The 288,358-nt window shown below is 40.9% G+C and overlaps 2 protein-coding genes and 1 long non-coding RNA gene across 3 annotated transcripts; 2 read left to right on the top strand and 1 right to left on the bottom strand.

Annotated features, from left to right (window-relative positions):
• The first annotated feature begins 59,868 nt into the window (after positions 1-59,868).
• Positions 59,869-182,943, top strand: ramp1 (receptor activity modifying protein 1). The gene is made up of 3 exons (XM_075478636.1): positions 59,869-60,247; positions 145,189-145,324; positions 179,411-182,943. The coding sequence occupies exons 1-3, from the start codon at positions 60,190-60,192 to the stop codon at positions 179,664-179,666; spliced, it is 450 nt and encodes a 149-aa protein (XP_075334751.1). The 5' UTR covers positions 59,869-60,189; the 3' UTR covers positions 179,667-182,943.
• Positions 182,944-200,869: 17,926 nt separating this feature from the next.
• Positions 200,870-201,315, top strand: LOC142396301 (uncharacterized). The gene is made up of 3 exons (XR_012772524.1): positions 200,870-200,955; positions 201,060-201,147; positions 201,251-201,315. It is a non-coding gene; the product is annotated as an uncharacterized LOC142396301 (long non-coding RNA).
• Positions 201,316-214,013: 12,698 nt separating this feature from the next.
• ube2f (ubiquitin-conjugating enzyme E2F (putative)) lies at positions 214,014-285,466 on the bottom strand. The gene is made up of 10 exons (XM_075479095.1): positions 285,269-285,466; positions 283,877-284,058; positions 274,641-274,670; positions 271,656-271,721; positions 255,353-255,420; positions 250,688-250,758; positions 250,335-250,392; positions 240,061-240,093; positions 237,844-237,906; positions 214,014-215,244 (listed from the first exon to the last, which is right to left on the bottom strand). The coding sequence occupies exons 2-10, from the start codon at positions 283,989-283,991 to the stop codon at positions 215,194-215,196; spliced, it is 555 nt and encodes a 184-aa protein (XP_075335210.1). The 5' UTR covers positions 283,992-284,058; positions 285,269-285,466; the 3' UTR covers positions 214,014-215,193.
• Between the last annotated feature and the right edge of the window lie 2,892 nt (positions 285,467-288,358).

Here is a 288,358-nt window from a genome sequence, read left to right as displayed (position 1 = left end):
GCCTAAACAAACGCTGGGAAACATACTATTCTACGATTTAATTATTTATGAAGGAGATGGAAGAGAAGAACATAGGTTGCTTTCAGTCTTTAAAAGTCTAAAGAGTGTACCGATGTTCTTCTCAACACAAAATCGCGTTAAAGCGAACGCAAAACAACACTTTTCTGTTCTGTGAAAATATATACCCCAGCCATAAGTACAAAATGAATGGACTTGATTTTTTTCAAAACAAGGTGAATATATTTGACTTGGGGTTTCACAAGACTAAATATGATTCCAGCTTTTGTTGCAAGGTTCAAAAGTAAGTGCTTTTATTTGTGTTAACCTGTAGGCTATATAGGTCGAAACAATAGCCTTCTGATCCTGAATATCACGATATGAAAATGTAATTTGATCTATGCCTGATAGACAAGTCACAGCATCTGTGTGTTTCTCACCATTAAAGGACATATTCTCATATTCAATAGCTACACTTGTTTTTAAGAAATTAAATATTTTTCTTGCTGCTTTATAAGATAAAATACAATAAACCAATCCCCCATCCACCACTAACATATCTGTTACCAGACCTATCAAACTCATACATATATTGGCACCAAATTCATGCAGTTAAAGGCGGGGTAGGGGATCTTTTTCTGGAACATTTTTTTACATATTGCTTGAAATACTCTTCACACCCCCATTGTAACCAATTAATTAAAAGTTTTGACACAAAAATGAAAAGTTTTAGTGGCCTCTAGAACGTACAATATAGGAAAAACACTATCCAATCATACTGAACGGACCGTTCACAATGATTGGATTCTGATGCCGTCTATCAAACTGCAATCTGCTCCTCCCTCCCCCTCCTTCCCCCTGTGCGCGTACCCTGCTCCGTGAACAAATTACGCGTCCAGAAGCTTGGCAGGAAGCTAAACTAGAGCCAGCTTGGCTAGCACCTAGCATTATTAAACGTATAGTTAGCATAAACTAAATACTAAATACGGCAACAATCGATGCTTGCTGTCAGAACAGCGCTCGTGCACCTTCGTGCTCGTTCATGTACTCTAGAGGCGTGCCTTCGGAGGGAAAGTGAAGAAAAGGGTTGGGACTTTTTACCGGTGTATTTTCAAAATGCAGCTTCGCTGGACTCAAAATCCAGGATCTCCTACCCTACCTTTAAAAGTACCTAATGCTGAGGTCAAAGAAACAAAATTGTGCAGATGGGGAGCATTTCATGGCACAATTCACAAATCACATATCACAATACCTTTCTATGAAAACAAACAAAAATATCAATAATAAAAAACATTTTAACAATATAAAAACAAATAGAATAAATAACAAGGGACAGCATTATTTACAAGCGGGACACAAGAACTCCTCATCCACTGGAGGCCAATCCACACAATTCTGGTGGTACCACCTCTGACACACGTCACAGCAAATCTGGGAAAAAAGGGAGGTGTAGGCCTAGTGGTATGCACATTTTAGATTATAAAGTGTCCTTAAATATAGGATAACTCTAAATTAATTGACTAATAATATCTTTAATATTCCTTCATCTCACCAACATAATTGTTTTGTTCTGGCTAAAAAACTATTTTCTACAGCACATGTACAATGGAAAGTAAGTAATCTTGCATGTCAACACAAAACGAGTACAACATAAGAGATGCCTGTATTAGTAGTACCTGTAGATACCGATGATGCAGAAGAATGTAGTAATCAATTATTGTAAATAACCAGTTTAATATTCCTTTTCATTTTTTTGTGGCAAAGCGTAGAAATTACCCATTGGGTTCCATCCAAAAAAACAACAGTTGCTCAGGTCATCTGGTAAGACAAACAATATTGAACAAATATGTTCAGATTAATACAATTTGCTTGGCACAGTATGAATTGACTGTCTTAGGGTTGCTTATTTGTGAGATAACATGCATCAAAAACAACAACATGAAGTGACTGACAATGTTGAGGAAAAAGGAAACACCTGATTCTCTAAGGAGGGACTTGGCTATGTCTAGCCTGAACTTGTCCACTGCCTTCTGAGATGTTTCAAGGTTCATTGCCTGCCCTTGCAAAATTTTCTCTGCAAACTGAAGAGAACTTTGATTAATAGAATGGAATAAGGGACATTCCAGGATTTTGGTACATTTCAGGGGTGGTCACTTCTGAAAATTTGATCTTCAATTTGATCATTTTTAGGCATATATTTATTAACTACAGGTAATAGACTATCAAAAAGTTTGATTCGTCAAGCTCAGGTATCGAAGCAGTTTTTTTAATTAGATGCTTAAGTTGGTATGCAATATATTTGGTGCAACCCTGTTACCAATACTTAAAATCCTGTAAAAATTATATTTAAAAATTTTTTTTTTTGCAAATCTTTTGCCAGCATGTAAAGAAAGATATATACAACTGAATTATCGATTTGATTTCAGTTAATTACTGGTTTCCTTACATTTTATTGACTTTCAAAGTCTTTCTTAACTGAAATGTCAAAATTCGTATGTGTTGTGGTTTTATTTTTATTAGTTTTATTTTCAGATATTTGCTGAACTGTACATAGAATGAATGATTCAAACTATTTAAAGGGCAGTGGTATTAGGATTTGCAAGATAAGGATATTGTACAACATTATTTTAGCTAAAAATGTTACAGCAACAGGGTTGAGGTTGAGTAACAGGGTTGCGGAGTTGAATGAAAATCTATAAAGACCCGATAAAATGCCGTGAATATAAGCCCATCACACAGGATTGCTGAAATGCTTTTTTGTTCACCAAACTTCCATGAAGACACAACAAGTAGGAATGTGATTCATCACTGTAGTATCAATAGAACAGTACTCAGCTTTTTGTATTTCATTTTAGATTGAACTCAACTGGTATGTGGTTTTATACCCCTTCTTTTAAAAGTGTTCAGCAAAATTGAGCATGAACTATACAAAATGGAATTCATTAATGTAACTCATCAATGTAATATCATCAAGAACAGTACAAGAATTGTATGAAGATCAGTCTGTTATCATTTTATACTGAAGTCAATAGTCATGAGGTTTAAAACCTCTTTTTAAAAAACTTTTCATCAAAATTGAACATGAATTATAAAAATTGAAGATGAATTTTTAAAAGAAATGAACAAGAACACATGGCCGCAAAGTGACCCACTGGAGCCTTAGCCTGAACATGAACACATTGGATTTTAGTTCACAACATGTCTTTACATTTTTCGTTCACAAGAGGCTAAAGCATCCCACACATCAGTTGCAATGGCCATGTGGCATTCTCTGGTGGAGGAATGAGAGCCAGTATGTCACCAAAAGGGTACCAATGAACATCTTCCCTCACAGGCCAGAAAAAACGGTTTAGCCCTGCTTTACTCATGCATCTGACCTGACAATGGGTCTCATTCACTGCTTGAATGATTCCTGGGTAGATCTTGTCATCATACAACAAGGCACACCATTTCCCCACAACATTTTGGCTATGCCACTGGACTTCTGGTGGGCGATGGATTGGAGCTTGTGTGCTGGCGCCTGTGGGATTGAAGCTGAAACTCTTGGTGTCTTGGCATTCACATCGGAGATTGCCTGTAGTAGGGTCTGTATTTCTTTTTTCCTCTCTTTACTCCTCCTATGTGCCTCTCTCCATTTCTTTCTCTGTGTACGCTTCTCCCTTGCAGTGCGGCCTGTCTGTGTTTTCTTTTTTCCTGTCTCAATGTCTTTTTTCCACTTCTCTCTCTCTTTCTCTAGGTACTGCTGTCTCCTCTGTGCATCCTCATCCCGTCTGGCACGGTAGCGCCGCTGCTTTTCAGCGGCACTTAATCGTGTGCCAGAATTCTGTAAAAACATTTTAATATCAATTTAATAATAATAATGTCACTTAAAAAGTTTAATGTGAATGTTTTTTCAAAGCAAACTGAAAATATGCAACCCTGTTTATTCTAATGCAACCCTGTTACTCAATTTACAGTAACGGGGTTGCAAATCTAGGCTAAGTTCTGGTTTACCCCAGGAACAGATGCTAACTGTAAAATTTAGCTATATATACAAGATCAAGGACAAACATGATTATATAAGTATATAAAGTAAATTTTGACTCTACACATTATTAGTCTACCAATATGGGTAACAGAGTTGCGTTCACTGAGTGACACACAACTTGGACAAACATACTTGGGGAAAAAAAACTTGAAAATTGTTAGAGCACTTACCCTTGGTCTTGCCATGTGGGTAGAAAATGTCCTTGTGATGTTACTTCCTTTGTACCAGTAGACAAATATTTTTAACTCTTTCTCTGCCAGGTAAAATTCCTTATGATAACAGGCTGCGCGCATGTTGTGGGACACAACTTAATAGCATAAAAACTGTAACATGCAATACAATGTAGACCAAAGAAGTTGTTTTCATAAGTAAAGGAGATGCATGTCAACAATATACAAGAGGAATTAATTTATTTAGAGCTTATTTTAATTGCTAAATTTGGCAAAGGAGTTGGTCACCCAATGTGTGGGACAAGAGAAAGCGGCCATTTTTTGAGGTGGTCCAAAGGTATTCGGTCTTTTGAATTATATTTAAGGAGCTTATTTTTCCACCAAATTTTACAGTTTGTCTTATAACAAGTACATTGTTCATAAAAAAAAGTCATTTAGATATTTTGGATATGTACATTTGAAATTTAAGTGGTGGGACAGTAAAAGTATTACATATAGTATAACCACATTTAATAAAACCTACATCAGGATGTCTGAAAGCAGGTCAAGATCTTCACTGCAATTGCTACTAAATTTGCTACTGTAGCTGTATTTCACACTTACTTTTAAGGCCAGGACACCACAGGATGTGCCATCTTGTTGACGGCTATGAGCGAGAGTGCTGCATGTCCACCTCGAAACATTGCAGCCCTTTTTCCTCATGACGGCTCTAAAGTATGTATATAGCACATATGTTGTAAACTGTTGCACATTATTTAGCAACTCATAGAAGAGCTGCTACATTTAAGAGTCAAATTTACCTTGTTGATTCCAGGCACGTCTTAATTTTGCCTTTAGATTCCCCGAGGGGATCCATGAAAAGGCTTCTTTTCTCATGTGGGTAGATCACCTTTTATTATTCACATGGAAACACAACATAAATTAGGCAAACACCCTGGGCATTAGTTATATTAGTGAAATTCTATGATGTTGTGCAATGCTCCTCTTCTCACCACCAACATCCAATCATGGTTCTCGTTCACAATTCCCACAATCAAGTTGTGTGCCATTGGATCAATCTGAAAAAAGTAAATAAAAAAAAAAATACTGAATCCTTTTAACTTGAAACAAACATATTTGTAACTTTTACACTCCAGTACATACCCTGATTTTTCTGGACTTCATTGCCCAGATTGAGGTCATTGCGAAAGTGTCAATGACGGCAGCTTGACCGGCATTGCACTGGTTGTGCTTGAGCATTAGCACAGTTAAATATGCATTTATCACCTATAAAACAAATGTTACAAAGATGTCATTAGGATTACACAGTGGCAGTTTCACTGCTACTACATTGTTGTAGTATTAGTGATTTTCCTTGCACGTTTTAAGGTAATTTTATTTCAACACAGTATACTCTAAATGTCATAACTGAAATATTACCCATTAGGGAGTGGAAATTTATGATTTCATACAATAATGAAAATTTTTTACCTGACTCTCCAGCTCCTTGTTAGGACCCATGTTTAATATGTCCCAATAGAACAAATTGTAAGGGCCCACTCTGGAAAGAATTACATGGGCATCTTTCCCTGCCCATGCCTCCTGAATATCTGAATACTGTAATAAAAAAAAAGAAGATTTGTACATTTTGAAAAAAAAAACAATATTTAAGAAATACAATATCATAATACCTACATTTTTCAGCTGAAGTGTGTGTGTATGGAGAGGCTGCGGTTGATGCAGAGACAGGGCCTCTTGATGCTCGCCCAGCTGGTGGGGTTAGGCCTGCCATGGAGGCAGGTGCTGCAGCTGGGGTGGAGGCTGGCGATGCTGGTGGGGTGGAGGCTGGTGCTGCAGGTGGGGTGGAGGCTGGCGATGCTGGTGGGGTGGAGGCTGGTGCTGCTGGTGGGGTGGAGGCTGGTGCTGCTGGTGGGGTGGAGGCTGGTGCTGCTGGTGGGGTTGAGGCTGGCGATGCTGGTGAGGTGGAGGCTGGTGCTGCTGGTGGGGTGGAGGCTGGGGCCAATGATGCTCTGATTTTGTGGGGGATTCGGGGCTGCTCCAACTTAGCTAGTTGTAAGTGGTCAACATTTGGCCCCTTTCCTCTGCTGACTCCTCACATTCCGTCTCCTGACCTTGTCACCTATTTTCAAAGTGAGTTTAGGAGCACCCTGCTTCATCCGTCTCCTGGTTTTGTCTTGTTGCTTGGATATGTTGCCCTGAAGAATCTCTTTGATCTCGTCAAGGCGCTTTATGTCCTCTGACACATCTTCCTGAGCCACTACATTCTCAACACTGCTGTCGACCTGTGAACAAATGTTTTTATAGTCTTTCAGCCCATGTTTACAACACTGCATCGATAGACCTAAAATTATATTGAGACATGTCTTTACCAACCATGAAGTCTTGTGGCACCTCTGAGAAGTACCTAGCATCTCTTCCAAACATCAGGAAGAATGGGGAGAACTTTGTTGTGATTTGTTTTTTGGTCCTCAACCCAAACATGACCGCGTCCAAGTACTCAGGCCAGTTTTGAGGTTTGTTGGCCACCAGTTTGCTGACAGCTCTAAAAAAAAATCAGAATTTAATTGACAATAGGCATCTCACTAAAAGATTTGTGATCCCACTTGCATTTGCTGCTGTAAACTGAAGACCATAAGGTATACATACAGTTGATAATGTACATAGAATATTTAATTAATTCACGTTACATCAACCATTTGTATTGTACCTTTGTATTGTGCCATTCATCCTCTCTACCAGTCCATTAGTCTGAGGATGATATGGTGAACAAAGGCTCCTTTTGATCTGCAACTTTTTGCAAATTTCCTTGTTTATCTGTTAAATAAAAATAACATACTCTATATAGATCAAAACCCAACAGAAATATTTCAGCAATATTTTTCAAGGCATTTTTAAACTTACATCATTCACAAACTCTCTTCCTTCGTCCGTCAGGATCCTTTTGGGAGCCTCAAACTGATAAAAGAATTTGATGATGCATCCCGTTACCTCAGGTGCCGATTTCGTGCACAGAGCATAGGCCTGCAACCATTTTGTCAGGTAGTCCACCATGATGCATATGTACTTATACCCATTTTTTGACTCTTTCAGCTTGCCAATTAAGTCCATGCCGATAAGCTTGAATGGATGTGTAACCTGATAAAAACAACAGTACAAAATAAAATATGCATTTCTGTAGAAATCTTCTCCCCATAAAGGGCAGAAGATGGTAATTGGGCACTGGAAACCTTTTACAGGGATGTTGCACAAAAAGCAGTTTGGAAACTGCTGTGGAGTATGTAAAGATATGTATGTATTTATATCTGTTTGGTAATATGTAATATGTTTTCTGATAAAACAACAGGCATTGATTTTGAGAATGTGTCAACAACAGCTACCTTTATCGGGGTATACTCCACCTCCTTTTTTATAACATGCACAGCTGACTGGCACACTGCACATTCTGACACCTGAAACATGAAATAGTTAACTATCTGCTGGCATTTTTATGTCACTTCATATCTAAGTCTAACATAAAGGCTAGAACAGGTTTTAAAATGTCTGTAATTAACTTAAAATATTGAAGAAGCATATTGATAGGGAAAAAACGGATCTGATTCGTTTTTTTTAACTATACATGCTCGCTAGGGTTACCACCTGTCCAGGATTTTCATGGTCTGTCCAGGAAAATAAAAATCCGGGACACTGAATGTCCCGGATTTTTGTACATGATGCGCAAAATGTGTATTTTAATTTAATTGAAGCGTGCCTACGTCCATAATACACAGCCTTATTGGCTCTACAAAAATGACGTAGCATAACATGGGTGGTGGTGGTGAGGGCACGCACCGTGGAGGTTCATTAGAAATGGTAAGGTGGAGACGGAGAGTGTGTGTGCCCCCAGGTGTCCACAACCAAAAACTGTTGAAAATATAACAAAATAATAAAGGTCTGCCATTAAATAAAGCAAATAACCAAACAAATAACTAGAAATTGTCATTCTTACTAATTTTAGCTATACAATTGTCGCTTAGAATGACGTTTTTTATCTTGGGTTAGATGTGCGAAAGGCGCCGTTGCTTACAAACATACAGGTCGATTCGATGGTCAAAATGTCCAGGATTTTTGTCAGACACAGGTGGCAATCTTAAGTATAAACCAATGTGCTTATTTTCTCTTCAATTGCAGTGCTTAAACTTACCCATTTGTCTATATCAGCTGTCATGCCAGGCCAGAAAAATCTTCTGGAAATGGCATCTCAGGTTTTTTTTTGACCAGTGTGAGCGCCTCTGGGGCTGTCATGGAAATCCATGAAGATTTCATTAGCCTCCTCTGTGCCTCTAACCACTTTGGTTTTTATGGCATTCCCAGGACCCTTCAAAAAGTAAAGTGCTCCATCTAGGAAATTAATTGTAACATACATTAACATCAACAAATGCTTGTTTTGAAAAAATCAAGTCCATTCAATTTGTACTTATGGCTGGGGTATATATTTTCACAGAACAGAAAAGTGTTGTTTTGCGTTCACTATAACGCGATTTTGTTGAGAAGAACATCGGTACACTCTTTAGACTTTTAAAGACTGAAAGCAACCGATGTTCTTCTCTTCCATCTCCTTCATAAATAATTCAATCGTAGAATAGTATGTTCCCCAGCGTTTGTTTAGGCGAAATGCTTCACTTTCTGAACAAACGAGTGGAGCGCACTCAGCCCCGTCCCAAGGGGGGGGCGGGGCCCTGGGCAAACTTGACAGATGCGAGGCCCTTTTCAGGATAACCTATTTTTCACGTACTTTCGTAGCCAGGGAGCATTAATAATAATAATAACAACAATAATAATAATAACAATAATAAGAATAAGCCTTTAAGAGTGGAAATAATATACGACAATTAGCAGACAGACACAATATACATCTTTGGCCATATGCCGTTTAATTTCAGTATTTCATGAAGACAATTATAGGGCATCACCATCATTATCGTTTGTGTTTAATTCGTCGTGCTGTTCTCAGTTCAGGATCAATATCCATCTCTAAAGCTATCTCTGCTGCAGATAACTTTACTGACACAAATCCATTTTTTCTGTATTTTTGCATGTAGTCAATTAGTCCATTTAGCTGCGACAAGGCCACGTCTAACTGCATGTCACTTGACTGAAGAGTCTTACTGACAGTGTTTATGGCAAACAGAATATCATACCATATCTGATAGGCTGCATACACTGCTTTAGGTTAAAAGGCTGCTTTTCAGGGATTTACAGTATGCATGTGGTGCTTTATATCTTAAATAAAAGTGCTACCATTTAATCAGACTGCATTTTAAATCAAAACTGTTCCTATGCTCAGTGTAATATGGCTTAAAATGGCATAGGAAGAACTGTGATTGAAAATTCACATTTGATTTGGTTTGAATGGTTGAATAATGAACCTGATTTTGATTAAGTGATAGGAGTATGTCTGTCTTGTGCAGTGATACACAACTTAACATGTTGTACAGACTTCTTATGGAAAATATGATTTGTTTTCCATCTGTCTTGAAAAAAACCACACAGGTTTAAATACACAACATATTTATTAAACTATTAACAATTGAACAATGCCCATAACCCCATACCGCTTTGTAAAAAAATAATAATTATAAAATAACAAAAATGTCAGAAAGTGTAATGAAATATAAATAACTCAATATGAACTAAAATGAACTGAAAAAAAACCCCTACTCATTCCCCTCGCTTCTCCCCGCTTGCTCTGCTTCAAATAAAAGTTTGTGTATATGAAATTTGACTTCGGCCTTCTTAGGTCCAGGTAGGCGCCTCATGGTGGGCAGCAGGCTCCAAAAAAACAGCTCATCCTCGTCCGAGGATGACAGTGCTGGCAGTGGTGGTGGTGGTGGTGTTTGGAGTGGTTGTTGCAGGGCCTGCAGCACGGACCGCTCAAACGGGCTGAAGGCGGCAGCCCCCCTCCTTTTTCTAGCCACAGGTGTAGCTGTGGTGGCAGGGGTGGATGAGGCTCCAGTGGTGGCAGGGGTGGATGGGGATGAGGCAACAGTGGTGGCAGGGGTGGATGATGATGAGGCAGCAGGGGTGGATGATGATGAGGCAACAGTGGTGGCAGGGGTGGATGATGATGAAGCAACAGTGGTGGCAGGGGCAGGGCAGTGACCCTCTGTGGTGCCGTGGAGGTCCTCCTCTACCTCCTCCTCATTATCCTCCTGTGCTTCTTCCCTGGGTGGCTGGGTGGTGGAGGGCAGAGGCATGGTGGAGGTCGAGGGAGACGCCATGGGTGGTGCTCTCCTCGGCAGATTGGACGAGGTCTCCCTCGTCTCAATAAATTGTGCCAGGAAGCACATGATTTTTGAATATTTCCAGGGCCTGTGTGAGGAGGCCCCAGAGCCACTCCTCTGTCGCTCCTTCTTCTTTCGCTCCTTCACATAGGTGTCCCTGAGGGAGCGCCACCTGTCCCTGCACCTTTTCTCTGATTAAAAAATGAAACATGAACAAGACATCTTTTGAAAACATGGTTATGGGTTTGATTTGGTTCTTTTGTTGAAATGAATGCCTATCACAATTATTGATAACGTTTCATCCACTACTCCACCTCTGCCCATGAAAGAATTTGATGTACTGGATTGAACCTCTCATTACTTTACTGCAAAAGTGGAGATGCTCACACAATTGCCTGATGTTTTAGGTGTGTTTATTCGCCTACAATCGTTTTAGCACAGCCATTCTGGCCACTGCTGCTGTTCATTTTGCCAGCAATAGCAATGACATGAGCAATACCCGAACCGTTCAGGGGTGAATAATAAAGGGAAAAAAAACTGAGTGAGTTCTCTAACATCTGCAAACTATCTTCAGAAGACCTGTCTTAGGAATTTTGGGTCTCACAGAGACCCAAAATTCAAAGGAAAAATCGATTGAAAAGCACTTAACGAGCCAAAAATTCCAAAAAATACCGTTTTGGAGGCCTCATAACTCTGCCATACAAAGTCACAGAGACCTCATTCAAAGTTTATATGTGACAGGAGTCTCTCAACTTTATAGTTTTCTTCCAGGCATATGCATCAGGAGTAAATCTCATGGTCATAAGGAGAGACAAACAAGTGACTTTTGCCTTTAATGCCAGAAACAGCCCTATTTTGGAGTTGCCATAACTCAGCCATCCGACATCGCAGAGACCTCATTCAAAGTTTATATGTTACAGGAGACTCTCGACTTTAACTAAACTAAAATATTTTTTTATTGGACGGACAGTAGATTGGCACCCATCCAAAATTTCTTCAGAAATTTTCTAGTTCATTATTTTACTATACATAATATAACATATCTAGCTCATCACCATGAAGACAACCAGGGGAATGACCAGGGGAATTACATGGTGTTCATGTAATTTAATACAGTTCACACAGATGTCAACCCACCAGGGACACCCACAATCTCCGCCACCTTCCTCCACGCCTCGTCTTTAATGTTGCTATCCCTGTATGATGGCAGGGATAGATCAAATATAACGGGGAATCCGCTAACCGCTGTTATTAAACGCTCCTCCATCTTTTTCTTTTTTTTCCCCGCTATGCTTTCTTCATGACAAACCTATCATGACATGCCTACATGATCTACTGTCATTGGATAACGCACTCCGTCTGCCGTGGCAAATTTGCATAAAGTTCGGCCGAGCCCAACTTTTTGACGTGCCGCAGGTCCGCCGCTCGCCGTGCCGGAATCCCAGCATGCTTTGCGAGCAAGGCGACAACGATCGGCCGGATTTCATTGAAAATGAATTGAATGCGTTGGATACGGCTTGACGTGCCGGAACAGTGGACGGCTACTGATAGGTTGTATTGAAAAGCTTCAGTTGAAAATTTCATTGAAAGATCCTGAGCCTGTACCACAAACCTATATGTCTGTCCCCAAGCCCTTATATGAGGAAATGAAGGACTATTTAACACACTTGATTGCGCAAGGCTGGATAGAGAAATCCCCCTCTTCCTATGCTTCGCCCATTGTTTGTGTAAGGAAGAAATGTGGCTCTTTACGTCTGTGTATAGTCTATCGAGAGTTGAACCGCAAGACTCATCCTGACAGGCAGCCAATTCCCAGAGTCCAAGATATTATGGATGGCCTTGGAGGAAACACCATGTTTTCACTTCTAGATCAGGAAAAGGCGTACCATCAGGGGTTAATGGCAAAAGACAGCAAGCACTTGACAGCTTTTGTGACAGTGGGGTTTGTATGAACGGGCCAGGATCCCCTTTGGACTCATGAATGCTCCGGCAGTTTCTGTTTAAAACGTTGGATAATCTCTTGAATCCCTATGTTCCCAGTGCTATTGCTCCTTCATCCAAACTGTGTGAGGATTTCTTGAAATTTTTTATTGATAAGATTTCTGATATCCGGTCCTCTCTTCTGCCGCCTGGTGCTGATCCTGCCACTGCACGAAAAGAGGGATTTGTGTCACTGTGGACGGCAGTGAACTTCCGCGAATTTGCCTAATTTTCGGACGCATCTGGGCGCTTGCAGGCAGACAAACTTCAAGTTTGTTGAGCGACAAAATCGTCGGAAACGAACCCAGCTCGCGGCGGGCTCTCACAGCGGGGTGCTAATGGCCCAGCGATTAGCACCCCGCTGTGAGAGTGCCTGGACCTCTCACTGGCCTCGCTGGTATTGGACAAAAAAGGCACATGATTACATAAAAAAGCTCCTGCAAAGCTGTCCGCCCATTGGCCAATAAGATTAATATATGCATACTTTATATGGGCATATCATTCAGCAATTATGATTAATAATTGTGATTATGATTACTAATATTCCTGGGATGTTTGTGTACTTCATATATTCACGTCATTCTTATAAGCTGCACTATGACTAGGCTAATGCAGGCATGAATGACGTGAATCTATTGAGAATGAAAACGAAAACTTTTTTTTTTTTAAAGCGCTTTTATTGCCACACCACACAATGTACATAGCTTACATTGTAATAAGAACCATGTTGATAATAAAGAATTGAAAACTATATACACACACTGCTGTAGCCTACAATATACACAATAAGCCTAAACGCCGCCGTTTGGAATCCGCATTCACCGCATTACTCCGGTCCCTGCAGAGTCTGCGGAGTTGTCAGACGTCCTCATCCTGGATCAGAAGCTGGCTTCTGGGAGCTGTTGGAATAACCAATAAATAATCCATGCACAGCATATTGACAACTTGTCTATAAAGTAACGAAAGTCATATTGACAGCGTATATGTTCTTACTCTCTTTCACTCTTCTGTGGTGAGACTGTGAGTATTTCGGGTTGGCTTCAAAACGCGCCTGTAGCACAGCACACAGGTCCGTCACGCAGCTAAAAACAAACAAACAAGAGGAATGAATAAAATGACCAGCGCTTAAAAGTGTCAGTGCCAGCCGTGGTAAAAGTCAGCGCCGCTCACCCTCGATAGTGTCCCCGTCTACCTCTCTGAAGTTCGGACTGTTTGCCACCGCCTCCTTCAAGCGACTCGTTACATCCATATTGTGAGGTGACCGTAGCCTGTAAAAACAATAGTCCTACGGTTAATAAAAAAAACTGCATTGACGTAACGTAACATCGGGTCCAACTCAACTAGATATTGGGAGAACATTCACTTATTCTTACCCTTGACCTGGATTATAATGCCACGGTGAGTTATGCAGGCGGCGAACTGCTTCCTATTAATTGAAAACACGAAATTCATTTTTTTTAAATAAAGCAACTCACACTGGTTTTCACGTGATGGACACAATTAAGTTGAGTTTAGCCTAAAGCCACAGTCAATAACCTACTCTTACCGCGATTTTCGGATTCTGTATCCGCCTTCTCTTGGGGGTGCGCTCTTCAACCTCTCTGGAATGTAACTCCAGTGCGTTCTCGACGGCCATCTTGCCTCCAACCTAGCGAATCTCTGGTCGATTCCATCCAGCACCGTCTCCACGACCGTATCCACCGTGCTGGCCACCATACGAGACATCCCGGTCATAGCATTCAACAGGACTTTCATTTTATCTGCCTGTAAGCAAGTGAGTAAGTAAGTTTAATATACAGCACATTTAAAATCAGCGAGAACTGTCCCAAGTGCTGTACAGTGTCAACAAGACTAAAATGAAACAATAAAATGGTCATGTGCAAGTAAAAAAACACACAAACCTGTAGACCCGCAGAGAGTTGCTGGGGAGTTGAAAGCAAGTCGTCTTCCAGCCAGATCTGCTCCTTAAACTTTTTGTTTACACTGCACGACACAATGTTTCTCATACGTGATTGAACGAGAGCTTATGCGAGTCGTTAAGCTCCACCAATCATATGCGTACACGTCATTACACGGAATACTCGCGAGACAACCTCCCGTCCTTCTGCTATTTAATGTTGTCTGACCACAGCTGGCAATTTGCACTGTGTTGACACAAAAATGGACTCTGCAAGGACAAAGAAAAGACCTCGGCGATATTGTGACCATTGTGACACCGAATTAAGCCATACACAATAAAACACTGAGCGCACTACTGCACATTATGTATACAGGCCAGATTTCTATATTTTTATTTCTATTTTATTTAAGAAACATTTTTAGAATATTGCTGTTGCATGCTTATTTTATCTTTATCTTATCTTTATTATTATACATTTGGACATCCAGTGCGGGCAACAAAGAAAATAATTTCATTGTTCAGGGAAACACGTTTCTAACTGCACATATGACAATAAACCTTTGAATCCTTGAATCCTTGAATTTTGCCCACAAAAAGCGGTTATAAAAGAGGTGTTTGGGAGAAAAAAAAAACAGATATGCATCACCTGTCACCAGCAGACAGCGTGCACCTCTTCTTTTTCAAGACAACACAGCAACACTGGAGTTGGAGGTGATGGTGAACGTGTAGAAACAGGCCTGCCCACCCCCCACCTCACCTCACCCCACCCCACTTGAAAATGACTGTGGCACCTCCTGACCTGATCACTGGCATTTACATATTAAAGGCTCTCCTAAGTAGGGGAGGGGAGGGGGGCATGGGGGAGCAGTTGCCAGGTCAATTTGCGACAATTTGGGCCAAGTTTTCACTTTTACCACCGCAAATGCAGGGGCTCAACGTATGCGGACATGTAAGGGGCCACATACATCCGCAAATCCCTCTTTTCATGCAGTGTGCAGTCTCTCCTATTTGCCCTGCTGTGTTTGAGATCTTTGAGCAAGTCTCCCTCCCATTTTTAACTGGTGTCGTGCAACACCTCAGTCCCTCCCACTGGCCTCTTGATAGCATCCCACCCCGTCTTTTTAAGGAGGTTTTCCATACCATTGGCCCATGTGTTGTTACTTTTATTAATTCGTCGTTAAGGGCCGGCTGTGTCCCGGCTGCTTTAAAACATGCTATGGTTCAGCCCCTCATTAAGAAGCATAACCTAGACCAAACAATCCTGTCAAACTTTTAGGCCCATTTCCAAGCTTCCTTTTCTTTCGAAGGTCTTGGAGAAGGTGGTTTGTGTACAACTTCAGTCCTTTATTCTGGAAAATGGTATTTCCGAGAAGTTCCAGTCTGGGTTCAAGTCGCGCCATAGCACGGAAACAGCACTTTTAAAGATTTTTAATGACCTTCTTTTGACAGCTGACTCTGGTAACTCTGCTGTCCTGGTCCTTTCAGATCTTACAGCAACGTTTGATACAGTGGACCATAAAATTCTTATGGATCGACTAAACACTTGTGTGGGCATTAGAGGCACTGCTCTGAAATGGTTTCAATCTTATCTCTCAGACAGGAGCTTCTCTGTCCACCTGGGCCAGTACTCTTCGGCCACTTCCCCACTAAACTGTTCTAAAGGTTCTGTTTTAGGTCCCCTCCTCTTCTCCTTATATATGCTGCCACGGGTCAATTTTTTAGAAAATATAACATCTCCTTTCACTGTTTGATGTTCAGATCTATTTGCCCCTAAAGACGAACGAGCAGACCTCTGTTCAGGCTTTGCTGGATTGTCTTAATGATATCCGGACCTGGATGGAGATAAATTTTCTGTCCTTAAATAAAAGCAAAACAGAAATCATTTTATTTGGCCAGCAAAATCTCCTTGATGGCCATGACAGTGCCATTGGCTCCCTTAAGTTTTATTGTCGTCCCTTTGCTAGGAATCTTGGTGTCATTCTAGAAAGGAATTTTAAGTTTGATAAACAAATATCGCCTAGAGTCAAGGCAAGCTTCTTTCAATTGTGGCTGCTGGCTAAAGCTAAAGCTTACCTTCCGGGGAATGTCCTGGAAAGGCTGATCCACATGTTTATTACGGCGCGCTTAGATTATTGCAACTCCCTGCTTATTGGCCTTGACCAGGCAGCACTGCGCCGCCTGCAGGTTGTGCAAAATGCTGCTGCCCGCTTGCTCACGGGTAGGAGGAGGAGTGAGCACATCACGCCCATCCTTGCCTCTTTGCATTGGCTGCCAGTTAATTTTAGGATTCAGTTATTAATTGTTTTTAAATGTATGAATGGGTTGGCACCACCCTACTTATCTGAGCTTCTGCAGCTACACAACCCTGCCAGGGTACTTCGGTCCGCAAACCAGATGCTCCTGGTGGTACCTAGATCTAGGCTCTCGACTCGAGGGGACCGAGCTTTCGCAGTCGTGGCTCCATCTCTGTGGAACGGCCTACCTTCCCAGGTTAGGGCTTCTCAGTCGGTGGAACATTTTAAAAAACATCTGAAAACCCATTTGTACTCTTTGGCATTCCCTACCAGTTGATTCTTGGCTCTCTCTCCTCTCTATCTCCCTACTCTCTATTTTCTTTTTTAATGTTGTATGTTTTTATTCCCTGTGTTTTTTTAATTCCTTTTTATTGTTGTTTTGTTTTATTTGATTTTACTTCTGTTCAGCACTTTGGTCAACTGTGGTTGTTTTAAATGTGCTTTATAAATAAATTTGACTTGACTTGACTTGACTTTTCAACGCTGTATGGAGGAGTGTCTAGAGGGCATCCGAGACAAAGTGTGTGTCCCATATTTAGATGACACCCTAGTGTTCAGCAAAACATTTGAAAACCATGTCAATGATGTAAGAACAGTGTTACAAAGACTGAGGCAGCATGGAATCAAATTAAAACCAAGCAAATGTGAGTTATTCAAAACAGAAGTTTGCTACCTTGGGAGGATAGTATCAGCGGAAGGAAATAAAATGGACCCTGCGGACACTGCTGCAATCAGAGTTTTGAAAGACAAAAAACCTAAAACAGTTGGCGAGTTAAGGCAGGTTATGGGACTGTTGAGCTATTACCGCCAGTACATAAAAGATTTTTCTCGCATTGCCAGTCCCCTATATGAGCTAACTAAGGGACCCGTCCTCGCAGAAAGGCCACAAGCTACAGGGAGAAAACTGCATAAAAAAGGAATTGTGAAAGTGGTGTCTTCTCACACCAATTGAATGGACAGATTCACACCAACAAATCCTTGAGCAACTAATAGACTGTCTAGTTCAACCTCCTGTCTTGGCATTTCCAGATTTTTCCCAGCCATTTGTCCTCCATACAGACGCATCCAACAAGGGGCTGGGAGCCGTGCTGTATCCGAAACAAAATGGGAAGCTTCGTGTTATTGCATACGGTTCCCGCACACTGTCAGCAGCAGAAAGAAATTATCATCTCCATTCAGGTAAAGTGGAATTTCTCGCTCTTAAGTGGGCGATTACAGAAAAGTTCCGCGACTATCTGTATGATGCCCCCTTTTTCACAGTTTACAGCGACAACAACCCCTTGACTTATGTACTGTCCACTGCTAAGTTGAATGCCACAGGGAGTAGATGGGTCGCAGAACTAGCAGACTTTAACTTCACCGTCAAATACCGCCCTGGCAAAGAGAACATCAACGCTGACAGTTTATCTAGAATGCCAGTGGATGTTGAGAGACTGATGGATGAGTGCACGGAGGAAATGTCTTATGATGCAATGGGAACAACTGCTCAGGCAGTAGAAACACAGCTGGAGTCAAATGCCTCATGGTCAATGGCCATCTCTGTTAAGAGTCTGTTTAATGCTCAAGGTACCTCAGTTGTGTCGTTAGCACCAGCACAGATGCAGCAGGATCAGAAAGATGACTTGTATATTGGACCAGTTTTGCAATGCAGGTTGTCTGGAGTGAGGCCCTTGCATCAAGAACTAAAAAAATTCAACATCCACAGGGGAACAGCCAGGTAGAACGTTTCAACCGAACTCTAATGCAGATGCTTAAAACTCTCACAGATAAAGACAAGATGAACTGGAAAGGCTCTCTGAATAAGCTCATATTTGCTTATAACTGCACACGTACAGAAGTAACAGGCTTTTCCCCATTTTACCTACTGTATGGCCGCTCCCCAAGACTACCCATTGATATGCTGTTTAACTTGCCCACTGAAGCAGGAAGCTATAGTCAGCGTGAGTATGTTGAAAAATGGAAGCAAGGAATGCAGGAGGCATATGCTATTGCAAGAGAGAATGCACACAAATCTGCTCAGAGAAGCAAGAGGGCATATGATGGCAAAGTGAGAACTTCAATTTTGTTCCCAGGTGATCGTGTCTTGGTCCGAAACATGACTCCACGTGGTGGACCTGGAAAATTGAGGAATCACTGGGAAGAGATGGTTCATACTGTTGTTCAGCAAGTCGGAGAGGATGTCCCCATTTACGAGCTGAGACCTGAACATGGGAAAGGCAAGTCTAGGATTCTGCATCGAAACCTCCTTTTACCATGTGATCACCTGCCGCTAGAAACTGAAGTGTGCCCACCTGTGACACCAAGAAGGAAAGCTACAGTGATTGATAAAGTCAGAGAGGAGTCAGAGGATGAAAAAGATGAGGATGAGTATTATTTCATGCCCCCTCAGATCATGGCTCAACCATTAGAATCAGTGGGAGAGACTCCTGTCATGCCAGGTGACGTGATTGAACCAGAACCACCTCTTCTAGAGAACAGTGATAATAACCTACCAGAAAGCCAGGATGGCGAGGATGACAATGCAGCTAATACAGAGGATGAGGCATCACTTTCTGCAATGGACGATGCACAGGAAATTGAGATGGAGAAGAGATCTCAGCGGCCTCAGAGACAACGCAGGCCACCAAAGACCCTCTGATATGACAAAATTGGAACTCCATCCTGCTACAATCTTGCATAGGAGAATCATTTTGAGTGTCTTAGAAATTGCGTAAAGCTCATGGACACAGGTTCAAGCTAAGCGGCTACGCTAGCGAGTTAAGAGTGTTAAGGAATGTGCTTACTCTTTTATTTGTCCAAGTTCGACTCACTAAAGACGAGTGAAGGAGAGAGCGTCTGTGTCATTTATTCGTTCTCCCATCACTTTTTCCCTGGTTTAAGGGTACAACACTTAAGGTGAGACATGCATTTAATTATTCCTATATGCTGGGTTTGGAAACGCTTGATGGATTCGTTCATGTTTGTGGTGCCTATTTGTTTGTTGACGCCTGTTGCCGTGCAAGATTGGTTGTTTTATTGTGTATGCCGATGTGAACATGATTTCCAGTGATCTTTGGTGGATGTGTTGAGTAGGCCTATGTTGCCTGTGTTTTTCTTGCGTGTGGTATTATTGTTGACACAATGTTGTTTCTGAGCATGCCAACGGACATGATTTCCCCTGATGAGTTATGATTGCAGACGCGATTGCGAGTGTGGAGCCTGTGTGCATAATTGGCATGAAGCTGTGCTGTCCGCGTATGATTCTGTAGGCTTCCCGTGTGTTTTCGAGATCCGCGCTCTGAGTCAAGCGCAAGAGATTACCATCAAACTGTTCTGATGATCAAGCCGGTTTTTACAAATAAAATAAAATTCTCTTCTTCCAGCTTCTTAGAGGTGAATATGGTGTCTTTGTTCCTGTAATACGGTAAATTGGATATATCATGTAGATGTGGACAAAAGAAGTGAGAATGTTATCTTGACTTCTAGAGAAACTCTGAGTAAAATTTATCACCATGTTAAGAAATACAGAACCAATAACTAATCCATCCATCCATCCATTATCTTCCGCTTGTCCGGGGATCGGGTCGCGGGGGCAGCAGCTTGAGCAAAGAGACCCAGACGTCCCTGTCCCCGGCCACTTCCTCCAGCTCTTCTGGGGGGACCCCGAGGCGTTCCCAGGCCAGCCGAGAAACATTGTCTCTCCAACGTGTCCTGGGTCTTCCCCGGGGCCTCCTCCCAGTGGGACGGGCCCAGAACACCTCACCGGGGAGGCGTCCAGGAGGCATTCTCACCAGATGCCCGAGCCACCTCATCTGACTCTTCTCGATGCGGAGGAGCAGCGGTTCTACTCTGAGCCCCTCCCGGATGACCGAGCTTCTCACCCTATCTCTAAGGGAGAGCCCAGACACCCTGTGGAGGAAACTCATTTCGGCCCCTTGTATTCGTGATCTCGTTCTTTCGGTCACTACCCACAGCTCGTGACCATAGGTGAGGGTAGGAACATAGATTGACCGGTAAATTGAGAGCTTCGCCTTCTGGTTCAGCTCCTTCTTCACCACGACAGGCCGGTGCAGAGCCTGCATCACTGCAGACGCCGCACCGATCCGTCTGTCAATCTCCTGCTCCATTCGTCCCTCACTCGTGAACAAGACCCCGAGAGACTTGAACTCCTCCACTTGGGGAAGGATCTCATTCCCGACCCGGAGAGAGCATTCCACCCTTTTCCGGCCGAAGACCATGGTCTCGGATTTGGAGGTGCTGATTCTCATCCCAGCCGCTTCACACTCGGCTGCGAACCGCTCCAGTGAGAGCTGAAGGTCACGGCCCGACGATGCCAACAGAACCACATCATCCGCAAAAAGCAGAGACCCGATTCTGAGGTCGCCAAAACGGACCCCCTCAACGCCCTGGCTGCGCCTAGAAATTCTGTCCCTAATAATTATGAACAGATTCGGTGACAAAGGGCAGCCCTGACGGAGTCCAACCCCCACAGGAAACATGTCCGACTTACTGCCGGCAATAACTAATCCATTAAAGATAATAACGGACAGATTAATGAATGACAATAATCATTAGCTTTGACCCTACCAGGAGTCGCTTCAGGCCGTTCCTCATCCCCACAGACCTCACATCGATGCAGGTCAAAATCATCGATGTAGCCTGTGGGGCTGGGCAGCAGGACATCACCACTGTCCTTTATTAGATAAATGGTGGACGGTATCAGCTGAAGGGGGAAGGAAGACAATGATTTTTAAAAGTTTGATACACTGTCATGCACACACAGAGTCCCACTTCCACATTTTTTTCTTCTCCTTCACTCCTAAAAAAACCCACGTCACTGTCCCACCAGATCCTAATGTTGGAGTGAACGATAATCTTATAAGCGATCTTGTAATTGCGAGTAATTGTTTTTTGATTCATTTAAATGATTCCCTTAGCTTAAATAGGATAGCCTATAGCACACTCGGAACATTGTCGTGTGGAACACTTCCATATAATTACAGCAACTGTAATGATAATAATAATAATAAGATTTTTGATTTTTAACAAAACATTTATTTACACAATTCAGTTAAAAAACATGTCACGCAATATCAAGAATAAATGAATATAATAATCACATTAATATCTTATTGTATTGCAACTCCCCTTCATGTGACGTGGTGCACAGCCCTTTTTTAAAACCCCACAGTTTTTGGAACTCGTCCATGCCCCCGGTGGCTCTGTGGAAGCAAAACTCCAACCGTAGTCTAGCTTTTACGATGCACTTCCACAGAGCCACGACATCAAGCTGAGGTCCTGCCTGCAGTTTGTCTCTTTGTGACAAATAAATTGACATCTTTGCTTCTGCTACTAAAAAATTAAAAATCCGAGATTGAAAACTGTTGGCTTTACTGTAATACACACCATTGATAAAAACTGAATTGGTAAAACACACTCCGTAAAAACTAAAAACTTTTGCTAATATTTTTTAAAACTCTCTCAGCCTCACACACTCAATAAAAACGTAAAACACACTCTCAGACATACTGCAAAAAGGACACTCATTTAAAACTCCAGGGTTTATGACTGTTAAAAACGAGTTGGTCGCAATGGCGCCGTGAAGAATCTTCCACTGTAGATCACCAGTTCGTTTTCGTTTTTCCCAGAGGTTTATACAGGGTTCTCCACTGTGGTGTTTGTCCTTTAAGTTTTTCTGTCCACACGCTGACTGGTCTCGTGCGCAGAGTTCTTTTATTGATGACTTTCGCACAACAGTTGTACACCGCTTTTGATCTTGCGGTGCATAAATCCATCTCTGGATCCCCCTTGCGCAGCAGGGGACCGCTGTCCTCTTCAAAGTCCGGGTTCTAAGAAGACTGTTGGGAACTGGTCGGACGAGTCAGGTAGACGATCCTCCTCAAAGCGCAGATTCAGAAGGCGCCTTTCCCCGGCCGTTATCCTGCCTTTGACCAGATCCAGGAAGCGCCAAACCATTCTGGCGGACCGGATCTTGAGCAGGGAACTCACTTGTTCAATTTCAGTAAAATCCGGTCCTGCCACCGCCACCAGCTTTCTCACGGTCACTGTTCCGGACCTCCTCAGCACCTCTGACAGGCCTGGGACCGTGCTCCCACTGACGTCCAGTCTCGCTCCGTGGATTAACGGTTCTTCTAAAAACCAATGCAGAGAATTATGCGTTTTTGACCTGCGCAGTTTAAAAAGCCCGCACAATTTAAAAATGCTCTCGTAAAATCGAGGCAACCCTTTTAACTTTGAAAAACTAAAATCAGTTAAAAACAGAGCAGCATCCAGCCCCAGACCGTTAACGCGTCTCAGAATGCAGCTGGCCACGTCTCTCCATACAGTATCTGGGGACCCTAGTAGATACTTTTGTATGAAACGAATGCGGAAGGAGGCTGTTCTACTGGCCAGGTGGACAAGACCCTGTCCCCCCTCCTCTCTCTGTAAAAATAAAACAGACTGTGGTACCCAATGTCCAAAAGAAATCCACCATCGCAGACTGGATCTTTACCAACAGGTCTGGTGGCGGATCTAAAACAGACAGTTTATGCCACAACTGTGATGCAACTAGGTTATTTAAAACCAAGACCAGGACATTTGGGAGTGAAGCCATTTCCATTTTTCTAGTTTGTTCTTTACTTTTTGCTCAACATTTTCCCAATTTTTGTCTTCAGTGGCTTTGTTCCCCAAATAAATACCGAGATATTTAATACCATCTGATCTCCATGGGAGGTTCTGAGGGAGAACTGGAAGCCCTTCAGGCCATTCGCCTACAGCGAGGGCTTCACTTTTATTCCAGTTCACTCTGGCTGCCGATAAAACAGAATTTTTCTACGAGTTTACACAATGTTTTTGCATCTCTTTGATCATTTATAAAAACAACAACACCGTCAGCATACGCAGATAAAACTATATTACTGTTAAACCCAGGTAAAACCAGCGCATGGACACACATACGTAATCTTTGGAGGAGGGCTTCCAGGGAGAGTGCGTAGAGCATCTCCGAGAGCGCACAGCCCTGCCGGACGCCTCTACACACTCTAAAAGGAGCACACAAATCTGTGTTACTGTACAACACTCTCAATGTTACTGTACAACACCTGGATCTTGGCAATAAAACCAGCACCGAACCCAAACCTCTCCATGGTTTCCCAAAGGAAGCTGTGCTCGACACGGTCAAATGCCTTTTCTTGATCTAATGCGACCTAGGCTGTTTTCAAACCCAATGAACCAGAGACTTCCAAAACATCCCGAATCAGGTATGAACCATGGACCTGCTGGGGACGCAATAGGTCTGATCCCTATGGATGACCTGCTCCATTACTCCTCTCATCCTCTTTGCCAGGGCTTTGGAGAGGATCTTATAGTCTGTACAGAGGAGGGACTCAGGGCGCCAGTTCTTTAGATCTTGCAAGTTGCCCTTCTTCGGGAGAAGGGCAACGACCACTCTGCGGCAGGACAGCGGGAGCGAACCAGAGGTCAGACTCTCATTGTAGACGTCTGGAAAATCTCCTGCTACAATTTCCCAGTAGGCTTTATAGAACTCGACGGTGAGCCTGTCGAGTCCAGGGCCTTTTGGCCCTGCATACTTTGGAGGGCTGTGTGGAGCTCTTGCAGCCCCAGAGGGTGCTCCAGCTGTGCTCTCGCTCCATCAGAGAGTGTGGGTAGCTCATCGTAGAACTCCCTTGCCAACTCTTCTTTCCTCTCATATTCACTCTGGAACAACGAAGAATAAAACTCCACAGCCCTCCTCCTGATCTGCCCCGGTTCGCTCAGCTGCAGCCCTGTGTCCGACACCAAGGAGTGGATTACCTTCCTCTGACTACACTTCCTCTCCAAATTAAAGAAGAAGCTGGACGGTGCATCCATTTCCTTGATGTTTTGGAAACAGGACCTGATCACTGCGCCTTGTACTTTGGTTTCCAGCAGGTTTGCTAATACAAGCTTTTTAGATCTGAGAGCCTCTAAGTGCTCTCGTTCTCCTGTGGTTTCGCTCAGATCTTCCAGCTCCACAATATTCATCTCCAGATCTTTCATAGACCCGGCAATGTCACGAGTAGCATTAAGAGTGTGCTGCTGACACAGCAGTTTTATCTGAACTTTACCATAGTCCCACCACTGCTGCAGACAAGTAAACTCGCCTTTTCGTTGTCTAAAACCAGTCCAAAAATAACTCTGAATTTTCTTAAAACTACTGCCATAAGTCAGATCCAACTGTTATCTCAAAACTAAAGGAAGTTAGGATTGAGATAAATATTTTGTACGCAAGAAATAGAAAAAAAGTTGATTTATACAAAACAAAAATATTACGAATCTGGTTCAAAATTTGTGAAGCTTCTGGCGAGGAAACTTCAAAAGCACGATTTACAAAATTAGAGACCAAAACGGTTTTATATAAGCAAAACGAAATAAAAATGACTTTTCAAAAGTATTACAAACAATTATATACACAGCCACATTTGGAAGGTGAACAACAAATCAGTCAGTTCTTAGATTCTCTCAACTTAGCTACCTTGTCGGAAGACCAAAATACAAAGTTAATAACTGCAATAACAGAGGAGGAGTTGAATAAGGCGATCTCTAGGATAAAAGCAAACAAATCAACTGGCCCGGATGGTTTTGCTTCCGAATGGTATTAAACTTTTAGGTCTGAGTTAATACCTAGCCTTCTCCAGACATTTAACGCAGCTTTAAAAGAGGGAAAAAATCCCACCATTGTGGAGAGAGGCTACTATCTCTGTTATTCCAAATGAAGGAAAAGACAGACTGGGTTGCGGGTCATATAGACCAATCTCAGTTCTTAACACCGATTACAAACTATTCACCTCAATTCTTGCCAAGAGGGTCGAAAAGGTCCTTCCCCAACTTATCCACACTGACCAGACTGGGTTTATCTCACAGAGACAGACCCATGATAATATTAGACGTTCGTTACACATAATGAGTCATATCCGAGAACATAAATTACAGGCCTTACTGGTCTAGACGCGGAGAAGGCCTTTGACTCTGTGAGTTGGAAGTTTCTATATAAAGTTTTGGAGAGATTTGGATTCCACAAATCGTTTATTAAAGGAATTGGCACACTATACAATAACCCAACTGCATGGATAAAAATAAATGGGTACTTATCAGACACTAATTAGAATGAGGCACAAGACAAGGCTGCGGAATGTCGCCATTGCTTTTTGCACTTTATATTGAACCCCTTGGTCAATGGATAAGACAGACCGATGGCATTAAAGGCATCACCATAATGGGAGAACAACACAAGACTGCGTTATACGCAGACGATGTTCTGATATATTCAAGGGAACCCTCGAGCTCACTTCCTGAACTGTTTAAGTTGTTGGATAATTTTGGTAAATATGCAGGATATAAACTAAATGTTCAGAAAACCCAGATTTTGAAATTAAACTATACTCCACCTAAACAACTGCAAGATAAATTTAATCTCAAAGGGGACCAGGCTTCACTGAAATATTTGGGTGTGCTGATTCCAAAAGATGTTTCCACACTGGTAAGGATTAATTATGATCCCCTTTTGACCAAAATAAAATCAGATATAAAGAGATGGAACTCCAACCCTTTCATGAGTCTTACCCAAAGAATTGAATCAGTAAAAATTAACATTCTCCCACGACTCCTTTTTTTGTTTCAAGCTCTCCCCACAGAAATCTCCACAAAGCAATTCTCTGAGTGGGATAAAATGATTTCCAGGTTCATTTGGCAAGGGAAAAAAACCCAGAGTTAGGTTCAAAACGTTACAACTGCCAAAGGAGTAAGGAGGTATGGCGGTACTACATCTGAAAGATTATTTCTACTCCGCTCAAATCAGACCATTGTTGAATTTGTGCAATCAAGACTACCATGCCAGGTGGAAAGATATTGAATTGTCACTAATTAAGGACCCTCCAATTCAGGCAGTATTAGGCAATAAGGATTAAAAAAAAATTATAAACAGCACACAAAACCCATGGATAAAATTCCAACTTAAAATCTGGAACTCTGTTAGGGAGGAATATAAATTATTAGTGTTGGGGTTCTGGGAGTGTGGTGGTTCTTTTTCCTTCCACCAGGTGGTAGTCAGGAGCACGGTAGCTGAGGCTGGCATCTGACGAGGCACACCTGCAGTAACTTACCATCATCAAGGAGGAGCATTTAAGGAGATCGCTGTCAGTCCTTCGGCGCCTGATTGTTGCCATAAGTGGTACTTCAAGCCTGTGAAATACCTTTTCACAAACCCGTCGAGATACCTTGAAAACTTACTTGTTGTGTTTTTTGCTTCCAAGGTTTTCCCGTTTCCTGAAACCAAGCTCGGACCTTTGTATCCAGTACACAAACCTGAAGACTCTCCCAAGACCTGGACCTGATTAACTACTGGCAGCCTTGCTCTCCTGTGTATCTGTTTCAGTCCCAGTTATTCCTGCAGCCGCTGTGGTGCCAACCCCTGACTGAATTCACTTCCTGGAAAGATCCACTCCATGAAAGACAATTTTCCTCACTTTGAAAATAAAACACTTCAAACTATCCGAACTCTTGAGAGTTTCCTGCATTTGGGTCTGACAAACCAGAGAAAACCATGACAATTAGATAAACTACGAATACTTAGATGGTGCGCTTATGACCCATATTTCAAGCCTAACGAGTTGGACTCTAGATTTAAAAACTGGATAGCCAAAGAAATAACAACATTTTACTCAATAACAGATAAGGGACAATTAAAAGATTTTCAAACTTTAAAAGAAAAATATGCTCTGGAAAAGCAAGACTTTTATAGGTATTTACAACTACGTCATTATTTTGACCAAGTTACTAAAAAATACCCACCAGATATGGATGACCCAGTGCTGAAAGAAATTTTAGGAGCCTATATGTCAAAGTTAAACAAAGGTATTATATGTAGACTGTATAAAGGCTTCATGACAAAAAAAATCTCACTCCACAGAGTATGGGAAAATGAAGGTAATTTTGAAATCTCGAAGGAGGAATGGTAAAACTATTGCATCTTTCAATGGAAATGCACCAACTCGCATACATGGAGAGAATTTGGATGGAAATGTCTAATTAGATTTTTTTATTACCCCAAAGCAGAAAACACACTTCACAGGAGAGGATTCAAGGTGCTGGAGACTGTGTGGGAGCCAGGATGCAAATCACTGGCATATATTCTGGGATTGTCCAGTCATAAGACAGTTCTGGTTAGAGATACACAAAATTTTGGAAAGTATATTTAATGTGAAATTACCTTTCCAGTTTTGCATTTTTATTTTAGGGAAAAATGATTTTCACCCAGGGTACTTCAACAATTACTTATTTGGTGTTCTGATATCTGTTTGTAAAAAAACCATCACTAAGCACTGGCTGCTTCCTGACTCCCCCACAATAGAGGAATGGAAGGATATAGTTAACAACGTATACTTAATGGAAAAAATTACTTTTTCACTTCACCTACAAATGAACAAATTTATTAAGTTGTGGTCGGAATGGGTCTCCTACAACAGTCACGGCCAGATTTTGAGAGTTATCAAATTGATAGATTTGGTTTTTGTGGTGTTGTCTTGTCTTTTTGTTTGTTTTATTTATATATTTGTTTAACTCTTGGGATTTATTTGTTTTGTTTCAGTTTTTCTTATAATCTGATACACAGCTCTACGGTCTAAAGAAGAGGTTGCTCAGTTTCTTGATTATTTTATTTAATTGTTTAAAGAAACCCAGATGTTGATGGCCCAACATACCATGTACATTTCTGTTACATCCCTCTGTTGTTTTTAATTTTAATAAAAAAAAGAAGAAGAAGAATTACCTTAAAAATCCTTGAAATGTTGGCAGAGGTCAGGTCTGTGTGCCGAATATTCACACTTCGGGTCCCACGCCACTGGGTCAATCTTTTGGCATCCATCTTCAGCAGAGAGACTAATTGTAAGCGAATCTTGATGAGAATAACCTACAGTGCGCGGGAATTCACTTAATTTATTAAGACCTACGTGACGTCAACACCTGTTGCTTACTGACCGCCAAAATACATACTACGTCGCATTTCCCCGCGGAAATTCGAACTCTCTCCCGCCTACAGATTACAGACGCACACAAAGATGGCCCTTGATGCGCACATTGATTTAATTCAAAAGTTGATTTCAAACGGTAAGACTTATAATGAAATTTCAAATGAGTTGTTTTCGAAAGGTTTGGAGAAAGGCGCGTCTGTCCTGAATATTAAGAAATTCTGCGCAAAGTACAATCTTAAGAAAAATGGGCTGGTGTCAAAGTCGCAGTTGGAGAGCGCAGTTGTGGACGCTATTCAAGAGGTAAGATAATATGAAGTAACAAATACATTTTTAAATTGCCTGTCAGATATCAGCCAGATTTGACTCAGGCTATTCCTCATCTATTTCAGTTTGAAATGGGCTACTGCAGAGAGTAACAGTGTTATGATAGACTACTCATGATGTGTTTCTACTAATCAATTTTGTATCTGGATACATTCACTGCAACTAGCTATAGCTTCACTACATTCTAAGAAACTGCTGTACTTTTACAGTAGGCTATAGCAAATTTCTTGCTTACTGTAACTCTGCTGCTACCTCTACTGTAAGTTAGTGTAAATTCAGCTGACCATATGAATTTTTCAATGACTTCTGACGCCAAAAGTTCACGTTATTGGTTGCTGAGAACATAGGGATTGGAGGATTGACTGATATTAGTTTAACCATAGCCAATGTATCTTTATGATACTGTTATGTGTCCAAACCTCAACTTTTGTACGCTATTTATCAAATCAAATTTATTTATATAGCACATTTCATGTACAAACAGTTCAAAGTGCTTTACATAAAATAAAAGCATTGCAGCAGGGAGTGCAAGAAGCATTAAAAATACATAAAAGAATACAGTATAAAGAGAAACAAATAAAATCATTTAAATGAATTTAAAAACAGGCAACAGTCTAGATAAGTTAAAAGATATTTCATGCATAGACACATGAGAAAAGAAATGTCTTTAACCTGGATTTAAAAATGTCTACATTTGGTGAAAGTTTAATCTCCACTGGCAGTTTGTTCTACTTGTTGGCAGCATAACAGCTAAATACTGCTTCTCCATGTTTAGTCTGGACTCTGGACTGGACCAGCTGACCTGAGTCCTTGGATCTAAGAGCGCTGCTGGGTTTATATTCTCTGAACATATCACAGATGTATTTTGGGCCTAAACCGTTTTGGGACTTGTAAACCATCAGCAGGCTTTTAAAATCTATTCTGTGACTGACTGGAAGCCAGTGTAAAGATTTTAAAACTGTTGTGATGTGTTCAGATCTCTTAGTCCGGGTTAAAACTCTAGCAGCAGCGTTCTGGATGAGCTGCAGATGTTTAATGCTCTTTTTGGGAAGTCCAGTTAAAAGAGCATTACAGTAATGGAGTCTACTGGAGATGAATGCATGGATGAGTTTCTCCTGGTCTTTTTGGGAGAGGAAACCTTTAATTCTGTTGATGTTTCTGAGATGGTAAAAAGCTGCCTTGGTGACAGCTTTGATGTGGCTGCTGAAAGTCAGATCTGAGTCTATCAACACTCCGAGGTTACGAACATTGGTCAGTGATTGTAAAGTCCCGAGTCTCAAGATATTTACCAACGCTGACCCTTTTCTCTTTGCTACCAAACAGAATGATCTCAGTTTTGTCTTCATTTAATTGTAGAAAATTCTCTCTCATCCAGGTGTTTACTTCCTCCAGACGCTGACACAGTACGTCTGCTGGGCTGCAGTCATCCGGTGACAGAGACACATAAAGTTGTGTATCGTCTGCATAACTGTGATAATTGATGTTAAAATTCTGCAATATCTGACCCAAAGGGAGCATATACAAGTTAAACAGAAGAGGTCCAAGAATTGACCCCTGGGGGACTCCACAAGTCATGGCCACTCGCTCAGATTCATAGCTGCCAAATGTAACAAAATAACTCCGGCCTTCTAAGTAGGACCTGAACCAGTTAAGGACCGCTCCAGAAAGTCCAACCCAGTTTTCCAGCCTGTGCAACAGGATTCTGTGATCTACAGTATCAAACGCAGCGCTGAGGTCCAACAGAACCAGGAATGAAACATTACCAGAATCAGTATTCAACCTAATGTTGTTTAACACTTTTACCAGAGCTGTTTCAGTGCTGTGATGACGTTTGAAGCCTGATTGAAAGTTATCAAGACTTCCACTTTCATTCAGAAAGTCGTTGAGCTGGTTAAATACAACTTTCTCAATAATCTTAGATATAAAAGAGAGATTAGAGACAGGTCTGTAGTTGTTCATCATAGAGGCATCTAGAGTTCTCTTCTTCAGGAGTTGCTTAATGGCAGCTGTCTTTAGTGACTTGGGAAAAATGCCTGATGCCTGTGAGCTGTTAACTATTAGTAGGATATCACTTTCTACTGAGGTAAAAACAGTTTTTAAAAAGTCGGATGGTATTATGTCCAGAGAACAAGTTGTTGATTTCAGCTGCCGAACTGTTTCCTCTAGGATTTTTAAATTAACAATATTAAATTGTGACATAACGTCAGAGTTATTTCTAGGTTTTAGACACAGATTAGTTTTCTTGTTTGTCTGTGTTGCGTGAATTTGTGTTTTTAACAACTAATACCTTATATTCTGACTTTTTTAGACAGGACCGACTTATGGTCGGGATGATGAAGGGATACCTCCACAGCAAAGGCATCCATGCCTCAGAAAGGAGAGTTGCAGGTGCACTGCAGGCTGTTCAGCCTCCTTATCATGAGACCCGTCGCCAAGTAAGTATGCAAACTCCTTGTTTGTCTACCTTGAATTCAAAAGTAACATACTGTGGTGTAGTCCACCCTGTACTCCAGACCAGACTAAAGCTTTGTTCAACTATGCACTTTGATGTACAACTGTAGTGACCTTTCTTTGCACAAAGCAAGCCGTTCACGGTAGCTGATCACTAATGCATGACTGTAATAAGCTAATGTACAAATGATGTTTCTTACTGAAAACTAAAGATTTAGCCTACTTGGCTATATATAGCTCCCGTTAGTGCCATAACACCAGGTGTCCAGGCTATTTGGCTTCCTTCAGGGAACTAGAACGGTATGATTGATATAAGGACAGAATTTGAAAAGCAAATTTTTTTTTCAAATTTATTGAAGTTAGGTTAGTGATGGATATGGTTGACATTAGCACCTGCAAATTAATAAACTCCATTCGCAGTTGAGTTGTGTGACAGAAATTCCAGAGAGAAAGCAATGACACCAGGGCTCTAAATTAACTTTTTTCATCACCAGCCAAAATGGCTAGTTGATGTTAATCTCACTAGCCAAACACACATTCACTAATGGGTCAAAGTGGCTAGTAAGTTGGTCTTTTCTACCAGCCAAACTTAAATTTCACCAGCATTTGGCCGGTTGGCTGGTGTTAATTTAAAGCCCTGAAGGACACATGTCTGAAAGTATCAATCGCTGTCATCAGACAGGATTACCGGGTCTGACCTTCGTCAACTGACCTATCCACAGATTGCTGGTTTGCTTTGATACATTGTGGAATGTTGGAGGCCTAACCTATCATTTCACAATGTGTGACAACAAATCAGCCAGTGGAAAGTCACTAGGGCCTAAAGCTACCGTCGGCAGGTTTTCAAAATTCCGAGTCTAAAGTCGGAAAATTCGAACTGATACAACTTTCAGGTCCCTCCCCCTCTGTGGACGAGGTTGTGCACGTAAGTTCACACCAGTGTGCGCGCACACAAGCTGGGGGCAGACTCACGCTCAGCATGGAAGACGTTGTTGGTGACTGTTCTGCTCAGATAATAGATAAATAATAAACCTAACGTGATTGGTTAAAAACAGCCGGGAGCGCTCGATTTTTGCAAGCACGATTACAGGCTTCAGAGGGAGCTACAGAATTCGGGATTTTTCCTAAACAGCCTATTTAATATTCTACTTCCAGAATCCCATGACAGTTCAAGCTAATATGACTAAAAAAAAGTTGCCGACGGCAGCTTTAAGGAACCTCAATCCCGTGCCGTATCAAGCGGCATATTTCGGTGAAAAGCTCCACATGGACCAAAATGAAAAGATGGCCATGTATGGAGTTACATATGTTGTAGCCATAGATGGCTATAGCGGCAAGATTGTGGCCAACTCCATCATGCCAGTAAAGAACAATCTGGTTATTTATGATGAAGTGTACAGGTGAGTAGGTGTGTTAACCAGCGGGCGCATGCGCACGCTGCGACCGGCAGAAAGTGACAGCTGGTTGCCACGCAGGGGTACTTCTTGTTTGGCACAAGTGATGAGAACGTCCAGGATGACTTTGATGTGCTGGCGATTCCTTTCTATGATTTCACCCTGTCTGCCATCTGTTTTGTTGAGTTGATGGATGACAGAGCCACGTTCAGACATTGATAGCCAGTAATTGTTCAACTTATCCAGTGCAAACTTGTGCGATTTGCTATTTTGGTGCTTTAAACAAGCGTGATTGAGGTGCTTCCAGTCGCGGTATCCAGTCTGCCTAAACTTCTCCTCCCTGCCCCGCTCACCAAAGTGCCGGCACATCTTACAGAAGACTGCATCCTTCCTAATGCTGTACTCAAGAAAATTGTATCTGCTATACCAGTTTGTTGAGAAACTCCTTGCTTTGTCACCTATCACTGTGACCGAATACTTAAGCACTGGTTGAGTTGCTGGCTCATCCACTTGCGAGGAGGCAGCAGGAGCAGATGCACTAGCTGGTCGCATTAGCAACATTAGCATCCTGGGGTGGCACAGAGGAAGATGTGCTAGCAGGTGTTGTGGATCTCAGCACTCCCTCATCTCCTGGTTGCAGTGATGACTCCGATACAGTCCGTGTACGTTTAAGGTATCTAAACAATGACTGCTGCGACATTGTTCTACATTGGAAATTATTCTCACACTTGGAGCTAGCCTAGCATTACAGCCAACCAACAAGCTACCAGACATCCCAAGTCTCCCGGAAGGTCCGGGAGTCTCCCTGATATTGATAGTTAATCACGGATCCCCGCGAGTCGAATAAAATATCCCGGATTTTAGACTATTCGAGGGAGTTTTTTTTTTTTTTTTTTTTTTTCAATGCGAGTGAGAGCGTGCAGGCAATAAAATAACTCGTGCAACTTGCGCATTTCGACTGCGCAGGCACGAGAGAGAGAGTGGTGTGGGGAGAGGTTGCTTGTGAAACCTGTCTGTCCAAAGCGATGCTCTGTTCAACGAGCGTCCAGGGCGACTGCTTGTCAGAGGGCGGCGGGGGGGAGGGGGGCGGGTGGTGATGGTGGTGGAGTGGAGAGGAGAGGAGAGGAGAGGAGAGGAGAGGAGAGGAGAGGAGAGGAGAGGAGAGGAGACTGAGTCATCTCCCTGAAATGAGTTTTTGGAACTTGGGATGTCTGAGCTACGATCCCAAACTTAACTGTCTTCTGAACTTGCGAAGAAACATCAACGTGACCAGCTTTTTAATATTAAAAAACAAAAAAATATTTAGACTATTTTTGCACAAATTATTACATTATTTGTCGATTTTTAATAATTATTGACAACATTAAAATAAATTAAAAGTTTTTTATTTTTCAGAAGAAAAGTTTTGGGTGGGCCAGTTGAAAAGTGGGCGGGCCTATGCCCGTCAGGCCCACCCATAACGCCGTGCCTGGCTTATGTGTCCGGTCCATTTGGATAGTCTTAGATCCAGAATAATCATGTCTCTTAAAAAGGTATGGATTGTTAAAGGCACCTTGCGCAGATGTGACAACCAACCCCATAGCGGGGTAGGTTGTCACATCCAATGGGGTTGGTTGTCCCTGTGTTATTGTAATGGGGGGGGGGGGGGTGGAGACATATTTTAAATTATGTATTTTTTTTATTATTTTCAATGAAATATTAAACTACATCTACTAAACTAAACTAATCCCATGTGTATAAAATCATCAATTAAAATTTAAAAATCCATTAGTTAATTTCTTTTTCACTTCATTTCATTGATCCTCCTTTTAAATTTTAAAATGCAAATGTAACAATCATAGATGTGAAATACAAAACTAACATATCCTCATGAGTAAAATAAAACCTTATAATTTTCATTGCTTCCCTTTTAGATTGTAAAATGTAAATGTGCATTCATTAAAAAAATGAATGAAAATCATAAATTCATAAATGTTAATTCATAAGGTCATACATGTAAAACACTAGGCCAACTGGATCCTCAATCATTGAAACATGCAAACATACAGTGCACAGGACAAACTATAGGCCTACAATAAAATTCATAACCATGCCAGAACTAACAACTATGCAATGTAATTCATAACAATGAGTTAACCAGTTAGAAACAATGAGCTTAAAAAGCACAATTAAACAACTTATCACTATTCACGCCACCAAATAGCTTGTCACTAATCACTGTCCACGTCAGAATCACAATTCTGACACACAAAAATTGGCAGACCAGGGGTGCAGTCCTTGTGGGCCCACCCCTTGCACTTCAGACACCGTAACCAAATCTCCTTGGGCCTGCTGTTTAAAAATGGTTCAACACACACTAGGCAAAAACACTCGTCTTCATCTGAGGAAGTTTCAGGCTCTTGGTGTTTTCTTTTCTTGGAGGACTTCTTCTTGTCTGTTTGAGAGGACTTTTTCTTTGTGGCGTTCTTCTCAGCCTCGATGCGTTGTTTCACAGGCGTGTCAGTAAGTATAGAGCTTTCTCTTGTTCTCCTCTTCGTTGTCTGCTTCTGAGCTGGAGCCTTTGTAAAAGGCCTCAGCTCGTCAGGGCTGAAAACAACTTGAGCTGTGCTTGTACTGGGCTCTGCATCTGCCTTCTCTCTGGTTCTCTCCCCTGGACCTGCCTCCTCTCTGGTTCTCTCCTCTGCACCTGGCTCTTCTCCCACTCTCTCTTCTGCACCTGGTTCTTCTGCCTCTCTGGCATTCAGGTTGGGGTCATGAGGCCGATCTGTGGTAAAAGATGGTGCAAAGGCTCTTTCAGTGAACCTTTCTCTGTCAAAGGGATGGATTCCACTTGCTTTAAACCCAGCCTGGATGTTCTCACTGGTTTCTGCATGGGGTAAGGCGGTAGCCACAATTTTCGGAATGTCATAAATGGTCATCGTCTTCCCTGGATTGTTGAGCATCCAGGCAGAACATGCTTTGTTGACGAAACTTTTCAGGGGCCCATAGACAGACACGTCTAGGGCCTGCATGCGATGGAAGCAGTGAGGGTGGAAAAAAAACTAACCAAATTGTAGCTTTCCCTTTACACTTTCAAATGGCAATATTCATTCTGACATCAACTTGTAGTGTCATGACTTATAAGAAAAACAATGGAGTCCTCAAAAGTTGGTTTTACATGTGAAAAACACTTAAAGTTGTCTCACCTCAAAGTGATGCTCCTTTCACCTCCACTATCAATGTAGGTGACCTTTGACCCAAATTCTGAACAGATATGGTCAAAAGTTTTGATCAGCGCCCTCTAGTGGCTGAGATATGATGACTGTGACCACCTACCCGTGTGACAACCAACCCTGCTCTCCCCTACTACTCGTTTACCTGGATGCCAGCCCAGTGAGGTGGCGATACAGCAGAAATGAACTTTTGCAACTTAATACTGGGAGCACTACTGACGTGTCTGACATCACGTTACAGATCCCAGACACCATCAAAAGACAATCAAATAAAAGTTACGGTGGAATAAAGGATAAAAAGAGAAAGAGGGGGAAACGCGGAGGAGTTCGACTTCGGATGAGGAAGACGCAACTTAATCGCCTCCCACTTCCCTCCATGATAGGTTACTTGGAAATGTTCGATCACTGAGGAATAAAGTGGACGAGCTTCAGGGGAATGTACGTTTCCTTAAGGATTTTAAAGACTGCTGCCTGATGGCTTTCACGGAGACATGGCTCACTGGAAATGACCCAGACTCTGACCTGCTGATCAGCGGGTTTGGAACACCGCTTCGTCTGGATCGAAGCAGAGAGGTGACGGGGAAAACTGGAGGTGGAGGGGTGTGTTTGTAGCCTATGTCAATCAAAGATTCTGTACTGCAGTGACTGTAAGAGAGCGTATCTGTACACCCGACGTAGAACTCTTGGCTGTGTCTCTGCGCCCCTTTTACCTGCCGCGCGAGTTCCATCAACTTTTCATTGCAGCTGTGTATATCCACCCGAAAGCCCGCGCCCCCTCTGCCTGTAAAACCATTTCCAACGTTGTGCACAAACTTCAGTGCATTCCTCCTGATGCACCCACATTTGTCCTTGGTGACTTCAATCACGTTTCACTTAAAAGGACACTACCAAACATGTATCAATACGTAACGTGCGCAACGAGACGAGATAAAACCCTCGACCTATGCTATGGATCAGTTAGGGGTGCCTATAAATCACTCCCGTTACCCCCCATGGGCTGCGGAGATCACAACTGTGTGTACCTCCTACCCACGTATAAAACTGTTCTGAAAAGGGAAAAGGCTACATTTAAGGAAATCAAAACATGGATTGAGGACTCTGTTTTATGTCTGCAGGGATGCTATGAATGCACAGATTGGAATGTGTTTATAGATGCATGCGGTGAAGACCTTGACGAGCTTACTGACGTGACATGTTCCTATGCGGCATTCTGCCGGGACATGATCATTCCAAGCAAAAAGGTCAAAATTTACCCGAGCAATAGACCATGGGTGAATAAATCAGTTAAATCTAGTATTCAGGCCAAGAAAAATGCCTTCAAACAAGGATCTGCATCTAACATACAATTTAAATACTAAGAGCAAAACAGAACTATAAGGAAAAATTAGAATATAACATGTCCACAAATAAAATGGGTTCAGCATGGTCATGCATGAAAAACATTGCAGGCATTAATAACTCAAATAATGGTAGTACCATCACTTTCGAGGGCTTTGACTCTGACTACAACCTCGCAAATGCTCTCAACAGCTTCTACAACCGTTTTGACATAGTTGATTTTAGCAGTGAAATACAGGACCTGAGACATCAATTTATGGATCAAGATCACCACAACATAAGAGAAGAGGACATTGTGAGAGCATTCACACACACAAAAACAAACGAGTCAAGGTCCTGATGACATCTGTGGTCGCCTGCTCAAAACATGCTCAAAAGAACTGGCACCAATATTCCACCACATATTCAACAAGTCCCTGCAAACTCAGCATGTGCCCAAATGTTGGAAGGATGCCGTGGTGGTCCCAGTTCCTAAATCCAACGCTCCTAAAATACTAATTGACCTCAGACCCATAGCACTGACATCCATAGTGATGAAAACTTTTGAAAAATTAGTTAAAACTGTTGTCATGTTTAGGACTCAGCCTGACATGGATGTGCTGCAGTTTGCCTATAGGCCACAAAGGGGAGTTGAAGATGCCACAGCCACCCTTTTAAATATGATCTTTAAACATTTGGAAGCGAAAGACACTGATGCTCGGCTCTTATTTATTGATTTTATATTTGCTTTTAACTCTATTCAACCACATGTTCTGATGAAAAGGCTAGAGGAGGAATTCAATCTGAGCAAGAACCTTTTGGGGTGGATTTTAGACGTTTTAATAAACAGAACACAGAGGGTACGAATCAATGGCACCCTGTCTGATCAGACCTGCAGTTCTACCGGATCGCCACAAGGATGTGTTCTGTCCCCCCTGCTGTTCATTTTATATACAGACATGTGCCGTAACAACAGAGTTGGCAGATCAATTATTAAATATGCTGATGACACAGTAATTTTAAGTTTGTTACATCGCAATGAGACAAGCCACGGCCCAATTGTTGAGGAATTCAAAGACTGGTGTGACAAATCATTCCTACAGATGAACATCATGAAAACCAAGGATATGATTATTGACTTTAGGAAGCACCCCCAGACCCAGATTCCCACAGAAATTAATGGCCAGAGTGTGGAGACTGTGGACAAATATAAGTACCTTGGCACCACTATTGACAACAAGCTCACTTTTGAGACAAATTGCGAAACTGTTTTTAAAAAGGCCAACCAACGTCTGCACTGTCTAAGAAAACTGTCCTATTTTCATATTGACCAAACATTACTTACTCTCTTTTATCGTGCTTTTATTGAATCCATTTTATCCTTTTGCTTGGTGTGCTGGTACTACAATCTGTCCTTGAAAAACAGAAACTCCCTCAACCAAATAGTGAAGTGGTCCAGCAGGCTCATTGGAGAGCCACAGCTTAGCCCTGAAGCCCTCTACAATAGACAGTTGCGGAGGATAGCTGACTCCATCTTACAAGATGTCTCCCACCCACTATATAAAGAGTTCCAGCTCCTGCCCTCTGGTCACAGATATAGTCAACCTGCCTGCAGAACAAAACGCTTCAGAGGAAGCTTTGTCCCATCTGCAATAAGATAAATTAATAATATAGCCTCCAAGCACAGACTGTGATTTTCTGTATTTGATCATGTTTTTATTGTTTTTATCATATTTTTATTGTCCTACACAGTTACCTTATTTTACTATGTACTTATCAATCCCATAATTGCCTCTTATCATATATTTATCAATCTACTTTTATTTATTACCCCTGTCACTTCATGTGACACCATGTCTTTTTAATAGGATGCACTTGGCTTCTTTTGGTATTGTCTAAATGTTTATTGTGGGTTGCTTGTATGTTATGTGTGTCCTAAATGTTCTGAATGTTTTGTATGAGTGAAGCTCACTTGACTGAAAACCAAATCTACCTTTGGGTACCAATAAAAGTTATCTAATCTAATCTTCACAAATGTACAAAGCTGTGTACTTTTTTGAAAAAAATATTCTTCACTGATGAAAGTTTTTAACAACTTTCCTTCAAAATTATCTTGGGAATATGACATGGTCTTTCATGGTGATTATACAACAACATTGTAGTATGAGGTTAAAGTTAAAGAAAGTAGGATAGTATTTTTGCCTTCTACAGTTGTGTAGGAAAGAATAGGAACCAGGTCTTATAAATGAAAGGATACATACTCTAAAGCAGCACTGTAATAAGCTACAGCCAGTTGATGAATCCATTACAGTATGAAATATGTCTTATTAACTTGTGATAGGATGTGGAATTTGAGACACGGGCTCATGACAGAATGAGCTGGTTAAATTGTTTTTATCTTTTATTTCCCTTTTCATTGATTTAGCAGGAATGCTGTTGTGACCCATGGCCTTTGGGACCAACTGAGGGTGGACCATGGAGGAGAATTTTATCTCTCTCTATAGATGCAAAAAACTGTCAGGGTACAGGTTTCGGCAAGACAGGGCACCATATAAGCAGACACCATCAACAAAGCTATTTAAAAGTTTTTCTAATCCTTATTTCTCTCAACATGATATATTGTGTGTGGGGTATTTATTTTTCAGTACTTGGACAGTGCAGTGTCTGGGTGGTTGTGTATATAGCTCCTGTGTGTCTATATCTACAGTATACATGTTACTAGATTATATTACACAGTGGTTGTGAAATGATTTCCATTTCCTTTCCCACAATTTTTTCTGAGTCATATGGCATGTACAAAAAAAAAGATAATGGATGGAATAATATTCTATAATAATGATAAAATCTTGAATGCTGACCTAAAAATAAGAAAAAACCTGCATTTTTACAGAACCACAGGATCGAACGAGTGTGGCCTGAAGTCAACAACCGAGTCACCTATCCACTGAAGGCAGCCTTGGTTGATCTGGTGGACCAAGAGCAGCTGGACATGGAGGACACCACAGTCAGATACTGTTAGTCAAACCTGACCTGTCAGGTAGCCAGCATCGGAATCCAAAGATTTATTGATGCTTGGAATTCTCACACAGTTTCAGGTATTTGATCCATTTTAGCAGTTGCATCCCCCAACACAAAAATAAATTTCACTTCGCAGGGTTCTTGCTATGAGGATTACTTTCCCCTTGACAACACCTGGCAGCTTGCCCTGCTGCTTTCTCAGGTCCCACTGAGCATTTTCAAATTCAAAATATGTAAAGTAAATCATGTGTAAATACAGTACACCTGAAACGTATATAGAGCTTTCAAATGAAAGCATTTTGTTGTGTTGGAGACTTAATTTAAATAAATAGAATGGCATTAATATTTTTTCTCATAAATCAAAACAAAATAACCCCTGTCTTCTGAAAATTTAGGAGCATTTAAAGATAGATTAGATTAGTTTAGATTTGACTTTATTCATCCCACAACAGAGAAATTCACTTGTTACAGTAGCAGCAGAAAGTGTAATATACACTAGAGAATTGAAATCGAAAGGGCAAAGAAAAGAAAAAAAATACAAAGAACAGACACAAGTAACCTACAAAATAAAAGAAGAAACAAACAAAAGTACAAATGCCGCCATGGTGAGTTAGTAGTGAGTAGAGACAGAAACTACAACATTATCAGGTGGTGCAGGTGTTGTAGAGTCTGACAGCGGTCGAGATGAAGGACCTGCGGAACCTCTCCTTCTTACACCGTGGGTGTAACAATCTGCTGCTGAAGGAGCTGCTCAGGGACCCCACAGTGTCATGTAGGAGGTGAGAGGTGTTGTCCATGATGGATGTTTGCTTAACTAACATCCTTTTCTCCCCCACTTCCTCTATTGAGTCCAGAGGACAGTCTAGGACAGAGAGAGCTTGCACTCCTAATCAGTCTCTAGAGCTTGCTCCTGTCCCTGCTGCCCCCTCTCCAGCAGAGCACAGCATAAAAGATGGCTGAGGCCACCACAGAGTCATAAAAGGTCCAGAGGAGAGCCCTGCACACCCTGAAGGACCTCAGTCTCCTCAGCAGATGGAGGCAACTCTGGCCCGGAGTGAAGTGGGTTGCTTTCCTCTGGAAGTTAACAATCAAAAAAACTTAATCATTAGATTTGTAAGAACTGATAAACTAGCTTATTTGTTATTTTTTAGATGCATATCCTTTGGATGTCATGATTTCCTTCTCTGTGACACATTCACATGAATCGGATATAAAATAACTTAGGCAGCTGACAACACAGTACAGTGGAATTACAGTTGCCTGATGAACAAATCAGACGTATACACAAACACAGACGGCTTATGTCAGTGTAGCTAGGCTTCAACAATACTGATACTGCGATATTGGCAGTTAGTTACAGTACAATATAATGCGTCTCAATACAGGGAAAATAAACTGATTCAACATTCCCTTTGTCTTTCATAAGGAAGAGGAATTCCAAATGTTCTGGCTGAGGGTGGATGTCAGGTTAAATTGCCAGAAGAACTTCTGCCAGGTTCAGCAGAGGCTGCTGATATCTACCTGCAAGAGAGGGGGGCAAACCTGACCAGGGAGTCAGCATTTGGCACCAATCCTTTTCGGTGTCTGGAGGAGCAGGAAAATGCAGAACAGCAGTTCACCGCAGCATACCCAGACCTTTTTGATAATGCTGTGAACCAACAGCCTCGCCCCTTCCAGGAAGCTGTGATGGAGCTGATCTCTGTGCCGCGGACGCAGCAAGTCTAGATGAGACATATTTAGTTAGATAGTCCATCCATCCATCCATCCATTATCTTCCGCTGGTCCGGGGTTCGGGTCGCGGGGGCAGCAGCTTGAGCAAAGAGACCCAGACGTCCCTGTCCCCGGCCACTTCCTCCAGCTCTTCTGGGGGACCCCAAGGCGTTCCCAGGCCAGCCGAAAAACATAGTCTCTCCAACGTGTCCTGGGTCTTCCCCGGGGCCTCCTCCCAGTGGGACGGGCCCGGAACACCTCACCGGGGAGGCGTCCAGGAGGCATTCTCACCAGATGCCCAAGCCACCTCATCTGACTCCTCTCGATGCGGAGGAGCAGCGGTTCTACTCTGAGCCCCTCCCGGATGACCGAGCTTCTCACCCTATCTCTAAGGGAGAGCTCATTCCCGACCCGGAGAGAGCATTCCACCCTTTTCCGGCCGAAGACCATGGTCTCGGATTTGGAGGTACTGATTCTCATCCCAGCCGCTTCACACTCGGCTGCGAACCGCTCCAGTGAGAGCTGAAGGTCACGGCCTGACGACGCCAACAGAACCACATCGTCCGCAAAAAGCAGAGACCCGATTCTGAGGTCGCCAAACCGGACCCCCTCGACGCCCTGGCTGCCCCCATAGTTGTCCCCATAAAAATTATGAACAGAATCTGTGACAAAGGGCAGCCCTGACGGAGTCCAACCCTCACAGGAAACATGTCCGACTTACTGCCGGCAATGCGGACCAAACTCTGACACCGGTCATACAGAGACCGAACAGCCCATATCAAGGAGTCCGGCACTCCATACTCCCGGAGCACCCCCCACAAGAGTCCCCGAGGGACACGGTCGAACGCCTTCTCCAAGTCCACAAAACACATGTAGACCGGTTGGGCGAACTCCCATGCTCCCTCCAGGATCCTGCGGAGGGTATAGAGCTGGTCCACTTTTCCACGGCCAGGACGAAAACCACACTACACCTCCTGAATCCGAGATTCGACTATCCGGCGGATCCTCCTCTCCAGTACCCCCGAAAAGACCTTACCAGGGAGGCTGAGGAGTGTGATCCCCCTGTAGTTGGAACACACCCTCCGGTCCCCCTTTTTAAAGAGGGGGACCACCACCCCGATCTGCCAGTCCAGAGGCACTGCCCCCTATGTCCACGCGATGCTGCAGAGGCGTGTCAACCAAGTCAGCCCCACAACATCCAGAGCCTTGAGGAACTCAGGACGGACCTCATCCACCCCCGGGGCCTTGCCACCGAGGAGTTTTTTGACCACCTCGGCAACCTCAGCCCCAGAAATGGGAGGCCCCACGTCCGAGCTCCCCAACTCTGCTTCCTCATCGGAAGGCGTGTCGGTAGGATTGAGGAGGCCCTCGAAGTATTCCCCCCTCCGACTCACGACGTCCCTAGTTGAGGTCAGCAGAGCCCCGCCCTCACCATACATGGTGTTGACGGTGCACCACTTTCCCCCCTGAGCCGCCGGACGGTGGACCAGAATCTTCTCGAGGCCGTCCGGAAGTCGTTCTCCATGGCCTCCCCGAACTCCTCCCAAGCCCGAGTTTTTGCCTCTGCAACCGCCGAGGCTGCGTTCCGCTTGGCCTGTCGGTACCCATCAGCTGCTTCCAGAGTCCCACTGGCCAAAAAGGCCCGATAGGACTCCTTTTTCAGCTTGACGGCTTCCCTCACCACTGGGGTCCACCAGCGGGTTCGGGGATTGCCGCCACGACAGGCACCGACCACCTTACGGCCACAGATCCGGTCGGCCGCCTCAACAATGGAGGCACGGAACATGGCCCATTCGGGCTCAATGTCCCCCAACTCCCCTGGGACATGGTTAAAGCTCTGCCGGAGGTGGGAGTTAAAGCTCCTTTTGACAGGAGATTCTGCCAGGCGTTCCCAGCAGACCCTCACAACACGTTTGGGCCTGCCAGGTCTGACCGGCTTCTTCCCCCACCAGCAGAGCCAACTCACCACCAGGTGGTGATCAGTTTACAGCTCCGCCCCTCTCTTCACCCGAGTGTCCAGGACATACGGCCGCAAGTCCGACGATACAACCACAAAGTCGATCATCGAACTGCGGCCTAGGTTGTCCTGGTGCCAAGTGCACATATGGACACCCCTATGCCTGAATATGGTGTTCGTTATGGACAATCCATGATGAGCACAGAAGTCCAATAACAAAACACCACTCTGATTCAGATCGGGGGGGCCGTTCCTCCCAATCACCCCTTTCCAGGTCTCACTGTCATTGCCCACGTGAGCATTGAAGTCCCCCAGCAGGACAAGGGAGTCACCTGCACGAGCACTCTCCAGTGCCTCCTCCAGGGACTCCAAAAAGGGTGGGTACTCTGAACTGCCGTTTGTTGCATAAGCACAAACAACATTCAGGACCCGTCCCCCCATCCCAAGGCGGAGGGAGGCTACCCTCTCGTCCACCGTGCGTCGAGGTGAGTCCGACTATATCTAGCTAGAACCGCTTAGCCTTGCGCACCACCTCAGGCTACTTCCCCAACAGAGAGGTGATGTTCCAGTGGTGATTAAGCGCGTATATAAAATGGATGGATAGAACATAATGGTGGTGGAAAACAGTATTTATTGAGCAGGATTTGGTGACAGGATCCCTTTGATCTCACAAAAAGCCTTTGTTGTCTGAGTAATGAAATCAGATAATTGTTTTTGTTAAAGAAGAAAAACACAATATTCTCCACTTTTCCAAAGCAGATTGCATGACCTTTTGACATTGGTAGTTTTCTGACAGCCATAAGGCAGCAATAATAAATATTTCCTTGTCCACGCCTGGCCCGTCGCCCCTAGTTCCCTGGTTCCTTTGCTCCATGGCTGTGGGGGCCCTACCTGTGGCCTCGCTCTGCTGTCCGCTGGGCTGGAGCATGGTTTTTCTGTGATAGGCTGCCTGTTTTCTCTCTTCCTTGCCTCATGGGAGTTGTTGGTTGCCCCAGTCCGGTGGCCTTTCTTGTCTGCTCCTGATCTCTGGAGTGGGGCATGGTTGCGGCCCCCTACCCCATTACTATACACAGTTCATGTAAAACCTTTGGCATATAATTGACACACATATGCACAAGCATTCATTCACTCACATGCTCACTCCTCTGTTGTGGCTTTAATAATAATCAGTAACTACAGTGACTTTCCTCCTCATATACCTGCTGCTGGTGATGTTGTTGCTGTTTGTTTGTTGTGTGTTTCTTTCCATTTATGTTTCTGCAGGTGTTCCTGATGATCTGATGTGTACGGCTGCAGTGTGCTTTCTTTGCTCTCCACAGATGCAGCAGTTGGTTACCTGGTTTTTGGCTGTTAGTGTCTATCTTTTTAAAGCAATACAATGTAACTTCTCAAAAAGCCCATTATGGAGCTCCCCCTACAGGCTTGGAGGTAATTTACGGTTACACTGTCGTAAATACAACACCCTTTCGTTTTCATGTTTCACGTTTGTTGACGAACCGACGAGGAGTCGGAAGGTGCAAGCTATATCGACCGAGAAGGTAAGAGCAATCAAATGTACCTGGGAGCGTGAGAGGGGTCTATTTGTTTTTGCGGTAGGTGTGCCAGAAAGCAAGTCGAAGTACTTCCGCTCAGCTCCCGGGCCGGTCCAGCAAAGTTACATAGCGCAGTTATTCCAACTCAGACCCCCGAAGGGCATAGGAGACAGGCCAATCGTAATATTAAAACTAATTCTAGCCGCACAGTTTTTTTCAAGCTGTTATTTTAAGGTAGAAATGTTACATAGTATTGCTTTAAGCTCCCTTCTTTCTTCTCTCTGCACTGCCCCTCTTTCTTCAATTTCTTCAGTCAAGTATTTTAAAAAAGCACACAATGGTGCTGCAAACTATGATGAGAACACTGGCACTGTGAGCTTTGGATTTGTTAATGCCTGTGCCTCTGAGTACAGTCCACTTTCTATACTTATGGAGTCTCACAGCTTTGTGGTGACCAAAATGGTTAACCCCACGAGATTAAAGGGTTTTTTGAGGGTCAAAACTTGCTTTTATGGTTAGGTTTAGAATTGGGTTAGTCTTGTGGTCAAACATTCAGTTGTGACAGTTAGGGTAAAAGTCCAAGGCATGGAATATTACAATCACATGACCTAATGAAACTTTAAAAACAAGGATGTGTTTATGCCTGTCTGTATTTTGTATCGGATTGAGCCTCAGTCAGAATCTGAAAGATCTCCTGCATCAGAGAGCTGCTGACATTAGAGGCATAGTGGAGAGCAGAACAGCCATTGTGGTCTTGAGCCTGCAGATCACTGATTGAAAAACGAAAAGACAGATGGTACAAATGTTGAGGCAACAGCTTTTGCATCTCTGACAACTTCACATTTTGAATACTGCGTTTCTTTGCAAGCACATAATATCTCTTATTGGTGTATTATCTCGATCACATATCTTGACATGCATGAGCATTCACTTTCTTACACATAGTCCCAGTAGCTTCTTGATCACCTCCACAGGTCTGTGTTCCCAGGATAACCACGCTGCCATACCCTCAAACAGGTCAATATCCCTGATAGCAAGCATCAGAGCTGTCACACCATCGCTATTTGGAATATTCACATTCACCCTCTCCGTCTGAGTCTAACACATGAAACAGAAACAAACACATACATTTCACAAACACGATAAATACTTCCATCAGAAACACATCTCAAAATTAGCATGTGCAGCAAAACTTATAATTGGAAGATGAGATTCTGATGATAAGGTTAAGCACAGTCTAATGCTGCGTGTACACCAAGAGCGACCTACGCTACCTGAGCGCCGGAAATCATTATTTCTCTATGGAGGGCGAGCTAACTGGGCGACCAGAGCGGATTCGCCAGTGGCGAAGAGAACTGAGCTACCAGAGCGGATTCCAGCGGTTAAACTCAAGCTAACTTTATGGTAATGAGCTATGACGCGGTTCGGTGAAAACCAATGACAATCCACAGATTATAGGGGTCCGACAATCCGCGGGGTTCGCGGAAACAGACGTGTAAACTTTGGTTCCTATCCAAACAATAGTCGTTTAATCCTGAGACTGTTGCAATTGCCGTGTCGAGTGCTTCAATACAATAGTGTAGTAACCCCACGCATACCTTTCTCACTGCAATTAAGTTTTATTTCGGATTTATTTTGAATTTTATTTCGAATTTAGTTTATTTTTCACAGCTGCCTCTGCTATTCCTGCTCTTCTCAGGTGTACCTAATGTAGTTTTACATAATTTCTAACGTGATGTATATCTTGTATAACAAATTGTAAATAACAACACGTTTATTCGTGTCCCTGCCCTCACTTTCCTCATGTTTTTTTTCGTGGGGGTGCTGCACAGCCGCGAGGCCTTTAAAAATTGAACATTCTAAATGTGACGTCACGAGCTACCAAAGCTACCAAAGCAAATTCTCAAGCGAAGCTTCTCCAGCTACCTCCGCTACCAGGTAGCGTAGGTCGCTCTTGGTGTACACGCAGCATAACAAGTATTATTTAAGATCAGAGCTGTGCATTAGAATGATGTGACTGGATGTGAAAATAGAAATATTACATTTGAAAAATCTCCAAATCTCCCCTTTGTTCATGTAGGGTCCTCAAGACAGAGATAATTTCTTTTTAGGGCCCCTAAACATTGAGGAATATGTATTTTATTTCCTAAAAAAATCATTTGCTACAGCTGGTGATGGGCAATAAAACAATAACGATAGCTATCGAGGAATAATTTTTCCTCAATAGAGATATGAAACATGGTCGCTATACTTTTCGATACATTACATTTGTCCATCTTTTGATAGACAATACGAATAGCTAATGACAACAAAAGTTGAGGCGCGCTGAACCGATCACGTGGCTGGAATAGAGCCATGCCAGCAGCTAGCCGTGGCGTGTTTGTTTGTGGTGCTGCAGCCTTATAAAAACAGAAAACGAGTGCTCCCTCAGAAGAAACGACGGAAGACAGCCCAAAGGATGACATTGTTGATGACATTGTATTTTGAAGTTCGACACGAAACATAGTAGTGTGCACTGCGAATTATGTCGAGCACATGGTCCGACAAAGACGGGGAATACCGCCAATCCGTTTCAGAATGCAAACTTTTACAAACCCAGCCCGGAACAAGTGCTAATTTTCCCCCAATAACAACGCCAGTGCAGCAGCAACAGAAGAACACAAGAGTGTGCTTTATCCAGCGCCGTAGCCTATGATAAAAAAATCTAAGCGACCCCGAAATTACAAATGCAGTAGCTTATTGTATTGCGAAAGACATGCTACCAATAAGCACAGTGGAAAATAAGGGGTTCAAGTGGATGCTAAAAGTTATGGACCCGATATATATCAATATCGACTGATGTAAAAAAAAAATTTGTGATCTGACTTTTTACCATTTCGCCCAGCTCTAGCATTCAGTTGTCACAAATGACTGAAACAGTTGTGGCTGTTGGTGACTTGTTTTTCAATGGCACCTGAAGATGAAGTATCATATTTCCAGTTATGCAAAGCCACACAGGGACACAATACCATTAGCAGGGCTGTTTGTTTGTTTGAGATAAATGTAAATTATGTTTACTGGAGGAAATTGAGAAACCATGTTCCTTATCATTGATAAATGTAATTAACAGTTGTACAGAACTGATAGACATCGCAAACAGGCGCTGCCTGTCCAGAGCCCACCAGATCCTCACAGACCCCACCCACCCCAACCATGGACTATTCTCCCTGCTGGCGTCCGGCAGAAGGTTCCGAAGCATCTTCTGCAGGACAACCAGACTGAGGAACAGTTTCTTCCCCCTGGCCATAAGACTGTTTAACGCACATCCATCCATCTCCCCCACATAACAACCCCCCCCCATGGACATGGACAATACTCGCACATCTGTATTTTGGTTTGTGCAATTACCCTAAGGCTGAGTGCAATATTTAGCAATATTTTTGCACTAAGTGCATTTTATTTATTTTTATTCCGAGTCCTGGCACATAGCACTTCCATACCTATTTATATCGTATAGTACTGTATAGCATTAAAAATTTTAGCGCTGTTGACCGGAAGCCAAGTAACGACATTTTGTTGTCAAGACTCACCTGTGTTTTTTGTGCAATTACAATAAGGAAAGTCTAAGTCTCTCTACAACACAGTGGCAAAGTGTTGTTTTTGCCCCTGCTATGTTGTTGTTACTCATCGGGGAAATCCTTGAACACTCGAGGGGGCCTGTTTACGGGTGTTTGTGTGTGACAGACTTACCAGCAGGTGCTGTAAGGAGTGCAGATCTCCCTGCCAGGCAGCCTGCAGCACCTGTGCCTGGGGGGGGGGCAGATGAGACCTTGACATCCACCTCACCAATTTTTCCTGGAACTCAGGCGGGATTACGTCGAGCGCTGTCTGCTGGCAGCGGTTACACAACGTCAGATCAACCTCAGTCCTCAGCAGCCCCTGCACCACCTGTTGAACAAACAGAAAAATAGTAGATTGATTTTAAAAGTATACTTCAATTTTTGTGGTGATTTTTAACACACTGAAATGAAAGCTTTGCTAAACTAAATAACTCATCTCCATTCACAAGAGTTTAACTCCTGTTTTTTCACAAAATTATAGGTTTGTTTTGAACATGGCTCCCCAAAGTGATTGTGGAGGAGGTACTAAAGAAGGATGAGGTCACATGGCTCTCTCATGCAGATAAACACATCTTACTGTAACTGAAGGGAAAAATATTGCACGTCATGTGTCAGGACTGTTTTGTCTCACCAACACATTTTTTCAGTGATCATTGTGTTGATAATAGCAAGTCTACATAACCTCATGCCAAAATGAACCCCCTGCAGCACACACACATACCCCGCTTACCTCAGTCATGTTGTAATGACAGGCAAGGATAAGAGCAGAGCACCCCTCATCCTCTTCATCTTCAGAGTCGAGGGCCTCCAGTTCTTTGTCACGCTCCCCTTGTGGTTCAGGGCTCACAGCAAAAAACACCACACTGTTTTCTTCCTCAAGCCTCTCTTCATCATCATCATCCCCTCTTCTCTTACTCGCCTCCATAGCTCACAGGCTCCTAGTCTGACCTGTGTTAGCACAAGCCAAACAAAAGACCAGAGTCTGAGCTGTTGTGGGACAAAAATGACAGAAATTCTTCTTTCTGCGCACCCAGTCTTGCTATGTTTTACTCCAGGTAAGGTCTTTCATTTCCGTGTTTGGCAGTCTGTGTGTTTTTCGGATTATTGCTGTGACGTTAGCTCTGTGATGTAAATCTCTAATGATTCACTGGTCCCTGCAGAGACCACACTGAGGGCACGATAGGAAATATTGTCTCTCGTTATGCCTGCTGGTGAATCACCATAATATGGCTCCTTGTGCATTAAATGGGCTTATTCATCCGTGACGGTTTCAGTGATGCGTGCAGGAGCTCACGAGTGATGCGCTCTCTTAATTTAGCATTTATAAGCAGTACATAAGCATGAAATAAAGAGTTTATATTTCATTTGAGTGTAGATCAATGCTTGTTGTGCTATGCTTTAAGTGCTTATCAATATGCTGTATTGATCATCAGCATTTAAAATGTGTGTGTGGATGAGGTGTATCTAAACAAAAATCTTTCTGGTTTAATTGCTTGAAGTACCAAACATGTAAAAACAATCAAATGTATAAATCAGACTGGGATTGAATCTGTAAAGGAGCTTTTTGGTCATAGAATGTTAGTAATTGTTACTTTTCATTAACTTAATACTTTAGAGCAGGGGTGTCAAAGTGGTCCATGAAAGGGCCGTGTGGGTGCAGGTTTTTGTTCCAACCCTGCGACAGCACAGCTGACTTGTTTCATTCAGTCAACTGAACTGTCTGCACTCCAGTTCAGTTGATTGAAGGAAACAAGTCAGCTGTGCTGTCGCAGGGTTGGAACAAAAACCTGCAGCCACACGGCCTTTTCATGGACCAGTTTGACACCCCTGCTTTAGAGCATCACTTGAAATAGAAAGTTGAATTCTTTACTTACTGGTGTTTCACATTTTTCAAGCCATTCTAATAAGTCCAGCCATGCATTCTATCCAAGCTTCTGTGGGCATTTAGCAAGAAAACATTTGATCTTTTTCAACAGTCCAAACACAAGTGCTTTTTCCTTCTTTTTCTGTCCTGCATGCCTCCTGCCGTATGTTTACACTTGGTTGCCTTGGAGATGGTAAGATAGGCAGGCATTAGAGCGGTGGTTTAAAACTGCAGGAAGCCTGTTAGTTTCTTTGTTCGATTCTCATTAACTCAAGTGTGTAGTGAATTTTACAGAGCTTTGCAACTTGTTAAAGACCGATCAATTTAAATGAACCAGCAATGCTTTGTTCCTTGGATTGGACAGTTCCTCAGACATATTTTGAATCCATACCAGTTCTTGTGAGTATATTTGGGTCCTCTGACATCTGAGTGTTTAAAATGGTGTGAGCTTGTCTGTAAACAACAGGATCAGCATTTAGCTGTGATCTGTTTGCACAGCAAGCTGTGATGTCATTTAGCACAGCATCACTGCTTCAATTCAATTCACTTCAGTTCAATTTAGTTTATTATAGGGCTGGGTGAGTTAACTTGTTAATTGTTCAATGTCGCAGTTTTTTTTTTTTTCATTATTTTTTAGGGCTTTTGTGCCTTTAATGGATAGGAAGTTCAGAGAGACAGGAAGCAGGGGGCAGAGAGAGGGGGAACGACACGCAGCACAGGGCTACTCGAACCGTGGCCAGCTGCAGCGAGGACTATAGCCTCTTGTATATGGGGCGCCTGCTCAACCCACTACGCCATGGACCACCCCTGTTTTAATATTTATTTTATTGTTGTAAAAGTCTGTTGCTGACAGGCTTTTATTTAGTAAAAGTCTGTTGCTGTCTGCTGCGGAACCGTAAAAGAAAGTAATCGGCGGATCCACCAAACATGGAGAAGGGTACGGAACTTTTACTCGGCCATTTTCATTTTAAAGTTTTTCCAGACGGCGGAGTCGACAGAACCAAAGTCATCTGTAAACACTGCCAAGTTGAATTGTCTTCTCACCGTAGTAGTTCCAGTCTAAAATATCACTTAAAGGCAAAACACACAACTGATAGCAGCAAGTTATTCAAGGAAACAGACAGTGGAGCGAGGCTTCTACATAAAAACTACATAAAAATGCTAATGTTAAAAGTGTGTTTGCACAACAAATGTTATGGCACTTTCTTTCATATGGCAGCACATTTAAAATAAAACTAAATGCTAAAAGCTATACACTACTTTTGAATTAATTTTGGGATTTTGCGTACAAATGTGATTAATCAGGGAAATCATGTGATTAATTAGATTAAAAATTTGAATCGTTGCCCAGCCCTAGTTTATTTATAAATCATCAATAGACAATAAATTAGATTTCAGGGCACTTTACAGAAAAAGTAAAAACAAGTTTATTAAAAATGTCTATTTTAAAAACATCCATTCTATACATACATAGATCACTCTGTTCTCTGCCACATCCTCTGCTGATGTCCTGTCGTAAATCCTTCAGTCCCATCAGTTCTGCTGTCTGTGCAGCTCTTACCTTCTGTTGGATTTATGTTTTTGGGGTCTAAGTTTGGATTCCTGCTGTGCAGCGCCTTTTGTTTGTTCTTAATATGACTTTTTGAAATTGTATTTGAATTCTACCACCCTGCTGTAGAGCCTCTGTTTGAGTCTGCACTTGGGTCCTTGCCATATCATAAACCGTGACATCCAATTCAGTGTGATTCAATCCAATTCATTTTGATTACATTGACTTATTGCCAATTCATAAAAACAAGCCTAGCTAAGGAAGTAAATAGATGGCACTGAATCTTTAGTTCAGTTTGTCCTGAGGAAATGTGGAGTGCTGGATGACATTGCACATTTTCACTGCACATTCTTTTTCTTATAAATGCCAGTTTGTGCATACGAAACATGTATTCATGTGGCCCTTGGAGTGGAAAAATTGCTCATCCTTTTGGGTCTCGTCTCTCTGTCAGTGGGTGACAATTTGACAAGCTGAGTGTTCTATTAAACCAACTGAGTCATATTTTTTTGTTTTCTGGAAGCCTCCTCTGTCGTTCTGACATTGTGACTCACATTAAGCCACAAGGGTGTGCAGGAGAGAGTAACATTAAAGCCCTTGCACATGAGTCGTCTTTAGACCTTCGCATCGAATGAAAAGTGCATTTTGACACTGTGCTCAAAGAAAACTATAGTCAAAGAAAGATAGCTTTTAAACGGCATGGTAAAGTTCTATAGTTTCACCTTCATTAAGCAAAAACGACTCAAATGTATTTCAAAAGGAATACAATATGCTTATTAAAACAAACCAACAGAACAGGGTTATTTTGTCCTATGTACATTTAAGTTGATACTTTTTTCTGGTTAAGGTGTCAGTATATTATATTAACTATTATGTATAAAGACACAAGTAGAAGCATATGTGGGAAACTTGATTTCAAGAGATTACCAGTTTAAAAAAATAAAGCATTACAACAGCATGAGAAACTTGCAGAGCAGATGCACACATAAGCAGATTTAGTCCTGTTGTGAGATGTGCAATACTTTTTAAAATATTGAACTACCTCGTATTTTTTTTATATTTTCCCCCCAGACAGACAGTCTAGAGTAAAAGTACTCATTTTGAAATCATGTTCAATGATTTTTATTTGTTTACTAAGCCACTTAACACTGACCTATGAATCATTCAAGGTTAAAGAAAGTGACCCAAGGGTTGAACCAGTGTTGTGTGTACACAGACACCTCAGCAAAAAAGATTCTACATAGTGTCTTTAGGTACTTTGTTACTAGCAGCATGTGTGAAAGACAGTATTTATTACCATTTCTTTTATAAATCAGAATGTATCAAAGGTTTGAAAGACATAAAAATACTATTTTGCAGTGTGGGATCACCTTGGCAGAGAACGGAACAAAAGGCAGCCAACATCCAAAGAAGAGCTTTGGTATGTCCTTCAAGAAGCCTGGAGAACTATTCCTGAAGACTCCTTAAAGAAAGGACAGAAAGCTGCCTGAGAGGGTTCAGCCTGTGTTGGAGAATAAAGGAGCTCATACTAAATAATGTTACATTCACAAAATCTAATTTGTTTAAAAAATAAAAAAAAAAGGTGCCGTGATCATCACGATTACATGCCGCCGTTACTGACGGGACGTTTTATTTTTTTTAAACATCCTGCCTTTCGGCCAATTCCTTTAATAGCCTACGTCGGAGCTATTTGTTATTTTGTAATATTTGGCTCACTTATTATTTAGTTATCTTTTTGGGGTTTAGTTTGAGGAATACACCTTTTTAGTTGTTTCTGATATTTAGTATTGTTTGAGTTAATTTGGGTATTTAACTATGCTTTTATTTTGAAGGCACAGGGAGAGTTTACTTATATGGGCAGGCAGTCACAGGTGAGCCAGGCACCTGGGAGGGCTAATGCTTTTTTACAAAACCATAATAAACTAATCAAAACCATAATAAACTAAATCAAATCAAGCGGCCACTGAGAAACCTAGGGTGTGAATTTACGCAGGATATATGAGTCCATTGTCAAGGCAAAAAAAATAAGTTTCTTTAGGTTTATTCTTCAAATCAAGCAAATGAACAAAGAACAATGGGCCACCCCTCTTGCCCTGGTAAAAAACCATTAGCCCTCCCAGGTACCTGCCTCACACGTCGGGCCACCTGAAGGTGGCACACACACACTTGATACAAACTCTTGTATTAATGCTGTGCGGAGATTTGTTTGCAGAAGAGGCCCTGTGTCAAGCATGAGATCTGATAATGGCACAAACTTCATGAGAGCCAACAAGGAGTTGAAGCAAAGTCTTGCTGCTTTGAATAATGGGAAAATTCAAGGTGCGTTGATTCAAGATGGGATTAAGTGGAGTTTCAATACACCAGCAGCCCCACACCAAGGTGGTATTTAGGACTGTTGATCCGGTCAGTCCGTTCACCTTGCTTTCCTCTGTTGTCGGACGGCAGGTGTTGGATGACGAGGCCCTGCAGACGCTGTTATGTGAGGTGGAGGCAATACTGAACGACAGACCCATCGCAAAGGTTTCTGACGACCCCAACGACCTCAAGGCCCTAACGCCCAATCAGATTCTGTTGCTAAAAGCGAAACCCATCTTTCCACCTAGACTCTTTGAGCAGAATGATCTGCACACCAGGAGAAGATGGATACAAGTACAGTACATTGCAGAACTCTTTTGGGAAAGATGGGTGTCTGAGTATTTACTTGTGATGCATGAAAGACGAAAGTGGACGAGGCCGAGAAGGAACTTCTCTCCAGGAGATATTGTCATCATCGCTGATGCTACAGCTCCCAGAGGATCCTGGATGATGGGCCGAGTTCTGAGTACCAAGTCTGATGCCAATGGATTGGCCCGTTCTGAGTGCCTGCAAACTACAGTGCACAGTGAAAATGAGTACACCCCCTGTGAAAAATGACATTTTATACCATAATTAAATGAAAAAAAAACAATATATCTCAAACAATGCATTTATGATGTTTATTAACCTATGCTCTTACATTATGACTCAAGCCGAAAGGTGAAAAGATTCCTTCAATTACATTTTTTTCTGTTTTCGTGAAGGTGGGGCGAGCAAAAGTGAGTACACCCCACAACAAACACAACTATATTCAGTATATTTAGTACTTTGTATGGCCTCCATGATTTGTAATGACAGCCCCAAGTCTCCTTGGCATGGAATGCACAAGTTGACAGCATTTGGCTACATCAATCTTCTTCCATTCTTCAAGAATGACCTCTTTCAGAGCCTTGATGTTGGATGGTGTGTGATGCTGCTCAATCTGTCTCTTCAGAATTTCCCAAAGATGTTCAATAGGGTTCAGATCCGGTGACATGCTTGGCCATGACATCACACTCACCCTGTTACTCTTCAGAAATGCAGCAGTGACCCTAGATGTATGTTTTGGGTCATTGTCGTGTTGAAAAGTGGCACGACGACTAACGGCCCGAAGTGATGGAAGCATCTTTTCTTCCAGTACAGAGCAATACATTTGGGAATTCATGATCCCATCAATGAAATGGAGTTCTCCAACGCCAGCAGCACTCATGCAACCCCACAAAAGTACACTACCACCACCATGTTTCACTGTGGGCACCATGCACTTTTCTTTGTACTCTTCACCCTTGTGACGCCAGACTGTTTTGAACCCGTCACTTCCAAAAAGATTGATTTTGGTCTCATCACTCCATAATATAGAATCCCAGTAACGTTCATCCTTTTCAACATGGGCCCTGGCAAACTCCAAACGGGCTTTTTTATGCCTGGGCTTTAGGAGAGGCTTCCTTCGGGGACGCCGCCCATGCATGCCATTCTGCATCACTGTACGGCGTATTGTGTCACGTGACACAATCAGTCCAGTTCCAGTTCCTATGTCATTAGATAACTGTAGGGCACTTGCATGACGATTTTCCTCCACCTTTCTCATCACAAGACGCTCCTGCCTGGGTGTTAACTGTCTTGGACGACCTGGACGTCGCTGTATTTTGGCTGCAGTTCCATCTTTCTTGAACCTTTGAACCACTTTTGCAACCGTATTCTTACTGATAAGTAAGGCTTTGCTTATCTTCTTGTATCCTTCACCTCTCTTGTGTAAAATAATAATCCTCTTTCTCAGATCCAGAGACAATTCCTTGCCATGAGGTGCCATTGCACCTGTGTAACGACTAATTAGACTCACCTGTAGTTGATTGTTTGTTCAGGTCCACATTGGGAGCCTAAAAACTTGCTTTACTCAGAGACCTTAAGTGGGGTGTACTCATTTCTGCAACACACTAATTTTACAAAAGCTGAAAAATATATGTAATTAAAGTTATATTATTAACCTTTGTTTTAAGTTGAAGAGCTCAACAGGGCCTGTGTTAAACTTAGTATGTGCACATTTTGGAAAAATATTTTTGTTTTCCCTGTCGTATAGTATGAAATGTTACTTTTCACAGGGGGTTTACTCATTTTCACTGTGCACTGTAAGGCCAGTGTTCTGGAGCGGCCTGTAACAAAGATCTGCCTGCTCCTGGAGGCCCCAGTATAGGATCATGGACATTATTCTTTCTTTCTCCCTGACTACTCTATCCTCTGTCTGTTCTTTTTGTTCACAGCTTTCCAGAAGAAGACAGAGGAATCTCCTTTGTAGAGTTAGGGAGAGATAAAGGGAATAGCTCCTTGTAGAAATTAATGTAATTTTGAGTTTAAACTTTTCACAATTAGGGGCCGGAATGTCGGAGCTATTTATTATTTCATAATATTTGGCTCACTTATTATTTAGTTATCTTTGGGGGTTTAGTTTGGGGAATACACCTTTCTAGTTGTTTCTGATATTTAGTATTGTTTGAGTTAATTTGGGTATTTAACTATGCTTTTATTTTGAAGGCACTGGGAGAGTTTACTTATATGGGCAGGCAGTCACAGGTGAGCCAGGCACCTGGGAGGGCAAACGTTTTTTTACCAGGGCAAGAGAGGTGGCAAAGGCCCATTGTTCTTTGTTCGTTTGCTTATTTTGAAGAATAAACCTAAAGAAACTTCATTTTTTTTGCCTGGACAATGGACTTATTTATCCTGCGTAAATTCACTCCCTACGTTTGATTTAATTTAGTTTATTATGGTTTTGATATTTTTGAGTTTTTGGTTATCGACACTGAGGACGAATAGCAAGGCTGCTCAATTTCTCCATTTATAAAATAAATTCACAACTCTACAACATAAAAATTCATAAAAAAAATCATGTAGAATATAGCATGTACTTTGTTGTCTACAGTAGTAGAACAACCCTCATCTTACTTTGAAGCTCCCAGATCAAGGAAGCGACGTCGACGCAGCTTTAGCAGCAGAGAAGCTATCAGGCTTGTGTTGATAATAATAAACTCCTGGACTATGTACAAACTTCCAAATGCATCGTTTTGTGAGTACAGACCATATTTGTACTACTGTAGAAGTTTGGTGTCATGGCATGTGATTTTAGTGTGGTAATTTTGGAGATACTGCCAGGTTCCATTAGCGCTTGTACTAAGCTATTCGGGATAACTCAGTAACTCAGCTGATGTTCGGCCAAGATCGAAAAAACTTCGGGTGGGCTACTTGGCTGGATGTCACGGATCAAATGACCCTTGGGTGAATTTACTCCGAACCATCACTTTAAGCTTGGGAATTTTGGATATATTCCATCTTGGAAACTTTCCATGGGAACTAATGGGAATTTAGGAGAACTAACTGGGAATATATTATATCCAAGCGTAAATATAAACAGAAGTCGTAAGAAAACATCCATACAAAATGTTTTCAACAGATATTTCAACAGATTTAATTGTAAGTAGAGTAGAACACGTTCTAATTACTTGTTTCATGGATGAACAAAAACAGGAGTGTTGGGTTCAATATTACCCATCCCCTAACCCCACTCATTCAACCCCCTCCATTCAAAAATCTCCACAATGCCACTCTTCCTCCAAAACTTCCCATTAAACATGCAAATCTTCCTTCAAGCAATCCTCTGCATTTTTGCTCAGTCAACAGACTCTTCCTGGGCCTCATCAACATCCAACGACATGTCCCCTTCCTCAACATCCAACTCTGAGTCTTCCTCTTCAATGTCACTTTCCAGCCTTGTTGAGGATGGCTCTGTGTCAGGCTCAAAGAGCTTAAGGTTTGGTTTGATAGTTGCAATTTAAACATTTAATAAATATATTTCCCCAGAATATCATCAAAACTTACTTCACTTTGTTAAGTCCACAGGCTCAAATGTGTGCCTTCAATAGTATTTGTGCTTCAGGCTCAAAAGTGTGGTCCAGTCTTCTAGAAATCTTCTGTACATGTGACGGAGGCATGCACAGTGCCAGTAGGGGGTGGGATCTCAAAAGCCATGCAGTAAGCAGTGTGCTCTGTGCATATGATTGAGGAATGGCATGGATAATAAATGTGTATTTGAATGGCATCTGTTTGTTTTAGTCAAGATTATGCTAAAATATACTTTAAATATACTCAAATATTTTTAAGTTCCCTAGAAGAGCCAACCTTCAATTTTTAAAAATTCCCAGTTTAATCCCATAAATTCCCGTTAATTCCCTTAAATTCCCATAGAAAGTTTCCGTTTTTGAAAATTCCGGAAATTTTGCAACCCTATATGCAACATTAATAATTGCAATTACAGACATCAATGACAGCTCACCTGTGTCTGTCGGAATGGCGGTTGCAACGCGATACTCACCAACATAAAAGTGGTTTGTAATCTATTTTGTTTCATATGTAAAAACTCTGGAGGTGTCCGATTTTTAAACAAAAGTTAACCGAAGTAATATGATGCATGCTGAATATACATTATAATTCAAAAACAGCATCAGCCAATGTTTTAGCTCAAATTAGAGATGCTTCATGTGAACACTAGATGGCGGTGTTTGGCCACTCTGGCCCTATTCCTTTGGTTCTAAACGGACACATTAAACCCTACTGTGCCCCTTCATACGCACACACGCTGCCGGCTGGTACTGTAGACATGTACTCGTTCAGCATTATTGAGAATGTACGTATAATGTATATGAGTATTTATGATACAGGGTTTAATACTGTTTCAGCAGTGTATTCGATAACTTTCCTTATCCATCTACAGTCAACTTCGCGCGCTCCGATGTCTCAATGAGCCGGTGGGAAAGTATTAGAAGCGGTTCGGTTCCTCCCCCCCTCACACTCTCTCTTCCGCCTCCCTCTGTAAAGCGTCCAGCCTGTTTTCCCCGCCGCTCACCCCGCTGCCGCCCCGCTCCGCCGGTCCGTGGCTGGCGCGTCCCGCAGCGCACGGCACACTATTAAAGACTGCACACTTTACCCCCCCCCCCCCCCCCCCCCCTTCCCCCCTAACCTCTGGCAAAAAAAAAAAAGGTCCAACTTCAAGGCTCAATATGTTTCATGTCGGGATGACATACGATCGGTGACAGGAAGTCTCGGGGGAGTTGACGCACAGCAAGAACAAGAACGAGTCTCGGCTCTCCCCCGAGCAGTTTGCGCAAGGTGAAACAGTAGATGGCCGATTAACCGCGCGGCCGCGTTTCATGGCTGTTTTAACCCGCAGTCACTGTGTGATGTTCTCAGTGTGTTTCTGAGCTCGGGCTGGATCTCTTCACTTTCCCCCCTCAAAACTTCAGTCCCTGGATCGTTTGGGGGAGCGACAGGATGGGCTCGCACTCCGGCTCGACTCTGCAGAAACAGATGCTCCTGTGGTCCCTCATAGGTGAGTCTCACGCGCTCTGGCTTGCTGTTGAATAATGTATGAAATGTTGAAGACTTGTGCTGTGGGAAAATGTCAAAAGGACCAATTCAAAGTCGTGACGGAAAACGAGCGTGAGACTTAATGAGTTTGAATGCTCCCCAGTTTAGGAGCGCTTCATAATGATAACAATAACAACAACAATAATAATAATATTAATAATTATGATAACGATGCTAAAGGACCAGAGAGGAACTTGTCTACTTAGTTTGTCACAGTTTTAGGATATCAGACAGCTGTGATGGTGGATGGGAACTTTATTGCGGCACACAGAAAAGAAACATAGTGCCAGTGCTTTTATGTGTAATAAAACTGCCTTTAATATTTGTATCAACCGGGCAACCCATAACATACTAAACCCAGTTTATCTATTTCATTATACTTAAGACTCTGGTTTATTAGATGATATAAAATGTATTAAAGGATTAGTAAAGGAGACAGAACCCTGTTTGCTGTGTAAACACAATAATCTTTGTTTAAACTGGAGCATAGCAGTGGTGCCAGGCAGGGACGTTTTTTTCCAGGAAGGAAGGACTTGCAGCTAGTGAGATGTGTGAGGAAGACTCTTAGTTGCTTTCATCTGAAGTTGATTGTGGAGGGGACTTTTTAATGCCTCCTACTTATGGATATGAACGGTTGTGCATCTCTGAGTCTAGCTCATGAATTTAGACATGGGGTGATGGACTTTGTACACTTGTATGATTATTCTTTTGTGTGATTTTCTTCTACTAGTTTATTAGTTTTGATACTTTCTCTACCCCGATTCTAAACAAGTTTTGATGCTGTGTAAAATGTAAATTTAAAAAAAAAAAGGTAATGATTTGAAAATGTCATAAACCGATATTTCACTCACAATAGAACAAAGAAACATATCAAATATAGAAGGTGAGACATTTCACGATTGCACGAGAAACATTAGCTCATCTTGAATTTGATGGAAACAACTTGTCTCCAAAAAGTTGGGGACAGGGGCATGTTTACAGCTGTGTAGCATCCCCTCTTCAACAGTCTGGAAACATCTGGAAACTGAGGAGACCAGATGGTGGACTTTTTGGAAGGGAATGTTGTCCCATCCTGTCTGATGTGCGATTTTAGCTGCTCAACAGTCGTGGGTCTTTGTTGAATTTTGCATTTCATGGTGTGGTAAATTAGCCTGGGCGAAAGCCGACTGTTGACTCTGTCAAACAGTCTGGGAAAACCCAAGAGGAATCCGTTTCCATGGAAGGCGGGTACTTACCCAGCAACTTAAATTCATTGGAGTAACGGAGTTCCCTTAACCAATCATAATGTTTAGAAATGACGTTGGTTATGCGCAGAGTTTCATGCTTACTCTCGCGAGGCTCTAGCTCGCGAATCACGCTTCCCACATCCGCTTTCATTATACCGGTACCATTTGAGAAATCAAACTTTTCCCAAAGCCAGTTGGAAGGAGAGCTTCGACATCCTTGCCACTAACAAAATTGACGAGGCATTTCTCTTGCTCTCGTTTTAATTGTGCAATGATCTCCAGAGTTGAGACAACTTCATGGATAGCTTCTAGCGTTCTTCTGTCGCCATGTTTATTTCCGCTGCGGTTGAACTACAATTACATGGACTACAATGGACTGGCGCGTGAGTTCTGCGTCACCACTCGCAACTGTTTGCTGATTGGCAAAACACTGAACGAACCGAGGTAGGGGGATTTGGCCAGACTATATGCGGAGCCAAAATCTTTGGGCGGAAGTACGTAGGATGGCGTCGCCAGGCTAGTGGTAAATGGTTTCAGTTGGTGAAAGATATTGGGTGCAGGCAGGCATAAGACTTGTTTAGCATTGTCTTGCTGAAGTATGTAAGGCCCTCCCTGAAAAAACATCTTCTGGATGTTGCTTCTGGATGGTGCACGTGTTGCTCTGAAACCTGAAACCATTTTTTGATACATTTCCGGATGTGCACAGGCACTCGTAATTGAGGTCATCACCATCAGAGATGCAGACTTTTGAACTGAGGGCTAACAATAAGGCAGAAAGAGAAAGAGTTTCAAAGTTCAAATGACCACAGAGCAGTTTCTTCTTGGCCTCAGTCCATTTTAAATGAGCTTTGACTGAGAGAAGGCAGCAGTGTTACTGGATCATGTTCATGTAAGGCTTCTCCTTTGCACGATCAAGCTTTAACCTGCATTTGTGGATAGCACAGTGAATTGTGTTCACAGATAATGATTTCTGGAAGTATTCCTGAGTCAGTGCAGTGCTCTCCATGACGTTGTCATATCTGTTTTTAATGCTGTGCTGACCGAGGGCCTGATGTACAGAGATGTTTCCGGATTATTTGAACCTTTTGATGATGTTATGTACTGTTGATGATGGAAAACTTTACCTCAAGAAACACTATTTTTAAATTGCTCCACAATTTCTAGAAGCAGTTTTTTTCAGATTTCAGAACATGTGCCCATCTTTACTTTCTGACAGATTCTTCCTCTGTACATACACGCTGCTGCCATCATATTCAAGATGAGCTGATATTTTTTCATGAAAAAGTAAAATGTCTCAGATTCAACATGTGATTTGTTTTCTATGTTCAATTGTGAATATAATAGTGGTCTATTAGATTCTGTTTTTAATTAGATTTTACACAGCATCCCAACTTTTTTTGGCGTGTTTTTCCCTTATATTGAAATGATTCAATAAACATAATAAGACTGAAAAAATACACCCACTCACCACATCTCTAACCTCACAGTCTCAACCACCTCATGGTTAAAATGAAAATACCTCTTATTTACATAAAACAACAATAGATATAACACAAAGGTGAAACTCACCTTAAGGTTTTATTTCTCTCAGTCTACCAATACAACGATGAAAACAACCGGACTGTTACATAAGCTTTTGTTTTCAAAATGATCTGACATTTAGATCCCAGTTAACCAGATCCTGCAGTTTTCTGATGAATTACTGTATATAAATCGGTTTGACATGTGGGTGTAGGCTCCTCCATAGATTCTCTCTTTGGAGTGGCTGTTATTTCTTTTGTAAGGTTTTAATGAAATCAGTATCTCTAGTTGAGATGTTGGATTGGTTATATGAGCTGGAAAGGTCTCAGATACATTAAGTGCAGTAAGACGATGAGGGAAGATGGGCTAAACGGGCAAATATGTGCGCACACAAACTGACTTAAAGGCTTCTAATGCTGGGTATAATTTGGAGATAATTGAGTTGAAGAAATAAAACTAAAAAAGAGTGTTTTATGCAGAGAGATTGTAGGAAAAATTCCATTTGTATTTAAATAGCAATTATTTTCATTTAATTAGTTTGTGGGCAAACGTTTGTGCTCTTTTAAAGAAGATACCGTTTAGTTTCACCCTGTTTGCCAAGAGGTATACATTAAAACATTGACTATGAACATCAATTCTTTTGAGATTTTTCTTGCCTGACATTTTTGTTGTAAGCTGCTTTTTATATTGATTCAAATGTATTGAAACATTTGCAAAAAAAATAATGCAAATAAATGTATATAAGGCAAAAATCAGTTTGTACAGTTCTAAGAAACTTGAAAGACAATATTTGGTGACCATCTTTATTCTTCAGCACAGCCTGACTCTTCTTAGACAAGCTTTCTGTCATTTCTTAGTCTTCAGGAATAATTCTCCAGGCTTCTTGAAGGACATCCCAAAGCTCTTCTTTAGAAGTTGGTTGCCTACTGTTCCGTTCTCTGTGATTAGTCTGAGGATTTAGATTAGGGTGAGGAGCTACAAAGTGATTCTAGCCAACCAGCTTCCAAGAGATGAGGACTGCTCACATTATGTTGTCTAGAGTCGATACCCAAATCAGGAGAGAGTGATCATGTCCATATATACACATGAACAGACACGAGGAATCAAACAGAGAGACAAACGGGGAACCAAGAGAAGGAAGAAAAACAGACACATTGAGCTAAATAAACTAGCTAACAAACTAATGGCGCTTTTCCACTAGCTCGCCACGGCTCGGTTTGGTTGTGTTTCCATTACAAACGAGTATACTTCGTGCCTCCTGGACGTGGGCGGGGTCGTCGTAACACGGCTGCGCGTGTTGCTGCTCACCCTCTGGCTTTTTGTCGCACAGAAGGCAAGAGAAGAGAGCCAAAGAAGACTCCTGGCCACCAGACAAAACAGTATTGAAAAGTACCGGAGAGTTTTGTTACGAGCTTCAAAAAGACGACGTTTGGAGGTAAGCTAACGGTTGCTAACGCTAGCTTTTATTATCCGCGTTATGACGCTTCCAGTGACGACACTCATCGCCCAATCAGTGGAAGGCAGTCGGCTGACGTCACGTTTTAGTAACGCTTCGGCCCGCTTGGAACCAGGGCTGAGGTGATACGGAAAATCGTCCCGGTTGCAGGTACGGCGTGCTAGTGGAAACACGCGATAGCGCGCCGAGCCGAGCCGAAGCGAGCTAGTGGAAAAGCGCCATAAGTGCAAGTGTGAAGATTTCTGGGTGTGATAAGAGAAGTATCTAAATATATTTAGTACCTTTTCATACTTTTCCCCCCAAAGATTTATTTATTGCCTAAACAGTACAGTCACAGGCCAAGACCTTTTTAAAAAATATATTTTTATGGGCTTTTGATGCCTTTAATGATAGGACAGTTGGAGAGAGACAGGAAGCAGAGGGCAGAGAGAGGGGAAAGGCATGCAGCAAAGGGCCGTCCGATGCGGGACTTGAACTGGGGCCTGCTGCAGCGAGGACTGTAGCCTCTGTACATGGGGCGGCTGCTTAACCCACTACGCCACCGACCGCCCCCCTAGGCCAAGACCTTAACCAGAAAACAGCTAACAACCACTTTATGGTATGCCAGAACTAATTCACAAGACATGCGTTTTAGCCAGTCAAATCAAAAGTGTTTATTCCTAATTGGAACAGTGACGGTCAAAGGCAAAGTGGAAAGCTGGCTGTAAGAAGAGAGGGCTGAGAGGTGAATAATTAAAGAGTTTCAGACTGTCTGTCCAGAAATACGCTCATAGAGGAAGACTTAAAAAAAAATTGGACAAATGTTTAAATCCACAAATTGTTCTGTAAGAAAAGAAGAAAAGCGCAAAAGCCCAGCACAGGAATTATGATTTAAAGTCTGTGTAAAGTGGATTACTTTATGCAATACAATGTGATTTTGTGTTGTAGTTCTATGGTTTTTAATCCAGAAGACTGAAAAGTTTAGATATGAAAAAGAAGTTTATCATCCAAGATCAGCCACTTGATAATTACCTCCAAATGGTTAGAGGAAAACACAAGTGTTTTTTTTTTCTTGTATTGGTGTGCTGCTACTGTTTATGATCACATGTAATTATGTATTCACAGGAAACTGATCTCCAATTCAGGTTTAAGAATTAGTAAAGTGTTTTTGGTAATACGAATAATTTTGTTAAGTTCAGCTGAAAGGATCATATTACACCGAATTGCATTGTAATTGGCTTGAATTGGACTATATCTTTGAAGTGTCTTGACATTTGTTGTGATTTGGCGCTATATAAATAAACTAAATAAACGGTCTTCTGACTGGACTCCCCCAAAAGAGTCTCAAACAGCTGCAGCTCATTCAGAACGCTGCAGCCCGAGTTTTAACCAGAACAAAGAGATCACATCACATCACCCCAGTTCTCAAGTCTTTAGATTGGCTCCCGGTCAGATACAGAATAGATTTTAAAGTTCTGCTGCTCGTCTACAAATCACGGAACGGTTTAGGTCCAGAATACATGAATGACATGCTAGCAGAGTATAAACCCAGCAGAGCTCTGAGATCTGCTGACTCAGGTCAGATAGTGGAGCCCAGAGTTCAAACTAGACACGGTGAAGCAGCTTTTAGCGTTTATGCTGCACACAACTGGAACAAACTACCAGCAGACCTGAAATCAGCCCCAACTGTAAGCACTTTTAAATCCAGGTTAAAAACATTTCTCTTTCAGTGTGCTTATGGTTGAGTTTATATTTTTCTTTTTCCAATCTTCTTTGATTGCTTTTAATTTTTATTCTATTTTTTTCTCTTTAAATTGCTTGTTTTTATGCTGTTCTTTTAAATGCCTTGTCTTTATGTAAAGCACATTGCCTGTGGTATGAAATGCGCTATATAAATAAAGATGCCTTGCCTTGAATTGAATTGAACTGAATCTAGACAAGGCAAGCAAATCCTTGAAATACTCTCCATCATGTTGATCACTCATTGAGTGCATCACTGTGCAAACTTAGTTTAGTATGTGTGAGCCCATCACTGTTCATCTGTGGTTTTCTCTCCTGATTTCACACACAATATTTTCACAGCCATTGCAGTTTCTTTTGACTTGGCTCCTTTAATACATAAAGGAAATGAGCACACACTTACTAACACACTCAACTGCAGTACGTGCACGCTCCCTGTGTGACGCTTCAACAAAGGTTTAACAAACAAAAGCTTCCCCTGTTCTTTGGCCTTTGTTTCCTTTGACAAGAGGAAAATGTAGGTGTTCTGGATTTAGACAGTTATGAGTCATAACCACAACCTTGTTGTCTCATTGATGAGTCACTGTGTTCTTATATTAAGTTGCAGTTTCTGGAAGAGTCCTGAAAAGTATCTTTTTCTAAAGATCCTTGAAAAACGACAGCATCCCAATTATCATACCATTTATCTGCTTAGAATTCTTTTCTTTTTTAATCTTAGATATTGTCCGAGATTGATTGAATACTTTATCAAGCAGGGTGGAACAAATGAGAATTACCTCTCATTCGAGCCAACATTTGTTCTTTTCAGTCTGTAATCTTCTGTGGTATTTTTTGTTTTTGGTCCAGAGAATGCAAAATGTATGAGGAAAAGGCCATCAGTTACTTATTTCAATACATATGATGGGATTGGCTAAGAGAGTTGCTTTAATCCTTTTTCTCTGCGGTGATCATCTTTGAAGTGACAGCTCCGGATTAAATTGGTATTCTCTTTACATATTTCACACACTGAAGCAGCTTAGCAAATGGTATTGAAATGGCAAAAGGGATAGTTTTACCTCCTCCAACTTGAGCTCATGACAGAAGTAGCCACATTGGACCACAGTGCAAAATGTTGCAGTTTCATAATAAAGCCTCTTTAGGTTTTTCTTACTCTGTTCCCAATGCAAATACAGGTTCAGTTCTACATTTTCAGCTCAGTTCCTACATGATGATATCCACTTTTTATGGGTTGTTAGTGTTTTCCTGGCCACTAACATTTAAAATGAGGAAAAGGCAGGAGGTGCTCTTCCATATACTTTGGTGACACTGAACACTTTTATGAAAGGGGTTGCTCTTTTTTACTTAATTCTCAACTGCAAATAACAAATAGAAAAAAAAAAGTCCATGTTACGTTTAGATACAAAATTATTCGTCACAATTCTCGTCATGTGCCATGAATGCCTCCACACAGGAAACAGCCCCAGTATAGATTTCAATTGAACAATTTAAAAGCATTGATTGTGACACTATTATGTATTGGACAGATTCCCTGGTGAGACTATAGCCCCGTTTCCACTATGCAGTCCGGTACGGGTCGGTTCAGAACGGTTCGCTTATTTCAGTGTTTCCACCACCACGAAAGCGTACCGGTCCCATGTAAGTAAGTAAGTAAGTAAGTCATTTTTATTTGTACAGCGCCTTTCACAGATCAGGGTCACAAAGCGCTTTACAGGTACAATAGAAAAAAAAAAAGAAAAAAAAAAAAAATGGAACCCGTAACCATTTCTGTAACCCTTCTGCTTGGGGTACCTAGCACACAGGACCGGTTCCAGGCTCTGCTCTCCGTTGTTGGTGAGGAGGCTGTGCAGCGGGAGCTCGATGGCGCTGTGCTAAACCAAAAAGTTTTCCAGCTGATTGCCGCAAAAATGGCAGAGAGTGGTTTCAACCGAACCACGAGCCAGTGTGGCATTAAGCTGAAGAAGCTTGGAGGTGGTTCCAAATTATGGATGTTATTTGTTATTTGCTGTTATTTGCTATTTACGCTTCAGCACGCACTCCGCCCACCCCGGAGGGTCCCCTTTGTACAGTGGCAAGCCCCCCTTTTATATAGATACTAATTCTGAATTTGACTCTATTGAATTTAATTACGATTAATTGGATTATAACTGAGTTGAACGGGATTATGTTTAATGACACTTGAAGTGAACTTGTTTCATTTCTCTATTTAGTGCCTGTATAGTGACGCTTGTTGTAAATTAGTCCTATATACAAGCTGAAATCAATGAAGAGATATGTTTCTTTTTGTCTAATTATTAACCACAAATATATTTTTTTAAAGTTTAAAGCAGAGACCAATTTTTGGAGTACAACATTAAAAAGTAACCTCACTATGTGAATAATCTATGTACTTTTCTAAATGAAAATAATTATTAATATTTTCGAACAGTATATACTAACAATACACTTCATCATCTTTCGGCTTGAAGTCTGCGGTAAGACGAGAAGTACCAAAGAACAGTACTGCTGACAGCCCAGGCACTAGCTCAAATAGCATACATCGCTTCTTAAAAAGTGGTTTCTGTCATGAAATATGATGGCAATGAATATTTCCCGCAAGTTTTTATGTCATTAACTAACTTCACTCCTTCTGTTCTGTGTGCTAGTGCTTCTTCTGCGAAAAACTTCCATTATTTCATAGATGTTCATCCTCAAAGATATCTGCTTTCAAGTATTAAGTTCCAGCTCCACCTTCGTGTCCAAATTGAATACTGAGCATGAGGCTTCAAGACAACAGTTCACAAATCAAGTGATGATGTCAAGGCAGCGTTGCCTGTGATTTACTTAGTCTAAGCTTGGAGGCAGCACTGCAGTAGATAGGTCTTCCAACAATCAAGTTTGCTCAGCAAGTTATTTCTGCTTGTAAAGCCCAAATTTCCTTGAGAATAAATCATATAACGTACTTCTCTGTAGAAGATTATCATAAATCCAGCAACCAACTATAGACATGATGTCAGTGAGTGAAAGTAGGTGGGAACTCATTGTTAGAAAATAGTTTGTATGCTGATAAATGATAAATGTTATCTCCTCTTATTTATAAACTGACAGCATTAACAGTAGACTACATTTGCTTCCAAGCTTTCAAATATTATGAAATACAGTAAGATACTATTGTAAATGCTCCATAGATTTACAGCAGTATCTTACATTCCATAATGATTAGACAAAGGCATGTAAACCCCTACATTAACAACTTCCAAAACGAGAAAAAAAGTCATGATAAGACTGGAGTTACTGATTGTAGAGGTGTTCAAAGTGTGGCTCTAGACTACATCTGCTCTACTTATGAACAGTTAGGATGTTTGAACTCTTTCAGGACCTTATGTGATGCATTTTTAAATTTTAAATAACTGACATCTGAGATGCTAACATTTCACATCATTCAGTTGGTCACTTTATACTATGGTGCAGGCTGGTGAGTAAAAACGGTATATTTAAACCATTTACACTTAAAAGACTGGCTGAAAAGTAGGATAATGAGAGCTGTGATACTGAAGCAAAAAAATATATGGAAAGAAACCAGAGCTATGAGCTAAGACGTGCTAAAGACGCTGGAGCTAAGGAAGAATATTGTTATCAGTGTCTCACTGTACAATATTTCCATTTCTTTTTATATGGCAGGTGAGAGCAGACAAGACGAAGACTTATTGATGCAATGCTATGTATTTTTTTTAGCAGAAGAGTTCACGTTCAGTGAGATGTTGTTACCCCAGCACACATAGATCTTTTTCAAGATAATAATAGGGGAAGAGAAGCAAACGCCTCTCCCCCTGCGGATATATTTTCACGAGTCCGTGATGTATCCATCAGACACAATGATGCTTATTTGTCTTTTGTGTTCTTGCCTCAGGCCCAAGTTAAGCTCCCAACTATCTAGAGGATATGTATACATAGATTTTGTGAAAGTTGCTGCCTTTTGTTGTGTCTGTTGTGCTTGGAGAGAGTATGTAATTCTGGTGTAAAGGACTGAAGAGAACATTTTTAAGAAGCTTCATAAATCAGCGGTGGTGTGGAAGGGAAGGCATTGACAGCTGGAATTGCATCAAGGAGACAGAAGCAGATAAATAAGGTGGGTGGGGCTGGACAGTGAAAGTTTTAATAGTGCTGATCTATAACTGTGTCTGCTGTGTGTTATGTGTGTGTTTGTGTTGAACCTGCGCAACAGATCCGCCCTCTGGACTTTGGCTAATTAGATAGATGGTGAGTAAGGTACAGGAGGACAGGGAAGCTCATAAAAATAGCCAGCCATGATACAACTGCCTTTCATATGTACCATATTTAAAGTTTCCCTTGTTTCCTTCTTTCATTAAGAAGTCACTCAACTTCCCCTATCTTTAACACTTGTAGAGACGAGATGACAAGTTATTGGCGAACCAACACCATGGTTTTGTGCTGCTGTGCGATATTTTCAAGCAGGCGAAGCCGAAAAGACTACATTAAAAAATGACCAAAGCTATTTGTTATGTGCTTTTAAAGCTTGTCACAGCAAAAGCTTACCACACAGCAATCAACCAACAGAAAAATTATTTCTAACTTTTTCCTTTAACAGCCCTCTTTCCTTTTTTTTTCTTCCTCATTGTCCTGTCCAGCATTATGGGATCAGAATTGTAACCTGAATACCGTTTTTATCCCAAACACCTTTGCTTTGCCAAGGAAAGCTTAATGAATGTAAAGCTCCCCTCGTTTCCCAAGTGCTGCTTATTTATTTACTTTTGTCACAATACTTTACATGTAATGGTGCCGAACCTGACAGGGGGACAGGAAAAGAAGGAGAGCAAAGTAAAAGAAAGTAGACAGAAATAGAAAGAAATTATCAGAGAAAATAATGAAAAACAAGACAAAAAAACTAAACAACTAGCTGCTACATCTGTAGAATCCAAACAGAATACATCATACGGCCTTTGTAGGGAATCCAGGCGGAGAACAATCAGGAACACCTGCAAGTAGACAGACAGGGAGAAAAAAAACAACAACAACAAAATAAGCACAATCAGCAACGACACCAGCAGCAAGAATATCTAACATAATTGTGGATATGGATGAGTCGAAACCACAGGACAACACCGCAACTGTGTGCATGTTTCCCTGTCCACTTAGCTCATTTATGCAAACCTACTCTCCATACAACGCATGTCCTCTGAAGAAGAGGAGATGTAAAAGAGGTCTGGTCACCCTATGTTAGAAAATAAATAAATAACTGAATTTTTGTTAGGGTGACTTAAATTGGAATATTAAAATACATGCAAACATGTTAGTCTGATTAAATCCGTTTTCTTAAAATTTAATGTATGCTGTACATTGCAGGGATGTATGCTCAATGGGACTAAAACTGGCAAAGGTGCTCGGTGCATGCTCCACTGTTCCTGCCACGGGCTTTAAACCAGAAGTAACTGAAGAAACTGGTTCTTAGAAAAAAGACAAAGCCGCGAACAAGGGAAAATAACCACAGGGGATAGTGTGTATTTCATTTTCAGAAAGAGTGTTTTGTATGTGCTTTAGAAGCACATGCAAAAATGTACAGAACTGTTCAACTCACAGCTTGTCGAGGTATTTGTCAGTTATTTTGGTCAGTGATATAATAGTCAACTGGAAAAAGCCCAATATACCTAATAAGCCAGAGATACTCATTGCGCGGCTCGCGAGCCACATGCGGCTCCTCAAGCTTTAATTGGTGGCTCGCACTCGCATAGTAGCTTATATGTGGTAATAATAACAATAATCTTTTTCAAATAACATACAGCAAATACTGCACAGTATTAAGTATTTTGATTAAGTTTGCGTTTTTGTAGTATTAAGTATTTTATTTTTATTAAGTATTAATTAAGGCTTTATGGTGTTTCCTAAAGGGGGCATTGTTAAACCTGGCAACGCAGTCGCTTAAACCACTGTCACACTTAACCGCAGAGCATGCTAGCTCCTTTAGCCAGTGCGAGATGCAGGCACAATGGATGGGTTTTTAATTAAAAAAGGGCAAAAACCAGCACAAAAAAACAAACAAAATTCATCATGAAGACGCCAGAGAGGGGACGAGCAGGCACACGTCGGGTGTACCGCGAGATGCAGGCACAATGGATCGGTTGTAAATTAAAAAAGGGCAAAAACCAGTCCAAAAACCATGCTCATTTTGAATGTCTCATTATGATTACAACAAACTACAAATACAAGATTAAGAAAGTCAAGGACATGCACGCCAGTTCCCGCTCATCCCAGTATTAAAGGGGAACTCCGGGGCATTTGAAGCGCGTTTCCATTGCTAGAGGTTGTCAAATACTGATAGTAGGACACAGACCGGTGCAAATCTGCGCTCCCTGTGTGGAGATCGCGCTGTTCGCACAGCGTGTCATGCGAGGCAATACGTGGTGGTTAAGGGGCAACTGCTAACCCTTCCACGTAAAACAACAACTTGCACACTGCAGAAACGTCACACCACTTTAAAACCCATCCGACAAAAAAGTCACAAGCCTTACCATCAAAACCATATGCATGGTTCTCACATTACTGGCATGGGGACGTTACAAAACAACTTTATAAACAGCATGTAACTCACCGGCTGGTTGTAGGCTCGCGCATGTGAAAGCCCAAAAGAGTCGATGGAGAATAATCCCATATACAAAACAATTATATTCTCTAGAAAAACTGCGTTCAAGTATTTAAAACATTACAACAATATTATTGGGCATGTATTGTTGTAATGTTTTAAATACTTGAACGCAGTTTTTCTAAAGAAGATAATTGTTTTGTATATGGGAGTATCCTCCATTGACTCTTGCTAGCACTTAGCTCAAAGCTGTTTTACAAAAGCTTTGCAGAGCTGCAAGCATACCTCTTTAGTCTTAGTCTTGTTTATATGTATGTAATAATTTAAACGTAATTTATATGTATGTAATAATTTAAAAGTATGTACGCAATCACGACTTACAGAAACTGAAAGGCAAATAATCACTAGCCAAGGGGCAGTGATTTGTTGATCAAATACATTTTTTTACATCTGTGGTCATCTGTTAACATTAGATCTACTGCATGCTGCGTAAGTGTGGGAAATAAAGGCCCTCGCAGTCAGTCTTTCTCCAACTTAACAGGTTTTAAATAATGCATGGAGCATTTTAGGGTAAGGAATCCTGGTGGCATTCACTTTCCGCACAGATCGGAATGAGGTCAGGGATTTGAACTAGTGACCTTCAATTCCTCCATTCTGTTTGTACCAGTGGCTTCAGATTTCCTTGACAAAGAATACTGTGCAGTGTTACAGTGTGTGCTACAGGAGATTAGATGTTCACACCCTATTTATCTGCAGAAATCCACTCTCATAGGTCACATTTAAAACTTCCTATTAATATTTCAATAGAAAAAAGGCTATCATGGTTTGAATTAATATAATGGAGCTCTAGTGAATTGCCTTCCATCAGCGTTGCAATGATTATACCCATTTCCATTGTTTGTGAAGCGTAACTTATCAATTTCCTAGAGGGGATTTAGTGTCAAACTGACCGAGGCAGTGTAGAAAATCTCAAATTAGACTAAATGAAAGCAATTGTTTTGTACATTGATATTTGAATTGTAACAACTGCCATTTTTGCAGTTATTCCATGAAATAAAGCAAACAATTATGCGAAGAGGCAAATATTCTCCAATGTCACTGTTGCTCTTTTGGCTCAGCTATTCTTTTAGCCACACAGAACTAGCCAGTTGGGGCAATGTGAAAAAAAATAAATCCATTGGTTTAAATTTAGACTCTGCCAGTGTTCATGTAAAGACAGATCTGAGCTGTAGTTTCAGTAACACTCAGTCTCCCCTCTGATAATGTGGGAGGAGGTTAATCTCCACCCTGTAGCTGCTGGTAAATCTGGACATATATCCCACTTCTCCACAGTGATCACCTGATTGAACAGCTCATCTGTCTGTGACCAGCTGGCATCATATATTACTTTGACCTCAGGTAACCGCGGCGCCTCATCACCCTCAGATGCTCTGTACTGTTGGCTGAAAATCCTTTTTATTTTTTCCTCATATGGAAGTTAAGGGATCAATTATAGCCGCCAGCTTCTCCTTCAACCTTTCTGTGACAATTTGCTGTAATTAAATTAGCATAATATATATATATAATATATGGAGCTTGATCATCTTTATATGTGAGGACAAAAATTTTAGATTCTATTCTGAATTTAACAGGGAGCCAATGAAGAGAAGCTAAAACTGGAGAAATATGATCTCTCCTGTTTTTGGATCAGCTGGAGGCTTTTCAGAGAATATGTGGGACAGACCAATAAAGTATAACAGTAGTCCAATCTTGACGTAACAAATGCATGGAGCAGTTTTTCCTGCATCACTCTTAAGCCAGAATGTTCCTGATTTTGGCAATAATACGAAGGTGAAAGAAGGTAGTCCTAGTTATCACAGTTATGCAGACGATACACAACTTTATTCGTCTCCGTCACCGGACGACTGCAGCCCAGCAGACGTACTGTGTCAGTATCTGGAGGAAATAAACACCTGGATGAGAGAGACTTTTGTACAATTAAATGACAAAACTGAGATCATTCTGTTTTGTTGCAGAGAGAAGAGGGTCAGCGTTGGTAAATATCTTGAGACTGGCCCTTACAATCACTGACAAAGTTCGTAACCTTGGAGTGTTGATAGACTCAGATCTGACTTTCAGCAGCCACATCAAAGCTGTCACCAAGGCAGCTTTTTACCATCTCAGAAACATCAACAGAATTAAAAGTTTTCTCTCCCAAAAAGACCAGAAGAAACTCATCCATGCATTCATCTCCAGTAGACTCGATTACTGTAATGGTCTTTTAACTGGACTTCCCTAAAAGAGCATTAAACATGTCATGATATGGAAGGTGGAGGCGAAGAAGGAGGACCCAAAATGCAGACTATAAGTAAAACTGGATTTATTCCAAAAAAAACTGCAACACAAAACGCGGCTGAGCCAGAACACCAACAACAAAAACTGATCAAACAAAAACCGATGAACAAACAGACCTGAACGGGACCCGATGAAACAACAGGTGTGATGGTGAGTATCTGACAATGTATGAATCCCAACCAGGAGTTTAAATGCAGAGGAGTAAATGACAGGGAGCAAGTGGATAATTTCTTTGTAAATATGGAAATGCCATCCCTAGAGAGGGCAGACACGGACAGATTGGAGGGACCTCTGACTTCAAGGGAGATAGAGAATGCAATTCGAAATATGAAGACAGGCAAAGCGCCGGGCCCAGATGGGTTCCCGATTGAATTTTATAAGACATTTGGGCCCAAACTGGTAGCCTTGCTTTGTAGAGTATATGAGGAGGTCCTTGAGAAAGGAACTTTACCTCAAACAATGTCACAGGCTAGGATCTCTGTACTCCTTAAGAAGAATAAAGATCCGCTTAAATGTGAATCGCCCGGTGAGTTTACTTGGCTGTGACTATAAGATATTGACAAAGGTATTGGCAGCTAGGATTGAGCCCGCCGTGTGCAAGATAATACATCCTGACCAGACGGGGTTTATTGCTGGTAGGAAACTCTCCAGTAATCTTCGTCGCCTTTTCAATGTGATGTACACGGCTGAAGACAACATTGAGCCTGAGGTGGTGATATCCCTAGATGCCCACAAAGCCTTTGATAGAATAGAGTATTTATATCTGTTGACTGCTCTTGAGAAATTCGGGTTTGGTCCTAAATTTTGTTCATGGATTGAGATCATATATGCGAACCCCCAGGCAATGGTCAGAACAAACAATGTAATATCTGAACCTTTTCCTCTATTCCGAGGTACGAGGCAGGGTTGCCCCTTATCACCTCTACTCTTTGATATAGCGATTGAGCCCCTTGCAATAATGTTGAGGAACGCTGCGGGACTTGGCGGAATACACAGGGGGATGCAAAACCATAAACTTTCTCTATATGCAGATGACCTTCTCCTTTTCCTGTCAAACCCTGTCACAAGCATCCCGGTGGCTCTGGATATTATTGAAGACTTTGGGAAGGTTTCAGATTATAGAGTCAATTTAGAGAAAAGTGTTCTTTTCCCAATTAATAAGCAGGCGAGGAGACTATCATTCCAAGCATATCCTTTTACAACACACAGAGATAAATTCACCTACTTAGGTATTAATGTAACAAGTAAATACGAAGATTTATTTTATCATAACTTTAAGGTGACACTGAAGGCAAAATTAGACATGGAAGGGTGGTCATCCCTCCCCCTACCATTAGTAGGGAAGATAAATTCTGTTAAGATGAAGATCATGCCGCTGTTTCTACATCTGTTCCAGACAATTCCAGTTTTCATTCCTAAGTCATTTTTTAAAGAGTTAAATAGATATACATCCACCTTTATCTGGAAGAAAACAGTTCCTCGGATAAGAAGGGAGTTTCTTGAGAGACAAAGAGAAGAGGGGGGCTTAGCTCTGCCAAACTATATGCACTACTACTGGGCTGCTAACATACATAAGCTGTTGTTTTGGGTCTCACAGTTAGATGAGGATGATGAAACCCCAGTGTGGGTACATATGGAAAGACATGCATCTTGCCCAGTGGCTCTACGCTCCCCAGTCTATGCTCCTCTGCCCATAAGGAAACATCTTTATACAAACAATCCTGTGGTACGTAACTCTATCAAGATATGGGTTCAGTTCAGGACACATTTTAAAAATAGAGATGCCCTCCTATCCGCTCCCATTTATGGCAATCATTTATTTTCCCCAGCCCTTGGGGGTACAGCGTTTGGGGACTGGCATAGAGCTGGGGTAGAATGTGTTAAAAATCTTTTCAAAGATGGGGGTATTCATATCTGCTGCTCAATTGGAGAAGGAGTATGGAATCCCCCTAAAAACGAACTACCTCAGATACTTCCAAATTCAAGAATTTGTGAGGAAAACATTCTCTTCATCACTCATGCTATTGCAGAATGTATGGATAGATGAGCTACTGGATACAAATCCAACTACTAAAGGGGTGGTCTCCAGGATTTATGTGGATATTCAGAAGGGGGCGTCCCCGTCTCTTGATTACATGAAGAGGAAATGGGAGGAAGAGTTAGGGCTGGACATATCAGAGGTTGACTGGGGACGGGCAGTCGAACTAATACACTCGTCTTCTGTATGTGTTAGACACGGTTTGATACAGTTCAAGGTGTTACACAGACTTCATTTTTCAAGGGAGAAACTGGCGAGAATTTATCAGGGGGCTAATCTGACTTGCCCTAGATGTAAACAGGTGCCAGCTAACATATGCCATATGTTCTGGACCTGTCCCAGACTGAAAGACTTCTGGACTGAAATTTTCAGAACTTACTCATCCATTTACGGGAAAAATGTAGAGCCTGACCCTCTGGCAGCCATCTTTGGTGTGGCACCAGGAGAAGCACAACTAACGATCACTCAAGGGAAAGCAGTTGCATTCTCTTCATTGTTGGCCAGGAGATTGATCTTATTTAATTGGATAAAGGCAACACCACCATCCCACAAACGCTGGATGGAGGAGGTGATGGCACACCTTAAATTAGAACACCTTAGATATACGCTGCAGGGCAATACAAACAGATTCTCTAAGATCTGGCAGCCTTTTATTTCTCGTTTTGAACAGGAGCTCACCTCTGCTCCAACATAATTTGTTTTAAAATTCATGTTTTTATTTTTATTATTATTGTATTATTGTTGTTATTTTCTATTTGTTTATTTATTTTAGAGTGTCTGGGCCACATGGGTGGTGGTATGTTTGATGTTTTGTATGGGTGATTTGTCTTGTTGTGGTCTGTCTGTAGTTGCGACAGATATTTGTGTGTGTATGTTGGGTCCTGTTGTCTTGTTGTTGATGTCTTGTTGTTTGAATGGAAAAATCAATAAAAACACTTTGATTATTATTATAAATGCAGAGGAGGGTGAAGGCAGCTGAAAAATTTCTGTGAAAGAAAAAATGAGATGCAGACCAAAATGACTGCAATCCACACGTGCCATTTTTGGAGGGAATACGCTTCCTGTATTCTGTTGTGTTGTTTCTACACACTATTACACCAATTAGAATTTCAGTATGATCACCTAAATGTTTGTGGAACTGTGGAATATTCTCGCTAACTTAACCACATCCTCTGATCATACAAAACTACACAGCTTTGTGGAGACATACACAACATGTAGAAGGCCCAACTAATTCAATTTGTGTTCCATCTCACTTTTGGAAAAAAATGCCTTGAGAAATAGTGGACAAAAGAGACGATATTAAGATCGGCCGCTTTGACATAAATCACATGGAAGGGGTTGAAAAACATGCCTACAAAATGCTGGAAAAAATAACAAGTTGTAAAATTTGACAGGAGAAAAATAAGGATGAAACGCCCTCCTTCTCTCTCCACATTGATACATTTAATAGCTGGTCATTATTGAAGGGTCTCATGGATTTGTGTATAGGTGTTTAAGTTTGTGTGATGTACATGTGTGCATTTGCTAAGCAATAACCCAGTTTTCACTGTTACACCTCAGTAGCTAATGAGCAGCGCCCAGGCAGAGCCACTTAATGAAGCATGTGTGAATCTGCTTGTGTATCATTTTGTGCGTGTGTCTATGTGTGTTTGTAAATCATGTGTGGGCCATGTCTGTAGTGGTAACCATTAGTAATTATCCTGGCTCAATGAAACCAACGTTTATTTCAACCCCTTGGTAGTATTAAGTCACACTATGTGCCCTAAACACACACACACATTTTATTTGCTGTCATATCTGACACATACTCTCAGACAATAGGCCAGTTTCATACACAGGCACATTTAAACATGGCATACAAGTAAGTTGCCACACACAGTGTTGCACATTTGCATGTGAACGCATTCATGAGATCAAAATTGAGTCAGATATCTTCTGCCAAGCTGCAGCAGTCCCTTTGGCAAGACTCCCAAAGCTCAGTTGACACTGAGTGTCGACAAAGGAAACCTTGTATTGGGCCTCATGCAAAAATATTTTCGTATTTTTATGAACACGCCACGTCAGATTCAACAAACGCTTTTAACTTTGGAAAAAGTGTGTAAACGACCTGCGTAAATGATGAATGCCACCCGTGCGTATTTAAGTGCACGTGCATGTGGATAGTAAATTTGCATACTCTACGCCCTAAATAATACCATATAAGGCTGTGCTCCCTCTCTCCTGTAGCAGGAAGTGTTGAGTGTTTAGTCATGAGAATGGCATCAAGGCGCAAAAAGAACAACTTTACGGGCTCTGAGATTGAAGTTCTGCTTTCAGAGATCCAAAAAGGAAAATCTGTCATTTTTAGCAGTGTCAGCAGTGTAATTATGTGACCTGCTGAAGCGAAGAAATGGGAAGCAATTACGAGTGCTGTTAATTCCATGTCACCTGTAGTTCGTAATGTTACCGAAATAAAGAAGAAATGGTTTGATATGAAAATGGCTTAAAAAAAAAAGTCTCCCCATGGCCAGGCGCTCGATGACTGCAACTAAAGCCGTGCAATCAGTCGTTTCTCTCGTCATGATGGCTCTTTGATGGGGCGGTCCATGAGGGGGGTCTTCTGGCATGGGCTGGTTCAGGTAGTGGGAGACCCTCGCTCATGGCAAATTTTGTGCAAAACGCAGCATGCCAGAATAATTCACATGGCCTTCAGCAGTGTGCTCCACAACAGCACGGCTGCTTTGATGCGTATATGTGCAGTCTATTGCTCCGATAATGTACTTAATTTGTACTTGTTCGACAGCGGTGTATGGGAATCTGATGTACCATGGGTGATAAACTGATGAGAGCTTTGATGACCAAGGTTGGCGCGGGACTCACAGAGGACTGGGACACACCCGATCTGTCTCCGATCTCCCTCTGAAAGGTTTCTGTGGCCAGTTTGTGGCTCTAGCAAGCTGCATATTTGCAGCAGCATAGTCCTTGGCAATCTAAATCGCGATGTCAGCCATTCGTCTCCGCAAGGATATCTACACGGAACACATGCTCTCTTCCAAGAGCTTGACGCGCTAAGGCATCCAAAAGTAGTAAGTCAGCTGCTGGTTACAGATTGACCTTGTTTTATACAGAGTCAAATTTACCTTCAATTAGTGCATAATTTAAGTCAAACAGAATAATGTCAGCATCATTATGGGGTATAATGTATATATTTATTTATGATATCTTCAAAGTAATTAAATATTCAATCCATTAGTCAAGCAAACTTGATTTGAATAACAGCGGACTATTTTACGTGACTCCTACGACAGGTCTGGATCACTCGTAAATTCTGTTCGTACCTGTTACGTACAGTGTTCTGTATGTCTTTTATGTATGTATGTATGTTGTCCATGTCTTGTGGTATGTATTGTATTGTGTTGCTGTTTTGTCTCCCCCTCCTGTTTCAATTCTCTCACTTCACAGATGTGCACACCTGGTTTCAATTATCCCATCATTCAACCACACCTGAGCCAGATCTTCAATCAGCCAGTCCCCTTTATATAGTCCCTTGTTTGTTTCCTGTGTAAGAAGGGTGGTGTTGCGTTGTGAGCTGTGGCAGAGCTCCAGTTAGTTATTTTTTTGTCTCTTGTTAATTCTTTTGTTGGGTACACAGGGACTTCAAGGATAGGTAAGATACCCTGGGGTCTACATATTACATCCACGTAAGTTTACCTTTTGTTAGAAACCCTAGGTAAGAGTGAGCACCACCCGCTGTACTTTTTTGGGTGCTCAGCACCTGTAAAAGGGGGGTGGGGTTAAGTTCTTTTTCATTTCTTTGGTGCCACTGCAGTCCTCGTTGTTCCCTGTGTTACCATTTGTAAATAAATACTTTCTTTAATTGTTGATACGTTTCCTGGTTTTGTGTGACTACACCCTCACCTACCCAAACCTGTTGCCTTATGTTGTGCCTTCCCACTCCGAGCCATTTGGGGGCGTAACATAAATTGGGGGCTCATCCGGGATCTTTGATCCTATTAAGCAACTGGTTTGGTGAGTGTTGGTGTGTAGTGCACAGGTCAAGTAGGCTTTTAATGTTGGTTAGGTTTGTTAAGGTATTATGGCCACTTTTGATATTGACGGTTTTCTCAGTGATCCTTCTGTGGAGCAGATTGACCGCTGTAGAAAGAAAGATTTGTATGCCATTGCGGCACACTTTGAGTTTACTGTATCATCTAGTTTAAAGAAAGCTGAACTGAAGGAAGCTGTGGTGGGCATGCTGGTGCACAATAAGGTGCTTGGTACAGGCAGTGCTGCGACTGCTAGTGAGCCTGTTATTCCGACCCCTGTGTTGACTTCTAGTGCAGAGAAGGACATCAGGAAGGAAGAGGTAGCTGAGGTAGGGTTGGTTGAGGCGGTTCCTTTAGATGGGGTCTCTAATTTGGAGCTTAATCCTCCTCGCACTCCTCCCCCTCCTCGCACTGTAACCCGGTTGTCTCCGCTATCCTTTCCAAGGATAAGCGATGATGCCCGCCATAGAGTACGATTGGCACGTTTGGAATTTGAGGCACAAGAGAAGCAGAGAAATGCTGAGTATAGTCACCGCTTGGCTATTAGAAAAATGGAATTAGAAATAGAGGCAGACACCTCTTATCGTAGGATACAGCTAGAAGTAGCAGCAGAAAAAGAGGTGAATTTAAAGCGCCTAGAATTAGAAGATGCTGCTAAAGCTGTTAGTGCAGCTCAATCTCAGGGTTCTAATAAGTCAGTAAATACTGATCTCTCCGCGGCTGCGGGTGGGTTTGATGTAAGCAGAAATGTACGCTTAGTACCTCAATTTCGGGAGACTGAAGTAGACTCGTATTTTAGTGCTTTTGAACGAGTTGCTACGTCACTGAAATGGCCTAAAGAGGTCTGGGCAATACTGTTACAGTGTAAACTGACGGGTAAAGCCCAAGAGATTTTAGCTACTCTGTCTATAGAGGATAGTTTGTCTTATGAAGCACTTAAGACCGCTGTACTTCGTGCCTATGAATTAGTGCCTGAGGCATATAGACAAAAATTTCGAACTTTTAAATAACTGCCTGGTAAAACATTCGTGGAGTTCGCCCGTGAGAAAGAGACTCTCTTTAAGAGATGGCGCAAGGCGAGCGACGTGACTGATTTTGAGTCTCTGTCCCAGCTTATTCTTCTCGAAGAGTTTAAGAATAGTTTGCCTGATCGGTTGGTGACTTATCTGAATGAACAGAAAGTGGGGACGTTAGCGGAAGCTGCTGTGTTGGCTGACGAATTTGTTTTAACACATAAGAAACATTTGGAACTCCCAGAAGTGAGAGTAGAGTTTTTACCCCTTCTGCCTCAGCCAGAATTCAGTCTAGTCCGCCACGCACATTCCCTCCCCGCTCTCCCGAAGAACGCGAGTGTCACTACTGTCACCAATTTGGACATATCAAGGCTGATTGTTTTATGTTAAAGCGCAAACTGTCATAGCCAAACAAACGACCAAAAGAGGTCGGTTTAGTGCAAACTATGGTGGGTCCAGTGTCAGTAACCCCGGAGATGGGGGATGACATTTTGGAACCCTGTTACGCACCCTTTATGTTGGACGGCCTGGTTTCCCTTCTCCTTGCGCCTTCCCACTCCGAGCCATTTGGGGGCGTAACAGTACCTGAAAGAAAACGTAAAATACGAAAAAATTGGTGAATGCGCTAGGTAAATCACTCGTATGCACGACTTAAGAACAAATCTGTTCATACGAATGATTGTTGCATGAGGCCCATTCAGGGCTCCAGACTGCGACCAAATTTGTGTGCGTGACTGAATTTCACATCTCCTCACATTTCCAGTAAATTTGCCCTTTTTCCCCCCCTTTTTTTTTTTACACGTTAAATGTGAAAGGGGCGCCTCATTGAATCCGTAAACCAATGAGTGTGAGAAGGATACTGTAAGTGGCTAATGTGTGGAGGGGGAGGGTCCTAAAGTTAATCGCTTGCGCATTTACAAACGTCTGTGGAAGGTGAAAGAGAAAGATTTCACATCACAACCTGTGTGAGTTTGAAATGAGCAGGCAAACTATTGACTCGTTCTTCAGACCTGCGGCTAGTGTGCCAGTGCCACAGTCTACAGTGTCACCGTTGGATGATGATGATGATAATGATTCAGAGTCAGAGGTTTGTGTGGCGAAAAAGGTCCGAACCCCAAATTTGACTGGGGACTGAGTGGCTGCGAGAATTCAGCTGGTTAAGGGACTGCAAAGAGACTAACTCCATGAACTGCGAATGTTGCAGTCGCTACCCCAGAACTGGGGGGAACACGAAGTTTGCCGACAGTGCAGGTACTTTGCAGTTTAAACATGACACACTGGTGACTGTGTTTCACCAATCAAACGTAGCCGTGCAGTCTCGTCACCATACTCAATCTTAGCTTTATAATCTACAGTCGTGGCAAAAAAAAAAAAGAAATAGATGAAAAATGTCAGAATCAACGGTCGGAAATGAAGACTCAGACGAGACCTCCAACTGAAAGCATGTTTACCTTACAAAAAGTGCGAAACAGCAGCTACATTATGTGTCTTCTGTGTCAACCAAAACAAATGGACATTTCAGGATTCAAAAACTCAACATCTTAACTTGAGGAAACATGTAGCGGTAAGTTTCCTAAATTCGTTTTTTTCCACATGGGCGAATGTTTGTTCTTTAGATTACATATGGGTTACATATGTTTTAAACATTTCCTAAGTCTCTTTTATTTTTTATTGAAGTATTTGAATTTACCTGGATTATTTTAATTTAAGCTATTTTGTAAGTAATTAATTCATTTTAATTTATTTTATCACTTGGATGAACTCCAATTTGCCTAAAGAGGATTATTTTGTATTTTTGTCTGTTTGATTGAATGCTTGTGTTAACAAATAAATCAGACGTTACTCAACAGTTACTCAGTACTTGAGTAGTTTTTTCACCAATCACTTTTTTACTTTTACTCAAGTAATTATTTGGATGACTACTTTTTACTTTTACTTGAGTCATATTATTCTGAAGTAACAGTACTTTTACTTGAGTACAATTTTTGGCTACTCTACCCACCTCTGGTGATGTCTCTGAAGCCAAATAGAAGCCCCTCTGAAGCTTTGGATAACATGTTTTCCCTAAATGAGGGTTTTTAAATTTGCCCCTTAACATTTTCAAGAGAAGCGAGATAGGGTTTTGTTCATGGTCACTTTGAACAGCAGGAGTAATTAAAGTGAGACCAATTGAGACTGTTCTCACCAAAACATGCCCCTTGGCATCCTTCATGATGGCAGAAAAAGTTTGTATAGTCCATGACATCTATAACAGTGACATGGTATAAAACAAATGTATATTTTAGTGTATGAACAAATTACCCGTTGGCTTGTTTTGATTGGAGGATTTGTTGGCCACTTACAGAGAATGTCACTGAGTCTTCTTTTACGATGAGTTCATATAGAAGCCGTTTCTCATAGATATCATATGTGACTCTGGTAATGAGTTCTGTGGAAAATTGAGGAGGAAGCATGAAGACATTTATCCCCTCTCTCACTGTTAGTTCCGTGATTGTGCTAGACTGCGCGCAGGTTATAAAAACTGAGTTATTGCCTCTATGTTTTACAACATAACCATAAAGCATACTTAATGTAGACACTGATGTGTAAAATAATATCTTTGTGTCGAACATATTTGGTATCTTCTGAAAAGAACATAACCTTCAAATTATAGCTGATCCATTGCATGAGTTGCAGTTTTTATTATTTCCCACCACTCAAATATGTTGTTGAATTTACGTGTTAGGTTTACAAAACTACTGTCATGAAAACATCCTTCACTATTTTTCAGATCCAGTATTGTTTCCTGTTACCTGGAAAATATCCTCTAGAGTAGTGGCTAATCATCCATAATAATCTGTACAAGTATACCCTGCCAGTAAATGGAAGCGAACAGAAACCTCTAAAAAATTAACAAGAATTCATTTGTCCTGTCATACCTAAATGAACAGATTACAGGTACAACCTGATCATTTTAAAGTTGCTCTTTGTTAGTGGCCTGGGAGAGTTGGAAGGGTGCAGGAAGGAGGAGAAAGAATATGTGGATGATGTCTAAAGCGCTGAGTGAGAAGACAAAGGCAGACTAATAATAGGAAAGCTCTACATTACATCAACTGAATAGTTTCAAATTAAGTCACACTGAATAAGTCATGAATTGGGAAGTAGAGTTAAAGCAGGGTAGAGTTACTGTAAATTCTATATGACAGAGCCTTAAATGAGATTACTTACTAAAAGTGTCTACTAATAAGCAGCATTATGTTGGTTCAGTGTGTAACTTACTGTGTGTAATTCGTCTCTAATACGGAGTAATCTGCTTTCCCTCTGTCTCTCCTTATTTTCAAGTCTCTCTTCTCTTTTAGAAAAACTGTTTCATATTGTTTTTCAGTGTTTATACTGACACTTTCTCATGCCATACAGACACCAGTTTCTTTGTTGTCCAGACAACAGTATGGTGAGTCCACCAGTGACGCGCGGGTCGACAAAAAAACATCCAGCAACCGACCGCTTTTTCCACTAACCCGCCCGTTAACTCAGACCGCAAGAAATATTTATGAAAAAATGTTGACCCAACCCGCTTCCCGACCCGCTTTTAAAAAAAAGTAGCCAATGGTCTTAATGAACATCCTAGCGTCATTGGCAACGCACAACGGACCTCATATAGCCTACCTGCATTCATTTTTAAGGTGTTATGGTCTATTTACTCTTTGGCTGCGATGGCTTCCCGGTGCCACACTTGTGACGGACCATGTTGGTCGTTCCAGTTTTGTGGCTATCCAATGCATACATTGCAGGCAGCTGCATCCAAGCCAAACATCACCAAGTGCAATGCAAAGCGTCGGATGCAATGTTGTAAAGCACGCCGCCACCGGACTCTGGAGCAGTGGAGACGCGTTCTCTGGAGTGATGAATCACACTTCTCCATCTGGCAGTCTGATGGAGGATTTTGGGTTTGGCGGTTGCCAAACGGCGTCCTCCGGAAGATAGTGGGATGACTTCATGACGTGTCGCTGAAATAAAGACAGATAATGCCTTATTTAGAGGCTGTATTGTCTGCCCTGTTCTCTCCCGTTATATGGCTAGACGTGGATCTCGAGTAATCTAAATATCTTCCCAAGGACGACTTTCACCAAACTGTTATCGGTGAGTAGATGAACGTATTTTATGCCAGAAATAAGGTCCAGGTTTAAAAAAAAAAAAAAAAAAAAAACTTCTCCTTTAAGAGCTTTATATTTGAGGAGAATAATCTTAGATTCTATTCTGAATTTAACAGGGAGCCAATGAAGATAAGCTAAAACTGGAGAAATATGATCTCTCCTGTTAGTTCTCGTCAAAACTCTGGCTGCAGCATTTTGGATCAGCTGGAGGCTTTTCAGAGAATGTGGGACAGCCCAATAATAAAGAATTACAGTAGTCAAATCCTGAAGTAACAAATGCATGGACTAGTTTTTAACATGAATGTCCCAATAATGTTGACTTGTAATAACTCTCAAAAAAGTGAAATCCAGTGCGCAAAGAAGACATAATCAGTGCAAGCAGTGTTGATGTAATGTAATTTGTTACTACCGCCACTAATTGTGATCAGGGTTGGGTGTATTTTATTATTGGCCCTAAGAATTCTTAAGGAGTGAATGTTCACTGATTTTAAAGTTTAGACAACAAATAGAGAGGAACAGAGAAACATGGAGACTGTCACTTAGGGCTATAGCTTGGCTGGAGTGTGACCTTGATTAATGTCTTACCTTTTCTGCCTACAGTGTTGAACAAGACACTTCAACACAACAGCAGGAGGCCGAGGATTTATGCCTCCATTTAGTTTTAGGACAGATATGAGAAGAGAAAAACCAGAGAAGAGGTTTCTGCATTCCTCCCACTTCAACATATTTTACAGCTGTGCATTTTACTTCCTCTGCAGGCGGCCAGAGTTCACAGCAGGGAGATACAGAAAAGTTTGCAGTTTTTAATCACAATTTAAAAAGCAAAAGTGCCATTTTTGAAATTGTAGTTTAAATGTGTGCATTAGTGTTGTTTTCAAAGATTTAATGTGCTAATGCTGAGAGAAAAAAAAAACTCAGATTTATTAGTCATAGATAAAAACAACACTGCAGAAGCAGCATAGTGATCTCCCTCGTATTTTTGGCCACTGAATAAGTCTTCCATGACAGCACTGAAGTGGAGGAGAGCTTTGGTTTAGGCCGCTGCAGGGAGTAAAATGGGCAATGCAACCATCACACAACCCACTCCCACCCATCAAGCACTCTGAACAGTCATGAACTGGCAGTTGCCCATTAGTAGGTTTGGCATTGTGGTCCCAAAAGTACTGCTCTGCGCTTCAGAGGGTACACCAAAAGCATTCCACATCCACCCCAAAGGATGTAAACAGACTGGAATATTCTTACTGCCTTTGGGCATATTTCTGACTATTTCAACCTTTCGCTGTGTTTGTTTTTCCATTTGGAATTGATATTTCCACACGGCAAACACTGACAATGTGCTTCAGTAGGCGTAATCATGCATGTCGTGTGTCCTCCAGGTATTTATCAGTATGTAAAAGTAAACTAAATCTGATGTTGCCTGAAATGATCTCCTTTAAGTAATCACATCAGAAAGTCAAAAAAAAAGAAAAAAAGAATTTAAATCACAACAGTGATGCTCTTGATTAGAACAATTTATACAGGTGTCCTCACATATAAAGCATGAATAACATGAAATATATTGTCACTTTTTGAATAATTTTTAAACTACAGATTCATTATTTGTATTTAATCTGTTACCACATCTCAAGATAAACAGTGAACTCACATGTTCAAAATTCACAGTCAGTGATTCTACATGATGAGATTAATTCGATTATAGCTATAGTTGGGTTATGCTCCTTATTTGAGCAAGGGTAATTATCCTTGGATATATGGCGGTGAATGAATGGAATCATTGGCACAAAGCAGGTCATACTCCGGTACGATAGGTGGCGCTGTACCCATTTCAACTATTGCTAATAGAGACTTCCGGTTGACCGCTTCACCACCAACAACAACAACAAACTCAGGCATTCGAGAAAGATGGTGAACGAAGAGCAAGATGAAGCTACATCCCTCTACATTTCATTTGTAATTCAATTCAATTCAAAAATACTTTATTTATCCCAGAGGAAAATTAAATGTTGATGTAACTCAATTAAATCAAGGAGTTATTATAGATGCTGATGGCTGTGGGCAGGAAAGATTTCCTGTAGCGGTCCGTTTTGCATCCAAACTGAAGAAGCCTTTGACTGAAGAGACTCTGTTTTCCGATAACAGTTTCATGGAGAAGATGTTCAGGGTTGTCCATAATTCTCTTGATTTTATGCAAAATCCTTCTTTGCATTATTGTCTCCAGAGGTTCCACAGTCGTCCCCAGAACAGAACCAGCCTTCCTTATCAGGTTGTTGAGTCTTTTTAGGTCCCTGGTTCTGATGATGCTGCCCCAACAGATGACGCTCTCAACAACAGACTTGTAGAAGATCTGCAACATCTTGTTGCAAACCTTGAAGGACCTTAGCTTCCTCAAGAAGTACAGTCTGCTCTGTCCTTTCTTGTAGATGGCTTCACTGTTGTGTCTCCAGTCCAGTCTGTTGTCCAGATGAACACCAAGGTATTTATATTCCTCAACCACCTCCACTTCTTCTCCCATGATGGAAACAGGGTTTGATCTGACCCTGTTTCTCCTGAAATCTACAATCATCTCCTTTGTTTTGTTAACATTCAAGATGAGATGATTGTTCCCACACCATGCCACAAAGCGGTCCACCAGCTCTCTGTACTCAGCTTCTTGTCCATCTCTGATACACCCGACAACTGCAGAGTCATCTGAATATTTCTGTAGGTGACAGGAGTCTGACTTGTACTGGAAGTCTGAAGTGTACAGAGTGAAAAGGAATGGTGAGAGTACAGTCCCCTGTGGTGCTCCTGTGCTGCTGATCACCTGGTTAGACACACAATTCTTCAGTCTGACAAACTGTGGTCTGTTTGTCAGGTAGTCATTAATCCAGGTGATTGTTGAGGCCTCAACCTGAGTCTTCTGGAGTTTCAGACGAAGCAGATCAGGCTGAATTGTGTTAAATGCACTGGAGAAATCAAAGAACATGATCCTCACAGTGCTGCCTGCTTTGTCCAGATGACAGTGGGTTTGTTGAAGCAGGTGTATGATAGTGTCTTCAACTCCAACTCCATGGCGATAAGCAAACTGCAGTAATGAGCTGCTTATTGGACAAACGCGATGCACAACGGCGCATTCTCCATCGAGTTGTTTGTTTCTTTCCAACAACAACAGTAATATCGTCTCCTTTGACTTCCGGTTTACAAGCCCGGGAAAAAATCTCGAGCATGCGCAGAACGCAAAGTCCAATTCACCACGTGCAAGCACGTTTAGTGTGACTTTCAACCGAGTTATCCCGGGGTCTTAACCTGATCCGATTCAATTTCTACTCAGATTAAGGTGTCTACATGAACTTAATAACTCAGTCTTATTGTAATTTAGCCATTAATCCGATTTTTACAGTGCCATGTAACCCCACTGAGTGTGCTTCAGTCCATTTCCTGCACATATAGTTTTGCAGGGGGGCTGTCATGAAATGCACCCAGCATTACAAAAAATTCACAACTCACTCCCACCATAACCCTAACCTGACCAGACAATCCAAATTCCGCAGATGGCGATACAACCATGTGAAAAAAGTACGTTCTCTTTCAATTCAGAGATTTTATAGAACAAGACAGCATTATAAATCACTTGATCCTTACCAGGTACTTACCATATTACGCTGTCATCATTTTTACAACAAAAAATAAGCCAAATTGCAGAATAAGTGTGTTGTGTAAAAAACTAAGTACACCCCATGATTCAGTAACTTCAGAACCACCTTGAGTAGCAATAACTTGGTGTAGTTCTTCTCTGTATTCAATTCAGTTTATTTATACAACGCCAAATCACAACAAATGTCATCTCAAGGCACTTCAAAGATACAGATACAGGAGAAAGAGGAGGAACCACAATGGAAGCCCCACATGGCATGTACCGCTGACAGATTGAAGAAGTGGCTGATGTCAAGGAGTCCTGCCAGTGGCCTTTGGTGCTTTTAAGCTATTTTTGCTGTAATTATCCACTCTGACCTTATGCTGATGCCCCTATTACATTGCTTTAAATCAGTGCTTCTCAAAGTGTGGGGCGCGCCCCACTGGTGGGGAACGGGGACATGGCAAGTGGTGCGCGACAAACGGAGGAAATTTTCAATTTTATGCCTATCTTAAATGCTTTTCTTTATTGACAATAAAGATAATTCACTAAACAAAACACCCACACACAAACAAAGTAATAATGAATAGCTAGAATTATGAGAGAGCATTGGGAGACCGGGAGAAAAACGTAACCTGGAACTAAAGTGCAAAAACAATGATTGACGTCGGGTTTTAATTGCGGCTGGACAGCAAGGTAGCAGGTAGCGTAACTGTGAGCAACATGGATAAATTTGTGGCTCGGGAGCAGCCTTGAAAGTAAGCCGGTGCGAGGCGGTGCTGCGTTCCTGTAAAAGATTTCGGGGAGGTGCGGCGCACCGGTAAGATTTGATAAGGGTTTATTACGCTGAATTAAAAAAATAAATAAAAAAACACAAAAAAAAATACAAAAAATGCAGTAACGCTCGCCTTTTAAGAAGAAAACATATCTAGGCTACCCACAATATGTCATTTTTGACCAGCTCCGATGAAGATAACAGCTTGGCTTGCTTAAAATAGTCAAAGGATCTCCGGCGTGCGCCAGCTTCCAATTGCATCGACTGACGCTTTCAAATCCACCCCTATTCAGACCCCAACAAAAAATATTTGGAAATAATGGTACTAAATTTTACTAATGGGAAAGCCATCCAGTAGCATTACCATTACCATAGATGGTAATCAGTTTTCAAAACGTCTGCAAATATCCCATATATTTTGGTCTTTCTGTTGGTGCCTTTCTGGAGCTTGCGTTCCGTTTGTTTCCATCTCCTGCCCGCGCTTGCTCCGCAGTTAGTTCTAGTGAATGAAGTCGTCTCGACTCTCGTCTTTAAAACTGTGTCAGCGAAATGTTAAATCGGCTTTTCAAAAACTGCATGTTTTTGTGATTGGTTGGCATACTGAGACATGTCCTCTACTCGGACAAATAATAAATTAGTCTTCTTCAAATAGGCTGTTCACGCTGTTTGTAACGGGGGCACAGCTGAGCACAGAGCGTAGGCCTACGTCCGCTTTAGTGGGCTACAGGACCGTAAGCTTGTGATTTAGATGTGAGCATGCTTTGTAAAGTAAGCACGTTCTTTCCTGACACCCTAAAAAGTATTCATATGAGCCCTTTCACTCCCTGTAATATTTACATTATCACGTGTTAAAATATTTACAGTGTATCAACTAGACAGCCAATATATGGGAATGTTTTCAGAAGCTGATTCAGGAAGTGCGTGCTGTGAAGAAAAGCATTGTGATACGGAGAGATAAAAAAATGCAGAAAAGAATAACCGAGCTATTTAAAAGAAAGGACCGAGTTATTGAAAATGAAAATCAGGAAAAAGTCAGAAAAACAGATGGCTCGCTGCATGCAGTCCCTTGCGCGAAGGCAGTGAATGAGAACGCAAGTGTGAATGAGAGTAACGTTGCAGGTGCAGGACCGTCAACAAGTGATGCTGGGCCTGCTGCAAGTACCGCTTACCCCCCCGTTTGGTCAAAGGAGCAATTTGAACAGGCCTACTTTGATTTTTTTTAAATATTTTTTTTGTTTTTCCATCATTTTGCATTTTTCAGTCCAGTTCCAAATGTACTGAAAATAAGTACTCACAGTAAAATATTTACAAACTGAAATATTTTTAATGTAATTTTTTCACATAGAACACTTAGGTAGGCCCACAAGAATGCGGTTAACAATATTAAAGTCATGAAATTGGTGTGAATCGCCTCTGAACAACCCCCCCCCCCCGGGTAAAACGGAGTTAAAAAATAATACAGTGAGTGACACATTGTAGCACCAGTAAGAAATGAAAACTACTTTCATCCCTGCTCGGGAGTTATGAGTTATTGTCTCCTTTAACTCGTTCACTGACTCACCGCTGCTACTGTTAGCTAACTGTAAAGAGGAGACATGCTGCAATTGCGTAAATGTATAAAGCTAATTGCTGTATTAGCTCCGTGCAGGGGCGCCGCTAGGGATTTTGGGCCCCATGAAAATAATTTTATTGGGCCCCCAAACACCCGGCCAAGAGGTCTGTGAAAATTTGTGATGCTATTTTACATAATTACCAAGGCAGCTTTTTACCACCTCAGAAATATCAACAGAATTAAAGGTTTCCTCTCCCAAACAGACCAGGAGAAACTCATCCATGCATTCATCTCCAGTAGACTCGATTACTGTAATGCTCTTTTAACTGGACTTCCCAAAAAGAGGATTAAACATCTGCAGCTCATCCAGAACGCTGCTGCTAGAGTTTTAACCCGGACTAAGAGATCTGAACACATCACACCAGTTTTAAAATCTTTACACTGGCTTCCAGTCAGTCAGAATAGATTTTAAAAGTCTGCTGATGGTTTACAAATCCCAGAACGGTTTAGGCCCAAAATACATCTGTGATATGTTCAGAGAATATAAACCCAGCAGAGCTCTTAGATCCAAGGACTCAGGTCAGCTGGTCCAGTCCAGAGTCCAAACTAAACATGGAGAAGCAGCATTTAGCTGTTATGCTGCAAACAAGTGGAACAAACTGCCAGTGGAGATTAAACTTTCACCAAATGTAGACATTTTTAAATCCAGGTTAAAAACATTAATTTTCTCATGTGTCTATGCATGAAATATCTTTTAACTTATCTAGACTGTTGCCTGATTTTAAATTCATTTAAATGTTGTTGTTTCTCTTTATATTATTTTATGTATTTTTAATGCTTCTTGCACTCCCTGCTGCAATGCTTTTATTTTATGTAAAGCACTTTGAACTGTTTGTACATGAAATGTGCTATACAAATAAATTTGATTTGATTTGATTTGATAAAACTATGCATTTTAATGGTATTTCTGACTATCGTTCCCATATTTGTGAAAAAAGAAAAACACGACAGTTGAGGTAGGTAAACACTGAGCACAAGGAATCCAATGGAATTCATTTATTTGCTGCAACACTGATACTCTGATTCTAAACTCTAAATTAGGTTACCTGAAAAATACAAAACATAAACGTAATGTTTCCAAAACAAATAAAGTTATGGTTACCAGTAAATTGTAAATAAAATATATTATATATAAATATATAATAACTTAGTGTCATTATTTTTTGTCAGTATTATAATTTTATTAGGCAAGGCAAGGCAAGGCAAGGCATCTTTATTTATATAGCGCATTTCATACCACAGGCAACTCAATGTGCTTTACATAAAGACAAGGCATTTAAAAGAACAGCATAAAGCAGCATAAAAACAAGCAATTTAAAGAGAAAAAAAAATAGAATAAAAATTAAAGCAATCAAAGAAGAGGGGAAAAAGAAAAATATAAACTCAACCATAAGCACACCGAAAGAGAAATGTTTTTAACCTGGATTTCAAAGTGCTTACAGTTGTGGCTGATTTCAGTTCTGCTGGTAGTTTGTTCCAGTTGTGTGCAGCATAACAGCTAAAAGCTGCTTCACCGTGTCTAGTTTGAACTCTGGGCTCCACTATCTGACCTGAGTCAGCAGATCTCAGAGCTCTGCTGGGTTTATACTCTGCTAGCATGTCATTCATGTATTCTGGACCTAAACCATTCTGTGATTTGTAGACGAGTACAGGCATAAAAATGGGTCAGGGGTTAAAAAGGTGAGAAGAGCGCGCGTGGCCCAGGGGGCGGGGTATGACGAGCTTTGTTCACCAACACTGTTTCACAACCGGCACTGCCACCTTCCCTTGCAACTGCTGCTTAGATGTGGGCCCTGAGTTGCCTGGCTCGGCCCTGCTTGTTCTGGGATCAAACTATGCAAACTATGTGTTGAAGCAATAGTTTCCAGCTTCTTTTTGTGGATGTCGGTCTGCACATGAGCCATCAAGGCATGGCTGCCCTTATTGGCATAGTTGATCTCCTTCTGGCAGAGGACACACCTGGCCAGTCTCGTTTTGTTTATTTTATGGAAAACATCCCCTATGTTGAAGGACACCTCCTGCCCCTTCACGCAAACCTTTCCCTCAAGTTTGACCCAAGCCCATCTCCAGCTGCACTTGATCCCTGAGTCTATCTGCTTCACAGCTGCAGCATCCTCCTCTGTTAATACACTCATCCTGCAAGAATATTAACTGTAAACAGGGCTCGAAATTAACTTTTTTCACCACCACCCAAAATGACAAGAAGATATTAATGTTACTAGCCAAACACAAAATGGTTAGTACGTTTTCTTTTCTACCAGCCACACTAAGCTTAAATTTACCACCTTTGGGCCAGTGTTAAAAGAAGAGCTGGTTTCTGTAACATGGTTACCCAGATGTCAGAACAGTAATTGGTCGTAAGTAAATGTCACTCTTATTTTAGATTAGTTGTGTGGTGTCATAACACTAGCACTTTTGAGAGCAAATAGAATGGCCAATCACTGTTTCTCACATTTGGGTAGAACTAACCACTGGACTACCAGATATCATTTCACCCTGGTGTTTAATTTAGAGCGAGACGGGCGGTGTTCGCTATTTTTAGGCGGCTTGAAACCATTACATTTCAATGAATCAATAAATAACATTACTGGCGACCAGTGTTTCTGTTACGTAGCGTTAAAAACAAGCTTGACACTAAGTGTATTAACAATCAGGGCCGTAGCCAGGATTTTGGAATAGGCGAGGTCCAATATATATATATATATATTTTAAATTATATAGTTTTTAATATAAAGCAGTGTTGCACATTGAGGCTAGTAGCAAAATAAACCATTATAATGTAACAAGAACCCATAGCTAAAAAGAACCTGATTATTTCCCAATGCAAGCCTATACAAATGTTTGGTACAAGCAAAGGCCATTTGGCCAGGCATAGAGTAAGGCTAACTAACCAATATAAAAAATAGAGTTAAATATAGATGGATAGATGCATATTTTAGGCTATAGCTGTTGCTAAACAACCTATAAATATGTATGGGCTATATTGAATTCATTACTAAATTGGATGTGAAAAATTGTCTTCAGCCTACATAAATGTGCATTGCTATAACAAGGTGCTGTCTTTCAAAAGCGCACCTATGCTTCTCTGCTTCTTTATTCACGAACCATACATGACACCGATATAACAATCATATCATTCTAAAGAGCTCGAGCTGAGCTTTCCGTCAGTATATAGCAATCGCCGCTGCACTGCAGAGTGGCCGAGGAAATCGTTCGTCAAATTCGTCTAATTTTTCTATTACTGATTACTGGTATGCAGCTACTATGTTGACGGTACTTTTCTCACCGAATACGGAGCGCACACACATGTTACACACCGTTGGAAAGGGCAGAAACAGACTTTTCAAATGGTACCACGCACTCACACATTCACGAAAGTGATGTCAACACAAACGTCAATTGAAACGTGTATGTGAAAACCGAGATTAAAAAAAAATAATTTAAAAAAATCCCTGAAAATTACCGAGGTCCAGACCTTGCTTTCCTCATAGCTGGCTACGGCCTTAACAATATCGAGCGAACAGGAGCTAATCATTTCTACCGGAGCTTTAGCTAGCTCTCACGGTGTTCAAGACAAGTTGTAGCGAGCAGTGACTTAACCCATGTCAAGAGAGCTCCTCAGTTGAAAAAAAAAAAAAAAAAAACAATCTCGGCTTTCTAACTATCAAAAAACGTCCAAATCAAGTCTGCTGTTTTTTAAAACCATCCAGCGTGAACAAGGAATTTCTCCATTCAACACCACTGAGCTTAGTTTCCATATGACTCGTCTCGCAAAAGCAGGCTAGCAGGTAACAACTAGTATTTATCATCTGCAGCCGTCATGAGCCAGATAACGTGTTGCCCTAAACTTGATTTTCAGCACGCATGTTAGAATAACATTTATGTGCACATGTTTGCCACAGTAAGCGAGTTACCTCAACACGTAACAGCAACACAACCGTGTGACTTTTCCATTTAGCAGCTTTCACCCTAAAACGCGTTGTTCAGATCCAGAGCCATTGCGATTATTCCATCAGTCAGTTTAGATCCAGCGGGAAATGAGTTGCCATGTCAATCAATAAAAATGTGACTTTGCTGTCTGAATCAGTGGAATATTCGTAAGCGAGGACTGGAAACCAGGAGTGGGTTGTACCAGCTGATCAGAAAAGAAGCGCTATATATAATAGCTATTAATCTCGATTGGCTGTAACCATTTGTATACCCCCCCCCCCCCCCCCCCCCCCCCCAAAAAAAAAAAAAAAAAACTCTTCGGATCTACACGATTCACACAAGTCACCTATTTTGGGACCAAAACGGCGAATTTCGCCGAAAGGTGAGGGATTATCATGCCTGCGAGTAGCAGAACTATAAAATCTATTCTGTATCTGACTGGGAGCCAATGTAAAGACTTGAGAACTGGGGTGATGTGATCTGATCTCTTTGTTCTGGTTAAAACTCGGGCTGCAGCGTTCTGAATGAGCTGCAGCTGTTTGAGACTCTTTTGGGGGAGTCCAGTCAGAAGACCATTACAGTAGTCAAGTCTGTTGGAGATGAAAGCATGAATCAGCTTCTCCTGATCTGTTTGGGACATGAAACCCTTAAGTTGATAAAAGGCTGATTTGGTGACTGATTTGATATGATTGTTGAAGGTCAAGTCTGAGTCTATCAGCACGCCAAGGTTCCGGACTTGGTGTTTAGTTTCTAGAGACAGTGACTCAAGATGTTTACTGACAGCAAACCTCTTCTCTTTGTTGCCAAACACAATGACCTCAGTTTTTTCTTGATTTAACTGAAGGAAATTTTGGTTCATCCACTTTTTGACTTGCTCTAAGCAGTCGCACAATGACTTTATAGGACTGCAGTCATCTGGAGACAGTGCGAGATATATCTGTGTGTCATCTGCATAGCTGTGGTAGTTGACTTTAGAGTTCTTCAGAATTTGACCCAGAGGCAGCATGTATAGAGTGAACAGAAGGGGTCCAAGAACTGACCCCTGAGGAACTCCACATGTCATAGCCACTCGATCAGATTGATTACTTCCAATGGTCACAAAATAACTCCGCTCCTCCAAGTAGGACCTGAACCATTCTAGGACTGTCCCGCTGAGTCCTGCCCAGGTTTCCAACCTGTTCAGCAGTATACTGTGATCCACAGTGTCAAATGCAGCACTGAGATCCAACAATACCAGAACTGACACCTTGCCTGAGTCAGTGTTCAACCTTATGTCATTTAACACTTTAATAAGAGCCGTTTCTGTACTGTGGTGAGGTCGGAAGCCTGACTGAAATTTGTCAAGGAGTCCACTGGAGTTCAAGAAGTTACTGAGTTGATTAAAAACCACTTTCTCAACAATCTTGGCTATAAAAGGAAGATTTGAGATGGGTCTGTAGTTGGTTAAAATGGAAGCATCCAATGTTGTCTCTTTTAGGAGTGGCTTGATGGCAGCTAATTTTAAGGGTTTAGGAAACGTGCCTGATTGAAGTGAGCAGTTTATTATTTGCTGCAAATCTGTTTGGACAGAGCTTACAATAGTTTTAAAGAAGTCAGACGGCATTGTGTCAAGACAGGATGTCGATGGTTTAAGATGCTGGACTGTTTCTTCTATGGTTTTTTGGTCAACTGTATTGAATTCTGACATCATAGTTGATTGATTCCTAGGTGGTTTTAAGGTTTGTGTCATTTTATTATTTTGCTGATTTATGTTGATATTTAGCCTTATAGATTTGATTTTTTTCATTGAAAAAACAAGCAAATTCATTACATTTTTCTGTGGAACAGAGATCTGAAACTATCTGTTTTGGGGGGGTTGTCAGCTTATTAACCATAGCAAACAGAGCACGAGTGTTGTTGATGTTCTTATTAATCATTTCAGATAGTGTTGCTGTCTAGCGCGGAGTAACCCGTGGTTAAAATTACAAAGACTTTGTTTGTAGAGGTCATGGTGAATTTGAAGTTTAGTTTTTCTCCATTTACGCTCTGCTTTCCTGCATTCTGTTTTCAAGGCCTTTATCATCATAGTGTTCCTCCATGGTGTTCGCTTTCTGCTCAAGATCATCTTATTTTTAACAGGTGCAACAGTATCCATGACATTTGAGAGTTTCAAGTTAAAGTTATCTAAGAGTTCATCAACTGTCTCTGCACTCGCAGTTGATGACATAGCTATAACTTCCATAAACTTAGCACTGGTATTGTCATTTATGTACCTTTTTCTAACAGACACACGGGTTAACTGAATGTTTGGAGTTAACTGTAAGTCAGAGAACACACAGAAATGATCAGAGAGCGCCAAGTCCTTGATATCAACAGAAGAAATGTCAACACCTTTAGAGATAACCAGATCCAGTGTGTGGCCTCGAGTATGTGTGGGTCCATTCACATGTTGAAGGAGGCCAAAAGTGTCAAGTAGAGAGCAGAGTTCTTTGGCATTAGTGTCCATGTTATTGTCCATGTGAATGTTAAAATCCCCTGTTATGATAAAAAAGTTATAGTCAGTGCAGATAACTGACAGCAGTTCAGCAAACTCATCAAAGAAAGTTCCTGGGTATCTTGGTGGTCTTAAAATGATTAGGAAGATAACTTTTGGATCCCCCTTTACTAAAAAACAGAGATATTCAAACGAGCTAAAATCACCAAGTAAAATTTCTTTGCACTGAAAGACTGATTTAAAAACGGCGGCAACTCCTCCGGCCTTCTTACCACTTCGACACTTATTGATAAAACTGAAATTTGTTGGTGCTGCCTCATTGAGAATGGTATCACAGCTACATTCAGTCAGTCATGTTTCACTAAGAAATAAAAAGTCTAGATTATAGGTCATGATCATGTCACTTACTAAGAGGGATTTGTTGGCTAGTGATCTGATATTGAGTAGGGCTAATCTCGTGGAGACAACAGGTGATACTGGTGTGTTTCGGGGTTGACACACTATATTCAATAGATTGGTAGATTTAACTGAACCTTTTTTATTTCTCACCAGTTTGACCACTTTTCTGTTACCTGTCATCACAGGGATTGAAAAGGCTGTCTGAACTCCATAGGGCCCTGACTTTATCTGGGGAAGAGCATTCTTGATATCAGTATTACAGCCTCGACCCGGCACATATCAGTCAGACTCACAGATATGATGATTCAGAGGAGGTGGGGGGGCTTGGTCACTTCTGTTTGAGGGTTGTTTCCAACGTGATGGACGTGGTGGAATGGCTGGATGAGGTGGGATGTTAGGGGGGAAGAATATGGGATTTTGGCGTGGTGTCAATTGTATTCCAATATTGAGAAAGCTCTTCATCCTGTCCGGGAAATCCAGAAGTGAGGAGTCCAGACTGAGTGGAGACTGCTGGGGGCTGGGTAGGGTCCGGGGGGGCGAAGGCTGGGGGTTTCCCACTGGGGCTGGGGGAGACTCCGCCTGTTGGACTGCCGGGGCTGGTGAAGACTCCACTTGTTGGGCTGTTGGGGCTGGTGAAGACTCCTTATCTTGGGGTGAGGATGATGACGTTGCAGGTTCTTTCTGGATCTGCTGTCCTCCATGGTCAGTCCTTGTCTCAGCGCCCTCACCAGAGCATTGTCCTATCTGTCGTTTTGGATCGTTTTGTCCTGTCTTGTCCTTGATAGGGGCTGCTGGTGTGTGACGCAGAGAGTAAAAAATGTTGGAGCTTAGCAACTGTACTCCTGACTTGTTAAGGTGAAATCCATCTGCCTTAAAGAGGTGCCTGCGTCCCCAAAAGATGTTGAAATTGTCAATAAAATTCATTGAATGAGCAGCACACATGTCTTTGAGCCATCTGTTTAGCATCATCAGTCTGCTGAATCTCTCATCTCCTTTCCAAACTCTTGGTAGAGGTCCACTGAAAAACACCTCTGTACTTGTGCATCGAACTTTGTTTACCAGGTCCATAATGTCTTGTTTTAATACCTCCGATTGTTGCTTCACAACATTTATACCCGACTCACAGTTCACAGGCAGCTCACAGCTCACTCGCTCCCTCTCCCTTCCGGCTTTATTTTGAAGGAAGCGAGAGTTCATTCAATCTGTACATAATTATCTTCTTCTAATGGTGCAGTTTTGAATGTTAGAATATTATTATTTTTTCACTATTGTTTAGATTATTTAAATGTTCTATTTGTGCACAGTTTCATAAATTTTATTATAATTTTGCACTGTTTTGTACTGAATGTTAATTTATTAGCTATTTGGGTTATTTATTTAGAGAGAAAGAAAGAAAAATAAATGTTTCGCCTTGGAGACTTCTTGATTTTTAGCCTTTTTCACAATGATTTGGGACATGGTTTGGAACTTGTTTGTACATTTCGTGGCGCACACTCTGGGTGATGATTCAAGTGACTCGAAAACCCGATTCATTTTAGTGAGTGACTCATACAAACTCTAGTATCCCATCACTATAACACACCCCTGTCTCGTTAACAAGCCACTGGATTTCTTTAAAGATCCACTTCCATCGTTATTTCATTTACAAATATACATATTACTTTGGTCACCACTATGATTGAATGCATTGTGCATCGTTTCTGTCAAAAATATCGTCCTTGTCTCCTTGTTTCAAGCTGTTTTGTGTGAGCTAGAATTGGCCTGTGTGGCAAACGACTGGCTTTTTAGGTTTTCCTCATGAAAAAAAAAAAAAACGTCACGGGGCACACCCCCTAGACCCCAGCTGAGCTGTGCCACTGCCAGCCCGCAGCGCGCTATGTTTGAACTGTGCCCGGAGTTACTTGCTGCACTGCAACGATTGGCAATCATTGCTGTGAATTTGTGAAAGCTGGCGGATAAAATCATGTCTTCATGTATTCGCACCTCCTGACTCGCGCGAGTATTGCCTCGGGTGTAAATTGAATTTACTCGCCTTATTCGAGTAAAAAACGAGCGAATAGCTCAAGGGGATATCCATTTCATTCTCTCATCAACCATGGCTGATATAAGTACCATCGCGTTCTTGTACCTGCTGTGGCAGTCCGAGATTGATCTGAAACGCGCACGCCGTCGTGTCTGGGTCAGTGACATCATCCGGTGGTGCACTCAGCTCGGATAATTTCACCGCCTTCTCCAGGATTTGCGTCTGGATGACGGCTGCTTCCAGCGGTATTTCAGGCTCACCAGGACCCAGTTTGATGACCTGCTCGGGAGGATCGGTGCCGTGATCTCTCGGCAGGACACAAACTACAGGCGCTCCGCAGCTGAAATGGAGCTACGGTGCCGTGATCACCTGAAATTGGTGCCGTGATTTCAGGTTTATTTTTTTATTTTATTTAGTCAGGGACCATGTGCAAAGTACATTAATTACAAAGTAAAGAGATGACCTGCACCAGATTGTAGTTTAGAAGCTAATTTCCATCTGCAGTCCCATCTGCATGTCACAGACACGACTCCATTTCAGCTGCGGAGCGCCTGTCCATCAGATTAGCTGTGGCCATGCCATACAAGGCTATGGGCGAGGCTTACGACCGAGTGACGAATGAAAGTTTCGCCCTTTCTCACGCGCTCATTTGTCTGTGTCTCTAAGTGGGTTGACCCTTCAATGACAAGTGCAGCCCAAGTAGATCGAATTACACTTTGGCGCGGCGCATACTCATATGACTTGTTGTGACCTACCACATTTTAAAATGAGTGACACAAAAGTGGTTTCCAGCGAAAGTTGGCCTTTAAAAGAAAATCGACAGCAGGAGCAACGCATGGTAAAGGCTGCGTCGGTTAACAGTCAAGCACAAATGGCCTCATACAAAGTTACATACAGAATGCCGCAATGCAACTACATGCTTCTCAGCTGTGGCATCTCTGAAAACAAAACACAGATCTCAGCTCAACATTGAGCATGACTTGAGAGTGGCAGTTTCAAGCCTGCAACCACGTTTTGAGAAGTTGTGCAGTGCAAAACAGGCTCATTACAGCCACTAACGCAGGGATAAATTTGAGTCGTTTTTGTTTTTTGCACAGATTGCAAATGAAACGCTTTTATTTTCTCTTTTTGAACTTTGTGTTATTTGATGTTATTGATTTTGATTCATTACAAAATATGATGTTACTTGGTGTTAGTTCAATCGAGTTGAAATGTAATTTATCAATATTTTTGTTGGGGCGACAGGGGCAGGTGGGGCTTGGAAATCCCTACTTGTTCAAAGTGGGGAATGAACAAAACAAAGTTTGAGAACCACTGCTTTAAATCAAGTGCTGACCACTGTTTCGGGTTTTGCCATAGAACAAAGGTACATTTTATGATATGACAACATGTCAATTCAATTTCATTCATTTTATTTATGTAGCACCAAATTACAAGAAATGTCATGTCAAGGCACTTCAATAATATAAACCAATTCAAGCCAATTAGAGTTCAATTCATTGTTATCGTAACCCTTTAACTACCCCACCAAGAAAAAAGCAATGGAATTTTTTTTGTTTGCATTTCTTATGTCCTTGGGTGCCTAAAAACTACAATAAATGTTGTTTGTTTTAACCAACCCTATAGTTTTTAAAATATTGACCTCTACCAAATGGTCAAGATGTGACTTGATGGTTTACGTACAAATTTCATTCAAATACTACAAATAGTAGAAAAAGTCAAATAAAATGCTTATTTCTAAAAGAAATTAACAACAAAAAATATCCAGGGCATTGAATACACTTAAATTCTGGTAGTATACCACAAATCATTGTTGATTTTTATTTCAACAAATCAAAATATTGCAATGGACAAAGAAATATTGTATTTCTAAAATTTTCATCTCAATTTGGCTTGTTGGCAATATACTGGCGGAGATTGCCAGCCCTCGTGCCTTTATACGATACCATCACCTCATCCACACTGTGTTTGTAGGTGGATTATATCAGAAGACACTGCTCACAAAGTATCTCAAAGAGTGGATGGATTTTGTAAAATCGGTCTGGACTCTCATTGCTCTGCTGGTTATCATTGAAATGAATGAACCGGTGTAAAAACTGGAATCTCTTCTTGGGCATGATATCAGCTACAACACTGTAACGTGACTCATGGTGCCAGTAATCCTCCAGTGATGGGAAGTTGAAAACACCCATATAGAAAAGCATCGCTAAGAAATCCTTAATTTCTTTTGGGCTAGTCTTAACTGGATCCCCAAACTCCTGAGCAGAATATAGATTTGTATGATGAGCAATATGTTCAATCATCTCATCAGTGAAGAGCATTTTGAAGTACTGAAAGGGTGTGTGTACATCCTCAGGGGGTTCAAATCTTGAATCTGGAACCTGGAATTCCTCAATGTCCTCATGTTTCCAAATTCTTCTGTTGTTTGGGCCTCAGGGAGAACTTGGGTCAGGGGTGTCCTCTGGATTCTCCAAAGAAACTGTTTTTAGTCTGTGTTTTCTTTTTTAGCTCTTCTTACGAGGTGGCTGTGTAGACAATCTGCTTGTTGAAGCAACCTAGTCTTCATCCAGGGAATCAAAATAACTAGCCCCTTTCACACTGAGGAATAACCCGCGTTTAATCCGCGAATTTAGCGTGTCCGCTGTTGCGTTCACACTGACGACCCGGGCTACCTGTCAACTCGACTCGCCTTTCGACCCGCGTCGGACCCTAGTCTTTTTGCCGAGCCGAGTTTGGTGTGAAAGCACGGGTCGGACGTGGGCGTGACGTGAGGAGTTTAAAAGACAGGATGGACAGCTGATTCAGAACAACAGCGACAGGTGAGGACAAGTTTCACTCTGTTTTACATCAAGTTCGAGACATTTTTGAAGATGGCCAACTGGGGAGACAAGGAGGTCCCCAAGCTCCTCAGCCTCCGAGCAGAGGACATTATTTACCCCCACATGTCGGGAACGGTGAAAGATGGACCTCTGCTGGAAGGGCTGGCGAGAGGTTTCCCACGCAGCAAGACGCAGGTGACCAACAAATTAAAAGCCATGAGGAAAAAGTTCCATGCTGTTAACTAGGGCTGAACGATCTATCGTTTTCGACCGAAAATCGCGATCTCAGACAACACGATTTTGCGATCGTCAAAGCTGCGTTTTTTTTTTGGTGCATTTTTTTTTTTTTTTTTTTTTTTTTTTTTTTTTGAAAAGCTGCCGTCGGCAGGTTTTCAAAATACCGAGTCTAAACTCGGAAAATTCGAACTGATACAACTTTCAGGTCCCTCTCCAACCTCTAACAAGCTCCGAATCGCCCCCCAAACCCCTCCCCCTCTGTGGAGGTTGTGCACGTGAGTTCACACCAGTGTGAGCGCACACAAGCTGGGGCAGACTCACGCTCAGCAGCGTGTGCACAAGCTGTGATTGACAGGTAGGATTCCTCCACCCTAACTTGATTGGTTAAAAACAGCCGGGAGTGCTCGATTTTTGTAAGCATGATTACAGGCTTCAGAGGGAGCTACAGATTTCGTTATTTTTCCTAAACAGCCTATTTAATATTCTACTTCCAGAATCCCATGACAGTTCAAGCTAATATGACTAAAAAAAAGTTGCCGACGGCAGCTATTTTTTGGGGCTTTTTATGCCTTTAATGTTAGGACAGTTTAAGAGAGACAGGAAGCAGGGGGCAGAGAGAGGGGAAAGACATGCAGCACAGGGCCGCCCGGTGCGGGAGTCGAACCGGGGCCAGCCGCATTGAATTAATTTACACTGAAACTTGATTTAAAGAAAATAAATCGTGGTTGAAATCGAAATCGCAATCTCTGCCAGAAAAATCGCAATTTCAATTTTTTCTTAAAATCGTTCAGCCCTACTGTTAACTCTTTCGGTGCCATTGACGTCTATAGACGTCAATTTAAAAAAAACCGCTGACTGCCAAAGACGTCTATAGACGTCAATTGCGTTTTTTAACGGAGCAGGCTGGGGGACAATCTAGTGGAGTTCGTCACTAAATCTTAGGCTTGTAAACACTAAACAGAGACTATACTGCCAAAATTACCCGCTAGGTGGCAGCATTGCCACTTTGCACAAAAAAAGAAGAAGCGTGTTTTCTCCGTTTTTTGGGTCAAACAGCTGTTTTTGGTGAAACCAACCTGTGTTCTACTGTCTATTACTAAAGGACTGAAAATGGTAGAAACAAACTTTTTTTCCTGATGAAAGAAGAGAGTCTACTCTTTCGTTTGGTAATTTCTGTGTGTACATAGTCATAAGACACACTTTTCTGTGGGTCTTGGAAAATCAGTCAAAATACTGTGAAACACTTGGCAGTATGGGTCTCTCTGAAATGAAAATGGCTGGCAGCCAATGAGTTAATGACCACAACGGCAGGAGTGGCAGAGGGCGATTGGACTGGCCATATTTTGACATGTGTCACGCCATCTGGGGAGGAAGCCACTCTGTATCTAACCCTACCTCCGACGCATGGCTTGTGCCTACATCATTGTACACGCCCAGCATTTTATGTGTTTCGTGTGACGCTCTGCCACTAGGCAACGCCCCCTGAACTCGGCTTCAGGCGACACGGGTCACCAACACGCCAAGCGTTCACGTTGCTCGACGCGGGTCGAAGGTGCAATTTGGACCCGCTAAAGTAGCGGGTCTCAGTGTGAAAGGGGCTACTGTCACCAGTATCCTCTGCTTGTATGGGCTGATAATCAGGATCCTCAATTGAGTCATCATCATCATCATCATCAGCCAAGAGGAGCTACGCTGAAAAGATTAAAAACAGCCTTTCAGCCAACGATCCAGCGTCAGTGTGGAGAGGCCTGCAGTCCATCACCAACTACAGGAGACCATCCCCAAAGACACCATTCACACCTCTCCACCTCCCCCCCCCATTGACATCACCTGCCACTCTGCCACCTCTCCCCTCTGACCCCCCACCAGCACTCACGATCTGTGAAGAGGATGTTCTGTCAGTCTTTCACAGACAAAAGATCAGGAAGGCACCCGGCCCAGACGGTGTGTCACCTTCCTGCCTGAAGGTCTGCGCTGACCAACTGGGCCCCATCTTCACCCGGATCTTCAACAGATCCCTGGAGCTGTGCGAAGTCCCCTCATGCTTCAAACTTTCCACAATAATCCCGGTCCCCAAGAAACCCACCATCACAGGACTGAACGACTACGGGCCTGTTGCCCTCACATCTGTAGTCATGAAGTCCTTCGAGAGACTGGTGTTGGGGTACCTGAAGGACATTAGAGACCCCCTGCTGGACCCCCTGCAGTTTGCCTACCGAGCGAATAGGTCAGCGGATGATGCCGTTAACATGGGACTGCACTACATCCTGCAACACCTCGACTCTGCAGGGACGTACGCCAGGATCCTGTTTGTCGACTTCAGTTCGGCGTTCAACACCATCGTCCCAGCCATCCTCCACAACAAACTCACCCAGCTCACTGTGCCCTCCTCCACCTGTCAGTGGATTACAAACTTCCTGACTGACAGGAAGCAGTAGGTGAGGCTGAGGAGCATCACATCCAGCACCCGGACTATCAGCACAGGTGCCCCCCAGGGGTGTGTACTCTCCCCACTGCTCTTCTCCCTTTACACCAACGACTGCACCTCAAGAGACCCGTCTGTTAAACTCCTGAAGTTTGCAGATGACACAACAGTCATCGGCCTCATCCGGGACGGTGATGATTCTGCATAAAGACGGGAGGTTGAACGGCTGGTCTGCTGGTGTGGTCAGAACAGTCTGGAGCTGAACACGCTAAAAACAGTGGAGATGACAATGGACTTTAGGAGAAGCCCCCCCACTCTGCCACCCATCACCATCACCAACAACGCAGTGTCTGCTGTGGAATCCTTCAGGTTTCTGGGCCCCACAATCTCTCAGGACCTGAAGTGGGAGACCAACACAGTCACTACCATCAAAAAGGCACAGCAGAGGTTGTACTTCCTGCGGCACCTCAGGAAGCTCAACCTACCTAAGGAGCTGCTGATCCAGTTTTACACCGCCATTGTTCAGTCTGTTCTCTGTTCATCCATCACCGTTTGGTTCGGATCAACCACCAAACAGAAAAAAAACAGACTGCAACGGACAATAAGGTCTGCAGAGGAGATTATTGGTGTCAGCCTGCCCTCCATCCAGGATCTGTACCTGTCCAGAGTCAGGAAACGGGCAGGTTACATCTCTGCAGACCCATCACACCCTGGACACAAACTGTTTAAACTCCTCCCTTCTGCAAGGCGCTACAGAACGCTGTACGCCAAAACAACAAGACACAGGAACAGTTTCTTCCCTCAGGCTGTCTCTGTGTTAAACAGCTAAAACCGGACTTCAGTGTTTCATCCTTGCACCATGCACCAATTTGCACTTCTGATTTAATCTTGTTTTATGTCTATTTTTTTGTAATTGTTGCACTAAAGAGAGTGAGGTGTAACTGAAGTCAAATTCCTCGTGTGTGTCCACATACCTGGCAATAAAAAGCGATTCTGATTCTGATTCTGATCATTGCTCAGATCTGCATCAGAGTCTTGATGATTTTCTGGTACAAGAGCCAGTGGTCTTTTGCTGTAGAAAGTTTTAGTGTCCATCTTGAAGTTGTAAAACATGAAATTTTAATTAACAACTTTGATCAACTGTAGTAATATTAGTATACTAGCTAGTGTAGCTTTAGTAAAAAGGGACTCCGGCTCCTCCCACTGTCAGGTTAATTGGTGTCTCTAAAATTGTCCTTAGGAGTGAGTGAGTGTGTGCGTGTGTGGTTGTTTGTCTCATTTGCCCTGTGATGGACTGGCAGCCTGTCCAGGGTGTACCCTGCCTCTCGCCCATTGACCGCTTTGATAGGCTCCCGTGACCCGACCAACGGATTCAGCGGGTATAGAAAATGGATGGATGGATGGGAATTAGTTGCAATATTTATGATTTTTATATGTCTATTCTTGATTTTTACTGTACTCACCAATAATAACTGAGACAGTGACAAAAATGACGACTATGTCATTTTTTTTTCAGCTTATTCATGATGTTCTAACACTTAATGCATCTTATCTACAACAATAGATGACCAAGACGGGTGGAATGAGTTGATTTGTAACATATTTTCTATTTTAATTACATTAGTTTAATTTCGCTACAGATACCATAAATAGTCAACTCAACCATTTGGTTGACCACATTTTTGAAAAATTATTAGACATTTAATTTTAGTTTTTCGGGGGTATCAAGTAACTTAATTCTGTTCAGTAAGGCCTTTAAGACTATTATATGCCAAAAAAGTATTCCAACCTTGGAAAGTTTGACCAAAAAAGTCAAAATATCTTCCTTATAACTCTTGTCTCTGACTTTCTGGCTGGGGGAGGGGAAGACATACCAAGCCTTCACAAACATATTGACACCTGGTGGATTGTTTTAGCATTACATACCTCAACCAAGTGGGAGAGATGGCTCAATCAGTTTGAGTTGAGTTAGGAACTCCTCTGATCAAAATATAGTGACTAAAAATGTGCCAAACCATTTGGTCGTGCAGGCAGTTAAAGGGATAATCCAATAAAATTCAAAATTAGTCCAATTCATTCATATAGAGCCAATTCAAAAACAATTTCCTAGCTAAGGAAACCAACAGATTGCCCCGAAAACTTGTCTTTAGTCCAATCTCCCGTCCTGAGCGTGCCTGAGGCGACTGTGGAAAGGAACGACTCCATTTTAACAGGAAGAAACCTCTGGCAGAACCAGACTCAGGAAGGGTGGCCATCCGCCTCCACCAGCTGGGGTTTGAGAGGACAGAAAAGAGGGGACAACAAACACCGTAACACCATTCAAAGGATATTTGTTGGAACAGGGAAACACAAGTTAATGAGCCCAATAATGTCACCTGTACATAATATCATTTGAGTAATCAAACGGGAGAAAAAGAGAGTAAAGTGAGGAAAGGTGTGACAGATGAGGCCCCCCAGCAGTCTAGGCCTATAGCAGCTTAACTAAGGGATGTTTCAGGATCACCTGAGCCATCCCTAACTATAAGCTTTATCAAAAAGGAAAGTTTTAAGCCTGGTCTTAAAAGTGGAAAGGGTGTCTGCTTCCCGGACATTTACTGGCAGCTTATTCCACAAGAGAGGGGCCTGATAACTGAAGGCTCTGCCTCCCACTTCCCAGAGTTTCTACTTTTAGAAACTCTGGGAACCATGAGTAAACCTGCAGTTTGGGAGCGAAGTGCTCTGTTGGGAAAATATCTTATAATGAGGTCTTTAAGATTTGATGGAGCTCAGTCATTAAGAGCTTTATATGTAAGGAGAAGAATCTTAAATTCTATTCTGAATTTAACAGGGAGCCAATGAAGAGAAGCTAAAACTGGAGAAATATGTTCTCTCCTGTTAGATCTCATCAGAGCTCTGGCTGCCGCATTTTGGATCAGCTGGTTAGATTATTTCTATGTAAATGATCACAAAGTTGAGCTGCAACTATTTTTTCATGAACTAGACAAAAAAGAGAGATTGGTCGATAATTAGCTAACACTTCTGAATCAAGAGTAGGTTTTTTAAGTAAGGTTTAAATACGGCAACCTTAAAAGTCTGAGGTAGATATCCTGTCCACAAAGACAGATTGATCAAATCCAATATGGAAGTCTCGATTAAGGGGAAAACCTCCTTTAACAGTCTAGTTGGGATTGGGTTTAAAATACAAGTTGATGGTTTAGAAGAAACTATTCCTGTTGTTTGTTCAGAGAGATCGAACAAAACAATCTAAATACAAATCAGGTTCTGAAGATACTTCTAAAACTGCTGTGCTTGATGATACATCAGTAATAATAGTGGGAAGGATTCAATCAATCTTCTCTCTGGTAGAAGCAATTTTACTTGCAAAGAAGCTCATGAAATCATCACTACTGAGAGTGAAAGGAATACCCGGCTCAACAGAGCTTCCCTATGTAGAGTTCATGGTTGAATCTATGATTGCAATGTGTACAGGTCCTATGCATGCAAAGCATGTACCTGTCTGGAATATTTCCCCCTTGTAATTAATCTTTCTCACTGTAGTACAATGGATACCAAATAATTTGGAAATAGCCAAACTGCCAAAAATTCTGTTTGTACATAGGTGCTCACACTAACTGATAATCTATCAAGTACACTGGATTAGGACAAACTCTTATAGTACTTTTATGGTAAGGACGTACTAAATTTTTGACACATTGGGCCTCATGCAACAACCATTCGTACGAACAGATTTGTTCTTAAGTCGTGCGTACAAGTGATTTAAGAGAATTTGGGCATTCACCAAATTTTTCGTATTTTACGTTTTCTTTCAGGTACGTTACGAGTGATCCAGACCTGTCGTAGGAGTCACGTAAAATAGTCCGCTGTTATTCAAATTAAGTTTGCTTGACAAATGGATTGTATATTTAATTACTTTGAAACAATCATAAATAAATATATACATTATACCCAATAATTATGCTGACATTATTCTGTTTGACTTAAATTATGCACTAATTGAAGGTTAATTTGACTATGTACATAACAAGGTCAACGGGAAGTGTAACCAGCAGCTGACTTGTTACTTTTGGATGCCTTAGCACGTCAGGCTCTTGGAAGGGACCGTGTAGATTGTCAAGGCTGGTGGGTTGAAAAAAGCGCGGCTGAAAAATGTTCGAACGAAAATGTTCTTGCATGAGGCCCATTGTATTTTTGGCTCTAATTTGTGTTCTCTAAATAATTAGACAGTGTAATGTGTGTTGTTCATCTTTGGTCATATTTCTAATTGTAGTACCTGGTAAAGACCAGTTTTTTTTCTTCATTATGTCCAGAGAAAACATTAGAACTGAAAGAGGCTCTACTTACTTTTCCACATGACTGAATAACCAAAAACATTGTTTTAACTTGTGTGAATCACCTTAATGGAACTTGGTAGTACATAGCATTTACATGTGTCGACATCAAAGCAAGAAGCTCATGTCTTTCTTCCTTCCTCTGTCTCTAAATGATCCTGACAGCATCTCTCTCCACCTCCGTGGCTTTACCAGCCCTCTGCTTACCTCTAATCACACCTGTGATACTCACTCTGTGTGTGGTTTCACTGCCTGTGCAGATGCACCTGCTCATCACAGCCTGTCTAGAGTCTGTTTGTGTGTATATTCATGCAGTGCATGCCCTTTCCCCTCCCTCTGTGTTGTGTAGTTGTACTCTTGAACCACAAGCCCACTCTTCTGTGTTATTTTAGCTGTTATAAACACTGTCTCTTGGCCTATCTTTTTGTCCCTCTTTCAAATGACAGCTTCTCCTTCTTTTCTTTTCATGCACTCTGTTTTCATTGTGTAACTCAAATGGTCATCGAGGAAGAGGCTGGGTACACGCTGGACGGGTCATCAGTCCATCACAGGATTGTCTTTTAGTCTCGTCTTTGGATGATTATTTTACTAGCGTCATGTAATTAGTTTCACAGTATGAAATCTTTGCCTAAATCTGATAGGTGAATTAATCAAATTATACTTTGGTTAGTCAGAAAAAATGTAGAACACTGATCACTGACCTTGACACTGACACCTCACCTTCCTGTGGATGAAGCTTTGAAGAACACCTCCATGATACCCAGCTGACAGGAAAATACATTACCATTTAACACTTCTGAAAACTACAAATGCATACAATATCTATGTCCAAGATCTTGGCATTTTACATTTTTTTAGACGCATGCACACAGTCTCCTCGTCACTTATGTGCCTAATAAATTTCCCCCTTTGATTGTCGCACGGGGTGGAACACATGAGCATAAGACTTTTGGACAAAATGCAAATGTCAGCTTTATCAACCAACAAATGGGGCCTTATTATGAGAAAAGTTGAGGTGGTAGATGGTTCTAATATGTGTTTTCAGCTGACGCACTGATGTTTGACTTTGGACGGAAAGTAGATGCCCAGCCTGGGGTCCGTTTCACAAAGCAGGTTCAACAAACTCTGAGTCTAATCCTGAACTCTGAGTTGATCTACTCTGAGATAGAAAACTGAGTTTTCGGTTCCAGAAACGCTGATTTGAGTGAGTTTAGTCAACTCTGAGTAGTTTCCCCTTGAATTTAGCGCGTGCAATCACAACTTTAAAAAGCCAGCATTAATGGAGCCCCGATTCGACAAGTCACCATAGCAACGCGGAAGAGGAGGGCTAGTTTTTCACCAACCTCGAATTGCAAATCTTAATGCGCTCATTAACCCAAATGAGGAAGTGAACAGAACTGAGATAGAAAGGAAAAAAAACCTACAACAGAATAGAAATACACAACATGGAAAAACCAAAATAAAAAAAATAAAACAAAAGACACAGATCATGACATGAAGAACCCATGCAAATACTCAAACAGCCATAGGATCAGCTACCAACACCTCACAGGCCTCATGTCCATGCTTTCTGTCTATTCTATCAATTATTTTCTCTTCTGACTCCAATTTTTAAATAGGACAGATTTATTTCTGTTTACATTTTATTTTATTTTATTTACTTTCATAACAATTTATGCAGTATCTATTCACAGCAGCACTGTTTAATATTGCACTGCCATGATATTTGCTAACAAATATGTATCTAGTCCAAGTCTTAAAATGCACTGATAAGATTTGGCACATTGTAGCAAAGAAGAAAGATATGTTGCTATTCCTTAGAGAATGCCATGTGCACCATGTATACAAAGGTGATCTCCTCGCTGGGCTCTGTAGATAACATGCTGCACAGTGTTGCAGCTCATCCCATTGTTCTGCACCTTTTTAATAGTGTGTTATTACCAAAGAGAGCTGGTCGGGCCGGACGTTTATCTGTGCTGAAAGCCCTGCTTACTGTAATGACCAGCTGGTGATGGATGGAGCTCAACTTGACAGAAATAAATATGGCACACACACACACACACACACACACACACACACACAAGCACCAACTTTTCAGTAATTGTAACAATGGACAGTGTTTTCGTCTGTGGACATGTTGTAATGGGTGAGGTTTGATAAAGGTGTGTCTATTTACAGTGTTATTTATTAAGGAGTGTGAAGAACATTTGTACAATTGTGTTTGTGTGCAGGAGTGGTTTGTGTACGTCTCAGCAAATCCAGAGCAAGCAACAAGTACATTTTGAAAAAAAAACCCTTCAATAAACAAATAAATGAAATGAAACAAAAAATAATCTGAATCGGTGGGTATTGAGTCAGGCGGTGGTCACTTATCGTGTCTAAAGGAAGAGGCTTTCAAGGAAATTTAACAAACCTTGACATCCATGACTGCAGAGCTCTCAGTAAAATGAATACAAAACGGTTGACAGTGGGTGGATTGACCACATTTTAAAAAAAAGAAAAGATTGTGGGCTGAGGATATGGACAGCAAAAATCATATATATGTTACATGAATGATATATTTTGTGTGTCTGGGCTGCACTTTTGTTTCTATATTTTTGATATTTGAATATGAATTTTTATTACATTTGTTATTCAGACACTTTTCCCTCAGCATACTGTTGAAATGAACTCTCCCGTCGTTGGGTTTTCACTGTTTTCACTAGACATTTAAGACCACTAACAGTGCAATGTTAGGGTGGTTTCAGCCGGCCTTTTTGCATTTATCCTTTATACATCTTTTTTTTTATGTACTGTTGGTCTATTGAGGTGTCCCACTTATGAGAAATAAAAATCAATTACTTTGCAGCAGTCATCTCTGTTCCTGTACAATACAAAATCAATTAGATGTGCAATTCAAGTGGTTTAAATGGGATTGGTAACAATCTCTAGAGTGTAATCCTTGTGATGAAAATCTCATCTACCTCCACAGATCCAGCTGTTATGAGAGAAACCATGCAGTTATTTATCAGCAGACCTTCTTGGCAGCATGCTGAGTATTTAATTGTTTTTTTTTTAATAATGCTACGATGGCCTATTTGTTCCTTCAAAGAAGAATCTTTAGATATAAGTCTCAGCACTTTTCACACTTCTCAGAACAATGATGGAAAGCTTTCAGCTTAGAGACTGAAACTTCTTCACAGTTTCAGTGTCATACATATAATATAAACTGACGATAGAGCATCCCAGAACCGGAGTCCAGTTAGCTAGTAAAGTGTTCTGTGCCTCATACTGACGTTTTGGAGGACCCTTTGGCAGGGAAGCATTTAGAATTTAGTAGCAGATGTAGGTTGGAGGGATCATACTATGGTCATTTTAACACATGAACACTGGTGATTTTCAGTGGAAAGTACAGACAGTTTGTTTGGTCTGGACTTTTTTCACAGCTGCTGGAAATGCGAGGGTACGAGGTAAACTTTATAGGGGGTATAGAGAATGGAAATTGGGCTGTGAAAACCACTGTGTTTTCTTTACACCACATTGAGGATAGCAGATGAGGCTCTTTGTGGTGCTGATATTGACATGGCATATGTTTGTATGTATTGGTCTAGAGAAGAACGAGTGGAAAGCAACCTACAGGTCAACAGAAGGGAGAATGAAGGAGCGACTCTTACCTGCATGCACAAACGCCAGAACATTTGCTGCTACTTTCGCTTTGTTGTCTCACTTGCTGAGATTTAACAAGGATGCGTATTTAGTCAAGTCCAGTGCTTGTGTGTAAAGGGCTTATGTCATACTTTAACTTCATACTTTTCAGTATTCAATTCAATTCAATTTGTTTATAAAGCGCCAAATCACAACAAATGTCATCTCAAGTCACTTCAATGATACAGTCCAATTCAAGCAAATTAGAGTCCAATTCATTGTAATAATAATCCAATCAAATCCAATTAATTAAATTAAAAATTTGTCCAAATCATACAGCCCATTCAAAAACAATTTCCTCGCTAAGGAAACCGACAGATATGACCAAAACTTCTCTGGAGTCCAATCTCCCGTCCTGAGTGTACTCTTGTATTAACTGTCCACTCACATGCTAAGATGAATTTGGTAAACGTTTTTTTTGTTGATTTTGATTTGTGTTTTGTAAATAGTTTTCTTTGTTTTTCTTTGCACTGTCATGTTTCTTGATCTTGAAATTGATTTGCCATCTGTATTAGAGTTTATTACTTGCTGTTTCATTTTGTAGAACTTGCTCGTCTTGTTCCATCCATTTGGTTCAGCTCCTGCTTGAGTTTCACACCATGTTTTAGTTCCAACACCTACTGTTCCTATTTATTTAAATGGAGTAATTTGAAAATCATTCTTAATCTACCAATCCTGGTTACATATTTCAAATAGCCTGCATATGTGTCTGCTGTGTCAAGGAAGGAGGATGAAGTAATATGTATGTTTGTGTTTGCAAGTCTTTGGATGAGCTCAGTTTTACAAACAAATTATGGCATATAGGGATGTTCAGTTTGACATGATCTCATGGCATTGTCAATAAAACGCAAACCACTTCAGTGTCATTACTACACACATTAGGCTACATTCACACTGCAGGCAAATGTGGCCCATATCTGACTTTTGCCCATATTTGTTTGTTTTGTTATGACAGTCTGAACAGCACAAATCCAGACCCAGGCCACTTTCATATGTGGTCCTAAATCAGATATATATATATATATATATATATGTGATGCTTTTCAGTGCATGATGATCTGACTTTTACGTCATTGATGTGAGACAGATGTCACAATTTTGCACCGGCGGAGGGGGGACGCAGCAATATCAAATGTAAACAATGAACGAAACAATCATGGCGGACACTCTGGATGGAGCTAGTCAGTAGCTAGTAGAACTTTATAAAAATCCTCACAATTGGCTTCAATTGCACAACTTCAGAAATGATGCACACGTTTTTTTAAATACCATTCTGTATATACAAACATAGGTAGTAAATTTGTTTTCCCCTGCAAAATAAGTGCAAGTATTTCACTCCTTAGGCCTCCCTAATACATAATATTTATGATTTTTTTTTAATGTTGGTTATGGTTTTGAAAATGCAGGTTTTTACTCTGCAGCAATTGTTGCCGGTGGTAAACTGCATATTCTAAATTTACCTGTTCACACATGTAAAAACTAAGAATAGCTTTTACTGCATTGTGCAGTATCACTATCCTGTGGGCACCTTCTTTTTCTGCTTGGCACTGTGGCAGACTCACCAACATAAAGGGACATTTTCTGTTTTTTATGGTGTTTTGGGCTCTCATTTTCATCAGGGCATCTAATTTTTGCCTGGACACTGTGAGACTCACCAAATAGTGGCAATGAGAATTTTTCAACACCAAATGCTGCAGGAGTGAGAAGTGACAGAGCATGGGCAGGTGGGGGAAGGGGGGCTCTCAGGGTAGGTCAGGACTTAATAGGTTAATATCTTCCTCATCCTCCAGAGAGGTCACCTCTGCTTCACCATTCAGCAGTCTAGCAGGCAAATGGTACTTTCACCTTGGTACTCTATCTGAGCAGTCACTAGCCGCTTTCGGACTGTAGGAACCTTTGGCAGTTCCTATAACCTTTTAATCCGCGTGGCCGTTTTCTCCCGCATTCGGACATACAGGAACTCGGGACCATCACCCTCAGTTCCTATAACCATTTCAGCTCCTTCTCCTCAGCTGGGTCTGTTCTGGGTTTTATAGGAACACATCTGATGGAGGTGTTTGGTGGTCGGTAGCTACGCCTCTTGTCATGCTGTCACGGCTGAAATGTTTCCTCATACGACACGGACACAACCGGTCAGTGTTTGATAAGTTAAACTTACATGTGGTCTCCTTTGTCTGCGGCGCTCTGCTCTCCTTTCTTCCTTAATGACATGAAAAAGTATGGCCTGCGCTCGACCCTGCGTCTCCTGACTCTCTGTGAGCTCTTCCAGCCTCCATGTTAGACGCCTGATGTGATCGTCCATGATTAATATCACCATCATGCAGACCATGAACACGGTGGCCTCCCGCTCTCCATATTAGCTTCTTTGTGGTGTTTTTTCTCCTCTCCTTACTTTTACCGGGTTTTGTTTTGTTTTGTTGTTGAATGTGGCGCTAAACGGCTAACGTAACACGTCACTGATGCAGACGGCTGCGCGCGCCGCATCAGTCTCTGTCAGTTCTTTCGTGTTTTTTTTTGGGGGGGGGTGGGGCTGGTCCCTTGCAGTATTCCATCGCCATAAACTAGCTAAAGAACAATTGTTTTATTTATACCAAAATCACAAATCTTCACTTTTACACTAAATTCTGCTATATTTTAAAATAAATTGTTTTAGGTATGCAAAGTCTTAACAAACAAAATTTTTTTATGAGTGTTGTTGTAAGTGTTTGTGGCATATTTTGATGCTTGATGACTGATATTGGGGGCTCCCATTTAAAGCACTGTGGCTCAATGTCAGCCATTTTCACAGTCATGATGGATGACAGAGTTCCATTCAGAGCCAACATGTTCCTGGTCTTGGTTTCATTAAGCCCCACCATGGAAAAAACCCTTTCTGCCAGTGGCGGTTGGTCAATAGAGGGCGCTAGAGCGCCGCCCCTCCCGTGAATCAACCATAACAAATATGAAATTAATTATACATTTGTACATTGTGTTTTTACTCGTGCAGTGGTGTGATAGACTCTGCTGTAGGCTACATGCCACTGCCAGCAACCATTAAATGCTTTCGACTTTAATCTAGGCTTGCTATTTGCTATTGGATATAAAGCCCTCCTCCAGGTGGTCGCCGGTAACACTGGAGTCTATGAGAGCTAGCAAACGTTTTTACCGCGAACAAGCAGAGGCAGCTTTTCATTGCCGCATGAAAATTTGATTCTAGTTCGCATCTCTGTGCGCCCAGACCAATGGCAGAGTTTTCCATATTTTTAATCTTAACGTGATTGGACAATTTATCGAATCAATCACGTCCATCAAGCAAGCATCCGAGGAAGCGCCGGGCTCTCGGGGAAGAAGACCACAGACAGTAGGATTGCTGCAGAGGTGAGTCTCTGTTGTAGAAATTAGTTGTTGTCCATTTTTCAATGCAGTCAAGTCAGCTTTATTTATATAGCACATTTAAAAACATCAGAATTGATCCAGTCTTCTATATTAGTCCTCAAAACATTAGACACACCTACCTTTTAATGTGGTCTTTGTTTTTCCTGAATATTTGTACATTTTGCAATAGAATAGGAAATTCAGAACCATCATCCCTCCCTACTATTATGTTGTGCTTATGGTATAACATGTGGTCTATTCTAATTACAGTAGCCTATATTTCTTTATCTATTCTGTCCCAAAACTCTTTATTTAATGTCAACAATATCCAAAGTATCCCTCTAATTGTATTAATACTTGAGCAATGGTCTAGTTTAGGTGTTTTTTAGAATTTGTGTGTTGTGTTCTGATTGTGAGGTGCTATTTGACCCGTCACGCGCAACTGCGCCCCCCCCCCCCCCCCCCCAACAAATTGAATCACCAGCCGCCACTGCTTTCTGCATCAGCATTTCAGTGTGGCAAAACCAGTTTGGCAATTGTAGATAGCCTTATTGGGAACCTGTTCATACCAGTCACCTTTGAAAAAAATTAACCACGGAAGCCTAATTACACTCCTACATATTTTTCATTTTTCATTAAGTTGCTCATGTCAAAGGGTGTGTGCTGAATATTTAGCTCTACTACTCCAACGAACACTTTAATCGGCAGGTATTGGTCTTTTACAAAGAGTAGGAAAACTATAGTAACTAACAAAAGATTCAAATAAATGAAGATATGACCTGCTGATGATCCTGACGGTTCTCTTCCACCTCCAGCTCCTCTACAACTTCTGCACGCATTCAGAGCATAATAGGCTATGTCCGCTGTGCATTCATGGGACGCGTGCTTGCAGCTGAAAGCTATTTCACACCCGGCAACAAGAAATTCTGTTTTCTGATTGGCTGAGAAATTCTATATTGTGATTTTCCGATGGGTTGCTAAATCAAGACAGCTGTACAAGAGCTATAGTTCTGAGCTTTACGAGCGCACCTGCCATTGACTCGTTAGTATCGCCCATTATAATTTCTGTGCGACGAAGTTGATAATTTCTCAGCGTGAGAAATGGCATGTGTGGCGTGTGAGCGTGTGAACTTGTTGAAATGCGTGTGTCTCACGCTCATTGCGTGAGACTTGAGAGCCCTCCACACACCACTTTGGGGTTCTTTTAATTCTAGAAGATCCAACATATCTGATAGTTTAAAGCTGTGTAGAAAAAAACACAAGATAAATAGAATAAACAGTAAAAAACCTTTGACACAACTTAGCACCACTATGACTGTTTGGCTAGTGGCAACAAATGCTTCCATTTTAGGGTTGCCAACTCCCTGAAAAATTAATAAGGGACACCTCATTAGAAGGGCCTGCCGACCCGATTGCCTTCACCTTTCCTGGCCTGGTGAATTTTTTAGCCCCTTTTTTTGTGAGTGACACAATTTTTTAACTATTTAACTCGACCTGAATTGAATTACCGTAGATGCATATTTTTTGAGTGACATGAACACATGGAAAACAAATTATTATTCAGGAATTCACTTTAATACAAAATAACAACATTCACTGAATAAAATAAGTATCTTTCTTAAAGGAGAAGTTAATTTTTTTAAACCTGGACCTTATTTCTGGCACAAAATCCGTTCATCTACTCACCGATAACACTTTGGTGAAAGTCGGCGTCCTTCGGAAGATATTTAGGTCACTGGAGATCCGTTTATTATCTGTCTTTATTTCACCAATACTTTACGACCAATGAATGAATGAACGCGTACTATTGCACTGTTAGCTCAGAGCTGCCGTATTGTTGTTATTTTGTAGCAGAGTGGTGCAAAAACTCTACATTAAGTGGTTTCAGAGAGTTACATGGTTCTGTAAAAGCATTCAGAAAACAATACAGCAATGTACTGATATTAGAAAACGTACTTTGTACTTTTGAATACTTAAGTATTTTTAAAAGTAAGTTCTTCAGTATTTTAACTTGAGTAAAATTTTGAACTTGTAGTTGAGTAAGATTTGACCATGAGTATCAATACTTTAACTCAAGTTGCGGAGTTGAGTACTTTGTCCACCACTGCTTAAAGATGAACTGAAACAAATGTTCATCTATCATTCAAATGAAATTTTTGTCTTTTTCTAAAACCATCAATCCAACTTGAACTAAATTTTCCGGGCATAACTTGTTAAAACGGCCATTTAAAAGTGTGAATTATGTGGCCTTTGGTGCGAAATTGGCAACGTGACCGTGACGTCATAGGGTTGACTCCCTTATTTGCTAGTATGGCTGGCTGCGAAAACAGCATACATTTGATGGACTTATATCTCATAAAGGAACCAAAATTCTGATACAAACATCAGCAGGTCGAAAGAACACACCTCTAACATTATGTGGAAAAACTTTCGTTGAATTTAAGCCACACAAATCGATTTAATATCTATACTTTAGAGGCTCTCTGCACCTCCCGTATGGGTAATGGAAATGAAAGAAAGTTACCATTTTCGCCACAGGATCGGCGGCACAAAACAGCCATAGCTCCTACTACACGCTGATTATTATTAAGATGTTATCAATCAAATGACACAATAGTGTATGTTTGCTGTGGTAAACTGGAAAAGATTTGAACATGCCGGTTTCGCAGATATGGCATTCTGCTGCGCTGTCTTTGACACGTTGAAACCTAACGAAGTGGCACTTTGAAATCCAGCCACTTAAAAAAAACGTATGTGATAATAACATAGTTTTAATGTAAGCTTAATAAACAATGGCGTGGATTAACGGGTCGGAGATCCTCCAGTGCGCGGCCCCATCTGCGGATCCTCACGGGTCGGCGGCAGGGAGATGGGCACCCGGCCTCGGCACGACCGGCAGCAGCCATCGGTAGGACTGATCCACGGAGCCTCGGATGTCGTAGCCGGCGCAATCACCGGAGAGACCAGACAGCAATTTTAGCTGGATATGTGTGTAGACCGAAGAGCAAAGCGAGCAGTCCCCTGCTTCCGAGCAGCAATTCAGGTGCAGCTATCGGCAGGCGGCAGCACGCAGTGATACGATCCACCGTGCTCTCAGCCAATAGCAGTGGTCGACACTTGCCTCTCAGAAGCGAACAGTAAGCGAACATTATTATATATAAAAAAAACAAGTCCAGTAATGTCCGATCTGGAAATTTCAGACTCACCTGTCTTCGCGCCCGATCAGTAGTTCGAGCAGGGACAGTCTCCGTCGGCACACCAGGTCCAGCGATGTCAATAGTTGGAACAGCTTCAGCTAAAAGACGTCTCCTATTCCCAACCATTCCCGCGATCTCCTCATTTTTAGTGAAACAGTTGTGATGGAAATGTACGGAGCACAACATGGATGTTGAGGACACTTCAAAATCACGACGATGCCTCCGTACAAACTGTATCCACCGTGCTCTTGTCTTTGCCTTCTCCTTGTCAGCCTCAGTTCCAGTAGTTTTTAGTTTGGGAAACATGTGCAGAGAGATCCCTTCAGTGAAGCTGCTATTTTTACAACTAACACCATTTGTTCCTCCAGCAACACAATATTTTCCACCGTGCTTTGATGTCTTAGCCATAGACGCCACCATTACAGTTAGACTACTAGAACTTCTGTGTCAACCCTATGACGTCACGCATTAAAAAACGAATTCGCACAAAAAGACAAAATGTGGCTCCTTTTGAGCCCGTTTTAACATGACTTCCCAGATAAATTATTATCCAGACAATATCTCATTTTAATCACAAGGCTTGGAACCTTTAGAATCAGCAGCAAAAACTGTGAAATTCCAACAATTAAAATTCGTTTCATAAGCACTTTAAAGCAGTGTCTGCTTACTGTCACCCATGCATGCTGCCTTGTTGTCTTCCACTATCTTCTCCGCGAGCAACAGTACCTACTCGACCAATGAGCTGACAGCGTATTCTCGGGTGTGAATATGCTTTCAGCTCATTGGTCACAGAGCAGGACAGGGGCTTGGGAACAAGTTTACCGTACATTTTCATATAAAGCCCCGTTATTGATACTGACTATTTTTAGACTCTCACAGTAATACGGGACAAAGTGCGTCCCTTTTCAGTTCAATACGGGACAGGTGCTGTTGTTTCTAAATACGGGACGATTCCGTTTTTCAAGGGACGGTTGGCAACCCTATTCCATTTACTCTTCTTATGATAAAAAAATGCATACATTCATAAATTCTCATTATATATCAGTAGTAGACCATTTAAAAAACAAATGTACAAAATATTTTAGTTATATCTGTTAATAAAGGTATTTTCTACGTACTTCCTCTTGTCCAAGTTTGAGCCAAACATTTTCAAAAGGAGGAGCAGGCAAGAACTCAAGAAACCTGGTTAGGGCTGGGCGATAAAACGATAATGATAGCTATCGAGGAAAAGTTCCTCGATAGAGATATGAAACACGGTCGATATACTTTTCGATAGATTACGTTTGTCCATCTTTTGACAGACAATACGAAGAGCCAATGACAACGAGAGTTGTGCCGTGCTGAACCAATCACGTGGCTGGAATAGAGCCATGCCAGCAGCTAGTCTGGATGTTTGTTTGTTTGTGGTACTGCAGCCGTATGAATGCATGAATGTAAGAAAAGAAAACGAGTGCTCCCTCGGAAGAAACGACGGTAGACATAGCCCAAGGCGTAAGGGATGAAATTGTTGATAAGAAGGGCCCGAAAAGTTCGGTGGTGTGGAGTTACTTTTGTTTTTTGAAGTCCAACACGAACCAGAGTAGTGTGCACTGCAAATTATGTCGAGCCCATTTGCCGACAAAGACGGGGAATACCACTAATCTGTTTCATCACCTGAAACAGCGCCACCCGTTTGAGCACGGAGAATGCAAACTTTTACAAACACAGCCTGGAACAAGTGCTAATTTTCCCCCAACAACAACACCTGTGGAGCAGCAACAGAAGACCATCGAGGCTGCTTTATCCTGCGCATAGCCTATGACAAAAAATCTAAGAGACACCGAAATTACAAATGCAATAGCTTATTGTATTGCAAAAGACATGCTACCAATAAGCACAGTGGAAAATAAGGGGTTCAAGTGGATGCTAAAAGTTATGGACCCGATATATATATCAATATCGACTGATGTAAAAAAAATAAACATTGTGATCTGACTTTTTCCCATATCGCCGGTTGTTATGCACCGGCCTTAGCGCAGAAAGTCTGTGTAGCTCTCAATTTTGTGTGACGTGCCTGCATATGAATAAAAAGTAGTGGTGGGCATAGATTAATTTTTTTAATCTAGATTAATCTCACTGAAATCTTGAAATTAATCTAGATTAAAATGGCTCATTCAGGGGTCCGGCAATCCGCTGGGTTCGCGGAAACAGACGTGTAAACTTTGGTTCCTATCCAAACAATAGTCGTTTAATCCTGAGACTGTTGCAATTGTGGTGTCGAGTGCTTCAATACAGTAGTGTAGTAACCCCACGCATACCTTTCTCACTGCAATTAAGTTTTATTTCTGATTTATTTTGGATTTTATTTAGAATTTAGTTTATTTTCACAGCTGCCTCTGCTATTCCTGCTCTCCTCAGGTGTACCTAATGTAGTTTTACATCATTTCTAACGTGATGTATATCTTGAATAACAAATGGTAAATAACAACACGTTTATTCGTGTCCCTGCCCTCACTTTCCTCATGTTTTTTTCTCATGGGGGTGCTGCACAGCCGCGGGGCCTTTAAGAATTTAACATTCTAAATGTGAAGTCACGAGCTACCAAAGCTACCAAAGCAAATTCTCAAGCGAAGCTTCTCCAGCGAGGTCGCTCTTGGTGTACACGCAGCAGGCAGACCAGCTTATTCACATGCATGGCTCCAGCAGTTTCTCTAGCTTCGCCAACTTCTCATATTCAGCACTTGTTGGGAGGGCCAGGTGGTGCTGCTGTTGAGATAGCGTTGTGTGCAGTGCGTCTCTGTTGCGCCACACGCGCAGTATCCTCCCTGCGGCCACCATATTAGGAGCACTGTCTGTTCCAACAGAGCAGATTTTGTCAACTATCCCCCACAGATTAGCGACCTCCATAAACTGCCTAGCACAGGCTTCTGCAAAGTGGCGTTCTTCTGTTTTCATCACACCTAGCGGCAGACAAAGTACATCAGCCCACACCCGAGCTAAAATAGCAAGGTAAAAGTCATCACAGTTTGCTTACCTATTTTGACCCAGTTCCCAACCCAACTTTGAGAATAGATTAACGGCGATATTTTTTATATCGCCCGATAAGACTCTCAAATTATCGCAGCACGTTAACGCCGATAAGGGCCCACCACTAATAAAAAGACAAAGGCAAACAGCAAATATCCAGATTAAAAAAAAAGACTAAATAACAGACAAGAAAGCTGAATAGAAACAAAACACAGGAAAACCAAAACCTGAAAAACTAAACCCCTAACACAGATCATATCATCTGCACATTCAACAGAAAATGCTTAAAACCGACTGGCTGAAAACTAAATGGGTATTGTAAAAATAGCACAACTTACTTTTTTAGCCTTTTGTTGCCCCATCTCAACTTTTTAGAGACAGGTTGCTGCTATCAAATTCAAGATATGCCAGTATTTTTCATGAAATAGTCAATTTTCACACTTTCAGCTTTTGATATGTTGTTATGGCGTATTGTTTAAAAAAAAGTTTGGTTTATGAGACTTGCAAATAAATTTTCATCAATATTTAACAGTGTTTAACAGTTCCAAACTTTTTTAGAAATGGGGTTGTATATGCCAAATTGAAAGTTAATGTGTTACAGTGATAGGCTGCTGATTTTAAATATATGCACTGCTCATTTTGACGTCTCTTTGAAGGATCTTTTTTTCTTCTGCTCTCCATAAAACCCCCATTTCAATTATGGAAATGCTTTCAGGGATATTCAGCGGTGCATAAGCCCCCCTGAGTTTTCAGCTGTCTGATTAAGACAGACGTTATGGTTGGAGGAAAGCATTAACTTGTGTGCATGTAATTGTGAGTGACAGGGTCCAGAGGTGAAACTGTGATACCATTTAATGACAGCAGCTGCTATTGGCTACTGGCATTGTGAAGATCGTGCATTCCTTGCCAAATTAAAAAAAAAAAAAATAGCAAGAATGACTCACTTTCATCTATACAGTTGTATACTTGGGTGATGAGAACAATGGGCCTCATGCAACAACCGTTCGTACGCACAGATCTGTTCTTAAGTGATTTAAGGGAATTTGCACATTCATCAATCTTTTCGTATTTTACGTTTTTTTTTCAGGTACGAACAGAATTTACGAGTGATCCAGAGCTGTCGTAGGAGTTTCGGAAAATAGTCCGCTGTTATTCGAATCAAATTTGATTGACTAATTGATTGTATATTTAATTACTTGGAAGCAAACGTAAATATATATATATACATTATACCCCATAATGATGCTGACATTATTCTGTTTGACTTAAATTATGCACTAATTGAAAGTTAATTTGACTCTGTATATAACATGGTCTATGGGAAGTGTAACCAGCTGCGTTACCATGGCTGACTTGATGCTTTTGGATGCCTTAGCGCGTCAGGCTCTTGGAAGAGACCGTGTAGATATCCATGTGGAGATAGACAAATGGCTTACATCCCGATTTAGATTGCCAAGGACTGTGCTGCATTAAAACCCAATTCCACCAAGCAATAGACTGCAAACATATATGCATCAAAGCACCCGTGCTGTTGTGGAGCACTATTGGTGAGCTGAAGGCCAGGTGGGTGTGTCTCGATACAGTGAGGGGCAAACTGCTCTATAGCCCAGATTATTCTGGCATGCTGCGTTTTGCAAAATATTGCCATGAACGAGGGTCTCCCACTACCTGAACCAGCCCAAGCAGACCAGAAGGTGTGGTGCCAGAAGACCCCCCTCATGGACCCCCCCATCAAAGAGCCATCATGATGAGGCAACAACTGATTGCACAGCTTTAGTTGCAGTCATCGAGCACATTTTTAAGCCATTTTCATATCAAACCATTTCTTCTTTATTTCGGTGACATTACGAACTACAGGTGACACGGAATTAACAGCACTCGTAATTGCTTCCCATGTCTTCGCTTTAGCAGGTCCCGTAATTCCACTGCTGTCACTGCTGAAAATGACAGATTTTCCTTTTTGGATCTCTGAAAGCAGAACTTCAATCTCAGAGCCCGTAAAGTTGTTCATTTTGTGCCTTAATGCCATTTTCATGACTCAACACTTCCTGGCAAAGGAGAGAGGAAGCACAGCCTTATATGGTATTATTTTGGGCGTGGAGTATGCAAATCTACTATCCTCGTGCACGTGCACTTAAATACACACGGGTGGCATTCATCATTTACGCAGGTCGTTTACACACTTTTTCCAAAGTTAAGAGCGTTTGTTGATTCTGACGTGGCGTGTTAGTACGAGACCTTCGTATGAAAAATGTAAGAGAAATTTAGAATAAAAATACGAAAATGTTCTTGCATGAGACCCATTGTTAGGTTGTTGTCATTTGTTTGTTCTCAAACAGCACTTGATAATCAGCTACAAAAATACTAATTTGTAGGTAAAATTACCGACATCAAGGTATGTAAACAGACAGCCCCGTTGGCATTTAGAATTTTCACAACAATGTGGTAGTCAGATGGGAAAATGACTTTGACATTTTTTTCCGCTGCTTTCAGCACCCTATAATTTATTTCTCAAGCGTGCAATACGGCAAATTCTTAGGAAAGTAGCTGATGGATCAAGCTGTTTAATTCAGAACAATATAACATTTTTTGTGTATATTAGGGTTAGGGTTTTTTAGTGTAACCCTAACCCTCCATTGCTCTGAACTCCCCAAAAAAGTTCATAATGGCTACATTTTCTTAGACAGAAATATAGAAGGTGTAAGGTAGGCATGATCCAGAAATAAATGATTTGGAACAGGTGAATAATAGGTAAGTGAATTTATTTACAAAAAGTGCAGATAAGATGAACATGAGCTCGCAGGTGGATATTGGTGAAAGCTGGTATGTACGTTTCTCCATGAATGAGTATATGGCTCTATGACAGAGCAGCAAGTTAACGATGGTCCTTTGAATTCCAGAATGGCTTTCATTCTTGAAAGTGAGAACTACTGAGTAGATGGACTGAAGCTTTGAATGACTTTCCTGTGATACTGCAGACCGGTGAAGGTGATGGTGTTAGTGGTGACGGTGTAGAGTGGCTTCTCCTTTCCTGTAGCAGTTTTGGCAGGTTGAAGGTGAATTAGAATGGTTTCTCTGAAAGATAGACAACTAAAGAATTAGCAAGAAAACAATTAAAAATCCACAAAGAACTTGACATGAAACTTGAGTACTCATGAATCTTCAGCTGGTGTAGTACCACTAGCGGAAAAGAAACAAACTTGCAACGAGCAGGAGACACTGCAATCAGTCACAGGGGGAGGTGATGAGGGAATCAGGTCACCGCCAACCGTCACGCCTACCAGGCACAGGAGCATACAAACAAAAAAAGACACTCAAGGAAAAAACTGTTGACAAAAACACAGACCGTGACAAGACATATAAATACCAATACATCTGATCCATTTTCCACAAAATCCAGAGTGTATATATGGGGGCAGAGCATGACATCATGGTTGGCACTAAAATACATTGGCCGTTTCTCAATGTGCGTACTTGTCTGTACTTGTTTTTCTCATGTACTTCTAAAACGTCATCACTAAAGGACCAAGTACTGTTCCAATTCAAAGTACGCATCCAGACAAGTACGCTCCACATTCCCAGATGTGTACTTGCTCCGCCCATTTTATCGGGTATGCTCCTGTGGTGACTTGTGTAGACTTCAGACAGCTTGCTAGCCCAGAAAGCAGTGCGGGTCAAGCGAAGATGGCAGAGGAGTTGACAAAAGTTGACAGGTAAGGCAAGGCAAGGCAAGGCAAGGCAAGGCATCTTTATTTATATAGCGCATTTCATACCACAGGCAATGTGCTTTACATAAAGACAAGGCATTTAAAAGAACAGCATAAAAACAAGCAATTTAAAGAGAAAAAAATAGAATAAAAATTAAAAACACAGTTAAAAGAGCTCTGCTGGGTTCATACTCTAATAGCATGTCATTCATGTATTCTGGACCTAAACCATTCCGTGATTTGTAGACGAGTAGCAGAACTTTAAAATCTATTCTGTATCTGACCGGGAGCCAATGTAAAAACTTGAGAACTGGGGTGATGTGATCTGATCTCTTTGTTCTGGTTAAAACTCGGGCTGCAGCATTCTGAATGAGCTGCAGCTGTTTGAGACTCTTTTGGGGGAGTCCAGTCAGAAGACCATTACAGTAGTCAAGTCTGTTAGAGATGAAAGCATGAATCAGCTTCTCCTGATCTGTTTGGGACATGAAACCCTTAATTCTGGATATGTTCTTCAGTTGATAAAAGGCTGATTTGGTGACTGATTTGATATGATTATTGAAGGTCAGGTCTGAGTCTATCAGCACGCCAAGGTTCCGGACTTGGTCTTTAGTTTCTAAAGACAGTGACGCAAGATGTTTACTGACAGCAAACCTCTTCTCTTTGTTGCCAAACACAATGACCTCAGTTTTTTCTTGATTTAACTGAAGGAAATTTCGGTTCATCCACTTTTTGACTTGCTCTAAGCAGTCGCACAATGACTCTATAGGACTGCAGTCATCTGGAGACAGTGGGAGATATATCTGTGTGTCATCTGCATAGCTGTGGTAGTTGACTTTAGAGTTCTTCAGAATTTGACCCAGAGGCAGCATGTATAGAGTGAACAGAAGGGGTCCAAGAACTGACCCCTGAGGAACTCCACATGTCATAGCCACTCGATCAGATTGATTACTTCCAATGGTCACAAAATAACTCAGCTCCTCCAAGTAGGACCTGAACCATTCTAGGACTGTCCCGCCCAGGTTTCCAACCTGTTCAGCAGTATACTGTGATCCACAGTGTCAAATGCAGCGCTGAGATCCAGCAATACCAGAACTGACCCCTTGCCTGAGTCAGTGTTCAACCTTATGTCATTTAACACTTTAATAAGAGCCGTTTCTGTACTGTGGTGAGGTCGGAAGCCTGACTGAAATGTGGGCTAAAGGTATGCCATTAGCCTGCTCCTCCTCTGCATCCTGGCTCGTCGCTCCCGTTTCTCCCTCCTCAGCCTCACCGCTTCCTCTTCAGCTTTAAAATAAGGCATTCCAACACAGGTTCAATCTTTTCCAGAAGTTTTGATTTTTCTTTGCTGTTGAAATCACACACAGGCAGCAATGAACAGAAAAATCAAAAAACAATCGTTTACGTTTTTTTTTTTTTTTTTGGCGGCAATGTCTTTAACGTAATCAAGTACGCTTCCGTTCCAAATGAACAATGAGCGTACTTGCGTACTCAGAAGTCCGTACTTCCGACAAGTCCATACTTGTAAGTGCACAAGTACGTACTTAGCATACTTCGTATAGAGAAACGGCCATTCTTTTCACAACACATCCGTCACACTTATGGACACCATTTTTAGCCTTTACATGCAGTTGTTTTCACGTGTATCAAAGGTCTCATATTCTTTTAATGGGATCAAAGGCTGTACGGTGGTGTAGTGGTTAGCACTGTCGCCTCACAGCAAGAAGGTTCCAGGTTCATCTCCCGGCTGGGGCCTTTCTTTGTGGAGTTTGCATGTTCTCCCCGTGTATGCGTGGGTTCTCTCCGGGTACTCCGGCTTCCTCCCACTGTCCAAAAACCATGCATGTTAGGTTCATTGGTGACTCTAAATTATCCTTAGGAGTTAGTGTGTGTGGTTGTTTGTCTTGTTTGTCTCTATGTGGCCCTGCGATGGACTGGCGGCCTGTCCAGGGTGTACCCAGCCTCTCGCCCATTGACTGCTGGGATAGGCTCCAGCCCCCCCACGACCCGACCGACAGATTCAGCGGTATAGATAATGGATGGATGGATGCGATCAAAGGCTTGACATGAGCACATCTTGGTAAGGAGGACAGTTCCCTTGTGTAAGAAGTCACAGAGGAAGGAGAGGGCACAAAGCACTTTCAACCATAGCACTACAGTTTAAAATGACCATACAACAAATCTTTCAATTCAAATCAATCAATTTTTGTGTCATTTGTTCATTTCATTACCTCTTTCCATTCGACTCACTGTTTCAATGCTGTTGTGAGTAAAAGCTAGGGTTAGCAATAAAATCATAGTTTGGGCAAAAATATATTATTTCACAGCACTAACATGACAATATGTGATGTCATTTGTGATTAGGGTGACCAGATGAGGTTGGCTGAAATTCGGGACGGGGCGCGCGGGGGCTGACTTACATGTACAGTAATAAAATGCTTTGTCGTCGGTGTTCTAGTGTAGATTGGGTATAATTGCAATAAAAGACGCACACTCCGGTAATATCATGGCAAGTTCCAGTGTATTGGTATAACGTACACAGTCCAAAATTCCGGGGTTCATAAAATTAACATGAAAGTTAAAGTTAACTTTAACTTTTAACATGACGAACTGAACGTACAATGCCTTAAATTCATCCGTCAATGCATTTGTAAGCCATGAATATTTGCCCTCCCATTCCTTCCTGTACCTGCATTGTCGCTTTTGTTTTTTTGCTTGATGGTGTGGCTCTTCGTCTGCCATTTCGCTAGCTATTGTGTGTCAGTGAAAGTGAATTTTCGTGCCGGTCATTGTTCGCGCTTACTGTTGCAATGGAATGGAATTAGAATGTCCTAAAGATAACAAAATAGATACATTGTAGCCGGGGCAGTACGCAGCCACTTAACATTTGGGGCTGCGCAAGCAACCAGCCTCTAGGTGGCACAGACGGCAGTAGCATTAGTTTGAGATGTGTACTTTACTTGGGGTTAAAAAGTAATTATTTGACATAAGTTTAATTTTCGGGACAAGTACAGCCAGATTCGGGATTCGGGACAAAAGCTTAGAATTCGGGACTGTCCCGAATTTTTCGGGACATCTGGTCACCCTATTTGTGATGTTAGCTGCCTAGGGGATACATAACACAACATCTTGCATACACAATGATTAGAAGTGGAATATGGAGACATAATCATTGGTTGCAATATCTGCTTGAACAAATGACCCATGGTGTTGATTTATTGAAGTCTCATAAAAAGTGACCCAACACTGAATTTTGCCCTTAAGATCTTTGAAATATTATGATGAATACAAATTACTTTTTATAGAACAGATGAAAAAGTTATTATTTTCAATAAATCAATGCCTTCACATTCTGTGGGAACATGAAAATATGTTCCCATAAACTTCTGAAATGAGTCTCTGTTCTGTGGGATTACATGCCTTGATATTTCTTGAAAATACCATGAAAATCATCTCTATAAAGAGATGATTTTTTTTATATAAATGGAATAGATGAAGCTTCATTTTTGTTTAATTTAGTATTCTGAGATCTGTGGATATGCAAAGTAGTTCCGTCAGTGCCTCTCTCCTTTGTTGCTTGCTGCTTTGAATCTGTGATTTAGACATTGTCATTAGTGCAGTGTAGCTTCAAGGTGGAAGTGCAAAGTCATTGTGTTTACTGCTTATTTTGTTCATGAAAGGTATTCTGCTATATAAAAACCACCATGTCAACTAAGGTCTTTGAAAAAGCAACTGCATATTACTTTAAGACGGAAATATTAGTAAATATGACACGTTGACTTTCTTTTTCCTACTAATACCACTGATTGCTGATTGCCACTAATTATGTTTGTCAAATTTAATGTAAAATCAGTGGAGGGAAACTTCTTTCACAGACATTTTCACCCCTGACCAATTGATCCAACTTCCTTCATTTACATTATCAAGGTCAAGGTTTCTTGATTTAATTCTCTTTATATGTCTTCTTACTTATATTGCACCGGAAGGTACAGTTAAGGACCATTTTGAAAATAGTCCTTTTTATCACAAGCTGACACAATTTGGGGAGGTCTTAATGAAAAACATGTGACATGCTTTGGTCAAGATAACACAGAGAGACTAGTACAGCAGCTTGTTTTTCATCCATTATTTTACACCTCTTGTCATAGGCTACGTTCCAAATTACCCTAAAACAATTCTCAATAATATCCAGGACGCATGTAATTGATTCCATGAAGTTTACTGAGAATCTTTTGAAACTAAAAATACAGCAAAAACATCTGCATTAATATTATAAAGATAAAATCTGATCTAAACATCAAACAGTCATAACATATAGAGCTAATTCAGCTTAGCTACACAATTTAAATCCTAGCAGTCTTAATATACATACTAACTCACAATTGCCAGATTAATGCTATTGTCAACTGATAAACAATACACACAAACGTTGCTTTAGCGAAGAGGGAGAACAACTGGCGGATTAATGGAAGAGCTGAAGACTGCGTGTGCCCGCATGGCAGTAGCTGACCAACGTGGCACATTTGTCCCAACATGCACCGCTTCTACGCTGCCAAGGCAACCAAAACAGACAAATGACACTGAACTGCATTCCTAGCAAACGAACAACACATTTCCCAGGGGCATAACACTCCCCGCTTGGGTTCTTTAAAGAGCCCACATTAACAAACAGAATCAGTCTTTGGAGAAAGTAGCAGAACGACTTCTGTAATTGGACGAGAGAAAGTCTTTTTGGTTCCATCCCTGACGACTTCCGCTTCGACTTTCCGGACCAATCCATCCTGGCTCCTGGAAAGGTATCCGTGATATGCCCATAGGCCATTCATTTCTCTTTACCTGCTTGTCTTTCAGAAGAACTATGTCTCCTTCTTGGAGGCTTGGCCGTTTTTCTTGCCGGAGCTGCAGTGTTTTGAGGTATTCATGTTTCCACCTGTTCCAAAACATATCTGCCAGGCCCTCAACTTGCTTCCACTCCTCTCTGAAGAGATCTGCTTCCTAAAAGCTGCCTGGCTGAGGAGGAGGCGCAGAGCCTGTCTTGAGGGTCTGGAGCATTGCTTGTGTGAGGATGAGAGGCGATTCTGGATCCGATGACACTGGGATGAGAGTTCTAGCATTCATATTGCAGCTACCTCGGCCATGAGCGTAGTCAGAACCTCATGTGTTAGGCGAGACTTCTTCTGATCAAGCAACATGCAATCCAAGGTACGGCGGGCGATGCCAAATCATGCGCTCCCACGCGCGACCCATGTCGGACGCATGGGGTGGGTTAAACACCCAGGTACAGCTCTGCGTGCTCAGGTACTTCTCCATGCTATTGAAGCCTGGATTTGGCTTGTCCATTTCCAGCTCACGGGAGGCGCCAATGAAATTAGTTCCACAGTTCCACCCTCTCCTTCTCAGGGTCTTCCTCATTTTTCAGTTTGCAATACTTACTGACCTTAGGAGAACGTTACTATGGTATGAGAAAGCATACAATAAATAGCCTAAGAGCTAAAACCACACACCAAACTGATAAAATTATACTTGACTGGCATTATTCTCAATTACTTACATTTCCTTTGTCTGCAGTAGGACTATGGGCAGTTGGTAGGCTACTGATCCCTATTTTATGTACAAGTCTCATTTTGAGTCATATGTGTGGTCAACTTATTACAACATGCATTGCTAAGTGTAATGGTGACTGGCTGGTTAATAACACTGTTGAAGAATACTTTGGTACACTGACGAGTTTATGGTCAACTCAAGGACTTCAACTTTCCCAGGTCCTGTGTCTTTAGCATTTAATAGTCTAGCTGATGCCTGTAGAGTCTAAAATGTAGCTCTTTGGTTTTTTGCAGTTTCTTTGAGGATTGCACGGTCTGACCTTTTGATGAACTTGCTGGGACATCCACTCAGGGGAATATTATCAACTGACTTGAATGTTTTTCCACTTTATCATCGTAGAATGATGGACTCCTTATTGTTTGAAAATGGTCTTATAACCTTTTGTAGATTGATGGGCAACAACAGTTGCTTCTCCAAAATCATTGCTGATGTCTTTCCTCCGTCAAATTGTGTTAACATACACCTGAATGCCAAAACGTTTGCGTTTATAGAGATGCTCACACTTACTGATGATTAGTAAATCAAGTCCATCTACAGCAGGTGGCTACTACTTACCTTCTTAAATCCTCTGAAAGCAGTAAGGTAGACTTAGTTTTTCACACACTGCCTCTGCATTTTGGTTTAGTTTTTGTTCAGTAAATAATGACATTGGTTTAATACATCATGTGTTGTTTTAGGCTGTACCTTATTTTACTTATCCTGAAGGACCAGATGATTATTTATTATGTATTGATAAAGAAAATCTTTGACTTTTATTCAAAGTCAATCAAACAGTTTTATGGTGATTTATGAAAATTGCAACTTCCCTAAAGCAGTAGGATTAGTCAATTATTAGTTACTTGAGGGAAGATTGCAGGGTCTCTATTTTTTTTTGCTGTACTCAGAAGCACCGGCATCAGCAAAGCCGAAGCTCACAGAGCCAGTCTTCTCACATAGTTTTTTATTTTTTTTATTTAGATATTAATTGAAAGGTGGAATGAAAGACAGAAGGATAGTGAGGAGAAAAGAAAGGAGATAGAACCAGAACCGTGTCTATGTATGTGTAAAATGTATGGCAAAAGTTTCACATTGATTGTGCTTAATAATGGGGTGGAAAGGGGCCGTAAGCAACCCCACTCCAGAGAGCAGGAGCAGACAGGAAGGGCCCCCAGACCCTGGCAACCAGCACACCCGCCCCCCCCCCCCCCCCCCCCCCCCCCCCCCATAGAGCCCCGAAGGGAGAAGCCAGGCAACCCATCACAGGAACAAAAGTTTTTTTTTTTAAAAAGTGATCCTGTGATGGCATTAGGGGTGGGGGAAATTTCCGATTCTTGCATCGCTATTTGGACGTGGACGATTCTGAATCGATTCACAAATGTCCAAATTTCGATTATGTAAATAAAGTAATACAGAAGGTTCTAAAATGCAAAACTAAGAAGGTATGCATCATCTCCGGGACACACGCTGCACGGAGGAAAACAAACATGGCTGACCTCAGCTACCCACCTCGACGTGAGATCCGAACAGCTCCTTCTAATTGAAAAGCAGACATGTGGAAACACTTCTACAACGTCGGCGGCAGAAGCGAACTGGACAAGAGCCACGTTATTATGACGTTTTCAAGATGTAGTGCAGGGAAATATGATCCTCTTAACACGTCTTTTTTTTGTTTTTTGCACTCTGTGCCATAGACATATATGTGCTGCTGCGTTGCGCTTCGGCGTCCGGCAAAAATAGAAGCTGTATATCTGCTGCGGAGGCTCAGGAGCGCCGCAGCTGTGACAGAACCGGTGGAAGCACAGCCACTAATTAAAATTTAAACGTATCAGCTCCGCTGCCTTGCTGGAGCACAGATGCAACACACGCACCTGGTGGAATTTAGGGGTTAACTCGATTCCACCTGAGCAACTTTCCAGTTTGCACACATTTCCATTATTATAATAAAATTTAATGGAAATTAATTCAACTCTTGTTTTTTATTACAAATGCACTGTTTTTCAAAATTGCTAGTTGTGAATGCATATTCAGTGTGACAAAAAGAAATGTTGTGAAAAAGTGCATCAATATACATAAATTAAAGACCCATCAATAATCGTTTTAAAATCAAATCGTAGCCCCTGAATCGTAATCGAATCGTGAGATGCCCAAAGATTCCCACCCCCAGATGGCATTGTGTTCAAGTCTTATATCATAGGGAGGACAAATTGAAACATAGAAGCTATCAGCAGTATCAGTGTTGTTACTAAAAGTCAGAAGAAGAAGTCTGTGATACTGATTAATGCTGTAAAGAAAACTTTCTCTGACAGACATATTAATGTTAAGAATTTAAGCAAATAAACACCATGCATGCACATACACATAAAACCAAAAACATGTGCTAATAAAATTATTCAATCTTTGTCCAACAATTTTTTGTGTTTTGGACAAATGTTCATTCAAATGTAAATTCTGTGCCTAATAATTCTATATTTAACTTTTGACAGGCAGCTTCTAACTGCTCAACTTGTCAACTCAAAATATCTTTTTTTCTTCCATGCTTAGTGCTTAACCCTGTAATATTTGCAATGGGAAAAGAAGCAATGTTAAAATATTTCCTTGCATTTTTTCATTTCCTTGGAGCAATAATAATCTGAATCAATGTTTTTTCTTTTCTTTTTTTCTTTTTAATCAAATGGTTGGAGTGTTACTTTTTGGTAAAATATGAAATTTCATAAAAGTAATGTAATAGAATATACTTTCTTTTCATATTACATCCCTAAACCAATGGGTAGACATGGTTTAGGTTGGTTTACTGGCACAACATTTTTGATAAATTACAGTGTAGTTACTGAAAAATGTGCCTGACCAAAAGATAGAACAGGACATTAAAGGGTTAAGCTTCCCCGACCACCTTCGACGGTGTTGTTTTTTAAAACACTTTGTTCGAAAGTGTTCTGATTTCCTGGTGTACCGAATGGAAAAAAAAAAGCAAAGTTAAATCATGTGTAAAGTCAGAGATACTCACCCAAACTTTTCAAAGCGTGAACATCAAATAGATAACGTTTTATACAGGAAGAACTCAAATGTGTGGGCTTTTTTCCGTTATTATTTAAAATATGCATGAAATCTGTGTAACCTCCCAGAATCTACATTGAGCTGTCAGATGGGAAGAGAAACAGATTGCTTGTTTTCTCCTCTCCACTGCAACCCCGTGAACTGAGATGATTCACAACTAAAATGTGGTGAAAAGTCAACGAAGTGGGTGTTCGGATGTTAGATCGAGTGAGAGGGCAGCGGTGGTCAAAAATAACTCTGATCAAAGACCAGAGATGAAGGTTTCCTTCGCTGTGATTCATTGTTGAGAGGAAACGGTGGCACAGAGTAGGATGCTGGGTCATTTGTAAAACATCAGCCATCTAATTAGACTAAGACGTTGAATGAACACAGCTGCCTGTCTCTCTTGCCTATTTGTCATTTAGACAGTAGAATAAGTCATAGACTGTAGTTTGAAGAGACTGTTTCACCTATAAAGCATCGACCTGTGCACAAGAAAACTTGAAACCAGTCCTTTTCACATAAATTCACAGTTTTTTTTCTACTGCATGAAAAGAACTGCATATTGTTTAAAAAGATTTTGTGAAAATGTTTTTCACTATGTGAATCGTTTGGTGGCAGAGCTGCACAGACTACTGTCAAGGTGTGAAATTCACTTTGTGTTTCAAACATTAATGTTTTAGAGTAAACTTTCTTCTCAATGTGATCTTCCACGTGAGGATTACTCATTAAAAACTACCCTGTCAAGGTTAGGACAACACCATGGCACGTGTAAGAAGAAACACTGCTATAACATGCTGTACCTCACCAAAACTTCTCCTGGAATACCTCCCAGCCCTCACAAAACATGTCACAAACCAGACCTGCAACTGAAGTAGATTGCTGTGAAAGTAATGCAGGGATCTATCCCCATTGGCACGAAAAGAAACACGTAGTTTGGTAAATGTTTCACATTTTGTTGAAGACCAGGCTGGCTCTTTAGTAGAAAATAAACTCTAACACCTGTATGGTGACTCTCAATCTGTGGTTTGTGCGATTTCATCACAGAGTGGTTCCTTGGTTGATCATTTGTTTTATTTCCTTAGTTGTGGCCAGGTGAGGACTGGGCAGTTTAAGATTTTTTTTGATGATCTGAGGTCTGTACTATGAAGCAGGTTTTTCAAATTTAGGGTATGTTATAGTTATCTGATTTGACTAATCCTAACAATAGAGATCTCACTAATCAGTACTACGATGCTGGATATCAACTCAGGAAGTCAGAGCAGGTTTTACGACTCTGGAGATGTGCATGGTCACATAAAATGGGTGGAGTTGACATCATTTTTCCTTGCAGGCTGAAAAGCACCATAGCTGCTACAGTCAAAGCCAGAAGGAAAGGTGACAAAAAGGAAAAGAATGTAGATTGTGGAATGTGCAGCAGGTTGAGTTTTAGTGACATAAGAAAGTTTCTGTCAGATGTAAAACAATATCTTTTCAAAATGAAACAATATATAGCAAATATTAAAGCAATTCAAACCAGTCACGGGGCTAATTGTAAATGCTTAAGTTCTGTCATCTAGACTCAAAAATGCAAAACAAAAAGGGTTGAAGTTGTTCAGGGGTTTTAATCACAAGATGTTAGAACATTTTGTAAGATTGATTTGGATTAGAATATAAATATACAAACACCATTTGATGCAATTTTGTTTTTTTTTTCATTTTGCAACTGATTTTGTTGATTGTGTTGATCTTTGAAATCCTAACCTGTTCTGTCCTGTTTCAATGTACCCTGTATATGAGGCACTGTCTCCCCAATATATAAATTGCTATAGTCTGTGGTTGTTTTCTTTGTGCTTGTTTTTAGGTTGTCTTTTAGGTTTTAGGTTTCCATGTTCCATGTGTTTTGGCTGATTTCACTTTTCTTTTGTGCATCACAGTAGGATCTGCTTTCTGACCTTGTGTCACACTTGATTTTTGTTTGGTTATTCCTTCATGCCTGTATAAGGGCAACTGTTAGTTTTTCCTTTGTGTCGATACTGTCCAGTTTTCTTTGTTTATATTCAAAATCTTTATCTTCTTTACTGGTTATTTTCATTTTGTTTAGTCATGCTTGATTTATTGTTCTATCTCTCCTTCCTTTATGTTTATGTCAGAATTTTATGGATTTTTTGCTCTGTGAGAAAATCTGCCTGTTTCCTGTCCACAGTTTGCATTTGGCTCCTTCTTTAATCTTAAAAATGACAATAGGCACATTTATAGTATAATTCAAAGACATTTAACTTGGAGTAAGCTCAGTTGCCGTGATGCAGCTCAAAGTAGTTGCTGTCACAACTTAAAAGAATCTTGAAAAATGAATCAATAAAAACTGCATCACAGAAATGTACCAGAAAAAAAGAAAAAATCCTGCTCTGGCTGAACAATGTATGCTAAGATAATATATTTCGTGGCTGGGCTGTAGATGACGATTCTCAAATTGAAATGTAACAAAGTAAGACCATCAGTGTTCACATTTTATTAAAAAAGGTGGTCAAGAAAATGCGAACAATAAAACACAACTTGCCTGGTGTTTCAGCACACTGAAGATATTTTTCAGTTTTTAACCATTAAGTGTTTATTTAACCTTATCCAAGACAGTAAGCAATTAAACATAAACGGTAGGACATGTCCATTTTGCTTTGTTTGTGCTGCATTAATCTAAAGGGCTCCTTTTGAATCTTTTCAAAATTGTTTATGGGTGGAGCTGAAACATTTGCTGTGGTCAGCCTCAAATACACATTAGAGACACTCATGCTGGAGAAAAAAAATGCAATAGCACACATGTGGAACAGTAGTCTATTACAAACTTATCACAGGTGGGCAGTGAAACTTCAGTGGAGTTAAATGTGTTGCCTGTCTTATTAGACCTGTTTAAGCTCTTTGAGTGAATGTTCCATAATGTTTTATCAAGTAGCCTACATAATGTTTAGTATCAAGTAGATTGGAATGGGATTTAAAGTTTGTTAGCAGTAAAATTCACAAGGTTGAGGTAAGATGAAAGGAAAAACTGCTTGAATGGCTGAGAGGGGAAGAAAACATCCCTCCTTAGTAAGCCATCTTCAAGGCCCAAACTGTCTGCTGCAGAGGCCACGAGAAAAAATGTTTAAAATGCCCCCAATCTGCTTCATCAAGACATCATCAAGTAGAATCCCAAAATTTGTATTTTTCTCTCAGGAGCTTGCTTGTTCTGCAGACCCCCTGCTTCTATATTTGCATTTTTATGTGATGCATAAAACAACATAACAAGACCCCACAAGACATAACCCAGTTTTATTCAAGGTCGTTTGTCATTTGTCAGTTAATGCCTTGTGGAGCATAATCTTGGAAATGTCCAGAAGCGCCTTAAAAAATCTACTTCTTTTAAAGGGAATCAACCGGTACACTTTCCACATGTACTATTTTCATTTTGTGATTTAAAGTCAGTGATGAAAACTGCAAAAAATATGTAAATGTTGGAGTCCAATTTCACAGAGTAAAACCATGCTGTGAAGTATCATCTATTTCCCCAGCTTCAGCTCTATTTATAGATCTGTTTAATCTGATTTAAATCTTGTTATCAGTTGCTTTCCTCTCTCAGTATTCTCTTAAAGGATGAATGTATTTGCTTGATCTTTCATTGATGTTCCATTTCAACCTCTTTGGTGTTCCACACTTGAGCTTTTAACTTGAGTTGGTGCCTGCCTTTGTTTATTTCAAACCGTCTTTTTTGAATTTCATTCATCATTTGAATTTCCCCCACTGGGGGATGAATAAAGTATTTTTTACTATTCTATCTCAATGGCTATTCAGTCACACACTGTCCAGACATGATTACAAGCAACAGCTTGCAGGGCCATGGCACAACAGTGGGTAAACAGCTGTTAAAATGAACTTAAAAGTGTGTGTTTGGGAACACACAAGACTAGGAGTCAGAATTACTAAGCAGGGTAAATTAGCGCATGCGATCCAGAAACGGCACAGACAGGAGCAGTCAGTTCCATGAGTTATCCACTAACAACACAGATACAGGCAGCTGATTCCAGTGGTGACCAAAGCAACATACCAGGACCTTTTTTCAGTTGTTTTTCCCCAGTCCAAAGCCATCACTTAATATGCAAGTTAAGTTTCTGAGTCAGTCTATAGGGTAAAGGAATTAATTACGTGTCAAAATTGCCTGAATTCAAAAGCACTTAGGATGTAGATCTAGAAATACAGCACATAAACAAACACAGATATAAGCCCATTAGCTGTGTTAAAAGTGTAGAAATTAAGCAATAATATTTCAAACACAGCTACATTTGCTTCGCTGCAAGAAAAATACTTTTGTGGTAATTTTGCTTTCTGTCTGAGCTTAGTTTTTTACTCCATCTTGGATGACAAGGAGTAAATTAAACGTGAATAAACTGGTTCCAGTTCACACACATAATAAACAACACGTGTAAACAGGACACATGAAGTACGCATAACTGTTGCAGCATAGTGCTGGATGGTCATTCTGGGAGACACTTGACACCGAAGTGAGTTAAGTCCAATTCCAATTCTTCCTCTTGGCCTGACCACTTGGTTTGATTTTTGATATAAGGGTAGATACCCATTTTCTTTTAGAGATCAATGAGTGGTAGCTGTCTAACAATCAAAAGGGGTTCCACCACTTCAGATGACCAATACTCTTTGATCTTCCCAAAAAGAGGGGCATTTTACCAGCGCTAAACAAATGGGCAAGGCCAAGTCGTAAGGCCAGAGGTGGGAATTTTTAGCCTAGTAAGCCAGACCCCTACAGCAAAAAGCTGTACAGGGGTATAGTGCAGCTGGATAGCAGTGTGGGCGGGATAAACGATTGTCTGTTAAGTTGCCTCTGCACTCAACGCCACGCAATAGGATGGCGCAACAACCAATCAGAGCGATGAAGAAGGATTACGTAGTCAGCGCGATGAAAAGTACATGGTGGAGTGTAGTCTAATGTCAGAGAGGAAACTCCGAAAACGTCCTTTTTTTTTCAAGAAAAACTTAAGTGCAGTTATCTGTTCGTCTCGCAAAGAAAAATGTATATTTAAATCTTCTAGAGTCGCTGCCAAAGCCAAATCAAAAGACTGTTCGTTGGGCGCAGCCATTGTTTACCTCTCTCTGGAACTACACACTGAAACGTCGCACCTCTGTCGTCACTAGGTAGCCCGGCTTCCGACCCTGCTCCTCACGATTTGATTGGCCTGATTAAGTTTCGATTTTCAGCCTCGGAAAACGACCACAAGTGACTAGACTAGCCCCGGAGCAAATTCAATTTGCGGTCGCTAGGGGCGTCTAGATTTCTAGGCTAGGGAATTTTAACAGTTTGTTGAAATAAAAGAAACATTTTCTAGGTCTGAAAATCAAAACCTAGAAATGCAATTATGAAATGAGTGCAACAAAGATACCTTAGAAGACCTTGCCTGCCTGCAGCATTCACTTTTCAACAATGAGGCAGGAGAAGGCAATGGGTGCACAAAGCAGAGTGCACTCTGAGTCATTTTCAGGTTGAAAGGGGCCTTATTTGTAGTTTGAGTTCCAAATCAATAAATGGTTCCAGGAGGAAATGTGAAAATTCTCAGTTAACCATGACCTTTGCCATGACCTTTAACCATGACCTTTTATGCTTCAAACACACACATTGGCAATGTGTGTGTCTGGAGCTGATTTGACAGGATGAGACTTTTTGTCACAAACTGTTTGGGATAATTCATTGTGAAGTTACAGAAGAAAGATGCGGCAGACAGATGTTATTTCTTGTTTACAATTCTTTTTCTATTGAGTTGACAGATAAATGTGTACTTTCCCATATAAACCAGAACCACTGATATCCATGTTGTTACCCTTACTGTAACCCTCTTGTTTTTTCATGAAGATGAACTAGTGGAAACTATGATAACACTGCTGCCTTTCTAAAATCAAAGGCAACCATTCCTTTTATTTGTATTACTGATAAGGTAACTGAAAAGACGGAAATAAACTGGTTAGGAACACTTCTCCTCATTCACTTGGACATTTTATAATATCAGTAACAAACATCACTTATGTGACCAGTTACCAATATGTTATCTGTGAGTTTTTAGTTTTGTTATAATTAAACAATTTGTTATAAAGCAAAACAGATTCAGAGACTATAATTACACTGTAACTACCTCCTTTTATTTCCATTTTCTTTCCTATACAGATTCTATTCTCGGGTTTTCGTCATTTATGTAATTCTTTGCAGCCTCTAGGCTGTCTCAGATCAGCATGAATTCAACTGAGCCATCATTAGTGGGGTTCAATTAGCCCACTCATGTAGAATGGATGTTTTCTGAGAATATGCGTTTTTAGCCTAAGGGCCCTGCATTAATCAGAGATCACTTATAAATCTCAACATAAGTTTTAACAGAGTGAGCGAAGATGATACAAAAAGTTTTCTTTTTTTAAATATCTCCTACATGTGGACAACATGCTGCCAAAGCAAGTAATCTATGCACGCACAAATTTAATGAGCTTCAAAACAGAGCAACAGTTTGCTCTCTGTATTTATGTTAACTTTATGGCTGGGTTAGATTGCAGTTGTTTTTAATCAGAATTTATTTATTGGTTCCTCCAAAGAGTTATTGAGTAGTCATGTCTGCAACACAAGGTTAATCTCTCTCTGGAGTAGGTTTATTAAATATAGATTAGATAAGATGACAAATTCAAAGAACTTGTTTCAGGAAATCCAGCAAGTTAGCACAAATTGCAATTGGTGGAGTGGTAATAAGAACAGAATCTAAGCCAGTGGCTTGGAGGAAGAGGTTCTTGTGTCTGTACCCACTAATCAGTTTGACCCAGCTGCCATGGGAGTAGGCAGTCAAGTTGAACCTATGAACAGACCAGGATGAAAACAATTCATTGCATTGCATAATGTTTGCTTCAGCTTGTTTCAATGTGAAGTTTGACAGTTGAAGCCTGCTCTGTATTGACTGGAATAAGCTGACACTGGGGGCAAGATCACGGTCTGGGTTGACAGTGCTAGTTAGTTCAAATTTAAGGGATCTTTGTAGTTATGGCTACAATGATGAACATGTGGTTATAGTTTGGGGGTAAATATTGATGAAGTATTTTTGTTGGTTAAAATCTAGCCATGAATATCTCATATTTCCACTCTGACCTTTGTCTTTCACAGACTTGTCATGCCATTACAACATCACTAAATTTTCTTCTGCACTCCCGTCATATTTATTAAAGCTTCGAGAATTCTCTCTCACATTAAATGTGATATATATCATTTTGGGGTGCTAAACTAACTGAGGCTGAGGTTTTTGTTGTAGAAGGATGAGGACAGCCAGCAACAAAAGGGCTTTTTTGATGCATGGCTCACTCTGAACAAAGGTAATTTACAGTATATGATCTTGGAATAAACTGTTTTTGAGGCCTAAACAAGGATAATTACGAAGAGCAATTCCCATGCTAGCTACCATTTGTTCAAACACTTTGATTAAGTTGTGTTTGAGTAGGCATAAGACTGTGTTTGCCTTGGACAACTCTGCAGCACACAACTTTCCTCCTATGAAAGCATTCGTCATCAGCACATGGAGTAGTGTCCTTTAAGTAATGAAGTGGAAAGTTAAAGGGTCCAACATGTGGGAGGCAGGAGTTTGCATACCAGCACAAATTTGTGCTTGATCTTTGAAGTTTCACAGGTTGCTTTAGTTTTATAGTCCCAACCATATCTCCAGCTAGGAAGGATGCCAGATCAGAAAGTGCTCACATTGGAAACTAAAGTCCTGTTTTTTTGTTTTGTCCCTCTTCTTGAGCTCCTTTCATTTCTGCATTTCACAAACATAGGCTTGATCTTACTTTTGATCCCAGTCTTTGATTAGAGTTCTGTCGGCTATTTAAAACGTTTGCCCTCCCTTCAACATGTCACTTTTCATGGTTGTAAACAAGTTATTCATATTTACATCCTTCCTTACAGTTTCTACAGTTTTGCATGTACATCTATATTCCCACCCTCTCTTAACTTCTCAAGCACAAATGCAGACATATGGAGCTTAGATCAGTGTTTTTCAATCCTGGTCCCCGGGGACCACTGCCCTGCATGTTTTAGATGTTTTCTGCTCCAACACACGTGATTCAAACGAGTGGCTCGTTATCGGGCCACTGCAGAGCTTGATGACGAGCTGATCATTTGAATCAGGCGTGTTGGAGCTGGTGTAAACAGTCTGGATAAGGTATGTAAATTATTTGGTTAGGTTTAGGCAGTTGAAAGATTAGCTGAGTAGGTTTAACGTTTGGGTTTGGAAAGCATTATTCCTTAAGACAGACTCTCTCACAAGTTGTCTGCATGTAAAAAAAATCTTAATTTTCTATCTTAGCAGGCAGTGAGTTGTACCCCATCTGCAAAAAAACACAATTATGGTGCAGGCATAAAAGAAGCCCTCAATTTAAAAGGATTCAATGTTGTGCTTGGAGTCATGACAAGAATGCAAAATTCATGTCCGGTTGCACAACTAAAATAATTTTCTTTTGTTGCCTATTTCATGATACATCTGGAGACAGGACTTGTCACCTGCCATGCCATAACTCATAGGACCTGCTTCGATTCAAACATTGTGTGTCCTGTAATCTATTTTCACCCATCACCTCTATTTATCCCTCCCCCTTCACTTTCTTTGTCTTTCCCTTTCTGTCTGCAGTGTCTCAGTGTGTGGCAGCACAGGGGTGTGGATCCCACTATGAATACGCTATTGAGGAATTCTGCTTGGCCAAATTCAGGCTAGACATGGAAGAGCTGGATCAGAGACAGTGGTGTAGTTGGGAGGACACAGTCGAGTGAGTAGGACAAACACGCACACACGCACACACGCACGCACACACACACACACACACACACACACACACAAAGAGACATCCAGGTATAAAATTAAACACATTTGCTCTTACATAAATAAATAAAAATATAATGATCTTCTCTAACGTTATTAAATGCCAAAAGTTCAATTCAATTCATTTTATTTATATAGTGCCACATTACAACAAATGTCATCTCAAGGCACTTAAATAATACAGCCCAATTTATTGTAATCATAATCCAATCAAATCCAATTCATTCATATAGAGCCAATTAAAAAAAAAATTTCCTAGCTAAGGAAACCAACAGATTGCCCCGAAACTTCTCTTCAGTCCAATCTCCCGTCCTGAGCGTGCCTGAGGCGACTGTGAAGAGAAACGACTCCCTTTTAACAGGAAGAAACCTCTGGCAGAACCAGACTCAGGAAGGGTGGCCATCCGCCTCAACCAGCTGGGGTTTGAGATGACAGAAAAGAGGGGACAACAAACACTGTAACACCATTCAAAGGATACCTGTTGGAACAGGGAAACATGAGTTAATGACCACAATAATGTCACAGGTACATAATATCATTTGAGAAATTAAACAGAGGAAAAAGAGAGTAAAGTGAGGAAAGGTGTGACAGATGAGGCCCCCCAGCAGTCTAAGCCTCTAGCAGCTTAACTATGGGATGTTTCAGGATCACCTGAACGATCCTTAACTATAAGATTTATCAAAAAGGAAAGTTTTAAGCCTCGTCTTAAAGTTAGAGAGGGTGTCTGGTTCCTGAACCCAAACTGGCAGCTTATTCCACAAGAGAGGGGCCTGATAACTGAAGGCTCTGCCTCCCATTCTACTTTTAGAAACTCTGGGAACCTCAAGTAAACTTGCAATTTGGGAGCGAAGTGCTCTGTTAGGAAAATATCTTATAATGAGATCTTTAAGATATGATGGAGCTTGGTCATTAAGAGCTTTATATGTAAGGAGAGGAATCTTAAATTCTATTCTGAAATGAACAGGGAGCCAATGAAGAGAAGCTAAAACTGGAGAAATATGATCTCTCCTGTTAGTTCTCATCAGAACTCTGGCTGCAGCATTTTGGATCAGCTGAAGGCTTTTCAGAGAATATGTGGGACAGCCCAATAATAAAGAATTACAGTAGTCCAATCTTGAAGTAACAAATGTATGGAGCAGTTTTTCTGCATCACTCTGAGACAGGATGTTCCTGATTTTAAAAATGTTATGAATGTGAAAGAAGGCAGTCTCAGAAACCTGTTTCAAATGAGCATCAAATGATAAATTCTGGTGAAAAATAACTCCCAAGGTTCCTCACTGTAGTGCTAGAAGCCAAGGAAATGCCATCTAGAGTAATTATATAGCTGGACAATTTCTCCCTGAAGTGCTCAGGTCCAAAGATAACAACTTCAGTTTGTCTGAATTTAGAAGCAGACAGTTCTGAGTCATCCATGTCTTTATGTCTTTAAGACATGCTTGTAGTCTGACCAAACTATTGGGTTCATCTGGTTTCATAGGTAAGTACAGCTGAGTATCAAAAAGCCTAGGCTTGACCAATCTATCCTCGCTAACTTTCGGCCTATCTATAAACTTCCCTTTCTGTCAATGGTGTTAGAGTAGGTAATGCCCACCCACCTGTTATCATTTCTGGAGAAAAATTACATTCTTGAACAATTCCAATCTGGTTTTAGACCTCGACATAGTGCAGAATCTGCCCTTTTTAAGAGTGTTCAATGATCTTATTTTAACTATTCTGGGTGTGCTGCCATCATGGTAACATTAGATTTAATGGCTGTGTTTGACACGGTAGATCACAGAACCCTGCTGTCACGCTTTGAACAGTACGTTGGTATCAAGGGTGCTGTCCTCATGCTGCTCCAGTCCTACCTGACTGACAGGAGCTTCTCAGTTCATTTGTGAGATTTTTCTTCTAGTGTGACCCCTCTAACATCTGGGGTGCTTTAAGGGTCTATTTTAGGCCCTTTATTATTCTCACTGTACATGTTGCCCCTTGGATCCATTCTCCGCAAACATAATGCGTCTTTTAATTTTTACGCTGATTATGTTCTCCCTTACAAATGAACTGTAAAAACTCTGTACAAACTCTACTTGCCTGTATAACTGACATCAAGAGTTGGATGAGCCTCAGCTTCCTAAATTTAAATTTTAAATTTTGTTCAAGTCTCTGTAATAGAATCCTGTGATCGACCGTATCAAACGCATCACTGAGGTCCAACAGGACAAGCACAGATACAAGTCCGCTATCAGAGGCTAAGAGGAGATCATTGGTAACTTTCAGCAGTGCAGTTTCTGTGCTATGATGCACTCTGAATCCTGACTGAAACTCTTCAAACAGATTATTTCTGTGGAAATGATCACAAAGTTGAGCTGCAACTATTTTTTCAAGAACTTTAGACATAAAAGGGAGATTGGACATAGGTCTATAATTAACTAACACTTCTGAATCAAGAGTAGGTTTTTTTAAGTTAAGGTTTAATTACAGCAACCTTAAAAGGCTGAGGTACATATCCTGTCAACAGAGACATATTGATCAAATCCAATATGGAAGTATTGATTAAGGGGAAAACCTCCTTGAACAGTCTGGTTGGGATTGTCTAAAACACAAGTTGATGGTTTAGAAGAGACTATTGCTGTTGTTAGTTCAGAGAGATCAACTGGACAGAAGCCGTCTAAATACAAATCAGGTTCTAAAGATACTTCTAAAGCTGCTGTACTTGATGATACATCACTGATAATAGTGGGAAGGACTCCATCAATCTTCTTTCTAATTGAAACAATTTTATCGATAAAGAATCTCATGAAATCATCACTGCTGAGAGTTAAAGGAATACCTGGCTCAACAAAGCTCGGACTCTTTGTCAGTCTGAACCCACAGTACTGAAAAGAAACCTGGGATTGTTCTTATTCTCCTCTATCAATGATGAATAATAAGCAGTTCTAGCTTTACGAAGGGCTTTCTTATACGTTTTTAAATTATCTTTCCAGACTAATTGAGACTCTTCTAAATTAGAGGAACTCCTTTGTCTCTCCAGCTTTCTTGCTGTCTGCTTTTAAGCAGCTGTGAATTGTACCAAGGAGCCAATCTCTTCTGACAGATTACCTTCCTTTTTATATCTTAACACTTTAATTTTGTCCAGCTACGCTCTCTTTCCTCTGAGAACTATTCTGGACAGTTCTAGCCCTAGAGAATAGGTCCGTGCCCCTATCCTTCACTGAGTCACGTCTCCACCTCATAGTCATGTTCGTTCCAGTAACAGTTGCCATGTAGTCTGCCTGTGAGTCATCTTCCGCCACTGCTCTCGCTGACTCTAGGGGTATTCTCTTTAATCTACTTGTAGCTTATGCTGGTTGTAAAAAAGCTGCTAGGCCTCGCTACCGCTACCATGGATTGCTAGCCCATGGCAGCACCTTTGGGGTCTTTGCCTCCTGTCAGCTGTCTTTCCAATCTGTCACATGGTCTTTCCCTTGTTGCCAGCTGCCCTATTCACAACAGTCACTAGCTAGGCTAGATTTGGATTTAAGGTAAACACAAGAAACTTGTGCTAAAGAAAAAAAAATGGACCAGACACTGTGAATAATTCCCTATACTCCCTATATAGATCAGTGAGCAGTGCTGACCAACATGTCATTGGGGTCATCAGGTGGGAACCTCCTTTAATCAGTGTTTCGTCTAGTTGGGCTCACGACACCTCCAGGAGGCTAGACAGTGACCACTGGTGTCCCAGAGTCACTCCCCTAATGCCAGCCAACACTGCTCCTCACAACACAACAACCATCTTTTTTCTTTTTCTTTTTTTTCCCCCACAACCACATGCTTCTCCAGCCTCTCCAGTCTATTTGAAACGTGGACAGGTTGATGGTGAACCACGGGCTATGACTCCTCTTCCTGACAGTCACCCTGCAAACCTGGGGTCCCAACTGCTCGGGTTCTGAAAGAGGGCGGCTAATGGAGCTAGCTACACTAGGTGGTTCTGCACTGACTAAAGGGACCTTTGTTTGCTATCGGGTAGTTTTCAACGGTGCAGAGCCGAGCTTCCGATTCAGATAACCTCGCCTCCAAAACTACATAAAGACTACATTTGTTACATGTACCATTATCGCTAAAGGAGGCAGAGGAGTAACTAAACATCTGACACACGGAGCAGGTGAAAGCAGGAGATGGAGGGAGAGAACTGGTAGCCATGCTAAGCTAGAGAACCAGACACACCACTAAAAAGGGAAAATAAAGACTAAAGATCTGTAGGAGTGAGTGTTCGAATAGAAAAAGTATGCGATAGAGTTAACTATGCAAAAATGTGTAAATTATAGGCAGAAATTAAGTGATTATTAATAGTCCAAAAGGAGCAAGAAATTCCACAGAACACAAACAAGGTAACAGGAGGTGATGCAATACGTCTTACCACAAAGCGTATATTATGTGCTTCCTAAAGCTGTACTGTTGAAGTTTTGTTTTTTATCTTCATCTTTGAATTTGTATGAGTCTGGTAAAGCAGCAATGGAGGATGTCTACTGTTATATCTATATTTAAAAGCTATTAGCTGTCAAATTGTTTTAGTTTTAGGTCACCTTCCAACAGCTGATTAGAAATTTTGTGAGACAGAGAAAGAGAATAGATGGAGGGGGGAAACTGGGGGGATTAACAAAGACAAAGACTGGCACCACAGCTTTTCAAATTGTTCTTTCAAGTTAGTCATTTGGCATCAGTTAGTACAATAAAATAATCACATAAATATTACATCATGTCAAAGTCTCTAATGTATCAAAAGTATAAAATCTGCACTCTGAAATGTGTGCTTGAAATATGCTGCATCTGCATATCTGCTTTACCACTAAAAGCTTCTAATTGTCCCCACAGCTACTGTGCCTGCCACTTTGGAGGGAGAACCCAATTCGGTGGGTCTCTTGTCTCTGCTCTCATTAAAAGTACTAAGTGCTGATTTTGAAATTTTTTCACAGAACTTCAAGCCTTAGTCAGTGTTGTTATATTAGGTTTGGAGAAAAAATCAAGTTGCAAAGTTCGTTAAAGTAAAGCTGTGTTTCTTGACTCAAACAAGGCTTTAAAGGGTCAATACTATGCACTAAGTAGTCTAAATATAAACTATGTAATAGCATCTTAAAGTGGATAAAAGCCAACCTGACAGACAGTATCCAATGTGTTTGGACGAATTATGAAATATTATGATAAGTATATGAGTAACAGAAGTCCCAATATTTTAAGAGCCTCTATTATCTAAATGGGTACATAATTTCCCCAAGTATGGGAATATCATGTTTGCAGATGACATGGCTATATATGCTCAAACTGAATTCAGTGGATAAGTACATTTAAATTGTTGCAAGCAGTAAAAAAGTTGCTGTTGAAACTATGTTACCAGTAAATATAAAAGGTCAATCCATTGTTAATTTCAGAATGCCAAATGTTGTCTTTTTGTCACGTGGAATCTCTGTGATACACACAGGGTATCCTTTGGCATCGCCCCCCCTGATGAACTAACCCTGGGAATATCAAAGGCAGACAGGAAATAAAGTGACAAAGCCCACACAAGGTGGTTGAAGAGCAGGTGGAGGAAAGCCACAGAATGTAGACACCCAAATGTTTCTAATACTAGAGAATGGTATGAAGTCAATGTAATGGATTGCAGTTAAATTTTTAAACTGCATAGTATGGGTATAGTATAACGAGCACCTGTGACTTTTTATATATGTGTGTGTGTATATATATATATATATATATATATTGTTTTTTTTACTTAAACCTCCTCCCAGGAAATGGACAGTGAGAAAAGAACAAGAAAAGATGGATGAATGAAGGACTGAAATGTCAAAAGTGGTTCCGATGAGTGAAAAAGGTCATGCATCAGGACTGTTTGTTCCCTTTAGAAGATGTACTGCTCTCTGGCAAAGATGCCTGTGGAGATGTCTAATTCTCATCAAATGACCTTTGGATTTTCATTTGCTGCACCTTCCTACCTCTCAGTGTTGCATGGCTGTCAAGTGGAGGGTAGCTTCCTCAGCCCTCCTGTCTGTCTTCATCTTTCACATCAGTCACATCATCCAAAGTTTATATTCTGCTCCCACCTCATAAAACACTTAACAGTCTCTTAAAGTCACTGCAGTCTACATTATTAAATGCCGTTTTCCTTTCAATATACTTTCTTCTAATATAGTTTAGAAGTTTTCACATAGCCAAACTTACTTAGTGTGACTGCATTCCTTCTGGATTGAAGCATGACCTGAATTAAATTTTTTTTCGTCAGCTGAAAAGGGAAAGTGATTCTGTCTGAAACTGTACCATTGTTACTTTTCTTTTTCTCTTACCAATATAATAACATTTTTTTTCTACTTCTGTCATTACTTTCCTTACACAAGCCTTTCTGCTGCATACTATAATGGTTTTTCAACTCCTTCCTCTCCTTTTGCATCTCCTGAATGATATCCACTTGAGTCCAATTTAATGACATTTCTAATGCATCTGTTCTCCCCAATACACAATGTGTCAATGTAGTATCAGCTCTCCCGTCAACATTTTGATGTGTCCCTATCAAATTCGAGCATGCAATGAGAAAATGGCAAAGAAATGCTCTGCACAGGTCACTACGCCAATGCTCACCAGTCAATAAAGGGTGTTCTTGACGTCATTCAGTGCAGATTATAAATTTGGAGGCAGGAACAGAACTACCCATAGTGGTACCATCAATAAATTAATGAGTCTGTGTAACTCTGTGCCAATGCTACTCACGAGCTGCTGTAAAGCTCATCAGCAGAACATCCCTGAGTCGCATCTTTGCATTTCAGACCAAGATGCAAGCAAACAGATGTCCTAATGGCAGCTGTTAACATGAGTTATTTTCGAATCATGAGTTATCTGTAAATAAAACAGCCTCCCAAGGCAAGAAGGCTTATAAAATGTCAGCTTCAAGGAAAGTCAACTTAAATGGGCTTACTTTCACAACAGACATTTGGACAGTGCTAGGAAAGACACAAGTGTTATTAATGGCTATAATGGTGAAAATATTTTATTTGTGTTCCAATGAGTCATGACTCCTGACAGTGAGCCAGCATGGAGAACAAGAACAAGAAAACAACATGAATTACCTTACATATGATAAGACAAGATATTTGAGATACAGAATGTCAAGTCCGTGGTTGATGAATCATTTCCCCCACAGTATCACTGAAGCGCACATTAACACGTATGTCCTTCAGTTGATTACATGCCATTTAACCTTTTATGGGCTATCCATTTCACAAATTTCTAAAGGATAAAGATGTGGAAAAAAATGTTTTACCATTGGTGACCATGGATTCAAAAACCTGAACATGACGCAACTCTGTAATTTTGTTTGAGGCTGCCTAAGTCTGAAAATATGTTATCCAGTGAGCCGCTCAGATTTGCAGCTAGAACCATGAAACAAGCTTTGCACGTGAACTGCTGTGTTGTCAGGTGCACAGAGAAATTTACGTTGTTATATCTGTTATATATACTTAATTTTTGAGGGAAATATTTTTGTAAAACAGAAAACAAAAACCCGTTAATGTGTGTCAAACACCTTTTATCAGCCAGGGCCAGTTGAATGCATGATTTGCAAATGAATTGTGCCACAAAAAAAAAAACAAGGTTTCAGTACCAACTGTGCATGTTCAACTGCAGCCAAGGAAAATATAAGTAACTATGAATGTGGTGATTTGGCAATGTGATTCTTTAGCTGTTTGTGAAGTTATGATGTTTGCACACCTGTTAGCTTTTCTTATATTTGTGAAAAATAACTGATATGACACCAATTGTATTTACTACAGTAGCTGCACAGTCTGGTTTTGGAAAACATTTAATTATTCTTTTGCTTTTTTTTTCTAGATGAAATACAGGAAAAAATAAAGGAAATGTTTAGTTGTTTGGAAAAAAATATAGATTATCTGGACAAAAAAACTTACGATCTAGCTTTTTGTTCTCAGTGGAAAGGGGTACAATCAGCCCATGTCCATGTCAAAAAAAATGTGGTAGTCATCAGTATTTATGGACTAAAGTTTGACTGAGAATACAAGTTTTGAAAATGAAGGAGGTTATTATGACAACTAACTTAACCATTAATGTAAAAACACATACAAAATGGAACAAAGTGAGCAGCAGCAAGAGTGGTGACCTCCCTTGTGAGCCACATGAGTCATACCTTATATCCACAAATTCATTCTATATTCATTCTATGATTCTATTCTCATCAGTGTGCATATAAAACTGTTGGTATCCGACACCAAATGAAGAATGTCAGTGAAATTAGTCATTTTGCTTCGTTTGCGCTGACCAAGACGCTTAGCAGATGGAAAATATGACAACTCTGCTGTTGCAGATGGGAAGCAGAGGAAAAGATGTAGACTTCCAGCTGGAGACAGGAATGATAACATGTCACCATCTAGGATAAGTCTGAACATTTTCCAACATGTTGCTGGCACCACTTTAAGATTTTAAACATGCAGAGTCCACATTTTTAAACTGTCTTCAGATAACAATAATCTATATCTGCAAAACAGTTAATAACTGTGTGAATACATATGTGCCACTAATAAAAAAAAAATTGCAGGAGAAAACAAATCAGTATGTAAATGATTAGTTTTCTTTTTTCATTATATGTCACTTTCAGAATTCTGCATCTCATTATACAGACATATTAGTAATCATTGATTAATCAGGTCATGCCCCTGCTAATGCTGAATGATTCATTTTAAAATCTGATGGGTGAGGTAGCCAGCGCTTCTTCTCATTTGTGTTTATGTCCTTCTCTTTATTTCCCTCTGCGTATTTCTTATCCATCATGACATTTTTTCATTCAGCTGTTCAAGCTCTCACTAAAGTTTTGTAGTTCTCAGTGCTCCAGAGTCTATGTGAGGTCAGAACACTGCTGACTGCTTAATAATACACATGGCACCCACTGTAGAGTAGGTCACTGTCTTCGCAGACATGATGTGCAGATATTAAGTCTGCACCTGTAACGATGATGGACCGTAAACTACAGAGTAAAGCAAACCATTTAGTGCAGTACAGGCTGTCTTACCTTGAATTCATACATCATAATGAAATATCCCTTTAAATATCCCTTTAAACCATTAATTGTCAAAAGAAGACTAGCACTACATTTGTCAAATGCAAACCTCCAACTAAAATCTGGGTTAGCCTTTTCTTTCTGCAGCCTTAAACAATGTCAGTTTACAGTGAAGACATTATTCCTCATAAAGACCTTTAGAGAGGAATTGAAAATGCTCCCTTATCCTCTGAGCCTCTGTGTGGGCAGGCATGTAAACATGTCTGACTGACAGATGAGTTAGTCATGTTAATGAGAACCAACCCAGGAACAAACACTACTATTAGTTTACAAACTGTTTTAGTTGTACTGTAACAAATTATGTGTCCATGCTTGTACATATAGAAAGGATACACACCTTCTACCTTTTAGTAATTTATTTTTTCTTGGTATAAAGAATTAAACATTAAAGAATATCAGCAGGCTGTGTCACTGAAAAACATGATTTAAATGTTCTTTTTTTTTTTAACCTTTTCGTAATCAGACATTTGCTGTTTGTTTTGTATGGACTGGGCCAACTTTATCTAGGTTAGCATGTACAAGACTTGATTTGAGTCTCACTGCTTGCTAAAACTGCAGCTCCATTAATCCCTCTGCAATTATACGATAATTAAAATCTTCCTGCTAACATTTAGGAATCTCTCTTTTGCCTCCAGGCCTTGTTAAATAAACCATAATGAAGGTAATGTATGGTTTAAAGGATCCCCAAACACTCTTGAATTTCATTTAACCTTAACAATGACAAAAGCCTGCTTTAGATCCAGTATTTGGTTGAGCCCTTCTGGTTTTCATGGTGGTGCAACGTGGAGAAGGGATGAGGAGGGTGACCTGCCACATTTTTGGATATGAATAGTCTTCTCTAAAATAATGAAAACACAAATGTTCCTTTTTTTACATAATAGATTCAACACAAATAAAAGCATGCTGAATATAACTTGAAAGTTTCATTTCTGTCAATAGATTGGCCTAAAATATGAAGCTACCACAAACTACTGTTTGCTATGTTAAGATTAGGGATTGGAATTGATAAGATTTTATTGATAGAACAATATGGTTGTTTATAAATTCCCCTATCGATTCTTGAGTTCATTGTTTGTCCCCATACAGGTAATGCAAGTAAAACTAGTGATTTGCAACTTGACAGTTCTAGGGGATCTTAGCTCCACATCTTGGTCACGTCTTGACTTTTTTTTAGATATCAAATTTTCATAAGAAATTATAAAAGCCTATGTAACCTACTGAACATTTTGATTTTCTGTTAAGGAAGGGTGCAAGCCAACATGGTGACATTTGTTCACTCTTCTCATTCATCACTTTCCCTGCCTGTGCAGTAAGTATAAAGGGCTTTAGCTGAGCTTTCAGTAACTTGAGAGCTAATATTAGCTGTAGCAGCAGTCTCTCAGTCAACATTTGAAATGGAGGAAATTAGAGAATATCATTTAGACTTCCTTATTTAAAGAAAAATGTGCTTAGCATGCTGTTACTGTTATTATAACAGGATATTGCTGTCAGTTATAGATGATCTACACGGTAACTGTAGCAGTAGCACCTTTTCACTGCACTTCTAAAAGAAAATGCCACGTCATGTAGAGATGTTTCAGCAGATGAAATAACCATTTTTCACACATTAAAACTAAAGCTGTTATCACCTTTCTTTTTAAAATGTAGTCATATTTAATCTGCTTCTTCCTTTTTGCCATGACTCGGTTTTATGCTAGCAGATGTCGATGCACATGCAGGATGATGTTGATTTTCAATCAGTACACATTGGCAAAGCACCTGCCAGAATCAGGAAATTAACTTCTAAGCTCAGAGGTGTAAGGTTATGACGCTTTGGAAAATTTGAAACAAGTTCTTAATTTCCATTTCTTGTAGAGACTTATCATTTTAGCATTTCTGTGATCAGGAGTTCTGTGTTGTTGCAGCAGGTCTAGCCACATGTGAATGTTCCCACTGAGTAAACGACGTCTGTGGATGTACAGAAATGATTGTATTAGATCATGTCCATTGGTTTAAGTCCATTATTTGAATGTCTATTGATGACACTGAAAAAACGTTTCGACAAGCCAACTCATGGACGTCCACTGACATCAGGAAATTGTTAAGAAGAAAGTTTTATCCGGTTAGAAGATGCAGATGTACATAGTGTGGTAGAACTCTATCGCTTTTGAACTCAACCCCTGTTCTTGTGCTGCTGTGATTTATGCTACTTTTTGCTCATTAGCTGTGCCTGCACTCCCTGCACGATGAGGTGGTGGTTAGCACTTTCGCCTCACAGCAAGAAGGTTCCTCGTATAGATCCCGGCTGGGGCCCTTCTGTGTAGAGTCTGCATGTTCTCCATGTGCAGGCATAGAAAATGGATGCATGGTTTGTCCCTGTGGGGCCCTGCAACTTGAAGTAAATTTCTTAATTGCATTTTACAAACATTACCATAACATACAAATTGCAACATCTCCACCACTGTAACATGGTACAAAAGTAGGCCAAAAAAAAGACGAGACTTGAGAAGAACAATATAATTACATAATAAATACAAACATTGTACAACTAGCAATAGCGCATCTGATGACCTACCAGGCTTTTCCAGAATGTCTTTGAAATCGTTGGACCTTGGGTCACCGAAATATTTAACTTGTTCCTGTCATCTGGCGTATCCCCCAGCTCTTTTAAACATGCTATCGTAGAACCAAAACTAAAAAAAAAAACTTTCCTTGACCCATCAGGCCTACAGAACTTTAGGCCTATATCCAAGCTTCCATTCCTGGCCAAGATACTAGAAAAGGTGTTGTCCAAACAACTTACGTCTTACAGGCTCATAACATTTATGACACTTTTCAGTCAGGCTTCAGGAAACACCAAAACAGCCCTACTCAAAGTGTCCAGTGGCATTTTGATGTCAGTTGACTCAGGGAGATGTACTGTGGTAGTCCTATTAGACCTCTCCTTGGCCTTTGATACAGTTGACCCCCTCATCCTGATAAACAGACTGAGGGATGTGGATGGGATGACTGGTTTAGTGTTAAAGTGGTTCTACTCCTATTTGACCGGCAGGAGCTTTAGTGTCTCAGTGAAACACTTAACATCCGACCCTGCAGGTCTCCTATATGGGTTACCTCAAGGTTCTACCCTGGGACCAATTCTAATTTTGCGTTACATGTTCCCCTTAGGGAGGATATAAAGTACAACAATTTGCTGACGTCTGTTATCATCTGTTTGTCCAATCACATTGTTCTTTTAAGATATCTGAGACCCATAAATTGAGCTCCCTGACCAACTGTTTATCTCAAATAAAACAATGGTTGAGTAATAACTGTCTACAGTTAAACTCAAACAAAACTGAGACCCTCATCATTGCCCCAGATAGTGCTTTTCCTGGCATCAAACAGCACTTAGGCAGCCTCAGCCAAAACTAGCCTGAGAAATTTAGGAGTCATTTTTGACGAAGCCGTGTCTCTGGAACATCACACAAAACAGTTACTAAAGACCTGCCTTTTCCAGCTGCCTAACATCTCCAAACTAAGAACTGCCATCTCTAAGAACAATCTTGAGATGCTGATACATGCATTTATTTCATCACGTCTAGACTACTGTAACAGCCTGTTCACCTGTCTAAGCAAGAAGGATTTGACTCGTTAACAGCTTGTACAAAATTCTGCGGTGAGGATCCTGACGTGTATTGACAGAAGAGCCCACATTATGCCCGTCTTAAAATCTCTTCACTGGATCTCTGTATTTTACCGCATAAACTATAAAATTTTGGTTTAAACATTCAGAGCATTCCATGGACAGGCTCCTCCCTACATTTGTGATTTGATCCAGCCTTACACTTCAGCTCGTAACTTGAGATCCTCTGAGCAATATCTATTGATGGTACCTCGAACTCGCTTTAGGACCCGAGGAGACAGATCTTTCCAAGCTGTTGGACCAAGAATATTGAATGAATTACCACTTTACTTGTGATCACTTGACTCTGTCAATGCTTTAAAAAAAAAAAAAAAAAACTTAAGACATTCTTTTTTAAACAAGCATTCTAGCCCAATGGGCCCCGGGCTGCTAAGACTGATATTGACTGTATGCTGCTGTAATGTATTTTTAAATGTCCATATTGTACTTACTGATGCCCTTCCTGTGAATCACTTTGACTGCTGTCTGAGAAAGGTGTTATATAAATAAATTTTACTTACTTGCTTGCTTACAATATGACGATAATGATCACTGTGCACATAGCGATGAGCTAATTGTGTTCCTTGTTAGGTAGTTTTATCATAAATAGACTATTTTCAAAAGTTTAAACAGGAACATTTAATGCACTGATTAAGCGTGGTTTAAGCTCTCTGGATAAAACCATCACTGAATCTTGAGGTTTGTGCATGAAAGGATTTGCAGCATTTGTAAGACACAGGGAGTTCAAAACTTCCAGGCTCTCAACCACTGAATAAACCATATATTGTCTCATATATCTCTCCAAGAGTGCCTTGCTCAAGTACACTAAGTTAGGTTTCACTTTCAATGTTGGTTCAGTTTGGAACTCTGCTGTTGCTACTCTACTGAGACACCCGGGGATTGTTTTTGGCTATGTACTGGACATTTAAATTTTAAAAACATCAAGTGCTGTAGAACTTTTAAAAGAAAATATAATACATTCTTCTTCACATACTTAATTTTAGAAATTCAATATTTAGCCATTATTTACCCAGGTCAGTCCCATTGAGACACAATGATCTCTTTCCCAAAGAAGCTTGGCCAAGACAACAGCCTAAAACATTAAGTTTCGAGGGTTAAAACAAACAAGAAAATAAAGACCACATAAAATACAAGTCAAACAACAACAACAAAAAACAAATACAGTCAGATCAGAGCAATAAAGTTAAATAGTGGGGCTTTCATGTAAAGCAGGAGCAAAAACGGTATGAGGCTGATTCCAAGTTACTCACAAGGTTTTTAAATATTCCAAGAGAAACTAGTTCCTTCAAATTCAAAGTGCTCTGTAGTGAATTCCAAGCAGCGGGTGCAAAATGCACAAAGGAGTGCTTGCCGAAATCAGTGCGAACTTTGGGGACGATTAATAGATAGCGGTCGTTGCAGCGTATGGAGTAAGTACTCTGGGTTCTTGTAATATAGCCACAGAAATATTGGGGGAGTAGGCCTAAAATGGCTTTTTAGATAAAAGTGTGCCAATGTGAGAGATGACGTGCAGCCAACGAAGGCCACTCAACTCTGCCATATAAGGTACAGTCGTGAGTAAGAGCTTTGCAACTTGTAACAAATCTCAGGGCACCATGGTACACAGACTCCAGAGATTGAAGACATTTTGCAGGGGCATTCATATAAAGAAGGTTGCCATAATCCAATACAGGAAGAAAGGTGGCAGCAACCATTTATCCTATGGTGATAAAAGAAACCCAGTTTCAGTTTTAATTTTTTGATCAGGTTCTGTATATGAGATCTAAAAGAAAGCCGATCATCAATCAAAACACCAAGGTACTGATGACAAGGCAATACATTCCCTTGTAAGGAGAACACACTTGGAGGGGGCTGTCAAGGTGCTGTGTGAGACTGGCCGGTGCCCCAGAATTGCAAACAGCTCCACCGGTTCCTAAGTTTTGCCAACTTCTACTGCAGATTATGGTCAGTCATTTGTCAACAGTTTGTCCTCACAATCGAGTGTTTGTTCCGGACCACCTTATTCCCAAGGTTATGAACTTTTGCAACCACTAAGACGTTGTCAGTGCTATCGGACTTGGCGCAAGGCCCGAAAAGCCCTCATCAAGCCCATTGCAGTCTATGCTCGGTTGGCCAACTGAAGACGCATCGCAGCACCCAACTACCAAGTTAGGCAGAGGGGTCTGGCTCTCAACCAAGGATGTTCCTTTTCCCCTGGCGAATTGCAAACTGGCCCTTCGCTTTCTGGGACCCTTTCCAGTCTCCAAGGTGATTGACATTGAGTGTTTTTACCCACGTATTTCTGCCTTAGCCTAAGCCCCCTCAGATTTTGTTTAGGACCTCTGCCTTCACATTGATGACCCTTACTTGTCTTTGGACCTTGCCTTGACATAAACTGTAAGTCTTGATTCCAGTTATTTCTTCAAAAGAAATCCTAACCATTGTTTATGGAATACCTGGTTACCATCCCTGGAGTTCTTATCGGATTACAGATCCTGTCACAAGCCCGTAGCTTAGTTGGGACATCATCATTAACCTCTGTTTACCTTAAAGGCAAGCAACCTAACTAAGTTTGTCTACTCTTCTCACCTCTTCTGCCACTGGACAACACCACTGGAAATCATTACATCAGGAGTCACACCCACAGCTGTGGTTTTACCACATAGCCAGAGGACAAGACCCAGGAAACCAGTTTGCAAGTTACCCCTTGTTGGAAATAAAATTGTTAAGACTTTTCATTCTGTGTGGTGTTATTTGAGTCCGAGGTCACTGGTCATTACAGATATAAAGCAATAATGGAGTCCAAAGCTTGAAAAATACCAAAAAATAAACTCCAGCTAGCATCACTGCCCTACTAATGAGTTAGCAAGTTTAAAAGAATTCATAAATTAATCCGATTTAGATGTGGAGCTTTGGCATGTGTCAAAAATGTATGTGGAGGAGTGGAACTCCTTGTTAGCACTAATGTGTTTAATGAAGAAAAAATATAACTGCCCTCCGTATTTTTCTCTAAACTCTAACATCACCAACTTGAGATAATCTGTTGCTTATAAATATCCAATTAATCTATTAAAGATGCTTTCGCTGTACTCACCCTCTGACACTTTAGGCTACGTGCTCATCCATCTGATAAGTCTTTTGGGTTAGCTGGCTAATTGTGATACATTAATACATGCCTGTGCCAGTGGGGCACTAAACACATACACAATTTCAAGCATTACACACTGCGTAAACACTTTATGAACCAGTTCAAAAAGTGCCTTTTTGTGGTCGATAGCAATTTCTGTACCCATGAAGCATACCCATAAATGTTCACATTACCCACTGGATATGATTTCAACATTGCATGTAGTCGTAGCCCTCATTTAGGCCTAAATATCCATGACAACATTTAGATTAGTTCTCATTATTACTCAGTTCATATATCATACAAGATAATCAAATGAAAGCAAATCATTATAAAATCACAGAAAGCACCAACCTCAATTTCAACGCTGACTTTTGGTTGAAAATTACTTGATATTCATTCAGTTGTATGTTAAAATATGTTAATAGGTTAATCTGAAAATTGTTTTCCCAAATCCACATGAAATGTGGTGTAGCAGTCACAGTGCCGTGTGGATTAAGAGTTTTTCAAACTTTGACAAAACCAACATTCCTGTGGGGGATGTTTACGTATGTGGATATAAACCAGATCTTCATTTTCTTTCCACAAAGGAAAAAGAGACAGAAACTGCCTAATTTACGTTCACCTTCTACCTTCTTAAAAGCTTTTTGGGAGTGAAAAAAAAAAAGCAACAGACACTTGCAATAAAAATTGGGATAGACTCTAATGAACAAAGAACTCACTCTTGGAAAAGTGGGACACTTACTATCTAATCTGGACCATAACTCGAAAGTTGACACTTTAACACCCTTTTTCACCAGCAAACCGACCAGATGGCTACATACGAACTGAGAAGACTTCATAAGACTCACTTTTAGTCGAATCTTAAAACTATATTAAATGTGTTTGATAACCGTGTACAATTTCTTTCAGGTTTCCAGCTTGATCACAAGACGCATATAGAGACAATTTGTACGATTCTGGCTTAAATATTGACGAAGAAACAAACTTGTTGGAAAATGCCCAACCTGCCTGATGGAACCACATTGCCCCCTAGTGGTCTGCAGTGTTGATTAGTTGAACATTTAAATCCCAGAGGACTCAGTAAAATGGACAATATAGGCAACTATTAACTTCTAACGATGTTCCTTCGGTATCTATTTGGTATTTGTTTGGTGTCCCCATTGTTAACACAGAAAATTAGCATTGTGTGGTTCACTATTCATATGTCACGATTTCATAGATATTCATCTGAATTTTGAAAGTCATAATTGTCTTTATCATGTGTGTTATTTTGATGTCTTTATATTACAAGTCTATGTTATATCTTTAATCTGCATATCTTAACAAGATGTGGTGTTTTCAGAATCACCGAGACAAATGTTCTATGAGATGGGAGTAATGGAGAAATAAGAGTTTTCTTTGTCTCATCCAGAAATCCCCATATAGCACAGATCACCTTACACAGACATGCACACAGTTCAAGCATGTCATTGGCTGAAAAAGTAGTGTAAGCCCCGCCTCCGAGAGTCAAAACCCGGAACCCGCGAAAAACACTCTCTCTAGTTCTCTCGTTTGCTGGCTCGCTTCAGGCGTCTGCTCTCTTGCTTCTTGCCTCTTGTTCCAGAAGGGTTCCAACCCAGAGTTTCAGAAGGAGATTTGAGCAGAGAACAGCTGCTCAGAGAGTTTTGGAGATGGTTTAAGCAGAAGAGAAGAGCTCACCAGAGTTTGGGAGTTTTCCCATAATCTCAGGAGAGAACGGAAGGACGTGTGGATAACGATGCAGCGGACGACCGGAGGAGACCCTCCAGAACCCAGTGAGACCCCGGAGACGAGAAAGAAAGACCCGAACAAAGAAACAGATTGAAATACTCTGAAGATGCACGTTTTACGTGTTTTTGTTCGTCCCTCGCCATCCACGTCCTTCTACGTCGCATGTCCTAACCTCCGCTGTTTCACGCCATCATCACCTTTTCCTACCAAGAAAGCCAACTCCAAGCAACCTTTTATTAATCTTCTGTGAACTTAAGTTCACTTCATCAGAGAAGCAACGGACCCACTGACACCAAGAAGATTCGATCATTATAACCACAGTCCTCGGCACCATCGTTTCGGTTTCCCGGTGAAAGAAGCAACTGAGAAGTCCGCTAAAGTCAGCCACCACAGCCAGGAAGGCCCAGAGAACGGAAGAGAAATCCCCTCGGACCCCGCGTGGCCGCTGCCGTGTTCCGAGCTGACTAAGCAGAACTTCAGCACAGTAAGACCGACCCGTTTTCACCTTAAAGTGGGTTTGATGGATGTCTCGAGGCTTTCACAGAATGATAAATTAATCCGAAATGTCAGTATTTAGCGTCAAATAGTCAGCCAACCCAAACTATTTGACTAAATCCAGTAACTCTCCATTCCCATATTTTATTTTATATTCACTAAGTGTTTTATATAATCACCCATATTCAATGCATCTCCTGTTTGTTTAAAGGTTCATGTCTAAGATCATATCATTGTAATAAACAGCTCATATATCTATATATATGTTATAATCACAGATTGTGTCGTATGCGTTCTTTACGTAATGTCTGTCCAACCAAACGAGAACTTCACGAAAGTAGCGAGATATGAGACTGAATATTAATTGATTATTAATTGAAAGATTAATTTAACACCAGGATCGTAAGATTTCGAACAGTTTTCCTACCTGACTGTGACTTAAATTAAGTCAAAACCTAGGTAAGTGGTGCCCTGAATTTGAGGTAAGGTTTATTTGAGACTGTAAGAACATCTCATAAATCCTTATATTTAATACGTATATAAATACCCAGTAACGCTACAGTGGTCCACACAAAGATGTAATTTCAGGGCATTAAATGAGTCATGAAATGCTCTAAATTCTACTCTTAACTCTAAATATTTCACAATATTTGTCTGTTGTCATCATAATATGAAATAATGACAACATGCAAGATGTGTGCTGACAAGAAGATGCCTCCGGGACATCTTTAAAGGGGACAGCTGACTGCATAAATGTAAAGAAATGATTAACATCTGGAATCGGGAGTTATAGCTACAACAATTCCAAATATAAAATGTTTGGTAAAGTCAATAACCATATATAGTGGTTGTACCCAAATCAATCATCTCACATATCTTTCAGTGATCTTATATAGCTCTGGTTCCCCACACAGATTTGTTAAATTTAGTAGATTAAGAGAAGTTCTTGTCAGCCAAAGTTCCCAAGTGTGTCCCACTTGTATTGTTCATATTTATGTTGCATGTCCTGGTGAAATCTCATAATGTGAACATTGAAATAACGTTTGCAGCAAATCTAAACTAAAATCAGCCAAGATGTCTATGGACCATTTAGATGTTATTTAGACATCTTTTTAAACCAAAAATGTTCAGTGAGAATAAGTCTTCATTTTCTCACTTTTATAAAATGATACATTATCATATCACGCACATGTGATAATGTTAAAGAATTTGGACACACCCAGGCTCAATCCCATGTCTTCCCCTGTTCCTACTACTCAGCTATATATGTCTAACCCTAAGCCAAGGGTTTGTAGAACAATACATGAATATATCTTCATATTCTCTGATTAGCTGCAGTCAAACACAAATAGATGCCTGTAGCCCACATGAGAGATTACAACAAGTTGATACACCATGTTGGAACTGGCGAAATAATGGCACCTGCTATTAAACAGAAATCCTCAGCTACAAGACATCTTGAAAAAAAAATAATAATAAAATTACTTCCACTTGATATTTAGCAGGGGGCAAGTTTTTGGGTCCTTGGCCCAAACAGTTCTGTTCTTTCCATCCATCTTCTTAAGTAGTGGTTTCTTTCTGTGCAGGACTGAGGCTGTGGAAGCCTGATTCAGGCAGTCTATACCAATATGTCTGTTTGGACTGATGTGTGCTCTGATCTGAGGTGCCTTTCATTTCTGGTTTCTGGGACTGGGTAATTTGGATAAACCTATGCAGCAGAGAGAACCCATCTTTTGAGATGAGAGCCACAAGAACCAATTACATCTCAGCATATCATGTTTTTGCGACTGAACATACCGACAAACCTTGGCTTGAAGTACTCGTGGGAAGTAATTTCTCCCTTTTACCATAAGACCCCTAACCCTCATTAACTGTGAACCATTCTAGGTGATGAGCTCATGGAGTTGAAAATGCCAAAAAACCAGTCATGACTTTCAGGAATTAAACTTATGAAACATATGTTCTTTGCTAATTCTGTATTGTTCTCTATAGATTTGAACTAGGTTTTCACTGGTACTTTAAATTCCAAAGAGAGATGTAAGGAGTAAGCTGATAACTTCTACGGCAGGCGACCAGCCATTTTTCAAAAGCCTGCAGCACCCAGGTAAGGGGATATAAACAAAGGGTCAGAACACAGTACATCAGTGTATCCAGAGAGATAGAAATGATGTTTTTCAATTATATTCATTGTCTCTTTTGACCCTGTCTAATTCCTGTAGCCTTTCAGTTTAAAAATAGCTCTATTTCTTTGTTGTGCAAAGGTTTCTGCCTGTGGGATTGTTCAAGGGTATTTTGGTCAGTCAGTCATGCATACTGTCAGCCTTCTGTAATAATTTAAAAACCCCTAGGTGGATGCACTCACATCAGGTTACTTGCAGAGTAAATTCAGTAAGCTAAGTAGTGTTAAAAACTAACTGAAGTTTCATCTCTGTGGAGCTGTGTGATTAAACGGCTGATTACTTGGCAATTAAAAATGGATTGTATGTTTTTACAACTCTAATGACTGGATAACACCCAGCATCGCTGGGATGGCTGTGTGCCTGGAGATGTCTTTGATAGAATTAGGACAAGAATCTCAATATTTGCCTCAGTACGGATGGCTCTGTATTTGCATTAGTCCCATGACAATAGAGGCACTCAGTAATGATAGAACAGGAAGCAGCTTGTCGCCATCATCTCTCAGGGGGAAAATTCCAAATATCTGGTGTCCTTTGGCCCTGAATCATTATTTTCCTTACACTGCATGATTTTTTTTTCTTTTGGCTTACTTACAGTGATTAAAGCAGGACAGCATTAAAAGATATCATTAAACTGGCTTCAACACTTTCCTGTTTTTTCATATAATCCTGCTGCTCGAAAGAAGTCTGCGTTCTTTTTCTTTGTATAAAAACACACAGCATTTCATTTTGTTTTCCTGTGTTTCTGTACAAAAAGGTCAATGCCTAGATTCTAACAATTGTCTTCCTCCTATATTATCAGCTTGTGATGTATAATCATTTTCAAATTCCAGTAGAATGCATCTTTTGGCCCCGTCAGAGGATAGATGACAGAAGGCGTCTTCTTTTTAATTGAGCCATCTTCTTGTAGCAGGCCTTCACATCAATACTGCAAACATTCACTTATGACATCTCACTAGAGCTGGTTTCAGTTGAAGCTGCAAAAGAGATGATGATAGGTTTACCCAAGTTACCCTACATCATACACTTTTTTTTTTTTTTTTAATGTGTCCTGTCCGGCTGTGTGGCACATTATCATCTGAATGTCATGGTAAGGCCCAACAGATTTGCTTTCACAAGCGGAGCATTTTGGCTTTCGCCATGATGTTCCCCTTTGTATATTTATTTCGATTGAAATGGACACAAAGAAGAAAAAAAAAGAGAAAGGGGAAAAGAGAGATAGAGGAAAAGGTTTGAAGAGAAAAAAAAAGGAGATAAAAGTGGAGGAGAAAAAGAAAAGAAAAAAAGCATAGAGATAAAGCAAGTCAACACCCTTGAAATACACCCTAAACACATACACTTAACTTTATTAGCTTTAGAAAAGTCATACTTATTGAAATACATGTGAGTTGTATATGATCCAAAAGTGAGTGCATATGTTCCCTCCCCCACCCTTGAAAAGAAAAAAATGATAAAAGTTACATAATGCATGTAAACATTGTATATATGTATGGTTTACTGAAAGCACATCATGGGTATGTTGCTGCAGCGTCGCTGAAGTCATCCCACTGTGTAGAAAGCCCCGATAAGCCCCCCGATAGCCCCGGATAACAAAAACATGGCAGCTATGAGCTAACAGTGCAATAGTATGCGTTCATTCATTCATTCGTCTTAAAGTATTGGTGAAATAAAGACAGATAATGCCTTATTTAGAGGCTGTATTGTCTATGCCCTGTTCTGTGCAAGGCACTTTGAATTGCCCTGTGTATGAATTGTGCTCTATAAATAAAATTGCCTTGCCTTGCCTTGCCTTCTCTCCGTTATATGGATATACGCGGATCTCGAGTAATCTAAATATCCTGCAAAGGACGCCGACTTTCACCAAACTGTTATTGGTGATTAGATGAACGTATTTTATGCCAGAAATAAGGTCCAGGTTTAAAAAAACTGAACTTCCCTTTTATGTGGAAGAGAGACACTGAATTTATGAACGTTTATCATGGGCCTCCACAGGTTTTGCGCTCATCATTTGGCATCAGTCTTTGGTTTGGGTTTTGAACATAAGCAGCAGCAGGTCACCTGTTGTAAATACTTTGACTGACAGTAAAACTACCACTCAGTGTGTACAGATCAAATAGTGATCATTTAAGAGCATAAACATTTACACAAACCACACATCATTCTGAACTAGTCTGCTAACACGTAAAAAGTGGTGCAAACAAAACAATGAGAGCAGATTTATACCTGAGTAGAAATATACAAAACACTAAAAAAACAAATGCTAAGTGTATCTGCAGTCTCTCACACACATGCAAAAGCATGTAAACAAATCACATCAACACACACTTGACAAGATCCATATGTTCACATCATGACACTGACTGACCTAAACCAATACAGCGGGGAGAGAAAACTGAGAGCAAATATGAACCGAAATGTAGGAAAGAAAACGACTCACTCAGAGGGAAAGAGTTTCGGGAAGTTAGCAGAGTAACATGGCAGAAACAAAGACAACATCTTATTTGATGTGCTCGCTTGTGACAGTTTGGCCTGGTTTTGGATTTCCCTGGTTTCAGATGGAACAATCTCTCCCATTATTCTTTGAGGAAATCTCTCCAACAATAATGAATACAAGTATTGAAGTGGTGTTTCTGGGTGACAGCCCAAGATGCTGTCATGATATTTTCCTGTTCAAAGTAGACATACATCCATCCATTTTCTGTACCTGCTTAATCTCAAAGTAGACATATTACCTCTTCATTTCCATCATATGTACAGTAGTTTGGAAAAACACCTTTTGTTGATTTGCTGATTTTGTATCTGCCAAGGCCCATAACACCCATAAGTATGTATACATGCTCACAAAACAGTCTGTTTGAGTAAAGTTTTAGGAATTTTGTCAAACATACAAATAGAAAATGAAGCTAGGGTTGGGAGTCTCCTGGGATTGACTTGTTTTTGGAGCAACCCTCAAGTTGGCATTTGAGGGACTGTGTTTTTTTTTAACTTTCATGCTGACTTTGAAGGCTGCTGCTTAGTCTGCATCATGGCCCCACAAGTTAAGCACTTCCTAACTAAAATTAATTTATTGTGAGACTTTACAAAAATGGATAAGCATACAGCAAGATCGATGACAAAATACAGTTTTTTTTAAAAGGCAGAAAGGCATGGATTCAGTAGTAATTTGCAGATATAGACCAAGACAATGTACCTCTACTTAAAGCTGCATTGACTGAAGTGACCAAAACAACACCACAGATAGAATGGCACTTCCACAATCGAGCTCTAAATAACAGATATAGAGGCGCTTCAGACTTGACACAGAGGCTATCAAGCAAAACCTGTGTGTGACAGCTCAGACATTACAAAACTGTTGAAAATAGAAAACTAAGTGTTAACCTCCACGCGTTTTGTCCAAGAATTTTATCTCACTCTTTTGATATCTCCATGAAGAAATTGAAAAGACTGAGACATTAGGAGCACGTTCTGCAGTCCAAATGAGAACAACATATCAGTTTGGGTCTGGCAGGTTTGGTGTGAACTCAGCCCAAACAACTACAATTAAAGAAAAGTCCCCATAGTAAATGAGGTGTGAGTTTGGCGACAGGGAGCTGTGAGAATGCAAAAGGTTGTGGGAAGGTAAGGTTTCTGGATGGTGCCATGTTACAGTGCAATACTGATAGACAAGCTCACTCTCTTGAGGCATGCCAGAGAAGAGGAATATTCCAGAATGATAACATTTCAAAGCACACCAGTGATATTACACAAGGGTTTCTAAAGAAATATGAATAAAAGAAAAAAAAAAACTGTAGAAGACTTTTTGGTATTTTAAAGAGAAAGGTAGAGCGACACAACCACCTCAGAGCAGATGAGGGGCATTATGTCTGAAATGGAGGAACATTGGAACAATACCCTTTGTGCCGATGAAAATTGAGTCTGTCAAAGGTAAAGGATATATGAAGTATTTAAAAAAAGCATGTAAATCTAAGTATGAAAGGTGTAGTGACTTTTGTTGCGTTACTGCCACACTGTTGGGCTGTCTGTTGATATAGTAAATCTAAAAGCTTTGTTACATAAGAGCCAGTATTCTTATGGAAGAAAAATACTTTTTGTTTAAAGTAAAGTAGTTATCATAAGATGATTCAATCATTTGTGTAAACTGTAAACTGTAAAATGAATACTTTGGTATTTCTTGATACAGACGTTTCTCTTTAAGTCTGTATTGTAGCACGTTTGCCTCAAAAATACCTTTTAACGGGAACACCTATGGACACATTATGCATTATACAGCATGTGATTAAAGTTCCCTATCATGTAACACTGTAAATGGGTAATATCTACCAAGCAAATAATCCTCTTTAATTTTTGTTGCTGCAGATCGGATGAGGCCATGAACATGTTTGGATGAATTTGAGAAGTTGCCATTTCCCATAAAAATAAACAAAAGTAAGATGAACAGTTTACAGAATCTCAACACCTGAAAAAACTTTCAACAAGCCTGGGAGAGGTGCCTTAAAGGATAAGACCGTTTTTTTGACATTGGGCCCTTGATTTCACATTATAACATGATGTTCTACTCACCCCTGCTTGTTGTTGGTCATTTGGAGCTGTTCCGAAGATATTCGCGAGGCGTCTGGCTGCTCTCTTGAGATATTCGGCCATGAAACGGTTTCCTATGGGCAAGCTTATACAGGCACAAACTATGCTGTTTATAATTTATTAATTACTGTACACTAGCACTGATAACGTGGAGGTGCGTCGCTTACTTAAAAAAATCCGGGTTACTAATTTTGAATTTTAGCCGAATGAATAAATAGGCAGCAGGTCTGTGGGCTGTCTGTGGCAGTAGCACGACGAGGACATCAGTAACACCCACTTTAAGACAAAAAAATTCAAAATTACAGTAACCCGGATTTTTTTAAGTAAGCGACGCACCTCCACGTTATCAGTGCTAATGTACAGTAATTAATAAATTATAAACAGCATAGTTTGTGCCTGTATAAGCTTGCCCATAGGAAACCGTTTCATGGCCGAATATCTCAAGAGAGCAGCCAGACGCCTCGCGAATATCTTCGGAACAGCTCCAAATGTTCAACAACAAGCAGGGGTGAGTAGAACATCATGTTATAATGTGAAATCAAGGGCCCAATGTCAAAAAACCGGTCTTATCCTTTATTAAAGAGAGCACCTAAACACTTTGTTGAAGTGTGAACCATAAAAAGCTTCTTCTCTACATTGGTGAGACATAGGAAGATAGATGAGAGTAACACCAGTTCATGTATAGAAATTGTAAAATGGACAATCAGCATTCTGTGGTTTAAGACTGCAGAACTCAGCTGTTCTCTTAAAAAGAGATTTTTTTTAAATAGTTTTTCCTCTGTCTTTGCACTTTGCATATGGTGCAGTTGATAAACACTGAAATCTGAGATTTGACACAGATGCTTTGTGGGTGGGGCAGGGTGGGGCTGCGTCCGATTTGCATTACATTTGGATAGTTTAGATCTTTACAACTGTTTTTACATGCCGGGCATGTATCAATGTTTACTTGTGTTTTTAAAGAGACTACTTCTTGTGCATATGTGTGCATGTATGTAACTAAAAATAGAGACAAATTACAGAAACCACTTGATTAAACTCACAAACGTATGATTGTGGATGTCGGGAGAAAAAGTATAAAGTTTCTTATTATTGCATACTTCCGTACAACTCACACTAGTGTTTGCTTTAATTGATAATACAAATATTTAGGGCAGTAGGTTAGGTTAGGACAGAGGACACTATATAGGACAAAGTGGGAATGAAAAACAGATGAATCGATAGGGAATTTTGGGAATTTGTTTTGCTCTTTGGCTCCCTCTATAAGTCTGAGCCCTGCAGATGGATGCATCCAAATTTGAGGCTGACAAAGACACCTGCAGAAATCACAGAAACTGTCAAGCAGCAAGCCTTATGTAACACGTCATAAGAGTAATGCTGCATACTTACTTATACTGTGATATCTGTCGTAAACAAACCCTCAAAAGAAACTGAACAAAAAAAAATTAGGAATGTCATTAAAAAATGCTCCAGATTGTCAGTAATTTTTCAGGTTTTCCAGATAAATATTTTTGAAGCATTTAAATTGAGCATGTCTAAAGTCTCAGAACCATGTATTGCAAGTTGAGAGATTTTTTTAAAGGCTGCAAACTACCAAGACTTTGAAGTGAAACTAGCAAAAACTGACCAAACATTTTCTTGTGAAAACTTATTTGCATGCAAGTCTGAAATGGGACAAAGGTGGCTGGCTGAGTTGCAGCATAGAAGAAGGGTCAATATTGATATGGTTATAACTTATGTCAGTCACTAATAACAGTGATAAGCATGCTTCCTTTTTAATGCTTTGTATTTCCTGTAACCTATTAGCCTAAAGACCCCCGGAGTAAAGGTAAACATGTTTCAATAGTTTTAGTAAAGAAAAAAACTGAGTCTGCATCCTGGGCGCTCCAGACTAGTTTCAGGACCAATAAACTGTGTGTAATGAGGGTCTGTGTACTTCTTTAAGAGTCACAACTGGAATGTATAGTGTTACATTTATAGTGTTGTATTTCATCTCACCTTCCACTTAAAATGCTCCATTTTAAAGCCACTCTCTTTTCGGTCCCCATCCCAACAGGCCCAGTCTGTTCTGATTGGTCAGCTTGATGGTCAGAAATGGTGAAGTGCAAATCAGTTGTTTCAGGATAGGCCTAAAAGCCAATGAGGAGGTACTGACCAAATGTTTCATGGTGATGTCATCCCAGGTAGAAAAGAGTGAGAGGGAAGTACATCCTTTAGTTTGGTAACTGGTCTTTGTAACTCAGCATTTCTTTTACATGCACAAGAAAGCCAAATAAAAAAAAACAAAGCAAAAAGTAATACGAAGAATCATTTTTTGTGAACAGATATTCTGCTTCCCACCTTTCTGGAAAGCTCCTGTTTTTCACCTTTCATTTGGCCATGTTTGGGAGGGGTGGCCCGATGCGACTGGTAGCAGGAGGTGGCTAATGAATGTCAACAGAGGAGGGGGCGCTTGCGCCTCCTGATTGACGCGCCAACGCACCAGCAGAGCATTCTGGTATTTGTAGTATTAGTGGTGCATGCACTGTCTACCGGCAGGCCAGCTCTTTTAGACATTTGGTAATATCTCTTAGACCAAATAGTTAAATTAAAGGGATACGCCACCCCCAGGCCAAATTAAGTGTATCCCCGCATTCCCGAGACATAAATAAGTGTGTGGGAGCGTTTTCCTGGCGACCCAGGCATTTTCCGAATCTCACAGCACTGATCACTGTTTGGTTTCGCGTAATACCTCCATGGTAGCGTCGTCAATCGAAATGTTTCGCCCAACGTGAATTGATTTACTTGATTTACCTTCTAATTACTGTGTGAGTGGTGTACTTTCACATCGAGTGCAAATGACTGTGTAAATCAACACGGAAGGCTTGGTTTGCTCATGTCGGTTTGGGAACTAGTTTCCGGTGCGGACAACACAGCCGACGCACACTCCCCGCTACGTCATTGGGAATCCCCACCCCCACTGTCCCATCGGTGTTCGAAACAGAGGTTGTGCGGAGTAATATTTCGATCGGCGACGCAAGCATGGAGGTATTACGCGAAACCAAGCAGTGGTCAGTGCTGTGAGATTCGGACAATGCCTGGGTCGCCAGGAAAATGCTCCCACACACTTATTTATGTCTTGGGAATGCGGGGATACACTTAATTTGGCCTGGGGGTGGCGTATCCCTTTAAGACCTGAGTTTGACGTCTATGATGTAGTTATAATCCAAAAAAGAAATTGCCCTCTGTCCAATCACCCTTTATGGATTACTCGCCAACTCCACCTGCCTATCTAAATATGGTCACTTTTGGCTCCAGAAAGACCACTATGGCAACACCATGACAGTCAAATGAAGTCAAGAATTGAAAAAGATAGTTCACAAACTACATTGGCTTGTGTTCACCCACTTTTTCATATACAGTCTATAGTTCTTCATGGCCGCAGTTCACCCTAGGCCGCAGTTCGATGATCGACTTTGTGGTTGTATCGTCGGATGCCGATCAGACTTGGCAGGCCCAAATGTATTGTGAGGGTCTGCTAGGAACGTCTGGCGGAATCCCCTGTCAGAAGGAGCTTTAACTCCCACCTCCAGCAGAGCTTCAACCATGTCCATGTGAGGCGGCTGACCGGAGCTGAGGTCGTAAGGTGGTTGGTGCCTGTCATGGTGGCAACCCCTGAACCGAGGGAAGCCGTCAAGCTGAAGAGTCCTATCAGAACTTTTTGGCCAGTGGGACTCTGGAAGCAGTTGATGGGTACGGATAGGCCAAGCGGAACGCGGCCTCGGCTGTTGCTGAGGCAAAAACATCCGGCAGCTGGGGGGGGCAGTCCACCGTCAACACCGTGTATGCTGGGGACGGGACTCTGCTGATTTCAACTAGGGACGTTGTGAGTCGGTGGGGGGAATACTTCAAGGACCTCCTCAATCCTACCGACACACTTTCCAATGAGGAAGCAGAGCTGAGGAATTTGCATGTGGGGCATCCCATTTATGGGGCTGAGGTTGCTGAGGTGGTCAAAAAGCTACTCGGGACGGATGAGGTCCTTCCGGAGTTCCTCAAGGCTCTGGATGTTGTAGGGCTGTCTTGGTTAACACGCCTCTGCGACAGTGCTTTTGGATTGGCAGATGTGGTGGTGGTCCCCCTCTTTAAAATGCGGGACCGGAGGGTGTGTTTCAACTACAGGGGGATCATACTCCTCAGCCTCCCTGGTAAGGTCTATTTGGGGGTACTGGAGAGGAGGATCCGTCGAATCTCGGATTCAGGAGGTGCAGTGTGGTTTTTGTCCTGGCCGTGGAACAGTAGACCAGCTCTATACCCTCAGCAGGGTCCTGGAGGGTGCATGGGAGTTCGCCCAACTGGTCTACATGTGTTTTGTGGACTTGGAGAAGGCGTTTGACCGTATCCCTCGGGGAGTCGTGTGGGGGGTGCTCCGGGAGTATGGAGTGCCGGACCCCTTGATAGGGGTATGACCGGTTTGGTCCGCATTGCCAGCAGTAAGTCGGACGTGTTTCTGGTGAGGGTTGTACTCCGTCAGGGCTTCATAATCTTTATGGACATAATTTCTAGGTGCAGCCAGGGCGTTGAGGGGGTCCGGTTTGGCGACTTCAGAATTGTGTCTCTGCTTTTTGCGGATAATGTGGTTCTGTTAGCGTCGTTGGGCCGTGACCTTCAGCTCTCACTGGAGCGGTTCGCAGCCGAGTGTGAAGTTGCTGGGATGAGAGCACCTCCATATCAGAGACCATGGTCCTCAGCCGGAAAAAGGGTGAAATTTCCTCTCCGGGGAATGAGATCGTTCCCCAAGTGGAGGAGTTCAAGTATCTCGGAGTCTTGTTCACATGTGAGGGATGAATGGAGCAGGAGATTGATAGGGGGATCGGTGCGGCATCCGCAGTGATGCAGGCTCTGCACCGGCCCTTCGTGGTGAAGAAGGAGCTGAGCCAGAAGGCGAAGGCCCCTCGATTTACCGCTCAATCTACGTTCCTACCCTCACCTATGGTCACGAGGGACCGAAGGAACGAGATCGCGGATACAAGCGGCTGAAACGGGCTTCCTCAGCAGGGTGTCTGGGCTATCCCTTAGAGATAGGGTGAGAAGCTCAGTCATCGAGGAGGGGCTCGGAGTAGAGCCGCTGCTCCTCTGCAGCGAGAGGAGTCAGATGAGGTGGCTCGGGCATCTGGTTAGGATGCGTCCTGGACGCCTCCCTGGTGAGGTGTTCCGGGCACGTCCCACTGGGGGGAGACCCCAGGGAAGACCCAGGACACGTTGGAGACTATGACCACATCCACACACCTGCTGTAAAGTTGGCTCGGTTTCACTCAAATAATGAAGCTTCTGGGGCGGTCGGTGTCGTAGTGGGTTAAGCAGGCGCCCCATGTACAGAGGCTACAGTCCTCGCTGCAGCTGGCCCCAGTTCGACTCCCGCACCGAGCGGCCCTGTGCTGCGTGTCTTTCCCCTCTCTCTGCCCCCTGCTTCCTGTCTCTCTCGAACTGTCCTAACATTAAAGGCATAAAAAGCCCCCAAAAATACTTTAAAAAAATTAAATAATGAAGCATCTGTGTTTTTTCTTGAAGGGATGGAGTGACTAACATCACCGACTAAGAGCATGGCAAGATGCCAAAGATGTTTGCCACCCTGACTGGAATTTCAAATTTTAACACTGCTTTATATAAACTGCTTCTAAATATATGACTTTGTTGTTATGGGGAGGGCAGTATCATAGAAAACACAGACAATGCGTTGCTTCTTTCTGTAAACTGGTTTCCGTTTCCATTTCAGTCTTTTGGGTAGAACAATGTGGCATATTGAAAGTCAGCAGAGAACAGAAGATGTTGGTTTCTGTTGGAAGCATCTTTGCTTCACTTTAGCTTGAGGTTATGTGAAACTATGAAGGGGTTTTGCATGTATATACATGTGAATGTTGTTAAACATTGTTTGCCTAAACTTTGTCTGGATGTGGGCCAACATTAAATCTCTCTCCTTGACTACATTCTATTCTTAAAATGGCAGTATGACTTCCACGACAGAGATAATTATGACTGTAACAGTTACTGTGGTTAACTCAACATGACACGTGGTATGTAAAATATACAGTCCACAAAGTGTATGATTATATGAATTCGACTTCCATCTACAGACTCTCTGCTTTTCCAATCATGCATGTTTTTACTTATTCACATTGTGCTCTTCAGTAAACAGATCAAACTGCTAAGAACAGCACGCTCCTGCCTGATTCAGCTGCCTTTGCCATTTATCTTTTACTCGAGGGGTACATTTTAATATTCCTTTCTGCTGCCTGTGTCTTACTCTACACCTTGTCATGTTCTTTCTCCATATTTCCCTGCTTATACACAGAAAATGTTAATACTTTGAAGACAAAGATGAAAAATCTTATATATTCAATCCTAAATTTCAACTTGAATTGTAAGGATGGAGAGCATCATATACGTTACATTGGCATAGACTTTGAAGTTATTTCCCTCACATCTCTTCTTAAAAGTAATATTGGATTACTTGTTTTAATTTTCTTCTTCTGTGTGTAGAAAGAACAACTCAGATGGCAAAATGATTAAAATAAAGTTTGTGTTATAATTCCATCTTGTTACATTCTGACACTTGGTCAGCAGGTCTCGGCATCACATGTTGGTGTATTAGGTCAATTTTCAACATGTCAGTTAATGTGTGGTAGAAAATATAATTATGTCCTGTCCCAGAAATGTAAATCTTATTTGAAAATAACATTTTAGTTCTTTGTTCGTTTTCTGCCACTGCTTGGTTAAGGTTAGGCACCAAAACTACCTGCCTAGGTTTAAGAAAACATGTTTTGGTTCAAATAAGTCAACATATTAGAGGCTACACTTCTCCCAGCTTGTCTTCGATAAACTTTGAAGAAAATGTATCAATTGTTTGGGTTACCACATTTTTTTTCAAAAGCAGAAAACTTTTGGTTATGATAACAAGTCATCGGTTTTACATGTTGGGAAACTTCTGTTCAAGCTTATTGGTTTAATCTGCTCAATGAGAATTGATGCTGTCTGGGAAAAAGAATCCTGACCAAGTGTCATGTGGTGACTGAGAACAATGGGAAGATGACAACTGACTGATTTTTTGACATCTGTAGAAAGACACAGCACTGATCAAAGGGTAATATACTTAAAGATGGTTGGATATGTAGTACTTGATATGTGTTCCACTGAAATCTCTCACTGATGTGTATTGCTTTAAGACTCACAATTGTGCCTAGTGAAAGTAGCACATAATGGTCTTGTTGTTTGTGGACAGTTGTTTTGTTTTTTTTGGAGTGGAAGGTGGATTAGGTGATGTAACGTGGGGCCTGCAGAATAGAGTGGCAGATGGGCATGTTATCTAAGCTGAACAAAAAAAAAGTTTCATACCAGCCATGAGTTTGAAGACACGTGTTTATTAAAAGTGAATGTATCAAACAATAAAACAAATAAACAAATAAAAAATCACACTGTGATTTATGACACTGGTGTTAAATCACACAACTGTAGGGGGAACCTACAGAACCCCCCCCCCCCCCCCCAAAAAAAAACAGCCAAATAATCGAGTGTTACTTTAAGCTTGCCCTCCTTTATTCATGGAATTTTTACCCTGGAGAACTCACTTCGACTGCCAAGGGTAGTTTTTACAGTTTCGAATGGTACCTAGTGTGTTAAAAAGTGACGCAAAGACTTTCTGAAAAAGTATCTGTATGTGTCAAGTTTAGCTTGAGGCTGAGTTGTAATATAGTTGGTAATGGGACTGTTAAGGTGAAGATCACCTCTGGATGTCAGCACCTCAGCATGTTCTTGACAACTATGTTTGTTTCTGCCAGTCATGTGGAAAACACGATTAGTTGATCCTAACTGCAAAGTACAGGCAGAAATGCTTTTCCCCGTCCAATCACTTGCTTTATTCTTACTGTAGTTTTAAAGATTTAAGCGGAGGACTGAATGCCAAGATAAAAAAAATCCAGGTAGAGCTTAAATAGGTGTAGGTAGTGTACTTTATTTTGAAAAGTGAATGTATAGCAGTAAAACATTATCTTTTGTCATACAGGCTGATGCACTCCAAACACAGTGGGATGAAGGTTTATGATTAAAGGAAACATCTGACATGTGCATCCAGTAGCTCAGTGAATTGTGTACAAGAACATAAATGCACATACACATTTGCCAAAGCTCTGTGCTGTCAAGAATCTGATCCACATGGAGTCAGCTGGTAACCAACGGCATCTCTTTGTGGGCACTGCCCCTGTCCCAACTCTGTTCTTCCTTCTTTCATTCAGTGACTCAGAAACAACCCCAGTGTTCATTCAGTGCTCATTAGACCAGCAGCAGGATCAGAATTTTTTTTCTCCCTCTTCCACAAATGATTTATGAGACTTGAAGGAAACAGAGGAAGAAAGAGGTAGGCTACACAGCGAGACAATAAACTTGCCACCTGAAGCAGAACGCAATACTCTGGTATGCTGGTGCCATGCCAAACAGCCCTGAGATGTTTACAACTACGAACCCTCCACAGAGATAGACCTGGTGCTGGAATGCATCATCAAAAGCAGTTAGATATTAAAATAACATTACATCTGAGTTGTGGTAACTCAAGGCACTTCAATGATACAGTCAAATTCACGCAAGACAATGATAGCGATGAGCCTCTGCTTTGATACATGTTGTAAATGTTTACATGTTCAGCTTACGGGAGCACCCTGTCACTGCCAAACCAAAGAGTTAGCACACCATTAGCTAACTACATTAGAGGCTTATAGGTTGTGAAATTAAAAAAAGCTTAGTACTAGCACATAATCTTTGTAGTAAGATGCTTCTATAAAATTTGTTCAATATCAGCAGTTCTCTGTTGGTATTTGATTTGATTTTGGGAAATGAATTTTAATAAGCCAAACATGCTATACAAGGGATGACATACATGGTACCCAGGGACAGCTTTTCCAATCAATTCACCCAATTCATCTAATATATCATAGAAAATCTGCCAGCAACAGCTGTCTCTCAGCAAAACTGAGAGTTAGCTGGCTACAAATGATTGGGATTTGTTTTACTCCACCTTGGTGTGAATTCAAAGTTTGAAATTTGAGTGATAAATCAACTTGCTACCATTGTCAGTAATGTGATGGGAGAAAGCTGTTCCTTAGGAATAATAGCATAGTAATTTACTGTGTGACCCTCTTTCTTTTGTCATTAACATGCAGACTCTATGGTGAGTTGACAAACTGTACATACCTGGTGGCGCTGAACCTGGGGTGCTACTGGCCCAACCGAATGGTGGATGAGTTCTTCATCCGAGTCCACAGGCACTACTTCCACGACTGCTCACTATCTGGACGACTTCTCAGGGATCCACCAAACCGCATCCTGGGTCCTTTCATTGTTGTCCCCATCTTGGTTACTCTCCTCATGACAGCTTTGGTAGTGTGGCGAAGCAAGCGCAGCGAGGGGATTGTGTAAAGGGAAAGAGTGGGGCCGGGGGTCACAAGACTCAAGACAACAGGTACTTTTTGACCCTTCAAGGTTACACTTTCCTCACATTTGGCGACCAAAGGATTTCTTCTACCGAGTGAAGAGTGGGAACAGGGTATGGATCCAGAGGACGAGTTGAATAACTTAAAAACCAGATCCTACTTCTGCGTATCGTGTGAAGCCATTGCAAATAGCATTTGTTGATAGTCTACATGAATGTAAGTAATTTCTTTGGTTTACAGAGCGGAGAGGTGCTGACATGTTCACCCAAATCCGAACAGTGACTTAAGGAAAGATATTATAAATTACAAAATCATTTTTCTGGGAGAAACTGCTTGCATAGAGTGTTTGAGGTGATCATAATGCTTTTACAAACACAAGAATTTAACGATTGTTTTCAATTACCATGAAAATGATGCTCCGTTCAAGCTCAATAGAGCCATATCCAGTGCTAATAAAGAGGATACAACAGGACAGATACTAAAGTCTTCTGTAGGGATACCCAGGGATGTGACTTTCTATGTGTGTGTACAAACAGTATACTGGAAATATACACAGTGTGTACAATTGTGTGATTTAATGTGCTGATTTTGTCAATGTCTAATATATTTTAACTAAGCAATGCACCTGTGCAGATGGAAAACATACAGAATGATGAAGCAGATATTGAGTTCAGGTGAGAGAAAGCACAACACAGAAAGGATGGTTACACTGCAGGAATGGAGGCCCCAATGTGGACTTACACTTACAATGTGTTCTGAAAGCTTCCATCCTGCTTAGCCTGAAGCCTAAAATGTTAAATTGAAAAAAGAAAAGTAGAAGATTCAGTGGAAAAATCCCTACTCCATCTACAGAGGAGAAAGAAAGCAAAGGGATAAGTTAGAAAACACACAACCCTGCCAAACCTTGCCATAGCCGAAAGCACAGTTTGTGTATCATGGACCTTGGGCTTCTATTGATTTGTGATGTCCCTGTGTGGTAGTATGAACTGTTTGAACTGTTTCTTCATTGATATTTTTGAATGCTATTTCCTTTATAAATTCATTGACCTATAACCTGCCTGTCAGCAAAACACCCACACCCACACTTTGTACTTTGTGCCAAAATCTCATGGAAAACTGAGGGCACTGTTTGTAATGGAATGTCTAATCTTCAGTTGGAGTGACTTTTAATGATTTATTTTTTTAAATCTAAGATCATAAAGAAAAGTTCAATAAAATGTCTGATTATTATGTCAAATACACTCAACGTTAAACCGTATGTTTCTTATTAAATGATTATGTGCAAGTCTTTTCACTGTGTTTATGATGCATCCTGCATTCATATTTGCATGTTTTTGCATTAGGTGGAGTTGTAATGAATGTACTTCAATAGCAATGTTGACTGAACTCTAAATCACTGAAGATGTGCAGCATTGTATTTATGCTCTTGGGGGATAGAACACTATGAATTCCAAATACCCTTGAGCAATCATGGAAATTTGAACGATAATGTAACACAAACTTAGAACCAAAAACAAAACAGAAACCCACAAGACTATGGCAAATTAGTTACAAATCTTCAGTCACTTGGGAAAAAGCAAGTCTCACTCAAGTCTGTTCAGAGAAGTTCAAGTCACATGTGGTCATAAATAAATCATACACACAAACCCAAATGGTATTCACTCACTTGAAACAACTCTGCATTTAAAGAGAGTCTCAGTTCTGAATGGGTTTAGACTACATTCAGAGTAAAGCCAATTCTGATGTTTACATGGAAAGATACATTACCTGTAGTGGACAACAGTTATTTAAAACGTATAAAAAGACTAAGGGCTATGTTTTATAGAATTTCTGAGTTGGACAGTTAAACAATTTTTCATAGATTTTCTTATTAGGATTTTTAGGGCAGATCTTAAATCAGAGCCCGATGATGCATTTATTCAGTGGATTGATTTTGTGCAGACCTACTGGGGATAGTAAGTTACAGATTAACACAAACACCCACCTCATTTCCCACCTGATAGTTTTCAAACTTGCAAAGATTTAACGTATTTCAATATATACACTCAGTCCGGTTATGCACAGTTGAGTCAAGCTATGGTCGCTGCACAACAGGGCCAATTAACGTGATCGCCATCCTTGTAACAGTTAATATGCAGGGAAGAGGAATTGAGTGATTGACTAAAGTATGTCAGACGCTGCAATGTTGTGAACAGTTCTGCCGCTTCTAACTTTCTCTCTGGGGAGCAACGTAAACGTAAGTATAGCCGAATTCACTGTTTAGATGTTTTTAAGTTGCGTCTTTAAGGTATTTGCACAAAGATTTTGTCATGATGTTGCTGACTCATGAAGCCCTGTTGTTAAAAAATCTAGATTTAATTGGCGCAGAGGGGCAGTCTGAAAATGCTCTATGTGACTGCGAGTTGACACGTAGCATTGATGGGCTGCTTATCACAATTTCTGACATGTTTAGCTGTCTGACAAATTTGAGAAACTGAAAATTATGTGAATGACAGCAGATTTATTAGGAACATATCAGTGATTTCAATATATACTGATGCTTGGTTTTAGAGCATGTGCGGAGCACCTACGCCCATTTGAGTCTACTTGCGTGTATACATGCAGAAGTGATTCTGTCTCCAATCGCATTATGAGTGGTGCGAATTTTGAAAAGCTCAATTTCATTCAGTTTTGGTCAAACTAACCTGTTTACATGAATTTAAAAGTCCAGTTTTGGTTGGACTGACATAATCATTTGGGTCTTTTCCAAGTGTCCAGTAGACATGCTTATTGACACTTTTCTGTGACAGTCAAACACAGTCAGTCTCTCCCCCGCTGGCATGCTGCACTGATATCTCAGTTGAATCCTTGGCAGAACATATCCACCATGGGAATGTAGATGGCACAATTAACAGTGTTGGTTTGCTTTGTCCAAAGCTGAAAAGAGACCAAACTATGCATTATTTGAAGTCTACATTTGTGATTTCACATCTTAGCTGTTTGGTTCAGTGATGCTGCCCCATAGTGCAGTTTTCAGCTGCTATTAGATCTGTAATTGGGGTATTGAACCGACAGGCCCCAGGCATCTGAGGGCAAATAATACTGCTCATTTCCTCCTGGTCTTGGAACCTTTTTTAGGTTCTATTCACTGAATGATTTTTTAACCATTTGTGTGTGGCTGAGTGGTAAATAACAATTTTCTGTGACGTGACAAAACTCTTCTTAACTGTACACTAAATCCATTTGTTTCTCAGACTAAAATAAAATAGAAACATGAAATAAAACAGATCATGCCTTTTGTTTTTCTTGCAAGTTACTGATGAATCCTTCAATATTCTACAGGAAAAAAGCAATAGAAATATGTTCCTGTTTTATTATTTCCTAACTGTAATAGTATGAAGAATTTTTTTTTTCCCCAAAGTGTTGAGATGCCACACTAGGGAAACTTAAAGTAATGTCATAACATACTTGCCTTTAACATTTTATACAAAAACCAAGTAACAGAGGAGGCTGAGGCAGGTTTACTTTCACAAATTTCACAAAAAAATACAGCACAGTCACTGAAAAATATATTCTACCAAATGATACTGCAAGACACTTTATTCACCAAGAGAAAAACCTCAGTGTAATCGTTTTCTCTTTCAATAATAAAATGTTCCAAATAAACAATGTTTTAAAGATCGTTGTGCATCACCACACTGATAAGATGAGTGGACTGATTGGACTTCCTGACAAACAAAAGGCTTAAATACTGGCAGGTTGGTTTCTATCATGATCATGCTCTTGCAAACCTTGCAAGAATCCAGCAGCCTTGGAATACAAGCTATGGGCCAGCTATAGAACCACAAACATTGCAAGCAGACTAATAAACATTATAAATATCTTACTGACGTAAGCACAAGCCATCTTGATATTTGCCAAGCTTCGGTCAGAAGAGGAGACCACACTAGTTGTGACTAAAAATAACTAAAAAGGAGTAGCCTAGATACAAACAAAACAAAACCAAACAAGTTAAAGGCCCTGTAGAGTAAGGGACTGGCTTACTCCCCGATCTGGCTTAAATATACTGGTGGTATAACACTCAACTTCTCTCCACCAAACAGACTACTGCAGAGAAAGGTGTGCACTGTTGTTCCATTCCTGCACACATTGTTTCATACGGTCTCCTGCAGATGTGAATGCGAGTATGATTGTGTGTCTGTGATAGCATTCTGACCTAATTCAAACCACTGCACAGTGCCTCAGCTGTGAGATTGATGACATTTCTTGACCCCCGCAGCTTTTCAACGGCACTGGTGGCAAAGGTTAATAACGTCAGATGCTTAAAAACGATGCAGAAATATAAACTAAGACCTCTAACCCGACTCTAACCGTATTAAGGAGCGGTCTCTCCTTGGTGAATAATTCATGAACAAAGGCAACCTGAGGAGAGTTGGGCAGAGGATCCACGTGTGACACCAAAGGCAGTAGATGATGTGACGATGAACATCTTGTATCTAATTACCAAAGAGCCCTCTGACATCCCACAATATTTACACCAAAGGGTTTTACTTTGAAGGAGACATTTGTCACAGCTAGGTGCCTAGCTGACTCACAAAAAGGACCCAAGAACAGACGCAGAACACTGGGAGGTTTAGAGTTAGAGCAGAGTTTATTTAAAGGTGCGGGGTGTTGGAAGTCAGAGGGAGGATCCGGGTAAACGGAGACGGTTAGTGAGGAGCCGATGAGGTAATTTGTCCAGACAAAGGTAGTGATCAGTTCCCACTAGGTCCAGGTGGGAATCCAGAATGGAGGGGGAGGATACTGGCTGTGGTGCTGTGGTTCTTAGTCGACGGCAGGGCGAGCAGGCAGGGAGGGGAAACAGTTAATCCAACAATGAAGCATGGGAATCCAGAGTGAGAAGAAATGATCACGGAAGCGGCATTGAAGAAAAACATGAAAGGCAAGGTAAATACCACAAAATAACTCTGTGGAACACAGGAGTCGGCCTAATTACCACTGGTGAAGTTAAACAATCTGGAGAAGGCTGGTTGCTCCTGCAGCTCCTTAAGACTGTGTTTTAATGAGGACGGACCCAGAACAGGTGTGCCCTGGACTTCCTGGAAACCTGCTCAGCCCCACCTAATGCCCAGAAACCACAACACAGCCAAGCGTGGTTGTGAAAATATCTAGCTTCTTTTAAAACAAGTTGGCACAATTTATCAAAATTTCTAAGACATGCTTTCATCAAAATATCAGTTGGCTTAAACACAAAAGGCGTCTTCTCGTCCCTACTGCAAAACCACTTCTCTGACCAGGATGTGTTTGGGGTGTGGAATGGCAAGCAGAGGTCTCTGCAAAATGGAAACGGCAGTTTTTACAATCAGTGGTAGTTCTTCATTTGCAAGACATGATTGGATAATTATATTTGAGGCATGCATGTACTGTAAGCATGTTTGTCGGGAATGCTAAAGTGCTAGTGACTAGCAACACATCTTGTGACTGTTAGAACAAGCCCTGGCTATGTCATTGATAATAGACTCACGCCTGTTCCCCTGCAAGGATCGAGTTGTATTCGATGTGTGTACACCTTGCTGTCAAGTGAGTGAGAATTAGCAGACAGGCTCCCACTGCTGCTGTAGTGCCACCGCCATGACAGAGAGGAGGAAGCGAAATAGCAGAGAGTGTCTGCCACTGATTATCGGACGTGTAAATATAGCCAAAATCACGTCACAGACATTTTCTGAAAATATTTGAATGTATGCAGCTATATTGGGAACGTGGCTGTATTAAGATGCAGGAGGAGCGACTTACGAAGGTCATCAAGGCCTACAGAGAGGCCTAATATATTCTTGAGTTGAATATCAAAAATAATAATCTTGCAAATTCCAGCCTTGCATTTTTAACTGGATGAATCCTTATCTAAAAAGCATGAATTAATAGATGAAATGCGTCTGAAGAAATAAAGCCTTTGAATTGGTGCAGTAAGTTTGTACAAGGATATGAAAGATTCATTTAAAGAAGCCTGTTTGTCATCCAATCAGAATGTTTCCAGCTCTGCATTGCTCGGAAGACTACGGTCAGTGGTTAGCTGTGTGATTAGTGGAGCCTCCATAGAATTACAGAGTGCAACACAATAATAATGGAATGAGGGATCCATTTGAAAAACATTTCAATTTTGTAAGTTATAACTTGTAAAATGGCATTGAAGACTTGCCAGTAAGCTTGTTGCTCAAAAGAGCAGCAGACAGTGAGTTGTGTAGTAAATAAACTTAAATGGAAAGTTGGAGGGAATTGCCAAACAAAACAAAACAAAAAAATCACAGCTTTTGTGAAGCATTTTGACTCTACTTGCTGACTGAGATGATTGACTAAGAAACTAATCAACACTACTGTGGGGATTTTTTGGCATTTGGAAATGTGATTTCAGATTTAAAAGGTTTAGCCAAGTCAGCCCATCACCATCAGTTTAAAAGCCAACTGCTTTTATTCTGATTCCCACATTCTTCTTATTTTTGTCACCTTTTTTAATTTTTTCTTGTGAAAATAGTGGTTAGGCTTCATCTATGATTAAATTACCAAGTTCATCATGCACTTTTAACGATGTATTTTTTAAGAACTTTGACCATCAAGGACCATTCAACAGCATGCTGGTGAACGCTTAGGTTTTGTATATTTGTACATTGGCTAAGAACTAACAACTATATACAACTCACTGCAAGTGATTCAAGTTTATAATGGTGCATTTCAGATCATCGTATGTTGTCAACACCTTTAGCGGTTTAGCGGAGGTGCCACTTTCAAATCTTGCTAGCTCTCTTGCAAGCTCTCCAGGATTACCAACCATGCCTTTAAGAAGGCATCTTGATGAGGACAGACAAGGAATAGGCGTGAAAGTAGGAGCAATCCAGACTCTGCCCCAGACTTCCTGGAAACCCGCTCAATCCCGCCTAAGACCCAGAAACCAAAACAACACCACAGCCAAGAATAATCGTGACATTTACATCTATAAATCTGAACAGGTCACCATATTAGATCATTTTAAATCTTGACGAAACCATACAAAGTGCCAGGTTAGTGTTTTTTTTAGTTATTCAGTTGACGGCCATTTTTCATTTTAGTTTTTTTTTTTATCATATATCCCCTTTAAATGTTGATAAAAGGAACATTGTATGTGAATGGTATGTAATAGTCTCAGATCAACACAGTATTGGTCAAATAATTGCAATACAGTATAAATTCATTGACGTGCATTCAACCCCACCAAGGGTTGCAAAAGGCCTGGAGCCCATACCGACACTGGGTTAGAGGCAGATTCATCGATTTATTTTTTTTGTTTGTTTTTAGATGATGGATGGTAATCTTTGATATGACCATTTTTATCAGTCACAACCATGTATGCTTCGGAAAAACTAAAGGGGGAAAAAGTTCTTTTTCTGACTGAAAGTGAGCCAATGAAGTATTTAATTACCCTCAAAGAATGCTTCCAAGTAACCTTGCGTGGTTATACTAGGTCTCACCATGTTCTCATTTTATCACACAAAGGCACAAATCTTATCTGTCTTCTCAATCTGGGTCACTCTGACACTTAATTACCCGTGCTGATGGCACCATTGTTTCCTGCTTCACTTTATTGCAATCAGATTTATAGGATGAAAGCATAGCAGTAATTTTGTCTTGATAAGCCCCACTTCAATGATATGAGCACAGACTATGTACAGACACATAGACAATACGAGAGGGGGTGTTGTAAAGTGCTATCAAAAGCACACAAAGCTTTTTCATGTGTTAGCATAATATAAAACAATAATAAAGAAAGCCCCCAATACAGTCGCTATATTCACATGAACTTATCAAGATTCAAGAAGCTTTATTTATTCCGAGGGAAAATGCGGTGAGACAGTTATTGTACAAGAGGCAAAGTAATAAAATAGAATAAAATAAAGTAAAAATAAAATAAAATAAAGCTAACATAAAATAACATAAGCAACTGAATACAATATGTGCAGTGTGCAATTTAGCAGCCTCAACAAAAACAATATATACAAACAAGTGATCTGGAGAAAGTGTCATTGTATAAAGGGACATTTGGCATTTGGCCCCAGGACGCATTGTTTCCACTGACCCTCTCTCGACCTGAGGGAGATGAGTTCAATTCAATATTATTTATGTAGCGCCAAATACAACAAATGTCATCTCAAGGCACTTAAATAATAAAGTCCAATTCAAGCCAATTGGAATTCAATTCATTGTAATCATAATTATTTATAAAATAATCCAATTCATTCATATAGAGCCAATTCAAAAACAATTTCCTAGCTAAGGAAACCAACAGATTGCACCGAAACTTGTCTTCAGTCCAATCTCCCATCCTGAGCGTGCCTGAGGCGACTGTGGAGAGAAACGACTCCCTTTTAACAGGAAGGGGGGGGGGGGGGGGGGGGGGCACTGTAACACCATTCAAAGGATACCTGTTGGAACAGGGAAACATGAGTTAATGACCACAAAAATGTCACATGTATATAATATCATTTGAGAAATTAAACAGGGGAAAAAGAGAGTAAAGTGAGGAAAGGTGTGACAGATGAGGCCCCCCAGCAGTCTAAGCCTCTAGCAGCTTAACTATGGGATGTTTCAGGATCACCTGAGCCATCCCTAACTATAAGCTTTATCAAAAAGGAAAGTTTTAAGCCTGGTCTTAAAAGTGGAAAGGGCATCAGAGTCTGAAGGCCACAGGCAGAAAGGACTTCCTCTGGCGTTCTGTCTTACACAGGGGTGGAATGAGTCTGTTGCTGAAGGTGTTTCTGTGGGAGATTAGCACCTAGTGGAGAGGGTGAGTGATGTTGTCCAGGATACTATGCAGTTTACACAGCATCCTCCTCTCAGACAGCACCAACAAAGAGTCAAGCTGGACCCCCAGGACGGTGCCAGCCTTCCTGACAGTGGCGGCTGGTGATTCAACTTGTTGGGGGGGCGCAGTTGCGCGTGACGGGTCAAATAGCACCTCACAATCAGAACACAACACACAAATTCTAAAAACCACCTAAACTAGACCATTGTTCAAGTATTAATACAATTAGAGGGATACTTTGGATATTGTTGACCTTAAATAAAGAGTTTTGGGACAGAATAGATAAAGAAATATAGGCTACTGTAATTAGAATAGACCACATGTTATACCATAACCACAACATAATAGTAGGGAGGGATGATGGTTCTGAATTTCCTTTTCTATTGCAAAATGTACAAATATTCAGGAAAAACAAAGACCACATTAAAAGGTAGGTGTGTCTAATGTTTTGAGGACTAATATAGAAGACTGGATCAATTCTGATGTTTTTAAATGTGCTATATAAATAAAGCTGACTTGACTAGACTGCACTGAAAAATGGACAACAACTAATTTCTACAACAGAGACTAACCTCTGCAGCAATCCTACTGTCTGTGGTCTTCTTCCCCGAGAGCCCGGCGCTTCCTCGGATGCTTGCTTGATGGACGTGATTGATTCGATGAATTGTCCAATCACGTTTAGATTAAAAATATGGAAAACTCTGCCATTGGTCTGGGCGCACAGAGATGCGAACTAGAATCAAATTTTGATGCGCCAATGGAAAGTTGCCTCTGCTTGTTCGCGGTAAAAACGTTTGCTAGCTCTCATAGACTCCAGTGTTACCGGCGACCACCTGGAGGAGCGCTTTATATCCAATAGCAAATAGCAAGCCTAGATTAAAGTCGAAAGCATTTAATGGTTGCTGGCAGTGGCATGTAGCCTACAGCAGAGTGTATCACACCACTGCACGAGTAAAAACACAATGTACAAATGTATAATTAATTTCATATTTGTTATGGTTGATTCACGGGAGGGGCGGCGCTCTAGCGCCCTCTATTGACCAACCGCCACTGCTTCCTGATGATCTTGTTGATCTTTGTTAGAATATGTTCTCATCTTAACCTGTTTTTGAGTTATTGTGTTTATGTGCATATTGTACTGCTGATGTCCACTGGGGGCAATGAGAGCAGGTTCTTGTCTGTTTTCTGCACTGTTCTAACCAAGAGAATGAAGTTCAATTTACCTTACCGTTAGCAATAAAAACGAACACAGCTATCTACAGAAAAGAAGTGTGGTTCATTGTGAATATGAGTACCGAACAAGAAAACCCAACAGGTTATGGGCCCAGGCATCGCACGGGAGGACGATGGGACAGACTAGTTTTCAACGGAGATGAAAACAACTATGAACTTTGGGAGGTAAAGTTCCTCGCTTACTTAAGAACGCTAGGCTTAAAGGATAAGACCGTTTTTTTTTTACATTGGGCCCTTGATTTCACATTATAACATGATGTTCTACTCACCCCTGCTTGTTGTTGGTAATTTGGAGCTGTTCCGAAGATATTCGAGAGGCGTCTGGCTGCTCTCTTGAGATATTCGGCCATGAAACGGTTTCCTATGGGCAATGTTATACAGGCACAAACTATGCTGTTTATAATTTATTAATTACTGTACACTAGCACTGATAACGTGGAGGTGCGTTGCTTACTTAAAAAAATCCGGGTTACTGTAATTTTGATTTTTTGTCGTAAAGTGGGTGTTACTGACGTCATCATCGTGCTACTACCACAGACAGCCCACAGACCTGCTGCCTATTTATTCATTCGGCTAAAATTCAAAATTACATTAACCCGGATTTTTTTATCTCAAGAGAGCAGCCAGACGCCTCTAGAATATCTTCGGAACAGCTCCAAATGACCAACAACAAGCAGGGGTGAGTAGAACATCATGTTATAATGTGAAATCAAGGGCCCAATGTAAAAAAAAACAGTCTTATCCTTTAATAGACACCATTTTATCTACCGCGGACCCAGACGAAGAGAAAAACGCGGAATGTTACGCGGAACTAATCCAGGTCCTCGACGATAAAAGTCTGTCGTTGGTGATGAGAGATGCCGCCGCCGCCGGCAATAAAGCTTTGCAGATATTACGCGGCCATTACGCCAGCCAGGGAAAGCCAGGATCATCGCCCTTTACACAGAGCTCACATCCCTATTAAAAGAACCCGGCGAAACAGTGAGAGACTATGTTTTACGTGCTGAAAGAGCAATAACGTCTCTGAGAAATGCAAAAGAGGTTACTAATAATAGCAATGATTCTGAAGGGACTCCCAGAATCATACAAGCCTTTTGCTATTCACACAACACAGAGCAGTGAAGACTTGACGTTCACTCAGTTTAAGAGCAGACTTCTATGAAGAAACAGAAAAGTTTGAAAGCAAACCGAAGTCAGATAATGTAATGAAAGTGGACATGACAACTGTAAACTGCTACAACTGCGGACAGCGTTGGCACATGGCGAGAGACTGCCGCCAAAAGACCGCGGCAAAATGGTGCAGCTACCACAGAAGTACAACCCATAGGGACGAGACATGCAGAAGATGGAAAATGGAAAGATGATGCCAAGCAGACTTCAGACATGCAGGAAAACCATGAGGAGGACCAGACCATGGTATTCAAAGTCAGCCTGAATATTCTGCATGACAACATCAAGCTTTATGGAATAACGGTGGACTGTGGAGCCACATCACACATTATTACTGATGAAGAGCTATTCACAAGAATTGACAAGACTTTTGACCCAAGTAGACACTACATGGAACTGGCAGATGGAAAGAAGATGAACAATGTTGCACTGAAGCGTGGTGATGCACAGATTGAACTGTTGAACTCAAAGGGGAGGTATGTTAAAGTTACTCTGAAAAATGCTTTACTCATCCCATCGTACCCACAGAGCATATTTTCTGTGATATCAGCTACAGCCAATGGAGCCAGTGTAACATTCACAGATGAGCAGAATGAACTGCTGAGTAAAGATGGTACTGTGTTCCCTATTGAGGCACATGAGAAACTGTATTACCTGAGGATGAAAAGCAATAATGAAGGATGAATGGAGGAAAACTTAAATGACACAATGAACAGCGATAAAGTGAAGCTAGCTTGTGATCTGAAAACATGGTATGAAGTATTAGGACATTGTAATATGACTGATGTTATGAAATTACAAAATGTGGTAGAGGGAATGAAAGTCACTGACAACAGTAAAATGGAGTGTAACATCTGTACAGAAGGGAAATTTATCAACAGCAGAAACAAAGAGTCAGATGTTAAAACGAGCAAGCCACTAGAGTTAGTTCATACTGACCTATCAGGACCTATTGACCCTACAGGCTTAGAAGGACACAGGTATGCTATTTCCTTCACTGATGACTTCTCAGGATCTATTGCAGTCTATTTTCTGAAAAACAAAAGTGATGCGACTAAAGCAACAAGACGTTTCTGGCAGACTGTGCACCCTGTGGTAATGTTAAGTGTTTTAGGTCAGACAATGGTACCGAGTACACATGTATTGATTTTGAAACACTACTCAGAGATAAAGGCATTAGACATGAAACGTCATCACCGTACTCCCCACACCAAAACGGAAAAGCAGAGAGACAGTGGAGAACGCTCTTTGAAATGGGAAGGTGTATGCTATCAGAAAAGGGCTTACCTAAAGAACTGTGGCCATATGCATACACGGTTAATGTACACAACATTAATGTTCCTGTTACTCTTTAATTATACAACAACTGGGTCTTACTTTCCATTACTGTTCCCTATTTCCTCAATATTCTAAAATTCCCAATTGTTGCCTGTGCTGCAGTCTTGTTTTCTTACAGCAGCAAGAGTAGGAACCAATATTTCACTTCCCAGCAAAATTATACTGGTAACTGATTCAGACAGTGAAATGACTTACTGAGCTGTTAAGCAACCTCCACAGGGTGTAAGTTTGACTTTGTGGAACTGTGGCTTGGAAGATTGGATGGCACTAACTGAAAGAAACGGAGCCACCCACTCATATGCAAGCTCATGTTCTCTTCCTAGCCAAGCAATTAAATTCCAGACTGACGCTCAGGCTCAACCAAGCAACAGATGCCGGAGTGAAACCACACACAGAGCGTAGTATGTGGCTATAATTTTCATCCGCTGTAGATGGGTTGTGTTGTAGGTACCCAAAGATCTCTGACCTGTGTGTTTTGCTGATTTGCAGTTACTCTTTTGTTGGTGCGCCAAATGTCTGTGCTGCGATTCATAAGAGGAAGCTCGTTCATAATCAAATTACTTAAAGTCTTCAAATGCACCAATATGCGAAAACACATATAATCATTACATCATTACATAGAAGAGCACTAAAATGGACAGACGTGACACAATGTGATAAACTTTAGAACATTTCTTCTTTCGTCTGATCTGTGTAACAGCAAGGTTTTTAGCTGTGTAATCTTTTGTCAAAGTCAAAGTAATCCATGTTAACGCTACAGCAGCTGGGAAACATTTCTGTCAATATGGAACTGAAGGTCTTTTCATGCAGTAGCCCAGCTTTATTGGCACAAAAAAATACATCATTGTTAAGTAGCCAATGTTCCTCTTTAGTAATTCACAAAGACCAAACTGAACGGGTTCCGTGCCACATACATCAAGCTGGAGATTCAGATGAGTGACAACAGCGTCGTTGGCTATGGAACTCACCCCCCCATTCTGCTCTGTTGCTGCTTCTGTTCAAGAGACCACAGTGAGGTCTTATTTTTGATGAAGGTGGCTATCTGTCCACTGATAAGCTGCTGCTGGTAGGTCACAGGCTGATGGTAGGAAGAGGGATTGAGACTTTTCTTTCAAATAAGGTGAAAAGTTGTATCTAACCAATGGAACCGCTGTGTTAGACTGTGCATAAACCCTCAGCTCTGAATGAGATAGTGCTCAAAATGAGTACTAAATCCTCTGTGTAAGTGGACTCTCCTATATAACAGTGTCAAATATATAATTAGTGGTGTTAAGGCATGTGCACACTGGCGCCAAACGACACCCGCCCCTATTATTTTCCATTATAATCCCCCAAACCAGTGGCGGTAGTAACACAAAGGGGCTCCATGATGGGCCATTTCCACATCACTTCTTAACACTGTCCTATTTTCAAGTGTTTCTGCTCCTAAAAAGACATTTTTAAATTACTGTAGAGTAAAATACAAAATTACTAAATTACACACACCCGCTTCACTCACATTCAGGCTCCTGACATAAAGGAGCTCTTCTATGCTGTTTTAGCAGTTTTTATGTTTATCTCCCATTATTCCTGTATTGTATCAAATCTAGGCTTTTTTGTAAAATAGACGAGTGAATATTAATTGTTAAGAATGAGAAATAACTGGAGCTCTATGAACCACACTCATGTTGAGCCATAGAGAAATTAGAGCTGCTCTGATGTGCTGTTTAGGGCACACTAGCTCGCTCTACAGTTTAACTTGCAGTTGTGCCTGCCAGCTACCATAGCTTAATGAAACAGATTACAGTTTTTGTAAATTTTGTCAAACAGTATTTAGTGAAACCTGACTGATAACTTTAATCCGAATACCAGTTTAATTTAGATTTAGTTACGAAAGTCCATCAGATCTCCAGATTAGTTTTAGATTTGTTAACTCTCAGGGAGGAAATGGGCATTGAAAGGTAATCCTCCTGGATGTTTGTTGGGGCTTTGGAGGTTCTTTATGGACCTGGGCACAGTTACTACAGTTTGCTTTCTGACTGAGGAAAGAGTGAGTTGATAGTTTGATTTATTTGCCATTTGTACCTTTTCAATGAACTTGATAATTAATATTCAGAAATTATTATGGCACAGCTGGGAAATTTATTCCAATACATTAACTTGGAAAACACTTTTATCCAAAGCAACTTAAAAGTGAGTAATAATTTGGGAACAATGTGGGTTTCAGCTTCCTGCCAAACGAAACTTTGACACAGACTTGGGAATTTGGGGATTGAACAAGCAACCCTCTGACTGAAGGATGACCACGCTCATCTTTTGAGCTACAGCTGCTCGATGCCAATATTTTTTCAGCCGCTGAATATTCAGTGTGAAAGATAACCGTAGAAGCTATCCAAATCCAAGGATTTTCTAATCTAAACAGAACAAGAGCATGTGAGCATGTAACCACGTGACACGGAAATTTCTGAACTGGCGACATCTTTTCTGAGGTCATAAATCAAGACTCCAAAGATTGCCATTAATGATGTTGCCTGGCAACAGAGGAAGATTTGTCTCCCATTGAACCCTTGCCGTATCCAACAAAACAAGAAACAACCTTCACAAAGCAACCCCCTTTCATCAGTGCACACTCAAAGTCAACGCTGCATTTTTTCAAGTCAAACAAATGTTGAAATAGGAAGAAAACAGAAAAAGACTGATACCTTGACTCATTAGAAAGATTAACTGCAGTACTGCAGTTTTAAAGAAGTCACTAACAACAACACCAAAAAAGGTCAAATGGGGTAAACCTGTGTGTGTTAACTCAGTGATGAAATAAATAAGAAAATTGATATATAGGAGAATATATATTTGAAAGCAAGAAAGAACGTTTGGGAGCTTTAACACATTATATTACATTTGAAACATTTGAACTTAATAAGTGGGTTTTGTTTGGTATTGTTTTTGTTTGTATCTTTGTTATCAATTTTGTTCCATATGTATTGAACTAAACATGGAAAAAAAAAAAAAAAACTCCCATGCTATGATTAAGTAAAGTGTCAAAGCTATTTGGTGTGGAATATGATTTAATTTGAGAGCTTCCTGTTGCCATAGTTTAATGCGGTCAATAGATGGTCACAGGAAAATGAGAGGACGAAAAGAAAGAGCAAAATCTGAGCGCCTCATGTCAGCGACCGCTCCCTTCCTCCTCCTAATGTCCCCTTGTGTTGATAACAGACTGCATAATGTCATTCCCAGATGTGTCCTGATGATGTTCATATATGTCATTCCTAATGCTCAAGATGCAGCTCTGTTTGCTCAGACGTGGTTCTGGTGTATTTCTGTCTTTTCACAATTTCCCAGTGGAACCACAAGCAAATATTTCAATCTGCCAGCAAGCAGGCTGGGAGATAAATCCCGACGAGCAGTGCTGGAAAAAAGAAGGTTAACGGCTCTGACTTTTCTTGTGACTTTTAAAAGGATAAAAAGAAAAAGCTAATTTGTACCTATGAGGCTGGTTTCAAATCTGTATATACTTCAGTAAGATTGTCTGTTTTATTTTTTCTATATTGAAGGCCTATTTTTAAGGGTGCCTGGAAGTATCTGTGTGGATCTGTAAAGTACACATGGTCAATTTATCTTCTTATTAAATAGTTTCATTAGACCAGTCTAATGTTCTGTACTCTAAAGCCTTACAGCAATCTAATGCATCACAAAACATTTGATCACTATATGGGAAATGACTTGAAAGAAGTAAAAGCTGAGAAGAAATGTGAGAATTAAAAGTCATACTTATGGATCTGCTTATGTTTGGAATGATTCAATTAGACAATCATGTGCTGGAAAAAAAATGAAAAACTACCAAAAAATATTTTTTAAAAGCATAATATCAAGGCATAAATCAGGAGCTTCAATTGATCATCAAAAACGTGGAAGTTGGGAATGAATGTGGTCTCAGTTTGCCAATACTATGGAGTATATTTACAGAGGGAGTATTGAGGAAATTAAAAAACAGGTGAGGCAATCAGCAAAGCAACAATGGTGTGACAAGGGCAGGAGGTAAAACTAAAGTCCACAGAACAGATATGGGGGGAACTCTACAAAATAAAACAGAAAGTCACTGAAAACCAACAAGGAAACCAAAACATAGGAAATTTCCAAATACAAAACACATGGGTCATAACATAAATTAACTCAGATGATCACAAATGTGGAATCCAGACAAGCATCTTCAAATCCACAGGATATCTTACCTTGAAATGGTCAAAAACAATAGATTACATAAGGACTACATTGAATTTGCTCTTTGTAGAAAAAAAAATCTTTAAAACATCAGAAATTTACCTCCTGGATTCATCAGCTTTGGCTAGAGCTCTATAGATCCATATAATTGGACCACTGTCCTTGTTCTAGTAAACATACTGTCTATGGGAGTGAAATCCATTCCAGCTGAATCCAGGTTATCATTGGTCCCTCTGACCATATGAAGTGATTTAAAGCTACGTTTTCCCTGGTGAGCTCTCATTTCCTTTATATTTTACAATGTCCCAACATTTAGTGGCGAGGTGGGTTTCATGGAGACCATAACTTGCCAGTGGTGCAGCGCCTGGTTTGAATCCTGCCCCTTGTCGGAGCCCGGATCACCAAAAACCATTCCCACTGTGGTGGGTTGGGGAGGGGGCCGGGGGCTGCATTGTGGTGTGGTGGTTAGCACCGTCGCCTCACAGTAAAGCCTCGTTTCCACTATGCAGTCCGGTACGGTTGGCTCAGAACGGTTCGCTTATTTCAGTGTTTCCACTACCACGAAAGCGTACCGGTCCCATGTTACCATTTCTGTAACCTTTCTGCTTGGGGTACTGAGTACTCTGTGATGGGTTGGCGACCCCTCCAGGATGTACCCTGCCTCTCGACCAATGACAGCTAGGATAGGCTCCAGCCCCCGCCGCAAACCTGAGTTGGATTAAGCGGGTATAGAAAATGGATGCATGGACAATGTCCCGACTTTTTTTCTCATATTGTCCTTGCTATTGTGTGATTAATTCTATGCTAAGATTGAACTCACTTCAAACCTGCATTTCGTTCGTTTCGTACTTGTACTCTGTGCAATGACAATAAAGTTGAGTCTAATCGAATCGAATCTAAACAAAAATAAGATTGAGAGAAATCACAATTTAGAAATTGAATAACAATTACGCATATAAGATTCAAAGGTAAAGAGTTAGGGTGGTAATAGGTTTATACACCACTTTATCTTCCATCTATTCTCTGATTAAACTCTGCCTTTGAAGAAATCAAATCAGATTACTTGCCTTTTAAAACTACTTAGCAGCCAAGCTTCGCTTGAAAACTCAGAGACTGCTTATGGGGTCACTGGTGTAGGATGCAACTGACAGCAAATCTTGGTGGAAACATTTCTGTATCTCTCAGATTTTGTTTAACAGTGTAGAATAAGGAAACCTTTTACAGTTTATATCTTAGTTCTTCTACAAGTTATTTTACAGTAAGTGCACAAAGTAAATATACTGGGATCATTTTCACGTGTTATTTGAAAATTATGGGTAGAACAGCATGTCCCTGCAGCCTGTGGTGCTGAATAAACTGCAGAGTTTACTATGTGTGGAGAAAGGCTTACGCTCTGTTCTGTACTGAATGCACTGACGCAGGAACTTTAATGAGCTTTCCCCACATTTGTGTTCCCTGGTATGAGATGCTTGCTGAGAAAAATTGTTGACTTATACTCTGCTTGCAACAGAAACTGAGATGAACAATTGCAGCAGAACATACTGAGACACATTTCAAAGTATCTGCACACATCAGTGAAGGCAGAAGGATTTGCTAGCCCACCATCTCTGTGCATATAAAAGGATGTTGCACACAAAGCTGGTGTTGGAAACACAGTCAAGCTTATTGGTTTGGATTTGTTTAAATATCACAAATGATAGCTGACAGTACTTTTTAGCAGGAGATGAAGCAAAGAAGTGGAGGTAATGCTGCTGGATGTGTGCAGTGGTGTTCGGCTTGACCATGACGCTCTTATTCGTTCATTTTAATAATATTGTGCTTATGTATTGTAGCATATCAAACATAAGAAAATGTGAGTTATATGCTTGATTATTCTCTACATGATCATATGAATTAACTTTTTTGATGACCCTATGCAGAGCACTTTGGTTTGCGTGAAAATAAACTGGGGAGATGAATGTGAACTTGTGGCTTGTAGTACAATTGATCCACATTAGTGAGCATGACCACAGCTGCAAAACTGCATATGAAAAAAGCATGACATTAATGTTGCCTCAGTTTAACAAAGCAAAAGAGATGGAGGCCTATTTAATAACAGTGATGCATTTATTGTTTCTGTTTGAGCTGGCATGACTAAATGTATTATTGTTTGCACTCTGCCAAGTTAATCTCACAGCACAATGAAATGCCTCCCACAGCTGGAAACAGTGTGTGGGTAGCTTTTGAAGCACAACAAAAGAAATAGAGAGGCACTTACCCTTAGTTGCACACTGTGAGACATACACGGACACGTGTGAGTCTACATGCATCCGCTTGTTCACTGAACACACACCAGCACAACTGGACACGCTCATGCAAACACAGGTAGAGCAGATTTGCAGGGTGTTCTCTCATTATGCCTCTCGGCTCCAGGTAAGAATAAACCGCTGACTCTCACATAGCGAAGACATTCGCAACCAATGCTCGAAACACACAAACTTAGCTGAAAAGAAATTCTTAAAATGACACGCATGCCTCATCATTGTTTCGCACTCTCTTATAACAGTTATCTTCCAGCTGATTCACTTCTACGGAGCCCGGTGGAGATCAAACAATATCTTTGTTCAGGGGGTTTCAAGAAAGCGTTCTCTCACTTTTCAAAGTGTGCCCTCGCTTTATTAAATCGTGCGCTCGTCTAAATAAAGCGTGCGCGCGTATACATAAACCGTGCGCTCGTCTTACTAAAACCGTGCGCTCACTTCCCCTCAGTCGTGCCCACATTATATACCTTATATATAATGTGAGCACAATAAACAAAAGTGTGCCCACGATCTGTAAGACGTGCCCACGACATTCTGTATGGCAACAATAAATCCAAATTGCTTGAAACGTTCGCACGTTGTATTAATTGTGGCCACGAAATCTGTTACCATTACAGTGTGAGCATCTCACCTTTTTAATCTATTTGGAAGTTGCTTGGAATGGAACAGTAAGTGCATTGTGCTATGGCGAATGTATGCCTAAGCAAGTATTATGGGACGAACAGTGTCCCTTAATGTAAGGTATAATTCAAGTGCTTGGTCTGGACTGTTTGTCAACTGTAACCCTCGTTCTTGCATTATGCCTGTGCAAAAATCAAATACATCGATGTCGCATGGTATGGAGTCGAGGAAGGTGCATTTCCTCTTGCAGACGGTCAGATTGGCTTCATCGAGAGGAAAGAGATGATCTTCAGCCCCCCACAGATGCGCAGCCAGGTGCATTATATCCGGTATTCCAGCCGGAACACCTGGGTTTCTGGACGGACGGATGCGATGTGCATTCCATGTGTCTTGGATGCTGTTCAATTCATCCTGGGAAAAAAATTAACGAATGCAAATAAATATTTTAGGATTTTCATTTGGCTACAGCCCTGACTTGGGCGCCTTACAAGGCAGCCTTGAGAACAGGTGAGGGTGTGTGAAGTACTTTGAGTCAACTGTAGCTAAAAAATATTCACTTTAAATTACTATGTGCTGTGTCTGGATGGCCTACCTGGACAGGTCCCATGAAACACAGCTGGATTAATGCCTTGTCTAAGAAGTCACCGGTGAAAAGACCTTCATCTTTCAGCTCTCCAAATAGCTGGATGTATTGCTCAATTCCCGCTCTTCTCATAACTCCCCACCAACTCTCAATTCGCTGATTAGCACTACATCTCCCTATCAAAAAGCTTGACTGGCCAGCCCGGCTGTCTTCATCATTTTGTCGCAAGAACACTTGAATGTCGCGCAGAACCACATTCTCCGTCCCCATGTCGGTGCGCATCAGCGTTGAGTACCCACCAGATCTCTCCACGGCTTCTATATAGTAGCCCCCAATAACACTGGGGTCACTATTTGTGAGTGCCGCTCTGAGCCACATCACTTTCCTACTAAACCCGTCTATGCACCCGTTTATGCATATACCATACGGGGTCAGTTTATCATATGAGTCGACGTGCCAAATGAAATTAGGACCCCTGGACAAGTACTGTCTCCTTCTCAGGCGTCTTGTGCGGCGATACTGGGTGGCTTCGGGATCCAGCTCACTAAGGATGATGCGCACATCTTCTTTCCTTACTCGAAACCCATTCCTTACACATTTAGTGTACATCCACCGATATCCATGGAACCTCCCTGGGCCTTGAAGTTGGTTGATGATAAAATCTATCACTGCACCCAAATCATCATACACCCTGCGGCGAAGACCGTTTTGTCCCAGAGACAAAGAACCAAATGGTAATTAATTGGTTATAATTATATATGAAGATGTATGCATGTAATGTGTTTAATTTGAATAATGAAAGTAGACCACATAAGCTCTGCATTTGTTTTCACTTCATTTAATTTGTTTTGTCTTTTTCTAGAAACGTTTCCTGGGAAGCCTGGGTGGGGCGAATCCGGGGGCCGGCGTTCGGCGCATGTTACGCCAGGTGGCTACAAATCAGGTCCTGGGGGAGTACAGCCTGAGGGGGAGGAGGGCAAAAAGGCCTTCCAGGGCCTGGCCCTGTACAAAGTTATTACCGGTAAGTTTAACAGGTATTTTTTTTACAATTCAGTGTTATGCCAAGTTTGATTGAGGTTTAAATGTGTAACTTTTTTTAAACTTTCGTTTAACTTTCATTTGTAGAGGCCTGCATGCAGAACTACCCGCTAACAAAGGTTGCTGACATAGAAGAGTGCATTAGCCATGCACTGAAATTTGCACTGCACAGAAGGTAAATGTAAACTTTAGTCTGTCATATCATTCTCTGAATAGTCACATTAATGAAATTAAATATTGGTACTAAGTTGGATTAAACCGTTTCGTATTCTTTTTAGGCCAGCTCCTCAAGACGGAACAGACTGAACCAAATACCACCACCAGCACCAGCACCCACACCCATTTTTTTATTATTGTAGTTAATTGTATTTTATTCATTTTATTCATACTGTTTTTTTGTTTATATTTTATTATTATTGTTTTATTGAAATTAAACCATGCAAATACACCCATTTTTGATGTTTATTCTTGTATTTAACAGTATTGATTTGGTATTAAACATTCTCGTCCTGCAACATTTGCCATCACTGCTTAGCTCTGAAGTAAATAGCTGTCGTGCATTTTTACAAACTAGAAATATGACAACATTGTGGGAAAGAACCCAAATATGTAATCAACCATGTTACTAGAATGCATAGTAACCTTGTTACAGAGAACTGAAATAAAACGTTTGACTTTGGTTCTCTAAAGGTTTGGTTATAACCAAACCAAAATCTACCACTTAAAAACGTTCCCTTTGGTTGTCTAGGGGAACCAACACATAATAAACAAGGTTGGGGGAACCTCATGAGAACGTCTAGGGAACCAAATATCTAACCAACAACGTTGTGGGAACCATATGGGAACGGCAAGGGAACGTAATGGGAACCACACACATAACATTCTGGGAACCTAAATAAATGTTGCCTGCTAACCAAATTAGAACCGAAAAAAAAACAAAAATCAACATACTCAGAACCTAAAAACAACCAAGGGCTAACGTTCCAGGAACATTCTCGGAACGAAAAATTGTTAGTAGGGTAGGCTCATGATGATGCCATGACTGGACGCCAAGGTTGAAAGAATATTCTTGTATTCCATTCCTAGCCCATGGTAAACCCTGATTAAGTCCATTTCAAAATGGTGAAGAATCATATTCTGCTGGTAAATTGGGCTCATGATGTTATGAGAGTGTGGAATCGTGGCCACGCTTTGCTTACTTGTGCCAATTTTAATTAGGCTATACATTTCTTAAATAACGTTAACACGTTTTGTGAATCATGACCACGCTTTAGTAAATTGTGGTCACGAGGTATATAACTTTGTTACTACAACGAGAGCACGAAACTACTAAATCGAGCGCACAATTTAGGTAAACGTGCGCGCGTTGTATTTCAACGAGAGCACGTTTTGGTTAAATGAGAGCGCACTTTGCAAAGTGAAGACACGTTTCAGTAAATTGTGCTCAAGAGGGATATAACGTGAGTACGACTGTATTACAGCGAGTACACGACATTAGTAATTCGAGCGCACGATTTAGGTAAATGTGCGCTTGCTATATTTTAAGGAGAGCACGGTTTGGTTAAATGAGAGCGCACTTTTTAAAACGGGTGCACGCTTTCTCGACACCAAAATATATTTCACCTTAAGACTCAAGGGGCTCCGTACATTTCATATAGATGTTGTGGAAACAACTTAATCATGTAAATGTCATATATTAATAATAAATTAACTGTGCGCAAAAAAACTGAAGAAACATGTTTTTATTTCATCCCAGTTAAAGCAGACGGCTTTAACTGGGAAAAAAAAAGAAAAGAAATTCCAAAGCTGCAGTCTTCCTTTTTATTGGCCCATGTGGGGAAGAAAATGAAAGAGATGTTAAAGGGATAGTTCGCCTCTTTTGACATGAAGCTGTATGACATCCCATATTAGCAATATTATGTATGAACATTTTCTTACCCCCTGTGAGCCGAGTTTCGGCCTTGTTTTGGTGTTGACGAAGGTAGTCCGGCTAGTTGGCTGGGGCCACAAAAATAAAGCGTCTTGCTTCTCAAAACAATATGTGTTCAAAAGAGTAATACATTTGCATCACAAAATCGTTGTCCAGGAAAAAGTCAGACCTCACAATCGCTTGGCGCTATTTTCTCTCCCTTCATATCACTGCGCGCTGCCGCCTGCCAACAAGCGCACCTGTTTCAAGGTGAACACCGAGCAGACCGAAGTGAAGACCGAGCAGTCCCCTGCTTCATGGCAGTAAACACCTTGAAACAGGCGCGGCAGGCGGCAGCGCATGAAGGGAGAGAAACGCTTTATTTTAGTAACCCCAGCCAACTAGCCGGACTTCTTTCGTCGACATCAAAACGAGGCTGAAACTCGCCTCACAGGACGCAGGGGGGGGTAAGTCAATGTTCATGAACGATATTGCTAGTATGGGATGTCATACAGCTTCATGTCAAAAGAGGCGAACTATCCCTTTAAGAACAAATTTGCTTCATTATTTCCAGTTTATTGCCTCATGAGATTGTATGAGGAAATGACAAAGAAGATGTGTTGTGATTAAAAAAGGAGTAGGCTCGCCATCCTGACAGATGAACTTAAAGAGTCAGTGAGACAGGACAATTACACTGAGAAGACACCATTCTGGAGATCAAGAAAATACATATAAGCACACATTTAGAATAACTCTGAATTGAATTAAGCGGGTATAGAGAAGGAATGGATGGACGTATGCGTGGAGATATATAACAACTTCACTATTATAGCTTTTGTTAAAATTTATAAAAAAAACAAATCTGCATTAATTCAGTTTGTAAATTATGTACACAAAGGCAGATGATTCTTGTTAAGACTTCTTAATCGAAACTCAAATCCTGAGCGAGATATATTTTCAATCCCACATCTGCTGACTTTAACAGCAAGTACAGATTTAGATTAGTGTTTTGACATAATCCTTCTTTCCATAATCTTCTACTAAAACGATCTCCCAAGTTACAATAGTGCTCACTGCAACCAATTTATGTGATAAATGACCCATCATTTCAGCTCATTAATCTTCTTCTTAATGTGGCTGGCAGGTGTTGTCTCATTATATTTTTTTCACCCTCTCACCAATGCTGCCCATGGGAGAGGAAAATGCATTAAGATAATTAAGGATGGTTTGAGAGGACTTGCTTCAGATTGTATGCAGGCTCAACAGGCCCTGTTAGCGTGTTGGGACCCCGAAAATCTAGAGAAGTGGAGAAATATGATTTATAGCACTCACCCATCTCATTACCCACCTGACGCTGTCAGCTGTCACAGCAGTCCCGAGATCATGCACTATGCTGCAGCCGGAGGGAAAGTGTACGTTATGATGGTATATCCTCCAAAGCCGAGTGACTGGTTCAGTGTGTGCGATAGACAGACATTTGCACCGTCTGCATTTCTTTCTCAGACAAGTTAAATGTGAAAATGGAGAGTTTCGAGACACAGTGAAAAACTGCATGCATGTGGAGGAGTGTGAGCATGTACCCTCTTGCCAACATACACCTCACTTCCCAGTGGGTAAAAAGCTTAAATATAAGTCACAGATTACTTATATTAAACCCATTTTTAATAACCAGTTTAGACTTTGAAACAATGAAGTGTAGTTTTAAAACAAACAAACAAACAGCTGACCACTTGTTTTTAGCTAGGTGAGTAAAAGTAATGCACCTCTGTCTCACTGAGATTGTCGGCATATTATGGAGCTGGTTCAGTCGTCATCAGGTTAGAGAATGGCTGAATGTAACATGAATAACTGAGGTACGCTAGCTGTTGGAGGCTATACAATTTGGAATAAAGCTCATGAGAAACATCTAAAATTATTCTTTTTTTTTTTTAAATTTCGACTAAATTCTCATTTAAATTTATTTTGTTTTTCATTTAACGCGCAAACAATAATGTCGGGTAATTTCCCAGCTGCATTATTTATTTAGTTTTTTCATGAATCTCATTAATGATTCCCTAATTTTTATAGGATACCCCCATGGTACCTTTTTTCTTTAATGAGGCATTGTATAGCTGAAAATAAAAGAGTTCTTCAGTTTGCCATGTATTGTTGTGTTTTAATATATTTTGATGAGAAGTATATTTTTTGGGGGTATATTATATCGGGTAAAATACAAAAATGTACATTAGGGTTGTAGGGTTAATTAGGTTCTTTACTGATTACTTTATTCACTAGTTAAGTCAATTAAACTAGTTTGACAATTAAATGATTATTTCAGTTTTTTGTCCAAGCTAACAAAGCAATTTGGTTATTTTCAAAGTCTCGGAATATACATTTTGATGCATTTCAATTTGAACAGTGAGGTAAATAACACAAAAATAAAACAGAAAAAACAGAACTGTTAGGGATGTTGATGAGGATTCTCAGTCATCAGGTCATGGTAATCATAAGAGCTTGAATCAGCTTATAAGCAGAGAGGGTCATTACAGTCACATGTGTCACTGAACCCCCTGACCAATGTGCATACCTGACACCACCTCCTGTACAGTGACACATGTGACTCTGCTTATAAGATGATACTCCCCATCATTTAGTTCAGAACTGAAGAAGCCTTTCGGATGAGAGGTGAAACGTCTTCAATATCCAAGAAGTCCAGTTGCCCTTATTCAAGCTCTAATGATTACAGCTAGGGATATTGTCCTGCTATGTAGGAAATTTGCTTTATTTACCACATTTTCTTAGGGCACACTGACTTTCAACTGTGGATCAAGTTATCAGAAGGCAAAAATATCTAGTTCCAGCCTCACGTAAGTGTCTATTTTCTTCATTATATAATGGACATAGGACGGTGACAAATCAGCAAAGTAGTTATTTTTTCTAAAATGACTTCCGATGGGTTTCTGTCATGACAAGGATGAGTGCACTACTTGGGGTCAGAGAGCAATCCTTATTGTTTGGCAGCTCCTAAATAGTCAATGGAAAGAACCGGACAAGAAAGAAAAAAAAGAAAAGAAAATAGGTTGATGAAAATGGTTCAGTATTCCCAGGGGATCAAAGTTGTTTTCTGAGAGCAAAGAGGATTTTGGATTCAGGGGTCACGCAAAGACTAATATAATCAACACTGTCCAAGCTAGCTCACTTGTGTCTTATGTTTACAGTAGGCTTAACTTAATCTTAAATATGGTAGGTAGTGGTGCCTGCTATGAATATTTTTACTTATAGAGCCCAGTGAGGCTGTTACCACTGTGCTGCTGATTTAGTCAAACTACAAGAGCAGAAACTCACAACCATTGTCAAATAAGATCATTTTGAAATATTGCTTATACTTGTTAAAACTCTGAACAATGAAATACTGTTTCATGATTGAGTTTTCAATTATCGAACTATGAAAATGTATTTGTATCACTGAAATCTCATGAATGCCAAACTAGCTTTGCTCCCTGGATGCTTATGTATCCAATAATGTTTATAGGCAAGAAACTCGTTTATAACCCTGTCCAGTCAGGCTTTGAATTATTTGTAAAGTCAATTCATGCAATAAATATTATTTTCTGCATTCAGGGCCAGCTCGCTCAAAAACTTTTGGTGCTATTAGATTTGAAAAGATAGCTATGGCATTTTTACTCTGTAAACTTTAGGACTCAACGAAACTACCCCTTAACGATGTAAGGTTTATGATTAAAAAATCATGTCACACATCGGTGACGACAGAAAAAAAGCTACATCCATACTTCCAAGCTAAGCATTTAGTTAATTGTGAGCTATTAGGCAAGGCAAGGCATCTTTATTTATATAGCGCATTTCATACCACAGGCAACTCAATGTTTGTGTTCACATTTGTTACAACATCATCGTCAGTCTCAGATTCAAACAAGGATTTAAGGATTGCTAACTGCTATGGCACAATGATACATAAATGAGAAAATACCAAAGTTAAGGAAAGATTTTTTGCAGGATCAGTGCTAGTTAGTTTAAGTAACATGTTCCTGTTCATAACTTAACATTTCTACTGCTAAAATCAATCTTGAATAATAGAGTTAATAAACCTTTCTCCTTAATCCTCCTACCTGTGACCCAGATCGCAGCAAAAACATTTCTACTGCTAGAATAAATAAGTCAAGTTGGTCATGTAATATTGAAATTACGGAAAATCAAGTTTAACATAGTTTCTCTGTCTGAGGTAAATATATGAACAATACGTACTTTGTTGCACTCACTGGAGGCTTGCTACAAAGGGACAAGCCAATGCTCCCTTGTAGTGTTTTTGTTTTTGTAGTAGGTTTTTCTCTGAAGTCCAGCGGCAGGTAGAAAACCACAGTCCGAAGGCTATCAATAACACCGCCACGGAAGTGGAGGAGGAGGTTCTAAGAAGGGATGCAGCTGATACTGAGGTGAATAGGCCAGTTAGAGAGAGAAATATGGAGCAGAAAGCTAGAGTTAAGTGGCCTAGAGCAAATAGCAACAAAGAATGGGAGGCAGTCAATAAAGATTTGTCAATAATATCAGGTAGGTTAGGAGGAAATGCAAGCGATAGGCTAGAGAAGATGGGAGATATAATTTACTCCTATGGTGTAGAAATATTTGGGGTGCAAGGTAGAAAGTGGGTTGGAAGAGTACATTTAGTTAAGTTTATACGGCAAAGAGAGATGGAGAAATTGGTTAAGGAAAGAAGAAATTTAAGAAAGCAGTGGAAAAGAGCTACAGAAGAAGAGAGAGGGGGAATGAATGTTTTGCAGGGAGAATTGAGAAACAGCCTAGCAATACTCAGAAGGGCTGAAAATCTTGGGAAAAAGAGAAAGAAGAAAGAATATGTAAGGACTGTGTTTTACAAGGACCTGTTCAAGTTTGTTGCCTTAAGCTGCCCTCCCTTTTCCTGGTTAAACAATCCTTTAACAAAGCCAGAGGTGGAAGAGTATCTAAGAAATACATTTAGAACTTGAGCAGTGTAGAGTAGTAGGCCTTCCACCTGACATGCCACCATTAGGAGAGATAGCTCATAAGAGAACACCTAGGTGGAAAGAGATTGAGGAGGTAGTCAAGCGTGCAAAGGCTTCGTCGGCCCCAGGGCCAAATGGAGTCCCCTACCTGGTTTATAAAAGTGCATCTGATATCGTAGTTAGTAAGTTTTTGTGGAGGCAATTAAGAATAGTTTGGGAGAAACAGGCTATTCCTAGAGCATGGCGTAGGGTAGGAGGCGTTCTTATTCCAAAGGAGAAAGAGTCCTCGGACCTGAGTCGGTTCCGGATGATCTCTCTCCTAAATGTAGAGTGGAAGATTTTATTTAGTTTCGCTGCACAGAGATTAGCTAGTTATTTAGAAAAGAATAGCTCAATAGATACTACTGTGCAGAAGGCAGGAATTCCAGGTTTCGCAGGGTGTTTAGAGCACACTAGCATGATTTGGCATCAGATTCAGACAGCCAAGATTGAGAAAAAAGACTTGCATTTTACATTTCTGGATCTAGCAAATGCATTTGGTTCAGTGTCACATAGCCTTATTTGTAAAGCGTTTGAGTATTTTAGAGTGCCTGTAGTAGTTGTTAACTTAGTAAGAGCATATTTTCAGGATATTAGACTTTACCTAAGTACAGCACGTTTCACAACAGGTTGGCAGAGGCTAGAAATAGGCATTATGGCAGGCTGTACGATTTCTCCATTAGCATTTACAATGGCGATGAAGATAATTATTAGAGCTTCCAAGTGGGTTGTAGGTGGAGAGAGATGTCGGGATGGCATACACCTTACATCAATTAGAGCATACATGGATGATATGACGTTGGTGACTACAACAGTACCATGTATGAAGAGAATACTTGAGACACTTAATAAAAATCTAAAGTGGGCTGGTATGAAAATCAAACCTACTAAGTCTAGAAGTATCTCAAAAAGTAGAGGGAAATTAAGTGATAGAAAGTTTGTAATAGATGAGGAAAATTAGGGAAAAGGCAGTAAAGAGTTAGGCAGGTGGTACTAGGAAGACATAAATGATGGAGAGCAGGCAGTGCAGTTTCGGAAAGATGTTGCTGAGGGACTGGATAGAATAGATAAATCCGAGCTTCCAGGAAAGTTGAAGCTGTGGTGTCTGCATTTTGGATTGTTTCCTAGGTTGATGTGGTCACTGTCTGTGTATGAGACTCCATTATCTGTTGTAGAAAAAATGGAAAGATTAGTTAGCTTTTACATTAGGAAATGGCTAGGTGTTCCTAGATGCTTAAGTACAGTGGCACTGTATAGGAAAGGCATACTCCAGCTCCCAGTATCTAGTCTAGTAGAGGAGTTTAAATGTACTAAAGTTGGGACAGAGCTTCTGTGAGCTGGGAGTAAAGATGTGGTAGTTAGTAAGGCGGTTCCAAACCCAACCAAAGGGAGGAAATGGAATCCAAGAATGGCAGCTTAGGAGGCAGAAGCAACTCTTACACATGCAGAGATTGTGGGTAATGTACAAGGCCGGGGAGGCTTGGGGCTTGGCCCAGGCAAACCGGTGTGGAGTAGGGCAGGGCCCAATGAGAAGAGAAAGCTAGTTGTTGAGCAGGTTCGTAGACAGGAGAAAATGTTAAGGGGCACAAAGGCAGTGGCTCAGGCTAAGCAGGGACGGTGGTTGAATTGGAAAGGTGTAGAGAAGGAAAAGTTTAGTTGGAAATAGCTGTGGAGTATGGAGGAAAGGAGTATTAGATTTTTGATAGGGGCAACATATTATGTATTGCCAACTCCCTAGAACCTAAAACTCTGGGTAAATGGAGACCCGTTATGTTCGTTATGTTCAGGTACTGCAACTCTAAGGCATATTTTGTCAGGCTGTAAGGTTAGTCTGTCACAAGGCCGGTATACATGGCGACATAACCAAGTATGTAGAAGCTTAGCTGAAGGTATTGAAGATAAACGAAGGCAGGTAAAGGTCAGAATAAAGAAGATTATTACACATTGCTATCTTTACAAACCGTACATAATGTAGGTTTGAGATTTACAAGACTTTAGAATTAATTTAACGTTGCTGTAGACACCTAATAAAAGAATGCTGCTGAGAGTGTTTATCATTGTCTTAGCAGTGTTGCAATATTCAATAACACTATCCACACTGTTCCCACACAGCTAAGCTCCTTCTTCCGTCACAATCTGGTACTCTTTAGGGGATCAGACAAAACAAACAATAAGAAAACACCAGTTTTATTTTTAGGAATTGCTATGGTCACTGATTAATGATTAATGGAGAAAATAAAGAACATGGGGAAAAAAGAGAAAAAAAATCATTTTGAAAGATTATATTCTAACAAATACTTATTTTCAATTGCTTTGAGTCAATTGTGAAGTTTCTGTTTGTGTAAAGCAGCACATAAAGAAATAAACTTGGTGTCAGCATTAAATCAATTTCATGGATATTCTATTTTAATCTTGTGGTAACATGGGCTGGCAAAAACCCATTCACAGTGCACTCCATACTGTCACTGGTTCAGGGAGGATTCACACATATGCAAGACTTCTGCATCATCGCTAGAAAGGGAACATGCCCGACGTTTACATTTGTATTGACATTGGGTCACAAGATAAGTCACATGATTTGATTTGGTGCCCGTACTTTCACTTGAAAAGTAGAACTCCTCTCACCTTCCCAAGGCAAGCAACGTTAATAAAGCAAAGCGACGAACAAACAATTCAGTTTCATCAATACAAGATGTCACATACCAAAACCACCTTTCAATGAGAGGTGAGATGGTTGAGGCCTGAAACAAGTGTAAGTGAATCCTTCCTGAGTGACACAGTCGCTCTCTGGCTGACACACAAACACAGAAAATGAACAATCAATGGTCAAAAACCAAAGCAGCAGTTGCTCAACTGAGTCAGTTTGACTTTATCTGGTTATTAATTGTGAACCTGCTATTTAGGTTGTCTAGCTAACAAAGACTGCAACCAGCAAGCAATTCCAGCGGCAAACATACTAACTGCCAATATTTTCCACCAAACCTGTCCAAAAGCACCTGACCTAGCAACCTTGCAGGCAATTGCAGGTTAGTTTACCACGGCGTATGCATGTTGAGAATTATATGGACCCTGTGAAAGGAAAAAGTCTCAGCGAGTAAAAGGCACTCACTAATTAGCTAGCTAGCTTGCCTGCAAGCACGTTATTTTAAAAGTCTATACACCTAGCTTGCCTATTACCCGTGGTCATAAATCTCTGATTTTGTCTTTTACACACACACAATTAACTCTGCACACTGAAACATAGATCATAGAAATGTCTGTTTAAAGAAGACACCATATGTTAGCTGGGGAAATCTCTCGCTGTAACGAAAATGAGGGGGTTTGTACAATGCAGTCACAAAGTCTTGGGACATATGAATACAATTTTGGGTTATCTCGGCCTAATGCATGAGAATTAAATACAACAGTAACTGTAGCGTTGATGCATTCACTGTAACATTTAAAGGGTGTTATAACCTCTACTGGTCCGTACTCTGATTGTTAGGTTATTAGCATCAAATTGAACTGTATGGATCTAAAGGCCTGTACATGCTCCGCAAGAACAGAGAAATTAGTTTGTTTTCTTGAGGTGACAAGAACAACAATAAAGCTATGTGTGGCCAATACATTTCATATTTCACGAGAAACTCAAACTCTTGGGAAGTCCTCATATGGCCTTCCCACTGCAGCACACGTCACGTGCGCTAAGCGGTGCGGGAATCTGAGAGAAACACAAGGGCCTACCCTCTTTCCACGAATTATTAGCCATTTGTGTCTTTACATGCCTTACTAGATGTGTTATATAGATTTCTGTGCTTCCTAACTGCCTTGACCAGCTGATCCTCAAAACTATCAATTACGTATAACCTTCTGCGCAGAACAAAAGCGGGAATGACATTTCTGCCTTTCCGCATTAACCACGCTCGCTTTAAAGCAATACTATGTAACATTTCTACCTTAAATAACAGTTTGAAAAAAATTGTGCAGCTAGAATGAGTTTTAATATTACGATTGGCCTGTCTCCTATGTCCTTCGGGGGTCTGAGTTGGAAAAACTGCGCTATGTAACTTTGCTGGACCGGCCCGGGAGCTGAGCGGAAGTACTTCGACTTGCTTTCTGGCACACCTACCGCAAAAACAAATAGACCCCTCTCACGCTCCCAGGTATAAGGCTAAGCTAGCGCAACATTGTCAGTACGATCATCATGGCAGAGGCACCGAAGAAACAGAAGAAGACGTTGACTGATGAAGCAAGGAAGAGAAAGAGATTTACGACAGTGTAACTGTACATTACCTCCAAGTCTGTAGGGGGAGCTCTATAATGGGCTTTTTGAGAAGTTACATAGTATTGCTTTAAATTTCTGACCAATCACACAACAGATATTGGACACCACACAAGAAAAACGTTCTGCCCAGAGGATGTGTGGAGAACAAGCTGCAAGAACTCCCAAACCAGAGTATGGTACGGAGTATGTACAGGCCTTAATACTTCTGTATACAGACAGAGACTGATGGTTGTGACATCTTAACCCCACCCACTACCTTTTGTTTGAGCCCATGGCTTTAACCAAGATCATGCCACCACACCTATTGCAGGCACAAACCCTTGTTTACCTCTTCTGCTGAAGTTCAGTGGATTTGTAAATATGTTTTTCAAATGATTAGCAATTTATGATGGCATCGCCAGAATATAATGACTAGCAAATCATAAGGAAAAGGAGTGGATGGCAAGTTATCCTCCCTGAGGATCGTGCCTATGCCAAAAGAATATCTAGGAATATTTGTGACTGCAGATATGACAACACAACTGACAGATTTAAGTATTGGTCAAAGTGCTAGAGCCCCACTACATTGTGCCTTAATTATGCTTTATTCGGTATGCCTCCTCTATACAAATGAGCACAAGCAACAGTTCAGGAGTTCTTTAATGCCACAACTGTGCCTGCCTGTCCCAATCTTACCTTTGTCTGCCCTTTACGCCTTACATTCACCTGCGTCTTTGGTAATCTGGTCTCAAATAAAAAAAAGATGAATAAATATGTGGAAAGACACATTGATAAGGCTCTGCTATCCCCCAGACCCCATAGGAGGTGTAGGACATGTGCTCCCTCAAAAAGAAGAAGATGAATGTTTTTTGGTCCTCGTCGAAGGAACTCCTACTCACCTGACTTGCTCCACATAATCCAGGGGTTCCACTAGAATGTCTTTGCAACTCTGGTGTCCAGAAAAAAAATCATACTGTATAAAACAAAACTAGAATGCACTGGATAGGTAATGCACAGGAAACCTCCCGTGTGGTGTTGGCATTGGTTTCTGCAGTGACACTGAACATAACTGCTGAGGTCAGCACTACAGCTTTGGGTCCATCCTGTGGGTTCCAGTGGCCACTCTTTATCCCTTTCACTAAATGTTGACAGCAGTCATAAATATCTTTTGCCTTTGTAAGGAACATTTGAATGCAATAAATAAACTTATTGTGAACCATTGGGGAACCAACTTAATGTGAACCAGAGGGAAACCTGCGGTTGTACAAAGACCGACATCACAAAAAGTGAGCAGAGCACTTTCTAATGTTTCAAGCTTTTCTAGACACTTCTGCACAGAAACAAGCCTTTGCCTTTCGTGAGCAGATGTGAGCTTAAACTGAACTTTTAAACACAATAAATCTTATGGCATGTATTTGTGCAGCTGTTGGACATTTTTGACAAAATGCCATGATTAATGTGACCCAATCAGATGGGAAATGAGACAATCTTTAAATTGCTCAGGTCACTGAATTTAAATCCAGATTTTGTAGAATCACTATTGATGTCCTGCTTGATATGAGAGTGAGATCCAATCACAAGTGGTCACTGGAGAAGCACATGGAGATATTTTAATGCAAAGTGTAAAGCGATGAACTGATGAGAGCCGTTTCCACATTTGATTGTGTTACCTACGATGAATATTGATACCTGAGATAAACAGGACCAAAGTGCCAAAGCCAGTTCCTGAAACTGTTGCCGATTCATACATCCAGAAGTCACAAAGTCACAAATATTAATAATCCCTTTGCGTTTCGGTTCATGAGATAAAGTCGCTCTCTGGAGCTGCTAAATCCCTCACTATATTTCCCAGTTATCAGATAAATATTCTTAACTGATCAAAAAAAGCTGTTTTAATTTCACACATTCAATTACATTTTCTTGATTAAACCCTGGGTGTGGAGGGGTTGAGGGGCAGGAGCAAAGAAAAGTAAAATCCCATCAGCATTTATTTCTCACGGATGCAAAATTAAATCTATCACTCCTTTAAACTGATCACCATTTCATCTTAAACTCATTGCACCAACGTACAGAGCCGACTCGTCGATTAAAAAGTCCGAGCACTTTTCGGCTGCACTGTACATATGAAGGAAACACTCCGTCATCAATATAAAAAAAGGTACATGTGGTCGTGTGTGTGTGTTTGAGAGTGAGTAAAACAGTGAGAGGAGTGCAGTGGTGAAGAGATGAAGCTGGCAACAGAACAAAATATTTGGCTGAGGTTTTTGTGGCAACACAACAGCAAATGTCTAGGATAGTTCTGGCTGGTGTGTGTGTGTTTGTGTGTGTGTGTGTGTACATGCAAGGAGAATGAAAACAAAATGTGGTCATTCACATGCTGTCAAATGGGGCTGCAAACTTTTTAACTCGTGTGCCAGTCAGAAAACTGCGTGTATGTGTGTGTGCTCATCTTTTACCACATAATCTAACACCATACTGCGTACGTGTGTGTGTGTGTGTGTGTGTGTGTGTGTGTGTAAGTTTGTGAACTCCCATGCGTGCTCTCTTAAGCGAGACAAACAATGCAGGCACTCGATCAGGGAACTGATAGGAACAGATATTCTTTCTCTTGATTCCTTGTACTCCAAAAACAGCTAATTGTGACTGGTTGTCTTCTTCGGTGAAACGTCACATCAGACCCCCAGGCGATGATGATGTCACGGCTCGTTGTCAACAGGCACCTCAGCAAGGTGGCGTCAGTTATCGGCTGCGACACTGCGTTCATATTAACACTCAACTGATCAGGATAATTAAAGCATAGTTTTCTTTTGTAAGTCCTTCCATCACATTTTTTTTTTCTTTATTAACTTTCATTCCTGCAATGTGAAGTTTATTGCAACTCGGTGAACAGAGAGGGGCATAGGCAGAGCTGTGGTGTCAGGAGGAGGGGAGTGGAAAGAGTCAAAGAGTCTCCTGTTGGTTCACACATGTTGGAGGCTTGGGCCAGATAAGCTGAGGCAAGGTAGAGCAGTTAAGTTGGTTGGTGCAGGCTGATGTCGGTAGCTAATGCTTCTATCATCTGGCGTAGTGCTTGATGTAATCTTGAACCTTATTTCGAAAATCCTCCTGAGTGGAAGAGAGTGGAAGGCAAAAAGAGAGGCAAAGTGTTAGAGAGACGAGCCAGAAATGTCTTAGAGGGAAAACAGTTGATCAAATAAGACAAGTGACAAAACTGTATCATGCAAATATAAAGACAGGACTTATGTATGAAGCAAATTAGCAAAGATTTAAGCAAATATACAGTAATTATTATTTGCACTTTGGCCAAAAAGCCATTTTGCTGTAAAGCTGTTCAATATGTGAACATCTACAAGACCCCAACATCCTGACATGTTGCTGCTGTCTGTGCAGCTCTACAAGCTTCACCAAAACACCAAAGCCACAGTAGCCAGATATATGGGGGCCAGGCTAAAGTGAAGTGACGTGGCTCATACTGGGGTCACAGACCAGTCGAGTGTAAAGAGCATCCTCCTCCGCACTGCTGCCACGGAAAATAAAGACATATCAGCTCGGTCCTGCTGTTTTTCAGGTGGGAGGGAGGCTCCAAACACTTTCAGGAGAGGCTTGGTGCACACAAGTCAGTACATACCATATTACTTTTCAAATGAATTATCAAAAGCAAAACATGTAAAATGTAGATGACTTGGTTGGAATGAAGGTTCAGAGACGTTAGTTTAGGGGTAATCTCACTCCAAGAATCCCAAATACATAAATGCCAGCTTTAGTCTGAATTTACATCATACGTGTCATATTTGGTCATCTTTGGCTCAATTACTGAGTGCCTAAGGGATGATTATTAGGCTACTACATGATTATGAGCCCGTTGACATCCAGGAATGGAACAAAACAAAGAGGGAGTGAAGGGGGTGTTTTTTCCAGGGTTTGCCTGGAGGGAGACCCACAGTCTCAGATACAGAAAAGCCCTGAAATACACTATCACTGGATGCAATATTATGAACCAGCATTGGTATGTCGAACAAATAAACAAAAAAATCTGACTGATTTAAGTCTAAGCACTTAACAACATCTGTATTTGGACTGATGTCAGTATGTTGGATCAGACCTGGATATCATCTCAAACTGATGAGAAGCATAAAGTATGTGCTTAGTATAATAATGCTTGCGAGGTACTTTAAGTATCAAACATAATACTCTTTGTATCTATAAGAAGCAAACAACACTTCAAATGAACAATGTGGTCAGTATAAGGATATGTGGAAGAGGGTTGGACTGCCTCACATCTCGACCATGACTGTCCACTTGACTCGACTTTCCCATGTCTGTCCCCTTCAGTCATGTGTGCCATCTCTTCATCCCGACTTGTTTTGCTTTCAGCTCGATCATGAACCCTCTGGGTGCGCTTGGCATCTTTTCATCCGTACATTCTGTCCGCTTCCCTCTGTAGTTCTCTTGACCCACACCTCTTGGTTACATCTGGCCCAAGAGAGTTCTGTGAGTGACCTCTGCTCTCTGTCCTGCTCTGCCACTACGCTGACTCAGTCGTGTCCATTATTTCAGCTTTCTTATGTCGCGCTCCAGAACAATTTGGTCTTTCTTGGGGGATATTTCATTGGTTTGACTCGCTTGTCTACATCTCCTTATGTTTCCGCAAAACTACTCTTTGAAATGTCAGGCAGACTGCCTTTCAGTACACACACATCATCATGGATTTTGATCAAAGGCTGCGGGCTGTTAAATTGAGCAACAACAGATCTCTTGTTACAGGTTGTCTTTATTCAGACCATATAAGGAAAAGCAAAGCTGAGCTAAACAATACTGTGAGCAAAAACACATCATAAATCATAGATACTGCCATAATTGGGACAACTGGTCAAAGACTATCACAGCACAGATATTTTTTACCGGACCTCATATGCACAGGCATCGAAACAGCTCCAACAACAGCAATGAGCCTATAGTAATGTTAGAAATGTTATTAGTTTTTTACTTTTTCTGTAGCCACTGCTACCGGTTCATATAAAGTGCACACAGTGAATCCCCCACCTGCCTTTTCTCAAGGAACTGAAACATTCTTTTAGCCCCGGATCTTATCCATTTTCAGTGAGGACGACACTGCCAGTTAGTTTAGACAAATTAAGTCAGTTAATGTGTAAAATATAATACCTAACAGACAGGTCAGGGTGACAGAACTGATTTTCTTTAACAAACTAAAGTATTCGTACTGTACAACTTAAAGTTAGCAGATTGTACAAGCAGTGGTGGAAATGAACCATGAGATGATGAAGACAGAATGATGGAAGTAAAATGCCGGAAATAATCGACCAATCAGAAAAGCTGAGCATTGAAAGCCCCACCCTGACAGAACCGGGTGATCTTGAAAGTGCTACAGTATGTACAGAGGACTGAAACCGCTAGAATCAATAAATAAATACAAAAATATACAAATGGCTTAATAAGAAAATACAATTAATGCTCAAAGGAAAAGAAAAATCAATTCATGTTATTATCAATGAATGAAATGTGATAAATCAATAAATTTACACAGGTATGGATTTAACCGCACTTTTAGTTCCTTAATGTGAGGAAGAAGTTTGCCATTGGTTTCAAATGTATACAGTGGAACCCCCGGGGGGGGGGGGGGGGGGGGGGGGCAATGTGCCAGGAAGATATTTTGTTACTTAAAAAGTACAGTCCTGATTTATTCAAGCAGGGGCCACAAAACACATCTGATTGCACATATATTCTTCTATTCTATTTCCACCAGTTTGGCCTCCCATCTCACAGTCACATTCCATTACGAACCCTGCAATGCGTTTATCTTAGGATATATTGAAGGAATTCCTACGGTGTCTGGAAAACAAACCAAAACAACAACACTGAAATTGGCCATTTTGTGTCTGGTTCAAGCATAAGAGAGAAAGAGCACAGAGCTCGCTGCTGTGGTTCAGTGAGCCTGGGAATGGATAAAGAGAGGGAGCTTCAATCATGAAAGCTCAGAGAAATCCTACGTTATTTTCTGTTTCACAACAGTTGTGTTCTTAAGTGTAAATAAAACCGCCCCACACCTCAACACAACCCCATGAAGGGGAAGACTTGGCCAAAACTTGTGGTTGCAAGTGAAGTGCACTTCCTGTTTCTCATTGTGGCCTCGCTGCTCAGTCTGTTGATCAGACCTGCTCCTCAGAAAGAGCTAAAGACGTGACACAGAGCTGCAACGCAGAAGCAGGGCAGCAGAAATGCAGCCAACCAGTCTGAAGGAATATTTTTAGTGTCCCTCTGACAAAAGTTAAAGGTTTCAACATCAGCTCACTACACCTTTTAACCTTCCCGTCTGGTCTTGCTTCATACTTGTCATCTCCATTTACCCATCTATCACCGCTGGGTCGATGCCAATAAATGCTGCCATGTCTCTGTGGCATGCTGCTGTCCAACATGAAATTTCGTATACAGTACTGTGCACAAGTCAACCCTCATTTCTTGAAATATTTCAAGGAAAACTGGAAATTATTGCAGCGATTTATTGAAACATAAAGAAGAGGTGCTTCTAATCAGTTTGAAAGTCAGTATTTAGCATGACACCAGTTAAGTAGTCTTTATATTACATTCTTTAAGTAGTCTTTCTTTCAGGAGTCTTCAGGAATAGTTCTCCGGGCTTCTTGAAGGACAACCCAAAGCTCTCCTTTGGATGTGGGCTGCCTTTTGTTCCGTTCTCTGTCAGGATGATCCCACACTGCTTCAGTAATGTTGAGCTCCGGGCTCTGGGGAGGATCCATCCCTCCATCAGACCTGCTGCCACTGATTTTCAGTCCACTTCTTGTCTCATTTGGCACAACTCAGCCTTTTTCTGCCTGTTTCCCTTCCTTAAGAACGGCTTCTTGACAGCCACCCCTCCCTGGCTTCAGTGACCAATAGGTGGATCAACTAAGGAGTAACATACATCTCTTTGCTCTTTTCTGGATTTTTTTCCCTCATTACTTAAAGAAATCACTTTCAGATGCTGTTGATCTTCTATAGATAGTTGTTTAGGTCCGTGTATTCTTCTTTTGTTCCTCACTTGTTGAATTTCCTCATTTTTATACTGCCAGTCAAACAAGCATGAAAAAACAAGCGTACCGTTTGGAAACGCGACTAAAGAATTAGGAGCAGACCAGTGGTCTTTGTGATAGGCTGCAGGTCACAAAGTACCAGAAAGTTTCATTTAAACTTGATTCTTTGTAGTCTGTTATGTGTAGACACAGCACTAGTTCATCGTCCCACAGAAAAACTGAAACCCTCAGAGACACCGGAGAGCTTAGATGGCTCGGTGGAAACAAAATATAAAGAAATGATGGGTGGATTTAGACCTTTGCACAGTACTATACAGACGCCCACAGTGACATCAATACAGGGATTTATTAAGTAGTTCCAATTCCCATTTAGTCACGCATGTATTTCTAAGGCCTCTGTATGGTCACAAGGGTATAAGTGAGAAACTGAGAATGTGAGAAAATGCATGAGGGAGAGGGAAAAAATACAACATAGAAAGTGAAAAAAAAGGCATGGTGTGTGGAAATTAGAAGGAAAGTCGGAAATGTTAAAAAAAAAAAACTTGCCTCTGTCAACAACTCCAGCTGTGATGACAGCAGTTTGAGTATCTGTCCACAGAGGGATGGTGCTGCTGAGGGATCAATCCTCTGTGGAGGCTATTTTAATGGTGAAAGAGCTGCACTGACGGAGTGCCTCTGTTAGTGAATCTGCTATTCTGGTTTATTAGTGTGTGACACTGTATGGAATACAGATCAAAACCGTTACCCACTCAGCCAGTCTCGCTGTTTAACTCACAGACACTAGCTTAACAAGAAGTGACAACTACTCCAGAGAAAAACAATGCGTTTTCAAGCTTGGACATTCTACTTAGGATTCTACTCTAAATCCTGTTTAAGCTTCTAATAATCATATTTCAATTCTGAGCGGTGTTTCCTTTTTCCAAATGAAAGAAATATTGGTTTACATTTTTAATACATGTGTTTATGAGTTTACTGAAGGAAAAGTCTGAAAGATGGAAAGATAATCTCTCCTGTTCCACTTCACTAACTTGCAACAGAAAATATACTTCTTATTCTAAGCTGAGTAAACCCTTTAATCCAGTCGTACAAAAAAGGACTACAAAATGAAATCACATGTTTGCACAATGACATGACTGACCAAAACGTAGAGCAACAGACACTGGTCTGCTTTAGGGTGGCCGGATCAGAAGAAACAGCCATGGAAATTCACTCATTTCATGATAAGGCATCTGTAGAAACGGTAGTAAGTGCTGCACACTGACTCAGTCAGCTCAACCTCGTGTGACTACTGCCCCAAATCTGTCTTGTCCCCTTGTAAAGCAGTGAGGATCTCCCCAGAGAGCACGCTTGTTATTGACCATATCATCGTTGTCATGCGACTTCTGAATGGTCTCAGCCTTGCTTCATTTAAAGAATGAAAATGTTTCTGACAGCAACATTTTTTTTTTTTTAGTAGCACCAGAATGTTCTGTTACAACAAACCAGCTTTGAAATGAATAATTTAATTTTGAAAAATCAACAGATAACAGAAGTGAAGTCTGTGAGGCCTGTAGTTTGAAATTAAATTTAGAGGCAGGAGAAATCATCCAAAATATGAGCAATGCTTTGTCAAACAAGTCAAACCTCTCGCGGCAACAAAGAAATGACAAACAACAACACTTAATTAGTGTCTATTTCTGTTGAACTGAATTAAATAAAACATGTCTTCATGCAAAGTTGGTGTGTTAGCATTCAAGCATTTGCTAATTACCAAAAGCATAGATGAGTGACTGTTCAGCTTTGCTAATTTCAAAAACCTAATCTAAATGTAAATTACAAGCTTAGTATGGTGCTATCTTAAAATGAATCAATATGGACATCATGGTTCATCCTCAGAGTGATGGATGATAATGATGGTTGGACATTGCACATAGGTTAAGCCAATCCATTACAGAGCTGTCCAGCTAATTTACCGACATTTTTAACATGCTAGCACAGTAGGTCATCCCCTGACCTTTACTCGCCGCCATCAGAGAAATCATCGAAGTCATTAGTCATCATGGATCACCTTGAGTCTTCAATACATGTAATAGTTGTTGAGAACAATGAGGTGGACAAAGCAAAAGAAGAAGACCTGCAAAAGCTTGTCTGCCTCTGAGGAACTACTTGAGCTACTTTAAGTACCTAAATGTCAACTCAGCTGTAAATCTTTATTAGAGAAACCAGAATAAACTGAAAGCTATATTCTGAAAATAAGGGTAGAGGACGGTTTACAGGGTTAACTGACACCAGCGTAGGAATGAAAATACAACACAAGGCTTACAGTTGACTTAATTAGGCCTTCTCACATAAAGTTGGTGGGTGCAGCAAACACAGTGACAGAGCGCACAGAAACTACGATTAAAACAAGCCAAAAACATTGCTCAGTGGATGAAGAGAAAACATCTTTCAGACACAACCCAATTAAAAGGTACCACACAAATTTGATCAGTGGGGAAAAACCCATTATTGTCTACACCGCGTCCAAGATACTTTCACCTTTGTCTCTGTCTCACAGTTGAAAACTGGCTGACACTGCAAATTCCATTTATTGGACTCAATACTTCAAGTAAACTAAGCAAGTGATTAAAAACTTTGTCAGACTGTAACTTTCTTTTTTTGGGCACCATTTCACCGACAGAAGGCAATAAATGCTCTTCTTCTCCAGAGATCCTCCCAGGTACTCATAAAATGTACTGCCAACACAGAGGAGGGGATGACAGTTAAACCCTGTTGCTACAAGCAGTGGCTTAAAAACTTCTAAAATATAAAAACCATGCAAAAAAAAGCCACAGGATGTATCTGCTTAACAAACTGCCAAAAAAACTGGAGGGATAAGAAAAGATGTTGACGGGGCTAAGCCAATGCTCAAAGCCACTGATGTTTCACACCCGAATGTTAACGGACGCGCTTGTTACCTGGTTTAGATGGTGTAAATCAGTGGGGTTAAAAAAAAAAAATCGGATTATTGGCTAAATTACAATAAGACTGAGTTATTAAGTTCATGTAGACACATTAATCGGACAAGAAATTGGATTGGATTGGATTACTCGCGAATTAATCGGATAAAGACCCCGGGATAACTCGATTGAAAGTCAAAATAAACGTGCTTGTAGACGGTAAAGCCCGTGTTCGACCTTGCGTTGCTGGAGATTTTTTCCCGGGGTCGGAAGACACGATATCACTGTAGTTGTCGCCGCCGTCGGAAAGAAACAAACAACGCGATGGAGAATGCACCGTTGTGCATCGCGTTTGTGCAACAAGCAGCTCATCACAAACCAAATGTAGAGGGACGTAGCTTCATCTTGCTCTTTGTTCGCCATTCGCCATAGGAGGTCTTTAAAATGGCTCTTTTTCATTCAGTAGCAGCATATTTTGCAACTTTGCATAATTCACAACTTTTTGCATAATTCGCAAGTTTCCGCAACTTCACGGCATAAAATCATTAAAAAACCCCGCATATTCAAACGCAAAATCCAGGATCAAGGATTTATGCCCGCGTTTTTCTGGAGGGTCTAATAAAGTCTCACCTCTTACTTCCTTTCACTGTTACCAAGCAACCAGCATGACTTTTACTAATTTTTCCTCATTTTCTCATTTTTTTTGTTCCAGTTTGTAATGTAATTTTTTTTATTATCTGTACTTTCCATTTCCCCACAAAATTTGAACATCAGTTTAAGTTTGACTTGACATTGTGTACATGAACTCATTTATAACTAAAAAATAACAGGTAAGAAACCTTTACTTCAAAATTAACAGCACAGTAAGGAAATTGGTTTCTAATGTGGCATACTAATGCTTTTAACTGAAGATGCAAAAAGCTGTTTTCTAATTATCTAAAGATTGTGAATTACTATTGGCTGATTAATCAGATATGTGCTTTTTATTGCTCCAAATTGTTATTATATCAGCCAATAAACATCTGACGTCAACTAAATCTCTCGTGAAAGTGGTTCAGGCCTCATGCGACAACTGTTCGTACGAACAGATTTGTTCTTAAGTTGTGCGTACAAGGGATTTAAGAGAATTTGCGCATTCACCAATCTTTTCGTACTTTACGTTTTCTTTCAGGTACGAACAAAATTTACGAGTGATCCAGACCTGTCGTCGGAGCTTCGTAAAAAATAGTCCGCTGTTATTCGAATCAAGTTTGCTTGACTAATGGATTGTATATTTAATTACTTTGAAGAAAACATAAATAAATATATACATTATAACTCGTAATGATGCTGACATTATTCTGTTTGACTTAAATTATGCACTAATTGGAGGTTAATCTGACTCTGTACATAACAAGGTCAATGGGAAGTGTAACCAGCGGCTGACTTGCTACTTTTGGATGTGCGCCAGGCTCTTGGGAGAGACCGTGTAGATACCCATGTGGAGACAGACGAATGGCTGACATCACGATTTAGATTCCCAAGGACTGTGCTGCTGCAAATATGCAGCTTGCTAGAGCCACAACTCCAGAGAGAAACATGCGATCAAACCCAATTCCACCACACGTCCAGGTCCTCACCACCCTCGGATTTTTGGCCACTGGAACCTTTCAGAGGGAGATTGGAGACAGATCGGGGGTGTCCCAGTCCTCTGTGAGTCGTGCGCTCCCCTTGGTCATCAAAGCTCTCATCAGTTTATCACCCAGGGTACATCAAATTCCCATGTCCAACAAGTACAAATTAAGAGGGACTTTCATGCCGTGGCTGGACTGCCAAACATAATCGGAGCAATAGACTACACACATCAAAGCACCCGTGCCTTTGGGGAGCGCACTGATCTGAAGGCCAGGTGGGTGTGTCTCGATACAGCGGGGGGCAAACTGCTCTATAGCTCAGAGAAGGCATGCCAGATTTGCGCAATATTGCCATGAACGATGGTCTTCTACTACCTGAACCAGCCCAGGCAGACCAGAAGGTGTGGTGCCAGAAGACCCCCCTCATGGACCACCCCATCAAAGAGCCATCATGATGAGGCAACAACTGATTGCACGGCTTTAGTTGCAGTCACCGAGCGCCTGCTCAAGGCGAGACGTTTTTTTTTTAAATCCGGTTTCATATAAAACCATTTCTTCTTTATTTCGGTGACATTACAAACTACAGGTGAGACTGAATTAACAGCACTCGTAATTGCTTCCCATTTCTTCGCTTTAGCAGGTCCCGTAATTCCACTGCTGACACTGCTAAAAATGACAGATTTTCCAGATTTTTTTTCAAGTTCTCAGGATTGTGTCCAAAAGTGATGGTGGGATGGAGTGAGAAATGGTTTGGGGCTTCATCGGCAGTAATGAGGACACTGGTCAGTTGTGCTGAGGAGGGAGTTGAGCCGAAAGATAAAGCTTTCAGTTTACTGCTCCATTTTCATCAAAAGCCTCAAAATGCCAAAAGCCTCAAAATGGGTCAGCTGAGGTGCTATCCGATACTTGTTTAGCATGATTTGGGCAGCACGTCTAAGTGGAAGGAGGCCTAGGGTCAGATCCAGATTACGTTGGGGGGATTCAGATAAGCAAAGAAAAATGGATGGTGGGATCGATGAATGGGTGATTGGGTGGGTGAGTGTTCAGTGCCTTGAAATATTTTGGCATTCAGACCAGTTTTTATTGTTTGGCAGTCCTGTTACTATTCAGAACAGTGTAATGGTGTAGGAAAGAAACAGTGCTGGTATTAGGGAATCTCATTGCCAAGGGGGTTATGACAGGGCTGGATTGATGACATGTCAATGTAACATCCAAATAAATGCCAGGACCAAAGGCTTCCAGCAGAACTGGCACTATGATAAGATGGGATGTTCGTCAATTGACTTGTCAATGATTTTATTCTTGTTTGTGATCACAACACTGATAAAGATTCATTGTGTTCAACAAATACATGTTTAACACTGCGGATTCTTGATCAATCAAAGTCTCGATTTGACATCTCAAGCTCAAGAAAGATCTGGCTCTTTGTTACCACACTGCTGCTGAAGTTGCTGAAGAGTCAATGCAGAAAGTTTGATGTGAATAGTTACGATTGGACTGACCTTCATCCTTCATTAGCAGAACTCTGAAACAACAAGCAATCCTAGGGCCCAAGTCTTTCCAGGAAATAAACTGGTATGAATAATCTTCCACTTCAGTAACAGGTGGTTAGGATACCAAGTTTTGGCTGACTGGACACTGGAGGACAGACCTACAACACTGTCCTCAGTAGACTCTCTGTTAGGCACTCTGACTGATGTTACTCACTGCCTCACACCCATAACTAACTGAAAAGTTTAAGATAAAATGAAAAATTCAGTGAAAAGCCCCCCAAAAAAATCTTCTTTTTTTTTTGCTGTAATGACAATGGTTTCTGTTGATGAAGCACTCAGTTATTTCTTCAAATTTTGCAATATAATTTTTTTTGCTTCCTTTCTGTTCTTTTCTTCTTGGAGCATGCTATATAAGGGTTGCAGCATCATCACAAAAGTGTGTGCGGAACTTGGGAGCAGAAAGCAGCCCTCAACCTGGTTTGTTTGGAAGAGACAAGGTTCTTAATTGGGATAATAAGCTGGTCAACTTCACCAATTGCCTACAACACAGATATAAATTGATCAAAATTCCAAGGGGATCACAGCCCGTAACCAAGAGCAGGAGAGGAATGTGGATCCAGGGCAGTAAAAGAGACTGACTTCCCAAAGCCAGCAGGATCATTACAGTGCTCACTACATGTCATAAGAACATGAAAATAAGTGTAAGAATTCACCTGCACAGACAATATTTTCTTTATTTATTTTTCTTGTGTGTGTAAAAACACTCAATGACATTCTCCGTGATGCATATCGGGCTATGTATTTACTCACTGAGTAATATGACAGCAGCTTAGTCTGGGCCAGTGGCTGTAACCCATTACATTGTCAGCTTGAAAAACGATGTTCATATTAATAGATCAATGACCATTAACTATTTTGAAATTTTGCTAAGTGACAATAAAGGAATCTTGAATCAATCATGCAGAGAAATTGAGATCCTGTCACTATTACTGACAATAGTTGATGTGTCTTGTACATTAAATGTAATTTCTGTTAAATGTGGCAGAAATTTAACTTGTTCTTGCTAAATGATTTTGTCAAATGAGGAGAGCAGAAACACAACCAACGAGGTAAAAAAGGGTAAACTTATATTTTCCTCAATTCTACATTAAACTAACACTACAGAATTTGGCAATTTCGTTGCTCTTTGGCTTCCCCAAAAGTTGCGGGATGTAACACCACTGTCATAAAAACAAATCTCCATGTGGTCCCTGCACATGTACAGCCATAAACAAGAATATGTTGTCACGTTGAAGAGGCCACAACAATGTCACCAAAAGCCCACAGACACATCACGTGAATGTAAAGAAAAAGGGTGGAGAGGGGCTGGAAAGTATAGTATTCTGAAGTATAGTTTATCAGACCCTGTGAACTCCTGGGCAGTTTCAGGCCTGCAAATGTGCATAAAAAGGGTCAGTTAGATGCACACAGTTTGAAGGTTCACAAATTCTCTGGTGTTGCTTTAAAATTCTGAACTATTAAATTGCATTTTATGATTTTACGAGTTATTTAATTAATGGGACAACAAAAATGTACAAACCATGAAAATGTATGTTTTCTGATGTTAATAAACATTATTAAATCTTATTATTGCCAACTGCAGTTTTGCCCCTTGGTTGAAAACGCAATCAGTAATTTTTGTATAGAAGAATCTTGTTTTATTGCTAAGATTACTTAGGGCAGAAATGCACTCATCATTGACCGATAGTACCAGTTTAGGAGGAAGTGTGGCATACCGATATCTTTTGACCGAGGAGCTGGACCAAATGTCACCCCAAACTGAGCCAGAAAAACCGAATAAGAAGATAAATAAATCAAACCTGCCTCTGGCAGATGTTCAGATGCAGAAGTAAGATGTGCTTGGGATAAGACTTGTGGTGCAGTGGTGGCTGTTATGCTCACATCTGAACAGTGACCTGGCTCGATCACCACTCAGTAGGCTGCTCCGCATTGACAGAGCACAGGACTCCGGTGGGACGAAGTTAGAACTCTGTGTTTGCAGTGGTGTTGCTTGGTGTTTGAAGACATTCAAGCCTTAAGGTGGTAGGTCATAAGTCAACGTTTCAAGTTCAATTAAAATGTCAACAAGGGGATAAAAGTAAGTGGATGGTTAAGAAAATGGTCACGGTGAAGCTGGAGTCTTGTTTTAGATCCCAAACACGATCTTTCACACATACACACACACACACACACACACACACATTCCCACTTCCCACTGTGGCAGAAAAACGCACTGAAAGACAACACAGCTGTGCATAAGGACCTGGGGCCTGTACTACAAAGCAGGATTAATGGCTTGGTGAGGTAACTCCGAACTTTCAGTATCACAAAGCTTCTTACTGGAATGTATCACCATGGCAACTTATATTGGAAACTTCTGAGATAAGAGATCAAACATATGTAAAAGTACCACCTCCCGACCAATCAATTGTATTGGAAAATGGTAAAAATATAAAAAAAAGAAAACAAAGAAAACTGTATATCTAAATTTTCTAGAGTCGCTGCCAAAGCCAAATCGAAAGACTGTTCGCTGGGCGCAGCCATTGTTTACCTCTCTCTGGAATTACACACTGAAACGTCGCACCTCTGTCGTCACTAGGTAGCCCGGCCTCCGACCCCGCTCCTCACGATTTGATTGGCCTGATTAAGTTTCGATTTGCAGCCTCGCAAAACTACCACAAGTGACTAGACTAGCCCCGGAGCAAATTCAATTTGCGGTCGCTAGGGGAGTTTAGATTTCTAGGCTAAGTCTAAAGTGGTGCTGGATAATAAACTGGAGTGGTCTGCCAACATAGACGCAGTGTACAGGAGGGGCCAGAGCCGTCTCTTTTTCCTGAGACGCTCAGGTCCTTCAATGTCTGTAGACCAGAGGGCGGGAACACATTACACCAGTTTTAAAATCGCTGCATTGGCTCCCCGTGCATTTCAGTATTGATTTTAAGGTTCTTTTAGTTGTTTATAAATGTCTTAATGGTCTTGGGCTTTCTTATCTATCTGATCTGCTTTTAAATTATAAGCCCTCGTGGACCCTGAGGTCCTCTGGTACCGGCCCTTTAGTTGTTCCTAAAGTTCGAACAAAAACTTATAGTGAGACGTCGTTCCACTATTATGGACCTCATTTGTGGAAGAGCCTGCCAGAAAACCTCAGGGCTGCAGAGAATGTTGATGTTTTTAAAAAGAGGCTCAAGACCTACCTTTTTAGTTTAGCTTACAGCTGAATTTTATTTCATTTATTTATTATTTTATATATATAAAAAATTGTATTTATTTATTTTGTTTTGTTTTAGTTTACTTTTATCTATTCATCCATTATTTAAAATATATATTAATTTATTATTATTATTATTATTTTATTATATACTTATTATACACTTATTTATCCAGTGTTTTTCGTCATGGGGATCTTCCACTGGGAACTATGCCCACTCGGTCTGTGGGGTCATTGCTGTGGGGGTCACCCTGGTTCGGGGTGGCTGGGGGATCCTGCACTGCTGCCCTGGCTGTGGTGTGGATGCCGGCCTGCCCTGATCTGGGCGGTTCCCCGTGGTGGCGGCCTCTGTGGTCATTGGTGGGCTGGCTCCCGGTGTGGACAGATCCCCAAGATACCGTTTCCTCACTTCAGCGTCAAGCCAGATTGTAATGTTGATTTTAATGTTGATTGTTGTTGATGATGTTGGGGGGTGGTGGGGGGGGTTGGTATGTGTGCAGTGTGGTTGTCGGTGTGATGTTGTGTGTGAGTTTATGCATGAATTGATTTGATTATTGATTTATTATGTAAAGCACTTTGTGCTGCTTTTTAGTATGAAAAGTGCTATATAAATAAAGTTTGATTTGATTTGATTTAGTGATATGATGTGCATGTTTTATCACACTATCATTGAGAGTGCACTGTTCTATGCTGCTGTCTGCTGGGGGAGTTGCACTACAGACAGAAACTGTAGGCGCCTGGACAAACTGGTGAAAAGGGCTGGTTCTGTTGTAGGCAGAAGGCTGGACCCTCTCGGTGCTGTGGTGGAGAAACGGATGAGGAGGAAATTGTATTCTGTTTTGGAGAATAATAAACATCCTCTCCACAGCATCCTGACAGGACAGAGGAGCAGCTGCAGTGAGAGGCTCATCTCTCTGCGCTGCAGGACTGAGAGGTTCAGGAGGTCCTTTGTTCCCACAGCCATAAGGCTTTATAACAGTGACTGCTGAGTTCTCAAATTGATTGATTTATTTAGTTTTATTTATTTGTTTATTTATACATTTTTTATTATTATTATTAGTTAGTAGTAGTATTTTTTTACTAGAATTGGTATTATTATTGTTGTTGTTGATACAATCATTGTAAATATTTAAAAAAAAAATTGAGCTACTTGACTAATTTGAATTTCCCTCATTGGGGGATAAATAAAGTATTTTTCTATTATATTATATTCTAAAGGCTATATAGATGTCTATAAATATATATACTTTTTCAGTCATTTCTTTATCCTCAGTGATTCACATCATTCAGAAATGAAGGTCCCAGGACTGCAGGCAGGGTGTCACGAGCTGAAGGGCCCACAGATGAAGATGTATTATGTCATTTCTCCTGACTTACTCTAAAAAGCTTGCCATTGATGTCGAATGTACCCCATGCATAGTAAAAACACTGCTCCAACTGCACCAATGAAGCAAAAACTGAGCCTATAGAAAGATTGTGGGAGGACACTCTACAGTAACATGACTTTTTAGAGTTTTCTGAAAAGCTGAATAACAATCATGTACGTCTCTGTCAAAAGAATATCATCCTGACAGCAGTAAATTACACAAATAACATTGTATGTGTGAAGGTGTATTTTCATTTTAGTCACAAAAAGGAAGAGCAGCGCATAATGGTATTCACTCTGCAATTAAGAAAACGTGATTGATGTCACGAAGCAGCATATCCAAACATTTGACATTTATCGCTTATAAGCTTTAAGATTCCGATCTCTGCTCTACAGAGAGCGCAAAACATTCAGTTGATGTACTGAACCCGGAAGCGCACACAACTGTTGTGTAGGAGGTTATACATTGAGATGCAGCCATTATGGACGCCATCTAGGTTTGACAAAAGGTTAATAGATGCGGGAGTTTCATTTTTTGCTAACAGCTGTTTCTTTTCTCTGAGATTGTTAAATCACTGCAGTCACACAGATAAATTCTAATCATCATCATGCAGCTGAAGATTATGTAACCAAATAATAGATGTGGGCTATTTATGCCACTAACGGGGGAAAAAAAGAAAGAAAAAGTTATGCAGGAATTAATAAATGATCAAGTCAGAGAAATAAAACTAATTTTCGTGATAAATGTGGAGGATGAATTTAGTAGCCAATGCCTGAGGCTAAAAACTGTTGCCAAGTCTTCTGGTACAGCAGCAGACACTTTCTTATTGCTTGCCAGATGGCAGCAGCATGAGCAAGCTGCAGCTGGGGAGGGTTTTTATCCGTTACTGTCCTCTGGGCTCCGAGGACTCAACCTCTTATGGTTTAATAGTCATTTAACTATAAGAAAATGAATAGTTTATGCAACAATTTGTTAAAAAAAAAAATTCAAATAATTGTCCTGTGATTCTGAGTAGTATTTCCACTTGAAATGCACATCCCAAGTTTCTAGGTGAGATCCTATCTATTGATTCTCTGTGTAAGTTTGTAAGGAAAGCCTTCTTAAGGCCTCAGTATGCTTCTCCAGGGGCACGGAGAGGCTCTCCGTAGGCGACCGTAAATCAGCCTTTAAGTCACGAGGTTGTTTCTGAGCTTTCTTAACCACAGTGCCAATGTGTGATGACCAAGAAAGATTCAGAGTGATATTTATTCCCCAAAATCTCCACTGAGGTAGACGGTACCGTGTATCTTTTACAGCTGGACCCATTGATTCAGTAATTTCAATATTCCCTTGTAGGGTAGATTTTTGAGTTTCAATTGTAGGATCTGCATTATGCTACTCATGTTATGTTTGCCACATGCAAAGCCATTCTAAGGGGAAACTTGACATCAAATAATCAGAGAAGTGGCCTTTGGAAGTATTTTGAATTGCATAATGTAAATTATATAATAACAAACAAAGGCTGATTGTTGACTTTGTACAAAGCATCTGTTTTACTCTGCAACAAAAAAGTGCCGACCTATCCGAGTGGAGCGGTGAACGCACCACATACAATCAAGTCAACGTTCATTTTGTCGGTCACTTGTAAGAAATTAACATCACCTACAAGATGGCAAGATTTATATTTAAATATATGAACCCCGTTGGTGTTGTTACAGTCGAGGAGTTTCAGGGACTGCTTATTAGTTATAATCCTTTGTGTTACCGAGCTGAGAGGAAGCCACACAGCTAATTCGTGTTGCAGAAAGTGTCGGCAGCACAGCTGATGAATTTTACCTCTCCCATGAAGCGCTTTTACTGCTCAGAACAGACCACGTGAGCTCTAAGGATCATGTTTGTATGTGCATACACGCACAGTGTCATAAAACTGTGCGTTCTTTTAAACCTTTTTCTAACTTTACTAACAAACAGCTACTCAAGGTCTTGCATACAGCATCTATCCCTGTATAGGTGCTCTCAGACTGCAGAAACCTTTGGTAAAAAGTTGGCCTCTAAAAGCCTAAACAAAGAATGGACTGACAGTGAAGCCCAGGATTCATGAGGCAGACGTGTAACAGAGGAATTATGCTTTTCACTGGTCTGCCACCTACTGTTATGGTACATCAGTGTTACTTCTGGGTTCAAACGGAACCAGAGGAAAAAGGCCACCCTTCAGTTACTTCCCCATTCCTTGTAACCCTCAGAGAGCCCTTAAAACGGTTTGGTTTAAATATGCATATCCCCAATAAGAATTCATGCTTCTTTCACCCAGTATTGTTTTGAATCTGAGAGGTAGTCTATTTTTCTTCCTCATGAATGTGTTTCATAGCAATGTCAGCCTAAGAACATTAGGGGTTCTATCCAATCAAGGTCATTATGTCATAAATTCAAAGCCTGATTTCCACATACTTATGTGTTCGCTCCTTATTACTGTCTGTTGTACGGACTGTGCCCTCTAGTGTTTAATGTCAGCAAACTTCACTGCAGCAATTTTTCTGTTTTATGGAACATGTAAGTGGAACTACAACAGAACTATATCAAAAACAAGTTGAAAAGCTAGCTAAAAAAGCTTGGCCTATCTGTGTTTTGACAGCTTTGTGAAAGACATTGTTAAAACACATTTGAGCCATTTTGCAAGCACTTCTTGTGTTTATCGATATAAACAGATTTCCAGCTGACTTGCATACAAACACACTTACGTGGAAAAGAGGTGCAAGTGATCCAGATTTTGGTTTGAGGCATCAAAAAGAAAAATATAAAGTCATACTGATAACAATGAGAGAGGTGTTCCCATGATAAAGGTGCTTACAGGCTAAAGTACATAAAGTCCTTGGCCTTTAAGGAGATACGGTAGTCAGACATCTGTGAATCTGAAAACCAATAGCAAAAAAAATCTAAATACTTTTTATTTTCCAACTGTCATATTTTCCAGTAATTAGCATGAAGATATTTCCCAGATAAAAATGTCCAAATATAAAGATGTACCTGAGACCTGTTACAGCAAGTATTTAAGAAGGAAACACAGATAACGGCTCAAAATGACATTTTACAAGCCAGATCCCAGGTACCCAACCTGAAGAGGCAGCTAATTAGTATTTACAGATAAAATGTTTCTGCTGAGGACTTCAAATGTCACAGGGTGTGTGCATTTCAAAGCTCCTGTCCTTAATCTACTTTCTTCATTACGCTTTAAACAGAAATGTAGAGAGATTCACAAGGACAAAGAACCTTGCAACCTGTCTGCAATGCCATCTACTTAATACTGCAATGAAACCTTGAAAAGGCATAAGAGACATCTGGATCATTCAAAGCAATATTTGCAGTTAAAGTTCATAATAAAATCATAGGTATGTAAAAAACAATGCCCACTCTTAAACTCTGCAAGACAATGACTACTTTCAGATTTTTTACACAAGCAAAAACCCACGCACACCTAACACCGGCATAGACCCACCATTACTGACAAACTACACACATATATTACTCATACATACTCACACTACTTCGCCCCACGAGAATGCTTCCTTTTAGTCACTTCCAGCAGTTAATGTATTCAGAGCACAGCCACAGGAGTAGCTCCACTTCAAAAGCCTCAACACACACAGCAAACATCCCCGTACGCAAGCCTGCTGGTGCGCTGACACACACCCTCCCACACCTCTATCCACTCGCTGCTCAAGTTGATTATGGCAAGCTGGGACTCGGTGGGAGAGAGTCACGGTTGGACGACTTTGTATTTTTCAGTTGTTGGGAAGCACAACAAGGGCAGTAAAGTAGCATTTAAAAGTTACAGAAAAGAGAATTGTGTAATGGCGTTAAAACTCAAGAGGTTTGTCCACCGTGTGTCGAATGATTATCTTTGGAGGTTTTTTCTTAAGTTATTTTTCCGTGGTGTAAATTAACAGACAATACGCTCGTTGTTGAGTACACACTGCAGTTCACACTAACTGCGATGTGATGGACAAACAAAACGGTGAAGAAATGTAAGGCTTCTGTGCAGCATGAGGCACAGCACTGTAACATAAGTTTGGTGGCAGCTCGGATGCTCTCTGTTCTGTCACTGAAGTCATCAGCAAAGCACTTTTAAAGCTGCTGGCACAACTCGCTCCACTGTCCACTGTGACTAACTGTGCAGCTGCAGCACTGCTGGCAACCTGTGGTGCACTGGGACTTTAGAACTGAGCTGTGACCAGAGCACACGTTTTTATTTGCTCTTATTTTGTTGAAAATCGATGATTCCACAACACAGAAAAAGAATGAAGGCTGACAGATGCTGGCAAATAAAATATGAGACTGAAAATGACACATCTCTGCAGGTGTGCTGGAGTAATGCCACCTGGGCAGGTGGGCCAATTATACATTTCTCATATTTGGAGGCTGGATGTATTGCAGCAAAAAAACATCAGTAACAATGTCAGGTATTTATAAAAATGACCACATCCCTGTTTCTTCCCAGTAGAAAGTTCAAATCATGCTTTAGTCAATGAATGTCAGAAACGGAAAGTTAAAGCTCCTTTGCTCTTGCTTTTTTTGCTTTCCTCTGCTACAAACAACTAATTCTCATTACTACTTACACAGTTACCTTAGCTTAAGAAAGAAATGAGTTAATTCTGACTTTGCTTTCTTTAATTTTGTTTCTCTCTCGGTGCCGGATATTCATATTTCCAATTTCTCATCCTCCATTATCTCAAAAACAAACTTTGGTTAAAAAGTAGCCCGTATAAGCAACGGTTTTCAACATTTACTGCTAAAAACAGTGAGCAACAGTGAAGCCCTGGGTTTATCACGCTGCTATGCAATAGAAATACAATTGGATTTTTTTTTTTTTTTACTGGTGTTATAACTTGACTGCAGCCTTTCTATCTGAGGTATTGAGTTTTACAAATCTCCGGCAGTTCAAAAAATGACTCATGACAGGTCTATATCTAAATACAAGATCAGTACTGAATTGTAAACAAAGGAAAGTGTTTAGAAAAACACTACCCATCGAGTGTTTTTCTGTCCATTTGGTGTGTGTGGTAGTCTGAGCTCAGTTTGCTGTATGTACTAGTGTGAGCTTCCAGGTTAGGTTCTGTATGCTGTAATGCAATGATAATATACTTTAGGGGTAACTTCAGCAAAGGCACTCTGTTCACTACACCTTTAAACCAGTTGCTAAGAAAAGAGCTGTGAATTCATCGCATTAAAGGAAGATTTGCAATGTCTCTCTGGGGCACTGTGGCTAAAGCATGTTAAAAATGGTACATTTCCTTTAACCCATTTAGGCCTAAGACGCCTGGAAAAGAATGCCTGTAAAACCTATGGGCGATTTCAGAAAGACCCCCTAAAACCTGAAGTTTTTCTGGAAATTCAGCAATTGTGTCTACGCCTACTAAATGATTGATTTCTCAGCCTCTGTGGCAGATAGAAACAAAATTCAAAAAGTATTTGAGAGCTTACACCTGTGGCTTTCTTTGGAAATTGAGTTTATTTACATAAACCTTCACGAAAATAGAAAATGTAAAAAGTAAAGTGCAGGAACAGCACTATTTTCAATAAAAAAAAACAGTAATACAATAAAATAAAATTTAATTCTATATTTAAATTATTTATTTATCTATTTATTTTATCACCAGTAATCTCTTCGTACTGGCAGCACAAGGAGTCCATACACATTCTAATAAACGTTTTCATCTCCGGCACAGTTACGTGTGACCACCTTGCCATCTTTGCTGGAGCTGGAGTCTGATGTACCTGCTCACTGTCTCTATTCGTCTCGGAAACGAGATGCGCCCAAAGCTCCTCAGTAAAAATATGATTAAATGCCTGCAACGGTGTGGCATCTGCAGGTAAATTGACTTTCACCCCTGGTGTGCGGTTGAAATCTCTCCGTCGATTACGGTGGTAATTGTCAGTCTTCCACTCACATTCAAACCCTTCAAAATCATCCTCAAACATATGTGCTAGCCATAAACTCGATCAATTGGGTCAGCACGTTCATCAGCATCATTAAAGCCAAGAAACTCCTCACAATCGCTACCGTCTGAAATGTCTTCCCACTGAAAGTCCTCCATGCTTGTTCGATGTAACTTAACTTCAAAACAATGACACGAGGAACATGACGACACTCTCACATGTCTATTATAATGCCTTTAATTGGCGCAGAGGTCAATAATTGGTGCAAAACAACCTTATACATGAAAAAGACGTGTACGCTTTCCCGGCCTTAAAGGTAGAATAACGCAACAGCGCCCCCGGCTTTAAAGGTAGAAATGCGGCAACGCTTTCCCGGCCTCAATGGGTTAAGAGACAAAAATGAACTCCCTTGCACTAGCTCATCCAAAATTCTCTGATGTAGACTATGATGTATGCAAAAACAAAGGCTGTACAATAGGACATTTGATACTATCTGTACTATCAGTATATTTTAGATAAAAAAAATGTAAAAAGTACTAACATAAGTCAAGCGCAAAGCTATGCAAACTCAAGAGATCTCCTTTAATAAGATGATTTGATTTGCAAACTGTAGATGTTGCCGTCTACTGTAGAAGCACTAAATTTAGAAGCTGTACATGACCAAGTATCTCCTTTTAAATAACTCCTCTGCAAACCCAGCTTTGGAGATCGACACAGTCATCCTTTGTGTCAGAACGGCTACATTGCACTCTTTTTCTCCAGCCACTATACCAGACTAAAGCACTATCTACTGTCCCATAATTCCACCTACAAAGCAAGCTAAAGCATCACTAAAAGCTGCAGCAAAAAATGTAGTATTTTCCTTAGAGAATATCACCCAAAGCAAGGATGTGAATATGATTAGGTCTCTAAGCACTTCTGAGACATTAAGGAGATGATTCACAAGTGTATCATATCAGTGGCGGCTCCTGACATTTTTTTTAGGTAGTGCAATTTCCAGTCTGTGAAAGCTGCATCAGAGCGTGCTGTGCGAAGCTGAACTGATTGCACTGATGAAAACCTGTTATGTTCCCACACAGGAAGTAAAATGTCCAATCGTCCAGAAACGTCTTGTCTTCTTTAAATAAACACAACGCAGAGTCGAGGGGTTATTTGGTCTGCCAAATAACCAAAGTGACTCTGCAATTTCCCCCGTTATGTCCATAAGTACCATAAAAGTCCATAGGACTGAGGTATATTTGTCTCGGTAGCATAATTTATTGTAATAATTTTAAATAATTTTTTGTTATTTTTTGCATAATTTGCCAATCAGTTAATATTACACCTTAACCATTATTTATTTTCCTCATATTGTTCCAGGATTCTATGAGATAAGTAAACACATAAGCTCTTAATGATAAGATTCATTCAATTTTCATTCTAAAGAATGTAATTAAAAGGACAGCATATAAATCCAAGTCAAGTGTTTATGGAAGTTTTGGGAAATATGACTTAGAAAAGTATAACCAGTTGTCAAACATAGTTAAGTGCAGCTTACTTATGTGAGATTTCTCTTTTTTTTAAATATAATACTGCACCATTAACAATGAATGTGTCATTATACAATCTGCTATCATTGTCAACATTATATAAAAGATTTAAATCATTACAAGTCAATGACTGAGCACAAAAGGGTAAGTTATTTAGCTACATCAAATATTACCTGGAAAAATAGCAGGGTTGGTGGAGCCCTGGGTTTCATCTTTGCCTCGCAAGGCGAGCCCGAAAATCCTGCAAAATTCTTCCAAACTTCCTTCTCTGCATTAGTACGACAACTAAAGGGTACTTCTGTCAGAAACACTAACGTATTGTTGCACTCGACACTCGCCATCTTCTTCATAGAATGTCTTTTTTTTTTTTTCTTTATTGAAAACCACAATGTTACAACAAGTAGAAAGTTCATGGTCCCGCGCAACAGACATATGACGAAAGCACGTTGTCCCCTATGGAGGAGTCGCCACTGTATCATATACATGTCAAAGGCTAGAGAGACTGTTTGTGTTGGACCTTAATCTAATGATCAAACAGAATTAAAGATGAAGTTATTATCATCCTAAATGCACCTCACCTTGTCTCTCAGATGATGTTCTGCGGCATCGATGTTCAGAGGGTCATCAAAGTTCAGCAGGTCCTGAAGAGGAGAAAAGAAAAACAGTCCTTCGATAAACAAGCCAAAGCAGCAACGGTAAGGCAGCGTAAAAATACATCTTCTGTTTGAGGCCAGAAGCTCTCTCATTTAATTCAAGCACTTTCAGGGTTCAATACTTCTTTCTGTGGGTCAAATGTTGTTAATTAAGAAAAGCTGCCATGGGAAATTTAACCCAGTGCAAAGTAATCCCAGCTTCTGGCACTGCGACAAACAAAACGGCAGAATAACACGATCGCCTTAGAGAAACCACACACAACATGAGAGGCAAGAGATTTTTATAGAGATAAAATGTAGGATGGCCTGAAAGGTCAGATCCTGATTAAGGGGTAAGAATTATGACATGACCATGTATCTGTGTAGATTACTATCATTATTATTAAGTTGAAAAAACATTTCTGATCAATGAGATGCCTTTAAGCAGCAGAATAAAGAGCACAGTGGGTAGGCTGTCATGTGCTCGCTGTTTGCAGACTACAAAGAGTAAATGTACCGTAAAAGTCTTCATTTTTTACCTTACTAATAAAAAGACGATGCAGGTTCAAATTCAGTGTGGATACACAACCCTTAGAGCTAAATGTGTCCAACTACATTTATTGACTGGACTAAGGGTCATAAGCTCCTGGGTGTCCTCATCCATTTTACAAATACGTTTGAAATGAGACACAACTGCTGTAAAAGCAGAGAAGCAAAACCATGGAAAAAAAAAAGCTCTTCCATGTGACGGGAAGGATGTTAAAGGGGAAGTTTGTTTTTTTAAACCTGGACATTAGTAAATGAACTGTGCTGCAGCGGCATGCGTCGCTGAAGTCATCCCACGAGACATGTGTGTAGAAAGCCCCGATAAGCCCCCCTGTAGCCCCGGATAACAACAACATGGCAGCTATGAGCTAACAGTGCAATAGTATGCGTTCATTCATTCATTCGTCTTAAAGTATGGGTGAAATAAAGACAGATAATGCCTTACTTAAGCCTGGTTCCCACTATGCAGTCCGGTACGGGTCGGTACGGGTCGGTTCGGAACGGTACGGTAAGGTACGGGTCGGTACATGTCGATTCGGAACGTTACAGTACGGGTGGGGTTGCTTTGGGTCCAGCTTGCGTTCCCACTGTACAAAGGGGACCCTCCGGGGTGGGCGGAGTGCGTGCCGAAGCGTAAATAGCAAATAACAGCAAATAACAAATAGCACCCATAATTTCGAACCACCTCCAAGCTTCTTCAGCTTAATGCGACACTGGCTCGCGGTCAGGTTGAAACCACTCTCTGCCATTTTTGCGGCAATCAGCTGGAAAACTTTTTTGTTTTCGCACAGCGCCATCGAGCTCCTGCTGCACAGCCTCCTCACCAACAACGGAGAGCAGAGCCTGGAACCGGTCCTGTGTGCTAGGTACCCCAAGCAGAAGGGTTACGAAAATGGTAACGGTACGGATCGGTACGCTTTCGGGGTAGTGGAAACACTGAAATAAGCGAACCGTTCTGATCCGACCCGTACCGGACTGCATAGTGGGAACACGCCATTAGAGGCTGTATTGTCTATGCCCTGTTCTCTCCCGTTATATGTATATCAAGGATCTCGAGTTATCTAAATATCTTCCGAAGGACGCCGACTTTCACCAAACTGTTATCGGTGAGTAGATGAAAGTATTTTATGCAAGAAATAAGGTCCAGGTTTAAAAAAAAAACAAAAAAAAAAAAAACGAACTTCTGCTTTAAGGACAATGTCGAGCAGTGACGAGGGTCAGTACATTCAAGAGCACCATCATGGTCATCAGTGGTTTTTTCTTTACTTGAGAGATTTACGTCAAAGGGAAATTCAATGCGAGTGTATGCAAGGGTGTCCTTGTCCATCTGTCTTCGTGAGGACAAACTGGGGTTTTATATGACTGGGGTAATTACATTTCTGAGAAGTGAGTACGTTCATTGGTCCTTGTCTTTTCACAGAGTTTCAAAGACCTGTGTAAGGGGTAAGATTTTGCATGGCTGTTAAAACTATAAATAGGTCTAGGTTAGAGTTAGGCTAAAGGTACGTTTTTGGGTACTAATAGTTAAACTTGGGGTATGCAGTGAAGGAAAACAGTGTATCAATTACATCATCTAGAGACTGCTAGTGTGTCTTAAATAAAAGTAAGTAAACTTACTGTAAACAAGGAGTTCAATCCCCAGACCACATCCTAGAAAGAAACAACAGAAAAACATGAATGATGTACGAAGTATACATTTTAATTCTTTTTTATAACCACCACAAGAATATGAGTTGGTCACCAGGGAACAGGTCACTTAATTTTTACAAACTATATTGATGACATAATTTGAACCACAACATAATGATGCACCTTCCAACCAGACAACTAAATATAAGAGTTTTCATCAGAATAAGACACATGAAAAAGTCGGAACATCCCCGGGAAACTTTGAGCTTTGACATGAGATGGTCTTTGAAACAGTGTTAACAAGTAAAAGTGAAATGCTCACATAATACCTACAGTGTCTTGCATAAGTACTCGCACTTTAACATTCTTCCCTACTTTGTTCCCTTACAAACTACAGTTAAAATTTACTGCGAGGTTTTTTATTTCTATGTTTGCAATTATAAAATGAACAAGAGAGGAAACCAAAAAGAGTTTAACGCTCTGTTCAACGCACACAACGTTGTGTTATTCCTTCAGTTCTGAATACAACATCCCTACAGTTGGATGTTGCCACCACCGAGATTCACAGAGTGTTGTCAGGGTGTGCCTGATGGCCAAAAAGTTCAGCTTTCATCGGATCTAACCAGAGTTACCTTTCCCACAAGCTTGGGGTGTCTCCCTTTTGGCCAACTCCAAAAGTGAATTCTCACTTTTTTTTCTTTAAGCAATGGCTTTGTTTTCCAAACACTCTTCCATAAAGCCCATCTTCATGGCACCTTAAGGAGTCTGTTTGGCAACCTTTGCCTTGGAGCTCCGCAGCCCCTTCAGGGTTACATTTGGCCTCTTTGTGACCTCTCTGATTTGTGCCTTTCTTGCCTGGTCGGTGTCTTGGCAGGTGGTGCCATATTCTTTGCACTTTTCAGTTGTGGATTTAATGATTCTCAAAAAGATATTTAGACTATTGTGTTGTTGTTTTTTTAAATAATACTTTTTTGTAAGATTTCAAGTGACAGAGAGAAAATGGTTTGTCACCTGAAGCAGTTTTGGAGAAAATATAAAAGGTATTTATAGTCAGTGCTACATTATGAAGTTGAATTTTCAATTCTAAAAACATTAAAATAGACTGCCCGTCCAAAATAAAAAAGTCACCACCTGAATTTAACTAAGCAAACAGGTAAGAGCCTCCAGTTGGATAATTACTGGCTATTTAGTTAAATGAAACTAAACATTTAGTTATGAAACCATAACTGATGCAGTGAGTAACCATGTCGAACGACACATCCTGTGGTCATGGAAAAGATGTTCATCTGTTTCAGAAGGGTCAAATTATTGTCATGCATCAAGCAAAGAAAAAGGAGACTGCTGAAACTGCTAAAATTGGCTTAAGAACTGTCCAACACATTATTAAAAACTGGAAGGATAGAGGGGAACCATCATCTTAGAGGAAGAAATCTGGTCAGAAAAAAATCTTGAATGATCATGATCAGCGATCACTTAAACATTTGGTGACGGTGAGGAGATGAGCTGCTGAGATCTCACGAGAGCTGTGCGTATTGCGTAAGTAACATGGCTGCATACTGGTAAAACAAACAAACAGGCCCAACTCAGGCCTGAGTTTTTTTTGCGGGGCTTGCGATAACGAAGCAATGTGGATGTAATGATATCGTGCTTTCTAATTCACGGCGTGCACATGTCATGCAAGATTGAAACAATAGCATTTATTGTCTTCACGGTAAAAGGGGTGGTGTATTAAAGTGTAACTGTAACAAATTGTATATATAAAAAAATAAAAAAAACCTTTGGTGACATCGAATCATAAAAAAACGACAGTAGAACTCACGACCCATTTAGGCCGGGAAAGCATTGCCGCATTTCTACCTTTAAAGCCGGTGGCGCTGTTGCGTTATTCTACCATTAAAGTGATAGCAAGGCTGCTCAATTTCTCCATAGATAAAATAAATTCACAACTCTACAAAATAAAAATTCATAAAAAATCATGTAGAATATAGCATGTACTTTGTTGTCTACAGTAGTAGATCAACCCTCATCTTACTTTGAAGCTCCCAGATCAAGGAAGTGACGTCGACGCAGCTTTAGCAGCAGAGAAGCTATCAGGCTTGTGTTGATAATAATAAACTCCTGGACTATGTACAAACTTCCAATTGCATCGTTTTGTGAGTACAGACCATATTTGTACTACTGTAGAAGTTTGGTGTCATGGCATGTGATTTTAGTGTGGTAATTTTGGAGATAACGCCAGGTTCCATTAGCGCTTGTACTAAGCTATTCGCGATAACTCAGTAACTCAGCTGATGTTCAGCCAAGATCGAAAAAACTTCGGGTGGGCTACTTGGCTGGATGTCACGCTTCAAATGACCCCAGGGTGAATCTACTCTGAACTATCACTTTAAGACCGGGAAAGCGTACACGTCTTTTTTCATGTATAAGGTTGTTTTGCACCAATTATTGACCTCTGCGCCAATGAAATGCATTATAAAAGACACGTGAGAGTGTCGTCATGTTCCTCGTGTCATTGTTTTGAAGTTAAGTAAGTTACATCGAACAAGACATTTCAGACGGTAGCGATTGTGAGGAGTTTCTTGGCTTTAATGATGCTGATGAATGTGCTGACCCAATTGATCGAGATTTATGGCTAGCACATATGTTTGAAGGTGTCGATAACGAGGATGATTTTGAAGGGTTTGAATGTGAGTGGAAGACTGAAATTACCACCGTAATCGACGGAGAGATTTCAACCGCACACCAGGGGTGAAAGTCGATTTACCTGTAGATGCCACACCGTTATTTTATTTTATTTCATTACTGTTTTCTAATTGAAAATAGTGCTGTTCCTGCACTTTACTTTTTACATTTTCTATTTTCGTGAAGGTGTATGTAAATAAACTATATTTCTAAAGAAAGCCACAGGTGTAAGCTCTCAAATACCTTTTGAATTTTGTTTCTATCTGCTACAGAGGCTGAGAAATCAATCATTTAGTAGGCGTTGACACAATTGCTGAATTTCCAGAAAAACTTGAGGCTTTAGGGGGTCTTTCTGAAATCGCCCATAGGTCTTACAGGCATTCTTTTCCAGGCGTTTTAGGCCTAAATGGGTTAATAGAGACAGTATTTTAACATTTCCACGCGCACAATGAGAAGGGAACTCAAGGGATTGGGACCAAACAGCTGTGTAGCCTTAAGAAAACCCCTGATCAGTGAGGCTAATTAGAAAAAAAGGGAGAACAAAGATTGGACTGTGGAGCAATGGAAGAAGGTCATGTTGGCTGATGAGTCCAGATTTACCCTGTTCCAGAGTGATGGGAGCATCAGAGGTGGATGAAGGGATGCACCCATCATGTGTAGTTCCTAACCTGTGGGGACAGTGCTATGATCGGGGGCTGCTGCAGGTGGTCAGGTTTAGGTTCAGCAACCATTATGAGCCCAGAGACTGAGGTCAGCTGACTACCTGAATATAGTGAATAACCAGGTTATTCCATCAGTGGATTTTTTCTTCCCTGACGGCACGGGCATATTCCAAGATGACAATGCCCGGATTCATCAGGCTCACATTGTGAGTGTGGTTCAAAGAGTGGTTCAGGGAGCATAAGTCATCATTTTCACACATGGATTGGCCCCACAGACCCCAGACCTTAACCCCACTGAGAATCTTTGGGATGTGCTGGAGAAGACTTTGTGCAGCAGTCCGACATTCCCGTCATCACAACCATTCACAAACTCTGCACAGAAGTAAATGTTGTGAGATTGCAGAAGCTTATCGAAACGATGCCACAGCAAATGTCAGAGCTAAAGGCGGTCCAACAAATTATGATAGTGTTTTTAGAGATTTTTTTTTTTTGGACGGACAGTGTATTTTACATGTTCTCAATTAAAGTTCTTAGAAGAACTGAATCGGTCAAGGAAATTGCGATCCACACCTCTTTAGGAGAAGAAACTCATACCAACTGTGAAGCATGGCAGTGGAAATGTCATGGACTGGGTTTGCTTCACTGCCTCGGAGCAGTTTGCGGGGCAGCTCGCAGTCACTGATTAAACTAGTGACTCCGCATCACAAGATGTGAGGCTGTCTGTCAAAAACTGAACTGGAAGTTAACTCTTCCACAAGATAATGATTCTCAGTTCACTTTCAAAGCCACCCGAGTATATCTCAGTAAACAGAAATTAAGTGGAAAGAAATGTCTTGGGAGGGATTTTAAAGACGCAGTATATACAGAGAAGAGTGGTTAAAACTGTCTGAGACTGGTGAACAATTATACAACATAGGAAGATTTTTCTGCTGCAGGGGCAATACTACGCCCTGAGACCAAGAGTGTTCTTACTGATTCCATGAGGGAAAAAAAATAAATAAATAAATACAGTAAATAAAAATAATTAAAAAAAAAAAATCACTAAAATGCTAATTTTTCATTAGGCAGCCTAATTTTATGCAACACCCTTTCACAGATATGGCTGCAGATTTTCTACAGCTCCCTTCAAACAAAGCAACTGAACAGCCGATTTATCCACGCATCAAATCTCTCAACCTCTTGTGACTATCTGTTTTGAATAAACCAAAGTTCTTTTAAGCAGTGGCTTTACATTAAGTTGGGTTGTAGCTGTATTCTATATGCAGAATAACAATAAATGCATCACCATGTGTGTTTCTATTTCTGTAACTTCTGGCTTTCATTATCTTTCAATTTCTGTTTAAAAAGGACAATCAGTCCAGTCAACTTAGATCCAGTTAAAAAACAGCACAGACAGTCACCAAATATGAACCCAAAGGAGGACATCATGAAAGACTAAACGGACTTAAAACATCGTTTACATATCTAACTGGGAGCTTCTGCATTTGTAAATTAATGTCTTTAGGGCTCTGTTCGGTTATCTTTCATTCATTCCACATGCATGCTTTTAATTTGCAGAATTAAACGAAGCTATGACTCGTGAATGCTTTGAAATGTGACAACCATGCCGTTCTCAAGGTCTGTTTTGTGTAGTGAGAGATAACAGCCAACAGAAATTGTACCACACAGAATCTAAGGGGGAATTAACATAAGCTGACACAAATTGAAAAATCGCATTTCAAAAACATACAAAACTTTGGTCTGACATCGTGATGTTAAACAGTGGATTCCTGGTTAAAAGTATTTGGTCCAACTAAAGCTGAAGGAGCACAAACAGAAAGCCAATAAGTGCCTTGGGCAGGACTGGTGCTTTCTTTTTCACTGCACTCCTGAGACATGGCTGATGGACAGCAGATAAAGGAAGATCTTCAGCTGTTTACCCCTCATAAAACAGGTACAATGGCATGGCAACAGATCTGCAGCGACTTTAAGTGACATGTTATCCAGGTGGACATGCTGGTCTAAAGAGACTGGCAGGGTTCAAATTCTCAATGGACTCTGATCAGATCAGAGTCAGACTGAAGGAGAGTAAGGAGAGCTTTCACTTCCGTCTGGTATCAGAAAAGCTCAACCTGCATTAAAGGGATAGTTCGCCTCTTTTGACATGAAGCTGTATGACATCCCATATTAGCAATATCATTTATGAACATTGACTTACCCCCCGCTGCGTCCTGTGAGCCGAGTTCCAGACGAGTTTTGGCGTTGACGTTGACAGCGTTGGCTAGTTGGCTGGGGCTAAAAAAGGATTTTGTGTTTTGACCAGTGGAATACACAAAGCTCCTTTTCTTAATTTTCTTTTTGTTTTTCTACAGAGTCGGTTTGAATTATTTTTCTGCTCCGTATGCATAATTGCAAAGCGTCTTGCTTCTCAAAACAATATGCTTTCAAAAGAGTAATACATTTGCATCACAAAATCGTCGATCTAGAAAAAGTCAGACCTCACATCGCTTGGCGCTATTTTTGCCTCCCATGATGGCGTTGACAGACTACCTTCATCAACACCAAAACTCGGCTGGAACTCGGCTCACAGGACGCAGCGGGGGGTAAGTCAATGTTCATAAATGATATTGCTAATATGGAATGTTATAAAGCTTCATGTCAAAAGAGGCGAACTAACCCTTTAACAAATGATGCATACGGAGCAGAAAAATAATTCAAACCGACTCTGGAGGAAAACAAAAAGAAAATTAAGAAAAAGAGCTTTGTGTATTCCACTGGTCAAAAGAAAAAATCCTTTCATCAGCATTCCACCAATCAATCATGAAAGATAGACCAGTCAAACGCATTGAGAAGCTTCACTGAACAAAATGTATTTTATGTCACTGACTGAACCTTCCAGGCAGCCGAATTATTAAGGCACAAATCCCATCGCTTCTATTTCAGATTTAATTCCAGCTAAGGGCATCTCTACACATTTCATATCTACCATTGTCAGCTATTACCCAAAAGCTGTTTTATTTATATCCAAGCCTATTTAAATCGCAATGTCAAAAACTGAATTGGTATTAACTTTTGTAGATAAAAGGCAAACCAAAACCACGTTCCACAAATAAATAAAAGATTCCACCATAATCATCACGCTGTCTGTGAAAGGACCCTTGATTTGGACTCTATTAACACTGCGAAAGAGCTTCTTAACAAAAACAAGTCTAGGTTAAGCTACATGAGCTCTATATTTCTGCTAAAAAAAGCTAAAGTTTTTTAATTTAAGTGACTCCTGTAAAGGTGTTTTATGTGTGGGTTGGAGAGGAGAAAAGGCTTTTTTCTCACATATTTTTGTGCTCTCACTGTGACACTTGGTGACGCACATACACCCAAGCTCTCTCGTGCTTTTGACTGCATTCACACCTACCTTAAAGCAAACAAGGAGCACTTTTCAAATGAAACCGGGCACATGCACCAACAAAAACCGACAGACAGGAAAGGGACAGAAACGGCCAAGCTGACAAATGTATGATCATCGATGCGAATTCTTAAATTCACCTCAGACCTCAAATTCAAACGGCTGCTACACTAAACCTGATTTTGTAACCAACCACCTAGATGATAGCTGTATTAATGTACAAGCTTACTACACGGCACCCTGTGGTACCAGACAATCTGTATGCAAATGCCTTGCAACATAAATAGAGGACTAGTTTCAAATCTTTTCATCCAAAGTGGAGAATTCATCTGCCCAAATTCCATGACACAGAATCCATAAAAGTTACTTATACCTCACCTAAAGCACTTTGAACTCTTTTGTACATAAAATGTGCTGTACAAATAAATTTGACTTTGACTCAATGTCGAGTGGCTGTTTTACAAAGCAGTGACAAACACTAAACCCTTGAAACACCATGTCCTCATCCTGTATGCAATGTCCTCTCAGAATCAAGGTCGAGGTAAAGTATTCAAAGCAACAAGGATGCAGTGGGAAAAAATATTTCTTATCATAATTCATTCAAGTTTAATACTCGAAATGAAAATACTGATTTAAATACACACAAGATTCGAGCATCTGAATGTCTTTATACATTCCAAAGGTGTTCCAGTCTTTCTATTGAAGACTCCCTACTGGTGGAGACAATGCAGAATAAATGCCAGCTAAGAACAGGAGGATGTGATGAATTGTGTTTTTTTTGTGTTTCTACATTTGAATTATGAGGCAGGAAATCCGATCTGAAGCATGGCATCAAGGTGCCGAACAGGGTGTCTTCTTGACTGACTGTTAATGGAGTTAGTGAATCAACCTCAACCTCGAAGTCTGTTTTCCATCAGCTGTGCAGTAATAAGGCTGCCCTGAAGAGTTGTGGCAGGAACTTGTGATAATGTCTGCTGTGTGGAAAACAAGAGCAGTCCAGCAGCCACTTGTAAAGCATTTCACAAGGCTTTAGTGACTAAGCTTCATTGGAATTTGCAGCAGAAAATGGACATTTCTCTTTTCTAATTGCCAAATCAAACAGATTTCAAACAGATCATGAGGAGCGATAAAACATGGTCTCACCAAAGAGTTGCTTTGTAATCTGTAACCCAGTCAATATATTTCTAATTAAGACGTGACGAAGAAAGTTTTGACATACTTTCAAATATCCTCTTATGTCTTAACTGCCACAGGTGTATCAAACCAAAAAAAGTGAGAGGAGAACATTTGAGGATGTGGAAAATAAGGTTTGACAAATAACATAAAGAACAGCTCATGAGCATCTACGTTATGGCTTGATCATCTGGCACTGAAGAAATAAAAGATAAGCCATGGCTTCAAACACATACATCTGCAATGTCTATAATGACAAAAGCAAACGAGTGCAACTGAAGAGAGGAATGCTGATGAGATGTTGGGTCTCTACAGAGAAGTAGAGACTGTTTTAACAAGGAGGGCAGAGCTCCATTAAGTTCAAGGCCACAGTGTCTATCGGATGTAATTTTGGTAAAATCTTCATTAAAGATAGCAGAGACAGTCCTCTTTTTAAACTTCAGAAACTACTTTTTTATTACCTGATAAAAGAGAAGTGAGTGAAGGCATGAAAGTCAAGGCATTATTTTATGTGCAAATAAAAAGTATCTTATTTGTTCATTAAGATACCATCCATCCATCCTCTACCGCTTCTCTGGGGATCGGGTCGCGGGGGCAGCAGCTTGAGCAGAGAAGCCCAGACGTCCCTGTCCCCGGCCACTTCCTCCAGCTCTTCTGAGGGGACCCCAAGGCGTTCCCAGGCCAGCTGAAAGACATAGTCTCTCAACGTGTCCTGGGTCTTCCCCGGGGTCTCCTCCCAGTGGGACGGGCCTGGAACACCTTACCAGGGAGGCGTCCAGGAGGCATCCTAACCAGATGCCCGAGCCACCTCATCTGACTCCTCTCGATGCGGAGGAGCAGCGGCTCTACTCCGAGCCCCTCCCGGATGACCGAGCTTCTCACCCTATCTCTAAGGGAGAGCCCAGACACCCTGCGGAGGAAACTCATTTCGGCCGCTTGTATTCGCGATCTCGTTCTTTCGTTTCGAGGGTAGGAACGTAGATTGACCGGTAAATCGAGAGCTTCGCCTTCTGGCTCAGCTCCTTCTTCACCAGGACGGGCCGGTGCAGAGCCCGCATCACTGCGGACACCGTGATGATATAATGATGATTTTCACGGTGTTTACTGCTTGGAAGCAGGGGACTGCTCGGTCTGCACTTCGGTCCGCACAGTCTAAACCGGGAAACAGGCGCGAAAATAGCGCCAAGCTATTTGTGAGGTCTGACTTTTTCCTGGAGAATGATTTTGTGATGCAAATGTATTACTCTTTTGAACGCATATTGTTTTGAGAAGCAAAACGCTTTATTTTTTTGACCCCAGCCAACAGCTTCATCAACACCAAAACGAGGCCGGAACTGGGCTCACAGGACGCAGTAGGGGGTAAGTAAATGTTCATGCACGATATTGCTAGTGTGGGATGTCGTACAGCTTCATGTCAAAAGAGGCGAACTATCCCTTTAACCCTCAGCCTCTCGCACCAGCTCAGGCTCCTTCCCAAACAGAGAGGTGACGTTCCATGTCCCAAGAGCCGAGGATCAGACCGCCAAGGTCTCCGCCTTCGCCTCCCACCCAGCTCACATTGCACCCGACCCCCTTGGCCCCTCCCACGGGTGGTGAGCCCGTCGGAAGGGGGACCCATGTCGAATTTTCGGACCTGTGCCCAACCGAGCCCCATGGGCACAGGCCCGGCCACCAGGCGCTCGCTGCCGGGCCCCACCCCTGGGCCTGGCTCCAGGGGGAGGCCCCGGTGACCCACATACAGGCAAAGGAAGACGTTGTCCAAATTTCTTTTCCATCATAGAGGGTCTTGTGAGCTGTTCTTTGTCTGGTCCCTCATCTAGGATCTGTTTGCCTTGGGTGACGCTACCAGGGGCTTAAAGCCCCGGGCAACATAGCTCCCAGACTCATTGGGGCACGCAAACCCCCCCACCACGGTAAGGTGACAGCTCATTTAGATGATGAGAAAGATTTTTTCCCACTGAATCCTGAGAGAATGCCATGTTTTCAGAGACCTTGTGTTTTATTTGCTGAACTTACAAAACACCCATTGTCAAAGTGAGTCGCAATCCCGTCTTTTGTAATCTGAAGTGGCCACTGTACCAAGAGGTTTACAACCCCATAACACATGAAGTCTTCAAAGCTTGTTACAACTATGTTGCCATCGCCGCAAGATGTCAGACTGAGCTCTCTGAATCACCTGAGCTCTCGTGTTTCTGTCGCTGCAGATAAGTATAACCTTAATCGTGAACATGGCCCGAGCACAATGAAACCCTCATTTTCCTCTTCAAGCATACACGGGAGTAACAATATGCTCAATGTTTTTCGGGGGAATTACATCCACTTACATAAAAACACATTCTACCAAATAGATGAAAGTGAATTACCTTTAACGTTCTGGTCGGGGCCCACCCTGTGCCATCAATAGAATGTTCCCGCAATAAGCTGCAGAAAAAAGGTTAAAAGTGTGGTTACAGCCATTTACAATAGTCAATACTTTTCGCTGTGCTGCATCTCTTATTATGTAGTGTAAACTTCTTATTGTTATTCCCCCCATGCACTACAACAAATACTGGTAATAAGCAACGGGATGTCCACAATAAACCCACAATGAAAATAATATTAGTGAGGGTTTTCCATCAGTTTCTTAGTGGGAAGAACAATGTCACAAAATTTGAGACAAAAGGAGGGAGAATTTACACAAGTAAGGAGGAGTCACGGAGGAAATGTAGACAGTTACCTCAAACAGATCTCTCCGTTTTCTGTGATGTTTGGATGCCATATTCTGGTCAGACATCTAACTTTTGGAGGCTGGAGGATGACAGAAAAAGCAAGAAACTGAAGTGTTTATCAAAAATCTTAATCAATTTTGAATTGAGGTTTAATAACCATTTTTTATGTGTCAGGTAATCTGTTGAGATTGTAATATTTAAACCACACTTTAGGGAAAAGAATAGATTTCTAATTATCTCAAGATTAAACAAATTTTAGGCATCAAGGATATACAGTTTTGTTTGCAGAACCAAAAGTAACTTCTGAACTGTGGCAGAGCTGAGGAAAAATAAGGAGCAAGTAAATATGGGAAAACCAATGAAGAAAGGTGTGGAATGGCCTCAGTTGCCTCCAAGCAGCAATGCCTCATTTGCCGCATTCGGACAGAGCAGTTCTAAGAACGCAGTTCTAATAACGCAGTTCTAATAACGCAGTTCTAATAACGGTCCACCACAAATTCCTTTCTATGAACTGCCCTTCCCCAGGGGAACTGTTTCATTTTATATTCGCACATGAGTCGGGACCTTGATAGGGACTGATGCGACGCAACAGTCTGCGACGGTGACGTGTTACTTGAACGCCACATTCAACAACGAAACAAAACAAAACAAAACCCGCGAAAAGAACACCATGAAGCTATCGTGTTCATGGTCTGCATGACGGTATTATTAATCATGGACGATCCCATCGGGCGTCTAACATCGAGGCTGGAAGTCAGGAGACAAAGAATCGAGCGCAGGCCATACTTCTTCGTTTCATGAAGGAAGGAGAGCAGAGCGCCGCAGACAAAGGAGACCACGTGTAAGTTTAACTTATTAAACACGTGTCCGTGTCGTATGAGGAAACATTTCAGACGTTGTTCTACTGTTTACGTTGAGCAGATTAGGAACAGGGGCGTAGCTACTAACCACCAAACACCTACGTCATCTGTGTTCCTATGGAACCCAGAAAAGACCCAGCCTCGGAGAAGGAGCTAAAATGGTTATAGGAACTGAGGGTCATGGTCCCTACTTCCTGTTTGTCTGAATGCGGGGGGAAAACGGCCCTATTCCTGAAAAGGTTATAGGTTCCTACAGTGGGAATGCGCCTTTTGTGGCAATGTACTGCTCCCTAATTTACTAGGGTCAAGATTTACAGTCAACGTTCAATTCAGTGTCTTGAAATCCCTGCAGAATCACAGATTTCTTGGTCTTAAATCCTTTTCACTTGATCATCACAATGAGATGGGTCTTCACTAATGCAGCTGCATAAACAAACCTCAGTGTGTGGTGCTCATTTTATACAAGAAAACCATGTGCCAAGAGATTTCATGGTGCTTCAAATGGGATGTAGAAGCCAGAATCATTTAAGATTGAAAGAAAGTAGCTATTCACTCTGTCTCAACTGGCATCAGGCTTCCAAGACACCGGTGTACGAGCCTTAGGAGCTGACAGCGACAGAGGGCTCATATTTAACAAACCGGAGAAAGGAACTGTGTGCTGTAAGTCCTATTTCTAATTAGTTCATCTTTGATGTGTATTGATTGACCCTCCATCTTTTTATATAACTAATAGCTGAACCTTGGACATTAGGTAGTCTCTGGTCTTGTGTTAAAATTACCTTCTCTATTTTTGATAGACTCTGATATGTGATGGCAAACTTTACTGTACTGTAAAACAACAGCAGTAGTTACCAGAGACTAAAAAAGGCAGATGTTAGCTATCATCAGTAACTCACCGGAACATCAGTTCAGTACTCCAGTAATTTTCCTCACAACACAAATTAATTTGTCTCTGATGAATTATATTCATCTTTATCTCTGTGAATCCATATTTCTTATTGTTAAACTGGTTCAAGCTTGGCTGCTCTACCTCATGCTACTGCTGAGCTGTGTTTTTTTAGATGTACAAAACTCTCAGACTAACTAACTGTCCATCCATACAACAGTTTTCTGTTCCTAAACCAGGACAAGTGACCATGTGACAGGGGCAACAGTGTGACTTCTCAGATCTCCCCCTCCACTGCCACCTCCTCCATCTCTTCCAGGTCGACACAGAGATATTTCCCAAGCCAGAGGAGAGAGGTCATTTCTTAGGTGGGTCTAAGGCAGTGGTGTCAAACTGATCCGTGAAAGGGCTGGTGTGGCTGCAGGTTTTTGTTCCATCCCTGCAGCAGAAAAGCTGACTTGTTTCATTCAATCAACTGAGCTGGTTAAGACCTTCAGTGCAGACAGTTTTTTGACCAATGACCATGGCCTTTAAATTTCCAGACCCTCATCCCTGCTGCTGCACCACCCCAGTGCCTGATAAAAGATCTCAGTGAAGCCATTAGGACAACACCAGCTGCAACAAGCAAAGGTGCAATTCAACCAAACTGGATATTCTTTTGGGAAGTATTTAGAAATAGTTTCCATGAAGGTTATGAACAAAATTGATGCCAGAAGGCAACCCCGGCAAAGAGACACGAAGAGCATGTTTGATGTTCTGGAAATCAAACTACAAAATCAAGTGCAGAGGAAGGAGCACAGACACATTTCTTTACTCTCAACCCAGCAAAGCGGTAGACCTTTCAATACAGTTTAAAAGTGCACTGAAATGAGAGTTAAATCGTCAAGCTGACAAAATAGAATGTGAAGCATTACTATGAAACTGAGGAGATTTCAATGCATCCTTGAAAATATTTGCACTACTGTCATTAGGGCTGAGCAATTTTATCAATACTGCGATATATATCGATATTTCGTTTCCTGATAAAGTATCGATTTTTCAGCTGCGAGTATCGATTTATTTATTTGTTTATTATTTCAAGCAAACTTCATTGAAAAGTCAGACATTGCAATTAGTGAAAACACAGAACATTAAGCTAATACAATACAATGCCAAGGGTTCACATTATACAAAACAGTGATAGATTAGTTCATAAAAATGTTGTATAAAGTGCATAGCTCTCACGTTTGTTTTTGTTTGTCCGGCTGTGTTGTCCTTCCATTTCAAAGGACGGACCACCAGTCCAATCAGCGACGATTCATGTCAAATCACACTGTCCCTTTTTTCCCCCCAAAAAATGATGTAAGTGTATCGAATCGTATCGAATCATATCGTTGGCTGAATATCGTGTATCGTATCGTGAGATTAGTGTATCGCTACAGCCCTAACTGTCATACTGTTTATATCCATCCATACATCAGTTGTTTATAGATGGATAGGAACATTGCAACAATGATGCAAATAAATAAAAATCATAATAACCATCAAACTACACGATTTGTTTTAAGCTCATAGGGACAAAGTTGTTTCGTAACTGAAGAGACTGAACACAGTTTAGGTTCTGGCTTCCTGAACTCTCCCTGTATCTTTTGCTTGATGGTTTCATGAGTACTGGTAAAGAAAAAAGAAAAAAAAGGAAAGGGAAAAGGAAAATATAAAATTGACGATTTACACTAACAACTAACAGCTTTAGTTGAGTAGAAATGACAGTCATTGCATCGTTAGCAAATAAATTTTTTTAGAGAAACCAGGACAAGGGCTGATGAACATCAGCTCTGTTAGTGCTGATGTTGCATCTATATGGGGAAAAGGCTGAAATAGTGCAGCACTCTATCACAAAAAGACTTGTAGAAGAAGATTTGTTTAGTGAAAATTATTTCAAGTCCTTCATGAAAGTTATCGGGCTGGACCTCAGGCAAGACAAGGGGGGGGAAACTGTGTTCTTTGCATCGATGGAGCTCTGTGTTCAGGTGAAGGCAATGAAGATTAAAGATGGATAACAAGCCTTGGTGTGAAAGTGGTATCGGTACATAAACATATGTAGTAGAAAATGTTGTTAATGAACTGATGATCACTGGAAACGGACCAAACATCTGCTGGTGGTTATTTAGGTCATTTCTAGAAAGAAAATTAAGTGATTACAGAGAATGAAATAAATGAAAGAAAGGGGTATATTTTTATGCAGGTAAAAATGAAAAATCCCAACTGCAACAAAGAAAATCTGCCAGCAAAGACATCTGCTGTGGACAGTATGACTTTGCTTGTTACAAAAGCGAATTCCAATCTCTGCTTCACACAGGTGATCTTCTACAACAGTTTTTAACAATGCTGTCAACGCTGTTTCAATCTTTCTTAGTGAGCTGCAGAATCCCAGCCGATAAAAGAAACCTCAAGAGACTCTGATTTAAAGACTGATAAAAGAGGCAGGACGACGGGACTGACAGAGAAGGACTGTGGTGAACGATAGCTCTCTGTTCTCCCTGTTTCACAGAAACTTCTGTGTTGATACTAACTTTAAACTGATCACTGAAAAGTGGACCAGATATTTGCATAATGTTATTATTTGTCCAATTTAATCAAATTTTTTTATGTATGCACTCTTAAACCACATCCCTGTTATGTCTAAAATCAAATATAGGATTCCTGATTTTAGATATTTAAGTCGAAAAAGCTGTTGTTATCACACCAAGAAATAATAAAAATAGCATCATTATTATGAATTTAGGGAATTATTCACTGGGTCCATTTTCTTTTGTAGTACAAGTTTCTTGTGTTTACTTTGAATTGTAATATGTTTTAAATTTTTTAATTTGTATTCGGCTATCATACAAACACAAATGTACAAATGCCTTTTTATCAAACCGTTAATAAATAATTGAACTACTTACCACCATGTTATAGGCTTCAGGGACATCTATTTCAAATTGAAACCTTCCACTTTGGTAGTAGCCCTCATCTGAAATGAGACAAAGTGAAACAGAGGATAAGTAACAACAGACAGCCATAAATTTCTGCATAAATCCTGTGAAGAGGACCTTCTATCATAATCATTATCATCAGCATCAGCATCAGTGATTAGGGCAAAGAAATGTGTCATGAACACAGACAGCCTCCAGGCTCAGTGTTATCCTGGATGAATAAAGATGAAAAAAAAGCCTGAGCTTTGTGCATAAGCATGTTCTTTATCTACTGATGAGGATTTACGTGAAAAACAGAAAATCACAGAGGCCATGATCTATATTCCAAAGAGGACATCTCAGAAAATGCATCTTTTAACAGAGACATTCAGACTTCCAAAGTCCCACATTAATGTATCTTGTAGCAAAAATTATGGAATCAGCACAAGTAGAGGATGTTCACAAGGCCTTTTTATTCGGTAAAATAAAGAATAAACAGGTGTGACAAAAAATATTGAATAGCTGAACAATCTGGCTTTATAAAACATACAAAAATATTCAATAAAATAATTTTATTATTTTTTCAGATGAAATATTTCTGAAAATGGAATCACTTAAATGTGAGGATAAATCTATTGAATCATCTTGTAATTTACACTCCTACAACTAATACCTGCATAAGTCTGGATATGCAGATGATTCTGTAGTTAAGTCTGCAGTGCTTAAAACGCTGTGGCACAAGACTAATTCGAAGGAAACACGTCTCCTAACGAGAGCTCTCAAGCATTATGAAACTCCTTCAAGATGGTAAGTCAAGCCACAGCCTGGTAAAAGATGTTGGCTGTTCCCAGTCGGTCATATGAAGGCAGAGGAAGCTTCCCTCATACATTAGCAGCCATCATCTTCAACAACTAATCAACCAGCAAAAATACAAAGAGAGATAAGCTACTCAACAGCCCTGGGTCTTCTTTGTCATATTTTGTGTTTGATCCATCCATCTTGTAAACCCACTTTATCTGATTCAGGGTCGAGGGAGTCTATCACAGCTGCCATTGGCAGAGAGGCGGGGTACATCCTGGACAGGTCACCAGTCCATCACAGGGCCATTTTGTGTTCAATGATGCACCAAATGTTTTCAGTTGGTTAAAGGTCTAAAAACAGGCAGGCCAACCGAGCATCCGGACTCCCAGACACTATGAAGCCATTCTGTTGTAATAGATGCAGTATGTCATTTAGCATTGTGTTGCTGAAATTTATGAGGGCTTCCCCGATTAGGAAATCATCTGGATGAGAGTATATGTTGCCCGAAAACCTGTATATACCTTTCCAGATGTCAAAGTTAACAGCTCCATCAGAACTAATTCATCCCCATATCATCAGAGATGCAGGCATTAAAAATTAGCACTGATAACAAGTCAGATGGTCCCTCTCCTCTAGTCCAGAGGGCGCAGTGTCATCATCTTCTGACAACAGAATAGTTTGCCACTTTCTTTACATTATAGCACTTTAACCTGCATTTGTGGATGGCATGGTGAACTGTGCTCACAAACGATGATTTGAGGAAGTTTCCCAGAGTCCATGCAGTGATTTCCATGAATGACTCGTGCCTAATGTCAATGCAGTGATGCCTGAGGGCCCAAGGATCTAGATCCATCATCCCATATTCATTTTCAGCCATGTCTCTTGTACACAGAGATTTCTCCAGATTCTTCAAATCCTTTGATGACATTTTGTACTGTAGATGATAGAATATTCAAAGTCTTCATTGTTTTACATTAAGGAACATTATTTCAACCTGAACTTTTTAAAGATGTGTTGCTGCCATCAAATCCAAAATAAGCCAATATTTCTCATGAAATTGTAAAATGCGTTGTTTTCAACATTTTGTATGCTTTCTGTATTCTTTTGTGAATAAAATATTGGTTGATAAGATTTACAAATCATTGTATTCCGTTTTCAAAAGGTATTTTTACAGTGTCCCTACTTTTTTTGGAATTGGAGTTGTGCTATCATATTAGCTTTTTGCTTGCAATGTCTGATTAACGTACATACACACACACTAAATCCCAAAAGGGTCATACACACGCTCAAGCACAAAGATTGTGTGTCCTACACTGTCCCACAATACATTTACATCTACATTTAGTAATTCAGCAGCTTTTATTCAAAGCAACATACAGGTGAAGAAGAGTGTTCAAGCTTCAGTACAGTGAGAGACACTAGTCTACACATTACCTGCTAGATCTATTTAAATACATCCAAATGACAGAATGTAGGTAGAAATGAGTAGCCTGGCGACGCCATCCTACGTACTTCCGCCCAAAGATTTTGGCTCCGCACATAGTCTGGCCAAATCCCCCTACCTCGGTTCGCTCAGTGTTTTGCCAATCAGCAAACAGTTTTGAGTGGTGACGCAGAACTCACGCGTGGAGTCCATTGTAGTCCATATAATTGTAGTTCAACCGCAGCGGAAATAAACATGGGGACGGAAGAACGCTAGAAGCTATCCATGAAGTTGTCTCAACTCTGGAGATCATTACACAATTAAAACGAGAGCAAGAGGAATGCCTCGTCAATTTTGTTAGTGGCAAGGATGTCGAAGCTCTCCTTCCAACTGGCTTTGGGAAAAGTTTGATTTATCAAATGGTACCGGTATAATGAAAGCGGATGTGGGAAGCGTGATTCGCGAGCTAGAGCCTCGCGAGAGTAAGCATGAACCTCGGCGCATAACCAACGTCATTTCTAAACATTATGATTGGTTAAGGGAACTCCGTTACTCCAATGAATTTAAGTTGCTGGGTAAGGTCCCGCCCTCCATGGAAACGGATTCCTCTTGGGTTTTCCCAGACTGTTTGACAGAGTCAACAGTCGGCTTTCGCCCAGGCTAAGAAATGAGTACAAAAAAGCAAAGAAAGTGTGAGTCAGACATGACAGTGTGTTAGAGGTGTTATGGGATTGCTCTGATAGCAACTGGAAGCTTGTTACCATCGTGGAACCACAAACAGTTGATTAAGTCTGCCTTATGAATCAGGATGGCACTGCCAGCTGACATCTCTGAGAGGACTGCATTGGTCAAGAAGGAGTATAAGCCTGTTTGACTGAGTTTATATAGCTGGATGCAGACCCTGCAGTCACTCTGTCGAAAAGCATTAGGGACTTGAATTTGATCCGGGCAGTCATGGAAAGACAGTGAAGTTCAATGAGTAATGGAGTGACATGTGCTTTTTGGTTGATCAAACAAAAACCCCACCACCACATTCTGGACCATTTGTAGGGATTTCACTATGCAAACAGGGAGACCTGCTAGAACAGCACTACGGTAGCCTGGGCAAAACATAATCATGGCCTGTACTGGGAGTTGTGGCATATTCAGTCAGATATGGCCTGATTTTTCTCATTTTGCAGAGTGCAAAGCAACATGACAAAGACACAGATATGACATGACTGCTCATCAATCAACACACCCAGTCTTTGGAAACATTTTTAGTTGGTATAGTTGAAATTATTTCCATGTTGATATTGTGTTGGATGGACTGATTGACTCTTTGTGATCAATAGCTCAGTCTCAAAGGTTTAACAGAAGATGAAGTTGAAGCCTGAGATTCATGCTGAAACTGCCGGATGATGTAAAGAAAAGTATAGTTGAGTATCATCTGCATCTAGCAATGATACAAGAAGCGCTGTAAGCGTATGACCGGTCCCACTCAGGTGGTGTAAATTTTAAAGAAAAGGGGTTTTAGTACTGAGCACTGGGGCATTAAGGGACGGGAAACAGACAGAAATGTCTGCCATTTGCCATGACACCTTGTAAGAAGGGAGTGTGCTTCCCAACCTTTCACATAGTGGATGTAGTGACCAAAACACACTTGCTCAGGCATGTAAACAACTCACAAATGAGAATGACTTAAACGCCCCATACAATCGGCAGGTGAGTCAGTGAAACAAATGTGACCCGAATAACCCACCAAGTGGGAGCGGTAGTTCTACTGCTCCTAAGCTTAAACTGAAGAGGCCTTTTGGATGAGAGATTAAATGTCCTCAAGAACCAAGAAAAAGAAGTCCAGTTGCCCTTATTCAAGATCCTATAATACCATGACCCGGATGATCGAGAAACTACACCAATATCCAGTGAAGTATAACTCAAACCAAGAGTGTGCCATGTCTGAAACCCCCACATTAGAGCACAGATAGTAGGATGCCATGATATACCAATTCAAAAGCCGCAGAACTGAGGACTGTGCTGCAGCTCTCATTGTGTGCAGAGACATTGTCACAGACAGATGAGCTGCCTCAGAGAAGTGGCCAGTCTTAAAGCCTGATTGATTCAGATAAAGCAAGTTTTTCTGCAAGAGGAAGTCTAAGACCCATTTAAATGCTGTCCTTTCTATAAGTTTAGATGGGAAAGGAAGTAGAGGAACTGGTGAATAATTCTCAACCTGATCTGTGTTCAGGATTTTTCAAGAGGTATTACCCGAGCCTCTTTGGGTACCATCAAGAAGATGCCCGAGACAAATAAAGAGTTAGCTGTCTATTCATTCACTCATACACTCACTCACTCACCCACACAGTAAATCTTTCTCATTACATGCCTTAAAAGCTACTGGAAGGCTTGTTAAGCATCTTTGATTTTACTGGATGGCATTTACATTTCTGCTGTCATCTAGGAGGACTGGTTGTTTTAAAAGGGTACACGTAAAAAGGCTCCTGCACTGTCAAAGATCAGAAAAGGTGAAGTTGGAGAAGAGTTTTAGATGGAAAGCAATGAGCTTGTTTGAACTCTCACAGGTAAGACTGTCACTCCTGACAACTTTTGACAGAACTTGAGAAGTTGTGAAACTAGGAGCAGGGGAAAGAACTTGGTAATTGGCCATGTAATTACTGAGTGTGTGCACATGAACATGGCCTCTGCTGACCAAGCAGTCAGAATCCATCAGTCTAGGACCTCCTTTCTAAAAATGCTTGATCAGCTGTCAAAGTATAAAAAGAGCTCAAATATCATATGCCATCAATACCATTTCATTTAACTGTAAGTAGCAAATTACAACTTTAGTTGTTTGAATCTTGACACATTTCTCCAATACATCTGACTTAAATATACATATATATATTTACACCTGACAATACAACCTGCATATAAAGGTGCAAGAAAAACAGATGCCACCGACATCGTTTATGAACAAATTAAAACGTAACACTCAAAGAACATATTCTTAATGCCTTGCAAGTCGAACTTTAGAAAAGGACTTCAGAAATGAGCAACAAACTTCACCACAATGTTTTCAATGTATGAAATACAGATGAACGACTGAATTAGACTGCAGTCTAAACTGTAGTATAAATGGGACGAAACACAATAAAATATCCATCTGTAAAGACTGTTATAGAGGCGAGCAAAGAAAGAAAAGAGTAGAGCATCAAAAGCATAAGACGGATGAATAGTTGCAAAAGCAGCAAGAGGAGGGAAGACAACGGTGAACTTCTACTGCATAAATACTGCAGTAAGAGGTCATAAATAATTCATGAGTGTCTTCAATCAGTACACGTGCCCTCTGCCTCGCACACAAACACATTAACACGATTACAACTCACAAATTTTCTAGCTTAATTAACACATTTCTTCCACAGTGTTAAAAGGTATAAAACAATTATTTATTAATCCTTATTTCTAAATTGCCAGGCAAAATTTTGTGTTTAAAACTGTGTAACATTTTAAATTATGTTTAAATTCAGCGTTCTACACACTGACCACAGGTTGGCCTGCTTGCTGACATTAAACATTCTGATTACCTGACTGCAGCACAGAAATGTCATGTCGGGGGAAAACTGACTGCACAATTAATTATAGCAACTGTAATTTCCCCCTTTGGAAGGAAGTGTGAGGCGTTCCCGCCTGATTGGGAAGGCACACCATCGCCTCTACTTCCTCAGGAGGTTGAGACGCGCCGGACTCGGGAGCTCAGTCCTGACATGGTTCTACAGATGTGCGGTGGAGAGCGCTGCAGAGGGTGCTGAAAGCTGCACAAAGGACTGTGGGACACAGCCTATCCACCACCACGGACATTTATACCTCCAGATGCTGGAATCATGAGGGATCCCACTCACCCCGCGGACACACTGTTTGACCCCCCCCCCCTCCGCTCAGGCTGAGGAGCTTTAAGAGCAGGAAACCAGACTGAGGAGCAACTTTTACCTGGAAGCTGTGTGACCGTTAAACTCTGGTGGACAACCCCCCCCTAAAAAAAACCTTGCACAACTCTGAACACTACAATTGTCACTTTATTCCTAAATGCACACTACCTGAATGGTACAGGACTGTTTAATTACATTTACATATTTTATTTATCTTACTTTATATATTTCCTTAGTAAGCTATTTCTTTTTTTATTCTATTTTTTTTTATTTATTTATTTATTTTTTTTTTTTAATTGGGCTTGCACCAGGACCAAAGAGATTAATTTCGTTTCAGCCTGTTTTTAACAATAAAGAATCTTTGAATCTTCAGCGGATACTGGTGTTGAAAATGCATCGCTGCCGCAATACTGCAGGGGGAAAAAAAAAAAAAAAAGAGAAAAAACTAAAGTTCCACTGAGCTGAAAAGATACAGTTAGAGATATGGCAGAAATCCTAAGAGAAAATGATCTATTACTTTATATATTTATTCATCAATTTAAACAGAAATTCGTTCACATGTACATTTTCCTTTTTATTTCTAGGTCTTTAGAAGAGAGATGATAAGAAGCAAAGCTTTCAAACAATTAATGCCCTTTATAAGTGAATCATTTAAGTCATATAAGGATGCAGTGTGAGGGATCTCATAGGGCTCGTATTACCCAACCAGAAACAAATATCTTCATAAAGTATTAATGTTATGCATGAATATTGCTTAATATCTTAAAATGAGGCTGTATTTGAGGGTGTTTGAAATAAAGTGGTAGAATGGTAGTTTTTTTTTAGAGCCCGACTTGTTATACAATCACTTTACCCTGAAACTGGATACCGACAGAATAATTCAATGACTAACACCCTTGTAAAGTCATAAATATAAAACCTTTTTTCTTTTTTCAATGCAACCTCCCGTTGACTCTAATTCACCCACTCTTTGGTATGCAGCTTTCAGCAGCAATGTGCACAACAGTACACTAATTTTCAATGTACAAATCAAGCACATCTACAACATAAAGACAAGGCGATCTGAACATCAATTTCTTCTTATCGCTTTGTGAAACGTCCCAAAGTAGGACGGGTCAGAATGTGTTCAACCCAGAGTGTCGCTGGTGGCCTCTTTCCTCAAAAGATTGAGAGGACACTGGGTCGCAGCACAGAGCTGCTGCATGGGAAAAACCAATCTCCCGCAGATTAGGACTGGGAACAACTCAGACTTAATACTTTAGCGTTCGCAGTATGTTCCAAATGGAACATTTGACAAGTTCCATGTCAATTCATGGTAAAAATATCAAAATTTGATAAAGTTATGGTATAATATACACAAACATCTAGCATTACATACAAAACCAACAAGTAGAGATGGGTCACGCTAGTTTACTTCAACAAATTTAAAAAAGACACAGTATAGTCACTGAAAAATGTAGAGCAGCACAATAAAAGGTTAGCTTGTCCACAAGCTATGAAGTTAGTTTTAACAAGTTATTGGGATAAAGCTTGATAAGGCGTATATAACTAGGAAATTGTAGACAAAGTCACAATCAGAACCAACTTATGGGTGGGTGGGTGCTGGACTCAGCTTCCAAACCCATTTACAGCTGGTGAAGACACCTCGACAGACTCAATGAGAGGAGCTCCCGTACAATCCTAAACTACTGAACTTCGTCTTGCCCTGAGGATATTCTGAAACCCTCTTTACTCGTCTCCTCCTTCTCCTCATCATCAGTGAAAGCTTTTCACTGACAGCTCAACAGATACATCCTTCATCCATGTTTGCAGTTAGTAAAACTTGCTACTTATTGGTGTCTTTCCAGCTCTGGTTTGTCGTAAAAACATATCAAAATCTGATGAAAAGAAGATTTTCAATTGAAATAAACATACAGACATTTGTAAAAAAATACATTTCTAGCTTTCAACCTTTAAAAACAAAAATTGCAAAGGACAGATATGATTGAGTAATACTCAGAAATCACAGCTGTAGCTATGTTGATCCAGGTCATGGTCATGGTAATCATCCAAGAAGAAGTCCAGTTGCCCTTAATCAAGCTGTTATGATTACATCTGTAACTAAAAGTATTCACTCACCCATTCAAATAACTAAATTCAGGTGTTCCTTCCACGGCCACAGGTGTATAAATTCCAGCACCTCGGCATGCAGACTGCTTGTACAAACATTTGTGAAAGAATGGGTCGCTCTCAGGAGCTCAGTGAATTCCAGCGTGGTACCATGACAGGATGCCACCTGTGCAACAAGTCCGGTCATGAAATTTCCTCGCTGCTAAATATTCCACAGTCAGCTGTCAGTGGTATTATAACAAAGTGGAAGCCATTGGGAACGATAGGAACTCAGCCACGAAGTGGTAGGCCACGTAAAATGACAGAGTGGGGTCAGTGGATGCTGAGTGTGCAGAGGTCGCCGACTTTCTGTCAATCGCTACAGACCTCCAAACTTCATGTGGCCTTCAGAAAAGGGCGCAGAGAGCTTCATGGAATGAGTTTCCATGGCGAGCAGCTGCATCCAAGCCAAACATCACCAAATGCAATGCAAAGCGTCGAATGCAGTGGTGTAAAGCACGCCGCCACCGGACTCTGGAGCAGTGGAGACACGTTCTCTGGAGTGATGAATCACGCTTCTCCATCTGGCAATCTGATGGAGGAGTCTGGCTTTGGCAGTTGCCAGGGGAACGGTATTTGTCTGACTGCATTGTGCCAAGTGTAAAGTTTGGTGGAGGGGGGATTATGGTGTGGAGTTGTTGTTCAGGAGCTGGGCTTGGCCCCTCAGTTCCAGTGAAAGGAACTCTGAATGCTTCAGCATACCAAGAGATTTTGGAGAATTTCATGCCCCCAACGTTGTGGAAACAGTTTGGGGACGGCACCTTCCTGTTACAACATGACTGCGCACCAGTGCACAAAGCAAGGTCCATAAAGACATGGATGAGCGAGTTTGGTGTGGAAGAACTTGACTGGCCTGCACAGAGTCTCGCCATGACCAGGCGCTCGATGACTGCAACTAAAGCCGTGCAAATCAGCTGTTTCCTCATCATGATGTCACTTTGATGGGGCGGTCCATGAGGGGGTCTTTTGTCAACCTGGGCTGATTCAGGTAGTGAGTAGGGGTGCAACGGATCAAAGAACTCACGGTTCGGATCGTTCCTCAGATCAGAGTCACGGATTGGATCATTTTTCGGATCAGCAAAAAAAAAAAAAAAAAAAAAAAAAAAAAAAAATAGACAAGAGAAATAAACATGTTTTGTCTTTTTGTTTATTAACACTTTTAAATTATTAAATTGAAATATGTAAAATCAACTTAAAGTGCACAATTAACATCTTCTTTTCAACATGTCTCATGTCTGCACCTATAAAGGAAGGGGCTGCTTAAATGCCGCGGTGATGATCGGTTGTTGAGCCACTTTCGGTTTCACTCCTGTCAGTGAAACACCGGGGTGATGTTGCTGCAAATGCGTGGCCATGCTCGATGTGTTTCCACTGTTGTGTGGCTTTCTTGTGCCACAGTGCCTACACACCGTCACTGTTTTATCCACCAACCTCTTTCCTTCTTCATTAAATTTGACAGGGAAGCCAAAATGCTCCCACACAGGGGATTTAAATGACGTGGGGCGTTCAAGCTCTTCTGTTCCTCCGCTCGCCATGACCACGCTGTGTTGCAGGTTAGGGGTTTTCTTTATGTTAGCTATCGCTATGTCAGCTACGTGTTATGTCTGTGTGGTAACCTAGGCGACAGGTTTGTGTGGCAGCGCGAGTATATGGAAACAGGCGTAGCACTAGTATAACGGCTGTGTTAGGACTGAACATGCGCACAATTTTTTTTTTCATAGATCAATCAGCGGATCATGTGTGTACCGAACCGAAATAATTGATCCGAACGGATCACGGATCAATGATGATCCGTTGCACCACTAGTAGTGAGAGACCCTCGTTCATGGCAATATTGTGCAAAACGCAGCATGCCTTTTCTGGACTATAGAGCAGTTTGCCCCCGCTGTATCGAGACACACCCACCTGACCTTCAGCTCAGTGAGCTCCACAACAGCACAGCTACTTTGATACATAAATGTGTGCAGTTCATTGCACCGATTATGTTTGGCAGTCCAGCCATGGCATGACAGTTCTTCTTAATTTATATTTGTTGGATGGCAGTGTATGGGAATATGATGTTCAATGGGTGATAAACTGATGAGAGTTTTGATGACCAAGGGGAGCGCACGACTCAGATCGGGGTTGTCCCAGAGGACTGGGACACGCCCGATCTGTCTCCAATCTCCCTCTGAAAGGTTCCCGTGGCTAAAAATCCAAGGGTAGTGATGACATGGACGTGTGGTGAAATTGAGTTTGATCGGCGTGTTTCTCTGGAGTTTTGGCTCTAGCAAACTGCATATTTGCAGCAGCACAGTCCTTGGCAATCTAAATTGCGATGTAAGCCATTTGTCTCTCTCCGCAAGGATCAGGGCTCCAGAGTGCGACCAATTTGGTCGCACATGCGACCTATTTTCTCAATTGTGCACCTAAAAAAAATGTCAGGTTGCACCGGTGCAACCACCCGTTCGAGGGAAGGAGAAAAAAAAAAAAAAAGTCTACGCAACTCTGAAAGTCTCCCTGTGCTTCAACAACAGACACACATTAGACCCATTTCGTGGTCTAAACCAATCAGAGATAGTGAAGGGCGGGACCCCCCTCTGATTGGCCCGTGTACGCGTGTACGTTTGAACACGTGCATGCTGTAGTCAGACAGAGAGGTGATGAACCTCGGCCCGTCAGATAAACAGTGGATGTAGCCGCGGGTGATAACAAGAAAAGAACGATTGACAACTTTTTGGTTAAGTTAAGGCCTGATTCGTCCGAAAATAACCCCAACCAATGCTCTGACACGGAGCCATCAACCTCCCACGTTATGTCATGCCCTGGTCCGGAGCTAGCAACAGATAATGAGCTAGCATCCGGAGCTAGCATCAGGTAATGAGCCACATACGATCAACTCCGAGCCAGAACCATCTGAAATTAAAAGGGGTAAAGTGTATACATTTCTAAGAGAGTGGCTTGACCAGTTTCCCTGGCTAAAATATAGTAAAGCCGATAATATAATGCACTGCATTTTCTGTAAATTGTGGCAATAGTGCATTTGTGACTGGTTCTAATACATTTCGAATTGAAACGCTGAAAAAGCACAACGCATCTATGAAACACATCACCTGCTCAGTGTCCCCTGTCCCAGCTGCCTTTCAGCGGCAGGCAGCAGCTGAAAGCACCTGATCATTCAGGAATGCGTCAGTGTGTACGGCCGTATCTTGAGGAGAGGAAGACCGGTGAATATACTGATATATATATTTAACCCAACTACAGGAGTTGGCCATCCGGGGGGCATATGACTGCAATGGAGGATAGTCCATAAGACATTGAGCCATGAGATGGTCAGTTTCAAGCCCTTAAAACACTTGCAATTTTAATTTAGATTTTCTTTTTATTTAATTTATCTTGAGATGTTTTAAGTTTAAATTTCAGGCCAGTGAAGCACTTTAAGCACCAACACTTTTTCAGTAAGTTTCAGTAAGTAGTTAGTAAGTTAAGTTCAGTAAGTTTGTAGAATTGTGCTTCAAATAAAGAACTTTATTTTGACCAGATTGCTAGTTAACAGACATTTATGGACAGCGATTTTAAAATTAATAAATAAATAAAGTGAACCTGTAAAACTGCAGTGTTAAATGCAATGCGTTTGAAAATTTCGGTGCACCTAATCTTTGTGCTGGTGCACCTAAGAAAAAAAGTTAGTCTGGAGCCCTGAGGATATCTACACGGTCTCGGAACACACGCTCTCTTCCAAGAGCCTGACGCGCTAAGGCATCCAAAAGTAGCAAGTCAGCAACTGGTTACACTTCCCATTGACCTTGTTATGTACAGAGTCAAATTAACCTTCAATTAGTGCATAATTTAAGTGAAACGGAATAAAGTCAGCATAATTATGGGGTATAATGTATCTATTCATTTATGATATCTTCAAAGCAATTAAATATTCAATCCATTGGTCAAGCAAACTTCTACGACAGGTCTGGATCACTCATAAATTCTGTTCGCACCTGAAAGAAAACTCAAAATACGAAAAAATTGGTGAATGCGCAAATTCTCTTAAATCCCTCGTACGCACGACTTAAGAACAAATCTGTTCGTAAGAATGGTTGTTGCAAGAGACCCATTGCCACTAAAAGAGCAGCTATCTAACAGACAATTAAAGACTTTTCATCCAGCTGTTTTTAAACATGTGAAAAGAAAGGATTATGATGATGTTTGCGCTCGGCTTAAATTACATTATAATGTAAAAACTGCGACATTCGGACTTGTGGCATGAATAATGCTGATCTGGAATAAAAAGCCTATGACATCTAATATATGGAAAAGAGAATGAGAACAAAAGAAAACACAGAACAAAAGATGAAGAAGACAAAAGAAGCCCTCGCATAGCTCTGAGGTATGATGAATTCTCTACGCAAGTCAAGATGATTTTACTTTACACCGAATAAGCAGTTTTAGGCAGGCGGGACCCTGAGGCGAGCTCCCTTTGCATTTTACAATTCTCACATTTCACCAGATATATAGCTACAGATACAGCTATAGATAACCAACCTAAAATATCCTGCAATTCAAAAAGGCAAATAGGAAAAGCAGGAAAACTATTACTTTGTATGTTATCCTGTAGTCATACATGATGTAAGGTTTTTCTTAAAACACAGGAAGCCTTGTTTAGCATTCAAATCAACAAAATAAATGCCCTGAAAAAAAAAAAAGTTCTGTAATGGTCACATGTTTATTGACTTGGCTTTTAATATTTTGAATCCAACAAAGAATTAACTTTCTAATAAAAAAAAACAAGGCAACTGTGTTAAAAGACTGAAAGCATTGATGACTATGAGGATGTGTGCACAGAAGAGGGTTGGAGGACAGGGCAAGTATCAAAACAATAGAGCAGAAAATAGAGCACAACAAATAAGAGGGAGACGAAGCTATGGAAAATGAGAATGGACCCTGTTTTGTGTGTGTGTGTGTGCTAAAAGGTGACAGGAGCACATCAGGAGAGACAGACATGGTGGGTAATTGCACAAGTCTTTCTCTGAGAACTCAGTCTCCCTAACAAGTCTTCTTAAAAGAACATTACACCAATCATTTTCTCTAATAGCTGATCTTTGCTTTTCTCTGCACAATTGATTACAAAGTCCTTTGGGAAAGATAATCTGGAGGCAAGGTGCCTGTTTAGGTGGCAAAAAGATGGATGAGTTAGAGCTGCACATACATTCCCACTCAAAGCTGAGGTAAGCAAATACATTACCTGCTAAACTATAAAAGTAGCTCGACAAGTTAGCTGAAAAATGTTGATGAATTAATCTGAATTTCTGGACTACTGGCCAATCCACTGATCAATGCTCACCAAACAGCTTTGCAGCTCCACCCAGTCTCTGATGATTAGAACTACAATTATCTCTGCTAAACTCCAACTTTCCAAACGTTTGTCAAATTATTTAATTTTCATTTTATTATGACAATAATTTTTTATAACAGCAATATAATTCCCCTTCTGGGATGCATTAATTATTATTGAACTAAATTTAATTGAACCCATTATAACTGAATTAAGCAGAACTGAACAGAACGTTTGTAGCTATATGAGGGGTTGGAGACTTTGGGTGACTCATGGGACTGTTAAAGGGGAAGTTCGTTTTTTTTTTTTTTTAAACCTGGACCTTACCTATGGCATAAAATACGTTCATCTACTCACCGAAAACTGTTTGGTGAATGTCGTCAAGTCATCGCCGTGCACCGCAGCAGCACAGCTGCAATCTCATTGTTTGTTATTGATATAATTGTGGTTGTTACAGTTTCCAGATTTGAATGACTCAGAACAGTGGTAAATATGGAAATGACTAACCATGTCTAAGGGTAGTTAAGTTTTTGTAATTAGTATCTGTGCACCAACAGGAACTCAGTGCAAATGAAATTTAAATTGTGATATAAATGAGCTCACTTGTCAAACATGTTGAAATCAGTTGAATCAGCCTCAAACTTCTGAGGGCTCAGCACTTGTTTGTCAGCTTTTTACAACAAGCAGTATCTGTGAAGTCTTTTACTTGACAAGATGTATCAAATGCATCAGGAAAGAAGTGGCGACAACCGAGTCGCAGGTTTTTAGGTCTTTTCCCTTTCATTTCTCTTTTTTTTTCCCTCTCTTACTGAGTGGAAAGCTGTAAAGACCTTCATTAGATCCCCTTCTGTCTCTCAACTGGAAACTAGAACCAAAAACAGCATCATGTGATGGATCAATATTTTCTTGCTGGTCATCATTTTCACATCACGGACCCCCGCCTGCATTACAGATAAAAGCATATCATCTATCTGCATAACTCAGAATATGAGGTAAATTAAAGGTGGGGTATGAGATGTTTTATGGAGCACTTTTTATCATATTGTCCGAAAACCTCCTCACGACCCCATTGCACCCACTAAAATAGAATGTTTGGAAAAAATATATATATATTTTAGTCCATTGTAGAGGGTGTAGCAAGAGGAAATGTCTGACCAATAGACGTAATGATGAGTTACTTCTATTGGATTCTGACACGGCAATCAACCGTCAGCCCCCCTCCCCCCTGCGCGTTCACAGACTCGTGACTCGTTCATGTGTTTTGAAGGCGTGGTTTCGAGGAGTGGGCTGAAGGGAGAGGCAAGGTTGTGTATTTTCAAAAATATAGCTTGCAGGAACCGTTTTTCCAAGATCTCACACCCCACCTTTAAGAGGATTTTTCAAATGGGAAAGACTATGTGCTTTGAACATATATTAACAGGGAAGGGTAAATGAAGTCATCAAGTCCCTTTTAATGCTTGAATTAGTTCCCCGACTGCTGAACTTATTAAGAAAATATTTACCTAGAATAAAGAAGTGAGCTGGAATCCCTTTAATTTAAAACAAGTTAGAGTAAAGCAAGCTAATAACAGACAAAGTGTGTTTCAAATGTTTTGCCAAATGACAAATGGTGACAAAATACAATAACAGTTATCTGAAGGGACCAGCAACATTACATCTGTCCTTTGTATGAACCATTCCATTTCACATAGGTCAGCTCTGACGTACTGTTCTGGTACTGGTTGTTTGTCTCTGCAGTTTTCTGTGCTAAAGGAGGTTATTAACAAGGGCCTGTGTTATTGAATAATAAAAATAACACAATATTTGTTTCGTCCTTCTAAGATCATTTGAGCACTTGTGTTTGAGTCCCTGTCTGTCTTTATCTCTACCTAGTAAAATGTTATTAGCAATGACAGAAAAAAGAACAAAACAAGATCCAAATATCCAGTAACTCAGAATAAGAGAAGCAAGGACCCATTTTCCCCAAGATTTAAGTTTATCTGGTATTTATGGATGCAATCTAAATAGTATGAGAAATGTTTCATTAATTAAATTAAAATAAGCATTTTCTCTACACACAACAGAAAAATGCTTTACATTTGTCTCAGTTTATAGCATTTGTAAAGTGCACTATTATGCATACAATGTTTGCCACTTATTCTAAATGAAGGTGATGGGAAGGTAAAAGTTTGTGTGTGACAGGTTGGGAACAGGAAGTAAGAGGCATTAGAGCCTCTCCCACTTGTGTAATTCCCCACCAGAGTGTTTGTGTTGTACAATACTCAACAGGCAGCCCACTTAGCTTGGAACACTGCTGAGCAAGCAGCATGGACTTTGGGATTAATGAAAGTGCAACAGTAATTCAGGAATACAATGGTGGCTAAAAGTGGCATTCAAAGTGAATACTTTAGGACAAAGAGAAATAGAGAAATCCCTCCACCTCTACTACAGTAAATCTTTGTTGCACTAAATTTGAGCCGACATCCTCATTTTGTACTTCTTAAGTTAAGGTTTTACATTGTACTGCTGGGTTTAACATGATATAAAGATAACATGGAGAAAAACATGAAGAACCATAATTATATGGATGCGAAATGTGTGGGCAATATTAGAGTTGGAAAAAAAAAAAAAGAGGGCAAAATGGTTTTAACTGAATCTAACTTTTTTTTTTATAAACCACGTGACAAAGTCGTTATGTAAGTGACGGGATAATCTTTTACTTGCTCTTACCAGGAGAAACTGCCAGCTGAAAATGATGCAGCTTATTTTCATCTGGGAAACTGGCTTTGCATGTACCTGCACAGAAAAGAATGAGAGAGTGGCAGTTAGCAGATTTTAGGGTCAGATGTTTGAGCCAGAAGCAGCTGTATGAAAGTCTACAACTGCTTTATGTTCTCTGCCTTTGTGGCATTAAAATCAATCACTTACTGTATTATCACTAAATCCATCATAAGCCACAGTTTATTCATACTGTTTGCACTGAAAGTACAGGCACAATAGTCCCCCCTGGTGTCACAGGACAGGTACTGCATGCAACATCAAAAGCAACTGAGTTTCTGGCTTTTTTTTATCTATTTTTTTTTTTTTTCATACTTTATGTGTGATACCTTTTTTAATCTACTTAAACATTAAGCTTAATCTGTCTGAGCCAGCAGCTCTGAGTTAATTAAACCTGAGGAGGAAACTAGAATAGCTGATCAGAGATTATTCAATTAACTTTGAGTGTGCTCACTGAGTTCAGTTACAAGGATTCAGCACAGAAACGGGTACATCACGAGCAGAGACACTATGTTAGACTCAAGTATGCGAATCGACACATTCATCTTAAAAAACACAGAAAGAAACAGTAATCAGTACATTCACACCATTACATTTGATTCATCATCGACCTGAATACAGTGCATCAACATGTGGCAAGTACCATTTATACATTTATTTTATCACCACGGTGACTGACCCAGTGTTTGTTAATCCTGAGATGAGACTGGCTATATGGAGGGAGGATTCTCTCAAACTCAGAGTCCTTACTACATCTGCTTTCCTTCTTCAGCTTTTAAATAAATATTAGCTCCGGTTTTGTCCAGTAAGCATAATGTACAGTGCATGTGTGTAAATTAAAACAGTTAAATAATGATGCACAAAGAATCCGACACACATCTAAAAACATAACAGCATGTTAAAGTGAAACTCTTCATTGCTTTTACCTGGACAACAAAGCCACACTTTGTAGGGTTGCCAGCTTTGAATACCTCCTCATTTGCCTTCAATTTGCCTTTTAAGTCCCCGTCCCTGTTTAACTACATCCTGTCTTTTGACAATGCTGCTCTACTGGAAATAAAATCAATTTAGAATGAAACCATGCTCTTAATACACTGTGTTAGATTCGGTTCTTTTAGTTGGAAGCTCAAGAACGGACCGGAGTAATTCAAGTGAAAATGAAGTCTTTATTTGTAGTGTGGTTGCTGTGAACCTTTCATGCAGTTGTCCTGTTAACAGAACTCCCAAACTGGGAATCAGATGTTTCTTGTTGCACAAAAACCAAATGTCTACATTTTACTTGTTCTATTATTGTAGTAAGAAAAGCTTAAAGAAGAAGCTTTCCTAAGAACAAAAGTAAAGTGCCTGTTGCGGTGTTTCAACACCACCACTGTTCCTTTCCAACATGTAGCCACCTTTTCCCTTGGCTCTTATTCCCATCGACCAACAATAGCAGTCATCCATCAGAGTAATGTGACAAGTTAAGATTCACCACACATAGCTGCAATAGCAAACTGTGGTCTAATGAAAACCAAAGCAGCATTGAACAACTCTGAATCAGAAAACCTGGGACAGTATGGAAGATATTGATTCTTACATTTACAAAGAACACAAAATGTTCTTCTTTTTTTTTTTTTAAGTCAGCTTAATTTGTCAGCTTAATTCATTGTTGCATTTGAAGCCTGCAACACATTCCAAGAAATTTGAGAAATTTAGAGTTAGTAAACTGAAATAAAAATAAAAATGTAATAGTGTTTGAAAAGGTTGTATAAAAAGGAGACTGTAATCATGAGTTGCTACAAAAGCCCTTTCATGAAATGGACAAACCCTTACGGTTGTGCACCTTTGGACATGTTCGTAGGGGGAATGGGAAAAAATAACACCTGAAATGCCCAATTGATGAAACACTTTCACCTCTATCCCCAAACACCTTCTAATCGTTATTAGAATGAATGGCAACAATACAAAGTGGTAAAAGGTTTCCTGTCCCAAATCTTTTAAGACATGTTGCTGGTCTGAAATATAGAAATGGAAGTGTAGTAATATGAAGTTGGCAAGCAAAAAAAAAAATACAATTTCTTGGGTTCACGCTGTCTGTATGAAGTCAGGCAAAGTAAAGGTAACAATCACTGCGTCTCCTGCTGAAATATCACTCTGAGCTGCGTCTTTCTTCTCTGGAACACGAGTGATACGAGAAATATTTCACACAAAACTTGTAATTACGACTGTGTGCTACATAGGTTTCCCACGAACCCGGTTTTCCACAACAACACGGGCAAACGCAGCATACTGAGCTCAGCTCAAGCAATCATAATGACCTCTGCTGCTCTGCATGCTAATAAGCAGACAACAGCCGGATAAAGATCTGACACGCTGAGGGTTATCTAAGATAAAAGCAGGTGCTCTGCAGTAGCTGGGGTGCAAGTACCTCCACAGGGAAGAAATAAAACATTAGGCCTCTGTAGACCCACAGCACAGATGTTTATATTTAGTACCAGAACTCATTTCCTGCTTAATACAGCAAGATTTATGTGCTGCTGTGTGCTTTAAATGCAAATCCAACATTAAACTTTGATTAACTGAATTGTAGAAGGAGTTTTCCAGCTATGAAATCATCAAAGACTTAGGGAATAGCTTTTGGCATATACAATTACATTTAGTTACAAAACAAACACGATTATTGAATGAAAAACAGAATGAATGATAAATTTGATTAATTAACTGTTAAAAAAGATTATGGTTGAACAGCATCATGGGGATTTGCATTTACAATTCTGAAAGCAGCTCGCCAAGGACGAAAAATAAAGCGCATCTGTGAGCTCTTTCTTTTCTCTCCCTGCATATTCCTTAGCTCAGACAACAGAGGAATCTAAAGTGTAGTTGAAATCGATGGCCTATTAAATCAGATGTCAGTTGAAGTCACGTGAAGGTTTGGAAGTGTATGGCATGCATACTTACTAGGGAGATTGGCTTCGAGATCTGCAACTTCTGTTGAGACAAAATAAGAACAAGGAGTTGAGAGTGGAGCTGAAAAGACAAGGTAAGGTCGACAAAAGGTCATCAGTGGCTGCAAGCAAGGTTCTATGTATCACCCAGTGTGTTGGGAGGTTTCATTCGAGGTGCACAGCTCATGAATACTTTCTCCGTTAACTATTCCTATGCCGGGCTTCTATAAAAATGTTTCCTCAAAAGTGAGGATCAACTACAGTGTCCAAAGAATCAGAGCAGTTTGAACAGTGCACCAATATACACAGAAAGCTAACATTTCCAGGTCTCTGGCTTTTTAACGAGGCACTGCAGTGGCACCGCTCTGCCAGAAAAGTTCCTCGGCCTAATATTTCATTTGGAACTTGAGAAAAGAACAAATCTTTTGCATATAGCAGAACGTAGCAGGGACAAAAAGAGTGGCTGGTGCAGTGAGACTAAATATGAAAGGAAGGGTACAAAACAGAGAGGGTTGTCGCTGGTTTCAGGTTCTGGTTTGTTTTTTCAGAACTTGTTAAGCACCTTTTTTTGCACAGAGAAATTTGCAGATAATGCTTAGTTTGTTATGAGGCGGAGATGGGAACTCAAGTCGCATGACTCAACTCGAGTCACACTTAAGTCGCACAAACAAAGACTTCAGACTTGACTTCAGACTTGCCCTCAAAAGACTTGAGAATTGACTTGGACTCGAGGATTGGGACTCGTAAACCATCTTCATTTCATGAAATTATTGCATAGCCTCATGCGTGCGTGCAGCCACTGATATCACAACTACTGTAACCATGGCAGCGTCAAGCTTATTATTACCTCCGCCAAGGAGGTTATGTGATCGCCCGAGTCTGTTGGTCTGGATGTTTGTCTGTTCGTGCTGCAATCTTGCGACCTGCCACAAGGTGGCGGGGCTTGGTTGTTTCGTTGTCGTTGAGGGAGGGGTAGGAGGGGGTGCGCAGGGGGAAAGCTTACACTAACTGCGCAGGGGGGAAGGTAAACACAAATGGAAGCCGTCTTTGCCGTTTCTGAGAAGTCGCATCTGAAAGATAGCATCTTAACTTTGTAAACCTCAATCGGAACACGAGCCAGCTGAATCTATGCACAAGTTTAAGCAGACGCATCGCTTTCTCTCGGACGTGGTGGACTACGACGTAAATCGTTTCAGACCATTCACTACAATATATGGGTGGATAAAAAAAATGCGCTTATAAAACAAAGCTTCATTGGCGGAGGTTTGCACTCTCTGAGTGCATTTCTAGTCTGGAACTGTGCCACATGTTGTCACATTTGGTTATAAAGCGTTCGCGCAGACAGCAAAGAAGCAAACGGCCATTTGCAAAGTGTGTGGTATCAGGCTAAATGATGCCGGCTCAACTACGTCCAACTTCATCAGGCACCTGAGAACGCACAAGGACAGGTCAGTCTCTTTGTAACGTGAAAGGGAAACTTTCACATTACAAAGAGACTAGCAAACTAATCAAAGTAAACAGTGTTGTGAACTGATCATAGCTTCATTGTTCACTCCACAGCGTTGCTGATTTATCTGCAGCAGCCTGTGAAATTTGGGAAGGACTTTGGTTAAGTAGCCGAGGTTAACATTTACCAAATGAATTGCTAAGCTAAGTTTACGTGGATGTAGCTTAACGTTAATCTAGTTGCTGTTTTAAAATAGCCTACTTTTACAATTTTAGGGACACCTGATAAAATTCCAGGTTGACTAGTTGACATTTAGCTGCCCGAGTGTTCATTTCAAACGTAACTTAAGTTACGATTTCTTCAGTCATTTGAGACTCGAACAAAGACTTGAGACTTGACTTGTTATTGGTCCTCAAAGACTTCAGACTTGACTTGGACTCAAACATAAAGACTTGAGACTTGGAAAAAATGACTTATGAACGTGTCTGTTATGAGGTGACTTTTCTATTTTTATTCCAATTCATATATTTGAAATGAATCAATCGAATCATGAAACCAAAGGACACTCAGAGGAGGTTTTTGTACAATCTCCTTTCCACCTTCCTAATTGGAGGTCTGTGCATAATTTTAGCTATTTAACAGGCAGCTCCCTAACTGAGACTTACAGTTTTGCCAAATGAGACAAATTATATTAGAACCAGTACTCCTCTTAACAATACACGTTGGTCAAAAGTTAGATTTCTATTACTACTGAAAAATCCAACCTAATCAGGTCTTTTAGAGGGTCCTTTCTCCAATCCTGTTCTTTACTCCCACTGGAACCAGGGGCCTAATGATGTTCCATGGGAAATATTTTCTTCCAAATCAACCCGGAGAGGAAGTTATATTTCTGACAGCATTTCATTTCTGTCTTTTTGTCTCAGTCGTCTCGAATCTAATTTCCACCATCGCCTGTAAAAACCTTTTAAAGCAATACAATGTAACTTCTCAAAAAGCCCATTATGGAGCTCCCCCTACAGGCTTGGAGGTAATGTACAGTTACACTGTCGTAAATACAACACCTTTCACGTTTCACGTTTGTTGACGAACCGGCGAGGAGTCAGAAGGTGCAAGCTATGTCGACCGAGAAGGTAAGATTAATCAAATGTACCTGGGAGCGTGAGAGGGTCTATTTGTTTTTGCGGTAGGTGTGCCAGAAAGCAAGTCGAAGTACTTCCGCTCAGCTCCCGAGCCGGTCCAGCAAAGTTAAATAGCGCAGTTATTCCAACTCAGACCCCCGAAGGGCATAGGAGACAGGCCAATTGTAATCTTAAAACTCATTCTAGCCGCACAATTTTTTTCAAGCTGTTATTTTAAGGTAGAAATGTTACATAGTATTGCTTTAACTTAAAGTTGAACCACAGAAATCCTGTCACTGTTTTTCAACACAACATTCCAACTCAGGCATTCATGCCCTCTTCAAACGGGTGGGAAGACAACGTTGTGACAAATAAGTCACGATAACATATGAACTTATGACTGGTTCACAAAATTTATGTTAAAGCACACAAATAAAACTATCCAAAATCCTGTCTGAATGTGTAACATGAGTAGATTTTAAGTGAGGTCAGGCGCACTTCCTCCTTAAACTCAGAGCATTTAAGTTCTGGATGCTTTTGGCCAAAATGCACCTTAATATTAATTTTCTATTTCTTACTCCAAGAATGCCCTTTTGTCCCAAAAATACATACAGCACATTTATAGAAAAAGCACTTAATTTATTTGAACGATCTGTGAGATTTTACTTGTGAAAAAAAGGCCAAGAAATTAACCCAAACCGTTAGATAAAAGAAAAGAAAAATGAGACCTCATCAGCAAACAGGTCTCCTTTTGTTTTAGCTATATAAGTTAGCTAACTGGGAAAGCAAAGACAGCTTAGAAGGCAAAGGAAATAAAATGTAAGACTGACGCAAGCAAAGGTGATGAGTATGAGAGAAATGTAAACAGAATTACAAGAAGTGCGAAGGGTAAGGACAACACTCTGAAAGTGAAAAGAAAAGAGAGGAGGCAGATATCCGGAGGCTCTTTTCAAGGCATTAAGAGGAACCTATAAATAAAAAAGCGATCGAGCAAGAGTAAAAGCACAGACAAACAGATAGCTAAAGACAGGAAGGCCTGGACTACTGCAACTCGCTCCTTGCTGGCGCCCCGGCTTCTGCCGTCAGACCTTTGGAGCTGCTTCAGAAAGCTGCTGCTCGTCTGGTGTTCAACCTCCCCAAGTTCTCCCACGTGAGGAGTTTAAAAGACAGGATGGACAGCTGATCAGAACAACAGCGACAGGTGAGGACAAGTTTCCCTTCAAGTTCTACTCTGCAAGTTCGAGACATTTTGCAAGATGGCCAACCGGGGAGACAAGGAGGTCCGCGAGCTCCTCAGCCTCCGAGCAGAGGACGTTATTTACCGCCACATGTCGGGACGGTGAAAGATGGACCTCTGCTGTGCTCTGCTCCATGAACTGCATACACTTGCGTGACCGAACAAACAGCCAGCAACAAAAACAAGTCCTTAAGGTGTTCCGCCATCGTTGGTTTGAAAAATTTGATGCAGAGAGGTGTATTTAACCCTGCCTCCGACGCATGGCTTGTGCCTACGTCATTGTACACGCCCAGCATTTTATGTGTTTCGTGTGACGCTCTGCCACTAGGCAACGCCCCCGGAACTCAGCTTCACGGATCACCTAATACGCCAAGCTTTCACATTGCTCGACGCGGGATGAAGTGGCAATTTGGACCCGCGATGGTAGCGGATCTCAGCTTATGTCTCTCGGCTGGCCTGGGAACGCCTTGGGGTCCCCCCAGAAGAGCTGGAGGAAGTGGCCGGGGACAGGGACGTCCCCGGAGAAGCGGAAGATGATGGATGGATGGATGGATGGGTGGATGGAAAATAAAAAGGGTTTAACTTTAAGACTGATTAAACTATTTTTGCTGTACAAAAAGTTGCCTGCATATATAATGAGTGTGGGGGGGGGGGAATCCGACGTCACAGAGACAAGAAATTCTGTTCCTTTGAAGGCGGAGAAGAAGACGCCTACAGAAGACACTTACAGAAGACGCTTACAGAAGACACTTACAGAAGACGCTTACAGAAGACGCCTACAGAAGACTCCTACAGAAGACGCTTACAGAAGACGCTTACAGAAGACGCTTACAGAAGACGCCTACAGAAGACTCCTACAGAAGACGCTTACAGAAGACGCTTACAGAAGACGCTTACAGAAGACGCCTACAGAAGACGTTTACAGAAGACGCTTACAGAAGACGCCTACAGAAGACGCCTACAGAAGACGCCTACAGAAGACGCCTACAGAAGACGCTTACAGAAGACGCCTACAGAAGATGCCTACAGAAGACGCCTACAGAAGACGCTTACAGAAGACGCTTACAGAAGACGCTTACAGAAGACGCTTACAGAAGACGCCTACAGAAGACGCTTACAGAAGACGCTTACAGAAGACGCTTACAGAAGACGCTTACAGAAGACGCCTACAGAAGACGCTTACAGAAGACGCTTACAGAAGACGCCTACAGAAGACGCTTACAGAAGACGCTAACAGAAGACGCTAACAGAAGACGTTTACAGAAGACGCTTACAGAAGACGCTTACAGAAGACGCTTACAGAAGACGCTAACAGAAGACGCTAACAGAAGACGCTAACAGAAGACGCTTACAGAAGACGCTTACAGAAGACGCTTACAGAAGACGCTTACAGAAGACGCCTACAGAAGACGCTTACAGAAGACGCTTACAGAAGACGCCTACAGAAGACGCTTACAGAAGACGCCTACAGAACACGCTTACAGAAGACGCCTACAGAAGACGCTTACAGAAGACGCTTACAGAAGACGCTTACAGAAGACGTTTACAGAAGACCCTTACAGAAGACGCTTACAGAAGACGCCTACAGAAGACGCTTACAGAAGACGCCTACAGAAGACGCTTACAGAAGACGCCTACAGAAGACGTTTACAGAAGACCCTTACAGAAGACGCTTACAGAAGACGCCTACAGAAGACGCTTACAGAAGACGCTTACAGAAGACGCTTACAGAAGACGCTTACAGAAGACATTTCAGTGTGTCCCACAGATGTGAAGGCAATGTGTGGTGGTGGGCCACGGGGGGGGGGGACGGGCTGTAAAAAATAAAAATTCTTCAAAAATAATTCCTTCGTTAATAATTGGTCACACAGAACTTTATTGTATTAACCCTTAAAGGATAAGACCGGTTTTTTGACATTGGGCCCTTGATTTCACATTATAACATGATGTTCTACTCACCCCTGCTTGTTGTTGAACATTTGGAGCTGTTCCGAAGATATTCGCGAGGCATCTGGCTGCTCTCTTGAGATATTCGGCCATGAAACGGTTTCCTATGGGCAAGCTCATACAGGCACAAACTATGCTGTTTATAATTTATTAATTACTGTACACTAGCACTGATAACGTGGAGGTGCGTCGCTTACTTAAAAAAATCCGGGTTACTGTAATTTTGATTTTTTTGTCGTAAAGTGGGTGTTACTGACGTCATCGTCGTGCTACTACCACAGACAGCCCACAGACCTGCTGCCTATTTATTGATTCGGCTAAAATTCAAAATTAGTAACCCGGATTTTTTTAAGTAAGCGACGCACCTCCACGTTATCAGTGCTAGTGTAGAGTAATTAATAAATTATAAGCAGCATAGTTTGTACCTGTATAAGCTTGCCCATAGGAAACCGTTTCATGGCCGAATATCTCAAGAGAGCAGCCAGACGCCTCTCGAATATCTTCGGAACAGCTCCAAATGTTCAACAACAAGCAGGAGTGAGTAGAACATCATGTTATAATGTGAAATCAAGGGCCCAATGTCAAAAAAACGGTCTTATCCTTTAAGAGCCCAGACCCATTTCTACTAAAATGAAAATTAAAGGGGTTATAACACAGACTAAATAGACCACATAGAACCCATTTCAGAATTTTTTTTCCAAAATACCACCCCCCACTGTCAGAGATCTGTAATGTGACATATATGTCACATTGGGAGTTAAGAACCTGGATAATTTCTCCATCAAGGAAAATTATGGGGGACGTAAGGATGTGTGACACCTGTGTCACGGTGGGTGACACAGGTGCGGCTTATCTGCAGATTTTCACATCTTCATTGTAAACAAATGAATAACATAGCTATTTAAACTGGTCGGACTGTTCAGCTGTTTCAGACTGATACCTCCGGTTCAGGCTGCTCCTCATCCTCAACACGTCTCTTTTTCAATCGCGGCAAATACTTTTCAATACTCACCTGGATTGAAGCAGCAAACATTCAGTGTAAGAGTTTAAAAAAACCTACTTTATTTGATTCACAGCTGCTAGTGTTTAGTCCTCGACAACCCAACTACTTTTTTTCTTTTTTTTTTTACGACAAACTTTCGACTAGCTAACTTTATAAAGAAGGCGTAATCGCTTGTTTGCTATGGGTCGGGACGGGACAACATTGTATTAAACATATAAAATATTTTTATAGGACTTTTTAATGTGTGATTTTATAAAGGTGCACGTGATACCAACCTTTCGTGAATTTCGCCAGCCGTCTTCTTTCGGTTGAGCTAATCTAACGCGACGCTGAAGCTAGCAGGCTTCCAGGGAAGCACGGAGGGGAGGGGCTGTGTGTGTGTGTAGGCTATGCGAGAGAGACGGAGGGAGAGCAGGGAAAGGAAATGCAGCTGAACGAATACGAGTATTTTTTTAAATAGCGTTAAAAAATAATAATAATAATAACGAAACGCAATATGTGGCGGCCGGTGTTGAATCTGTGGCGCACCGCCACGAATTAGTCTATAGGCTCTAGCATGGTTGCCGCGTCTGCTCGCGCGAGCGGTGTTGATGACGTCACGAGTTCGTGCCCGCCATAGGACCCTATATAGTGGCGCAAGTCGTTGCGCGCCAGTAGTTGCAATTTTCTCCGTCACAGAGGTGGCGCTGCTACGTGAAGGTTACCTCTACTCTACAACCAGGAAAGTGGAGAAGAAAACAATGCCGCTGTCAAGAGCAAGAATACTGTAATTAATGATACTGCTGCAGTTTTCGGATCATTTTAATTTTTTAATTCAGTTAAAAGAGGGGAAGGTTTGAAACCCCCGGCATCAACAGAGTCTCTGCCCTATTCTTTGCCTTCACGTATCTGTCCCGTAGCTTCTTCCACACATTCTTACAGAACTCTCCCTCTTTCCCCAAAGTTCTGCCAATCTCTCTGCACCAGTATGGGGAGTTTACGTGCTCCCTGTGCTGTTTCACTGCAGTTTCGTACAGCTGCCTGTACAAACGCACCTCCTCACTGAGCCTGGTCTCACATCGGTCCATCCGGTTCGTTGTGCTCGGCGCCGCCAAGTTACAAAAATCGACTGGTGCACGACAACGCGCTGCGCTGTCTTTTCAAGGGAAGCGCCAGGCCTGAAACGTCATTTTGACGTCACGGTGCGACACCGCCGTGACAGACGCGGCAACCATGCTACCGCCTTATGTGTGGGAAACACTGCATTTACAGAAGACGCTTACAGAAGACGCTTACAGAAGACGCTTACAGAAGACGCCTACAGAAGACGCCTACAGAAGACGCTTACAGAAGACGCTTACAGAAGACGCTTACAGAAGACGTTTACAGAAGACGCTTACAGAAGACGCTTACAGAAGACGTTTACAGAAGACGCTTACAGAAGACGCTTACAGAAGACGTTTACAGAAGACGCTTACAGAAGACGCTTACAGAAGACGCTTACAGAAGACGCTTACAGAAGACGCCTACAGAAGACGCCTACAGAAGACGCTTACAGAAGACGCCTACAGAAGACGCTTACAGAAGACATTTACAGAAGACGCTTACAGAAGACGCTTACAGAAGACCCTTACAGAAGACCCTTACAGAAGACGCTTACAGAAGACGCTTACAGAAGACGCTTACAGAAGACGTTTACAGAAGACGCTTACAGAAGACGCTTACAGAAGACGCTTACAGAAGACGTTTACAGAAGACGCTTACAGAAGACGCTTACAGAAGACGCTTACAGAAGACGCTTACAGAAGACGTTTACAGAAGACGCTTACAGAAGACGCTTACAGAAGACGCTTGCAGAAGACCCTTACAGAAGACGCTTACAGAAGACGCTTACAGAAGACGCTTACAGAAGACGCTTCCAGAAGACGCTTCCAGAAGACGTTTACAGAAGACCCTTACAGAAGACGCTTACAGAAGACGTTTACAGAAGACGCTTACAGAAGACGCTTACAGAAGACGCTTACAGAAGACGCTTACAGAAGACGTTTACAGAAGACGCTTACAGAAGACGCTTACAGAAGACGTTTACAGAAGACCCTTACAGAAGACGCTTACAGAAGACGTTTACAGAAGACGCTTACAGAAGACGTTTACAGAAGACGCTTACAGAAGACGCTTACAGAAGACGCTTACAGAAGACGCTTACAGAAGACGCTTACAGAAGACGCTTACAGAAGACGTTTACAGAAGACGTGAAGTCTACGCCTAACTTAACTGTGCTCAGGGCTGGTAGGAGAGGTGTTATCTTAACAAACAGGTTACACTTTGCTCTTCGGCTTAAGAAGGAGAGTCCTCAGTTTATCAACAGTCGGCAGTCCTAATGGTCTTATGAACATGTTTACATCCAGTGAGGAAACTATTCCAAACATGATGACATGATCACGGTTTGGTTAGCTCCAATAATAATAAAAGAAGCATTTCAAATGGGGAAACACAAAAAGCAAAGAGACCTGGGTACCTTTAGTAAGGAGGCGGTCCCTGATGGAGATCCTGTGGGTGGAGTCCGAGGCTGCAGAGGCACGGCCCGTCTTTCCCCCATCATCCTTTTTCAACTTGCTGGCCAACGTAAGCATGGCTACGCTGCTTTGATATGCCTCCGTCTGCCCCACACCACACTGTGCTGCACTGCTGCTCAAATATCTGCCAATCACACAGATGACAAAACAGAAGAATACATCGGTAAATTTCATCAAACGGAATAAATAACGCCTGAACACAAAAGAAAGGAATTGTAACCTACAACCAATAATTTAACTCAAAACACAGCTTTCCAGAAAACTACTAAAACAGTAGATAAAGTAACAGTTAACTATTATCAGAAGTCGCAAAAGAAGGCAGTGCTTTTAACCACCAATAAATCTGTATTCTGAAGATTGTGTGCTGCTGTTCAAATGGAAAAAAACTTTACAGTAACTGCAATAAGAGGAGATGAGGCTCATCTCTCTGCGCTGCAGGACTGAGAGGTTCAGGAGGTCCTTTGTTCCCACAGCCATAAGGCTTTATAACAGCGACTGCTGAGTTCTTCTCAAATTGATTGATTTTTTTTTTATTTATTTAGTCATTTATTATTATTATTAGTCAGTAGTAGTATTTTTATTAGAATCCAGACTGTGCACTGGGTGAGCTCATTTGCGGAGACGAGAGAAGCCAAGTGAGGGTATCAGTTATCAGTGAGGCCCATGAAATGTGTGTCCCTGATCCAGACTCAACGCCCACCTGCCTCAGCTGTCAGTCACTGCACCCCAGCACAGAGAACCTGCACTCCCACATATCTAACGCCATAAGTTAGCAAGACGATCAAAACACCAGTATGAAATTACCTTTGGTCTGTAGTTTGTTGCCTTTTTAATATTATGTCGAGCCTTATTACAAAGAAAAAGTATCTATAATTCTCACATGTAATCTGTTCTGTGTGGCCAACCTACAATTTAAATAATTTCCGTGTGACTCGCAGTTGACCTCAACTAAATTAGTCTAGCTAATTTCGAATATCATTCAAACAAAAATAAAGCAGCAAAGAGCAACTTACACGCTCCAAAAGCCCTGAAAAAAAACGTAGCACAATTCAGAAAGGATGACGAAACTTCCTAAACCAAAAATAAATCACTGCTTCGTCGCTTTAAACGTTAAGTTACCGTAATAACAACTTGCTAACATTGCTAATTACAGCTAGCTAGACACAATAGCCAAGCCTAAAACCCCTCTCAGTTCAGGGTCATTCCCTGCACCCATGGATGAACGCTCGAGGAAATGTTTGGTTTTAAGCGGTGACAACGCAAGCTGAAGTTGTGGACGAAGTGTCAGTGCTAGCTGTTGTTAGCTTGTGTGTTATCTGAGCGTTGTTTATTACCTGCTGTCTCAGAGCTAGCGCGCCCGGCTACACCATAATCAGCTGCCCTCCTATTTCCAAAGCGCAGGCAGGCTTGTCGCAGGCAAACCCGGCTCTAAACAATTTCGGATAGGACTTGGAGCCTGAAAGTGGATGGGACTGATTTGGGAATCAGCTGTCACAACTTCGCTCCGGTGTCATGGGCAACGGAAGTGCAGCAAATCCCTATCGTTGTTGTTGTCCGTGTGGACTGGTTGCAGATAAATAGTTCCGCAACGGCGAGAGTTTAATGTTAGTTCCAGTTTTGGTCTTTTTCCAGAGTTTTTGAAAAAAAAAAAGAAACCTCACAGTCTTTTAATTACTGCCACTGGGAGGAAATGTGTAATTGTAATTTTCTAACATACATAACTGTAATAATTTCTCCAATTATTTATAACAGTTTTAACTGCATTGTTAGAGCTGTCGTAATTTTTTTGTATCAAGGTTGGAAAAGTTAAACCGCTTCTATTTCATGTAGGAAAATATAAAGCTTATGGATAAATTTCCCAGGCTCAAAAAGAGAAAAAAAAACAGTTAGTAGATGAGAGACCATTAACTATAATGTAATTATCCTATTTCCTTTATATCCTTTCCTTTTTATATATTTTACATGTTCTTACTCTATCTAACAGCTGCACATTGAAGATGGGATTTAACTAGTTGAGAGCTTTGCATGTGCATCTATTTTTTGAAGTCAATAAGGCAAAAAAGAAACATTTATCCTTAGATCAAAGATCACAGACTACACAACTGAAAGAGAAAACCCTAGTCCTTCATTGGTTTGTGAAATGGAATTTTAATGCTGTGTTCCATTAGCAAAGGAAGTCGGAACTCGAGAGCTGGAAATTACATGGCTGAATTCCTGTTGCAAGTTGGATGTAATGCGGTGTAACTACCGCTGCTTGTTATGCACAGGGGAACTGTGCTGAAGTTTGAGGTCTGGGCTCCAACATTCTAAGTCAAAAATACAACTTTTTGGGACATTCCAGATGAGTTTGTTTCCATAGGGAACCTGGAAATTCAGACTTCTGAGGCCACAGATGTTTTGGAACAAGCGTCTAGTACCTGTCTTAGGTAATACACTTTGAGGTACTTCTGCCTCATTTTCAGGTCCAACAGCAAATGGCTCCATTCATCAGTAATACAGTCTATGGCTCGGTCATAAGGCTACGAAAATGATTCATTCCACTTGTGTCTTGATTATGATTGGGTGTTTCTATTTTCTGTATTTTCACTAACAAAAAAACAAAGAGCTGATTTGCGTCTTGTAGCAAACCCAAACTACATTCAAGCCTTCGGACAGAATTGGGATTCACTCAGCCAGATGATGGGGTTATGGCCTTTCATTGTTAACAAGAATATGCTCTTGACTGAGCTGTCTAGTCAGATGAGAGCTTTTAAAAACGAGGGGCCTATTAATCTTGGAGTGAGTGATTATTTTGAATTTTACCCAAATCTGTTTGAACAGATATTGGCAACTGCTACATTGTGCTCACTTGCTCCTCTTCACATGGTGCACTTTTCTTTTGTTATTCAGTGAAGTCAAGTGAGGACAAACTGTGCATCTTTAGAATAAGTGAAAAAGGTAAAGTGCAATCCCAGAGTCAGACAAAAACAAGGGACAGTTTACCAAACAGACAGGAAGCTAAATAAAAAAATAAATTTCTACCATGTCCTTAAATGACATTAACATGAATTCTAGACTCCAAATTAACTTTTACTCAAGAATACGTTCCAAATCGAGCTCTAAGATCATCAGGTGCTACTTTATTAAGTGTTCCTAGGATGAAATATAAAAAGACGGGTCAAGCTGCTTTCTGTTTTTACTGCCCCAAAAATCTGGAACTCTCTACCAGTGTATATTCGTCAGTCAACAGATATTACAAACTTTAAAAAGCAGCTAAAACACATCTATACACCCTCGCCTTCTACTAGTTTTATAGATATATTGCACGGCTGTGTAATGTGTCTTGAAACACAAAAGAAGGCATCTTGGGAAAATGACTGAAACGATCTTATGGACTTTATGGAAATTTAGAGGAGGGGGACTTTAACGTGTTAAACATCTAATGAAAAAATCTGTTGATAATTTGCTTTGGGGATCAGCAACGTAGTAAAGAGATGGATGTAGAACAAAGTTTGTCCTGTAGTTCTTACCTAGAGGGGGGATTATCTCAATGAAGATGCCTCATGAGAATATTGAGTGTTCTGTTAATTTCTATTCAGAAACCTCTTGAAAAAATGGAATGTTTAATTAGCTTTCTTCAGCTTTGATGTTTGCTATATGGGCCCAACAGCAACTTGGAAATGATCCACTTTAAGTCAGAAACAGTTGCTGTATGTCAAAAGATGCCAAATATAAGTTTGTCTCCTGATGCCATGTTGTGTACACGTTTGGCTAGCCTGGAAGCATGAAGCATATCTATGGCCTTGCATCTTCATCTCACCTTAAAGGGATAGTTTGCCTCTTTTGACATGAAGCTGTATGACATCCCATATTAGCAATATCATTTATGAACATTGACTTACCCCCCGCTGCGTCCTGTGAGCCGAGTTCCAGCCGAGTTTTGGCACTGACGAAGGTCGTCCGGCTAGTTGGCTGGGGCTAAAAAAATGAAGCGTCTTGCTTTTCAAAACAATACGCGTTCAAAAGAGTAATACATTTGCATCACAAAATCGTTGTGCAGGAAAAAGTCAGACCTCACAATCGCTTGGCGCTATTTTTGCCTCCCTCGATATCAATGCGTGCAGCCACCTAGCGATAGCCGCACCTGTTACGGTGCAGGGGAGTGCTCGGTCTGCTCTTCGATCTGCACAGTTTACATTGGACGCGTTGATATCAAGGGAGGCAAAAATAGCGCCAAGAGATGTGAGGTCTGACTTTTTCCTGCACAATGATTTTGTGATTCAAATGTATTACTCTTCTGAACGCATATTGTTTTGAGAAGCAAGACGCTTCATTTATTTAGCCCCAGCCAACTAGCCGAACTACCTTCGTCAGCGCCAAAACTCGGCTGGAACTCGCCTCACAGGACGCAGCGGGGAGTTAAGAAAATGTTCATAAATGATGTT

Source organism: Odontesthes bonariensis, chromosome 12 (genome assembly GCF_027942865.1).
Source record: "Odontesthes bonariensis isolate fOdoBon6 chromosome 12, fOdoBon6.hap1, whole genome shotgun sequence".
NCBI lineage: Eukaryota > Metazoa > Chordata > Actinopteri > Atheriniformes > Atherinopsidae > Odontesthes > Odontesthes bonariensis.
The sequence above is the reverse complement of the archived record's forward strand: the minus strand, read 5'-3'. Positions and strand labels throughout refer to the sequence as shown.

Excerpts from the sequence above, each read along its gene's own strand:
- ramp1 (XM_075478636.1), top strand. The coding sequence starts at position 60,190 with ATGGGCTCGCACTCCGGCTCGACTCTGCAGAAACAGATGCTCCTGTGG. Across the intron at positions 60,248-145,188 it reads GCTCCTGTGGTCCCTCATAG|TGTCTCAGTGTGTGGCAGCA; the intron begins GTGAGTCTCACG and ends TTCTGTCTGCAG. Across the intron at positions 145,325-179,410 it reads AGTTGGGAGGACACAGTCGA|ACTCTATGGTGAGTTGACAA; the intron begins GTGAGTAGGACA and ends ATTAACATGCAG.
- ube2f (XM_075479095.1), bottom strand. The coding sequence starts at position 283,991 with ATGCTTACGTTGGCCAGCAAGTTGAAAAAGGATGATGGGGGAAAGACG. Across the intron at positions 250,759-255,352 it reads CTGAAGCCTATAACATGGTG|CCTCCAAAAGTTAGATGTCT; the intron begins GTAAGTAGTTCA and ends GTCATCCTCCAG. Across the intron at positions 215,245-237,843 it reads AACATCATCTGAGAGACAAG|GAGGATTTTCGAAATAAGGT; the intron begins GTGAGGTGCATT and ends TCTTCCACTCAG.